This window comes from Carcharhinus amblyrhynchos, chromosome 28 (genome assembly GCF_965287045.1).
Source record: "Carcharhinus amblyrhynchos chromosome 28, sCarAmb.v2.hapA, whole genome shotgun sequence".
Taxonomy (NCBI): domain Eukaryota; kingdom Metazoa; phylum Chordata; class Chondrichthyes; order Carcharhiniformes; family Carcharhinidae; genus Carcharhinus; species Carcharhinus amblyrhynchos.
In genome coordinates this window covers 10,093,666-10,382,023 of record NC_137351.1, presented here as the reverse complement: position 1 = coordinate 10,382,023, position 288,358 = coordinate 10,093,666, and the positions used below count along the sequence as shown (strand labels likewise).

Below are 288,358 nucleotides of genomic sequence, written 5' to 3'. Positions count from 1 at the left end.
AGTTTCTTGTGGTCTTGGGCAGAGCAGGAGCCCAGACCAAGCTGTGATACAACCAGAAAGAATACTTTCTGTGGTGCATCTGTAAAAGTTGATGAGAGTCGTAGCTGACATGCCAAAATTGAAGTAAGATCACCTCAACTCACCTGAGGAAGGAGTGATCCACCTGAGGAAGGAGTCACTCACCTGAGGAAGGAGCAGCGCTCTGAAAGCTCATGATACCAAATAACCCTGTTGGACTTTAACCTGGAGTTGTGAGACTACTTACTGTTCAATATTTGATAGATATCCTTACTTAAATTGCTCTTAGAATTCTTATATCTTAGCAAGGGAAGTTTAATTGTTGGATTTTTTTTACAGAATTAAGAACTGGCTATCATTTATTCTTGGGATTTGTCTATCTTTGTGAATTATACTCTTTGTATAATCAACATCTTGCATGCTTTTTATTAAAATAAAATTGTGTAAATTCTTAAAGCTTACAATGTCTCACTAATCTTCTGTGATAAAGAAGACTCAATGAATCCAACTCCTATTCTCTTAATTGTGGGGGAATATTTATAGGGGAGTTAACCCATATCCTTAAAATAGTCAGGAAAATTTCAGTCCAGATAAAATGTTATTGAAATTTAGACTATCAGGAGGAAGGTAAAACTCCTGGGTGATTTTCTTTATATGAACATAGGAATTCGGAGCAGGAGCCTGGTCTGCCATTCTGTAAGATCATCGCTGATCTGATTGTAATCTCAACCCCACATTTCTGTCAATCCTTGGTAACCTTTCACCCCTACTTATTAATCAAGACCATATCCAGCTCTGCCTTAAAAATATCCAAAGACTTTGCTTCCATACCTTTTGAGGAAGTGAGTTCCAGCAACTCACGCTCCTCTGAGCGAAATACATTTTCCTTATCTCTGCCTTAAATGAATGGCCCCTTATTTTTAAACGGTGACCCCTATTCTGTGACAAGTGGAAACATCCCCTCCACATCTGCTCTGTGAGTGCCCCTCAGGATCTTAAAGATTTTGATGAAGTTGCCTCTTACTCTTCTAAACTCCAGTGGATGCAAACGTAATCCCTCCAATCTTGCCTCATAAGGCAATCCATCTAATTCTAGTATTAGTCTAGTCAGCCTTCTCTGAACTGCTTCTAATGCCAGGTGGACTGGGGTGGGCACAGTAAGAAGTCTCACAACACCAGGTTAAAGTCCAACAGGTTTATTTGGAATCAGGAGCTTTTGGAGCACTGCTCCTTCATCAGGTGAGTGGAGGTTAGTTCAATAACACAGAATATTTTTAGACAGACACAATTGCATGATAATTATGGATTGGAATGTGAAGAATGGTTGGAGTATGAGTCTTTTAATTATCTTGCAACTGTGTCTTTGCCTATATATGCCGTGTCTGTGAACTAATTTCCATTCACTGATGAAGGAGCAGCGCTCCAAAAGTTTGTGATTCCAAATAAACATGTTGGATTCTAATCCGGTGTTGTGAGACTTCTTATTGTGCCCACCCTAGTCCAACGCCGGCATCTGCGCCTCATGCTTCCAGTGCAGTTACCTATTTCTGTAAATAAGGAGACCAGTGTTGTACATAATACTCCAGATGTGTTTTCACCAATGCCCTGTACGATGGAAGCATAACTTCCCTACATTTGCAATCAATTATCCTCACAATAAATTATAACAGTCTATTAGCTTTCCTAATTACTTGCTGCATGGTATACAGCATTTTGTGATTCATGCACTCGGACACTCAGATCCCTCTGCACCTCAGAGCTTTGCAATCTCTCACCAATTTAAATGATAAGCTTCTTTTTTTATTCTTCCTGCCAAAATGGACAATTTTACATTTATCCTCATTATGCTCCATTTTCCAGATATTTTGTCCACTCACTTAACCTACCTAAGTCCCTTTGTAGCCTTCTAATGTCCACTTCACAATTTACTTCCCTACCGATCTATGTGTCATCAGCAAATTTAGCAACCAAACATTCAGTCCCTTCCTCAAAGTCATTTACATAGCCATGAAACTATTGTTGATGGTCAGAAAAACCCACCTGGTTCACTAATGTCCTTTGAGGAAGGAAATCTGCCTTCCTTACCTTGTCTGGCCTACATGTGACTCCAGAGCCACAACAAAATGGTTGATTTTCAACTGCCCTTGGGCAACTAGGAATGGGCAATAAATACTGGTTCAGCCAGCGACACCCATGTCCCATGAATGAACATTAAAAATTATATAAATTGTAAAAAGTTGAGGTCCCTCCACTGATCCCTGTGGCCTACCACTCGTCACACCTTGCCAACCAAAAAAAGACCAATTTATGCAACTCTCTTTTTCCTGTGAGCTAGCTAATCTTCTATCATGACAATACGTGGTTCCCTGCACCATGAGCTTTCGTTTTACAAGTAAGCAGCAGGTTAAATTCACTCCACTCAAGAAATGTTTGTGAGTCTGACTTACTCTGGCTAAAGTTGAGGGGGATTAATCGGGAGGTACATCTGGTTTTGTTAACTCCAAAATAAGGGGCTAGGATTGTAAAAGCACCACAATATCGAACAAGTCACTGCTCCCAGTTAAATAATTGAACTTTTTGAGAATTATACAGACTTTGTCTACCATCTGTGACATTGAATGTGAAAATATTTATGTTGGCATTTGACCAAAAGGTCAGTGTGTAATCTCTTACACTGAGAGAGTTATTAGGATGAATGCAAAATTAATTTAGCAAAATATGAAGACAAAAGAAACAACACACACACACACACTCAGACAGACACTCTCAGACAGACACTCTCAGACAGACACACACACAGACACACACGCACACACATGCACACAAACACATACATTAACATGCACACACACAACACACACACACACCCTTACACACTCACACGCGTAGACACACACACACACACACACAGACACACACATAGACGTGCACACACACACACAGACACATGTAGACCTAAACACACAGGCACATGCGCACACACACATAGAAATATAGACACAAACGTAAGTACATACACACTGACATTTATACACACCCACAAACAGATACAGACAGACTTTCACACAGACACATATACAGATATAAATATACAGATATAAATACATACAGACATAAAAAACACACATGCACACATAGACATGCATACACACAGATAAAATCTCATACACACATGCCCACATACACATACACCAATACACACTCATACACAACACAAAGCACAAAGAACAGTACAGAATCGGAACAGGCCCTTCGGCCCACCAAGTCTGCACTGACACAGATGCCTCTCTAATTTAATATTTTCTTGCCTCTATGTGGCCCATATCCCTCTATTTCCAGCCTATTCATGTATCTATCCAGATGCCTCTTGAACGTTGTTATAGAATCTGCTTCCACCACCATTTGTGAGAAAAACTTGCCCATTACATCTCTTTTAAACTTTCCCCCTCTCACTGTCAAACCTATATCCCCGAGTAATTGACCCTTTGACCCTGGGAAAAAAACTCTGACTATCCATTCTATCCAAGCCTGTCATAATCCTGTAAACCCCTATCAGGTCCCCCCTTATCCTCCGATGCTCCAATGAAAACAGCTCACATTTTTTTCTCCTTTCTTCATTGTCCATATCCTCCAAATCAGGCAACATCCTGGTAAATCTGTTCTGCATTTTCCAATACATCAACATCCTTCCGGTAGTGTGGCAACCAGAATTGTATGCAATACTCCAAGTGGCCCTAACCAAAGTCTTACGCAGCTGCAACATGATTTTCCAATTCCTATACTCAACACTCCAACTGATGAAGGCCAGCATGGCAGACGCCTTCTGAACCACCTTGTCTACCTGAGTTGCCACCTTCAGGGAACTGATCCCTCTGTATGCTAATATTTCCAAGGGCTCTACCATTTACTGTATACTTTCCTTCTGCAGTAGACCTTCCAAATCATATCACCTCACATTTGTCCAGGTTAAATTCCATCTGCCATGTTTTGGCCCAGGTCTCCAGCTAATTTATATTCTGCTGCATTCTCTGACAATCCTCCTCACTATCCGCTGCTCCCCCAATTTTTGGATTATCTGCAAATTTGCTAATCCGACCACCTACATTTTCCTCCAAATCATTTATATATATTACAAACAGAAACCCCAGCACTGATCCCTGTGGAACACCACTTTTTACAGACCTCCAGTTAGAAAAGTATCCTTCCATTGCTAATCTCTGCTTTCTATGCCCAAGCCAGTTTTGTATCCATTTTACCAGCTCACCTCAGATCTCATATGACTTCATCTTCAGAATCAGCCTGCCTTGAGTAACCTTATTGAAGATTTTACTAAAATCCATGTATACAACTTCCACTGCTCTGCCCTGGTCAATTTTTCTTGTCACTTCCTCAAAGAACTCAATAAAATTTGTGAGACATGACCTCCCCTTCACAAAACCATGCTATCGCTAATGCTATCTTACAGATGTGAGTACATTCTGTTCCTAAGAATCTTCTCCAATAATTTCCCCATCACTGATGTAAGGCTCTCAGGCCTTTAATTTCTAGGATTGACTCTTCTGTCCTTCCTAAACAGAAGAACAATGTTTGTACATTGGGGAGACCATGCAGACGCTACGACAACGGATGAATGAACATCGCTCGACAATCACCAGGCAAGACTGTTCCCTTCCTGTTGGCGAACACTTCAGTGGTCACGGGCATTCAGCCTCTGACCTTCGGGTAAGCACTCTCCAAGGCGGCCTTCACGACACACGACAGCGCAGAGTCGCTGAGCAGAGACTGATAGCCAAGTTCCGCACACATGAGGACGGTCTCAACAGGGATCTTGGGTTCATGTCGCACTATCTGTAACCCCCGTGACTTGCCTGGGTTTGCAAAACCTCACTTACTGTACTGTCTGCAGACAATACACATCTCTTTAAACTGTGATCAGTGCTCCTTCCACTCACATTGTCGGCCACTTTAGGACTTGAACAGCAGGTTAGGTGTAAAGATTCGCATTCTAATCAGTAATCTGTAAACTGTCTGTGCCGTATATGCTCTGTCTGAGGCCAGAACTCTCCATTCACCTGAAGAAGAGGGAAACCCCTCGAAAGCTTGTGAGTTTACTATCAAATAAATCGGTTGGACTAAAACCTGGTGTTGTCAGACTTCTTACTGTGTTTACTCCCTTCTGAGGGCCTCGGCAAAGGGTTCAATGCAACACACAAAAAGGACAGAGGAGAGAGGGCAGTTCTGCCTGACTCCAGACCTGATCTGAAACCTATCTGATTCCCACACATTAATTGAAACTGCACTGCTGATATCCGTGTAGAGCAGTTATATCCAACTGTGGATTCCCTTCCCAAAGCCCATTTTGGAGAGCACATCCGGTATGTAGCTGTGCGATATTCTGTCAAAGTGCCTTCTCCTGGTCTAGGCTGATGGGATACGTATTCACCTGCCTGTCCTGCACGTAGGCGAACGTATCCCTGAGTAGCGCGAGGCTGTCAGAGATCTTCCTGCCGGCTACAGCACAGGTTTGATCAGGATGGATCCCAGATCCCAGAGCAGACTTGACCCGGTTGGCAATGACCTCGGCTAGAATTTTATTGTCCACGTTCAATAGTGAAACGGGTCGCCCATTTCTAATTTCTTCCCTTTCTCCCTTCTGCTTGTACATGAGGGTAATGAGGCCTTTCCTCATGGATTCTGACATGCTGCCTTCCAGAAGCATACTCTCATTCACTTCCAGCCAGTCTGAGCCCATCAACTCCCTCAACGCCGGGTAAAACTCAGCTGGTAAGCTGTCACTTCCGGGAGTTTTACCCTTCTGAAAGGACTGACTTTTTTTTAATTTCAAACATATACTTTATTCATAAAAAAACCTTTATTAGACCTTTGCAAACCTACATGTCTAAAAATTGCAAACAGTGCAGAATAAAAACATTTTTACAGTCCTATACAAATTACAGTCATTACATTTCAAAACTTAAGACTATATACATGCCTCAAAATTTTACTGTGTGCTGTTATTTCTCAGATTAGAACATAGAACATAGAACATAGAACATTACAGCGCAGAACAGGCCCTTCGGCCCACGATGTTGCGCCGACCAGTTACAAAACAATGACCCACTAACCTAAACCAATCCCTTTTCGTCCATAAACCTATCCACGGATCTCTTAAACGCCCCCAAACTAGGCGCATTTACAACTGCAGCAGGCAGGGCATTCCAATCCCTCACCATCCCCTGGGTAAAGAACACAGTTACACAGGCCGAGGGTGTTCTGCAGTTCCCGGGCCCTCGGTCTGCCTCCGTTGAAAGGCCTATAGTGTGGCCTTTCCTCATTGTGCCTTCGTGGTGGCTGCCCCAAGCTTCAGTGCATCCCTCAGCACGTAGTCCTGGACCTGGGAATGTGCCAGTCTGCAACACTCAGTCGAGGACAGTTCTTTCATCTGGAAGATCAACAAGTTTCAGGTGGACCAAAGTGCGTCCTACACCGAGCTGATGACTCTCCAGCAGCAGTTGATATTTGTCTTGGTGTGCGTCTCTGGAAACAGCCCGTAGAGCACAGAGTCCTGCATCACCGAGCTGCTCAGGACGAACCTCAACAAACACCACTGCATCTGATCAAGAAGGCGAATGGAATGTTGGCCTTTATAGCGAGGGGGATAGAATATAAAAGCAGGGAGGTCTTGCTGCAACTGTACAAGGCACTGGTGAGGCCGCAGCTGGAGTACTGTGTGCAGTTTTGGTTGCTGCACTTGCGGAAGGATATATTGGCCTTGGGGCGAGTGCAGAGGAGGTTCACTAGGCTGATACTGGAGATGAGGGGGTTGGACTATGAAGAGAGACTAAATAGACTGGGTCTGTACTTGTTGGAGTTTAGAAGGATGAGGGGTGATCTTATAGAGACATATAAGATAATGAAGGGGATGGATAGGGTAGAGGTAGAGAGATTCTTCCCGCTTAGAAAGGATAGCAGAACTAGAGGGCACAGTCTCAAGATAAGGGGGGGGGCAGTTTAGATCAGAGTTGAGGAGGAACTTCTTCACTCAAAAGGTGGTGAATCTCTGGAATTCTCTGCCCGTTGAAGTGGTGGAGGTGGAGGCTACCTTGCTGAATATATTTAAGTCATGGGTAGATAGGTTTCTGATAGACAAGGGAATTAAGGGTTATGGGGAGAAAGCGGGAAAGTGGAACTGATCCACTTCAGATCAGCCATGATCTTATTGAATGGCGGGGCAGGCTCGAAGGGCTAGATGGCCTACTTCTGTTCCTATTTCTTATGTTTTTATCTCACTCCCGACGTTCTTTGCAAAGGCACATTCCACAAGGAGGTGTGCGACCGTCTCATCAGTCCCGCAGCCACTTCGAGGGCAGCGTGCGGTGATGTTGGGACCTCGAGTGTGCATAAAGGATGTGAAAGAACTGACTTTTAAAAGACTCCCACATACTTGATGTGGATTTACACTCAAACAGCCTCCCCCAGTCTTCATTCCCTAGTTCCTGCCTAATACTGTCATAGTTAGCCTCCCCGCCGTTTAGTACTTTCACTCCGGGACTGCTTCTATCCTTTTCTACAAGTATCTTGAAACTTATAGAATTGCGATCTCTGTTCCCAAAGTAGTCGCCCATTGAGACATCAATCACCTATCCAGGCTCGTTTCCCAGCACCACGTCCCAAGTTGGACTATCTACATGTTGCCTCAAGAAGTACTCTTGGACACACTGAACAAACTTTGCCCTGTCCAATCCCCTTGCTTTAAAGGAATCCCAGAGTATTTTGGGAAAGTTAAAATCACCCATCACAACAACCCTGTTGTTTTTATATCTTCCCATAATCTGTCACCATATCAGTTCATCCACTTCATGCTGGTTGTTGGGAAGCCTGTAGTATAACCTCAACAGTGTGATTGCACCGTTCCTGTTCTTGAGTTCTATCAATATGGTCTCACTGCATGATCCCACCAAGGTGTCCTCCCTCTCTCTATAGCTGTGACATTCTTCCTAATCAGTAACGCTACGCCCGCACCTCTTTTGTCACCCTCCCTATCTCATCTGAAGCATCTAAATCCTGAAATGCCAAACTGCCAGTCCTGCCTTTCTTACAAACATAGACACAGACACACACGCACACACACTTGCTTGCAAAGGCACACATGTGGATACACACACTCACACACTTGTACATGCGCACATGTGCACACACACACGTGCACATACACACACATATGTGCGTACGTGCACACACATACACGCACATGCACACACAAACACATGCATACACACACACACACACACACACACACACACACACACACACACACACACACACACACACACACACACGTGTGTGTGAACTGCTCAAAAGGCATTAGCAAAATCTGGGAAAAAACAATTGGTCCCAATCCAAAAAGTTTATGGAAGATTCTGGCGCATTCAGCAGAGTCCAATTTATTGGGTAGGGAAAAGAAATTTTCCACTTTGGTTTGCCGGAATGGCAATTTTGGGAAATATCTAAACAAAATAAGATGTTTAGAATGTGGACAGGATGTTTTTGTATTCCTGTTAGGCATAACAAGGGCTGCTGTGGGTCAATTAGTGACACAGTGAATCTCGCTTCACTTTCCATTTGGATATTTGCACAGTAGCAGCAGAGATCAGGATTATATGAGTGAAGAACAGTGCTCCCCAACTTAACATCATCAAATCATTAAATCCTGGTCATTAGACCATCAGATGGAAGCCACCCTGATTGTGTTTGTGTGGGCTCTTTGGAGGAGATATCCAATGGAACCCATTCTCTTATTCTTTCTCCAAGCCTCAGAATAAAATGTCCTTTTCAAATACCTATCCAGGTGTGATCAGCAAACCTCACAAAGGATGGGGACCACATGTTCATGCTCCTATCACTCGAAATCTTTCCAACTCATGAGAAAAACTCTAATTTATCCCAAACCCTACTTCAGAAGAGCAGGGGAGGTTCCCCTGCGATAGCCAATGTTTATGTCTCAACCAACATCCTTAATACAGATAGGAGACGCAGTGATATTATTGCTTGACTAGTAATCCAGAGACTCAGGATGATGCTCTGGCTTTGAATCCCACCTTGGCAGATGGTGAAATTTGAACTCAATGAAAATCTGAAATTATGAATCTACTGATGACCATGAAACCATTGTCAATTTTTGTAAAAGCCCACCTGGTTCACTAATGCCCTTTTAAGGAAGGAAATCTGCTGTCCTTACCTTGTCTGGCCTACATGTGACTCCAGGCCCACAACAATGTGGTTGACTCTTAAATTCCCTCAGGGATGGGCAATAAATGCTGGCCCAATCAGCGACACCCACATCCCATAATCGATTAAAAGAAATCTGTCCACTTGTGAGATCCTGTTGCTTGCCTATTGGCTGCCCAGTCTCTAAATCCCTGAGGTGACTATATTTTAAAAGAGTTCCATTGGCCGGAATACTCTTGCATAGATAGAGTCATAGGGATATACAGCATGGAAACAGGCCTTTCTGCCCAACTCGTCCATGCCAACCTGGTTTCCTTCACCGAACTAGTCCCATTTGCTTGTGTTTGGCCCACATCTCCCTAAACCTTTCCCATCCATCTCCCTATCAAATGGATTTTAAATGTTTTAATTGTAGCCGCCTCTACCACCTCCTCTGGCAGCTCATTCTGTATACGCACTACCCTCTGTGTGAAGAAGTCACTCCTTGGGTCGCCTTTAAATCTTTCCCCTCTCACCTTAAACCTACGCCCTCTAATTTTGTACTCCCCTACCCTGGGAAAAAGACGTTGGCAATTCACTTTATCTATGCCACTCATGATTTTATAAACCTCTGTAAGGTCACCCCTCATCCTTCTACGCTCCAGGGAATAAAGTCCCAGCATTTCCAAACTCTCCTTATAATACAAACCTTCCAGTCCCAGTAACATCCTTGTAAATCTTTTTTTTGCAATGACTGACTTTTAAAAATATACTTGTACAGCTTCCTCCAACTAACGAAGCTGAGATATATTGGAAATTGTATAAATGTGGTCGGGGGTAAGTAATTGCAGGTTCTTACTCACTATAGCCGTCAGAATTTGAGTCTAATCAAATTCTTTAAAGTGATTGCATACAGTTTTTATCTGATGGTTCTCCAAATAATACCATACTGGGATTCATAACCATTAGGGGAATGTGTGAATATTAAAGTGGAAAACAGAGAATGAAACTTGAAGCAAAATACATACCAAATGTCAGCTTTATCCACCAACACTTGGAATGGTTAAGATGAAGAGCATTTAAGGGGACACTTGATAAGTCCACTGGGGAGAAAGGGATAGAAGGATATCCAAATAGAGTGAGGAGCAGAAGGAAGGTGGGAGGAAGGAGTGTAAATGCTAGTACAGACATTTTGTGCTAAATGGCCTGTTTCTAAGCCAAACATTTTTCTGGAGAGTAGGAGGATGAGCAGCGACTTTATAGAGCTTAATAAAATTATGTGGGGCATGGATAAAATGAATAGCCGAGATCTTTTCCCTGGCTAGGGGCATTCAAAACTAGAGGGCATAGGTTTGAGGTGAGAGGGGAAAGATTTAAAAGGCACCTGAGGGGCAACTCTTTCACGCAGAGGGCAGTACACATATAGATTTGATTTATTATTGTCACATGTAGTGAACATACAGTGAAAACTATTGTTTCTTGCGCACTATACAAACAAAGCATGCCGTTCATAGAAAAGGAAACGAGAGGGTGCAGAATGTAGTGTTACAGTCATAGTTAGGGTGTAGAGAAAGATCAATTTAATGCAAGGTTAGTCCATTCAAAAGTCTGAAGTCACTTACCAATCGACTCAAGAAGAGGGAAGAATCTATTCTTGAGTTGGATGGTAAGTGACTTCAGACTTTTGTATCTTTTTCTTGATGGAAGAAGGTGGAAGAGAGAATGTCCAGGCTGTGTGTGGTCCTTAATTATACTGGCTGCTTTTTCGAGGCAGCGGGAAATATAGACGGAGTCAATGGATGGGAAGATGGTTGCGTAATGGATTGGGCTACATTCATGACCTTTTGTAGTTCCTTGCAGTGTTAGGCAGAGCAGGAGCCATACCAAGCTGTGATAGAACCAGAAAGAATGCTTTCTATGGTGCATCTGTAAACGTTGGTGAAAGTAACTGACATGCCAAATCAACTGCCAGAGGAGGTGGTAGAGGTGGGTACAATTACAACATTCAAAAGACATTTGGACAGCTAAATGGATGGGAAAGGTTTAGAGGGATATGGGCCAACATTGGCAAATGGGACCAGCTCAGTTTAGGAAACCTGGTTGGCATGGATGAATTGGGCTGAAGAGCCTGTTTCTGTGCTGTATATCTCACTGACTGACTCCATGGCTCTATGACTCATACAATATAAATTGTTGTCCCCCTTATATTTGTGAAATATATTTTTCTGTAGTGTCTTGATGTGTGCTTGATGAAAAGCTTCTCTTTTTTTCAACAATACTCAAGTTATCTGCTAACAAATGGCTATTTAAAACTTCTCCTGTAACAAACAGAGTAAAAGCACTTTTGACTCAACGCTATCACCGGGATTTTATGACCTCACTCAGGCAAAGCTCGTAAAATCCCACCCGAGGCCAATGAAGAATTCTATTCTACGCGCCTTGCCTGTCCCGATTCCGGGGCTGGCATGATGGTAAAATTCTGGCCTATTTCTGTAGATGTCATTGCATGATTTGTGTGCCAGTCTTTTTTTTATCGTGTCATGTCTCCTCACCAGTATTTAATGAATAAGAATTCTTCCTGATATAAATTTACTGCCTTTCCTGGCAAATCTACATAAATCACTTCCCAACTAAGTATTCATAATGAGGCTATCTGGAGAAACAGATGTCTGGTTATCTGTTTAGGCTGATATGCTATGAATGCTGGGCTGAACTCCAAAACCTACTAATTAGATCAGCTCAGCAGGGGTCTGTTTACATAGGCTGAAGTGAAATGTTGGCTTTGATTGGCATTCCTCTGAGGAATGAGTCAATGAATGGCTGTTACCTGTTTTGTTTTGCTGAAACTGGCAATAATGTGCGAACACGTTCTTTCTGTCTGCAAAACACACATTACGCATATTTCAGCTAAACAAAATAGTTGGTAGCCATTCACTGACCCAAAGTTGAACTGCTTGTTTTAAAAATCAAATGATGCTTGGCAGTTAACTGTCAATCATCTGGTACATTCTCCATGGCAACACTTCTATCAATTAGGGCCTACTTGCCAATCAATCTACACTTTCTTCTCATACAGTATAAATTGTTGTTCTCCCAATGCTGGTATTTTTGTGATGCGTGCTAAATGAAAAGCTTCAACATGTCTCATTTTTTCGCAAACTCAAGTTATGTACCACCAAATGGCTATTTAAAACTTTCACTGTAACCAACAGATTAAAAGCACTTTTGGCTAAACACTATTTTTGTAGGCAACTTGTACTTCAAACTACAGAACACAACCTTTCCTTTTTACTTCTAACACAACCAAAAACCCAATTCATGGAAATACTTTCCACTATCCATTGACTAGTTATTTAATCTTTCCCAGAACCAGTCCAAAATGATTCTTTTCTCTGGATGGTTTACTTCTGTTCCTTTCTTTTTCCAACCTGGTACTATTTAACCCCAGGACTGCCTTTCACAGTGAGAATTTTTACTGGCAATAATCCAGCTGGCACAGGCAAGGCAAATCTGCCAGCCATATTTTAAATCCTCACGAAGTTGGTCTTTTCGATCTGATTATGAGCTCCAACCTATATTCTTGCACTGTGAACTACAGAAACTTTTGGTCTCCAGCTGCTCCCTCGTTCCTGGATCCTGGAAGACTGCCTGTATATGTGATTCTCAATCCATCTTAGAAATCCTTTCCTTTTCAAAGCCTATATTCATGGCAAAATAAATCACATGGGCCTTGTAGCCTGGTAGAAATGCTCATTCGCTATCCTGGAGACCTTTTATGTTGGAAGTAACTGGACAGTTAAAACACAGCTGTTTACAACCTGACGTTCTCCGTACCTTCCTGGAACGTTGGTGAGTAACAGTCTATTCACTGAAAACACAGATGCTTCTGCCATCGTTCCCACTTTGTGCCTCCTTCCCAGCAACAACCCAGACCTCCCTTTAATCTTCAACTCAGGCCTGTTGTGAGGCAGACTTCAGAGCAGGTCACATGACCAGCTTCATTTTATCTCAACTTAAAGACACAGTCCCACACATAACAATCATGTAACTCTCACACGTGTAACGCTGTCAGAACGGAAGCAGGAAAGGACTTGCATTTCTATAAAATCTTTCACAACTTCAGGATGTCCCAAAGCATTTTATAGCCAATGAAATAAATTCGATGTATTGTTGCTTTTGTACAATTTTGTCTTTTAAAGAGCATTCAGACAGTTACACGGGTAAGATGGGTATAGAGGGATATGAGCCAAATGCAGGCAATTGGGACTAGTTTAGTGATTAGAAAAAGGGGCAGCTTGGACAAGTTGGGCCGAAGGGCCTGTTTCCAAGCTGTAAACCTCAACAATCTACGGGCCTAATTTTACCATTTTCATTCCAAGTGCTGAATCCGGGCACAATTCAGATCCAACTTGGGAATCTGCTTTCAGACAACTCCATACGCACTTAGCCTGAAAAAATATCACGAGTCTGAATCGTGCCGTGGGCAGACCTGAAACGATCGGAGCTCTGAACTGCACGTGCCCCTGTCAGATCGCCCCCGGGCCACAGAAAGTGGAGAAAGTGACCTGGGAGCGAAAAGCGGGAGCGATGGCCTCACACACTTCACTGTCTCTTTTATCCACGACCGCCACCTCCCCCCCCCGCTACCCCCCCACCAGCTACCCAGACAGATTGCGGCCTCCTTCCCCCCGACTGATTGCCCGCAGAGTGGCAGCAGACAACCCTGCCCCCCTCCCACCAGAGACCCATCTTATCTATCCGCCTCCCTCCTCCCCAAACCCCCTCCCCGGAGAATGATCTGGCCTCACTCCTCTTCTCCTTCCCCAGTGAACGATCGGCCTTCACCGCCGCCCCCCCCAAAGGAGAATCTGACCCATCTCCTCCTCCCTCCCCACCCCCCCTCCCCAAGAGAATGATCTGGCCTCACTCCCCGCTGCCCCCCACCAGAGAATGATCTGGCCTCACTCCCCTCCCCCCCAAGAATGATCTGGCCTCACTCCCCGCTGCCCCCCACCAGAGAATGATCTGGCCTCACTCCCCTCCCCCCTCCCAGAGAATGATCTGGCCTCACTCCCCGCTGCCCCCCACAAGAGTATGATCTGACCCGCCTCCCCCCACCACCTGAAGTCTTTGCCTTTTAAAATAAGATATTTCAACTCTGGGAAAAAGGTGCTAACCCTATCTGTGCCTCTTGTAATTTTATAGACTTCCATCAGGGTTCTCCTCAGCCTTTGCCGCTCCAGACAAACCAACCCTAGTTTGCCCAGTCTCTCCATATAGCCCATGTCTTCAATCCCATGAGAGCAAATAATTCTCCTCCCCATCCATACCCAACCTGCCATCCATGGGTTCAGGCTGCTGAACTTTATAATGAGGTACTTTCTTAAGTTTCCAACACCAGCACAAATAGTTCCCAGGTTAAAGCTTCGTGCAAACTCTTCCAATCTCCAATTTACACATTCTCATGTTTCCACTTTACTATTCTGCCGTAGGCACTGAATTGGGTCTTAAAAAAGGCAACATTTACAGTGCCTGCTGTGGTCATAAAATAATGCCACGTTTCAGCTTGGCAAGTTCACAATCTTCTGCGGAATGAGAATGGTTAAAAAAGAAACACAGGCATTTCTTTCCTCTCATTCTATTCTTCTTACAATCTGAAAACTGGGCCAGTTTACAGGGTGTGACCGTTCCAAATATTCTGGCTTTTCCTGACCTCGGCCACAGCACTCTAACTTGACAATTTAACTTTCCGAAACATACAGTCTATCAAATACACTTCACTGGGCATGTCGACTTCACTCTGAACGGCAGGGAGTAGGTTTCACAATGAGTTTGAGCAGGGAAGACATGCAACTTCTCACAGCCATCATCTGCAACTAATTCAATCCATCAGTAGCATCCACACATGGAGTGGCTATCTTGATGATTATGTTAAATTCTTGGCAAGTTCATGGGATTCTCATTTCTTTAAAAGTGCCTCTTAAAGAATCACCATCATTGGCTGCCTCAGAAGAAGGCAAGATAGATAGAATAGAATCCCTACAGTGCAGATGGAGGCCATTTGACCCTTTGAGTCTACACACCCTCTCACCCAGGCCCTAATTCCATATTTATCCTGCTAATCCCCCTGTCACTAAGGGGCAATTTAGCATGGCCAATCAACCTAACCCACACATCTTTGGACTGTAGGAGGAAACCCACACAGATACAGGGAGAATATGCAAACTCCATACAGACAGTGACCCGAGGCCGGAATTGAACCCGGGTCCCTGGGACTGTGAGGCAGCAGCGCTAACCACTGTGCCACCGTGTCGTCCACAAATACCCACAGATACAACTGGGTTGTATGTTAAACCATATCTGTATGAAACTTGCTGTCATTGTCATTTTAGGCATCATAATATAATGGTTCCGGTAGTAACTTGGGAGTGAAGTTAGGTATGGAGGAACAGGGGAGGCCATTTGATTAGGACATGACTGATCTGAATCTTAACTCCCTCAACCTGATTTGGTTCTGTTGCTGGACTAGTAATCCAGACACCCAGGGTAATGCTCTGGGGACCTGGGTTGGAATCCCATCATGGCAAATTTGAATTCAGTAGAAAATCCTGAATTACAGTCTAATGATGACCATTACAATATTGTCGATTGTCACAAAAACCCATCTGGTTCACTAGTGTCTTTTAGAGAAGGAAATCCGCCATACTTGTCTGGTCTATAATTAAGGACCTCACGCACCCCGGACATTCTCTCTTCTAGCATCTTCCATCTGGAAAAAGGTTCAGAAGTCTGAGGTCACGTACCAACCGACTCAAGAACAGCTTCTTCCCTGCTGCCACCAGACTTCTGAATGGACCTACCTTGTATTAAGTTGATCTTTCTCTCCACCCTAGTTATGATTGTAACACTACATTCTGCACTCTCTCCTTTCCTTCTCTGTGAACAGTATGCTTGTTTGTATAGTGTGCAAGAAACAATACTTTCACTGTATGTTAATACATGTGACAATAATAAATTAAATCGAATCAAAATCAAAAATATGATTCCAGGCTCACAGCAATGTGGGCCCAGCCAGTGACGCCCATGTCCCATGATCAAATGAAAAAACCTTTATTCCTTCACCCGAAAAAAATCAATCTCTGTTTTGGAAATTTGTATTGGCTCTCACTCAGCCTCAGCAGCTGTTTACAGAATGCTCTAGATTTCATCTACTCTTTTCTGAAGAAGTGGCACAAGTGAAGAGACGTAGGAGACTTTGGATTGATGTAAAACCCTACAAGATCTCCAATATCCTTTTGGGAAATGTGAATCTATCATTTGCACACAGTCTGACCTAAACGTATCATCCTGACTTGGGATTATATCACATTCCTTCACTGTCACTAAGGGGAGGAGGTGGTATAGTGGTGTTGTCATTGGACTAGTAATCTGGGGGACTTGGCTTCAAATCCACGCCTTATGTGACACTTGAATTCAATTATAAAATCTGGAATTCAAAACCTACTGATGACCATAAAAGCAATGTTGAAAAAACCCATCTGGTTCATTAATGCCCTTCAGGGAAGGAAATCTACTGTCCTTACCTGGTCTGGCCTACAGGTGACTCCAGATCCACAGCAATGTAGTTTACTCCCTAACCCTGAATAGTTAAAAGAACGGTTTCATCGCCTGACTCTCTACACTAAACGACTGGACAATTCATCTCATGTGCTGCTGATGACAATACCTATCACAAACCACACAGACAAAAAAACAATCAAAAAGGAAAATAGAGTGTTTCCTGATGGTGGGGGAGTCCAGAAGTAGGGGGTCATAGCTTGAGAATAAGGGGTAAACCTTTTAGAACTGGGGTGAGAAGAAATTTCTTCACCCAGAGAGTGGTGAATGTGTGGAATGCACTCCCACAGAAAGTAACTGATGCCAAAATGATTTCAGAAGAAATTAAATGTAGCTGTTGGGGCTAAAGGGGTCGAGGGATATGGGGGATCAGGATATTGAATTTGATGATCAAAATGAACAGTGGAGCAGGCTTGAGGGGCCGAATGGCCTACTCCTGCTTCTAGTTTCTATGTTGATCTTTATCTGGAGGGTTCAAAAACGAGGGTTGAACCTCTGTGAATACTGTGCTCAGCCTTAGGCACCAAACCTCAGGAAAGATATTCTGACCTTAGGCAGGGTACAGCACAGATTCACCAGAACAATAATTCATACATTGTTTTGAGCCTACAATCATTCGGGCGAGATTGTAAAATCCCAGGCCAACAGAGATATCCGTTCTGTGCATTTCGCCTGCCCTGGAATTGGGGTGGGCAAGGCAGTAAAATTCCACCCTGCGTGTCTGAGTGAGGAGTCTTCAATCTGATGGGGTGCAGAGATACACTGTGGCTTGCCCTGCTCGCCTACGCCACAGATCTCCTGTAGGGGGCAGAGTGCTGGCCCAGAAGCCCAATGGCAGTGAGTCAGATCTCAAAAACCCACAAAAATCCAGGGACAGATGCCAGAGTAAAGAACAGTACATGCCTTTCCTTCACCACTGACCACAACATCCAGATCAATGTGTTTTCTTAGTATTGAGTTAGCAGTTAAAAAAAATATACATTATTATTTAGAATTCTGAACGCTTTGTCACAGAAAGATCATAAAAATTCACGCAGTGACTTATTTTAACATTCCAATGGCTTTTTGGTGGTTAATTTACAATAATAAGAGCTTCTTTAAATGATTGAATTCAATTTATCATTGTCGCATGTATTAGTATACAGTGAGAAGTATTGTTTCTTGCGCGCTATACAAAGCATACCGTTCATAGAGAAGGAAAGGAGAGCGTGCAGAATGTAGTGTTACAGCCATAGCTAGGTTGTAGAGAAAGATCAGCTTAGTGCGAGGTAGGTCCATTTTAAGGCAAGGATAGTTAAATTTTTGAACAGTAAAGGAATTAAGGGTTATGGTGAGCGGGCAGGGAAGTGGAGCTGAGTCCCCAAAAAGATCAGCCAAGATCTTATTGAATGGCAGAGCAGGCTCGAGGGGCCAGATGGCCTACTCCTGCTCCTAGTTCTTATATTCTTATGTTCATTCAAAAGTCCGACAGCAGCAGGCACAGAGTTGTCCTTGAGTTGGTTGGTATGTGTTTTCAGACTTTTGTAACGTAGTAAAGGCTATTTTAGACTCACGACAATTGCACTGAGAGAGACAGGAAGTTTCTCGGGAATGCCAGTAGTCTAAGCATGATTATGGTTGCATGTGAATTGTATCCATTTTAGGTGGTTTTCCCAATTTTCCAAACAAGGAGAATTATAATATTTGTTCATGTTGGTGAGCACCTGGAACTGGGAAAGGCCAAAAGGTTCACAACTTGGTTTAACCTCAGCATAAAATTAGATCAAAGTGGCTTAAGGAGATCGTCTGGTTAAGTATTGGTAATAAAGATCCTGCAATTGAGGAAAACATGTTACTACAATGGTAATACTGCTTGGTGTTAATCATAGAATCTCTACAGTGCAGGAGGAGATTATTCAGCCCATCGAGTCTGCACCAACAACAATCCCATCCGGGCCCTATCCCCATGACCCCACATGTTTGCCCTCCTAATCCCTCTGATGCTAATGGGCAATTTAGCATGACCAATCCACCCACACATCCTTGGGTGGATTGTGGGAGGGGAGTCATGATGTGGACATGCCAGCGTTGGACTGGGGTAAACACAGTAAGAAGTCTCACATCACCAGGTTAACTTACTGTGTGGGAGGGGACCAGAGCACCCGAAGGAAACCCATGCAAACATGGGGAGAATGTGCAGTCTCCACATAGATAGTGACCCGAGGCCAGAATTGAACCCAGGCTCCTTGCACTGTGAGGCAACAGTGCTAACCACTGCGCCACCATGCCACCCCACTCATACTCATAGATGACTCAGTTATTCCCACACTGCTCAACTAACTGTTCTTAGTGGGAAGTCCAGCTGTTAGCTTTCCAGAGAAGATGCTGAAAAGGTTGGGTTTTGATCAGCCATTATGTCAATAACAATGATTTGCATTTATGTAGCACCTTCAATGTAGTAAAACATCCCAAGATGCTTCATAGGAATGTTTTCAAACACATTTGGCCCCATATCACAATGAAGCTTCTTCAAAAGGGAATGGGACTGGCCTTGCTCCAGAGTTTACCTGAGGCCAGAGATTTCAGCTGTGATCACCCTCAGGACTTGCACAGGGAATCACTGATTGACCTCCCTGCAGAACCCGTACAATTCAGGATCCCTGGCGATTGGTAATTACTTTAATAGATGGAGCTTGGATACTGAGCCCTTTATAAAGCAGGCCACACGTGGATCCATTAATGTATTGTCCCAGTTGGGACCTGTTTGTGTTCATCATAGGCTTGTAATTTTACTCTACTTTTATTTTGTGCAATAAAGCACTGTTCTTTTACAGATGACTCCTGGAGTTATTATAACATCATATTGTGGATCAACTTTCATGGGATGTTGGCATCGCTGGCAAGGCTAGCATCTGTTGCCCATCCATAGTTGCCCTTGAACTGAGAGCAGTTAAGAGTCAATCTGATCATTGTGGTTCTGGAGTCACACGTAGGCCAGACTGGGTAAAGATGGCAGATTTCCTTCCCTAAAGGACATGAGTAAACCAGATGAGATCTTACAGCAATTAGTTATGGGAAGAGATTGGAGAAATTTGATTTGATCAGAATGACAGAGGTTAAGGGGTGACCTGATAGAAGTCTACAGGATTATAAGGGGCATGGGCAGAATGGGTAGGCAGAAACTTTTTCCCAGGGTGGAAGGGTCAATTACTTGAGGGCATAGGTTTAAGGTGCGAGGGGCAAGGTTTAAAGGAGATGTACATGGCATGACAGAGCATCATGGTACACAGAGGGTGCTGGGTGCCTAGAACTCATTGCCCGGGGAGGTAGTGGAAGCAGAAATGATAGTGACTTTTGAGGGGCATCTTGGCAAATACATGAATAGGATGGGAATAGAGGGATATGGTCCCTGGAAAAGTAGGGGATTTTCGTTCAGTTGGGCAACATGGTTGGTGCAGACTTGGAGGGCTGTAGGGCCTGTTTCGGTGCTGTAATTTTCTTTGTTTCTTGTTCTTTAATCAATGATTGTTTCATGGTCACCATTACTGTTACTAGCTTTATAATTCCAGATTTATTGGTTAAATTTAAATTCTATCCCATGCCCCCGGAGCGTTAGACTGGGCCTCTGGATTCTGTATTCAGAGATGTTATCACGACTCCACCATCTCTCCCCAGCTAATTTGCAAATGGGCAGTTTAGCCTCCCAGATGGACTTCAAAGTGGTTGTAGGGAAATTTTCTGGAGAATCTCTCCCCCTTGACTCCATTCCACTATTGCCTCAACCTGCACCACCCTCCCCCACCCCCTCCCGAAGATATGGCTGGGACTGAAGAAAGGGAGGGGGAGAGAGGAGACGGAGGGTGTGTTTAGTCAAGTTTATCGGACAAGCTGGCCCTCTTCTGCACATCGTTTCAGTCTGTGATCTCCTGTGTCTATTTAAAGTCTTTCAAGTTTTAAAGAGCTTTACGGTGCTCCATTGAGATGCACTCAAGCTTAAATAGACCCAGAAACAAAGAGAATATTCAGATGTGAAGCAAACACTCCGCCAGAGAACTGGGTTTTAAAGAGGAGAGGAAGGGATTTGAAGAGCTTTAGGGAGGGAGTTCCAGAGTCTTGATGATTAAAGACCTGGTCACTACCTGTGAGGGTAAGGGAGGAATTTTCCATTAAAGGGTAGAGACAGAGGAATGGATAACTTTGAGGAGGAGGGTGGGGAGGAGGCTGGAGGAGGTTACAGAGACATGGAGGCAATAAGCAATGAAGGGAATTAATCACAAAGATGAAAATTTTGAATTGGAGGCATTGAACATCGGTCAACAAGATCAGGCAAACCGGACTGCGGTTATGAATATGATTCAAAATGACCTGAAGGTTACAAAATGTGAGGATAGGGATCTGACCAGGACAAAGCAGCTCATTTAATATGTGTCCCATCCACTACCTGCAACATCTACTCCCTCCACACAGTGGCAGCAGTGTGCACTATCTACAAGAGACAACTCGCCTTTGGCAGCACCTTCCAAAGCTGCAACCCCCAACACGTCGAAGGGTAAGGACAACAGTGAACAGTGAGTTCCCCTCCAAGTCATTCACCATCCTGACTTGGAAATATATCAGCCTTCCATTAACTGTCGATGGGTCAAAAGCACGGAACTCCCTTCCTAACAGCACTGTGGGTGTACCAACACCACATGGACTACAGCAGCACAAGGTGGCAGCTCGTGACCATCTTCTCATGGGCAATTAGGAATGGTCAACAAATACTGGCCTAGCCAGCGACATGATGAATGAATCAGAAAAAATACATTAATAAAATGATGACACGGCGTTATTAACACTAAGCTACAATCTGGTAAAGTTTAAAGTTTTAAGTTACTAAAAGGGATTTATAATCAGTTTTAATTCAATGACTCACAAAGTTTGAGCATTTCCACAGAGAGAAAGGCCACTTGTGAGGCAACTGCACTCTGCAATCAGCAACAAGTCCAAGGCAGTGTTAAAGTTTATTTACTATTGTCACAAGTAGCCTTACATTGACACTGCAATGAAGTTACTGTGAAAATCCCCTAGTCGCCACACTCCAACACCTGATCGGGTACACTGAACGAGAATTTAGCATAGCTAACACACATTACCAGCACGTCTTTCAGACGGTGGGAGGAAACTGGAGCACCCAGAGGAAACAGACCCAGGCATGGGGAGAAAGTGCAGACTGTGCATGACAGTGATCCAAGCTGGAAATTGAACACAGGTCCCTGGCACTGTAGGGCAGAAGTGTTAACCACTGTGCCACCCAGAGTGTTTCACCAGAACCAACCATTTCACTTTTGCAATACTTTACCCCTCAAAATATCCTCACAGTAGTTCAGTTGATATCAGTCTCGGTTCTGAGTCACAAGGTTTAATTCCCAATCTCTGAGCTTTAGCAAGGCTCCCAGCCCTGTACTGAGGGAGTGCCGAACTGTTGCAGCCTGGCTGATGAGACTTAGAGGAAGGCCCCATCAGTCTGCTGGGTGTACGTGAGAGATCCCACTGCACTATTTTGAAGAACAGCAGGATAATCATCCCTCAGTCAACACAGACAAACAAAAAGATTATTTTATCATCTTTCTGTTTGTGGGATTTTGCTGTATGCAAATTGGCTGCTGCATTTCATGCAGGGAGGATGTTCCTGATGGTGGGGGAGTCCAGAAGCAGGGGTCACAGCCTGAGGATACAGGGTAGACCACTTAGGATGGAGATGAAGAGATATTTCTTCGCCCAACGAGTGGTGAGTCTGTGAAATTCATTACCACAGGAAGTAGTTGATGCCAAAGCATTGAATGTATTCAAGAGGTGGCTGGATATAGCACTTGGGGCGAATGGGGATCAAAGGTTATGGGGAGAAAGCAGGAATAGGCTATTGAGTTGGATGATCAGCCATGATCATGATGGATGACAGAGCAGGCTCGAAGGGCCAAATGGCCTCCCCTGCTCCTATCTTCTATGTTTCTACGCAGTACCACAATGGCTACACTTCAAAGATTCTTCATTGGCTGCTTGGAGATGTCTGGTGGTCATTAAAAATGCTAGATAAGTATAATTCTTTCAAAAGCCCTTATTCCTAACAAGGCAGCAAATCAATGGTAACACTTAGCTCTGATGAAGGATCATCCTGATTCAAAACATTGGCTCAATTCTTTCTCCACATACGCTGCCTGACCTGCTGTCATCGGTACCTTAAGTCAACAGTAATTATGCTGTACCATCACCAGGCACTACAGGTAACAGGTAGGCCTTTTCAACGTTTAAGAATGTGAATAAAACTGTAGTTGGTCCATAATAGGATATTGGTGCCAGTTGTCTGAAAACACAGAAGTATTGGAGGCATCAAAAGCTGGTGAAGGGGTACAAGCTGGCAGTGTAGGCAGACATGAGGAAATTGGCCATGTCACCAAGGGGTAGGTGCAGATGGTGAGGTGGGCAGGGCTGAGAACAGACCCTTTGGGCACTCCAGAAGTAACAGTGATGAGGTGTGCGCCATCACTTCCTGACTGAACTGGGCAATGACTAAAAAGTGTTGGAGGACAATGATGGGTGGACGCATGTGATAGATAGACTGCAGAGAGGTTGAGAAGTGTTAATACACAAGGTCATAGCCACAGGGGATATCATTTAGGGTTTTGGTTAAGAACGTTTCGCAGCTATGAGTGCAAATCTGATTGGAGACTCAAACATGAAGTGGGAACTATGGAAGGTGACAAAATATTTAAGATCTTTAGAGCCAAGAGGGAAGTTGGACATGGGTAACTTACAAAGAACATAACGAAAGGTGGACTGCATTAGGTTATAAGATATAGGAGGAGATTTCGACCACTCGGCCCATCGAGGCTGCTTCACCATTCAAACATGCCTGATATGTTCCTCATCCCCATTTTCCTGCACCCATCACCAATTAAAACATTGTCTAACTCCTCCTTAAATTTACTCACTATCCCAACATCCACAGCACTTTGGAGCAGCAAATTCCACAGATTCACAACCCTTTGGGAGAAGTAGTTTCTCTCAACTCTGTTTTAAATTTGTTGCCCCTTATCCTAGACAATGACCTCTCATTCTAGAATGCCCCACAAGCAGAAGCATTCACTCCACATCTATTTCATCCATACCGTCTATCATCTTCTATACCTCAATTTGATCTTCCCTCATTCTTCTAAATTCCAGAGTATAAGCCTAAACTGACTGCATATTTGAAAGAAAGGGGGATTGTACAAAAAGCAAAGGAGCAAGGTAATATAGTCTGGAGGCCAGGAAGGTAGGTTGATTGGCAATTTACTGGGAAGAGGGTTGTGTGAATAGTAGGTCAGTTTTTACTGGCAAAATGAGCTCAGAGAGGATTAAAAGGTGAGAGATCAGAGAACAGTGTTGAAGGTAGGGCAGTGAAGAATCTTAGGGAGTCTGGGGCAGATTTGACTTGGAGGTTGCAAGGGGGTGGAAGCTTATGGCAGAGAAAGCCAGTTTTAAAGAAACTTATGAAGAAGGCAGGAGACTGGAATTTAAGAAGGTGCAGGTAGAATGTCTTAAAACTGCCAACTTCAGGACTATGTCAGATTTCAGATCTTGCCAATTTGTAGAAAAGGGCCCCTGAGACTTTTCACAGTAGCTGTATGGGAAGGCACAGTGATACAATGGTTAGCTCTGCTGCCTCACAGTACCTGGGTTCGATTCTCACCTTGGGTCACTGTCAGTTTAGAGTTCTCCCCATGTCTGCATGGGTTTCCTCCGGGTGCTCTGGTTTCCTCCCACAGTATGAAAGGCATCCTGGTTAGGTGCATTGGCCATACTAAATTCTACCTCAGTGAACCTGAACAGGTGCTGGAGTGTGGCGTCTAGAGGATTTTCACAGCAACTTCATTGCAGTGTGAATGTAAGAACATAGACAAAAGACGAAAGTAAGCCTACTTGTGACTAATAAATAAACTAACTTTTTTTGGTAATCAAATAAAGCTTGATAGTGAACAAGTCTAAGGTAATGCACTGAAGCTGTATTGTGTGTTGCTAAGGCCACAACTTCTAAACCCTGTTCACTTTGGGATCACTGGGACACTGGAGAAACACTCAGGATGGAAATTGCACGGAGAAGTGCAACTTCCCAAACTTTTCCAAGTTGAGTTGGCTGAGGTCAAGGCTCGCTCCCACCGCTTGGATGATGGGGAATGATAGACGGATAACAACTCGACATGCCACTTCAGCAACCTCTCAAGCAAACCAGTGAGATTTTTCAATCATGTAATCGCTCTTACAATCCTTCTGCTCTTCAGACACTGCTGGATGTTGGATAGCTGTGCCTGAGCAGTGTAGAAAAGAAACTGGAGGTCAGCTTTGTTCTCCAGAATGATCCTGGCATTACAGATCCATTTGTCCATTCTTTCAAAGACCTTTCATTCACTTATATCCCATCCTCCTCCCTTTCACTCGCTTAAAACCAATTACATTTCTAGCATTTCCCGATTCATATGAATGGCCATCGACCTGAAACATTGGCCAAGAAATTCTGGCCATTCACGGGTACCTCCGCAGCAAGCGAGCTCGGAGAATTTGGTGCTCAGCCAAATCTCCGTTCACTGCAGCGGGACTGAAGAATCCCGCCAGTATGAATGGCTGGAAAATCCCATTAACTCTGTTCCTCTCTCCTGAGATGCTGTCTGACCAGCTGAACATTTCCAGCAGTTTATGTTTTTATTTCAGATTTCCAGCATCTGCAGCATTTTGCTTTCATATTTCAATAGCCGTCAATGTGGCACCCGACAGGATGGCTGGATGATGGATCAGTTGTGTGTGGGACTCCCTTAACTCCGCATTCCTTGGAATTAAAGGCGAGGGATATGGTAGACACATGCGCGTGTGCACACACACACACACACACACACACACACACACACACACACACACACACACACACACACATAAAGAACGGTGCAGCACAGTAACAGGCCCTTCAGCCTACCAAGTCTGTGCTGACCCAGATGCCTCTCTAATCAAGGCTTTCCTGCCTCGAAGTAGTCCATATCCCTCTATTCCCTGCCTGTTCATGTGTCTATCCTGATGCCTCTAGAATCTTGTTATAGAATCTGCTTCCACCACCTCCTCTGGCAGCGGGTTCCAGGCATTCACCACCCTCTGTGTGAAAAACTTGCCCCTTACATCCCTTTTAAACATCCCCACTCTCACTCTCAACCTATGCCCCTGAGTAATTGACCCTTTGACCTGAGGAAACACACTCTGGCAACACACTCTATCCAAGCTGTCATAATCTTGTAAACCCGAACAGAATAATGGAAAGTATCAATGTTGTTGAGGGTAAGAACCTCACAGGTAGGAATGGAGTGGGGCGGGGGGTGGGGGCGGTGGAGGAGGGTGGGGAGAATATTTTAGCAGAGCAATGGCTGCAGAAGTGAGTCACGATCATGACTGATAACACCCAACGTTTGGTGTCTCATGTCACGGATGGTGAAATAACTCCTTAGAGGCCAGTGTTCCTTCACCAGATTTCCTGTAGTTACAAACTCAATTCCACTCCTAAGAGTCCTTCAGGTACAAAGTCAGAATCCGGAATTTGATTTTGATTTGATTTATTATTGTCACATGTATTAACATACATGAGAAGTATTATTTCTTGCGCGCTTTACAGACAAAGCATACCGTTCATAGAGAAGAAAATGAGTGCAGAACACAGTATTACTGTCATAGGTAAGATATAGAGAAAGATCAACTTAAGGTGGGGTGAGTCCATTCAAAAGTCTGGGAAGAAGCTGTTCTTGAGTTGGTTGGTCCGTGACCTCAGACTTTTGTATCTTTTTCCTGATGGAAGAAAGCGGAAGAGAGAATGTCTGTGTTGCATGGGGCTCTTAGTTATGCCGGCTGCTTTGCCAAGGCAGCGAGAAGTGTAGACAGAGTCAATGGATGGGAGGCTGGTTTGCCTAATGGGTTGAGCTACATTCACGAGCTTTTGTAGTTCCTTGAAGTCTTGGGCAGGGCAGGTGCCATATCAAGCTGTGATACAACCAGAAAGAATGCTTTTTATGGTGCATCTGTAAAAGTTGGTGAGAGTCGTAGCTGACATGCCAAATTTCCTTATTTTTCTGAAAAAGTAGGGGCGTTGGTGGGCTTTCTTAACTATGGTGTCAGCATGGGGAGGACCAGGACAGGTTGTTGGTGATCTGGACACTTAAAAACCTGAAACTCTCGACCCTTTCTACTTCATCCCCGTTGATGTAGAAGGCGGCATGTTCTCCTTTATGCTTCCCGAAATTGATGACAATCTCCTTTGTTCTGTTGACATTGAGGGAGAGATTATTGTTACAGCACCAGTTCACCAGGTTCTCTATCTCATCCCTGTACTCTGTCTTGTCATTGTTTGAGATCCGACCCACTATGGTGGCGTCGTCAGCAAACTTGAAAATTGAAGGGGAATTTGGCCACACAGTCATGGATAAATAAGGAGTATAGAAGGGGGCTGAGAACACAGCCTTGTGGGGCACCAGTGTTGAGGGTGATCGTGGAGGAGATGTTGTTGCCTATCCTTACTGATTGTGGTCTATGGATTAGGAATTTCAGGATCCAGTCACGGAGGGAGGTGCTGAGGCCCAGGCCTCAGAGTTTGGAGATGAGTTTTGTGGGAATAATTGTGTTGAAGGCTGAGCTATGGTCAATAAATAGGAGTCTGGTATAGATGTCCTTGTTATTGAGGTGTCCCAGGATTGAGTGCAAAGCCAGGGAAATGGCGTCTGCTGTGGACCTGCTACGATGGTAGGCAAACTGTAGTGGATCTAGGTTGTCCAGGAGGCTGGAATTGATTCATGCCATGACTGACCTTCGGAAGCACTTCATAATGATAGGTGTCAGAGCCACCGGCCGACAGTCATTAAGGTACACTGCTTGGTTTTTCTTTGGTACCAGGATGATGGTCATCTTCATAGAAATCATAGAAACCCAACAGTACAGAAAGAGGCCATTCGGCCCACTGAGTCTGCACCCACCTCAATCCCATCCTGGCCCTACCCTCGACACCCGCACACATTTACCCACCAATCCCCCTAACACACGAATCTCAGGACACTAAGGGCAATTTTTTAGCATGGCCAATCAACCTAACCTGCACATCTTTGGACTGTGGGAGGAAACCCACGTAGACACGGGGAGAATATGCAAACTCCACACAGACAGTGACCCAAGCCGGGTCACTTCTTCTTGAAGCAGATAGGGACCTCAGGTTGTTGTGAATATCCTGCCAACTGATCCACGCAGGACCTGAGTGCATGTCTGGGCACCCCATCCAGGCTAGAGAATGAGGATGAGAAAAATATCAGCCATGATTGAATAACGGAGCTGACTCGATGGGCCGAGTGGCCTAATTCTGCTCCTATGTCTTATGATCGGCAAGAAATAATGTCCTGCCAACTGGAGATTTTGTTTTAATTAATAGGTCTTTCTCCTTTAAAAAGGAAAAGATTAGCATCTTGAAACATGCACCCTCACCACCAAACTCATTGGGAATTGTTGATTCGCCCTCCCATTGCCTCTTGGCATCTTGTCGTGTGTATTTTAACTTTGCCTGCTCAGGCGATGTCCTTTAATCTTTCATCTTTTTCAACTTTACTCAGTCTTTCTTACTTCAATTAAGAGCAAACCCTAAAGCAGGAATGCTGTGGTTTATGTTAATTACACAAAATATTTCCTTGGTTAAAACAACACTATGGATTTTTCCGACCCTGTCAACAAGGTTCATGTCCAATGGGCTCGAATAGAACACATTTGCCGAGGACAGCATTCTTTAGTCTGAAGGAGACTATTTGGCAGAAAAAAGTCACTTACCAATGTTTTTATGAGACCTTTGAAAAGTTTATGCAATGGCTTATGTTGATTTTTTTTTATAATCAAGGTTTGTTGGCTCTTAGGCAAACCAAAGGGATTGACTTTTTGGGCCTGAATTTACCATCAGGTTGCGCCTGTTCTCGGGTATGAAAACTTGGTAGAGTTGGACGTGAGGCGAGTAACGCAATCCGCGCCTGCCTCCGCGCCTGTTCCCCCTTCACCCATGGCCAAAAATGGCCACTGTTGGGACCTCACCCAAAATGGGTGAGACGTCTTAATGCTTCCCCCCTTTACCATCACGTTCGCAAGATTTGGCGCAAAATGGATATCGTCTGCAGCGGATAAGGGGGTCAGTAATGTTGTGGGGGTAGGGCAATGCCTGTGGGGGCCAGGGAGAGACATTATCCGTCCTGGGAGCGATGTGGCAGGGGGGCGTTTTTCCTATTTTTTTTGCCGCACATGTGCAGTTGGAGGCTCCGATCGGAGCTGCAGGATTTCGGGTGTGTTAAGCCCCCCGTTCCCCCCCCTCCCCCAGCCACACAGGCTTCTACAGCGCAATTCAGAACCGCTGCTATTTTTTCAGGCAGAGTGTATATGGGGACGCCTGAGAACACGTCTAAAAGCCGGATCTGAAACACTCAAGTTTCAAGTCTGCCCAGCACTTAGAATTAAAATGGTAAAATAGGGCCCTTAGACTGGGGATGAGCGCAGATGGGATTGTTAGTATCTAAGAACTTCCACATGTGTTTCTTACCAAAGTGACATTGACTGCATCCAGAGGCAGAACAGACAAATAGATCATGTCACTGTTGGATTCTTTCCAGCACAGCCATTGTCTGGCTGCTAGAACCACCATCCCTAACAGGGTGTTATCAATAACATCTTAACTTTCTTTTATTTTCTATGCTGGAATTGAGACTCCTCAGACAGACTCAAATTCTGTTTACATTTCAAAGCTGTGGATCTCCTGACCAACTTTTCAAACCCAATCTTCGTGTCACTTAATTAATGGGTGGCACAGTGATTAGCACTGCTGCCTCATAGTGCCTACGTTCCTGGTTCGATTCCTGGCATGGGTTGCTGTCTGTGTGGAGTTTGCACATTCTCCTCATATCTGTGTGGGTTACCTTGGGGTGCTCCAGCTTCCTCTCACAGTCCAAAGATGTGCGGTTTAGGTGGGTTGACCAAGACTAAAGTTGCCGCTTGGTGTCAGGGAGAACTAGCTAGGGAAAATGTATATGGTTAGCAGCTGGGGAAATGGGTGGTGCAGACACAATGGGCCGAATGGCCTCCTTCTGCACTGTAGGGTTCAATGATCTATGAATTACTACTGAAAATGGCCTCACAGTCATCATTAGATATTTAATTCCAGATTTTTTTATTGAATTCAAATTTCACCATCTACCATGGTGGGATTCGAACCTGGGTTCTCAGAGCAGCACCTGAGTCTCTGGGTCACGAGTCCAGTGGCAGCACTACCACCTCTCAGGAGAATAGTAGCAGAATGGTAATGCCACTCGTAAACCAGAGGTCCTGTGAATGATCTGGAATCATGAGTTCAAAACTCACCAGGAGGGGCTGTTATATTTAAATTCAATTAACTAATAAACCTAGAACAAAATACTGGTCCTCAAATGGCCATGCAAACTAGTGGATTGTTGTAAAGATCCACCGGCTTCACTTTATGCCTTTCTGGGAAGTGATTTGCCAATCTATGTATGACCACAGATTTACAACAAATTGCTTTTTTTAATTTTTTCGTAGGACATGGGTGCCTCTGGCTGGGCCAGTATTTGTTGCCCTTCACTAATTGCCCTTGAACTGAGTGCCTTGCTCGGCCATTTTCAGAGGGCATTTAAGAGTCAACCACATAGCTGTGGCTCTGGAGTCACACGTAGGCCAGACCAGGTAAGGATGGCAGATTTCCTCCCCTAAAGAGCCATGAGGGTTTTAATGACAATTGACAACAATTTCACAATCATCAGTAGAGTTTTACTTGCAAATTTTTTATTGCATTCAGCTTTCACCATCTGCCGTGTTAGGATTCGAACCCGGGTCCCCAAAGCTTTACCCTGGTTCCCTGGATTGCTAGTTTAGTTAAAGTACCACTACACCACTGCCTCCCCGGTTGATTACTAGTGACGTAACAGGCTGTATCAAACTGCTACTGGAAGGGTACTGTGTATGCACCTACACCATTTGGACTGCAGCAATTTAAGAAGGCCTCAAGGGCCATTAGCAATGGGCAACAAATCCTACATTAGGGTTAGCGTTAGCGTTAGGCCTTCTATGTTATGGGCTTAGAGTTCATCCAGATTCCTTACAAAAATAAAGTCCACTGTGAAAAAAATCCTCAAATTTAACCTTCTTGGTCAGCCTTGGTAGCCCAAGAAGGCAAGAATACTATCTCAAAAGCAAAGGAGATTGGATATTGGGCCTGGTAAACATACTTTCTGTGTCAAACACAATATGAGAAGGAGAAATTCTGTTGGATGGCAGGGCAGACTCAATGGGCTGAATGGTCTAATTCTACTTCTATATCTTATGGCCTTTTAATGAATGAAGTTGAATTGAAAGGGCATCAATGGGCAAGCACTTTGGTGGTAGTGATTAGAATTCAGCCAGATTTAACATAGTCGTGGAAAAGATCGAATTAAATGACCAGGATTAAATGTTCCCAACTGGGGAAAGACCAATTTCATTAAGTTGGCAGATAGTGAGGAAGACCATAGAATCCCTACGGTGTAGAAGGAAGCCATTCAGCCCATTGAGTCTGCACCGACAACAATCCCACCTAGGTCCTATCCCCTTAACCCTGATAGTCTCCCTGACACTAAGGGGAAATTTGGCATGGCTGATCAACCTAACCCACACATCTTTGGACTGTGGGAGGAAATCCATGCACAACACAGGGAGAATATGCAAACTCCACACAGACAATGACCCGAGTCCAAAATTGAACTCGGTTTCCTGGCGCTGTGAGGCAGCAGTGCCATCGTAGATAAACGGTCTAGTAAGTAAGACAGAAAAGTAGAAAATGGAAGCAGAAAGTAGAAAAGTAGTGTGAAGTGGTTCATTTTGGCAGGTCAAATAGGATGGCAGAATATAACATTAATGGTAGGACTCTTGGCAAGGTGGAAGATCAGAAGGATCTTGGGGTCCGAGTTCGTAGGATGCTCAAAGCAGCTGCGCAGGTTGAAGTTGTGGTTAAGAAGGCGTATGGTGTACTGGCCTTCATCAACAAGGAATTAAGTTTAGGAGTCGAGAGATAATGTTGCAGCTGTGTGAGACCCTGGTCAGACCCCAATTGGAGTACTGTGCTCAGTTCTGGTTGCCTCATTACAGGAAGGATGTGGAAGCCATAGAGAGGGTGCAGAGGAGATTTACAAGGATGTTGCCTGGATTGGGGAGCATGCCTTATAAGGATAGGTTGAGGGAGCTGGGCCTTTTCTCCTTGGAGAGACAAAGGACGAGGGGTGACCTGACAGAGGTGCATAAGATGTTGAGAGGTATTGATCGGGTAGATAGTGAGAGGCTTTTTCCCAGGGCTGAAATGGTTGCCACAAGAGGAAAGAGGTTTAAGGTGCTGGGGAGTGGGTACAGAGATGTCAGGGGTAAGTTTTTCACTCAGAGTGGTGGGTGTGTGGAATGCGCTGCCAGCAACGGTGGTGGACGTGCATTCGATAGGGTCTATTAAGAGACTTTTAGATAAGTACATGGATCTTAGTGAGATAGAGGGTTATAGGTAAGCCTAGTAATCTCTAAGATAGGGACATGTTCAGCACAACTTTGTGGGCTGGAAGGCCTGTATTGTGCCGTAGTTTTTCTATGTTTTTTCTATGTTTCTAATTCAGTCTGGCGAACAGTGAGGGAATACATTGGACAGGATAAACAAGGCAAGGAATACACAATAAACGGTAGGATAATGACAAGTGTAGGAGAACTGAGAGATCTCGATGTGAATTTCTACAGATCACTGTAGGTAGCAGGACAGGTGGTTCCTTTATTAGCTGAGACATATGATTGAAGAGTGGGTAAGTTATGTTAGAACTGTGTGAAACACTAGTTAGGTCATAGCTGGAGTATTGCAATAAGTTCAGGTCTGCACATTACTGGAAGAATGTGATTGCCCCGGGGAGGGTACAGAGAAGATTTACAAGAATGTTACCAGAACTAAAGAATTTTAGCTATGAGAAAAGATTGGGAAGGGTAGGGTTTTTTTTTTAGCACTGAGAGAGCTGAAGCCAGATTTAGTTAAGGTGTCTCAAATTATTGATGGGTCTAGATTAAATGGATAAGACGTATTTCCTTTAGCAGAGACACCAGTAACTAGGGCACATAGATTCATAGCAATTGGTGGAAGGAGGGAGTTGGAGAGATTATTTTTCACACAGAGGGTTGAGAGAGTCTGGAGCTTATTGCCTGAAAGGGTGGGAGAGGCAGAAACCTCCATCGCATTGACAAAATACTTGGACAAAGACTTGAGGCATCATAACCCACCACGTTACTGACCTGGAGTCAATGTGTTAAGTGGCCATAACTTTCCAAAATATCTATTCTTTTTCCCAAAGTACAAACAAGACTGTGTTTCAATGGCCAAGAATCTGTGGGATGAAAGACTATTGGATAGAAGGATGAGATGTGATATGTGTTTGAGAATTCAGTCCCTCATAAAATAAATAATACGTAAAAATAAAAATTACTTCAATCGTAAAAATGTTAATTTTAATACTTTATAAATGAGGTCAATAATGGAGGTATCTTGACTCCCGTCGAACCCAGCGTACAAAGTAATACCGGGGCACCTGGTTCCTAAGCCATCTCAATTGTTTTTCTGATCTGTGATGTGGTGCATGGCACAAGTAATTCCATTGAAAAAAAAAACTCACCACATCTGTCCACAGATTCAGACAGTAGCCTGGAATCTATCCAGAATCAATCTTTAAAACCTCCAGGGACCGCGGTAGAATGCACTCAGCTGCTATTCAATTACCGTGGAATGTTTTCCTCGACTTTATATTTCTGTCTGGTTTGTGTATCTGACCAGCTGACGGAAAGCGAAGAAGGTCTAACATAAAATGACAAAAATCAACTGCAACTGTTTAAGTCACAGGGTATCCACGCCTGAGTAAAAAGAAAATCATTGTCAGGATTAAAAATGATCTCTGAACACCTTTGTCTATTTGTTAGAATAATATTGGAAATGACAGATTGGGGGAAAGAAAGAAGTTATTTTGAATGATCTGCTGCCCTTGTGTTAAATGTATCGAGGACCAGATCAGAAGATTCAAGGTATGTTGTGAAGTTAGTCCCTAGACCTTAAATTTTCCTTTTGGTTAGGGTGAGTATAAGATGTTCCACTCCAGACATGATTCAATTTTTTTTTATTCATTTGTGGGACATGAGTGTCACTAGCTGGCCAGCATTTATTGCCCATCCCTAGTCGCCTTTGAGAAGGTGGTGGTGAGCTGCCTTCTTGAATCGCTGCAGACCATGCTCTGTGGGTTGACCCACAATGCCGTTAGGGAGGCAATTCCAGGATTTTGACCCAGCAGCTGCGAAGGAACATACTTCCATGTCAGGATGGTGATTGGCTTGGAGGGGAACTTGCAAGTGGTGTATCTGCTGCCCTTGTCCTTCTAGACGAAAGTGGTTGTGGTTTTGGAAAGTGCTGTCGAAGGATCTTTGGTGAATTGCTGCAGTTTATTCATTCAATTGGCCCACAAGGAAGCTTTTATCAAACCAAGTGTTATTTAGGAACATAGTTAAAATATAACAAAAAGAACTAGTATAATTTTTACCAATTAAAATAATCAAACATAACAAAGCATAATTCTTAACAGCTGTCCATTTCTATAATTCCAATTTAGCAGTATCCCTATGGGCATAATCCCCTTCTTCAGGACTAGTTAGCACCAAAAACGGATATGCTTACGTGGATGCTAGATTTCCTTTTAATACCTCTGGACAGAGATACATACAGATGCTATCAGACAGCAGAATCTCAGAGAATGTGACTTATTTCCTGACAGATTCCAGTCTCCAACTTCAGAGCGGAAAGGAGAGGCACTGCTCTCTAACAACTCCATGCAGCATTGAAGCTTGATTTCTCTGTGTAAGCCTAGCTCCACCCAGTTGCCTGATAATACTATCAATTTACCCAATCAAGTCCTACTCTGCAAAATCCCCAGAGAATGCATTCAAAACAGCAGAACAACATTAGTTTTGATTAAAACAAATATTCTAGCAATTAGGAACAATTATGCTGCTACAGGAATAATAGAGGATGCCAGTTATTGACCCAGTGGCACCTGTTAGAACAGATTGTGCACAAAAATCATGACTCAAATATATTTCTTAAAGGCACAGTATTGTCACATTGCATTAAGTCTCATTCTTTTAACACCCCTATGAACTCTGACCTTTATTGGCTCCCACTTAAGCATAGGTTTAATTTTAAAATTCACATCCTTGTTTTCAAATCCTTCCATGGCCTCACCTCTCTTTCTGGAATTTCTTCCATGCCTACAACACTTTGAGATATCTGCGTTCCTGCTTCCCTGATTTTAATTGCTCCACCGTTAGTGGCTATGCCTTCTGCCTAGACCCCAAGTTTTGAATTCCTTCTCTACCTCGTTATATTACTTTCCTCCTTTAAGGTGCTCTTTAAAGCCTATCCCTTTGTCCAAGCTTTTGGCTATATGTCATAAAATCTTCTTATGAGGTTCTCAATCATATTTTGTTTGATAATGTCTCTGAGAAGCACCTTGGGACATTCCGTGAGGACGATGGCACTACATAAATGCAGGTTGTTGGTGATAGCCAAGAATCATGCCATTGGAAAATTGGAAATTGGAAATGCTTTCCAATTGGCCATAGAAGATGGGACAACCAGAATATGGACATGCCCTCCAACCAATGATGGGAATGTCGGTGGGGGGAGAGGTCATGTGATGACACCTCCAAGAATACATCCAACCAGAGTTGGCAACCTTAAGCAGTCTGACCAATAGCAAGCAGGCAGCACTCTTTTTAGCCAGGGGTTATTTTCTATACAAAAGAGAAGGCTGGAAACTGGTCTAATTGAGGTTTTAACATTATGAAGACATTTGACAGGTTAGATGTAGAGCGAGCGACTCTCAGGCATCGTCACGTGCAAGTGCACATTATGTTATGGCTGGGGACTCTCATTACGCAACTTCCTCTGGAGAGAACTCATTTTGAGATTCTCACCATCCCAGGCCAGTGGCGTCATCCAGTTCACTCCCAGCGAGGGTGTAGACCAGATTAGTATATTTAAATACATATTTAAGTGTACGTCTGGTTTAAGCTGGATTCACCCAGTCCCCAGATTTCACCCACCCACCATACAATGTGATGCTGCAGGAATCACTACTGGTCTCCATAAACAGAAAGCAGGTGTGATGACCACTTTGAGGGGCTTGGAGGCCATTGGTGCCCATGGGTGGTCAGGGAGATGTCCGAAGGAGGCCATTTGGCCCCTCGAGTCTGCACCAACCACAATCCCACACAGGCTCTATCCCAATAACCCTATACATTTATCCTAGCTAGTCCCCCGATGCTAAGGAAGAATTTAGCATGGCCAATTCACATAACCTGCACATCTTTGGATGTGTGGGAGGAAACTGGAGCACACGGAGGAAACCCATGCAGACACGGGAAGAATGTGCAAACTCCGCACAGCCAGTGACCCAAACCGGGTCCCTGGCACTGTGAGGCTTCACTGTGCCACCGTGCTGCCCTATGTGCCCTGGCAGGACACCCTGGGCAGTGCCAATCTGGGAGTGCCAACCTGGCACACTGCCAGATTTGTACTGCTAAAGGGCGGGGACTGAACTGGAGATCCAGGTTGGGGCCTGGATCTCTGAGGAATCGGACCTTTGGGTTCATTGATCTCTTTCCTGATGGGTATCATCCCAAGTTAAAAAAAATTGAATGGTGGGTGGTTTGCGATCTGGGTCACACAGCCGGAATCGCGCTTCTCTTTTCCTGCTGGGGAACAACACTTAGAACTTCTTTGGGAAAATTGTGCCAGTGTTGTCCCTCATGGGATTGTCCAAAATGAAGGGACATAAATATAAAATGGTTAATCCAAAATGGAATTTAGGAGAACTTTTGTTACCCAGGGAGTGACGTAAAGGTGGCACTTGCTTCCCACATGGAATAGATGAGACAAATCACATAGGTACATTCACCAGGAAGTTTGATGAGTAAAGGAGCGGTGGAAGGAACAGAAGGATATGTTGATGGGATGAGGTGAAGTAGAACTGACATGCAGAAAATGGGCACCTACATAGATCAATCGGCTTGGGTAAACTATTCCAGTTCTGGATGTACGTGCAATTTATATAGACTGGCCAAGAAGTTTCTCCATATTCATTGATATAAACAATATACATTTCAAATTGAAAATTACAGCGCCAGGGACCCGGATTAACAATTCCAGCCTCGGGTGACTGTCTGTGCAGAGTTTGCACATTCTCCCTGTGTCTGCGTGGGTTTTCTCTGGGTGTTCCAGTTTCCTCCAAAGATGTGCAGGTTAGGTTGATTGGCAATGCCAAATTGTCCCTTAGTGTCAGGGGTACCAGCTAGAGTAAATACACAGGGTTACAGAGATAGGGCTTGGGCTGGTTTGTTGTCGGTGTAGACTGAATGGACCAAATCACCTCTTCTGCACTGTGGGGATTCTATGGAAAATATTGTGGTGAATTTTTTTACCTCTCTATGTGTTTCTGTTGGAAAACTGTGTGTGCCGGAGATTTAGCTTCCCACCTGATGGCAGTAAAAGGTCACGGCATTTTAATTTCTGGAGTCGATGGGAGGAGGTTTCCATAACTGGGCCACTCACCATCAGGCAGATACGTGTGTGATGTGGGGGTTCTGGAGAATCTTGCAGGAAAGACCCCCCTGCCACCTACTAATGGCCCCAGGAAAGACAATAAGATCTTTCCTTTCCTAAACTCTTCAGACTGGATTCAGCTTTGAGGGGAGAGAGCTGCAGCAATTTCCCTCCACGAGTTAAATCCTGGCCCAGCACAGACATTAGCACATGATCCACATGGTTATGTGAGATGGCACGGTGGCACAGTGGTTAGCACTGCTGCCTCACAGCGCCAGGGATCTGAGTTCGATTCCTGGCTTGGGTCACTGTCTGTGTGCCGTTTGCATGTCCTCCCCATTTCTGCATGGGTTTCCTCTGGGTGCTCCGGTTTCCTCCCACAGATGCGTTGGTTAGGGTGCAGTGGCCGTGCTAAATTTTCTGTCAGTGTACCCCAACAGGCACTGGAATGTGGCAACTAAGGGATTTTCCACAGTAACTCCATTACAGTGTTAATGTAAGCCAACTTGTGATGCTAATAAATAAACTAAAACAAAAACATGTTAGAGAAGGATCCCCTTGGTTTCAGGTGCCACTTGCTCAGGATCAAATTGCCGGGGAAACGAGTGCGAGGTGTCACCCAGGTATTTTAACTTCTCGCCACTGGGTTTCAGCTGGGTGACTTGGGTTTCAATCACCTTCCAGGCAATGGGAAGAGGAACCTTGCTGATCACATCTTGGCCCTTATGAAGGAGAACACATTTAACAGTGCGACGTTCCGTCAGCACCAGAGCAGCAGCCCAGGTGGTGAGATCAATCCCTGATGTGACAAAATGTACAGCTGCTCCACACACTAACGTGTAAACCAGTTTTGATAAAATATTCTTTCACCGCAATAATGCTTCAGGAGTAACTGCTCTGACAATGATAGATTAAGATCTGCTGCTGAATAACTCGGCACGTTGTGAGCAGGTTGCCAACATTCATGACAGCGAATGTTGGAACGATGCGAGGAAAATATTACACTGAGTTAGGATTGTGCTAGCTAGCGTCACATCTGGATTCAGAATGATGTGTCAGTCAATGGGAAATGATTTGACCCATTGGAATTCGGAGCTTGCATTAAAATCTGTTCTCATGTTAAGTCAAGTGTACTTGCAAATACCTCAACAATTGGATAGATCGCTTTTAAGCTCACCTGTTCCTGAGATCTGTCCCCTGAGCATTTACACTCATTTATATTATTAGTAATGACATTGGATAGGTTCAGTAAGCGGCCCACAAGGCTCTAAAGTCTCCAGAAGTGTTTATGGCCAATTCAGTTTGTTCATATTATAAAGTAGTGCTCAGATGCTTTGAAGTTCCGTTTGTATTTATTTGCAAAGGACTTTGTGCGATACTGTGAAATTCTCTCTCTCTGCAGGTTTTGATTTCCAGCATCCGGACACATCTCTGAATAATCAGATATCAATCAGGAATTGCCCGTTGTTTGAGTCTCTGAGAGAAGTTCCCATTTTGTAGTAAAATGTGTTCATCTTTCTGTCCGTCCACAATCGCCATGGGGCCTGTTTTGCGTCTTGGGGAGTTGATATCTTTCAGCAAGCTTTAGTTTAAAAAGGGCACCTCCTTAAGATGTCTCATATCCGAGCTTTTTCTGGGAAAATGACCAGATCATCTTAAACTGTGACAGTCATTAAGCTCAAACACTGCTACATGGAAGCAGGAATAGAATCATAGAAACCATATAGGGCAGAAGGAGGCCATTCGGCCCATCAAGCCTGCACTGTCAGCAATCCCACTTGGGCCTCATCCCCATAACTCCACGTATATACCCTGCCAGTCCCCCTGATACTAGTGGTCAATTTAACAGCACATCTTTGGACTGTGGGAGGAAACCAGAACACCCGGAGTAAATCCATGCAGACAAAGGGAGAATGTGCAAACTTCACACAGTCACCCGAGATTGGGATTGAATCCAGGTCCTTGGTGCTGTGAGGCAGCAGTGCTAACCACTGTGCCACTGTGTCGCAATTATACAGTGGCATCATGAGCTCAGTGCAGTCAACTTTATGCTGCGTGCACTGGGTAGTACTCTGGGTTGTGTTCTGGGCATGAGTTCAATCCAGACTTCCTGTCTTCAACATTTAGAGACTCCCCCCAGAGTGAGATTATATCAAGTCAGTCTTTATCTATTTCTTCTGCGATGGAGTGAAAAGGAGAAAGAAGAGAAAGATAAAGTGCTTTTTCACTTCTGAGGGTATTCCAGTGCTACAGACAATAAATTACTTTTGAAGTGTAGTCCCTGTTGACTGTGGGTAAACACAGAAGCCAATTGATACCCATCAAGCTCCCACAAAAAGAACATCCAGTTAATCTCCTGTGATGGTAAAGGGATTAACATTTGAATATTAGGAGAAATATCCTGTACTTTGTCAAATAATGCTGAACATTTTGACTCAGGTATACCAAGCTGATACGTGACATTGCATCTACCCACCTTATGCCTGACGCTCTGGCAGCAAGTCAAAAAGTATAACATTCCCCAGGTTCAGTATACTTCACCTTGATCAATATCAGCACCTACTTGGGATCGGGTGAGATCAGGTGTCAGATCAAACTCAAGATGGGACAATGCCTTATCTTGTCAGCTTGCATCTTGTTTGTCTCTCTTGTGGGGACCGTGAATTGGATTCAATTGGATTTTGAATTTGGTTTTGGGAGCAAGTGAGGAATGGATTTGGGTTTGCCCGCTCCACTCTGAGCACTGACTTTGGAACTTAAAGAATGGAGTAAAAAATTCAAAACAAATTGTCACCATGAGCGATGGTGCCAAATGGGTGATATTGAACTGATTGCTGATTATAAACGGATACAGGACGTATGAGAGGTTCATGTTGGAGAAACACAAGAGTTCTTAGAGAGTGCTTGGGCTGGAGGCAGTCACAGACGTAAGGAGGGGTCAGACCCTGGAGAGATTGGAACAAAACATTAGAAATTTAAATTTAAAATGTTGGATCCAAAGAATCCCTACAGTACAGAAGGAGGCCATTTGGCCCATTGAGTCTACAGCAACAACAATCTCACCCAGGCCCTATCTCAGTAACCCCACACATCTAGTCCACCAACTCCCCCTGAAACTAGGGTCAATTTACCATGGCCAATCAATCTAACCCACACACCTTTGGATTGTGGGAGGAAACCGGACCACCCAGTCACGGGGAGAGTGTTCAGACTCTACCTAGACAGTGACCCAAGACAGGAATTAAAATCGGGTCCCTGGCGCAGTGAGGCAGTAGTGCTAACCGCTGTGCACCGTATCGCCCCTAACCACTGTGCCACTCGCTGGTTTATCTGGATCTGACCAGGGTGATGGGTGAGTAGAATTTAGTGTGGGTTATGATACAGGCAGCAGGGAATTGAATAGGTTAAGATTGGAAGAAACCAATAGAACCTATCTGCGTGTTTCCAGTTTGAACATGTGTGTGCAATGTTCCTGCAGTTAAACAGAAATGAGCACTTCATGGTACTGTAACATATAGAGCTGGAAGATTGATCCTGCTCTGAGTCTATCTAACTGGCAAGGGCAGAATTAGGTTCGATAGTGATGCCTCCTGCTGCCAAATAGTCAGCTAACAACAAGGTCTATAAATGTACATAGAGAGGATGGTCAATTGGCCAAGACTGTGGGGCTCTGCCCAAACGTATGGAACTATCTTCCAGCATAAAGCTCCGATGAAGGAATAAAACCTGGCCCCTCACCTTTCATCTCTGTGACCTGAGCTTCAGTCTAACCCCAGGGCAATTGGAATGAAAACTTCCTCAAACTATCTGCTCACTCTAACAGTCATTCTGATCCTGGATTATCTGTTACCTGCTGCGTCTTAACTTACTGTGTCGCTCATTCCATCTTCTCAGTCAGGTGGCGCAGTGATTAACATTGCTGCCTCACAGTGCCAGGGACTCAGGTTCAATTCCAACCTTGGGTCACGGTCTGTGTGGAGTCTGCACACTTTCCCCGTGTCTGCACGGATTTCCCCCAGGTGCCACGGTTTCCTCCCACAGTCTGAAAGACGTGCTGGTTAGACGGATTGGCTATGCTAAATTCTCCCTCAGTGTACCCAAACAGACACTGGAGTGTGGCGACTCAGAGATTTTCACAGTAACTTCATTGCAGTGTTAACAATTAGTACAGCCTGTGTTGCTTTAGGAAGGACATTTGCAATTAAGATAATTTAAAGACAATTTAAAGACAGCCAATAGACTGCGATTGATTTGACCCCCAATCACTTGTGACTAATAAATAAACTTTAAAACTTTCTCAGTCTTCTATGTTGTGCCTTGGCCAACCATCAAGCCTTTTCAATCAAGTAAAGGAAGGGGTTGTGGGACTGAACAGTTCACTGCACTGTCCATGTTACAGAATTATATACAGGCAGTGCAATTTTAATAAATCTGTTGGATTATACCAGTTCTGAGAAATTATTACTATCAGGAAAGTTAGAACAGGTGGGGGCTGTTTTCTTCAGAAAATAGAAGACAGATGGGGGTCAAATCAATCACAGTCTATTGGCTTCCTTTAAATTATCTTAATTGCAAATATCCTTCCTAAAGCAACACAGGCTATACTAATTGTTACCCAAGTATCTCTGTATAGGTGAGTGGCTATATGGAGGCAATCTGAAGCTCAGTAAGTGGCACAGTTTAATCTTCCATCAACTACAATCCTATATCTAGTTTAAAAGTTTTTAAAGTTAAAGTTTGTTCATTAGTGTCACAAGTAGGCTTACGTGAACACTGCAATGAAATTACTGTGAAAATCCCTCTATGCCGTCAGTGAGACTAGTACAGAGATCTTTAGAGGTCTATCCTTGTATGTGGAGATTCTGACTGTACAAGATTCAGCCAGAACCAAGGTTTATTGAGGTCATTTTTGCACATTTAATACCCAACAAAGAGCCCTGCCAGCATAGTGTCAAAGTTGGCTTTTTCACAGTCAGTTGCTACTGTTGTTGGCAGATGGAACACTGCCCCGCGCTGCCAAGCACAGTTTTCCAATAACTACTAATCTGACGTACACCACAATTGATTAATCAACACCCAGCCAGTTGTTAAGTAAAATTCACAGCTCAGAAACAGTGATCTAATTGGTCCGTGTTGGTGTTAATGTTCCACAGGAATCCTTTCCCATCCTACTTCACTTCACCTTGGGTGGCATGGTAGCACAGTGGTTAGCACTGCTGCTTCACAGCTCCAGGGACCTGAGTTCGATTCTTGGCTTGGGTCACTGTCTGTGTGGAGTTTGCACATTCTCCTCGTGTGTGTGTGCGGGTTTCCTCTGATTTCCTCCCACAGTCCAAAGATGTGTGGGTTAGGTTGATCAGCCACGCTAAAATTGTCCTTGTGTCCTAAGATGCTTTAGGTTAGGGGGATTAACGAGTAATAATATGTAGGGACATCGGAGTGGGGCCTGGGTGGGATAGTGGTCAGTGCAGACTCGATGGGCCGAAGGCCTCTTTCTGCACTGTAGGGTTCTATGGTTCACTGTTCTATTCCTCTCTCCCTCGCGCACTTATCCAACTTCTCCTGAAATGAAACTACGCCATTCTTTATTGCAATGAGTTTCACATTCTAATTGCTTGTTAGGGATCAGATTAGAAATCCCAAAGTACATTCTGAAGTTAGACTAGACCCCAGCTATTTTTGGTTTTGGCATTAGTGTGAGGGTAGGGAGTCCCACTCCAGGTGTGATTCACTTGACTCACTCAGAAGCTTTTAGCAAAACAAACTTTATTTAACAATATAGTTTAACTATAACAAGACTTAACGTCATTTTTACCAATTGAAATACTTAAACGTGATAAGATACAATTCCTAACTGCTAACCTTACCACTGCTGAAGCCTGGAGAGAGAGACAGAGCATCGGTTTGAGACCAACAGAAGGAATGTCCAATGATTGAGAAAACTCTACAACCAAGGTTATACAGGATTGAGATAGACTGGGGTATCATAAGAAGATGCAACACCTTCATATCCTTGGGGAGAAAGCCATTTAGAAATTTGGGCTTTCTACTCAGATCCTGATGAAGATAAAGATTTACCAGAAGCTCCAAAGCAATGCAGGAGAGGATCACTCAAACTGACAGGAAGGGGAAGTGCAGAATGTCCTCAACATCAGAAGATGATGAGGGGTTTTTGTCAAGGAACCTGAGAGTTAACCCTGTGAAACGTGAGACTTTGAGGGGAGATGTAGGAAGATGTAAATATGAAACAGATAAAGACTCGAGGCAGATGTAAAGGATTAATATCAGAGGTGTACGTGATGCTGATACAATAATAATGTCAGAACACAAGTGAATATTACCTGAGATCTAAAAAGAGAAGTTACAACCTTGAGTAGAGATCCAAATATATAAATACTTGCTGTAAGTATTGGGTTCAGGGACTGTAGACTCGAGGGGCATTCTCTCAGAGAATGGACTCACATCTGGAGCCCCAGAACAAGACAAACCAATTACACTCCTGGATTCTTCTTTGGAAATGGTAGCATTGTTGTTAGTATATAACCAGTAATAACATTGGATCTGTTGTGATGTGACCAATGGCAACAAGCTGTAAGGGTCAGCTGACCCAATAAAACATGTAACCAATGACAGAATGATGTGATGATCAGCTGACTCAGTATAAATAAAACCTGTTGGGAATTGTGGGAAGCTTGGAATATGGTAGGGTGAGGCTACAAGTTTGAAATAATGAAATTTCTTCATTAAAGCTTCTCTTTGAGTTACCAGTTGGAGTAAGTTTTGTTATATTGTTATTGTCTACAGTGGAAGAGTTCCTTCAGGATGAACATTGGTAGCACATACGACCTTTCACAACTGCTCAAGAGGGCAGATATTAAGATGGCGCCTCTGCCAGGGCTCACGTCTCTGAAGTAAGACTTGTACCCACAATCTTCTGATTCAGTTTGACCACTGAGTCACAGCTGACTCCTGCTCTGCTCAGCTGTGATTTTGTGCTGATTTATTTACTGTTCATTAAACATGTGACTTCATTTTTCTAAACACAAAAGTTCAGACTCCAGACTTCAGCTCACAACGAAGGTGACAACAAAAACTGAGGGCAGAGATTTCCCATCCCGTCCGCCATGGGAATCGTATCAGGCGGGACACGGGCCATACCAAGGTGCTTCGACCTTTGCTGGGATTTTCTGACCACATGGCGAGAATGGCCAAGAAATCCCACTTCGAGATTAGAGAATCGGCTCTCTCTGAATCTTTGACTTTAAGACAAGTCCCTCCCATCGAAGTAAAGTGAGGGAAAGGTTCTGGGCAGTTTCCCAATTAAAAGTCTAGTCTGATCTTTAGACAGTTTAGAAAGAGCCAAATATGAGGCAACTGATGGATACACTCTGTGGAAAATTAGCTTGATGCAATATACACAAATATTTGATCATGCCATTCCAGTTTTTAAATAGTCTAAACACCTCCTTTACTATTACATTTGGAAGCTGTAAATCTATCAGCCTGCATCCGATACAAGACATGTGGGACTGTTAATTGGCTGTGTGCCCCTGAAGCTAAAATTAATATCAAACATCGGGGTGGAGGGGGTTCAATTCTGACCTCGGGTGTCTGTGCGGAGTTTGCACATTCTCCCCATGTCTGTGTGAACATAAGAACATAAATAGCAGGAGTAGGCCATCTAGCCCTTCGAGCCTGCCCCACCATTCAATAAGATCATGGCTGATCCGAAGCGGCTCAGTTCCACTTTCCCGCTTTCTCCAGGTTTCCTCTGGCTGTTCTGATTTCCTCCCACACTCCAAAGATGTGTGGGTTAGGTTGATTGACCATGATAACTTGTCCCTTAGTGTCAGGGGGATTAGCAGGATAAATATATAGGGTTATGGGGATAGGGCCTGGGTGGGATCATTGTTAGTGCATGCTTGATGGACTGAATGGCCTCCCGCTGCACAGTAGGGATTCTATAATTCTATACGTATCTCTTTTTGCTGCAATCCCAACAGTAGCACACTGTGGTTCTGAACTGCGCTGATCAAACGATGATCCACATTCCTCTTCTCTCGCCAAACAAAAATATCATCCAGGATTGTTGATTTAAGATCACAGAAAGGAACTCACTATCAGTGTCTGAAAGGAAGTGGTTCAGGATTTTCTTGGCGTTGTGTAGTATTTGGCAGCTTTAGGTTGTATAATGAGTAGATGATTTGTTAGTTAGATTGTTAACATGGGGCTGTTACCCATTGTAAATCAATATCTGTGGTGTCACTCGATGGTGATACAGACATTTGACCGGAATTCTCTGACTGTTCATGCTAGCGGGATTCTCTGTCCCGGCAACAGCACAGCCCCGCCCATGGGTTTTCCGCTGATGAGGCGTGACATCAGTGGGAATTCCCACTGACAGCAGTGGGACCAGAGAATACTAAGGGGGCAATTTATCACGGCCAATCAACCTAACCTGCACATCTTTGGACACTAAGGGGCGATTTGTCATAGCTGATCAACCTAACCTGTACGCCTTTGGAGTGTGGGAGGAAATCAGGGCACCCAGAGGAAACCCATGCAGACACAGGGAGAATGTGCAAACTCAACAGTGACCCAAGCTGGGAATTGAACCAGGGTCTCTGTGAGGTAGTAGTGCTAATCACTGTACCACTGTGTCACTAGCAAACAATGCGCCACCTCCTGCCAGTAGGAAACACATGCCTGGGTGGCTGGAGAATCTCACTCGTGCTGTGTCACGGGTGTAGGAGAAGGCCAATTTGTCCATCAGGACTCCCCCAACCCCCAACATCACTCTGGAAGGCTTAGGCATTGTGACTTATCCCTGTGCTTCTCCCTTCCAGTTCCCAGTTCCGCCAAGGGGCAAAAAAGCAAAATTGAATCCCGGGGTGAATAAAGGGCAGAAATACTCTGCGTGTTAGTCACCCTCTCTGACCCCCATTGACCCCAAGCAATGAACTGAAGTCCAGGAGTACTAGCCCGCTCTGCCCTTTGGTAGTTATGCTCTGGTTGGTGGGACTTCACAGAAAGTAGCTGAGGCCGAAACATTGCTTGATTTGAAGAAGAAATTAGATGTAGCTCTTGGGGTTAAAGGGATCGAGGGGGGGGGAAGGGGGTTCAGGACATTGAATTTGATGATCAGTCATGATCATAAAGAATGGCAGAACAGGCTTGAAGGGCCAAATGGCCTATTCCTGTTTCTATGTTTCCCAATAACGTTTGGTGGGTGGGTGCACCTTACAGTTTAGTGCAAGGATTTCAAAATATCAGCAGATTTTGATGCCATTCTCAAACTGCACATTGTGAGTGTAAGATCCACCACCTCACTACCTGTTAGTGCCTATTAAATTACCCTCCTCAGCTTTGGTGACTGCCTCATAGGAACAGAGAAACTGGAGGAGGCCATTCGGCCCCTCAAGCCATTTCTGATTAATTTAGATCACAGCTGATCTGTATTTTAACTCCATCTACCTGTGTTGGCTCGTTCACTTTTCATGATCCCACCTAATGACAGCCTCACCATCTCAGTCTTGTAATTTTCAATTAACCTCCAGCCTCAGCAGGATTGTAGAGGAGAGAATTCTAGATTTCCAATACCGCTTGTACAAGGAAGTGCTTTCCGAATGGCCTTAACCTCATTTTGAGCTTGTGGTCAGCTGGCTCTGCCCAGCAAAGGAAGCTTTAGTTTTTCATATACTCAACTGAAACCTTTTATCAGTCTGAACACCAATCAGATCATTTCTCAGTTTTCTAAACTCGGGGGAATACAGGCCAAGTTAACACAATCTCATAATTTAACTCTTTAACACCTGATGGTGTATTGAGTCAGAGTGGGTGCTTGAATTATAGAGTCATAGAGGTTTACAACATGGAAGCAGGCTCTTCAGCCCAATTTGTACATGCCGCCCTTTATTTAAACCCCGAAGCAAGTCCCAATTGCCCACAGCTGACCCATATCCCTTTATGCCCATCTTACCCATGTAACTGTCTAAATGCTTTTTAAAAGACAAAATTATACCCGCCTCTACTACTACCTCTGGCAGCTTGTTCCAGACACTCACCACCCTTTGTGTGAAAAAACTGCCTCTCTGCATATTTTTGTATCTCTCCCCTCTCACATTAAACCTGTGCCCTCTAGTTTTAGACTCCCCTACCTTTAGGAAAAGATATTGACAGTCTAGCTGATTTATGTCCCTCATTATTTTATAGACTTCTATAAGATCACCCCTCAACCTCCTACGCTCCAGATAAAAAAGTCCCCGTCAATTCAGCCTCTCCTTATAACTCAAACAATCAAGTCCTTATAGCATCCTAGTAAATCTTTTCTGCAATCTTTCTAGTTTAATAATATCCTTTCTATAATAGGGTGACCAGAACTGTATACAGTAATCCAAGTGGGGCCTTAATAATATCTTGTACAACTTCAACAAGATGTCCTAACTCCTGTATTCACTGTTCTGACCAATGAAACTGATTGACCCCGGTGTGTTTGTTGGAATGGGAAGAGGGGAGGGTAGGGTCAAGAGGAAGCTCTGTGGCTGTCTGTGAGGTCAGGTGCTGATTCAGATGTGTTGTAACATCCCTCCCCATTTCCATGACCACTTCCATCTCGAAGGACAAGGGCAGCAGATACATGGGAACACCACCACCAGCAAGTTCCCCTCCAAGCTACTCACATCCTGACTTGGAAATATATTGGCCGTTTCTTTGCAGTTGCTGGGTCCAAATCCTGAAATTCCCTCTTAAATGGCATTGTGCGCCAACCCACAGAACATGGACTGCAGCGATTTGAGAAGGGAGCTCACCACCACCTTGTCAAGGGCAACTAGGGATGGGCAATAAATGCTGGCCAGCCAGCAACGCCCATGTCCCACAAATTAGTAAAAAAATTATCGAGGAGACAGCTGTGCTGCCCAAAAATGGGAAATTGGAAAATCCAAACCCGGATCTATGGCCAGTGGCTGGAGTTTCCTGTTCACATCGGTGGGGATCTTCTAGTCCTGCCAATGGCGCATCTCTGCCATGGATTTCCTGACTGTGAGGGGTGCAGTCAAAAGTGAACTCCGTTGACGATAGTGAGTTGTCTCTGCTGCTGCAAACACGTGTGGCAAGGTGCGAGGAAAATCCCACCCAGTGAGTTCAGGATAGACAGCATGAGAACTGAAAACCAGTGAAATTCATTTAGACATTAAATTCAAAATGTCTCTTGGGGATTTTGTAATATGCACCGTTCCTAACATTCACAACTCCTGGATGTATTCTCCAGCATCACTTTACTGGTGATCATTAACATCTCAAAACTAGAATATTGCTAAAGAAAGACACAGGCTACCAAAGTTTTTTTTGTCTTGCACCTATTGGGACAAATGCAAGAATGCCAAATTTCAAACAATCACAGCAGTTCATAACATAGGATAAAACTGATTGGCAAATTGATTGGCCCAAGCGTTGCCATGGAGAAAACAACTGGGAATCATAGATTCCCTCAGCTCCTGAACAATTGAAAAAAGGCACAAAGTTTGGACGTATTTCTTTTGACTGCAGAGAATGTCTCCCTGTGTTTGAACATGCGTCACTTCTGGCTTTTGTAAGTGAAGCACATTGTGAGCTTGACTAATTATCTGAAATTGCTTGTTGGTGCAGCTATTAGAGCACTCAGGGCTGTTCAGAAAGTGCTGTCCAATCTCAGAATCACATTGGGCAGGGGATGTTTTGTTTTGGCCTGTGCAAGTTTGGTCTGGTTGAGTACGACTCAACCCAATGGGAGTCTGCCCATTTTGAACAGCTAAAAGAACGTAGTTTGAAGATGAATGCCAAACAATTGAAGCAGTTGACAAATGGAACTTGTTTTTGCCAATTTGAGCAATTATGTAAACTTTCTGAGAAGACATTGCACAACAATATCAAAGGATCTGCACAAGTGCCACATTCCTCACATGGTGTTTTAAAGCTGTAGATCACCAGAGGGTCAAATTTATAATTCGAGCAGCACAGCCGGCCAATCCACTGCTGGGTGCAAAGCACCCACATCTGGACACCTCTGTCTGGACCCAATGAGGTGAATTTTCCTGTTCCGCACGCCACGGGAATCGGAGCGAGCAAGAGGTGGACCATGGAAAGGTCTGTTGATCTCGGGTGGGATTTTCTGGTGTGTGTGTGTGTGTATGCGAGAGAGTGAGTGTAAATATGAATGCATAGAATCCTACAGGTCAGTAGGAGGCCATTTGGCTCATCGACTCTCCACCCAGGCCCTATCCCCATAACCTCATACATTTACCCTAGCTAGTCCCCCTGACACTAAGGGGCAATCCAGCATGGCCAATCTGCCTAACCCGCACATCTCTTGGAGTGTGGGAGGAAACCGGAACACCAGGAGGAAACCCACCCAGACACGGGGGGGGGGAGGTGCAGACTCCACACACACAGTGACCCAAGCTGGGAATCGAACCCAGGTCCCTGGCGCTGTGAGGCAGCAGTGCTAACCACTGTGTGTGTATGAATGTGTGTGAGTGGGTGTAATGATCAGTGTGCACATTCTCAGAACAAGACTGCACACACCAGCAACATTCCCAAGACTGAGTAACGTGCTCTCACTTATTATCTAAGCTCAGTCATTCGGGGTGACCACATGAGTGAGACACTACATGTTGCCACTAGGGGCTCAAACACATCCTAACAAATAGTACATCCTTCCAGGAAAGGGTGGGACAATGTTGGCAATGCAGGAATACATCAGCAGTATTTGTCAGACTCAGAGAAGGTCAATTGTTCTATCAGTTTGGGAAATGCCAGAGGCCATCGTTACTCATGCAGCCACCATGTGCTACTGTGGTTTCTGTACTATATTAAACCCTGGTTCGACTTTCTGTTCTCATGCCAGCCAAGCTCATCTTTGTAGCTAATTATAAACATACTCACTGTTTGGAAAACTCCACATTCATGTTTTCAGACAAAACAGAAAACCGCCGGCTCAGATCCACCCCAAATTTCGGATACATTCAAAATCTGGGATGTGCGTATTTCAGATCAGCGACGTGGAGCTTGAGTCTTGGCTGAAGTTCCTCTTATTTGAGAACTTAGCCGAGCACAGACTCTCTCACCATCCAGCAGAGGCCTGGACCAGCCAGGTAAAGACCCCAGCCTTTTTGAAAGCTGTCCTACCATTGTTAGCACTGCTGCCTCACAGTGCCAGGGTCCCGGGTTCAATTCCTGGCATGGGTCACTGTCTGTGCAGAGCCTGCACTTTCTCTCTGTGTCTGTGTAGGCATCCTCCGGGTGCTCCGGTTTCCTTCCACAGTCCGAAAGACGTGCTGGTTAGGGTGCATTGGCCGTGCGAAATTCTCCCTCAGTGTACCCTAACAGACACTGGAGTGTGACGACTCGGGGGCTTTCGCAGTAACTTTATTACAGTGTTAATGTAACAGGAATTGAACACAGGTCCCTTGCATGGTGAGGCAGCAGTGCTAACCACTGTACCACCTTGAGTGTAAGAGATTGACGGGTAATCTAACTGGGCTGTTTAAAGTGTTTAAAAATAACATGCTAGATTTTTAGAAGTCATAAAAACTGTAGAATTCCTATACAGTGCAGAAGGAGGCCATTCAGCCCATTGAGCATGCACTGACAACAATCCCAGCTCCATGACCCCACATATTTATCCTAGTTAGTCCCCCTGACACCAAGGGACAATTCAGCATGGCTAATCTACCTATTCTGCGCATCGTTGGGCTGTGAGGGGAAACGGGAGCACCTGGAGAAAACCCAGGTAGACACAGGGAGAACATGCAGACTCTGCACAGACAGTGACCCTAAAACTGGAACTTGACCATTTTGGAGTGAAATCAGGAAATATTTTTCCACTCACAGATTAGAAAATGTTTGGAAATTTTACCTCTTAACAGAGGCAACTGGAGCTTAAACCGAACCAGATAGATTGTTTTTCCATCAGGAGGAGGGGGTGGAGGGTATGAGATATGGAATAAAGAGGGGAAAGTGGATTTGAAATTAGATCAAGTCATGGACAGGCATGAGGGGTTGAATGGCTTCCTCCTATTCTCATACACAGTGGCCACCCAGGTTTATTATCGTGACATCCAGGGACATCACCATGGCACCCAAGATCATAACCATAGCACCCAGGGTCATCACCATGGCACCCAAGATCATAACCATAGCACCCAGGGTCATCACCATGGCACCCAAGATCATAACCATAGCACCCAGGGTCATCACCATGGCACCCAAGATCATAACCATAGCACCCAGGGTCATCAACATGGCACCCAAGGTCATACCATAACACCCAGTGTCATCACAATGGCATCCAGGTTCATTGCCATGGCAACCCATTCCATTTCATTCCAGTGTCCTTGTTATAATGGGGCCCAGTGAGCTGCCAGGATGAGGAACATGTATTCCGCAATCCTGCTTTTCCAGTGAGAACCATTCTTGGCAAGGAGTTCATCTTGGAGAACAGATTCTGGCTTTGATGGCTGGAAAATTATGAGTTGTGTTTGTGTGTTGTGCTGCCTGTGAGGGAGCTCGGAGAGGATTTGCATCTATCTATAGTGTCTTTCACGCCGTCCCAAAGCACTTGCACTGGCGTTGCGTCCCACTGGAGAGACAGACCAGTGGAATCTTTCCTGAGAGGTTCTGTGCTGTAAGTACGCCAAACAGATTGGACGATGCACATGGTGATACTCATCCAATTAACCTGATAGGATTTGACTGCAGGAAGGAGCCAGCTGTATCGTCCTGCCCTTACCCACCACTAACTACCCTCCTGCCCCTTCCACCACCCTCACCTTCCCCATCCTGCCCATCTGACTTGCCCTCTCCAAATCCTCTCCTTTCCCCCTTTGCCCATCCTCGCTTCCCCCTTCCTGCCTTTTCCTCTTCTACCCATTCTTTGGGTGCCTGATGTGGAGAGGTTATAGAATTTTGTCTGTTCAGAGCCAATGGGGAAAAGTTTCACTCATTAACTTTCAAGAAAATGTATTGAACAAGACAGACCAAATCCTCTGAGGGATTAAAGGATTACTTCAACTTCTGGTCTCACCCAACTCCAATAACACACAACACAGGATAGGGTCTTGTAACTGCCAATGTTCTGGAATTGAAGCGCATTGGGGCACCTAACTGATCGTAACTGGGTTTCATTGCAGTATAGGCAGATCACAGAAACATCCCATGGGGCATCGAAGGGTTCGCCCAGCGATGGGCAGGACTGCATCCATCTTGTTGAGTTGGCCAGATGATCGAGTCTGCGATGACAAGCTGAGCCAAAAGAAGAGTGTGGCCACAACTGAATTGTGCCCTCAGTTGGGCTGTTCTAGACTGACTGCATAGCGTTGTGTTGAACTGGACAAGTCTGGACTAGGTTGGGCTAGACTTTTGATTTGATTTATTATTGTCACGTGTATTAGTATTCAGCGAAAAGTTTTGCTTATTGTGCACTATACAGACAAAGCATACCATTCATAGACCACATAGAGGAGAAGGAAAAGGAGGCAGTGCAGAATAAAACGTTACAATCATAGATAGGGTGTAGAGAAAGATCAACTTAATGGGAGGTAACTCCATTCAAAAGTCAGATGGCAGCAGGGAAGAAGCTTTTCTTGAGTTGGTGACCTCAGATTTTTGTATCTCGGACTGGACTGGACAGGATTGGGCTGTTTTGGACTGGAGTGGACTGGACAGAATAAAAACCAGGTGGGGCTTGTGGTCCTGTGCAGTGACCATTGCTGGGAAACCTGTGTATGAGACAGTGCAGTGAGGTGACAACAAACTGCCCTGAGTAATGAAAGAAAAAGATTGCATTTATATAGTGCCCTTCACATCTTCAGCATGTCCCAAAGCACAGTCTGGCCAATGAAGCTGCAATCTGGAAATGGGTGCAGTGAACAAGGGGGCAGTTGGGATCTCTGTGTCATTACCAGCACACTGCATGAGGAATACAACCAAGGCCATTAACTCCCATAAACCTCCAGCTTTCACGCTTATCGGAGAAGGTCTCATGCTGCAGTAGATAGACTCCCTGGATTGGGATTTTACAGCCTCACTCGACCCAAGACTGGACAACCCCAACCGAGGTCAATGGACATTTCCATTATCCACCCCTCGCCCATTCCAATTCCATTTCGGACGGGGTGGAAGAGTCCGGCAGCCGGCTCTGAGCCAGTATGGCAGGTTCAAGTCCTGCTCCAGGTTGGTTAGCAACATGTAAATCCCTCCAATAAACCTGATAGTGATTGGGAAAAGTGGGAGAGTTTCCTGGTCACCTACGCTGCAGAAGGCAAGGGCAAACCACCATGGAGCAAGGTGGGTGGGAATCCACGGTTATCAATACATTCTCGAGGGGCTGTTCAAACTGAGAGAAAGAACAAGAGCGAGGGAGGGAGAGAGACAGAGTGAGAGAGAGCGAGGGCGGGAGAGAGAAAGCACTACAAATGAGGACAGTCATTAGATTCAACAAAGTCAATAATCTCAGTAAGGGAAGGTTCCATGCCTTGGTTTTAACGTCACCAAACAACTTGAGTTCAATTATCAACCATTCTTGACACTGACTCTTACAATTCCAGATTTATTTACTGAATTTAAATTGCTGCAGCTGCTGTGGTGATATTCAAACCCATGTCCCCAGAGGATTATCCTGGAGCCTCAGGATTACTCGTCAGCAGCATTACCGCCACACCACCATCTGCCTAGACTACGTGCTCAGCTATCCGGGATGGGACTTGAACCAAATCCTTCAGATTTGGAGGCGTGTGAGCGAAAGCTAACAGCAGGTTAAGTGGCCTTAGTCCCAGATGACCATAAGCCGCGCCCCCCTTTTAAGGGGGAGATTGACTGGTGGTGATTGAACCTGAGGGTCCCATACCTCAGGGAAGAGGCAGGGATGAGAGAGAGCAAGAGAGCGAGAATGAGAGAGAGAGCATGAGCGAGAGAGAGCTCTCGCTCTCGCTCTGTCTTCATGAGTAACCTAGGCTGAACCTGCGTTGTTGGCATGGCTTGGTATCACTAATCAGTCATCCAGCCAACTGAGCTAAGCTAACCCACTAGGAGCTCAGTGGTAGACCAATGAGTCTCAGTTGCTCAGTTGGCTGGATTTGATTTGATTTATTATTGTCACGTGTACTAACATACAGTGAAAGGTATTGTTTCTTGTGTGCTATACAGGCAAACATACTGTTCATAGAGAAGGAAAGGAGCGAGTGCAGAATGTACCGTTACAGTCATAGCTAGGGTGTGGAGAAAGATCAACTTAATGCAAGGTAGGTCCATTCAAAAGTCTGACGGCAGCAGGGAAGAAGCTGTTCTTGAGTCGGTTGGTACGTGACCTCAGACTTTTGTATCTTTTTCTCGATGGAAGAAGGTGGAAGAGAGAATGTCCGGGATGCATGGGGTCCTTAATTGTGCCGGCTGCTTTGCCGAGGCAGCGGTAAGTGTAGACAGAGTCAATGGATGGGAGGCTGGTTTGTGTGATGGATTGGGCTACATTCACAACCTTTTGTAGTTCCCTGCAGCCTTGGGCAGAGCAGGAGCCCACACCAAGCTGTGATACAACCAGAAAGAATACTTTCTATGGTGCATCTGTAAAAGTTGGTGAGAGGCATAGCTGACATGCCAAATTTCCTTAGTCTTCTGAGAAAGTAGAGGCATTTGTAGACGGCTGGTTTGTGATGTGGAGTGACACTGACTGTGTGGGTTCTCCCTGTGGGGGCCAGTGATGTGTGTGGGGTTTGGATGGCAGTGACCTGGATGCCGGAAGGTCTTTTCCGCGATCTCCCCGCGATGTGCGCATGTGTGGGTTCCCGCTCCATCCTGCCGACTGCACCCCTTGGGTGGGGGCCCTGGCCAGGGAACAGACGATGTCGCCTCTGCTCCATGGCATCTAGCAGGTGCCTCCCCACCCTCCCCCAAAACGTTTAATGAGATTCACGACTGTGCCCTCTGCATTGCTCAGAGTGCGGAGATTCGGGTGAGAAGCTGACCTGTCAAAACTGTCGCAATCTAGAACAGTTTTGCCACCAATTTGCCCCCTAGGATTCTATCATTTTAATAGGTCTGAGGATTGGGAGCAGAATTCGTTAAAGAATGACAAAAGGACTGATTAAGAAGGGGAAAATATAGTACAAAAGTAAGGGAACATAAAGATTGACACTTAGAATCTATAGATGTGTGAAGAGAAAGAGATTGATGAAGACAAATGTAGGCCCCTACAGACAGAAACAGGAGAATGTATAATGGGGGGCAAAGAAATGGCCAAGCAACTGAATATATACTTCACAAAACAAGACACAATTCAGATGCCAGAAATATTGGAGAATGCAAGATCTAGTGAGAGAGAAGAACTGAGGGAGATCAGTATTAGTAGAGAAATGATCCTAGGAAAATTGATGAGATTGAAGGCAGATAAATCCCAGGCCTGATAATCCCGGAGTGCATAAGGAAGTGGCTCTAGAAATAGTGGACACGTCGGTGGTCACCTTCCAGGTTTCTATAGTCTCTGGAACAGTCCCTGCAGATTGGAGGGTACCAAATGTCACTTCAATATTCAAAGAGGGAGATAGAGAGGAAACAGGGAATTACAGACCAGTAAACTTAACATCGGTAGTGGGAAAAGTTCTCAAATCCGATGTCAAGGATTTTATAACGGAGCCTTTAGAAAGCAGTCACAGACAGAGTCAGCATGGATTTATGAAGGGAAATCATGCTTGACAAATCTGTTGGAATTCTTTGAAGATGTAACTAGTAGAGTTGACAAGGGGGAGGTCAGTTGATGTGGTATATTTGGACTTTCAGAAAGCATTTGACAAAGTCCCGCACAAGAGATTATTGTGCGAGATAAAAATGCATAGGATTAGAGGGTGTGTATTGAGATGGATAGAATATTGGTTGGCAGAGAGGAAACAAAGAGTAGGGATTAATGGGTGCTTTTCAAATTGGCAGGCAGTAACTAATGGGGTGTCATAGGGATCCCAGCTATTCACAATATATATTAATGATTTGGATGAGGGAGCAAAATATAACATCTCAAAGTTTGCAGATGATATCAAGTTGGGTGGGAGGGTGAAGTGTGATGAGGATGCAGAGGTCCTTCAGCATGATCTGGACAGGTTGGGTGAGTGGGTAAATCAATGGCAGATGTAGTATAATTTGGATAAGTGTGAGGCTATTCACTTTGGAAGCAAAGATAAGAAGGTAGATTACTACCTGAATGGCTGTAAATTGGGAGAGGGGAGTGTGCAGCGGGACCTGGGTGTCCTTGTGCATCAGTCACTGAAAGTAAGCCTGCAGGTGCAGCAGGCGGTAAAGAAGGCAAGTGGCACGTTGGCTCTCATTGCAAGAGGTTTCGAGTACAGGAGCAGGGATGTGTTGCTGCAATTATACAGGGGCCTTGGTGAGGCCACACCTAGAGTGCTGTGTGCAGTTTTGGTCTCCTTTTCTCAGGAAGGATGTTTTTGCTCTTGAGGGAGTGCAGTGAAGGTTTACCAGGCTGGTTCCAGGGATGGATGAATTGATGTATGAGGAGAGATTAACTCAATTAGGATTGTTTTCACTGGAGCTCAGATGAATAAGGGGGGAATCTCATAGAGGTTTATAAAATTCTAACATGATCAGACAAGGTAGATGCAGGGAGGATGTTCCCAATGGTGGGGGGAGCCCAGAACCAGGGGGTCACAGTCTGACGATTCTGGGTAAACCATTTAGGATGGAGATGAGGAGACATTTCTTCACCCAAAGAGTGATGACCTTGTGGAATTCATTACCACAGGGAGTAGTTGATGCCAAAACATTGAATATATTCCACAATGTGGCTGGATATAACACTTGGGGTGAATGGGATCAAAGGTTACGGGGGAAAAGCAGGATTAGGCTATTGAGTTGGGTGATCACCCATGGTCGTAATGAATGGTGGAGCAGGCTAGAAGGGCCAAATGGCCTCCTCCTGCTCCTATCTTCTATGTTTCTATGTTAACAGAAATCTATCCATCTCAAGTTTTAAAAGAATGATTAATTTAGTGTTACAGCTCAGTCCCCTGGTGCCAGCTGCTCCCAACATGACCTTTTGATGCTATAAACTGCTCAGCAATCAAATAAACACTGTCCTGTTCAACACACAGTGGGAGACAGCAGATAGAGTGTGGGGATCAGCAGCTTAGAATTGGTGCTGCAAAATTCCGCTACTCTCTCCTTCCAGATTTTGTTTTTATGTTTTAAGGTTGATTTTCCTCTTTTTGGTTATTGTATTTGCCGAAAAAAACTGCAAGAAGAGCTGCAGTCACAAGCATTTCCACCAGAGGGTGCTGCAGGACCAGGAATGTGTTGAGGTTGGGACATTTCCCCTTCCTGTAACTGGAGTCATTGTTTCCCAATCTTTGACCAGATATTCTATTTTGAAAATATGAATTTGATCAGTGTTTTTGGGTCCGCACCCCACAAATCCACCTACTTCCCTTTGGGATGGGAATATCAGCAGCAATAAAGCTGATTTACAACATGGGGAGCACGGTGGCACAGTGGTTAGCGCTGCTGCCTCACAGCACGAGGGACCTGGGTTCAATTCCAACCTTGGATCACTGTCTGTGTGGAGTTTGCATGTTCTCCCCATGTTTGTGCGGGTTTCCTCCAGGTGTTCCAGTTTCCTCCCACAGTCCAAAGATGTGCGGATTAGGTTGATTGGCCATGCTAAATTGTCCCTTAGTGTCAGGGACATCAGCAGGGGTTATGAGTAGAGGACCTGTGTGTGATTGTGCTTGGTGCAGACTTGTAGAACGTAGCACAGTACAGGCCCTTCGGCCCTCGATGTTGGGCCGAGCTTTTCCGAAACCAACATCAAGCTATCCCACTCCCTATTATTCTGGAGTGCTCCATGTGCCTATCCAATAACCACTTAAAAGATCCTAGAGTGTCCGACTCCACTATCACAGCAGGCAGTGCATTCCACACCCCAACCACTCTCTGAGTAAAGAATCTATCTCAGACATTCCTCCTATATCCCCCACCATGAACCTTATAGTTACGTTCCCTAGTAACAGCTACATCCACCCGAGGAAATAGTCTCTGAAAGTCCACTCTATCTATCCCCCTCATCATCTTATAAACCTCTAAGTCGCCTCTCAACCTCCTCTGCTCTAAAGAGAAAAATCCCAGCTCCCTCAACCTTTCCTCATAAGACCTACCCTCCAAACCAGGCAGCAGCCTGGTAAATCTGCACTCTCTCCAATGCTTCCACATCCTTCTTATAGTAAGGTGGCCAGAACTGCACACAATATTCCAAATGTGGTCTCACCAAGGTCCAGTACAGTTGCAGCATAACCCCACGGCTCTTAAACTCTAACCCCCTGTTAATAAACGCTAACACACTATAAGCCTTCTTCACAGCTTTATCCACTTGAATGGCAACTTTCAGACATCTGTGGATATGAACCCCAAAGTCTCCCTGTTCCTCTACATTCCTTAGAACCCTGTCGTTGACTCTGTAGTCCACATTTAAGTTTGTCCTGCCAAAATGAATCACCTTGCACTTATCAGGGTTAAACTCCATCTGTCATTTTTTGGCCCAGCTCTGCATCCTATCAATGTCTCTTTGCAGCCTGCAAGAGCGCTCCACCTCTTCCACTACTCTACCGATCTTGGTGTCATCAGCAAATTTATTGACCCACCCTTCAGCCCCTTCTTCCAAGTCATTGATAAAAATCACAAATAGCAGAGGACCCAGCACTGACCCCTGTGGTACACCACTGGTAACTGGCCTCCAGTCTGAAAATTTTCCCTCCACCACCACCCTCAGTCTTCTATGAGACAGCCAGTTACTTATCCAATCGGCCAAATTACCCTCTATTCCACATCTCCTTACTTACTTCACGAGCTGACCATGGGGAACTTTACCAAACGCCTTATTAAAATCCATGTATACGACATCAACTGCTCTACCTTCGTCTACACACTTAGTTACCTCCTCAAAGAATTCAATCAAATTTGTGAGGCAAGACTTACCCTTCATGAATCTGTGTTGACTATCCCGGATTAATCTTTCCAAATGGTCATAAATCCTATCCCTCAGGACCTTTCCCATTAACTTACCGACCACTGAAGTAAGACTAGCTGGCCTATAATTACCAAGGTCATTGCTATTTCCTTTCTTGAACAGAGGAACAACATTTGCCACTCTCCAGTCCCCTGGCACTATTCCCATGGACAGTGAGGACCCAAAGATCAAAGCCAAAGGCTCTGCAATCTCCTCCCTGGCCTCCCAAAGAATCCTAGGACATACCCCATCTGGCCCAGGGACTTATCGACCCTCAGGTTTTTCAAAATTGCTAATACATCTTCCCTCAAAATATCTGCCTCCTCCAGCCTATCAGCCTGTATCACACTCTCATCCTCAAAAACATGGCCCCTCTCCTTGGTGAACACTGAAGAAAAGTATTCATTCATTGCCTCTCCTATCTCTTCTGACTCCATGCACAAGTTCCCACTACTATCCTTGACTGGCCCTAACCTCAGCCTGGTCATTCTTTAATTTCTCATGTAAGAGTAAAAAGCCTGGGGTTTTCCTTTACCCGACCTGCCAAGGACATCTCATGCCCCCTCCTAGCTCTCCTAAGCCCTTTTCTTAGCTCATTCCTTGCTATCTTGTAACCCTCAAGTGATCCACCTGAACCTTGTTTTCTCATCCTTACATACGCTTCCTTTTTCGTCTTGACAAGACATTCAACCTCTTTTGTGAACCATGGTTCCCTCACTCACCATTTCCTCCCTGCCTGACGAGGACATCCTTATCAAGGACACACAGTGTTTGTTCCTTGAACAAACTCCACTTTTCACTCAATGGGCTGAATGGCCTCCTTCTGCGCTGTAGGGATTCTACGGTTCCCTTGAATTCTGCTTTTATTAAAAAGTGCATTGCATTTATATAGCACCTTTCATGACATGGGGATATCCCAAAATGCTTGATGGCCAATGAAGTCCTTTCATTGTTGTAATGTGTGAAAACACCACAGCAAATGTGTGCACAGCAAGATTCCACAACAGCAATGTCATAATGACCAGATAATCTGTTTCTCTGGTGTTGAGTCAGGGATAGATTGCCTCTTAGTGTCCCAGGATATGTAGGTTAGGGGGATCCTTTTTATTCATTTGTGGGACATGGGCGTCACTGGCTGGCCAGCATTTATTGCCCATCCCTAGTTGCCCTTGAGAAGGTGGTGGTGAGCTGCCTTCTGGAATCGCTGCAGTCCAGGTGCTGTGAGTTGACCCACAATGCCATTAGGAATTCCAGGATTTTGACCCAGTGACTGAGAAGGAATGGCGATATATTTCCAGGAGGTTGAGGGGAACTTGCAGCTGGTTATATTCCCATGTATCTACTGCCCTTGTCCTTCTGGATGGAAGTGGTCATGGGTTTAGAAAGTGCTGTCTAAGGATCTTTGGTGAATTGCTGCAGTGTATTTTGTAGATAGTACACACTGCTGTTACTGAGCGTCAGTGGTGGAGGGATTGAATGTTTGTAGATGTGGTCCCAATCAAGCAGGCTGCTTTATCCTGAATAGTGTCAAGCTTCTTGAGTGTTGTTGAAGCTGCACCCATCCAGGCAAGTGGGGAGTATTCCATCACGCCCCTGACTTGTGTCTTGTAGATGGTGGACAGGTTTTGGGGAGTCAGGAGGTGAGTTACTTGCTGCAGTATTCCTAGCCTCTGACCTGCTCTTGTAGCCACTGTGTTTACGTGGTGAGTCCAGTTGAGTTTCTGGTCAATGGTAACCCCAAGGATGTTGACAGGGTAGGGGGGGGGCAGGATTCAGTGATGGTTATACCATTGAATGTCAAGGGGCATTTGTTGGAGTGTCTCTTATTGGTGTTGGTCATTGTCTGGCATTTCTGTGGCACGAATGTTACTTGCCACTTGCCAGCCCAAGCCTGGATATTATCCAGAACTTGATACATTTGAACATGGACTGCTTCAGTATCTGAGGAGTTGTGAATGGTGCTGAACATTGTACAATCATCAGCGAACATCCCCACTTCTGCTCTTATAACAGAGGGAAGGTCATTGATGAAGCAGCTGAAGATTGTTGGGCCCAGAATACTAATCCTGGGGCACTCCTGCACGGATGTCCTGGGGCTGAGATGACTGACCCTCCACAACCACAACCACCTTCCTATGTACCGGGTCTGACTCAAACCAACGGAGAGTTTGCCTCCAATACCCATTGATTCCAGTTTTGCTAGGGCTCCTTGATGCCACACTCAGTTGAACGTGACCTTGGTATCGAGGGCTGTCACTCTCACCTCACCTCTGGAATTCAGCTCTTTTGTCCATGTTTGAACCAAGGCTGTAATGAGGTCAGGAGCTGAGTGACCCTGGCCGAACCCAACCTGGGCGTCACTGAGCAGGTTATTGCTGAGCAGGTGCTGCTTGATAGCTCTGTCTATAACCTGTTCCATCACTTTACTGATGATCAAGAGTAGACTGATTTTGCAATAATTGGCTGGGTTGGATTTGTCCTGCTTTTTGTGTACAGGATATACCTGGGCAATATTCCACATTGTTGGGTAGATGCCAATGTTGTAACCGTACTGGAAGAGCTTGGCTAGGAGAGCAGCAAGTTCTGGAGCACAAGTCTTCAGTATATTGCTGGAATGTTATCAGGGCCTGTAGCCTTTGAAGTATCCAGAGCATCCAACCCTTTCTTGATACCATATGGAGTGAATCGAATTGTCTGGGGACTGGCATCTGAGATGTTGGCGACTGCTGGAGGAGGCAGAGATGGATCATCCATTTGGCACTTCTGCCTGAAGATTGCAGCAAATACTTCAGCCTTATCTTTTGCGCTGATGTGCTGGACTCCTCCATCATCGAGGACGGGGATATTTGTGGAGCCTCCTTCGCTAGTCAGTTGTTTAATTGTCCATCACGATTCTTGACTGAATGTGGAAGGACTGCAAATCTTAGATCTGATCCATGGGTTGTGGAATCGCTTAGCTCCCTCCATCGCTTGCTGTTTTTGCCGTTTGGCATGTAAGTAGTCCTGTTTGGTAGCTTCACCAGGCTGACACCTCATTTTTCAGCATGCCTGGTGCTGCTCCTGCCATGCCCTCCTGCACTCTCCAATGAACTAGGGTTGATCCCCTGACCTCTTGGTAATGGCTGAGTGGGGGATATGTTGGGTCACGAAGTTGCAGATTGTGCTGGAGTACAATTCCGCTGCTGTTGATGGCCCACAGCACCTCATGGAGGCTCAGTCGTGAGTCACTAGATCTGTTTGAAGTCTGTCCCATTTAGCACGGGTGATAGTGCCACACACAACACGATGGAGGTTATTCTCAATGTGAAGGCGCGACTTTGTCTCCACAAGGACTGTGCGGTGGTCACTCTTACCAATACTGTCATGGACAGGTACGTCTGTAGCCAGCAGGTTGGTAAGGCTGAGGTCAAGTGTGTTATTTCCCCTTGTTGGTTCCTTCACCACCTGCTGCAGACTAGCAGTTTATCCTTTAGGATCCAACCAGCTCGATCAGACGTGCTGCTGCCCAGCCACTCTTGGTGGGTGGACATTGAAATCCTCCACCCAGAGTACATTTTGCACCCGTGCCGCCCTCAGCGCTTCTTCCAAATGTTGTTCAACATGGAGGAATAACTGATTCACCAAAGGAGGACGGTACATTGTAACCAGTAAGAGGTTTCCTTGCCTGTGTTTAACCTGAAGCCACGAGACTTCCTGGGGTCTGGAGCCGATGTTAAGGACCACCAGGGCAACTCTCTCCTGACTGTATACCAGATCCCGCTGCTGGGTCTGTCCTACCATGGGACAGAACATCTCCGGGGATGGTAATGGTGGTGCCTGAGGTGTTATCTGTGGTATGGTTCAGTGAGAATGACTATGCCAGGCTGTTGTTCGACTAGTCTGTGAGACAGCTCTCCCAGTTTTGGCACTAGTTCCCAGACGTTATTAAGGAGGACTTTGCAGGGTCAGCAGGGCTGTTTGTTGTCTTTTCCAGTGCCAGGGTCGATGCCAGGTGGTCCATCCGGATTCGTTTCTTTATAGCGATTGTTACAACTGGCCTTCTCGGCCATTTCATCGGGCAGTTGAGAGTCAATCACTTTGCTGTGACTCTAGAGTCACGTGTAGGCCAAACCAGGTAAGGGTGACAGATTTCCTTCCCTAAAAAACATCGGTGAACCAGATGGGTTTTTCCAACAATCGACAATAGTTTCATGCTCATCTGTAGACTCTTAATTCCAGATATTTTTTATTGAACTCAAATTCCACTATCTGCCATAGTAGGGTTTGAACCCGGGTCGCCAGAGCATTACCTGGGTTTCTGGATTAAAGTCAACCAATAATACCACTAGGCCATCACTTCCACGATTTAACTGTGCTAAGTTGCCCTTTAGTATCCCAGGATGTGTAGGTTAGGGGGATTAGCTGTGCTAAGTTGCCCTTTAGCATCCCAGGATGTGTAGGATAGGGGGATTAGCTGTGCTAAATTGCCCTTTAGCGTCCCAGGATGTGTAGGTTAGGGGGATTAGCTGTGCTAAATTGCCCATTAGCGTCCCAGGATGTGTAGGTTAGGGGGATTAGCTGTGCTAAATTGCCCTTTAGCGTCCCAGGATGTGTAGGTTAGGGGGATTAGCTGTGCTAAATTGCCCTTTAGCGTCCCAGGATGTGTAGGTTAGGGGGATTAGCTGTGCTAAATTGCCCATTAGCGTCCCAGAATGTGTAGGTTAGGGGGATTAGCTGTGCTAAATTGCCCATTAGCGTCCCAGGATGTGTAGGTTAGGGGGATTAGCTGTGCTAAATTGCCCATTAGCGTCCCAGGATGTGTAGGTTAGGGGGATTAGCTGTGCTAAATTGCCCTTTAGCGTCCCAGGATGTGTAGGTTAGGGGGATTAGCTGTGCTAAATTGCCCATTAGCGTCCCAGGATGTGTAGGTTAGGGGGATTAGCCATGGCAAATGTAGGGATGGAATGGGTGAGAGCGCCTGGGTAAAATGCTCTATCAGAGAGTTGGTGTTGACTCAATGGGCTGAATGGCCTCTTCTGCATGTGGGGATTCTTTTCTATGATTCTGTGTTTGCAATCAAAAATAATTTATGAAATTTCTGGAGCAAGGACCAGACACAGAGAAAGAGAGATCAAACAGCACTGAGCGGAGATTCACCGGAACGGTGTCAGGGATGTGGGACTTGAGTAATCTGGGGAAACTGAAGAGAAAGGTTGTTCTTCTCAGAGCAGAGAAGCTTCAGGGGAATTTAATAGAGGCGTTCAAAATTATACAGAGGTATTGATAGAGTAAAGAAGATGGAGAGTCAAATTTACAACAAATTGTTTTTTATTTGTTCACGGGATGTAGGCATCGCTGGCTGGGTCAGCATTTATTGCCCATCCCTGAGGACGTTTAAAAGTCAACCACGTTGCTGTGGGTCTGGAGTCACAGGTAGGCCAGACCGGATAAGGACAGAAGATTTCCTTCCCTAAGGGACATTAGTGAACAATTGATTCATGGGCATCATTAGACTTTTAATTCCAGATTTTTATTGAATCCAAATGTCACCATCAGCCATGGTGGGATTCGAACCCAGAGCGTTACCCTGAGTCAGTTGGTACATGACCTCAGACTTTTGTATCTTTTTCTCGACGGAAGAAGCTGGAAGTGAGAATGTCCAGGATGCGTGGGGGCCTTGATTATGCTGGCTGTTTTTCCAAGGCACCAGGAAGTGTAGACAAAGTCAATGGATGGGAGGCTGGTTTGAGTGATGGATTGGGCTACATCCACGGCCCTTTGTAGTTTCTGGTGGTCTTGGTTGGAGCAGGAGCCCATACCAAACTGTGATACAACCAGAAAGAAAACTTTCTAATTCCTTTCTCTACTTTTACCAGAGGTACTAATCTGTTTAAATTACACAGATTAACTCCACGGTTAAAATAGCAGTGAAAGGAATATTGTGAAGTCTTTAAATGTTAATTTGTTAGTGTTGCTGTCAGTTACTGCTTCTCCACCAGGGGGCAGTATAGCTATGGTCAGGAATTTGGATGTTTTAGAGGAGGAGCTCTGAGGTTTTCAATCCCTGGTCTTTGCAGAGTTAAAATAATGGCAGCGTGGGTGGAGATCAGGATATTACAACCAGGCTGAGCTCCAGGGGTTGGGGAGGGGTGAGGCAGGGGTCTCCTGGGGTTTGAGCTGAGGTACTGACTTGTTGTTTGGCTGCCACTTTAAACACAACTTAGATCTCTCTTCAAATGACTTGCTCTGGATTGGAAAGCCCCACCACTTTGCTCTAACTCTGGCACAGTGGCATTGCTGTTTCACAGTGCCAGGGACCTGGGTTCAATTCCTGGCTTGGGTCACTGTCTGTGCAGAGTCTGGATGTTCTCCCTGCGCCTGTGTGCGTTTCTCCCGTGTGCTCCGGTTTCCTCCTACAGCCTGAAGATTTGAAGGTTAGGCAGACTGGTTATGTTAAGTTGCCCCTTAGTGTCCAAAGATGCATAGGTTAGATGGATGAGCCATGGGAAATGTGTGGGGTTACAGGGATAGGGTGGGGCAGAGGGCCTGGGTGCAGACTCGATAGGCTGAATAGCTCTCTGCATTGTATGTTCAATGATCTACGCAACTGGACATACTAGGCTCTTATACAGATTATTCCATCTTCTTCTCTTAGTCTCTGCTGATACGGCTACGTATATACATCAGTAGCCGATGGCCTAGTGGTATTATTGCGAGACCATTAATTCAGAAATTCAGCTAATGCTCTGGGGACCTGGGTTTGAATCCCACCATGATAGATGGTAGAATTTGAATTCAAGTTAAAAGAAATCTGGAATTAAGAATCTACGGATGATCATGAAACCGTTGTCGATTGTCGGAAAAACCCATCTCGTTCACTAATATCCTTTAGGGAAGGAAATCTGCCATCCTTACCTGGTCTGGCTTACATCTGACTTCAGAGCCAGAGCAATGTGGTTGACTCTCAACTGCCCTCCAAGGGCAACTAGGGATGGGCAATAAATGTTGGCCAGCCAGCGATGCCCATATCCCACAAATGAATAAAAAAAACCTATCTCATTACCTTAACTATTGATATATTATTCGGCAGGTTTCGTGGTCCTTACTACTATCCAGTCACCCCTGTGGTTGGGAAGTGCATGTGTGTGAGGGCAGGATTGTAATCCTCTGTGCTGGTTTCCATGGTTGAATAGCATGCTGACAAGTTTATTGTGGGACAGGGGAGGTAGAGGATGGGCGCAGCGAGGGTTACTGTAGCCTATGGGAAATGGCACTGAGGGAGCACAAAGTAAGTTGGGAGCGTGGGTAGAGATAACAGAACTCAGACTTTGTAACAACTTACAATCGTAGAATCCTATAGCACAGAAGGAGGCCATTCAGCCCATTGAATCTGTACTGATCACAATCCCATCCAGGCCCTATCCCCATATCTCCACATATTTACCCTGCTAATCTCCCTGCACTAAGGGACAATTTAGCATGGCCAATCAACCTAACCCACATGTCTTTGCACTGCGGGAGGAAAACTGGAGCACCTGGAAGAAACCCACGCAGACACAGGGAGAATGTGCTAACTCCACACAGAAGTAACCAAGACCAGAACTGAACCCTGCTGCTATGAGGGAGCAGTGCTAACCACTGTGCCACCGTGCCGTTCTAAATAATATTGTAGATCACAAGATTTTCTCTGCCTCAGTCCACTTGTAAGAAGTCTCACAAAAGCAGATCACCAGATTAAAGTCCAACAAGTTTATTTGGAATCACGAGCTTTCGGAGCACTGTTCCCTCAGCAGGTCAGGTGATACAGGAGCAGCGCTCCGAACGCTTGTGATTCCAAATAAACCTGTTGGACTTTAACCTGTTGTTGAGACTTCTTACCCCAGTCCAATGCCAGCATCTCCACCTCAGTCCAATTGAGTAGCAGAGAATATCAGTTCAGTGGATATTTTGCTGACATCCAGTTATTCACCATTTCAGCTGGTTGATGCGGAGTAATTTGGACTAACCTGTGAACTAAGCTCACTATTTGTTGGATATTTCCAGTGCTCGTAGATTTGTGAGAACCCTGGTCTGTCGTAGGAAAAAAGAGCAGGTGCCCCAGAAAGGGAGGATTAATACAGAAAGCAGCAATACAAAAAAAGGAAAGGGCCTGCATTCATCTAGCACCTGTCACAGCCACAGGATGTCCCAAAGGGCTTCAGAGCCAATGAAACACTCTTGGGAGTGAAACCCCTGTCATAAGAGACAGTGTGAAATTTTAACAAGATACACAACGGGAAAATGAGAGAGAGAAAAACCGAGAGAGAGAGAGAGAGAGCGATAAGGACAGAGATGGAGAGAGGAACAGCGTGAGGGAATTGCAGGACTGAAATATGCAAGGAACGAGAGAGATGTGAACTAAGAGACAGAATGAAGGAGAGTCAAAAGAAATAGGCAGACCCAAGGGGGAGTGAAATACAAACTGGAGAGAGATAGAACAAAACAGAAAGGAATCACCACAGGAAATGTTAAAAAGACAGCAGGAGAAATACAGAGGGAGAGAGATGGGATGGAATTTAATACGTCGCAGTGCCAAGTTTGGTGGCGGGAGGGCATTTAATTGGGCATAAAGTCTGGAATGGGGATACTCAGATAGCCTTCCTGTCTTAAGGGCTTCATTTCATCACTGCTGCCATTTAAAGTTAAAGGTTATTTATTAGTGTCACAAGTAAGGCTTACATTAACCCTGCAATGAAGTTACTGTGAAAATTCCCTAGTCATCACGCTCAGGCACCTTTTTGGTTCAATGCACCTCACCAGCACGTCTTTCAGAATGTGGGAGGAAACCGGAGCATCCGGAGAAAACCCATGCAGACACGGGGAGAACATGCAGACTACGCACACACACAGACCCAAGCCAGGAATTGAACCCTGGTCCTTGGCGCTGTGAAACAGCAGCGCTAACCACTGTGCTACCGTACCATTGAAAGGATATTATGGAGAGTGCGTGCATGTGTTAGAGAAAGAGAGAGAGATGGGCAAAAGATCAAGGAACAAGGAGAGTGGCGAAGAGAGGGAGAGGGCAGAAAGAGAGAGAAAGGGCAGCAGCTCAGGCAGATCGAAGACCAGAGGGAGTGTCTGTAAGAGAGAGTAAGTGAGAGAGACGCAGCAGACAGAAGCCAGAAAAGAAATAGCACAAAACAAGGGATAGAATTGCAGAGACAAAGATATGTGTGCTGCCTCAATTGCAATCCTGTGATAACGACAGTAACCCTTTCTACTTTACACAGTAAGATCTGTTTTTGCCCAGATTATGGAATGGAAACAAGAGGGTAGTGTTTATTGTATTCATGTGTTTTATGTGTGATTTATGTCAGGAATACTGGTATGCAAAGTCGATTAGATTATAACCATTACTTTGACCCTGTCCCCTGTTTCAGCACAAAGCTGCATTTACTGATCAAACGCACTCATTAAGATGCCTTATCTCTACATTTTCTGTCTGACTGACCACAAATTCCATCGCAATGATTTCTATGGCAACTCATCCCATCCCTATGATCTTATATAAAAAATATTAAAGGCTCTCAGTAAAATTTTGCAGCAGAACCATCTTATATCCCCAAGAGTATTGACTTAGCAACTGGTCCAACCACAAAGATGTCAAACTGCTTTGTGTAAAATGCTGATATATGTGTAAAAGGTAAAGCTGCTATAGCCCCTTTTGATTTGATTTATTATTGTCACACATTAGTATACAGTGAAAAGTATTGTTTCTTGCACACTATACAGACAAAGCTTACGGTTCATAAAGCAGGAAAGGAGAGTGCAGAATATAGTGTTACAGTCATAGCTAGGGTGTAGAGAAAGATCAACTTAGTGCAAGGCAATCCAGTCAAAGGTCTGACAGCAGCAGGGAAGAAGCTGTTCTTGAGCTGTTTTGTACATGACCTCAGGCTTTTGTATGTTTTTCCCAATGGAAGTAGGTGGAAGAGAGAATGTCTGGGTTGTGTGGGGTTATGCTGGCTGTTTTTGGGAGGCAGTGGGAGGTATAGACAGAGTCAATGAATGGTTTGCATGAAGCTCTGGGCTTCATTCACGACCCTTTATAGTTTTTTGCTGTCTTGGGCAGAACAGGAGCCCATACCAAGCTGCGATGCAACCAGAAAGAATGCCTTCTATGGGGCATCTGTAAAAGTTGGTGAGAGTTGTAGCTGACATGCCAAATTTCCTTATCCTTCTGAGAAAGTAGAGGTGTTGCTGGACTTTCTTAACTATAATGTCGGCATGGGGGAAATAAAGATATTGAAATTGTATTGAGGTACCCCAGAGATGACCATGCTGAGTGAAGGAAAATTGAATTCTATTGCACTTTCTGAGATTTATCAATTTCAAATGTATTTTACCCCCAGGATAAGAGCTTTAACATCCCCTCTGCCTCTGTCCCACCTCAGAATCTAACTTAGAAGAGCGTACAGTTCTGCCCAGGTGAAGTTCTTTACTAAACCATCACATCAAATGGTCTCAGTTTGGGGCACAGGTAGTGCAGCAGGCCGGTAACTGTCACCAGGGGGCTTGTAGTGGGATCGCCACTACCATCCAGCCAATCACAACTTTCCAAGGCCCTTTTTTTTTCAACGTAATCAACCTTGCATCGGAAATCAGCGCGAGGCCGATTACAATCGGAAAATCACCATTTCCATGTCATAAGTGAGCCTAGGATGGCATCGCTTGGGTTCGCTAATGTCTTTCACCCTGCTGGAAGAGGTTCCCACCAGTGGGGATTACATATGTTCCCCATCAACATGGACCCACTGGTGAGGACAGAGGCCACCAGGAGGTCAGAGGGAAGAGAAGGCGTCCCATGGACAGTGCCAGCCTGGCACCTTGGCACTACCCACTGAGCACCAGGTTGTGCCAATAGGGCAGTGCTTGAGGGAGCAGGGCCTACGGGAGGAAGGGACCATTTGGTGGTGATGGGGGGGGGAGCCCACTGTGCACTATGCAGTAGAGATTGGTGGGAGAGGGAGGAAGGAGGGTAATTGGGGTAGCCATGAGGAGGTGGGGTCAGTCTGTCCATGGGGGGTTTGGGGAAGTCCAGTGACAGGGGGGTAATGGAGGCTGATGATCGTTGTGGGGTGGGGGAAGGGTTAGAGAAGCCAGAGATTGGGAAGTGGGGGGGAGGGGAAGCTAGCAATCAGGAGGTTGGCGATGAAGGTGGGGGGATGGGGTGGGGAGGCAGCTTGCCTGTGCCGATTTGTCAGTGGGGAGATCGGTGCATGCGCTATGGCTCACTGAGCACGTTGATGCTAACCTCTTGGACAGAATTACACCCTCCCCCCAACCCCACTCCCCCCACTTCTCCCACTCCCCCCTTACCGGTGTGGCAGTCTGTGAAGTACAGAGTGTTGGACATCCATCCGACCAAATACTCCCAAAAAAACAGGTGTGGAGTCTCCCATTTTCCTGCCCATTGGGCACTTAGAATTTAGGTGAGGGGAAAATGGCCTCCTGTGATGAATTGTGGCTCCAAGCACCGCCTTTGGATTTAACGGTGTGGGTTTTCCTGAGCTGTCCAAAGCACTTTGTGATTTCGACCCATCACAGTTATTTCAGAGTTAGTCCCGACCAATTTATTGAAATGATGAATTGCTGAGAATAAGTTCTCCCTGCCTGAGAGATGTTCAAAAATCTCTGATTGACTGAGGTACGGGATTGGGCAGAGTTCCCCTGGGGCAGGTGATAAAGGACGGTCAGATACCCTGACAAGATAACATTGATATTAAATCAGCAGACAGCCAGCTCAAAATCCCTCCCATCCATCTCGGAACGGACTCTTGCATCACGCACTCAGTGGCTGGCGAACGGCTGTTGCAATAAGGCAAAGTGCTGCCAAATGAACAAACAATCAGCAGCATTACTTATTTTCAAGAGCCCTTTTCATTTCCAGGCCGCAGGTTCCCCTGGAAAGCTCAGCAGCTGTGACTGTGGAATGCAGATGGATTGTTATTTGAACTGTGCACCCGACAAGCAGACTGGAATAGCTGGTGATTCTGCCCCTGAATCAACTCGCAGCTCACACACACGGGAAGGAAACGCAGGAAGAAGCTATTTTTGACAATTCATTGTTTCAATAAATTGATTGGGGCTAACTCATAAATAACTGCGACGGGTCAAAATCCCAGAGCGCTTTGAAACAGCTCAGGAAAACGCACAGTGTTAAAGTCAGCCTTATCCAGATGCTGACTCTTGATTTAAAGATTCACGCAGGCATGGCCATTGCTGATGTGCGACTTTGTGCTGTGAACGTGGGTTTAATTCACTGTGATCGGCACCCAACTCTTTCTACCTTTGACAGCGTCTGCGGAGCGAGAAAAGAGCCAACGGTTCGAGTCATCTTCCAGACTCGAAATATTGGCTCTATTCTCTCTCAGTACGAAGGTTAACCTGGTGATGTGAGACTTCCTACTGTGTTTACCCCAGTCCAGTGCTGGCATCTCCACATCTATTCTCTGTCCACAGACGCTGTCAGAACTGCTGAGTTTCTTCAGCATTTTCTGTTTTTGTTTCAGATTCCAGAATCCACGGAATAGGAACATAGGAATTAGAAGGAGGCAAATTCACCCCTCCGAGTCTGCTCCGCCATTCACCCAGATCATGGCTTGTCTCTCCCTGGTCTCAAATCCCACCTCCCACCTGTTTCCCATAACTCCTTTAATCCATTTTTTAATTAGAAATATATCCATCTCCTTCTTGAAAGCGTTTAATGATTCAGACTCCACTGCACTATGAGGCAGCAAACTCCACAAATTCACCACCCTGTGAGAAGAAGTTCCTCCACATCTCACTTTTAAAGCAAATGCTTCTTGGCCTATACCGGTCACCTCTTGTTCTAGATTGCCCCATCAGAGGAAACATTTGGTCTACATTCACTTTATCAATCTCTTTTTAGTATTTTGTGCACCTAATATTTTGCCTTTATCTATTTACCTTTCTTCACATCCCCCATACCCTCTCCTACACAAATCTATCAACTAGACAAAAGTCTATCAATTGAATGGGTGGCACAGTGGCTCAGTGGTTAGCGATGCTGCCTCACTGCTGCTGTTTCTGCATGGGTTTCCTCCGGGTGCTCCAGTTTCCTCCCACAGTCTGAAAGACGTGCTGGTTAGGTGCATTGACTCGAACAGGTGCCGGAGTGTGGCGACTAGGGGAATTTCACAGTAACTTCATTGCAGTGTTAATGTAAGACTTACTTGTGATAAAATAAGTAAATAGATTTTAAACTTTCACAGCTCCAGGGACCTGTGTTCAATTCCCATTTTGGGTCACTGTCTGCACGGAGTCTGCACATTCTCCCCGTGTCTGTGTGGGTTTCCTCTGGGTACTCCAGTTTCCTCCCACAGTCCGAAAGACATGCTGATTAGGTGTATTGGCCATGCTAAATTCTCCCTCGGTGTTCCCCAATAGGCGCTGCAGTGTGGCGATTAGGGGATTCTTACAGTAACTTCATTACAGTGTTAATGTAACTATTTGTGACAATAATAAATAAACTTTAAACTTGAAAATTTCAAAATTACAATGTTTGAATATTGAAAATGAATGGAGTTATTGATGAATGAAATTATTCCTGTTTTTTCAGCCTATCTTTTATTCAGGCTTCCACTTTCATACCTAATCTGACAAAATGATATTAAATGGTTATTAATTTTGTTCCTTTTGCTGAGAACAGGGCTGACTCATTTGACTACAGAACAGTCATTTCAGTTCTAAGTAATTCATTGTATGTGAGGCAAGTCAGAAGCTTTTCTGAGCAATGCGATAAGGTGCAGTGTTCCCAGGGCAGAAACGTCAATTACTGGGGGACAGAGGTTTAAGGTTAAAGTGGGAAAGTTTAAAGGAGATGTGAGACGCAAGTTTTTTTTTACGCAGAGGATAGTAAGTGCCTGGAATGTGTTGCCAGTGGGTGTGGTAGAAGCAGATACAATAGCAATGTTTAAGCAGCATCTTTTCAGATACATGAATAGACAGGGAATATGGGGATATGGACTCTGTTAAGGCAAAAAGATCCTTAGTTTAGAAAGGTGTCATGAGTCAGCACTGGGTTGGTGGGCCGAAGAGCCTGTTCCTGTGCTGCACAGTTCTTTCTTCTCTCTGTTGTTCTTGCTCTATGAATGTGGGTTTAGGAGTTTCAAAGTGGAAGTCCAGATCGCAAGCTGAGGTATAACTCTGGTTTCTTCACTGTACAAAGGGATATCTGTTGAAAACAGTGCTTCATGATATTATAGCGCAGACCATGATGAGTATCCCCAGCAACACATAGCAGGTCAAGAGGTAACAATGTCAAAGGAGTCATAAAGCACAGAAAAAGGCCATTTGGGCCATCATACCTGTGCTGGCTCTTTGAAGAACGACACATATTCTGAGTCCTGAACCAGCTCTAGATTCTCAGGAATGCTGAAAAATAGAGGACTGGCTGCATGCTTGAGCAGTATAACTGCAATCCAGTGCCCAAAGTCTAGAAGCTCTGTAGTAACAATGTTAAGATATGGGTGTTTTGTGTGTCAGTCTGATATCCCTTTTTTCATTATCCCAATGAAGGAGTTTAAAAGCTTGAAACATTTTACTGCATTAATGGCCAGTTATTGAAGTCAGTTCAGATTCAATGGGCCGAATGGCCTCCTCCTGCAATGTAGGATTCTAAGATTCAGTGTACTGGCTAGTCTCTCAATTAGCTACCTAAAAAACACAGTTGAACTTTTGATCATCTCATTGGTGTTTCTGAGAGCTTTCTGTGCACAAACTGACTCTCACAATTCTTAGATTAAAGCAGTGATTACATTTCAAAAGTATTTCATTGGCTGCAAAGGGCTTTGGGATGTCCTGAGGTGAATAAAGACTCGATATATAAAGGGAAGTCTTTCTTGCCGGGCAGTGAGCCGGGAGTTATGATTTCCGACACCATTAAATCACTTTTTGCTGTGAGTGTTGTGGCGATGACACTAAATTTCTGTCCTGAAGGTGACAACAATGAAATAGATCTTAGTAAGTGGCCCTTACTGTACATTTTACGGAGTAGTTTAAAGTTCATTTACTATTGTCACAAGTAGGCTTACACTCACACTGCAATGAAGTTATTGTGAAAATCCCCGTGTCACCGCACTCCTGTGCCTATTCAGGTACACTGAGGGAGAATTTAACATGGCCAATGCACCTAACCAGCACGTCTTTCGGATTGTGGGAGGAAACCGGAGCACCCGGAGAAAACCCGCACAGACATGGGGAGAACGTTCAGACTCCACAGTGACCCCAGCTGGGAATTGAACCTGAGTTCAGGGCAGCAGTGCTAACCATTGTGCCACCACACCACCTAGTCCTTAATCTCAACTGGAATAGAATAGAATTCCTACAGTACAGATGGAGGCCATTTGGCCCATCAAGTCTGTACTGACTACAATCCCACCCAGATCCTATTCCAGTAACTCCACACACTGTGGTCAATTTAACATGGCCAATCCACCTGACCTGGACATCTTTGGACTGTGGAAGGAAATTGGAGTATCCGGAGGATACACATGCAGACCCAGGGAGAACGTGCAAACTCCACACAGATAGCGACTGAGGCCAAAACTGAACCTGGGTCCCTGGAACTGTGAGGCAGCAGTGCTAACTACAGTGCCACCGTGCCACCCCAAAATATTACTTTTTTAAAAAACGTTATCAAGTCTTTTGAGAACCAGGTCATTGAGTGTCTTTAAGACAGAGATAGATAGGTTCTTGATTAATAAGGGGATCAGGGGTCATGTGGAAAAGGCAGAAGAATGGGGATGAGACAAAATGTCAGCCATGAGTGAATGGCAGAGCAGACTCGATGGGCCGAGTGGCCTAATTTTGCTCCTATGTTTTTATGATCTAACCTTGATTTTCTTTTAATTTAAACGTGGAGAAGTTTGTTTTCAACTCGGAATCACTGCATTGGACAATTTCTGACAGTTAGAAGTCTGACAACACCAACCAATTTATTTGATAGTAAACTCACAAGCTTTTGGGATTTGCCCCTTTGCCAGGTGACGACTCTTACTGTGTTTACCCCAGTCCAATGCCGGCATCTCCACATCACAATTTCTGATAGCCAGAAGCTGAAAACACTGAACTCTCCTGGGAAATAACAGCCAGAGGTATTGACCACAATTAGACTGTTTGGAGCCACAAAGAAACCTATTGTTTGGGAGAGCGAGGAGTGAAGCAGGGGAGGAGGACCCAGATTCTGAAATCTCGCAGATACAGCAGGGAGCTCTTCAACCTTGTGCACCCTTCACCTTCAGACAGTGTAAATTATTAATCCTCTACAATTTATTCTGCCTGGTGCAGCAGGTTAAACTGCAGTGCATCCAGATTGTATAACCCTGCCTCTTGTGCTCTCCAGCACTGCAACACATGCCCTGGGTTGAGAGAAAGGAATGCTGTGTGTGTGTGTGTGTATGTGTGTTGTCTCTGAGTCTATCACTCCACCCCTCCTTTTCCTGGGCTCATTGGGAGCTGGAGTTGCTATTGTTACAGCAAATGGAAAAGCAGTTCCCTGGAAATCTGGCAAGCACAAATCCGTCCACTTCCTGCTTGTTTGTGGCTCTCTCCGCTGTTACACACAAGCTCTCTCTCTCCCACAGACACACACACACGCACTCTCCTCTCTGTGTGTGTGAAGATTTCTCCAGTAACAGCCTCCCTACCGGGGAGTTCATCCATTATAAATGAATGCTGACATCACGGCCATCAATAAGCTACATTAGGCTGGGTTAATCAGATTGGAAAGAGTTCTCGGGCTTCCTGTATCATTGACGCCTGCCCCACTGCAGCAACAGCAGCAGCAGCAGCAACACAAGAAGGCTCATCCCACCCCCCCCCCAACTCCTGCAGGACCATCTCTCTCTCTCTCTCTCTCTCCACCTTCTGGAAGCTTCGCACCCCCACCTCCTCCCAACCCCAGCAGCAATAATTTCTGCATGACTGTCACAAAGGTAAGAAGACTGGGATGTACCAGTGGCTTGGCTTTATGTTTTTCTTGTAATCTGATTTTTGCAGATGCTGAACTGTGAAAGCAAAGTGGTTTCCAATCTGCTGAGTGTTGCAGTCACACACACAATGCAGCAAAGGCTGGATCTCTGCCACTCTCAGCCTCCTTGGCTGTGCCAGGGGCTGCTGAAGGGTGCAGCAATGGTTGTGGGGGTGGGCAGGGGGGGGGAGGTCCTGTGTCTGCAGTTAGGACCCCCATCTGTGAGAGCAATCTCTGGCATTCAATGTATTCTGAGGAGTAAGGCAGGTGTCAAAAAAGGAGTCAATGTGGATGTTAGATTGTGCAGAGGGAGGCGCGGGGGGGGTTCCTCCTCCATGGATCCACAGCTTACTTATCTGGCAGCTTTTGCTTTCCACTGCGTTGCCCAGGCGAAATCAAAGCTGTGTGTGTGTGTGTGTGTGTGTGTGCCGGTAAACCCACTGTTTTACCGGACAGAGGCAAGAAATTAAAAAAATGAGTCTAGTCAACTTAGTATGAAAACCTGTGTTAAGTCATTCAGTTCACCGTACACCCTCTTCCCCCCTCCTGTCCCCTCCACAGTCTAGATTTCCAGCCTGGATTCAGTCAGCTGCGTCCATGGGTGTTGGGGGACTGTATTTCTATAGCGCTTTTCACATCCATCGCATGCAGGCAAAAAGCGCTTCACGGTCAATGAAGTACCTCTTTGAGCTGCCAGATCCTGCAGACAGGAATGAGAGGAGGGACCGGTTAATGTTTATTTGTGCGTGCGATGAATTCTAGAACAGGACGGACACACTCCCCCCTCCCCCCCAACCCCCTTGTTATTTTGAGTCCAGCTAATGGGGCCATCGAGCCCAGATGCTCGCTCTTGGTCACACCAAAACAGAAAACGCTGGAAAATCTCAGCAGGTCTGACAGCATCTGTGGAGGGAGAAAGAGTTAATGTTTTGTATCAGAGCTGAAGACTTTGATTCCAGTGTCTGTGGTAGTTTGCTTTTATCTCGCTCTTGGTGATATTGGCCGAGAGACACTTCATAGGTTTGACAGCGATCACACAGTTGCAAAGAACGACATTGTTTTTATTGTTGCTCAATCATTCCAAGTAGGTCGATATTTGTGCTATAATTGCTCACGCAGCAATGTATTATAAATATAAGAGGCGGATCTTACCCTGCCTACGTGGAGGGATAGGTGCTCAATGGTGCCAAGATATCATAGCAGAACCCCTACAGTTCAGAAGGAGGCCATCCAGCCCATCTAGTCTGCACCGACTCTCTGACAGAGCATCTTACCCAGGCCCTAACCTTGTAACTCCATGTATTTAGCATGGCCAATCCCCTAACCTGCACATCTTTGGAGGAAACTGGAGCATCCAGAAGAAAGCCACGCAGACCACGGGGAGAACATGCAAACTCCACACAGACAGTGACCCAAGCCAGGAATTGAATCCTGGTGGCCGGCGCTGTGAGGCAGCAGTGTTGAACACTCTGCCACTTAGACATCCTTTCTGTCTCCGATAGGCCCACAAGGAACAGAGCTTCCACTTACCTGACAAAGGAGCCGCACTCCGAAAGCTAGTGGCTTTTGCTACCAAACAAACCTGTTGAACTTTAACCTGGCGTTGTGAGACTTCTTACTGTGTTTACCCCAGTCTAACGCCGGCATCTCCACAAAATGCAGAAATCCAGACCTTCAATAGAAGGTTCTGACTGAAGCATTCCGGGAAAGGGCTGGTGGAAGGGCCAGATGGTATTTACGGTTTACTTCACTTGCCCTTGAAACCCCAAGTGACCCAGATTGCAAATTTTACACATGTTCCTGAAGATTTCATCAGATAACTCCAACCATCCTGCAATTTTAATCGCCCAGTCCCCCTGTGTCCAATATAACTTCTGATAAACAGTAACTTTTATCTTAAATAAAGAAGGGAACACTTTGTTTTCATTTTCCTGAGTTGTTTGTTGGAATCTGTGGAAGACAGTAGCGTCCGAGAGATTAATCTTTAATTCCTGGAAACTCCAGGGGAATCCTGGAGGGTTGACAAATCCTATCTACACCTCATGGGTCGGATTTTCCAACTGCCCTACCGTCGGGATCATCTGATCCACAGTATTCCCTGCGGTGGGTCCTGTCACAATGGGGCTGGAATATCTCGGCCAATATCAGGAAAGGGAACCCAAGTTATCTGGAGTACATTGGGTAACGTGGAACTCAACACAAACTGATCAGCATTGATCCTATTGAAGGGCGGTGCAGGATTGAAGGGCTAAACAGCCTATTCCTGCCCCTGTTCCGTACGTTGGTATGTTTCTGGAGGGGTGTCCTTGAGCAGAATGTTACATTCTCTTGGATGTCCCTCAGGAAAATGAATTGGAAGGGGAAAGTAAAAGAGGCTCACACTATATTCAGTTAGCTGCCTCACAGGGCTAAATTTACAGTAATCAAAGTCTCCATCCTGATGGCACAGTGATTAGCACTGCTGCCTCACAGTGCCAGCAATCCGGGTTCAATTCTGACTTTGGTCACTGTCTGTGTGGAGTCTGCACATCCTCCTCGTGTCTGTGTGGGTTTCCTCAGACTGCCCTGGTTTCCTACCACAGTCCAAAGATGCGCGTGCTAGATGGATTGGCCATGCTAAATTGCCCCTTATTGTCTGAAGATGTGCATGTTAGGTGGATTGGCCAAGCTAAATTGCCTCTTGGTGTCCCAAGATGTGTAGGTTAGGGGGAATTAGTGAGGCAAATATGTAAAGTTGTGGGGATAGGGCCTGGGTGGAATGCTCCTTCAAAGAGTTGGTACAAACTCGATGGGCCAGATGGCCCCCTTCTGCACTGTCGAGTCCAAGGTTCTGTGATATTACCTGATCTTCAGGCCCAGGGAACTGAGAGTTCCCCAGTGCTTGAGCCAACCAACTCAGCTCCACTAATACAACCATCCAATAGCACCACCAACAGCACTTATTTCTCTTGCATAACTAAACATATTCCAGATTTTGTGCTTTAATTAGATGTCCATGTAGATTCATACAAACAATACCACACACACACTACTGAAAATGTTTCATTTTGTATTTCATGCTTGTGGGATCACAAATATGTCTAAGTAAGTCTCCAAAATATGTTGAATCTTGGCTTGAATCATTGGCAAGAGAGAATTGATTAATTCTGTCACTCATCAGTTTGACTTTTGTGTTCATGAGTTACTTGGACCATCTCACAAACAGATCTTCATCTCAACTTTTAGACAACAGTGTGAGGCAAGACTCTATGAATTGCTGCCAAAGTTACAGTCTATAAATATTTCAGATAGTTATTTGGGAAACTTGGAGTGCTTCAGCTGTGTGTGTGTGATAGACCTGAGGACAAAAAGGGTTTTATTTAATATCTCATCACCTTCCAAATGCAATGCAAAACCAAGACTTCACCTGGCTCACTCAGGTAGATATTTTAAAGTTTATTTATTAGTGTCACAATGTGGCTTACATTAACTCTGCAATAAAGTTACTGTGTAAATCCCCATTGTGTTTGCTACTTGTTGCTATCCATTGGATTCCAGAGTTTTTATCAGTGCAGAGGAGGCCATTCAGCCCATGAGGTCTGAACTGACTCTCTGACAGTGTGTCTTATCTAGGGCCTTTTCCCCCATTCTATTCCTGTAACCCCCACGCATTTACCATGGCTAATCCATTTAAGGGGCAATTCAACATGGCCAACCCACCTAACCTGCACATCTTTGAACTGTTGGAGGAAACCGGAGCACCCGGAGGAAACCCACGCAGACACAGGGAGAATGTGCAAACTCCACACAGACAGTGACCCAAGCCGGGAATTGAACCCGGGTCCCTGGTGCTGTGAGACAGCAGTGTGAACAATTGTGCCGCCGTGTTTATTTGAAGAAGAGCAGTGGGGGTGGGGGAGGGGTTCTCCCTGGTGGCCAACATCCACCCCTCAATCAACATCCCCGAGAAAAGATTATTTGGTCGCAATTACATGGCTAGTTTTGGGGAGCTTGTTGCACAGAATGCTGTTTAGAAGTGATTCCACTTCTGAAGTATTTTGTTCGTTATAAAATTCTAACAGGGTGGATGCAAGATGAATGTCCCCGATGGTGGGAGTGTCCAGATCTTGGGGTCACAGACTGAGGATGCAGGGTAGACAGTTCAGGACAGAGGTGGGGAGAAATTTCTTTACCCAGAGAGTAATCCGCCTGTGGAATTAGCTATCACAGAGAGTAGTTGAGGCCAAAACATTGAATATTTTCAAGAGACAGTTAGAAATAGCACTTGAGGCAAAGGGGTCAAGGGATATAGTGGGGAAGGCAGGATCAGGCTATTGATTTGGATGATCAGCCATGATCATAATGAATGGCGGAGCAGGCTCGAAGGGCTGAATGGCCTCCTCCTCCTCCTATTTTCTATACAAAGTTCTTTGGGAACATCTTGAGGTTGTGGGAGTCGCTAAATAAATGCCAGCCTTTGTTCATCTTGTCTGAATTCCATTTAATACCTGGTCAATCTTTACATCTTGATGTGACCCAGAAACCAGACTGCACATTTGCTTTGTCTCAACATTATGGGAAATGCACTGTGACATGGACTGGAATTTTCCTGACCGTCATGCCAGTGGGATCTTCCAGTCCTGCCAGTGTAAATGGGATTTCAGTGGCTCACCAACCTTTTCAAAGGGGCAGGGGTTATCCGTCATGTTAGGGGGTGGGAAGGAGGCGCTGGGATATTCTGGCCATGGGTATAACATTGGCACTACAATTTACTTGGTCTTAGATGGGAAAGGGGGATTGCACTCGTGAGTTTCCCACACGTTGGTGAGAGAAGGAATCAGTAGGAGATGGTGGGCTACTGGGGGGTGATGTTAACAGTCGGCTTTTTGGGCTGAATGGCCTCTTTCTGTTCCTAACTCTTCTGCAGTTTCTAATTTTGGTTCGGCTAACCAGGAAGAGAGAGGAAAAAGAAATGGTATTCACTCTATTCCTATAGTGTGCATTGATGTCTGTACAAATAGGGACCAAGTAGAAATGGTCAAAAGCTTCAGGTTTTAAGGTGTCCAGTAGCTTGTCTTTGTCCACCCCAGACCAACATTATACTTAAGAAAGCTCACATATATCTCTACTTTCCCAGAAGATTAAGGAAATTTGGCATGTCAGCTACAATTCTCACCAACCTCTACGGATGCACCATAGAAAGTATTCTTTCTGGTTGTATCACAGCTTGGTGTGGTTCCTGCTTTGTCCAAGACGGCAAAAACCTACAAAAGGTCGTAAATGTAGCCCAATCCATCACACAAACCAGCCTCCCATCCATTGACTCTGTTTACACTTCCCGCTGCCTCGGCAAAGCAGCCAGCACAATTAAGGACCCCATGCACCCCTGACATTCTCTCTTCCGCCGCCTTCCATCGGGAAAAAGAAACAGAAGTCTAAGGTCACGTACCAACTGACTCAAGAACATCTTCTTCCCTGCTGCTGTCAGGCTTTTGAATGGACTTTCCTCTCATTAAGTTGGTCTTTCTCTACACTCTAGCTATGACTGTAACTCTACATTTTGCATCCTCTCCTTTCCTTCTCTATGAACAGTATGCTTTGTCTATATAGTGTGCAAGAAACAATACTTTTCACTGTATATTAATATGTGACAATAATAAATCAAATCAAATAAAAGCCAAATCAAATCGAAAGGGAATCCACTGGAGGCGGCGGGGGAGGGGGGGGGAGGTGGTGGGGCCAGGGGGCTGAATACTAGGCTGTCTACAAAATCCTGACTTGATATGACGGAGGGAGGGGAATTGAGACGGAAAGGGAGTTTAGACTTGGAAAGTATGGTGGGAGGAAATTGCCACAACCACCACGAGCACAGTGTAGTTAAATTCTTCTTTTTGAATGAATTACTATGTTCCTATAGTAACCAGAATAAATGTTCTGAACTCATTCACAGGATGTGGGAGTTCCTAGCAAAACTAACGTACCCTAATTGCCCTTGGGAAAGAAATGCTGAGTCACCTTGCTGGAATGCAGTTGAAGAGCTTGCTCAGCTGTTTCAGGGGACGGTTATCGGCCAACCACATTGCTGTGGGTATGGAGTCACATGTAGGCCAGATTGGGTAAGGACAGAGGTCTTCACCCCAATAGGCATTGACCAGGTGGGTTTCTAATCACAATCCAGTGGTTTCATGGTCATCATAACTGGTTCTAATTTTTCATTCTAGATTAATGTGATTCAATTTAAATTTCCTAGCTGCCTTTGAACCCCTATCTTCAGATTATTAGTCCAGGCCTCTGGATTAATTGAGGTGGCACGGTGGCACAATGGTTAGCACTCACAGCGCCAGGAACCTGGGTTCACTTCCAGCCTCTGGTGACTGTGTGGAGTTTGCATGTTCTCTCTGTGTCTGCATGGGTTTCCTTTGGGTGCTCCAGTTTCCTCCCACAGTCCAAAGATGTGCAGGTTAGCTGGATTGCCCACGCTAAATTGTTCCATAGTGTCCTAAGATGCGCTGGTTAGCTGGAGTGGCCATGCTCAATTGTCCCTTGGGGGTGAGTTTTCCTGTTCCGGCTGCCACGGGAATCATAGCGGGCGAGGGGCGGACCATGGAAAGGTCTGTTGACCTTGGGTGGGAGTTTCCAGTTTTGGGGCGACACAGCTGAAAAATCCCATCCATAGTATCCAGAGATGTGTAGGCTGTTTGGATTAGCTATGGTGAAAGTGTGGGGCTATGGGAATAGGATGGAGGGGAGGGCTTGGGTGGGATGTTCTTTTGGAGATTCGGTGTAGACTCGATGGGCTGGATGGCCTCTTTCTGCATTGTAAGGATTCTATGGTGAGAAAGGAGCAATTATGTGAAGATAACTAATAACCCACTATATTCTTAACGCCAGGAATTAAATCCCTCTTTTTAACAAATGCGTTGCAATTTACTGGTTACAATGACTGACAACAGGATCGTTAGCCTTTCCCTCTGGACCTCTGGTCCTGTATTGTACCAACTATTTATTTTTTTTTGTCCATCGAATTTGGCAGTGTGAAACCCATCAGAATTAAATCTCCAAGTGTTACAAAGGTTAGAGAGCCTGATTCTTAAATCCCCATCTGCTTGAGTTTGCCCATGCTGCACCCCCTTCACTCAGGTGGAACGTTCCAGCTCTTGGACTTGTCAACTAGTTGAAACCATTTCAGCAGGAGGGCAAAGTGGGGGGGAGGAGTGAGCTGTGGGGTGGGGGGGAGGGGGGCGCTGTTGGCAGGGGAACCAAACGCAGTCATTGCTACAGAGTGGGGGGGGGGGGGGGGGGTGGTTAGTGAAGAGAAGTTTAAGCAGGCTTTTGTCGAATTGGGCTCCTGCCAACCATTTGCGGACAAAGCAGCCATTGATTCACGCGTGCACTTGGCTGGAAGCCGACTGCATGGCAGAGGCTGGTCCCCGAGAGAATGTAACAGAAAATACATTTTCTTGGAGCAAGTGACTTTTTCCTCACAGATTTCCAATCCTCCAGGTCTGTCCTGGACAATTCTCTGGACAACGTTGTGAGGAAATTCAGAGGGTCATGTGAAAAATGATGGTGTTTGTTTTCTATCTTCTTCCATTTATTTTTTTCCATTCGTTGGACACTGACTGGCCAGCATTTATTGCCCAACCCTTGTTTAGAGGGCAGTTGAGAATCAACCTGGTATCACGTGTAGGCCAGACTAGGTAAGGACAGCAGATTTCCTTCCCTAAAGGACATTAGTGAACTAGACAGATCTTTCCAACAATTGTTCTATGGCCATCAATAGATTCTTAATTTCAGATTTTTTTTTATTGACTTCAAATTCCATCATCTGTGGTGGCAGGACTTGAACCTGGGTCCCCGAATCATTAGCTGAGTTTCTGGATTAATAGTCTAGCAATAATACCACCAGGCCATTGCCTCCCCTTCCAGTCATTTTGTATAGAAACATTGGAGATTGTTTGACTGGGTGGGCAAGAGCTCACATTGATGTAAACTCCAGGAATATATTGAACCAGAGTTGGCAACCAGAATTTTAAAAAGATTTTTACTCCACCCTTAAAATTACAAAGCCAATGCTCAGAGTGGAGCGGGCAAACCCAAATCCATTCCTCACTTGCTCCAGAAACCAAATTCAAAATCCAACTGAATCCAATTCATGGTCCCCACAAGGGAGACAGACAAGATCCAAGCTGACAAAATAAGACATTGAGCCCCATGTTGGGCTTGATCTGATGCTTGATCTTAGCCAAAAGGAGAGCTGATAACCATTATAATGGGTGACATGGTGGCATGGTGGTTAGCACTGCTGCCTCACAGTGCCAGGGACCTGGGTTCAATTCCCAGCTTGGGTCACTGTCTGTGTGGAGTTTGCACATTCTCCCCGTGTCTGCGTGGATTTTACTCCGGGTGCTCCGGTTTCATCCAAAAGACATGCTGGTTGGGTGTTTTGGCTATGCTAAATTCCCCCTAGTGTACCCAAACAGGTGGCGGAGTGTGGCGACTAAGGGATTTTCACAATAACTTCATTGCAGTGTTGATTTAAGCCTACTTGTGACACTAATTAATAAATTATAACTAACCCTTGCTAAATATGCCACCAATCTTTCAAAACAATATTTCACTTAAATCACAGTAATTTTACTGAGTCCAGCTGCTTCACTTATTCTCCATATCCCTGCAATTTCTTGTCCTTCAAATATTTACTTTTGAATTGTTGATCAACTGTTGCCCCATTTGCAAATGCATCTCTTGTGTTTTCTCACTGGAACAATTTCACATTGCACAGAGGAATGACCTCAGCAAATATAAGAAGGTCATTGACTCCTCGAGTTTGACAAGTCACATCGCTCTATCACCAAACCATAGCCCAGAGTTTTGAGGTTTCACATTCATCTTGTCCTTTTAGTTACTCAACAGCAAAGAGCAGAAAATAGCTGGAAGTGGCAACAAATATACCGTTTATATACGAACAACTTGCCAGTCTTTAGTGAGAATCGAAAGTTATTGTGTAGCACATTAAGCTCTGGCATCTGAGCTGGTGATTCAGTTGACTGGTTTCTGGCAATATTAAACTAGGAAGGTAAGCTCAAAGAGAAAAATCACCACAACCTTGATGTGATGCTGTTACTTGCAACCTCACTGAATGAGGCACAGAGAGTGCGGGGAGTGGGGGTGTGGTGGGGTTAGGATTCTGTCTCTAGTTCCATGACTTGATGCCAAGAATAGACTGAACACATCCTTCGACAGGAAGGGCAGGGTCAGGGGACACCAAGAGTAGCAAATCAGAATAGGAGAGCATACGAGGAGGCCATTCTGTCCATCCTGTCTACACTGGCAACCCAGTTACTCTCACCCTTTTACTCTATCTCTGCAATTTCTTTCGTCTTTCAGTTAGTTACCCAATTCCCTTTTGAAAACTATTATTGACTCTTTATGTGCCACCATTTCAAATCCTAACCAATGACTGTGTAAGAACACTTTTCCTCATGTTAACCTCGGTTTCTCTGCCAATCCCCTTTGAGTGCTCTGGTTTCAGCCGTTGGAAACAGTTCCTCTTTATTTACCCTTCATGATTTTAAACACCTCATCAAATCTCTCTTATATCCTTCTCTGCTCTAAGGACAAACCCCTCAAGCTTTCTGGACCTACTTGCCTAACGGCACCCCTTCATCCCTGGTATCCGCAGATCTCTTATTCACCGTGTCCAAAACATTCCCATACTTCCTTTAAATCTGGTGCCCAGAATTGATCACAATGTTTCAGCTGTGGCTGGATTTTACAGGCTCGCTCAGGCGAGACCGGAAATTTCTGCCAAAGTCAACAGAGATTTCCATTGTTGGATCCTTGCTCCTGTTCTGTTACAGGCGAAGTGTTAGAGTTCTGGCCATAGTGTTAATACTGATTTTTTTGTAACTGCCTAGCTTTCATAGCCTCTTTTCAGAGCCATAGAATCCTGACAATGCAGAAGGAGGCCGTTTGGCCCTTCAAGTCTGCGCTGACTCTCCGAAAGAGCATCTTATCCCAGGATTGGCCTATCTCTGCAAACCTGTGCATTTCCTATGGCCAATCTATCTAACGTCTTGGGATACTAAGGGGCAATTTAGCATGGACAGTTCACCTAACCCTACACATCTTTGGACTGTGGGAAGGAACTGGAGAACCCAAAGGAAACCCATACAGACGCGGGGAGAACATGCAAACTCCATACAGTCACCCAAAGCCGGGATTGAACCCAGCTCCCTGGGTGCTGTGAGGCAGCAGTGCTAACCACTGTGCCACCATTCTGCCCAATGGCAGGTCTGTGCCACTTACTGAATCGTGACCGTTCAATCTCTTCTCAACTCCCTGCTAAATCTCTCTAAGGTTCAACTGCAAAAACAACAGGCTGTTTTATTACAGAGCGTTTAATGGAAGAAAATACCTCAAGGCGAGTCACAGGAGCGCTATAAAACAAAAACTGCCACTGAGACACGCAGGGATAGGGCAGGTGCTCTTACTTAAGAAACACTTTAAAAAAGGAAAGTGGGGTGGAGAGTCAGAGAGGTTTAGGGAGGGAATTCCAGAGCTTAGGGCCTGGAGTTATCAATGGTTGAACGATTAAAATCAGGGATGGTCTCGAGCCAGAGTTTTTGTGCCACCCCAAAGTAAAAGCTTACAGAGTTGTATAAGGTTTATGATCCTGTGTGCTTTATGAACTGCTTTGCTAACCTGTCCTGCTGCCCGCAAGGATTTCTGCAGAACACCCTCCCTGTCCCCCAGTTGTCTCTATTCTTGGATCTCACCCAACGACTGTCGGTTTTGACTTGGGAGCAGGTGGCAGATAGCGCAGGGCGCAGGGCGCTCGGAGAAGAAAGACAAAAAAAAAACCAGAGCGAATCTTGATAGGATGGAAACTGTGCTGTGTGTGTGTGTTGATCGTAAGAGCCCGCTGCGAGAGAGAGAGAGATTGAGAAGAGATTGAACAGTCACGATTCAGTAAGTGGCTGGCACAGCTCTCTAGCACAGACTGCCCCCATTGTGGCACTAAGTTGGCAATCTCGTTCTGAGAGGCAAGCGAATGGCTGATCTCCTTTACTCCTGTGAGAAACAAAGGATAAATAATCGTATTGTCCATCAGCGGGAAGGAAGCAATATTTGCAAGGCAGAATCATTTTCTGCATGATTTAAATTTGAAGCAACAGATCGCTTGAATGAAGCAACTTTGAATATAAGGGAGTGCGGAGAGCTGTCGCTCGGGAAGAATAGGAGGCAGTGAAAAATTTAATGGTGCAATTTGAACAAGGGTGTAGGAACACAAAGGATGGATGTACCAACTTTTACAGAATACATTGAAGAAGAAGCTTGATACACACATCAGAGGGAAAGGAATTGAAGATTATGTTGATAAGGTGAGATGGAGAAGGGTGAGCAGAGATCTGCGTGGAGTATAAAGTCCTGGGTGACCATTGGCTTCTTCCCCCTTTAAGGGGGAGATCTGGTTGGTGGTAATTTAACCTGAGGGTCATCACGTCTTGGGCGAGGGGCGAGGTTGAGAGGTTGGGGCTTTCTTGAATAATTTCAGCTGGTACAGGAATTGAACCCATGCTGTTGGCGTCACGAACTAGCCATCCAGCCAACTGAGCTGACTGAGCTAGCATAGACCTGTTGGCTGAATGGCCTGTTTCTGTGTTGTGCATTGTATGCAATTATTTCCAGATATTTTTGGAGGTTGCAGGACACGTTGAACAGCATATCTAAAAAAAAACTTTATAAAGATTAGCATGCAGCACAGAAGTGGAAGAAGAGGCATGGTGGCACAGGGATTAGCACAGCTCCCTAACAGCGCCAGGGACCCAGGTTCGATTCCCAGCTTGGGTCACTGTCTGTGTGGAGCCCGCATGTTCTCCCCGTGTCTGCGTGGGTTTTCTCTGGGTGTTCCGATTTCCTCTCACAGTTCAAAGATGTGAGGCTTAGATGGATTGGCCATACTAAATTGCCCCTTGGTGTCAGGGAACAAGCAGGGTAAAGGCATGGGGATAGGACCTGCGTGGGATTGTGATCAGTGTAGAATCAACGGGTCGAATGGCCTCCTTCTACACTGTAGGATTCTATGATTCTACGTTATGCTAAATCTTTCCAAATCATTGTTTAGGCCTCGCCTGAGGCATTGTGTTCAATTCTAGGAGCGTATTTTAGGAAGAATGTGGTGGTGATTGTCTCTTTAAGGGCAACACAGCAGAGAAAGGGTCACATGGCCAGTGTGATGCTTAGTCTGCTGTGTTCCCTTAAAGGGACAATCACAACAGCTGTCAATGTCTTTGGAGATGACGCTGGGCAGAATAACTAGAATGGAACGAGGGATGAGAGACTTCAGTCATGTGGAGAGATGGAGAAGATGTGATTGTTCTGCTTGGAGCAAGGAAGGAGGAGAAATTTTGTTCAGATTCATGAAGGGTTTTGATTGAGTAAATTAGGAGAAATTGACCATTGGCTGAAGGGTCAGTATTCAGAGAGACACAGATTTACAATCATTGCAAAAAACCAGCAGGGTATTGAGGAAGAATTGTAACAATGCATTGCTTGATAAGGTGGTGGAAACAGATTCAACTGTAATTTTCAAAAGGGAATTGAATAAATTTGTGAGTGATGAGAGCTTTCCTTTTTTTCATTTATGGGATGCGGGCCTCACTGGCTAGGCCAGCATTTATTGCCAATCCCTCCTTGCCCTTCAGAATGTAGCGGTGAGCGGCCTTCTTGAAACGCTGCCGTATCTCAGGGGTAGGTACAGCCACAGTGCTGTTAGGGAGTTCCAGGATTTTGACCCAGTGACAGTAAAGGAATGGCGATATATTTCCAAGTCAGGATGGTGAGTGGCTTGGAGGTGAACTTTCAGGAGGTGGTGTTCCCAGGTATCTGCTTCCCCTATCCTTCTAGATGGTAGTGATCGTGGATTTGGAAGATACTGCCTGAGGAACCTTGGTGAGTTCCTGCAGTGCACCTTGGAAATGGCAAACATAGTTGTTTTTGTTCGCACTGTGGAGGGAGTGAATGTATCTAGATGCGGTGCCAATCAAAGCATGCTGCTTTGTCCTGGATGGTGTCAAGCTTCTTGAGTATTGTTGGAGGTGCACCCATCCAGGCAAGTGGGGAGTATTAGAACATACGAACATAAGAAATAGGAGCAGGAGTAGGCCATCTAGCCCCTCGAGCCTGCCCCGCCATTCAATAAGATCATGGCTGATCTGTCGTGGCTCAGTTCCGCATTCCCGCCCTTTCCCCATAACCCTTAATCCCCTTACCTATCAAAAACCTATCAACCCACGTCTTAAAAATATTGAGCGAGGCAGCCTCCACCACTTCAACAGACAGAGAATTCCAGAGATTCACCACCCTTTGAGTGAAAAAGTTCCTTCTCAACTCCGTTCTAAACCGCCCCCCCTTTATCTTGAGGCTGTGCCCTCTAGTCCTACTGTCCTTTCTGAGCGGGAAGAGCCTCTCCACCTCTATCCTATCCATCCCATTCAACATCTTATACGTCTCAATGAGATCTCCCCTCATTCTTCTAAACTCTAACGAGTACAAGCCTAGTTTATTCAGCCTCTCCTCATAGTTCAACCCCCTCAACTCCAGAATCAGCCTAGTAAACCTCCTCTGCACTCCCTCCAAGGCCAAAATATCCTTGCGTAAGCGCAGCGACCAAAACTGCACACAGTACTCCAGCTGCGGCCTCAACAGTGCCCTATACAGCTGCAGCAAGATCTCCCTACTTTTATATTCAATCCCCCTCGCTATGAAGGCCAGCATCCCATTCGCCTTCCTGACCACCTGCTGCACCTGCAAGCTGGGTTATTGCATCACACCTGTGCCTTGTAGATGGTGGACAGCTCTTGGGGAGTCAGGAGGTGAGTTACTCACCATAATACTTCTAGTATTTGACCTGCTCTGGTAGTTACGGTATTTATAGGCTTGTCCAGTTTAGTTTCTGGTCAATTATAACTTCCAGGATATTGATAGTGGAGGATTCAATGTTGATAATGCCATTTGGGCACAATCTTACCACCCGCTCATGCCACGCACTCCCTGCAGTGAGGTCAGAAAATTTGACAAAGTCAAATCTCTGTTCACCGCAGCGGGATGGGAAAATCCACCAATGTGAACTGTGGTAACATTTCAGCCTTTGAATTCCTAGGCAAAGGCAGGGGAAAAGGACTAATTGAACAACTCTTTTCAAAGAGATAGCACAGTATGATGGGCTGAATAGCCTACTTCCACGCTATTGTCGTTTTATAACTGTATAATGTTCTTCTGAGACGGAGTAGAGTGTTTCATCCTGCTTCTAACCAGTGTTGTGTCTAATCTCTGAGGCTGAAATTTTCCAGCCATAATGAATTTTCCTGAGTTGGAGGCAGTTCATCATTGGCCGCCAGTAGGATTTTCCAGTCCTGCTACTACAATGGCAATTTCTATGGATCGTTCACCCTGCTACTGGGGAACCTGTAATGGGGGAGGGGTCAACTTCAGTAGGACTGGAGTATCCCACCGCTGGGAAGAGCTGGAAAATCAAACCCCGAGCATCTGGATTTTTTGTACTTTGACTTAAACAATTGATTAAAGAAAGAATAAAAGCAAAATACTGCAGATGCTGGAAATCTGAAATAAAATCAGAAAGTGCTGGAAAAGTTCAGCGGGTCTGTCAGCATCTGTGGAGAGAGAAACAGAAACTCAAAGAGTTCCAAAGAAGAGTCTTGAAACCTGAACCCTTTCTCATTCCACATATGAGGAATCCCTCGTAGGTGTTCAAAGTTAAGCGTTTGCATGGAAATTGAGTACAGGAACAAGGGTATCTTACTGCAGCCACACAAGGCCTTGGTGTGATCACACCTGGAATATTGTGCGCAGTTTTGGTCTCCTTATCTAAGAAAGGATATACTTGCTACAGAAGGAGTGTGGTGAAGGTTCACTGGATAGATTTCTGGGACGGCAGGATTGTTGGATGAGGAGAAATTGAGTCAACTGGCCTGTATTCACTGGAATTTAAGAGGAAAGAGAGGGGACCTAATTGAAATGTACAAAATTCTGACAGAGCTGGACAGACTGGATGCTGGGATGATGTTCCCAGTGGTGGATAGGGATGTGGGGGTGGGGGAGCTGTTTACAACAAGGGATACAGTCTCAGGATGCAGGGATATTATTTTGGTTTGGTTTGATTTGATTTATTATTGTCACATGTATTAACATACAGTGAAAAATATTGTTTCTTATGCATGATACAGGCAAAGCATACCGTTCATAGAGAAGGAAACAAGAGAGCGCAGAAAGTAGTGTTATAGTCATAGCTAGGGTGTAGAGAAAGATCAACTTAATGCAAGGTAAGACCATTCAAAAGTTTGACAGCAGCAGGGAAGAAGCTGTTCTTGAGTTGGTTGGTACGTGACTTCAGAATTCTGTATCTTTTTCCCGATGGAAGAAGGTGGAAGCGAGAATGTGCGGGGTGCATGGGGTCCTTAACTATGCTGGCTGCTTTGCCGAGGCAGTGGGAAGTGTAGACAGAGTCAATGGATGGGAGGCTGGTTTGAGGAGAAACTTCTTCACCCAGTGGGTGGTGAACCTGAGGAATTCTCTACCGCGGAAGACTATGGAGCCGAGACACCGGATATATTTAGGAAGGAAATTTCTAGGCCCGTCAAAGGGTGTGGGGAGAGCACTGGAATATGGTGTTGAGATTGAGGATCAGCCATGATCATTTTGAATGGCAAAGCAGGCTTGAAGGGCCAAATGGCCTCCTCCTGCTCCTATCTTCTATGTTTCTTTGATGTTGATTGCTGGCGACACAATGAACAGCAAGTTAAGTGGGTTACTCATTAACTGTAAAGGTAGTGAATGTTTCATCTGTACAATTACAATAGAGAATCCCTTTTCAAAACCTGCAGTCAGCTATCCAATTAAAGATTAGAGTGTCTAGGCATTGTAGGCGATAGAGTCAAAGTTGAAACAATATTTGGGGATCAGATTACAGTTAGATCCACAAGCCAGCTTGTATCCTGTTTCTGGATAATTCTCTTTGCTTTGATGCTTCATCTGATCTGTCAATCTCAGCGTATTTGGTGACTGTCGCAAAGAAGGATTAGGGATGATCTTCATTCAAGTGCGTGGAATAAGAATTATTTGAGAAACAGGGTCTGGCGTTACTCTGACGTCGGTGTACAATGTTTTGTGACATTGGCTCAAACGAGATGTGGGGGGGGGGTTTAACGGAGAAACTGTCTGTGCTTTGCACAGCTGCAGCATCAGTCGCTGGACTTTGGTTACACACGGCCCCAGTGACCCTGGATTGGGGCAGGGGTGTTCATCTGGCAGTAAGCATAGTCCAGTAGCAGGCAATAAAAGAATTAACTTCACAAAGCAAATCAAAAACAAAGGTTTAGTAAAGACGCTGCATTATGCCACTACTTGGGTCATGCCGGGGGCCACAAATGTTCCCAAAAGCTCCATCTGCTTTCTGTTTAGACCCAGTCAGCTGATCAACTGATCCTCACAGCTTGTTACCATTGGTTACTTTAAAGTTTATTATTAGTCACAAGGAATGCAATTTCACAGTAACACTGCAATGAAGTTACTGTGAAATTCCCCTAGTCGCCACACTCCATGCATCTAACCAGCACATTTTTCAGAGCACCTGGAGAAAACCCACGCAGACACGGGGAGAACGTGCAAACTCCACACAGACAGTGACCCAAGCCCAAGCCGGGAATTGAACCTGGGTCCCGGGTGCTGTAGGGCAGCAGTGCTAACCACTGTGCCACCATGCTGCCCCATAACAAGGATCAGTAGATCAGCTAGACTGACTGTCATATGTGGATATGTAGAAATGTCAGGCTGAATTTTACCATGGCCTCTTGGACCTTGTTGTGAGCCCAAAAAGCAGCTCTTAAAATCTGCACTTACCAGCAGTGGGACTGGCGCAGTGGTTTTACCCCTAGCAAACTTGGGGCAGCACAGTGGTTGGCACTACTCCCTCACAGTGCCAGGGAACTCAGGTTCAATTCCAACCTTGGGTTACTGTCTGTGTAGAGTTTGCACATCCTCCCCGTGTCTACATGGGTTTCCTCCGGGCACTCAGGTTTCCTCCCATGGTCCAAAGACATGCAGGTTAGATTGATTGGCCATGCTAAATTACCCCGAGTGTTAGAGGATTAGCAGGGTAAAGATGTGGGGTTACTGGGAAAGGGCTGGGGATTGTGGTCAGTGCAGGCTCGATGGGCTGAATGGCCTCTTTCTGCACTTTTGGGATTCTACCGAACCCCCATGTGGCTTTCTGATGCTCACAGCCCAATCAGACGGCCAGCAGCTCTGAAGCCTTGTGGTTGCCCCCAGGAGAGGTGGGGCTGCTGAGGCCGGTGGGGGGGTGGCCTTCAGTCCTGAAAGCTTCAGAAGGTGGCACAGTGGTTAGTGCTACTACCTCACTGCACCAGGGACCCAGGTTCAATTCCGGCCTTGGTGTGAAGTTTACATGTTTTCCCCATCCGTGTCTGCGTATGTTTCTTCCCACAGTCCAAAGATGTGCAGGTTAGGTGGATTTAAAGTGTCCCTTAGTGTCCCAAGATATGTGGGTTATGGGGATTGGCATAGTGAGTATGTGAGGTTACGGGGATGTGGCCTGGGTAAGATGCCCTGTTGGAACATTGGTGCAGACTCGATGGGCCAAATGGCTTCCTTGCGCACTGTAGAGATTCGATGATCATAGAAATCATAGAAACCAGACAGTGCAGAAGGAGACCATTCGACCCATCAAGACTGTAGTGACAACAATCCCACCCCAGGCCCCATCCCCACGCCCCACACATTTACCCCACAATCTCTCTAACCTACATATCCCAGGACACAATGGGCAATTTAACATGGCCAATCAACCTAAGCAGCACATCTTTGCATTGTGGGAGCACCTGGAGGAAACCCACACAGACACGCGGAGAACATGCAGACTCCAAACAGACAATGACCCAAGCTGGAAATCGAACCCAGGTCGCTGGAGCTGTAAGGCAGCAGTGGCACTGTGCCACCCAAATTATGATTATATGAATCTCCCCACTCTCTTTCTTCCTTTCGAGATGGTTCATATCCTATCTCTGGTCCGACACCAAATACCTCCGTACGTGACACGTTGTGGAATTCTGTTTGATTACACTTCTGTGAAGGGCCATGGAATGTTTCACCGAGTGAAATTCGCTACTTAGATACAAGTTATTGTTGGAATCCTGTATCTTCAGGAGACGAGGGAAAAAATGACGAACACTCCCCAGTCCACCCTCCAAACATGAGGCTGAACTTTACAGAGTCATAGATTCATAGAGGTTTCCAGCATGGAAACAGGCCCTTTGGCCCAACTTGTCCATGCCGTCCCTTTTGTTTTAAAGCCCTAAGCTAGTCCCAATTGTCCGCATTTGGTCCATATCCCTCTATAGCCATCTTATCCATATTTTGAAAAGACTTCTCACCTGCTGGTGAATTTAAATTTGTACGCTCTCATTCATTAACACCTCACTGGAACCAGGCGAGGTGTTAATCTTGGCACATCATTAAAAGAGGCATCACCCAGCGCACCTGGGAATTGAGGTTTCACACTCCAAATCTGTACGACAATCCTGATCAGCGTTTCTGTTGAAAGAGAAATGAAGATGATTTAATGAAGCTGAGGCAGTTAGGTTAAAAAAGGATTGAGTTGTGCAGATAAAGAATTGTGATTAACTGAATGCTTTACAAAGGACTTGGAGCAGATAAACGAGCCATTCATCGAACACATCCATATTGGTAATTGTAGATGGAAACTGTTGAATTATATATTAACTGTGTGTAATTGGTGAGTATTAATTGTGGATTCACTGGAGCAGATGTAAAGATACGCTTACCATAACTACAGCATGTTTGAGTTAGGAGGCATTCTGATTTTGATTTTATTTATTATTGTCACATGGCCAGTCTTGGTAATTAACACTCAGTCCTTCTACCCATGTATTGCTCTTAAATATTTTCCACTTTTAATCACTGGATATGATTGTCAACAGTTGCTGTTCAGCGTAATATTAATACAGAAAATATTTGATTTGATTTATTATTGTCACATGTATTAGCATACAGTAAAAAATATTGTTTCTTGCGTGCTATAGTAAGCATACCGTTCATAGAGAAGGGAATGAGAGAGTGCAGAATGTAGCGTTACAGTCATAGCTAGGGTGTAGAGAAAGATCAACTTAATGCAAAGTAGGTCCATTCAAAAGTCTGACAGCAGCAGGGAAGAAGCTGTCCTTGAGTCAGTTGGTACCAGATCTCTGACTTTTGTATCTTTTTCCCAAAGGAAGAAGGTGGAAGAGAGAATGTTCAGAGTACGTGGTGTCCTTGATTAAGCTGGCTGCTTTTCCGTGACAGTATAGACAGAGTCAATGGATGGGAGGCTGGTTTGAGTGAAGGATTGGGCTACATTCACAACCCCTTGCAGTCTTGGGCAGAGCAGGAGACATACCAAGCTATGATACAACCAGAAAGAATGCTTTCTATGGTGCATCTGTAAAAGTTGGTGAGAGTGGTAGCTGACATGCCAAATTTCCTTAGTCTCCTGAGAAAGCATGTACTTGTAAGTGGGAATTTTCTTGTCCCACCCGCCACGGGAATTATAGTAAGGGGATGGGGGGAGGCGGGGGATGGCAGAACACACAAAGATCCGCTGACTTCAGGCAGGATTTTCCGGTTTTGGGGCGAGTGTGGCCACAAAATCCCACCCGTAATGTTTCACTTTGTTCGGTGGCACAGTGGTTAGCACTGCTGCCTCACAGCACCAGGGACTGGGGTTCAATTCCAGCCTTGGGTCACTGTCTGTGTGGAGTTTACACATTCTCCCCGTGTCTGCGTGGGTTTCCTCTGGGTGCTCCGGTTTCTCCCACAGTCCAAAGATGTACAGGTTAGATGATTTGGCCATGCTAAATTGCCCCTTAGTATCTGAAAATGTGTAGATTGGGGGGGATTAGCCATGGCAAATGTCTCAGGTTACAGGGATAAGGTGGGGGAGAGGGCCTGGGTAAGATACTCTGAGAGAGAGTCAGTGCAGAATTGATGGACCAAATGGTCTCTTTTCCCTTGTAGGGAATAGTGAAGTATAAATAAGAATTGAACAGAATATTATGGGCTGCTTAACAAGAACTCATAGGTTAAAGGGATTAGCAGGGTAAATATGTATGGTTACAGAGATAGGGCCTGGGTAAGGTGCTCTGTCGGAGAGCTGGTACAGACTTGATGGGCCGAATGGAACCCCTTCTGCACTATAGGGATTCTATGCAAAGCAGCACAGAGTTAGGATTGGCTACAGCATAGTCCTTCACTAAGTGGCTTCAGGGTTAGAACTGAAACAATAGTGGAGGTTTTGAGACTCTGGAAAAGATTTCTATGAATTGGCCAATTTGCAGATGGGATATGATTCCGAAAGTGAGGATAGGGAAGCAGGGTGAGAGACTAAAGAATGATGTACATGGGTGTCAGAAAAGAGTTAAAGTTCAAAGGAGCAGTCATCATAAATACAATAGAAGAAAGTGGAATGGGATTCAGCAAACTCAGACTGAAATAAAGAGAAATTGCTTCACAGTGAGGGAATTCTTTGGAATTCTCTACCCCAGAGAGCTGTAGATGCTCAGCTGTTGAGTATATTCAAAAACCGAGATTAATAGATTTATGGACTCTAAGGGAATTAAGGGATATGAGGATCTGGGTGGGAAAGTGGAGTGAGGTCAAGGATCAACCATGATCTTGTGGAATGGCCTGGAATTTCCAGGCACACTATGGCCTACTCATGTTCTTGTTTTTGCAAGTTGGAAACTGAAGGTCAAAGAAAGATCCCTTACAATAATAAGCTTCCTTTACCTAGAGGGAAAAAACAAGGACGGCATGGTGGCACAGTGGTTAGCACTTCTGCCTCACCGCACCAGGGACCTGGATTCAATTCTGGCCTTGGGTCACTGCCTGTGTGGAGTCTGCACGTTCTCCCCGTGTCTGCGTGGGTTTCCTCCGGTTTCCTCCCACAGTCTGAAAGATATGCCGGCTGGGTGCATTGGCCATGCTAAATTCTCCCTCAGTGTACCTGAACAGGCGCCAGAGTGTGGCGACTAGGGGATTTTCACAGTAACTTGATTGCAGTGATAATGTAAGTTTGTTTGTGACACTAATAAATAAACTTAAATGTAACAGTTTGGACCAGTATTCCTAATTCCCCGTTTTACTGGTGTTCCATTTTAAAGTATGTAAGACCATTGCAGCCCAGTATTCTTATTTGGCCATTTTACCATTTTTTCCTTCTGGGTAGTTATCAGATTTTGTCAAACAATTGTATTAATTAAAACTGATGTGATTTACAATTCAGATATTCTGTGCACATCTGTAAAATTGTTCAAAGAACAGATGGGTAACACATGATTTAAAAACAGTGATTTATTTCAAATGCGAGGCAATTTTACATTCAACTCATGGCCTTTTGAGCAGGCCTCATTGTTGTCATGGTAACAGTATTTTTTCCAGGACTCTCATTTGGTTGTCGATTGTATATTAAGGATTGCTGCAATTATATTATTTTGATTGCCCCTCAGTTACAGTACAGCTGTGCGTGCCAGCAGGCGAATATTGCGGCATTTAGCCTCGTACGCCACCTAGTCCCCGGGGAGGCCCCGCTACCTGGATTATCCAAACATTTGTTTGCATTGTGTGGCCATGGAACAGCGACAGCTGCTGCCAAACTCTTAACACTGCAGAGCAGGGCGCGTAGGTGCAGACAAGAACTCTTTCCCCAAAGCGAACTGGGTATAGCTATTGAAAGGTAAAACCTCTGGACGGATGAGTAAAGTGACTCATAGGGTCCGGGTTGCTGGGGTTGTCTGAATGGCTGAATTGGATAAAACCACTTCCTGGTGTGGGCATATAGTGCAAAAGGGTTGGGGGATCTTGGGTTTGATGCCCAGTCTGCGTCGCATTAGACAACCAGGCGGTGGGGATGAAGATGCCACTGGGGTTAGATGGTCTGCTTGTGAACGGGAGCTGAATTCGTGGAGATAGGGGTCGATTTGAGTGACTCTTTGCTTGGCATTAATAGGGCAACAAGGGATTCAGAATAGGGTTGGTCACCCTCCTGACTTATTACCACCCCTCAGTAAGATGCCATCTCCATTATTGAAAGGACCTGGTGGCAGGTCCTGATTCAGGTGAAAGTTCACTTTCAGAATCCTAGAATCCCTACAGTGCAGAAAGAGGCCATTCGGCTCATCAAAACTGCACCGACCACAATCCTTCCCAGCTCCTATCCTGTAACCGTATATATTTACCCTGCTCATCCCCCTGAAGCTTCAGTGATAATTTAGTACAGCCAATCAACCTAACACGCATGACATTTGGACTGTGGGAGGAATCCGGAGCAGCTGGAGGAAACCCACGCAGATACGGGGAGAACTTGCAGACTCCACACAAGCAGTGACCCAAGGCTGGAATTGAACCTGGATTTCTGGCGCTGTGAGGCAACAGTGCTAACCACTGTGCCACCATGCCACCCTAAAATCCATCATCAGCACCCTATGGTATGGATGGGAGCCGAATGACATTTTGATTGTGATTTTCCAGCTGCTTTTCAGCTGTGGGATCTTTTGGTCCCACCAACAGTGCACCCCCACCACGGGTTTCCCATTGATAGTGACGGGGCCACCCACTCCCCCCAACCCTCCCACCTCCTCCCACCCCCCACACCCCACCCCCATGCGCTGTAAGGCAGCAGTGCTGACCATTGTGCCACCGTGCTGCCTCGCTCGGTCAAGCGGATGTGATTGATCAGTTTTTGTGGGCCCCCGGGTCCATAAAGAAATCACTTGGGTTGCTGACAGTGGTGGGGAGAGGAGGTGTTAGAGGGTGGTGGGGGATGACTACAATGGCTCCCGCCCCATCCACCCTCCAACTCAACCTTGCAGCTTGACTCTAACCCAATTCCCTGGACTTTGATCTGATGAGCGGTGTTGACTAAAAAGAAGGATTGAATTTACACCCATTTTACAGCACTAAAACAGACCACTCTGTACAACACCAAGCACTCAAGGATTAAGAAGGATAATTCTTTTAATGAAGTAATTATGATACATTCTGCTGCGTAGGTGATCTGAGTGCTTGTCTCAGTCTGGTTGTTGTGGATTGTGTCTATTCTGTCAGACACACTGTTGAGTTTATTTATTTTATGTTTATTTATTAGTGTCACAAGTAAGTTTACATTAACACTGCAATGAAGTTACTGTGAAAATCCCCGAGTCACCTCGCTCCAGCGCCTGTTCGCCTGAGGGAGAATTTAGTACGGCCAATGCACCCTAACCAGCACATCTTTCAGATTGTGGGAGGAAACTAGAGCATCCAGAGAAAATCCACACAGACACAGGCAGACTCTGCACAGACAGTGACCCAGATGCAGGAGTGAGGGTCTACTCGGGGTGGGGGGCTGCATTAGACAGAAGCAGTGGCAGATCAGGCTCACATGTGTAATTCAGTACGTGTGAGACAGTGGCTGCGGCACGGAATATTTCCAGATGTGTGTCACAGCTGTGTATATATTCCAGCTCCAGCACATTAACTGGGTTACGGTGTATGTGGAGTGGTGTCAGGAAAGGGAGGTGGAGTGTCAGTCCTCGCCATTACACCTCTTCAGATAGCTGAGCTGAAAGTACAGTCTGCGTGGGTTTCCTCTGGGTGCCCCAGTTTTCTCCCACAGTCCAAAGTTGTGCAGGTTAGCTGGACTGGCCATGCTTAATTATCCCTTAGTATCTCAAGATCATAGAATCCCTACAGTGTAAAAGGAGGCCATTCTGCCCATCGAGTCTGCACCGACCACAATCCCACCCAGGCCCTATCCCCTTAACTCCATTTATTTCCCCTGCTAATCCCCCTGACACTACGGCTAATTTAGCATAGTCAACCAACCCATCTTTGGACTGTGGGAGAAAACCGGAGGACCCGGAGGAAACCCACGCAGACATGGGGAGAATGTGCAAACTCCACACAGACAGCACCCGAGGCCGGAATTGATCCTCGGTCCCTGGCACTGTGAGGCAGCAGCACTAACTACTGTGCCACCATGCCGCCTCGTGTAGGCTAGGGAGAATTAGTGGAGTAAATATGAGGGGCTATGGGGATAAGGCCTGGGTGAGATGCCCTGTTGGAGAGTTGGTGCAGACTCCATGGGCACTGTGGGCATTCAATAATTAATTCAGAAGATGCTGGGGCAGTTTGGCATTCCACTCAATGCTGAGCGAAGAGAGCACAAATGATGCCTCCCTGTGGGCACTTCAATCCTGTGTTGAGGTCTGTGGCCCTCCATGACTAAAGTTCTGGTGCTGTAAATTAGCTAGGTCTTCAACCACATCTGACTACCGTGACACAGGACGCAGGTCAGAATGTCTGTTAGCGGAATGTGGTAATGAAGGCCCAGTTAGTTGAGGAACAGGATTGCCCAGGCTTCATAACCGAGCGGGGAAAAAAAGCGATGGAATTTCCATGGTCAGATTCTTCAAACCCGGGCCTAGTTTTCTGTCTGTCAGACACAGACAGCTGCTGTCAGTACAATTAGCCTAATTGGCGTGACAGTAATGGGCAGGTCATTACTGAGCTGTTACGCTGTGATGTACAATGTGCTGCAATAGCTGTGACAGGGAGAGATATGGGTCAGCTCCAGACTGAAATCCCATGACAGACAAAGACACGAAAAAATGACAAACCGGATGGGATACGCTTTTCACATTTGTCTTCCATTGTCTGTTTTAAACCACAAGACATAGGAGCAGAATTAGGCCACTCGGCCCATCGAGTCTTCTCTGCCATTCAATCATGGCAGATTTTTTTTTCATCCCTGTTCTCCTGCCTTTTCCCCATAACCCCTGATCCCCTATCCATCTCTGTCTTAAAGAACTCAGTGACCCGGCCTCCACAGCCTTCTGCGGCAAAGAGTTCACAATCTCTGGCTGAAGAAATTTCTCCTCATTTCTGTTTTAAAGGATTGTCCCTTTTACCTGGGGTTGTGCCCTTTGGTTCTAGTTTTCCCCACTAGTGGAAACATCCTCTCCAGATCCACTCTATCCAGGCCTTGCAGTATCCTGTAAGTTTCAATAAAATCCTCCCTCATCCTTCTAACCTCCAACAATTACAAACCCAGAGTCCTCAACTGTTCCTCATAGGACACAGAGCACACAGCACAAAGGTTTTTTTACCCCTTCACGGGACGTGGGCATCACTGGCTAGGCCAGCATTTATCGTCTATCCCCACTTGTCCTTGAGAAGATGGTGGCGAGCTGTCTTCTCGAACCACTGCAGTCCATGTAGCGTAGGTACACCCACAGTGCTGTTAGGGAAGGAGTTCCTGGGTTTTGACCCAGTGACAGTGAAGGAACGGCTGATATATTTCCAAGTCAGGATAGTGGGTGACTTGGAGGGGAACCTCCAGGTGTTGGTGTTCACACGTATCTGCTATCCTTGTTGTTCTAAACGATAGAGTTTGTGGGCTTGGAAGGTGCTGTTGAAGGAGCTTTGGTGAGTTGCTGCAGTGTGACTTATAGATAGTACACACTGCTGCTCGTGTGCGTCACTGGTGGAGGGAGTGAATGTTTGTGTATGGGGTATCAATCAATTCTCATATGTTTTATTTAGTTTTCTTCTAAGTGCATCCGTCTTAATTGCCTCAACCACTGCCTGTAGTAGCGAGCTCCACATTCTAACCACTCACTAATTAAAAGTTCCTCCTGATTTCCTTCTGGGATTTATTAGTGACTATCTGTTATTTATGAATTAGAGCTTTAGTGGGGGAATCTTCCCATCCAGCTCGCCACAGGAATCATAATAGGCTGGATACAGACCATATAAAGTTCCGTTAACCTCAGGTGGGATTCTCCAGTTTATGGGGCAAGTGCAGCGGGAAATCTCGCCTTTAGTCGCTCCCATAAGTGAAAGCATTGTTTCTGAGGTAACGCTAACAAATCTTTTCATGAATTTAAAGGACCCGTATCAGGTCACCCTCAGCCTTCTCTTTTCTAGAAAGAGGAGCCCCCGCCCCCTTGGCAAGATTGGACAGCACAGATGTTCAAACATTGGGTGCGACCAAAGCGACAGATACAAGCGTTGCTGCAGGGTGAAAGAACGGCTGCTAATTGGCCATCAACACCACTGAGCTGCATTGGATTGGCAGCCGTGACCTCATGTGAAGCAAAGCAGTTTGTCCCCATCTCCGGGAATTGTAACAAACCTCATTAAAAACAGGCCAGTGAGAAAGAAACAAAGCTCATGGTGGATTCATTATACCTCCTTTCTTTTTCATTCCGCCCCTGCCTCACGTCCTCTCAATCTCACTCAGTCTCTATCACCGCACCCAGCGTGGAATCAGAGTGGGCGAGGGGCGGACAACAGATTTGTCTGTTGAGTTTGGGCAGGAATCGCTCGAGTGAGGCTGCAAACCTGAGTAGTATGGAGTGAGTTGACTCCTTGCCTGGGCAAAATTGTGTCAGATGGTGCCAGGCTTTGGCCCAATGGTATTCAAATTGGACGTTAGTCTGTGAGGGTCATCGGGCATTTGACTACATGGGCAGCACACCTCAACAGCAGCCCCTGCCCCCATCCCCCCATCCCCCCATTCCCCCATCCCCCCATTCCCCCATCCCCCCATTTCCCATCCCCCCATTTCCCAATTCCCCCATTCCCCCTTTTTACAGATTAAAGAATGTCCTTTGTTTTTGCCCTATAAATTAATGTTGCCTGTATCCTATTGGAACAAAATCTTGTTCACCTCTGTTCACTGATTTACGTTGGCTCCCACAGAAGCAGTGCCTCCCTTCTCAAATTCTCAGCTCTGTATTCAAATCTCCCCATGGCCTTCCCCATCTCTGTAATCAAATCTCCCCATGGCCTTCCCCATCTCTGTAATCAAATCTCCCCATGGCCTTCCCCATCTCTGTAACCCCCTTCAGCTCTACAATGCTCCATAATCTTTGTGGTTCTCTTACTCAAGCCTTTTGTGCACCCTTCCATTATAATTGGTCTGCCACGGGCAACCGTGCCTTTGGATTAGATTGTCTGATCTCGCTTGTAGCCGGGGATCTCCCATCCCAGGGAATGGAGATTTGGCTGAGGGCCAGATTCAGCTGCCTAGACCCTAGGCTTTCTTCCTAAAACCTCTCTACCTCACATTTCTCCTTTAAGATTGTAATGACTCCATGGTGGTGAAAGTTCCGTCACCAAGTTACTTTATTTACAACATACATCTGTACACAGCCAGCTCTCCAGTTGCTCCCTGCCAAATACAGGCTGGGAGTCTGACACACCTGCTTTAAATAGGGAACATGAGGCTCCCTGATTTAACCATCAATTAGGCCTCATCAGCTAGCTTTTTGCATACCAAACAAGTAAACGAACTCAAATTAACCTAGGGACAAATTAAAAGGGACAGCCCCCCAAAAAGGAAGGGGGGACAGCCCAAACAAAAACCAAGTTGAAAGGAAACTTAAAACATTAAATCAAAAGGTGATTGTCAGGGTCAATAATGCACCCAGCCCCTGTGGTGCCCAGCAGGCACGGAAGGCATCAACTGCACCCGTGGACACCACATGCTCCCTCTCCAGGGACACCTAGCCACGAATGTATCACCGGTAGTCGGGCAGACAGTCAGGACGGAGGACTCATCAGGCAGTTCTTTTAACGGCCAAACGAGTAAAACTAACTCAAATTAACTTAGGGACAAATTAAGAGGGGCAGCCCCCCAAAAAGGAAGGGGGGATGGCCCAAACAGAAACCAAAGTCCAAAGGAAACTTAAAACATTAAATCAAAATGTTGTAAGGGTCTATAACACACACCAGCCCCTGTGGTGCCCAGCAGGCGCGGAAGGCATCAACTGCGCCTGTGGATACCACATGCTCCCTCTCCAGGGACACCTGGCCACGAATGTATCTGCAGTAGACGGGCAGACAGTCAGGATGGAGGACTCATCAGGTAGTTCATACTCCAGCAAACCAATCTCATTAGCCTGGCTGAAGTCACTTCTTCAAAACTTCCTTAAAACTCACTTCCTTGACCAAGCAGAATTATGATGGTGATTCTCCCATCCCGCTGTGTTAATCTTTTAGCACAGTGGGTTGGGAGATTCCAGCGGTGCCCAATCGATGGCCTCTCCAGCAGGAATAGGTCCCACCCACTGATTTTTACGTGATTCATGCTGGTGGACTCTGCAGTGCACAGAGTGTGAGAGATGCTTCTCTGAACTCCCACTGAAAAAATAACAATGTGAATTACTCCAAGTTTTCACACGAATTTGACTTAGAACCTTTTTGGGAGAATCCCGGCCTATATCTCCTTACGTGGCTCAAAGTCAAATTCTGTTTGTGAATTCTCCGTTAAAGTGCTTTGGGACAGTGTAAAAAATTAAAGCAGCGAAACACAGACAAGTTGCTAGGTGGGCGGTATGGTGGCATAGTGACCAGCACTGCTGCCTCACAGCACCAGGGACTTGGGTTCCATTCCCAGCTTGGTGACTCTGTGTGGAGTTTGCACATTCTCTCCCTGTGTCTGCGTGGGTCTCTTCCAGGTGCTCCGGTTTCCTTCCACAGTCCGAACGATGTGCGGGTTGGGTGCGCTGACCATGATAAATTCTCCCTCAGTGTACCTGAACAGGTGCCGGAGTGCAGCAACTAGGGGATTTTTTTTTATAGTAACTTCATTGCAGCGTTAATGTAAGCCTACTTGTGACAGTAACAAATAAACTTCAAAAACGATTCTACAGAATCCACCCTCTCAACCGCCTTCTGAGTATGAAATGACGCTGTTCCCCTCAGGGAGTTCATAGACGGCTCAGAGCTGCAGATGTGCGGTGTCAGACCACAGGGGTGGAAGGAACCCTAAACAATAATGCAGTTTGATTGTTTGGGAATGTTGCTGAGAGGAAGTAGGAAATAGGAGTGTGTGACTGAAGCTGAGATTGCTTAGCGAGTGTCAGTTATGTTTTGGATTTGAGTTGGGTTGGGGGGGGAGGTCATGGGCGAGGGAACACAGATAGGAAAACATTCTTTCTAGATTTTGCCCCTTGGCAGGAAATGGTTGTTTGTTGGACCAGCCTTATTTTGGAGTTTTTTGTTGTGTTTATTGTTGGAGTTAATTCTGGAAATGAAATTAGCCCCACAGACATCAAGCAGTTTTCATAAGACCGTAAGAACATAAGACAAAGGAGCAGAATTAGGCCACCCAATGAGTTACTGGTGCTTTATCTGTTTCTTGGAGCTTTCCACATTTCTCGCTGCCGGGTGAATTGGCCTTGCTGATCTTTTCGATGTCCAGCTCGATGAGTTCAAGCTCAGAAACTGGCTTTAGGTGGCATTTAAGCTATTTGAGTTGTGATAGGGTCCTCTTGGGGTGGCACAGTGGTTAGCACTGCTGCCTCACAGTGCCAACAGGTTCAATTCCGACCTGGGGTGACTGTCTGTGTGGAGTTTACACCTTCTCTCCTTGTCTGCATGGGTTTCCTCCGGGTGCTCTGGTTTCTTTCCACACTCCAAAGGTGTGCAGATTAGGGGGATTAAGATGTCCAAAGATGTATAGGGGAGGGGGATTAGCAAGTCAAACACATGGGGTTACGGGGAGAGGGCAGGGGGGAAGGAGTGCACCTGAGTAAGATGTTCCTTTCCAGAGTTGGTGCAGACTTGATGGACCGAATGACCTCCTTCTGCTCTGTAGGGATTCTATGAGTCTTAGTCCCAGTTTGGGCTACTGTGCATCAAGAGTTTTGGGAGAGTGAATTACCCCCATGTTCTCTCTTGTCTCTGTTATGGGGCAACAGTAACAACACCTGTAAGTGATTGAGCCCATTGTCTGAGGCTGTCTGGAGGGTAGGATACAGTAAAGCAGTTTAAAGTTTGTTTATTAGTCACAAGTAAGGCTTCCGTTAACATTGTAATGAAGTGACTGTGAAATTCCCCTGGTTGCCACACCTGTTCTGGTCAATCCATGATGTGGATATGCCGGCATTGGACTGGGGTAAACACAGTAAAAACTGACAACACCAGGTTTTAGTCCAACCGATTTATTTGATAGTGATTTATTTGATAGTGACTATCAAATAAATTGGTTGGACTAAAACCTGGTGTTGTCAGACTTTTTACTGGTCAATCCACCCAACCAGCGCATTTTTCAGACTGTGGGAAGAAACCGGAGCACCCGAAGGAAACACATGTAGACACGAGGAGAACATGCAGAGTCCACACAGACAGTGACCCGTGCCGGGAATTGAACCCAGGTCCCTGACCCTGTGAGGCAGCAGTGCTAAGCACTGTGCCACCGTGTCGCCCCAGTAAAGGGGAGGAACTGCGGGGGAGGTGGCGGAGGGGAAATGCTAAAGGGAAGCATGAACCGAATGAACTGTTGTCTGAGTCAACACTGCACGTCCCACAGTGCGGCAGTGCTATGTTTATAGGACCCAGCTCACGTCACTCTTTAGCAATGCTGCACTTCCCCGCGAGGCACCCAGATAGGTAAGAGGAAGGAAGAAGGACAAAAATATCCCTTGTCCATGAACCAAACTGCAATAGTTTTTGTTTAGACATCTAGCTGCATTGAACATGCATTCTCCATGTCATCAGGCCTCTCACAGACGTGTTAAATTCTAATTACAATAGTTATCCCCAATGACCGGAATGTAATTACACACAGCATTCAAGAATCTGTGCCTGCGTTGCTAGGAGGTTCAGAGGAATGTCCCAGAGTCACTCATTGACTGATTTTTTAATAAACTTTGGTCCAGTCAAATTGAGAGACAGAGAGCAGAGTGAGCTTCCTCTGCCTGAGGGGTGTAGAATTTGCAACATGGAAAGTCCATTCGGCCCAGCTAATGTGTGTTGATATTTACTCTCCTGATGCCCAGTGCCTGCTCTGTCTCCAAACTCCCTTTTTCTTCATCCACCTGCATAACCCCATCTCAAAGTTAACATAATCTCTGTTTCATTCACTGATCATTAGTTTAAAGTTTATTTATTAATGTGACAAGTAGGCTGACATTAACACTGCAATGAAGTTACTGTGAAAATCCCCTAGTCGCCACAGTCCGGTGCCTGTTCGGGTACGCTGAGGGAGAATTTAGCATGGCCAATGTGCCCTAACCAGCATGTCTTTCGGACTGTGGGAGGCAACCGGGCCACCCGGAGGAAACCCACGCAGACACAGGGAGAACGTGCAAACTCCACACACACTCAAGATGGGAATGGACTCGAGAGTGGGTGGAAGATTCCGGTCAGGTTTCATCTGCATCCCGTGAGTGGGATGTAAATCAGTTTTCAACCCGGCCTCCAGCAGATTGACAGGTCTGCCATGGCTAGGACCAGCGGAAAATTTACACCAATGGAAAACTGGTTTTTGAACTCCCACTGAATTCCCCCCCCTACCACCACACCGCACCGCTCCCCCCCGCTCCATTCCACCCACCAATGAACCCACTGGGTGAGGCCACGAAAAAAATTCCACCCAGAGAGAGCGAGTTGGAGGAGAGTTTAGGGCCTAGACATCTGAAGGTGGGAATTGAATTGATAAGATTACCCAGTTAAATACTCGAGCAGTTAATCCAAGTAACCACTGAAGGATTTCTTGAATGCAATTCTTTATACCCAGAGTTTTGGGTTCAGTAAAATGAATAGTAATGAATTAAAATTGACACACACATCATAAATCAATTATTGCTGATAGTTTTTTTAAATTCCCTGACTCAGTTAGCTGGACATGCACAGACAGCTGACTGAATATTTAAATGTGTGTCTGCCACAGGTGGTATGGGGTAGAACAGCCAACTCAGGGAGATAGAAAGCTATCAGGAGAGTTAGAGTCAGTCTTGAATCAGTGAGCGTTATGGATATGAACTGACAGTCACACAGCAGATTCATATGGATTTTTTTCTGCAAGTGCTGCCTTCCTTTGGGAACCTCCTGAATAGAATCTGTGCCTGTAATACGCAGGAGCGTAAACACAATCCTTCAGAAAATTGGACTAAACATAAGTGTGCATTTTTCTCCTAAAGCTATGCAAAAAGCAACGAAAATTGCTTCTGCTTTTTTTTAAAGTTTATTTATTAGTGTCACAAATAGGCTTACATTAACACTACAATGAAGTTATTGTGAAAATACCCTCGTCGCCACATTCCAGTGCCTGTTCGGGTACATTGTGGGAGAATTTAGCGTGGCCAATACACCTAACCAGCACGTTTTTTGGACTGTGGGAGGAAACCAGAGCACCTGGAGAAAGCCCACGCAGAAACGGGGAGAACATACAGGCTGCACTGACTGTCCCAAGCCAGGAATCAAACCCAGGTCCCGAGCACTATGGGGAGGCAGTGGCACAATGGTATCATCCTTTGCTGGACTAGCAAATCATAGACCCAGGGCAATGCAACAGGGACAAAGTTTGAATCCCGCCTTGGCAGATGGTTAAATTTGAATTTAATAGAGATTGAGAGAAGTCTACCGATGACCATGAACCCATTGTCGATTGTTGTTAAAAACTCATCTGGTTCACTAATGTCCTTTAGGGAAGGAAATCTGCTGTCCTTACCTGGTCTAACTTACATGTGACTCCTGAGCCACAGCAATGTGGTTGACTCTTAAAATGTCTCTGAAATGGCCCAGCAAACCCCTCAGTTCAAGAGCAATTAAGGATGGGCAGCAAATGTTGGCCCAGCTCACATCCCATGAATGAATAAAAGATAATTCAACATAAACTGAGCAAGGATTGAGCACTCACAGATACCAGAGAGTTAATCTTGTTTTTGCAAGGACAATTTTCAGCCTTTTGCATTACCGTTGCAAGTTTTTGTTTGACAAGGGAGTCCGAGGTTATGGGTGATAGACAGGAATGTGGGACTGAAGTTATAATCAGATCAGCCATAATCTTACTGATAGAAGGAACAGACTCAAAGGGCCCGATGGTCTGCTCCTGCTCTTAAGTCCTATGTTGCTAAAATAGGAACAGGCCATTCAGCCCCTCAAGCCTGTTCTGCCATTCTATTAGGGCATGTTCATTTCACTACCTTTGCTTGATGCCCCTTGAAAATTCTAGCTCACAAATATCTTAGGTTAAAGTAATGTCTTCATTGAAGAAGGTGATCTCTTTGTGTGTTTTCTCTCCAGTAATGAAGGAGAAGGCAATGGAATGTTCTGATGATATTTTTAGATGGGGAAAGGTTTGAGTGAAGCATAAATGCTGGCATGCACTAGTTTAGCTGAATGGTCCCAATGTATTTCTAAGTAAAAACTCTGTTAAGAACAAAATGCCTAAGTTTCCCTTTCTCAAATAACTTTGTAAATGCATTTCCCCCCACAATTGCTACAAATGTACAACAAACAGAAATAACCCATTAATGTACGGGTACCGTGACATTGTCCATTAGGAGCCAGGCTACCCTGGTGATTTGTCACATCAGTTCCAGTTATACCAAAGGAGGACTGAACAAAACTGCCGGAAGTGTAACCTCATTAGTAAATGTCAGAAAATGAAATGAACACACACACACTCACACACACACACTCACACTCGCACACACGTACCCTCACACTCACACATACTTAAATGCACAGGTCATTAAATAGACAACTCGCACTCACAATCACACACACACACACACACACACATATTCACTCACACTTATACACAGACACACACATTCACACACATACGCACTCACACGCACATTCATAAACAGACACACACACGCACTCACACTCTCAAACACACAGTTACACACATGCTCACATACACACACATTTACACTTATTCACAGACACGCACTCACATACACACACATTCACACTCACGCACTTACACACACACACACACACGCACTTACACTCATTCACACAGACACACACTCACACACACTCACAATCTTGATATTCTGAAGGCAGGCAATTGAAGGGATGGTTTCTGAAAAGGAGGTCATGCAACATGGCAAAATAAACAGCACGGCACGGAGAAATTCCCTGGAGGCCACGGTGATAAGATGCTTTCCAAGTCCAGTGACATAGAAAACTTACTGAGCTGTAAAGCAGCTGAACTGGGTGAATGATGCAGGATTGCTCCAGTTGCTGCTAAAGGACATAAAGAACCCATCACTGATCCAACATAACAGTGCTGCTGGAAGAAAACAATGCTTCAGAAAGAGACATGGTGAAAGAAGGTCATTAAATAGACAACAAGTGAGCAGATGACATTGTCAGTGTTGATGGGCAGAGGATCTGATCGTTTATGTTTCTTCTCCCCCGCCACTTATTTTGGGGTGGGATTAATCATCGAAAAGAACCCACAAAATCATTGAATCTTTCTTAGAGCAGGGAAGGGAAAGGGGTGATTTAATAGAGGTGTTTGAAACATCGAAAGGTCTCCTCAAATTTGATTCCACGCTCTTTCAGTGAAGATCTGTAGCTTCACATTGTCCATAGCTCTCGCAACAGTGCACCCTCTGACTGCCCATGGGCAAACATTTATATGTATGTGTTGAGGGTGAGAATTACATTTTGTAAAATACTTTTTAAAATGGGAAAGAAAGGCGATTGTTTAAGTTAAGTTGGAAATTGAATTGTTGTTGTAAGTGTAGGATCTTGTTATGAATCATAGAATTCCTACAGTGCCATTAGGCCCATCGAGCCTATACCGACACTCTGAAAGAACATCTTTTCCAGGTCCACTCCTCCTGCCCTATCTCTGTAACCCTGCATATTTACCTAGGCTAATCCACCTAACCTACACACCTTTGAACACACTAAGGGGCAATTTAGCATGGTTAATTCATCTAACCAGCACATCTTTGGAGGAAACCGGAACACCTGGAGGAAACCTACACAAACGCTGGGAGAACGTGCAAGTTTCACACACACAGTGACCCAAGTTCGGATTTGAACCCGGGTCCTGGCACTAGTGATGCAGCAGTGCTAACAACTGTGCCACAGTATTTATCATTGAACTGCTTCTTATGATCTGAATCTCGCCATTCACATTTACTCTCCAGTTAATAAACTTCCCTTGCCCAACAGAACTTGAAGGGTGATATGGACTCAAAGTTAGCTCTGTTTCTCTCTCCGTGGGCACTGCCAGACCTGCTGAGTTTATCCAGCATTTTCTGTTTTAATTTCAGGAATTACATTCAAAATAGCCTTGGGTTTATGCTTATATTCAGCGATTAGGCAATGTGGCCTTTAGCTCATTTCGATCTTAAAACTGAGCCGCAATATTGGGCAATACATGGTATAAACCTGCTCTGAATATTGACGTATCATCTGACATGGTACAATTGCAATTCAAATCTCAAAGAACTCGCCACAAACACTGGCCATTTGAACCCCAATTATTAAACATTGATAGATTTATTCTCTCTAACTCTTGTTGCAAGATTTATTTTTTTGGTGGGTGGTGAGTGTCGAATATTTTGATGTTGTAATCACCCCGGGATTGGTAGAGGTTTCTGAAGTAAATTATGTCTTGTTGTTGGATGAGATTAGGATGGATTTGGACAGTTGGAGGTCATTACTTCTGTCGCTGTGGGGAAGACTTATAGTAATTAAAATGAACGCAGTAGTCACTAGGGAAGGATAATGCTGACCTCCATGTGGCAAAACATTTAATATTACGTTGAAAGATTTATTTTGCTAGGTAAATCTCCACAGGTTAATAAAATTGTATAGATAGGAAGGATGCCTATCATGCTCTTACAACAATGCAGGTCTTTGAAAGAACGCTCTCCCTTCACTAACTATCGAATCTTGTTGTATGATATGTCACATAATGAAACTGGTTGACAAGTTGGGCTCCTCTTGCTCCTATATGCAGGGATATTGAAGGTTACTGCAACTTAACAATGCTCCACAGCATTGAGTGTCTTGTTCTTCTAGTCAGGGGAGGTCAAAGGGGATGTAGGTGCCATCAAAGAAACCGCGGTGAGCTGGTTATACATGTCGGAGCTGTGGTGTGCCACTGAGGGTGGACACTGAATCAAGGGTCACAAACCCAGTGTTGTCCCAGGTAGCGCTGAGTTTCTTGAGGATTTGCCTTCATTCTGGGTCAGATCACTGCTTTAGCAGCTACATTCCAACTTGTTAATCGGTATCATTTCAATCAGAAACTTACCAAGTGAATCATCACCTCCATGGCAAGTGCCACATGAATATATGAACTGGGAGCAGAAGTAGGCCATTCGGCCCCTCGAGACTGCTCAGCTGTCATTTGATAGGATCACAGTTGAGTTGATAGTGGCCTCAACTCTACTTTCCTACCTACCTCACATATCCTTCGCCTTCCCTGTCAATCGGAAATGTGACTCAATCTTGGACATGTTCCATCTCTCTGTCTCCACTGTTGTTTAGAGCAAAGATGTTTCAAGTTAGAGTTTATTAGCATGTTTACATTAACACTGCAATGAAGTTACTGTGAAAATCCCCCCCGTCCCCACACTCCGGTGATTTGTTCGGGTACACTGAGGGAGAATTTAGAATGGCCAATGCACCTAAACAGCATGTCTTTCAGACTGTGGGAGGAAACTGGAACACCTAGAGGAAACCCCACACAGACACGGGGAGAACCTGCAGATGCCACAGTGACCCAAGCTGTGACTTTAACCCAGGTCCCTGGCGCTGTAAGGCAGCAGTGCTAAGTATTGTGCCGCTGTGCTGCCCACTGTGTCACCATGCCACTCCAGGAATTCTACAGGCTAACAAGAATTGTCCTCAACTCCTTCTTAAGTGCTCACCCTTTATTTTTAAATTGTGCTCCATCACGCCAGTGTCTCATAAGAGGAAATACCCTCTCAGTCTCTAACCTGTCCAGTCCCCTTTGATGGACACAATTACAATTATCTTCACCGCACACACAGTGACCATGTACATGCTCGTATAATTCGCCATAATATGGGGTTGAGGGCAAAACTGCCTGAATGTAGCACAACTCTCTGACTCCTAAACAATGCCTATATAATTGATGAGTCGGGTGGGGATGTAAGTATTTGCCACATGTCCAATAGAAGGGGCTGCACAGGTTCAGTGGCTTTGGGTCACATCCACCATTTTATGTACTATTGAGAATGAAAAATGTGAATTCTGATTCATCAGCATTTACAAAAGAAAAATGATATCTAGAGATTGGAAAATGTTATTAGTGTTGGTAAGCACTCGCTGCCTTTCAGTCCATCCACTTTCCCAGGGAACCCTGTTCTGTTCATTGCACATTGAGTTTCCCCTCATCACACAATTCAGTATCCCTGGCATATGGCCTCCTAACAAAAGATTGTCTCATTCAATTAACTTTCTACAAAGGTCTCCGAGAATTAACCCTTTAGCAACTGAAATTTCCCTCGTCTCTGCAGGAAGCATCCAAACCGCAGGGTTAAAATTGAGCCCTGATTTCATTTACCAAATGTTACAAGTTTACACTAGGTAAATGTGTAATTTGACCAGCTTTATAAAATGGTTAGCACAAGTTGTTGCAGCTGTTACGATCACCATGATCATGAATAGTATATTGCATTGAAGTTACAGACTCATTCACAGAATGGTCTCCTTTGAAGCCAAGCCAGGTAAACCCCAGCCACCCACCCTGCACTTCTTAAAAGTCTTGCCTGATAAAAATCTGCTGAGTTTAGAGAAATCTCCTTAGTTCTGAGATTTGCATTTGACCCCTCCAGTCTCAACAACAATTTTGAGGATAGGGAGTTGCAGATGGTTAGTGCTGATGCCTCACAACTCCAGGTACCCGGGTTCAATCCTGGCCTCTGGTCACTTTCTATGTTGAGTCTGCACGTTCTCCCCATGTCTGCGTGGGTTTCCTCCAGATGCTCCGGTTTCCTCCCACAGTCCAAAGATGTGCACGTTAGGTGCATTGACTATGGTAAATTGCCCATAGTGTGCCGGAATGTGTGGGTTAGAGGGATTAGCGGGGTAAATCTGTGGGGGTAGAACCTGGGATGGGATTGTTGTTGGTGCAGTCTTGATGGGCTGAATGGCCTCCTTCTGCACTGTAGAGATTCTATAATTCTTGTGTAGAAATGCTTTCCGACACCATCCCTGAATGATTAAATTTAAGATTCTATCCCCATGTTTAGACTCCTCTATCAGAGGAAATAATTTTCTTTATAGAATCATAGAATCCCTACAGTGCTGAAGGAGGCCATTTGGCCCATCGAGTCTGTACCAACCGCAATCCCACCCAGACCCTATTTCCATAACCCCACATATTTACCCTGCTAATCCCTCTGATGCTAAGGGGCAATTTAGCATGGCCAATGCACCTAACCTACACATCTTTTGGATTGCGGGTAGAAACCAGAGTACCTGGAGGAAACCCATGCAGACATGGGGAGAATATGCAGACTCCGCACAGACACTGACCCAAGGCCAGAATCAAACTTGGGTCCCTGGCGCTGCGAGACAGCAGTGCTAACCATTGTGTCAATGCGCTGCACCTGTTCTTTAAGCTCTCCTAATCTTTTTACTTGGATTAGGTCACCCCTTAACCTTCAGCGCTCAGGGAACACAATACATAAGTTGCTCTCGTAGTGTAACCCTTTTAAGCTCAGTATCAATCTGGTTATCTGCAGCTGAACCTCCTCCAAAGTCAATAAAACCTCTGGTAGCCAGGACTCTAAGCAGTGGCCAATATTTTATACAGCACACCTTTAGAGAAAGAAGGCATCATATGGGGACAAAGAACATGAGTTGACGGCAGTGTATAAATCAGCACTACACCTTGCAGGATGCTATACTGAGATGGCATCACCATTCCTCCCTGGTAATTGAAAAGCAAACCTACTTCAATCACCGAAATCAACTTCTCTGAAGCTCCCTAACCGTCGAGGAACTTTGAACCATTAGTGTTTTCCTCGCCATGTCGGCTGTTCTCAATTATGACAATCTCCATAAAATATGAGAAGTATTTCGTGCGGGTGATGTCATCATGAGTGGCTTAAAGTATCGAAAGCATCTGCAGGGGCTCCACTAACAAAGAACGTGGGAAAGTGACATCAAAACCATGACTGATGCTCAACGGTAGGATGTAGAATTTGGAGAGGAAATACTAAACCAGCCTGTGAAATCTATCCCCTCCTGTACCCGGGCCTTATGTGGACAGCACAGTGGTTAGCACTGCTGCCTCACAGCACCAGGGACCTCGGTTCGATTCCCGGCTTGGGTCACTATTTGTGCAGAATCTGCACATTCTCCCCGTGTCTGCGTGGCTTTCCTCCGGGGGCTCCGGTTTCCTCTCACAGTCTGAAAGACGTGCTGGTTAGGTGCATTGACCCGAACAGGTGCTGGAATGTGGCAACTAGGGGAATTTCACAGTGACTTCACTGCAGTGTCAGTGTAAGCCTTGCTTGTGACTAATAAATAAACTTTAACTCTACAAAATGTTGTTTCAGGAACTCATCTGATGCAAAATCTTTTTCTTCTTCGTGGGGGGGCTTAAGTGCCAACTCATGGCTCCAGTTTAAAATTTGGGATTTTCCTCCTCCCCCTGAACCTGTCTCCCAAATTTGCCACCTAATTGGCCACTACTGCTCAATCACCTCTTCTTCCAACATTGCAATCCTGTTACCACCTCAACAGGGTGAGGAAGATTTGGCATGGCTGGAGATGGTGAACAATGCTGCAGGAATGACATGCTTTCTTCTCCATTTTCATTACACTGCATTGTAGATCATCATAGAACGCTACAGTGCAGAAAGAGGCCCTTCGGCCCACTGAGTCTGCACCGAACACAATCCCACCCAGGCCCTACCCCCATATATTGTACCCACTAATCCCCTCTAACCTACGCATCCCTGGACACTAAGGGGCAATTTCTTAGCATGGCCAATCAACCTAACCCGCACATCTTTGAACCGTGGGAAGAAACCGGAGTACCCGGAGGAAACCCACGCACACACGAGGAGAATGTGCAAACTCCACACAGACAGTGACCCGAGCCGGGAATCGAACCCAGGGCCCGTGAAGCAGCAGTGCTAACCACCATGCTACCATGCCGTGTGGTCTTTCTGTGTTTCCTTCAAGTCGCCCAGTAAAGATGTACACACTTCATAGAATCATAGGGTGGAATTTTACCGGCACGTCCACCTGAGGTTCACACAATCCCTCCCCGATGCCAACAGAGAATGCCGTTCTCTAAGGCTCGCCCATCCGCGGAATTGGGGCAGACGTGCCGGTAAAATTCCAGCCATAGAATCATAGAATCGCTACAGTACAGAAGGAGGCCATTTGGCCCATCGAGTCTGCATTGACCAAAACCTCACCCAGACCCTATCCTTGTAACCCCACATATCTATTCTGCTAGTTCCCCTGATGTTAAGGGGCAATTATCCGTGGCAAATCACCCTAACCCACATATCTTTGGGCTGTGGGAGGAAACTGGAACACCCGGTAGAAACGCACACAGGCATGACGAGAACATGCAAACTCCACACAGTCATCCAAGGCTGTAATTGAACCCGAGTCCCTGGCGCTGTGAGGCAGCAGTGCTAACCACTGTGCCGCCCACAAATTCAGTAAAGATGATGATGTTTTCAACACTGCACCACTGTAGAATTCCCAATATGTTGCCACATGTAGTTCCTTATGGGCAGCACAGTGGCACAGTGGTTAGTGCTGCTGTCTCACAGCACTAGGGATCTGGGTTCAATTCCGGCCCCAGGTCACCGTCTGTGCAGAGTCTGCACATTCTCCCCGTGTCTGCGTGGGTTTCCTCTGGGTGCTCCGGTTTCCTTCCACACTCCAAGGAGGTACAGTTAGATGGATTAGCCATGATAAATGTATGGGGTCGCAGGGGAGAGGACCTGGGTAAGATACCCTGTTAGAGAGTCAGTACAGGCTTGATGGACTGAATGGCCTCTTCTGTACTGCAGGGATTCTATGATTCTTCGATTGAAGCAGGGAAAATGTGGGACACACAGCTCTGGGGGTTACAGTCTGAGTTGAGATATTGATTAAATGTTTTCGGAGAGATTGACCCAAGGGGATAGAGAGCAGGTCATTCCTGGATATTGGATGGCTTGGAGCGGCCATTAGGCAGTAATTTAATCCAGAGTTTAGAGGATATTTCAAATCATAGCGCTGAACATTAAATGTTTTTATAAGTTGAATACAGGCAGATGGGGCAGATTGCAGACAGGGTGTGCAATGTGGGGCCCTATTTTACCATCAAATTGCGCCCATTCTCGGGCGTAAAAATCTGATAAAGTCAGGCGTAAGGCGAGTGGTGTGATCCATCTCCATGCCGGTTCCCACTTTACCAAGGCCCGAAAATGGCCACGATTGGGACCGTGCCCGATTTGCATGCATTTAAATTGACTTAATGGGCCACATGTCCAACCTCATCAGCACTTCCCCCTTTACCACTACATTTACCCATCCAGAATTGTCATGAAAAAAAGTTTCAATGAGATCCTCCTATGTATTAATTTGGTGGGAAAGCTGCAACATAAAATGGGACAGTCCCATTGGATTTAGGAAAATTCCGCTGCTGAGAGGCTGAATTCTCCAGCCGTTTGCACCTTGTATCAGCTGGCAGTGAGAACGGCGAATTTGACGCTCGGCTCACTGCCGTGGGACTATAAGCCAGACCAGGTAAGTTGAAGGTGTTTGAAGGCAGGTTAACAATGTACTACTTTGGATGACAGTTTGATTTGACTTCACTTTGTATTCCTGCTTCATTTCTTAACCGTACCGGTTGTTGTGTGGCATGACCAACCAGAAATGGGCACTATGAGGACATAAAAGTGTTAGAAAGTGACCATCCCTCCACCTTATAATTCTGGGTACAAACCTTTCTCCATCTGGTTCAGCTCTGGCTTCAGGGAATGAAGCCACCTCAGCCAGACTCTCCGACCTCGCCCGCAACTGGGATTCTCTCATCCCACCGCAGTGACCGAGTGGCCTAATTCTGCTCCTACGTCTTATGGTCTCCTGTCAGAGGCTGTAATATGGAACATGGAACAGTACAGCGCAGGAACAGGCCCTTCAGCCCATGATGTTGTCCTGAACATGATGTCAAATTAAGCTAATCCCTTCTGCCTGTCTTTGGTCCATGTAAGGGAGGTGTCAGAACACCAGACTGTCAATTCATGTAAGTGTGTTATAATGCGATGGTTGGGGTCCATAAAATGTTATCGCGAAAAATTGGGGTCACACTAAATCGGAGTTCAAGAAAATCAGCGTTCAAACTGACCCAATGTTGACCTAACATCTTAAAACGCCCCCTGTTATCGCCCTATTTGACCCGTTTTTTGCCCGTGTACCATCTGGCAAGAAAATTACCTTTTAATTAAAGAATTCCACAAATAAATCGTTGTTGTTACAGTAGAAATTAAAACACAAATTAATTTTTAGTAAAGCTTTTTAATAAACAAAACAACACAGTTTATTTCTTAAAAAAGTGACTGAGTGTTCCTTTGATCTAAGAAAACATGAAATTAACTCACCAAAACCTTTCAGTTCCCCGGAAAGAGCGAAAGAAAGGTCCAATGATTCATTGCGTTATATCTGAATTCATGCTAAATCGGGCTGTGTATAATCAGGGTTTCACTGTAACTTCCTTAATGGTGTCTCGCTGCTCTCTGTTATTCTGAATTCTATTCCTTCTGTTTACCAACAAATAATAGTTCCGTCATTGGGAGTCAGTATCCTCTAAGACTGATGCTACAGCCAGTAAGAGGATCGTCTGTATAGCTCCCCTCAGTGGGTGAAATGTACCATTTGGTGTGGAAATCCGCCACACTTCTTTTTCTTTATTCTTTTGTGGAACGTGGGGCTCACTGGAAAGGCAACATTTGTTGCCCATCCCTAATTACCCATGAACTGAGTGATTCGCTCGGCCATTTCAGAGGACAGTTAAGAGTCAACCACATTGCTGTGGGTCTGGAAACACATGTAGGCCAGACCAGGTTAGGACGGCAGATTTCCTTCCCTAAAGGACATTAGTGAACCAGATGGATTTTTACAACAATTAACAATATTTTGTGGCACCATTACCCAGGCTAGTTTTCACTTCCAAATTTATGAATTCAGTCCAAGTTTCCCCAGCTGCCAAGGTGAGATCTGAACCCATGGCCACACAGCATTAGCTTGCACCTCTTACTCACCCAATGACAACTTCACATCCTAGCCTATGTTGAATTGGATCAGTTGTTCTGGGGGGTTGGACAGAGGACAACATGTCACCTTTTTTTCTTGCTTTGCTATTTCTCATTCAGCTGACTCTCGTTGCCCCTTATGATGCCTTGCCCTTATCTTGTGGCTTGTTGTCTTCTTGTCTCCTGGAGCTTTTCCATTTTTATTATGCAGAGTAGTGGATGGGGCAGATGGAGGGAGTGGTATTTGTGTGTTGGGGGTTCAAAAGGAAAAAGGGATTCCTTTGTTCATGGGATATGTGGAGGGGTAAAGAGGGAGCCGGAGGGAAGGGCTTGAATACTGCATTGGGTAGAATCCTGAAATATTCTGTAAATTGCCCAGAGTGGTAAGTGATTAACAGGGGGCATGGTCAGGCCCTTTGTGGACCAGTTGGGGGTGGGTAGTGGTGGGTGGGGTTATCTGTGTGTGAGAGAGCACTGGGTATTGTGAGGGTGAGTGAGTGAGTACTTCTCTTTCGGGATTCCCTCAGGGATTTGATTGAGGTGTATAGGATAGAGTGAGTAGGGAGGAATTGTCTCAATTTATTAGGGGTCCCTCAAGGGAAGGCATAGTTTTAGGATAAAGGTCAGTAGATTCAGAAGGGATTTGAGAAAAGACCTTTTTTATTCAGAGGGTGGTGGTTATCTGAAATGCACTGCTTGGGGAGGTCAATGAGGCCTAAAGTCTGACCACTTTTCAGGTTGGATCTGGGTGGGCCGTTGGGTTGGTTCAGTCCAATCAGGGAGCAGTCGGATGTTACCCACTGAAAGTTAGAAAGTTAAGAAGTCAGATTTCTTCTTCCTCATTGCTATCCAGTGATATCCTCTTTAACTATGACCTGCATATTGGCAAAAACAGACTTGGGCTGATTGAACTTGGCTATTCTAATTCCACTCAGTCAAACAGTTTGCCAACATTCTTTGTCGACACTCACACATGAAGAACCAGCTCTCTGATAGAGATAGAGCACGGACTGCACTCAAATGGCCATCTGGAGCCTGCGTAACCATCATTCATATATATATAAAAAGAACTTGTATTTGGATAGCACTTTTCACAATCTCAGAGAAATTGTGACCTCTGAGAATGCTTTATGGTCAATGAAATCCTTTGGAAGACTGTGTAGGGTAGGAAGCCTACACATTTGTGTGCGAGAAGCTCCGATAGTTAGCAATGTGATAAAGGCCAGTTAATCCAGTGGCTCAGGGGTAAATATTGACCTGAGCTGGGAGTTGACAGCGGCTGCTGCCTGGTGGGATTTTACCGTCCCGCCGAACTGAATAGAGATTCAAATAGTCTGCTGTATCCACTGAGGGGAAACACCAACAACATGGCCATAAAATCTTGCCCCGACTCTGGAAAGAATCCTCCTCTTCTGGCGCAGGATATTTTATGTTCATGTTCAAAATAACAGCACGTCTGACAGTGTGGCACCCCCACTGTACTGCACGTGATGTTGTGCTCAAGTGGAGCTTAAACCTTGGGATTCCCAGGCAAGGACCCAGTCTGACATCACAACACAATGGACAGTGCCATCACTTATCGAATATCTTCCTGCTCAGTGACAGCTGCTACTCACAAAACAAAATAAAATGGAAACAGCAATTAAATATAATTGGGGTGGCACAGCTGTCTGTCTCTCTCCTCCTTTAAGATCATGGAATCAAAACAGTGCAGGAGAAGACCATTCGGCCCATCAAGCTTGCACGGCCTAATCCTATCCCCATAACCTCTCATATTTACTGCACTAATCCCTCTGACACTAAGGATTGATTTAGCATGGCCAATCAACCTCGCTCGCGCATCTTTGGGCTGTGAGAGAAAACTGGAGCACCCGGAGGAAACCCTGCAGACACGGGGAGAATGTGCAAACTCCACACAGACAGTGACTCAAGCTGGGAATCGAACCTGGGTCCCTGGTGCTGTGAGGCAGTAGTACTAACCGCTGTGCCACCGTGCCGCCCAGTAATATCACTATATGTGGCTCAATGAACAAGTCTGTTTGATAATGTTCCAGTGAAGTGGGATGTTTTGCCACATTAAGGGAGTTTATATAAATGCAAATTGTCCTTGTTGCAATGGCGCCTTCGCTGCAAATTAAAATACACAGAGGAAGAAGCACTCGGAGAGGCTTCACTGAATTGGAAAACAGATTTTAGGCTGACGTGGCGATGGTATATGAGAGTAATTTTATGGCACATCCTCATCTGTATATCAACAGAATGATCATTTTGAGACTTAGGCAGATGCAGAGTCACTAAATACTATTAAGAAAGCAGACACTGCTCTGTCTTGTCATCATCTGTCTTTCAGAAAGGTTCTATCAGAGCTTTTGACTGTTTTATAACATGAAGTGTGGATCGACCCTGATCTGGAAGAGTCACTGCTGCGCTGTGAAGTTCGTCCAGTAACTGAGCCACACAGCCAGACTTACCTTCCTCTTGGGGCAGTTACATCATGAATACATTGAGAGTAATTATTCATTGCATATTTGAGCTGACATGTTGTTAGTGTTGGAGAAACAGAGAACTGGTTAGCTGGTAGTGTTGCAACTGAACTCTTGTGTTAATTAGGGGAGGGTTGAATGTGGGAAGCTGTGTGCTGCTTATTCCCTTTTGCTTTTAGACATCTCATTACAAATATTGTGAAAGAAAGGGGGAAATAAAAAGCACCACCTCTAATATCTTCAGGATATGGCAAAATGCCTTCCTGCCAATGATTATATAGAATTTAAAGCCCTTTGACCCAATAGCATCATTCAGGTGTTTATATACCACACAAGATTCCTCTCACTCCTCTTCATCGACATTATTGGTATATTCTATTCTATTCCTTTCTCCCTAATGTACTCATCATGCTTCCCCTCAATGGGTCAATGCTATTTGTCCCATTTCTTCTCTGTGGTGGTGCACCTCACCTTCTTAAAGCAGCATGTTGGTTAGCACAGCTGCCTCACAGCGCCAGGGACCCGGGTTCGATTCCCGGTTTGGGTCACTGTCTGTATGGAGTCTGCACATTCTCCCCATGTCTGTGTGGGTTTCCTCCAGGTGCTCTGGTTTCCTCCCACAGTCTGAAAGACGTGCTGGTTAGATGCATTGGCCGTGCTAAATTCTCCCTCAGTGTACCCGAACAGGCATCAGATTGTGGCCACTAGGGAATTTTCACCGTAACTTCATCGCAGTGTTAATGCAAGATTACTTGCGGCAATAATAAATAAACTTCAAAACTCTCTGCCTCAAGAGGTTTAGCCTGAATTCCCTGCTGGATTTATTTTTTTAATAATTCCTCATTTTGATCCCTCCTTTTGGAATTCCCTGCAAGTGGAAACATTGGGATGGATTTTTCAGCCCCTCCGGCTGGCAGGATTATCCAGTCCCGTCAAAGTCAATGGGGAATTCAACTAACCAGTGCTGGCAAAACTCATCGCTTGGGAAAACGCGATGGAACCAGAGAGTCCAGCGAATGTGATTGCCGTTGTAACGACGTGTCTGACTACCTCACGGGGGCGGGGGGACTGGCCAGGTTAAACACAACTCCACCAAAGCAGTCGATACTTCAGATTCCAGTCCACTCAGGAACATTAGTAACTGAAACATTTGGATACGGGATGACAAATCGGAAAGAACAATCTGATGAGATGTCTTACATTGCTTTGGCGTCTAGAGAACAGTCAACAACCTCGGGCAGTTGACAAGAACTCGGGGTCATAGTTTGAGGATAAGGGGTAAATCTTTTAGGATTGAGGTGAGGAGAAATTTCTTCACCCAGAGGGTGGTGAAAGTGTGGAATTCACTACCACAGAATGTAGTTGAGGCCAAAACGTTGTCTGATTTCAGGAAGAAATTAGATATAGCTCTTGGGGCTAAAGGGATTGAAGGATATAGGCTAATAGTCTGATAGATGTCTATAAGATTATGAGAGGCATGGACAGCATGGATAGCCAGAAGCTTTTTCCCAGAGTGGAAGAGTCAATTACTAGGGGGCATAAGTTTAAGGTGCGAGGGGCAAGGTTTAAAGGAGATGTACGAGGCAGATTTTTTACATAGTGGGTAGTAGATGTCTGGGACATACCAGGGGAGGTAGTGGAAGCGGCTACGATAGTGACTTTTAAGGGGCGTTCTGACAAATTCATGAATAGGATTGGAATGGAGGGATATGGAGCCTGGAAGGGTAGGGGGTTTTAGTTCAGTCAGGAAGCATGGTTGGTGTAGGTTTGGAGGGCCGAAGGGCCTGTTCCTGTGCTGTAATTTTCTTTGTTCTCTGATATGGGAGGAAGGGGGAATCAGGAAATTGCATTTGATGATCAGCCATGATCAAAATGAAGCAGGCTCGAAGGGCCAAATGGCCTATTTCTGCTTTTAGTTTCTATGTGGGGGTGGGGAGGAAGAGGGGTTTGAGGGGGAGGCAATGGCTGTATTTATACTCAGCTGTGTCTGTGCCAATAGAAGCCTGCAGGAAACAACATTTAAAAATTGAAACGCCTCCCCACAGCTCAGCTTGTAGACAATTGCCAAGCACGGCTGGTGGGCAGAACAGCCAGACTGAGATCAGAGAAAGAAACATTTGTGGATAGGCGTGAATATTTGCTGAGAGAAAGCTTGGCAACAACGCGTGCCAACCATTGCCATAGCAACTGTAACCAGATCCATGCGGAGTCACAGAGAGTCATTGAAAAGGGGGAACCTCGCTGGTGCTTCTTACAGAGAAGGGGCGGGGGGATGTGAGAAAGAATCAGAGGCGAACAATTCGATTGTGTAAAAATCATTGATTGATGGAAGAGGGGGAGAGAGAAATACAGGGTGAAGAAAGCAGGAGGAATTAGCGGGTGGGACAAGCAGCGAGGTTTGGCTACACTGGAACCTGTTCCTCTTGTTCTGAGAAACGGGATCAAGTTGTGAGCGCAAAATTGTTTTCCTTACAACTGCACATTGTCAAAGAGGCCCCTTTAATTTCTCCAATTCCACAAAGACTTCATTTGAACTGTCCCTCTGGGCAGACCAAACATATTTAGTTACAGACTTGTAGCTGCACACTGTCCCCAGAATGTCTTCCAGTCCGCTAAACCCAACTCAACAGCTGTAGGCGTTTTTGCAGGCTTGAATAACAAAAGGAAACATGAATTCCTCCTCACCATCAAACGCTCCATGTCTCTTAAAGGGACAGCTACCATGTCACAGTGATTCGTGCTGGTGGCTCTCACTTCCACTTTAAAAACCCTTTCCGCCAATAAGTGTCATTTACTCTCTTGACCTTACAAGCTTGACTTAATTGGCATTGCTGATGTGTAAAAATCTAACGTTAACGCCCCTCACCAAAGCAACAGATCAGCTCCGGGGAAAATAAGTATGTTCTGTATATGTGTTCGATGTGAAAGAAACACTTCCAACCCTGCGGGTGGATGGACAGTTAGAATCACCCCTCAACTCCTGCACTGAGCAAAGAACAAGAACAAAGAAAATTACAGCACGGGAACAGGCCCTTCAGCCCTCCAAACCTGTACTGACCATGCTGCCTGGCTGAACAAGAACTCCCTACCCTTCCAGGGACCATATCCCTCTATTCCCATGTATTTGTCAAGTCTGCCCTTAAAGGTCACTATCAAATCTGCTTCCACCGTCTCCCCTGGCAGTGAGTTCCAGGCACCCACCACCCTCTGTGTAAAAAAACTTGCCTCTAACATCTTCTTTAAACCTTGCCCCTCACACCTTAAACCTATGCCCTCCAGTAATTGACTCTTCCACCCTGGGAAAAAGCTTCTGACTATCCACTCTACTGTGCCTCTCATAATCTTATAGACTTCTATTAGGTCGCCCCTCACTCTCCGTCATTCCAGTGAGAACAAACCCCAATTTTCTCCAACCTCTCCTCATAGCTAATGTCCTCCATACCAGACAACACCCTGGTAAATCTTTTCTGTACCCTCTCCAAAGCCTCCACATCTTTCTGGCAGTGTGGCAACCAGAATTGAACACTATATTCCAAGTGGGGCCTCACTAAGGTCCTGTAAAGCTGCAACATGACTTGTAAGCATGCCGTATACCTTCTTGACTACCTTCTCCATATGAAATTCCGCTCTTTTACGGCAGGATGTGGTTTTAACTTGGTCTCTGGGGAGGGCAAGAAGGACACTCAATGGAAACCAGCAGAGTGTTTCTTTAAATAAAAAGACTGGATGCAAAGATGTCTTCCAGGCCAGACTGCGATTTTAACAGGGGGCCTGTTGGGGGGAATCCACTGTGACCCTCCTGTCAGGTCAGGGCTACAAGAGTCCCAAAAAGTTGAAATGCTTTTTAATTACTTTAGTTACTTTTAAATTACATTTTCTTACTTTCCTTCTGTGTCCTGGAAGAACAAGAATGCTCATAGGTTTGAAGGTCCAGGGTTCAAATTCTATTCCAGGAACCTCAAGCTGACATTGCCTAGTGCAATACTGAAGGAGTGCTGCAATGTTGGAGGTGCCGTCTTTTAAGTGAACCATCAAATTCAGACCCTGATTACCCTTTCGTTAGTACTGATCTTACCCCGTTCTAAACCACAATCTAGTCCAGGGACTCGGATGTAGATGAAGCTAAAGGCATTTTATAAATGCATGTTGTGTGATTTGAGTTATTACAACACACATGTTCACGAATGAATGAGGAAAGTGTGGACACTTAGCAGAGGCCCTTCAGTGTCTGGCAACATGGTGTGTGCATCCACACTGTTTCCCAGCAGCGAATTGTGAAAAGTCATTAAGAATAATACTGAAAGTTTGCAGATTAAAAACCTCAGGTATGGCCAAAGGAATGGATGCTACAGAAGGACAACACTAATTCTCCCTCCAACCAACCTCCCCTCCCTCCAAGGCACACACACACACACACACACACCTACACATGCCCAAAACAATGGATTAAGAGAAACGACAGATTTGTATTTATATAGCGCTTTTCACAACTCCCGGCATCACAAAGTATTTCACAACTAGATTTTTGCAATGGATCAGACTCGAAACTTTAGCTCTATTCTTTTTTCATAGATGCTCTCAGACCTGCTGAGATTTTCCAGCATTTTTCGGTGCCATTCCTTCACTGTTTCTGGGTCAAAATCCTGGAACCCTCTCCCCAGCTGCACTGTTGGTGTTCATACAACACAGCGATTCAAGAAGGTGGCTCAATGACCACTTCCTTCAGGGTAAATAGGGATGGGCAGTGAATGCTGGCCTGGCCAACAGTGCTCACATCCTGGGAAAGAATAACCTCTGAAAAGTCATGAAACATGTATTACTGCCATATGAGCAGGTAGAAAAATGTCTCCCCTAGTTTACTACTCCTATGTCTGACTAACAGGGTTTATTTTTGAATTTGTAGGAATGAAGGTCTGGCCTTAACGTGTTACATGCTGATTGCAAAGAAACACGATATACAAATATTTAGAAAGATAAACTGGCACTGATCTTCACAACATACTTACACACAGACAGACACACACAGACAGACACACACACACTCACTCACTCACTCACTCACAGACACACACACAGATGCACAGACAGATGCACACACACACACACACACACACTCACTCACTGATGCACACACAGATACACACACTCACTCACACACACACTCGCGCACACACACACACACACACTCACACACAGTCATGCATACACACACACATTCATTCATACACTCTCATACACACACGAACACATTCACACACACACACACACACACACACACACATTCACACACACACACACAGAAACATGCAGAATTACCAGCTATACGTAAGGCTCATTTTTTCAATCAAAATTGAAATTCAGTGCTAAAAGACATAAGAATTTGAACGTTTACCACTTATGAGTCCTTTGTATCTGTGGCTCTGGCAGATTTTTCTTGAGATTCCAGGAGCTGAAGCCCATTGCTGAGGACAATTTATTTTTAAACGTAACCTGTCTTGCAAAAGTGGATGATATTTGCACCTGATGTTATAATTAAAGGAAATTCACTATCTGTGCTGAACCTTTACATTGTCATGAAGATAGAGTCTTAACATGGGAGAGGAGAGATGGGAGCTTGTTACTGTGTCGTTGGCTGCTTTTACAGTCTGCTACTTAGCAGCTTGCATGGTGTAAAAAAGGTTTCAAAATTGGTTATTCTAGTCACCTGACCTCTCTCCCTGTAATGATTTCACAAGGTAATTGCTTAGCTGATGGTCTCAATGTTTATAATGTTCCTGCCATTAGCTTCTGAATGGTTCATTATTCCTCTTGATGAGATAGGACAAACACCTTTCTTCATAGTTATTATCCTGATCTAACTTCTGTCTCAGCCTTATAGAAATGCTATTGCAAGGTCCAGCACAGTTTCAGTAAATCCTTTTCAAGTAGCTCTTGACATCAGCAGGTGTGAAATTCCATGAGGGTGTTTGCACGTGGTTCCATTGTATTCCACCTTGGAACCTTCCTAAAAACTAGTCAATGTGTAATACCAGACATCAGGCGACTTGTGGCAGCCATCTTAAGTCAGTGTTTTTTTTTGAAAGCTTTTTAAACAGTGCAATTTGTTAGTCAATGAAATTAAAGATTAATATCACTCTTGCAGAAGTCACACCCTCATTATACAAGGTTCATTGAAGATAGACAGCTGTCTATCTGGAAAATGGCACTGACCATTTGCCATCCCCAGTAGTGTCAATTACAGAGACCCTGATTAAACTGTATAGACCACGCCGACTATTCAGGGTTCAGTAGAGATGTGCTAACCACTGCCTCTTTCTCACTGCCTCCTGGAGTTATTAACGGTGCAAACAGCTGATGGAGATTTCGGGCAGTTTCAGTCGAAGAATTTTTACCATCCATCGTGTATACTGGGCAAATTGCATTCTTGTAAACTTGCCCACTGTACACCATGGGGGCTGTCCTGACATATCCACTCACATTCACACTCTATCCCCCTCCTCCACTGAGGTTTTTGTGTCTTGCCATCCACTGATGTTGGCTGTGCTCCAATACTCTGTCCAAGCAGCCTCCTTCAGATGAGTACCAGGGAGTTACCTCACTCCAGTGAGAATCACAGTGGATCTCCGATCTGTTCTCAGTCCGATATCGAAGCAGTTCCCAGCAGAAAACAGGCAATGGTCAGGAGTCAAACCCTCTCCAACCCCGCGGCTGAATAATTTTCCCCTCCTTGCTCAAGAATGTCAAGAAGGACTGTAGTCATGCTGCAGTTGGCACTCTGGCAGACAATAAATTGAACCTGGGATGATTGGGTCTGTAGTACTTGGCGATGGCCAGCAGTGAGATGGAGTATCAGAACAACCAGCACGGTGGCACAGTGGTTAGCACTGCTGCCTCACAGTGCCAGGGACCCGGGTTCGATTCCTGCCTTGGGTCACTGTCTGCGTGGAGTTTGCACATTCTCCCCATGTCTGCATGGCTTTCCTCCGGGTTCTCCAGTTTCCTCCCTAGTCCAAGGGTGTGCAGGTCAGGTGGATTGGCCAACTTAAATTGCCCATTAGCGTTAGGGGGACGAGCTGGGCTAAATGCATGGGGTGACGGGGATAGGGCTTGGGTGGGACTGGGGTCAGTGCAAACTCGATGGGCTGGATTGCTCCTTCTGCGCTGTACGGATTCTATGATTCTATGAACAGACTTTGCTGACCTTGGTCATCCATAGGTCACTCTCAGTCAATCACCAATGACAAGAACAGAAACTGCTGGAAGTACAAACCATGAAAAACTTGCATTTATGTAGCACCTTTCATAACCTCAGGATAACACAAAGCATTTTACAGTCAATCAAGCACTTTTGAAGTACAGTCGATATAGTACTGTAGGAATCATGGCAGCTAAATTGCACACAGTAACTCTCACAACAAATACCAGATAATCTGCTCTAATGATGTTGTTTGAGGAATAAATGGTAACCAGAACACTAGGAAGAAATCCCTTCTTTTTCTTCAGAATAGCATCATTGCAGCCACCTGAGACAGTCCGGTAAGAAGTCTCACAACACCAGGTTAAAGTCCAACAGGTTTATTTGAAATCACGAGCTTTTGCAGCGCTGCTCCTTCATCAGATGAGAGCAGCAGCACTCCGAAAGCTCGTGATTCCAAGTAAACCTGTTAGACATTAACCTGGTGAGACTTCTTACTGTGCCCACCCCAGTCCAACGCCAGCATCTCCACACCTGAGAGAGTGGATGGATTTTTGCTCATCTGAAAGACAGTGGCTGGAATTTCCCCGGATTCTTTGGTCCCGCTGCAGTGAATGGAGATTTGGCTGAGCGCCAAGTTCCCCGCCCTCGCTTACAGCAGCTACGGGGTATGAAGAGCTGGAGAATTCCAGCCAGTATCTCTAAGAGTGCCGCTGTCCCTCAGTACCGCAATGGAATGTCAGTCTAGATTCTACTGTCAAATCCCCGGAGTGGATCCTAAACCCACAATGTTCTGGCTCACAAGAACTCTAACCACTGAACTGGGACTGCAAACTGGGAACTGGCTAAGGATTGAAGATGATCAGTTGATGTGACAATTTTCACTTACATGATGCCCTGAATGAGCTCCACTGAAGGGAGCTCAGGGATGAACAGCTCAGCTCAGCTGAAGCCGAGTTAGGTTCTGAGGAGGCTTCTGAAGGGTGGAGGGGGAGGAAGTGAGGGTTAAAGGTTCAGGAGAATTATTACAGGTTATGAAGCTGCGACTGTTGACGGTTGATTGAAATCGATATTAAATTTAAAGGAGCAGAGAAACCCAGCCCCTCAATGGGAAGAGCAGTAGGAAGTTGGGCAGCATGATGGCGCAGTGGTTAACACTGTTGCCTCAAAGGACCTGGGTTCAATTCCAACCTTGGGCCACTGTCTGTGTGGAGTTTGCACATTCTCCCCATGTCTGTGTGGGTTTCCTCCGGGTGCTCCAGTTTCCTCCCACAATCCGGATGCTGGTTAAGTGGATTTGCCATGGTAAATTGCCCTTCAGTGGAATGTTATTGCTGCCACAGGAATCGTAGCGGGCGGGAGACGGATCATGGAAAGGTTCATTGACCGCAGGCAGGATTTCTGGTCTCGGAGGTGAGCGCGGCTAGAAAATCCCATCCTTTGAGTCCAAAGACGTATAGGTTAGATGGTTACAGGGATAGGATGGGGGATGAGCCTGGGTAAAATGCTCTTTTGAAGAATTGGTACAGAGTCAATGGGTCGAATGGCCTCTTTCTGCACTGTAGGGATTTTTTATGGTTCTGAGTGACTGCAGAGGCACAAGTTCACATGAATGTGGAGAGGGGAATGAAAATGTTGGGATCAATGAGCTTGTGTTCCAGAGAGGTTAACAAACCCCTGACCACCAAAAGCACAAAAATGTCTTTGCACATACTGAGTCATAATTACAGTTAGCCACTTTGTGAGTCAGTCTCCATCGACTGCGATCTTCCTGCTCTGTAGCTGCACAGCAACATAAAAGGATTCTTCATAATCCCCAGCTGCGGATCAGTGCTTATTTTGTTTCTGCTAAACCTCTGGATCTATCCAAAGCCGCACACAATCAGCGCCATGAAGGATGGTTTACCCAGAACTTAGTCATTATCTGAAATGACTTTTCTTTCCTCCCACTCTCTTTAACAAGAAGCTCAATAGCCAACTGTCTGGTGCCTTCCCTTCCCCGCATTACCCTCAATAATTTCCACATGGCCCTGTCTTTCCGTGGATGGAAGTGACCGTGGAGCGATGGAGCTCAGCCTTTGACTCAGAAAACTTCCTGTCGGCAGCTGAACATCTGCCACGGTCAACCATTCCTTTAGATGTTTTCCTTCAGTGACGTTCTGCCGCGATGCAGAGGCACTCTGTGAAGATTTTAAAAGGAAACCCACCTTTCATCCAGTATCACTTATCCTGGTGATTCGTGTAATTTAAGGAGATGAAATGGTTGTCTTATCCAATCAGTGAGAGATGTTATCACATGGATAAAACTAGTCGTCTATTTTCCTTCCTGTTTGATGATTTTCTGTACCAATATTTTTCTTTCTCGCTCCCATCTTCTCTCAAAGGTTTGCATTCCAGCTCAGAGTTCTGTTCCCCAAATGTCTGACAATATTTTAGTGCCTCACTCCAATGCCAAACATCAAATGCAAACAGACTATTTACAAGGAGGAATATCACAGACAAATCTATCCTCTCATTAAACTTCCAGCACAGGTTATTGCTTAAGGTCAGGATCTGAAACCCTGGTTGACTTCCCCCACTCTAAGCCCAGAATCCCAATCCTTCTGATCTATTTGGTCCTGCTCCACACTTACCAAGTTCACTCAGAATGATTTTACAATCTGTAGTGGCATTGGGAAGCCTTATCCAGAGTTAGAATCATAGCGATGCCCTGATTAGATCAGTAAATCTTGGTCAATGCATGCCAAAAGCCCAGATTCTAACCAAGACCACGAGTTGGGAATGGTACGGTTTGGAATAGATGCCAGTTCCATAGCCTGCCCATTTTCACACTGCACAGACTCCACTGGAAGGCAAAATCAGCCAGGGTGTAAATGTAGTGCCCACATTGAACCCACTGTTGTGGTCAGAAACTTCAAAGTGTTCTATGCAGCCTGCCTGGATCTTAAGTCTTGCATCTTATATTTGGCTAGGATCAGCACAAGATGTTTCCCTTCAGATATGATTCAAGTGACCCACTAGGGAGCTTTTAACAAACAAAATTTATTTAAAAATATAGTTAACATGTATAATAAGAAAATTAGCAAAACCTTTTATCAGTCACAAACAACCATGATCATGTATGACCCTTAACAAGGATATCTTCAATTTTCCAATCAAACCAATCCCATAAAAGACCCTTTTCACAGGCTTAACCCAGCACAGACTAATGCTCATATGAGACTGGAAATTGAGTTCTTTGGTTGGAGATTTGAAAACTCATAGTCTTGATACATTCAGAACAGGTTGAAGTTGGAACAGCTTCCCAGAACATTGGGGACTTCAGGCAAACTACTAACAGCAGATTCTTTTTTCCTTTAGGAAAGCAAAACCTTGCTTTAAAATCACCTGCAGAATTTCCAAAAATAAAACAGGGAAGGAGAGACCTCAGTTCAGCTTGCTATCCCTGTGAAAACCCAACTGCAGCTCAAAACTAAAAATGAAACCTTAAACTCATTGGGAAAAAAAACTGTCCAAAAGCACATGACCATCCTCCTAACAATTCAGGCTCATATAACCAATCCCAGAGTAAACACAAACAATCCCATTTAAACCATTTAAGCAACAATAAAATGACTCATCATAGTCAGGCCAGTAGCATGACATCAGCTAAGGCTGAGACCTGGGAAACACTGACTGTGAGAGCTGCAGAGATCATGATTTTAAAAAAACTCTTAAAGTTACACTAATGTCACACCCACCATATGAACTAGGTTAACATCAGGACTAGTATTTCATTAGCTCAGCTGTCTCAATAAATTGGTAAATTGAATTCAATAAATGAATTCTAGGACAAGGTTAAACGGAACATGCAAAGCTTCCAGATGGACCTGATTTGGGTCACTTGTATTCGGTCACCTTCCCTGGTCTAACCTGTGTGTGATGCCCAGTTGTCTTCCGCTGACCCGTGGAGTGACCTCACAAGTCACTCAAATATTAAATAAAACACAAAACGCTCAGGACAGCTTGAGGCAGTCTTAAACGTGGCCTCGCCAAAAGGTGACCATATCTCAAGAACAAATTTTTTAAAAGAAAGACTCTCGTGGTCTCCCACTTTTAGAATAAACAGTGCTTTCTTTGTGAGAATGCTGTGTGTCACTGGAGGTACATCGGCAGACCAGCAGCACAGAAACCTAGTGACAGATGGAAGGCAATCTCGAAGCTTCAGGGTGTCCTTATGAACCCCAGGGTATTGATCTGAGTTTTGAAAAATCTGTGAATGACAGCAACCTTGCGACCGCTTTAATTAACTGTGCTGCAAACAATCTGGAACTGCTCATCTGCTCCTGAGATACTTGCACTGCCCCTTTTATGAAAGACCTGCTGAGTTCCTTAGTTCCTTGCCCAAACAAGGCCCCCTTAATGTCATCTGCTACTGCAGAGAGGTTTCTAAAGAGTGCGCAGAAATGCCCCGAGGAAGCAAATAGTGCAGCCTTGTTTATCAGGGGAAGGCAAGCTGTAACCTCCACATCATGGCAATGATTGCGATTTGGCAAAACCCCACTGCTGGCACTTTTAATTAGAAAGCGAGTAAATAGATTTATTCTGACATCATGTTGAGACTATAATCTGACTCGTTATGAAGAAATGAGACTGGGACAAACAGATCATTTCAAAGCTATCCTTAATTTCAAAGAACATTTTTTTTTGAAAATGTAACCCCCCCCCCCGATTATTTTTGTTTAGCTCTCCGTTCATTCCAGCTGGTGATTTCCAAAATGAGAAATGCTTTTTGCACGATCTCTTCCCCTCAGTTGGACAATGGGCCAGTCACACAGTCTCTTGCGACTTGACTGTCAGCAGTGTTCTGTGGGGCTGGCAAACAGGAAGCTAGCTCAGTGGAACCCCACATGGATGTTGCTCCCGTAACCAGGGAGACATCAGATAGATAGGAGGGAGTTTTGTCAGCCTGTGTTGCAAATGTCCACTTGGTTAGTAGAGCACATTGGGATTCGCTTTTGTTTCATTCCCCCCCCACCGGGTTTCCAATCCTCCTCTCCTGAAGGCACTGGGCCTTTGCCACAATAGTGCAATCTAATAATGCCCCCAGCGCTCACATACTTTGCATTTCCTTTGTTGGTGGCCCTTGACCTGGAGTTGCAGCAAAGATGACCAGCCATGAGGTTCGCGGCAGAGAAAATCTTTCATTTATGGGTGGCACAGTGGCACACTGGTTAGCACTGCTGCCTCATAGTGCCAGGGACCCGGGTTCAATTCCCAGCTTGTCTGTGTGGAGTTTGCACATTCTTCCCGTGTCTGTGTGGGTTTCTTTCGAGTGCTCCGGTTTCTTTCCGCAGTCCAAAGATGTGTGGATTAGGTTGATTGGCCATGCTAAATTGTCCTTTAGTGTCAAGGGGACTAGCTAGGGTAAATACATGGAGTTGGGGGGGACAGGGCCTGGGTGGATATGTGGTCAGTGCAGACTCGATGGACAAAATGACCTCCTTCTGCACTTGTAGAGGTTTTATGATTCTATTTATACTGTGTCTTTCACAAAACTCAGGATGCCCCAAGCGCTTAATAGCCAATGAAGTACAGTCAATGTTTTAGTGAAGACTGCAGCAGGCAACTTGGCACAGCAAGATCCCATGACCCACAATGAGATAATCGTCAATCAGTTTTTCAGTGATATAGATTGGTGGAGCACCTCAGGGAGAACGCTCCTGCTCTTCTTTGATAGCGCAATGAGATATTTTTTACATACAACTAGTAGTCAGGACTTTGTTTAACATCTCATCTGTGAAGAAGTATCGCTGGCAGTGCTGTGGTCTATCAGTACTGCGCTGGGAGTGACAACCTGGGTTATGTGCTCAAATGTCTGGAGTGGGGCTCTTCTGATGCTGAGAGATGCTGCATCCAATATGTACACTTTGTAGAATCATAGAATCTCTACAGTGCAGAAGGAGGCCATTCAGCCCATCGAGCCTGCACCGACAACAAATCCCACCCGGGCCCTATCCTTGTAATCCCACATATTTACCCTGCTAATGCCCCTGGCACCAAGGGACAATTTAGCATGGCCAATCAACCTAACCCACACATGTTTGGAGTGTGGGAGGAAGCTATATATATTGTACAGTCATAGAATCCCTACAGGGCAGAAGGAGGCCATTTACCCAGGCCCTCTTCCTCGCACTATTATCATTTAGCATGCCTAATCCACCTAACTTACACACCTTTGGTCAGTAAGAGGAAATTTAGCATGGCCAATCCATCTAACTTTTGATTCGATTTATTATTGTGATATGTATTAGCATACAGTGAAAAGTATTATTTCTTGCGCACGATACATATAAAGCATATGTTCGTAGAGAAATAAACGAGATAGTGCAGAACATAATGTCACAGTCACAGCTAGGGTGTAGAGAAAGATCAACTTAATGCGAGGTAGGTCCATTCAAAAGTCTGACAGCAGCAGGGAAGAAGCTGTTCTTGAGTCGGTTGGTATGTGACCTCAGACTTTTGTATCTTTTTCCCGATGGAAGAAGGTGGAAGACAGAATGTCTGAGGTATGTGGGGTTCTTAATTATGCTGGCTGCTTTGCTGAGGCAGCGGGAAGTGTAGACAGAGTCAATGGATGGGAGGCTGGTTTGCGTGATGGATTGGTCTACATTCACAATCCTTTGTAGTTTCTTGTGGTCTTGGGCAGAGCAGGAGCCATACCAAGCTGTGATACAACCAGAAAGAATGCTTTCTCTGGTGCATCTGTGAAAGTTGGTGAGAGTCATAGCTGACATGCCAAATTTCCTTAGTCTTCTGAGAAAATAGAGGCATTGGTGGGCTTCCTTAACTATAGTGTCGGCATGGGGGGGACCAGGACAGGTTGGTGGTGATCTGGACACCTAAAAACATGAAGCTCTCGACCTTTCTACTTCCTCCCTGTTGATATTGACAGAGGCATGTTCTCCTCTATGCTTCCTGAAGTAGATGACAATCTCCTTCGTTTTGTTGACAATGAGGGAAAGATTATTGTTGCCGCATCAGTTTACCAATCTCACTCCTTGCTCCGTCTCATCATTGTTTGAGATCTATCCCACTACGATGGTGTCGTCAGCAAACTTGAAAATCGAATTGGAGCAGAATTTGGCCATACAGTCATAGGTGTAAAACAAGAATAGTAGGAGGCTGAGAACACAGCCTTGTGGGGCACCGGTGTTGAGGGTAATCGTGGAAGAGGTGTTGTTGCCTATCCTTACTGATTGTGATCTGTGAGTTAGGAAGTTCAGGATCCATTTGCAGAGGGAAGAGCCGAGGCCCAGGCCACAGAGTTTGGAGATGAGTTATGTGGGAATAATGGTGTTGAAGGCTGAACTGTAGTCAATAAAAAGGGGTCTGACATAGGTGTCCTTGGTATCTAGGGGTTCCAAGGTTACATGCAGGGCCAGGGAGATGGTGTCTGCTTTGAACCTGTTGTGGCAGTAGGCAAACTGTAATAGACCCAGGCAGCCTGGGAGGCTGAAATTGATTTGTACCATGACTAGCCTTTTGAAGCACTTCATAATGATGGATGTCAGAACCACCAGACAATAGTCATTGAGGCACACTGCTTGGTTTTTCTTAGGTACTGGGATGATGGTTTTCTTCTTAAAGCAGATAGCAGATTGTTGTAAGGAGAGGTTGAAGATTCTGTGAATACCCCCGCCAGCTGATCCACGCAGGATCTGAGTGCCTGTCCGGGTACCCCTTCTGGGCTAGTCGCTTTCCGTGGGTTGACCTTTGAGAAAGCTGCTCTGACATCTGCAATGGTGACCCTAGATACAGGTTCATCCCAGGCTTCCAGAGTGGAGGGTAATTTAGAATGGCCAATCCACTTAACCTGCGCATCTTTGGATATTACGGGGTAATTTAGAATTGCCAACTCACCTATCCTGCACATCTTTGGTCACTAAAAGGCAAATAAGCATTGCCAATCAACCTAACCTGCACAGCTTTGGACTATGTGAGCAAACTGGAACACCCCGAGGAAACCTAAACAGACACTGAGAGAATATGCAAACTGCACACAGCGAGATACCCAAGACCAGAATTGAATCTGGGTCCCTGTGAGGCAGCAGTGCTACCACAGTGCCACTGTGCTACCTGTGCACAATTTAAATCTATTTCATATAGAGTAAGTATATTTGTCTTTGTGCTTATTTATCATATATAAACAATCTGACTTGTTCAATAAAGTTTCAGCCGAGTAACTGTTTTTCTACACATCAATTATCCAAATCCCGAGATTAAATTCCAAACATCAGTGGTTCTTCTGTTATTGTCACTATAATTCTAATTGAGGGAACATTCACTGACCAGTTAATACCAAGAGGAGATATCCCTGTAACGGTATTAGCCTATTGTCGGCAGCACAGTGGCACAGTGCTTAGCACTGCTGTCTCACAGCATCAGGAACCTGGGTTCAATTCCCGGCTTGGGTCACTGTCTGTGTGGTGTTTGCACATTCTCCATGTGTCTGCATGGGTTTGCTCCAGTTTCCTCGCACAGTCCGAAAGACGTACTGGTTAGGTGCATTGACCATGCTAAGTTCTCCCTCAGTGTACCCAAACAGGCTCCAGAGTGTGGTGACCAGGGGATTTTAACAGTAACTTCATTGCAGTGTCATAGAATCCATAGGATGTCTACAGTACAGAAGGAGGCCATTCAGCCCATCAAGTCTGTACCGACCACAATCCTATCCAGATTCACATACCTCCACACATTTACCCTGCTAATCCCCCTGACCTTAAGGTCAATTTAGCATCCACCTAACCTGCACATCTTTGGACTGTGGGAGGAAACTGGAACACCCGGAGGAAACCCACACAGACACAGGGAGAATGTGCCAACTCCACACAGATAGTGACCCGAGGCTGGAATTGAACCTAGGTCCCTGGTGCTGTGAGACAACAGTGCTAACCATAGGACATTACAGCACAGAAACAGGCCTTTTGGCGCTCCTTGGCTGTGCCAAACCATTATTCTGCTTAATCCCACTGACCTGCACCTGGACGATATCCCTCCACATCCCTCTCATCCATGTACCTGTCCAAGTTTTTCTTGAATGTTAAAAGTGAGCCCGCATTCACCACTTCATCCGGCATGTCACCTGTCACCTGTGTTGATGTAAGCCTATGTGCAACACTAAAAATAAACATCAGGCAAAATGTTGGGATGAAATTTATTTCAGACCTGCCATGAGAACTGAATATGTGGAGACTGAGGGGCTTGGGTGAGCTACAGACCGTGTCCTGGTGGCTGTGTGGACAGCTGGAGCTCCCCTTGCTGCTGGCCAATGTCAGTGTAAACAGACTCGGCAAGTGCTGGGAAACCCGAGTCCCTGGACTTCACGCTCTGACAGTGGGGAAAGGAGCAGATGGGGGAATCTCCAGCTGCAGTAGGGGGGCTGGCAGATTCACCCGGCAGAGGCGCGTTGTCTATGGATCTTTCTCATGGATTCCACAACGAGGCCACCCCACCAAAAGGTTTGTTTCTGGCGCAGGGCTGCGAGCGACATCTACCTTGCATTAAGTTGATCTTTCTCTACCCCCTAGCTATGACTGTACCACTACATTCTGCACCCTCTCTTTTCCTTCTCTATGAACTGTATGCTTTGTCTGTATAGCGTGCAAGAAACAATACTTTTCACTGTATACTAATATAAAATATAAATATACTAATATAAAAGCCTCAGCTTTTTACCATTTATATAGATGATCTGGAGGAGGGAACCGAGTGCAGGGTGTCGAAATTTGCTGATGACACCAAGATTGGGGGAACGGCAAATTGTGCGGAGGGTGTGGAGAGTCTGCAGAAGGATCTAGATAGGCTGGGCGAATGGGCCAGGAAATGGCAAATGGAATTTAATGTTGGCAAGTGTGAGGTGGTCCACTTTGGTAGGAAGAATGGTAGGAAGGACTATTACTTACGAGGCGAAAAACTGCAGCAGGCGACGGTGCAGAGGGACCTCGGGGTCCTTGTGCATGAGTCACAAAAACCCAGCTTGCAGGTGCAGCAGGTGGTCAGGAAGGCGAATGGGATGCTGGCCTTCATAGCGAAGGGGATTGAATATAAAAGTAGGGAGGTCTTGCTGCAGCTGTATAGGGCATTGGTGAGGCCGCAACTGGAGTACTGTGTGCATTTCTGGGCGCCGCACCTGCGCAAGGATATTTTGGCCTTGGAGGGAGTGCAGAGGAGGTTTACTAGGCTGATACCGGAGTTGAGGGGGTTGAGCTATGAGGAGAGGCTGAATGAACTGGGCTTGTACTCGTCAGAGTTTAGAAGAATGAGAGGAGATCTCATTGAGACGTATAAGATGATGAATGGGATGGATAGGATAGAGGTGGAAAGACTCTTCCCGCTCAAAAAAGACAATAGGACTAGGGGGCACAGCCTCAAGATAAAAGGGGGGCGGTTTAGAACAGAGTTGAGGAGGAACTTCTTCACTCAAAGGGTGGTGAATCTCTGGAATTCTCTGCCCGTTGAAGTGGTGGAGGCTGCCTCGCTAAATATTTTTAAGACACGGGTTGATGGGTTTTTGATAGGAGAGGGGATTAAGGGTTATGGGGAGAGGGCGGGAAAGTGGAACTGAGCAGCGACAGATCAGCCATGATCTTATTGAATGGCGGGGCAGGCTCGAAGGGCTGGATGGCCTACTCCTGCTCCTATTTCTTATGTTCTTATATTCTTATATAAAAGTTTATTTATTAGTCACAAGTAAGGCTTACATTAACACTGCAATGAAGTTGCTGTGAAATTCCCTGGCACCTGTTGGGGTCAATGCACTGAACCAGCACATCTTTTAGACTGTTGGAGGAAATCGGAGCACCCGGAGGAAACCCAGTCAGACATGGGGAGAAGGTGCAAACTTCACACAGTGACCCAAGCCAGGAATCGAATCCGGGTCCCTGGTGCTGTGGGGCAGCAGTGCTAACCACTGTGCCACCATGCTGTCCAAATGTGATACTTACAACATGATAATAATGTGATAATAAGCGTGTGATAATAATAACCCAAATCAAGTCAAAATCAAGACACCCAGGTGTAAAATGACAGGGAAAAAGAGTGTGTGTGTGTGTGTGTGTGTGTGTGTGTGTGTGTGTGTGTGTGTGTGTGTGTGTGCGTCTGCACACTTTTCAGACCCCATTTGGAATTTTGTGAGCAGTTTTGAGCCCCATATCTAAGGAAGGATGTGCTGGCCTTGGAAAGGGTCCAGAGGAGGTTCACAAGCATGATCCCTAGAATGAAGAGCTTGTCGTATGAGGAATGATTGAAGACTCTTGGTTTGTACTCGTTGAAGTTTAGAAGAATGAGGGGGAATCTTATTGAAAGTTACAGGATACTGCAAGGCCTGGACAGAGTGGATGTGGAGAGGATGCTTCCAGTAGTAGGAAAAACTAGAACCAGAGGGCACAACCTCAGGCTAAAGGGACAATCCTTTAAAACAAAGATGAGGAATTTCTTCAGCCAGAGAGTGGGGAATCTGTGGAACTCCTTGCCACAGAAGGCTGTGGAGGCTAGATCATTGATAGCGATAGATAGATTCTTGATTAATAAGGGGATCAGGGGTTATAGGGAAAAGGCAGGAGAATGGGGATGAGAAAAAAATCAGCCATGTTTGAATGGTGGAGAAGGCTCAATGGGCTGAGTGACCTAATTCTGCTCCAATATCTTATGGTCTAATGGTCTAATAAACTTCTGATCGTGATTACATTGCTGCTTGTGGGGTTATGCTGTGTGCATATTGGATGCCATGTTCCTTCTCACAGTGACTGTATTTCAGTTGTATTCCATTGGATGTAAAGTGCTTTTTGGTGATGTCCTGTGGTTGCGAAAGGTGCTAGGGAAATGCAAACCTTTCTTTCTTGATTGAGATATTGCATTTTTTTTCAATCCCAACCCCCCAAAAATGGACTTCTGCGACCAGCCTGCTGACTCTAAACCCCCCGCCCTTGATGACTAACCTTGGAGAGATGTCCTCTGGGTCATTTACAGGCAATCCGCTATAGCCCAGGCAGTGCTGCAAAAAAGGATCATTCCATCATGAAATGCATATAGCGGTTTGGATGAATAATATTGAACATAGAAAGAAGAGGCTCAGTTCAATGCACTGATTGGCTGCAGAGTAACTGGAGTGCTCCTTATTGAGAAAATTAATCGTTCAAAACCTCCAAAATGTAGGATTATCCCCTCGGGTGAAGAGGACCATAGCATCCCTACAGTGCAAAGGGAGGCCATTTGGCCTATTGAGCCTGTACCAACCACAATCCCACTCAGGTGCTTCCACATAACCCCATGTATTTACCCTGCTAATCCCCCTGACACTAAGGGGCAATTTAGCATGGCCAATGCACCCAACCTGCACATCTTTGGACTATGGGAGGAAACCAGAGCACCCGGACAAAACCCACCCAGACACAGGGAGAACGTGCAAACTCCACACAGTCACCCAACGCCGGAATTGAACCTGGGCCCCTGGTTCTTTGAGGCAGCAGTGCTAACCACTGTTGCCACCGTGCCATGTTCTGTGATTCTATATAAGACATAACAACACGGCTTCAGATCATACCAACATTTGTGAGCGGCATGGGGGCCCAGTGACTAGCACTGCTGCCTCACAGCTCTAGAGACTGGGGTTCAATTCCCGGCTTAGGTCACTATCTGTGTGGAGTCTGCACATTCTCCCCGTGTCTGTGTGGGTTTCCTCCAGGTGCTCCGGTTTTCTCCCACACTCCAAAGATGTGCGGGTTAGGTGCATTGGCCACGCTAAATTGCCCCTTAGTTTCCTGGGATGCATAGGTTAGCGGGATTAGTGGGGTAAATATATGGGGTTACAGGGATAGAGCCTAGGTCAGGTTGTTGTCGGTGCAGACTCGATGGGCTGAATGGCCTCCTTCTGCACTGTCAGGATTCTATGATACATAGTCTAGCCCTGGAATTAACAACAGCTATTCTGAATGCATGGTTTCTGCTGGGGATGTTTTTAAAAATAGAAAATCCATTGTCGCAATCTGAAAAGAATTACCTGAAAGAGCAATGCAAGCAGATTAAATAATAGTTTTAAAAGGGAACTGGATGCTTTGCTGCCAAGGGAGCATTTGGAGGGCTGTGGAGAAAGAGCAGAGGCAGTGAGAATGGACAGCTCTCACAAAGAACTGGTACAGACACAATGGGCCAAAGGTGCTCCTTCTGTGCTGTCTGATCCTTTGATTTATTCTGTAATTGGATGCTCCCACCCGCTGGGCTGTAGACTGGGCCACACAGGACCAGTTATCGGGAATCGTTATCTTTCCGCAGAGCATTTCCTCTTTAAAGGATTGGAGACAGCAGAAGCTGAGATCACGTCATTGGCCCTCAGCCTCCAGAGATTCATTGCTGCAATTTGCCTAATGTAAAAATCCCTTTGATGGAATCTCCTTAAATGACTTTTAAAAATAATAAATTATTAATTGCTGCGTCTCTCCTAATGGACATTTCGAAGCAACCTAGTCTTTCCCAAAAAAGCAGAGTGGGCGAAAATGCTGCCGAGTTAGCACTATAACGACACACTGCAGAAGGCCGCACCTTTGACTCTCTCTGTGCGCTGAGTTACAGCTGGGAGCAGCAGCACCAAGAAACACTACAGCCTGCCTCAGTGCCCTGGGATTCGGGAGGAAGGAGTGGGTGGGACGGAGACGGGACGGGATGGGGGTGGGGGGTTGCTGGTGGGGAGCGCTTGGATTACTGCTCCTCATCACTCCACCTTCTGCCAGAAATCTTCTGCATGATGATGTTTGTGAGTCCACCATTGGGCTCTGCTGTGAAGCCCTTTGCAGTGGAATGGCCAGCCACTGTTTAGGCTCGTACATAGAATCATAGAATCCCTACAGCGCAGAAGAGGCCATTTGGCCCATTGGGTCTGCACCGAATCTCTGAGAGAGCCAGACACAACCCCCCAACCCTGCCCTGTCCCTGTAACCTCACACATTTCCCATGGCTATTCCATTTAACCTACTCATCTTTGGACACTAAGGGGTGATTTAGCCTGGCCAATCAACCTAACCTGCACATCTTTGGACTGTGGAGGAAACCGGAGGAAGCCCATGCAGACATGGGGAGAATGTGCAGATTCCAGACAGACAGTGACCCAAAGCCGTAATTGAACCCAGATCACTGGCGCTGTGAGGCAGCAGTGCTAATTACTGTGCTACCGTGAAGGAGAATAGTTTGGGTGAAATACAGAGGAATGTCAGGTTCTTTGGAACCGTGGTCCAGTGGTTTCTGTGGTGGAGGAAAGTTGAAGGATAAAGTGAAAATCTTCTATCCACCTCCGGTCCCTCAACTTCATTAAGTGAGAATCGTAATTTCCCAATACTGAATCTGAAGTGAAGGTCATTAGATTAAGTTCAGTTTATTTGTGTCACAAGTAGGCCTATATTAACACTGCAATGAAGTTACTGTGAAAATCCCTTAGTCGTCACACTCCAGCACCTGTTCAGGGAACAGTGAGGGAGAATTTAGCACGGCCAATGCACCTAACTGGCACGTCTTTCAGACTGTGGGAGGAAACCGGAGTACCCGGAGGAAACCCAAGCAGGCACGGGGAGAATGTGCAGACTCCACAACGACCCAAGCTGAGAATCGAACCCAAGTCCCTGGCGCTGTGAGGCAGTAGTGCTAACCACTGCGCTGATTGGAGCTTCTCAAAGGACTTTTAAGTTTAATAAGTGATTAAGTCTAGAATATTCCACAAAATAAAGAGGTTTTGAGTTATTTCTGCTCTGATTCTGTTTGGTAATGAGCTTGTTATTTGTATTACACAAGAGGAGTGAAAGGCCACATTTGATTAGATTAGTCAGACTATTGCATATTTAATGCAATGCTTCAACAATGTATCATTATCCTGATTTTTGATATAAATTTCAGGATTGCGCCATGCAGGCGCAGATGGGATGATTGTTCTCTGCCAAGATAATCAGCAAGGGAGTGCGGTGTTTTATTATTTATGGAATCACAGGGAGCAGGGGAACACTGGGCTGACTTTAAATGCAGCCAAGTACTTGGGAAAACGATTAAAGCTAAAGAGCAGCAACACAAAGCTCTCTTTAGCATGGTCGGTGAAGCAGGGGCGGAGGGGAGGGGGTAAGCCAGCTTTGCTCTGTCAGCACTCAAGTGTCTTAAAGAAAAGGAAGGTTTACTCTGGACAATATTGATCCCTCAATCAACATCGCAGAAGTAGGTTTTTTTTGGTCACGGTCACATTTCTGCTTGTGGGATCTTGCTGTGCGCAAAGTGGCTGCTGTGTTTTTTTATTCATTCATGGTTCATGGGCATCGCTGGCTGGCCAGCATTAATTGCCCATCCCTAGTTGCCCTTGAGAAGGTGGAGGTGATCTGCCTTCTTGAATCGCTGCAATCCATGTTCTGTGGGTTGACCCACAATGTCATTGAGGAGGGAATTCCAGGATTTTGACCCAGCGACTGCGAAGGAACAGCGATATACTTCCGAGTCAGGATGGTGAGTGGCTTGAAGGGGAACTTGCAGGTGGTGGTGTCCCCATGTATCTGCTGCCCTTGTCCTTCTGGATGGAAGTGGTTGTGGGTTTGGAAGGTGCTGCCTAAGGATCTTTGGTGAATTGCTGCAGTGCATCTTGTAGTGGGTACACACTGCTATTACATGGCAACAGTGACCCTACTTTAAAAGTGCTGATTTGGCTGTAAAATGCTTTGGGACGCTCTAAAGTTGTGAAAGACGCAATGGAAATGCAAGTCCTTTCTTTAACGAATGGTCAATTTGTATTTCCTTCCCCAACACCCCAACGACAGGCTTTTCCCATTCTGCAGGCAGTAACTCTTGTTGAGACACTCCCACTGACACCACACAGTTGCAGATCATCACGCGCAGTGGGCCCATTGTACAGCATTCTGATTTCTGACTTCTGATAGGCAACCTTTGAGAATTTCTTTCGGTCAGTTGGAAATGGACCATTAAGGCAACGCTGTAATGAGGATAATGTCACCAAGAATACATGACAATTGGTTGAATAATGTCGCAGTACAGAGAGCACCCGTACAATGCACTAGTTAGCTGCGTTCTTCCAGAGAAACTGCAGTGCTACTTACTGAGAAAATGAATCATTCATGACTTGAGAAATAAGGCTTTTTTGTCATTCGATGCAGGGCAGTGTTATGGGATCTTGGTGTTCTGGATGGTTCTGCATAGCTGACTGCTGAGTATTTAAGACTGCGTGTTACTAAGATATTCTTGCTGAGATTTTTCTAAAGTCTGAATATATTTGCCTCCTTCAGTGACAATGTAATGAGATGTTGGCAGAACATTCCTGAATGTTTGGCTGTGTATTGTTCAGCTTAAACTGACCCCAAACCCAACTGCTGTGGGGTGAAAGATCAGTCCTCCAGCCTGCTACTTTTAAGGTCAACCTAGGAGAGGTGGTGGTGTAGCAGCGTTCTTACTAGACTAGTGACTCAGGATAATACTTTGGGGATCTGGGTTCAAATCCCATCAACGTAGATGATGAAATCTGAACTCAGTAAAAATCTGAAATTAAAAAGTCTAATGTGCAGGTTAGGTGGATTGGCCATGTTAAATTAATTTGATTTGTTATTGTCACATGTATTAGTATATAGTGAAAAGTATTATATACACTATACAGACAAAGCATACCATTTATTGAGAAGGCAAGGAGAGGGTGCAGAATGTAGGGTTACAGTCATAGCTAGGGTGTAGAGAACGATCAAATTACTGTGAGCTAGGTCCATTCAAAAGTCTGATGGCAGCAGAGAAGAAGTTGTTCTTGAGTCAGTTGGTACGTGACCTCAGACTTTTGTATCTTTTTCCCAGCGGAAGAAGGCAAAAGAGAGAATGCTCGGGGTGCGTGCAGTCCTTAATGTCCAAAGATATATAGGTTAGATGGATTAGCCATGGTGAATGTGTGGGGTAACGGGGATAGGGCAGGGGAATGAGCCTGGCTAAAATAGTCTGTCAGAAAGTTGGTGCAGACCCAATGGGCCAAATGGCCTCTTCTGCTCTGTAGGTCTGGTCTCAGTCTCTGTGGCACAATAGACCAGCATGTTTGCTGAAACATTAGTGGTTTCAGACCAAACAGGGGCAAAGCTTTTCTCACGATATGCATCCTTAGACATACAGTTTCAGGCTGTTAACAAATGCTTAGACTGCAAGAAAATGTCCTGATCCAGATATACAGCAATGTGGTTGACTCTTAAACGCCCTCTGAATTGGCCTAGTGCCTTAGTACAACCACACACGGGGCCAATTCAGCAATGCATGCTGAAGTGTTATTAGACTGACAACGCTAATCCCACCCATTCCTTTCCCAATGTCCTAGTATTAACGGCTTGTATGACTACAGCTAAGATGGAGGAAGCAAGCAAGATGTGGGGGCTGAAATTCTCCCTTCTTGCCCACCATGGGAATCATAGCCGGCAAGACAGAAAATTCAATGGACCATCCCAAGTTCCATTAAGCTTGGGCAGAATTTTTGATTTGATTTGTTATTGTCATATGTATTGGGATACCGTGAAAAGTATTGTTTGTTGAGCGCTATACAGGCAAAGCATACGGCATATAGAGAAGGAAAGGGGAGGGTGCAGAATGTAGCTAAGGTGTAAAACATTGTTAGAGAGTTTAAAAGAGTTAGAGTGTTTAAAGCATAGAACAAGAGTAAAAGATAGAATTAGAGGTATATTGGGCAAAACTTACAAAAAGTCGCCACGCTCCAGCGCCATTTTGGATTTTCCAGCCCCACATGCCCCAAGACTGGAAATTCTCTTTATGTTTAATATTTGCTGGTGCTGCCTGCTACAAAAGAAGGGCTTGTGTTACACATCACATGAGTCTCCAATGCAGCTGTAACAAGTGGCTCCCTGGAACGTAGCAGTTCATTCCTAGCTAATTAGTTCCTAGCTCTTTGCAGATATTAACAGGGAATATAACAGTGCATAACACCCTTTAAGAGACGATGGGGACAAGGTTAACAGGCTGAGAACCACACTTATGCATTGAGTTCATGTATGGTTCAAATTGAAGCCAATTCCCTTCCCTACACCAGTTTTGAACAAAGTTCACCCAGACCCAACATCATTCAAGACTCATCTCATTCCCCACCCAGCCCTTTTTTGATAAGAAAAATGTAGTCACTGTTGCAATGTAAGAGATCTGGAAGCTAAACTGTGTACAGCAAGATCCCACAATTAACAGTGCAAGGAATGAGCAATTACTGGTGTCAATTGAGGATTAAATGTTGGTGAGGAAACTGGGACAACTCTACTTCAAAATGGTGCCATGCGATACTTACCCTGAGAGGGCAGACAGGGTTTAACTCCTCATTGGATAGATGGCACCTCAGACAGTGTAGCACTCCCTCAGTAGTCTGCCGGTTGAACTCAAATCTTTGGAAAGGGGCAAGAAACCACCGCCATCTGACTCAAAGACAGGAGGGTGTTCAAGATTATGAGGGGCATGGACAGGGTGGATAGGGAACAGCCATTCCCCTTAGTTGAAGGGTCAGTTACGAGGGGTCACAAGTTAAAATTGAGGAGTAGGAGGTTTAGGGGGGATTTGAGGAAAAACATTTTTACCCAGAGGTGGTGACGGTCTGGAATGCGCTGCCTGGGAGGGTGGTGGAGATGGGATACCTCACATCCTTTAAAAAGCACCTGGAAGAGTACTTGGAACACCATAACATTCAAGGTTATGGGCCAAGTGCTGGCAAGTGGGATTAGGTGAGCAGGTCAGGGCATTTCAGGCATTGGTGCTGACTCGATGGGCCGAAGGGCTTTTTCTGCACTGTAGTAATCTGTGAGCGCTACCCACAGAGAGAACACTGGTGCAGTCTTGGAAGACATATATCCTGCTGGATTAGTGTTGTGTGACAACTGGATCTGGCTCAGCTATCTTCCATCAGGTCATTCCCCACGCACACTGCTTTACACAGTCCCTGCGGGACTTCTCTCTCAGTGATTCATAATAATCTGCCCACAAGTGTTGGTTTAACGCCAGGCAGTGAGATGAACGCCACTGGATTTACTGCCTCTGGGTCGCAACTCCGAGGCAGATGTGTCTTATCCATTGCCACGCGCTGCAGTTGCTGGAGCACATTCCAGATTCCAGGAATGGACCTAAGGATGTTGTTTATGGACTTTGAGTACAAGGTCAGCCCTATCAACAACAGCTAGATACTGCGGACTGTAAGAGGATGAACCAAAAAAAAAACAAAGACAATTATCATCTTCCAGTCCTGCTTGTTGCTTGTTGAGTGACACCGTTCAGCAGTGAGGTGGAGATGCGGGCGACGGACTGGGGTGGGCTCAGTAAGAAGTCTCACAACACCAGGCTAAAGTCCAACAGGTTTATTTGGAATCATGGGCTTTCAGAGTGTGGCCCCTTCATCAGGTGAGTGAGTCACTTGATGAAGGAGCAGCGCTCCGAAAGCTCATGATTCCAAATAAACCTGTTGGACTTTAACCTGGTGTTGTGACCTCTTACTGTAGCACTCAGCAGGTTTAGAATGGGACTCGGTTGGAAAGACAACAAATTCCTCAGGTGCCATCAGTCCACTTTCAAACTGTAAGGTAATGGATTTAGGCCGATATTGGATGGTGGAGGAAGTTGGGCGGATCTAAAAATCTAAATCAGTGACAGGACAGCAAGGACAGAGATGAAATGAAGGGAACAGGCTTAACTGAGACCAGCTTTGCTGCAACTGTCTGCTGTGTGAGGAAGTTCATCCCAACAAAATGATTCCCTCCAGGAATCTTGAACAGACAACCGCAATAGTGACCAGCATCCCACAATATGCTTTTCACATACAGTTTAGTTCCCAGATGTTCTATATTTCTGGCAATTTAAGTGGGTGAAAGGTAGGAATTCTCTGTGACTAAGAAACTCCGACAACAAATTCTTACTTAAATTCAAATAGCTTCTTGAAGTGGGGGGGGGGGGGGGGGGCGATCGAAAATTAAACTGCAACTGATGCCCTATTTCTGGACCCCTTTTTGCTTTCTCCCTTCTTGCTCCCCTGACAATACTGATCTCTTCTGGGGGAAACCGCCCACGTTTAGGATCTCACCCAAATGATCTAGTGCATCGGCTGCCTATTTGACTGTGGCAGGCATCACCACTGAGCCTCCTCGTTCAGCTTCCTTCACTGCACTTGTCATTGGTAAACTTTCATTATCTTCAGTGGATTCTCTCATGAATGACAGGGCCTGATGCAAGGGATGTCCATACAATCTTCTAATCTGAGAATCCCTACAGTGCAGAAGAAGGTTATTCAGCTGATCAAGTCTGCACTGACAACAATCACACCCAGACCCTATCCCCATAACCCCACGTATTTACCCTCTCATCCCCTAACACTAAGATTAACTTAGCATGGCCAATCAACCTAATTTGCACATTTTTCGGACTGTGGGAAGAAACCGGAACATTTGGAGGAAACCCACACAGACACGGAAGATTGTGCAAATTCCACACAGACCCAAGCCGGGAATTGAACCCAGCACCCCAGCACTGTGAAGCAGCAGTGCTAACCACTGCGCTACCATGCTACCCGTGGCAAGATGAATTGGAGGTTCATAGAATACCTACAGTGCTGGAGGCCTTTCAGCCCGTCTGGTTTGCACCAACCACAATCCCATCCAGGTCCTATTCCCATAACCCCTCCATGCTAAACCCCCTGACACTAAGGTTAATTTGGCATGACCAATCATCCTAACCTGCGCATCTTTGGAGTGTGGGAGGAAACCCACACAGACACAGGGAGAATGTGCAAACTCCACACAAATAGTCAACCAAGGCCAGAATTGAACCTGGGTCCCTGGGGCAGCAGTGCTAACCAGTGTGCCACCATGCTGTCCATGGAAGATGGTTCACCTTGTCATTGTTGGTGCTTAGGGAACCTCTGTCAGCTCAGGCCCTCCTCTGGGCATGTGCGATATTGGGAGTTTGGAGCTTGAAGTATGAGGAACCGAATTTCAATGCTGCCTCCATGTACACCAGCTGCACTGTCTTCCCTGAGAGAGGTGGTCAGCACGGGAGACCTTGGTAAGGTTCTTTTGAGGAGCAATTGGGAGTAGCAACACTGACAGACGTGCCATCCTCACCTCAGCTCTTGCCCCCGTCTGGAGACAGTGACACTAAAGACAAGCAGCAGGGTGGCATGGTGGCACAGTGGTTAGCACTGCTGCCTCACAGTGCCAGGGACCCAGGTTCGATTCTCAGCTTGGATCACTGCCTGTGCAGAGTTTGCACATTCTCCCCATATCTGCATGGGTTTCCTCTTCCTCTCACAGTCCAAAAGACGTGCTGGTTAGGTACATTGACCATGCTAAATTCTCCCTCAGTGTAATCAAACAGATGCCAGAGTGTGGCCACTAGGGGATTTTCACAGTAACTTCATTGCAGTGTTAATGTAAGCCTACTTGTGATACTAATAAATAAACTTAAAAAAAAATTTTCCCATTCTACCTGCCCGTCATGGGTATTATAAAGTTTAAAGTTTATTTATTAGTCACAAATAATGCTTACATTAACACTACAATGGAGTTACTGCGAAATTCCTCCAATGGCCACACTTCGGCACCTGTTCGGGTCAATGCACCCTAACCAGCACATCTTTCAGACTGTGGGGGGAAACCGGAGCACCCGGAGGAAACCCACGCAGACATGGGGAGAATGTGCAAACTCCACACAGACAGTGACCCACACCGGGAACTGAACCTGGTTCCCTGGCGCTGTGAGGCGGCAGTGCTAACCACTGTGCCACCATATTGCCCACATGGCAGGCAGGACAGGACCATGGAAAGATTTGTTGACCTTGGGCAGGATTTTCTGGTCTTGGGGTGAAAGCAGCTGGAAAATCCTGCCCTAACAGTCGAGCAACCCCATTATCACACTCACCACAGCTGGAGGTGGGGTGAGGTTGGCAGCTTTTGTATGTGTGCAGCTCAGACCCACAATGGGCACTGAATTCATTTTACAGACTCTAGTAAAAGGAATTAAAGGCTATCATTTTTATGGCTTTACCAGTCATCAGTGTAAGCTTTCCAGGCATGCCTTTGAAGCAGAGTAACGCAGCTCTCCAACATCTGCGACTGGAAGCTCTGGAGCAGGCGTGACCTTCTCTGCGCTCCTTTGTAATCCCCATTATAATGTCTTCAGTTTCTATGCGGTAGGAATGTAGCTGACCACAGGCCAATATCCTGGTAATAAATTGCAATGGTACACTCAGTGACAGAACCTTGCCATTGGTATAAAAAGGAACCCTTCACTGCTTCCCGCTAACCAGCATCTGAAGGGCCCATCACTCACCGTCCCTTCCGGATTCCTGCTGCCAAGTTTTGGCGCTGCTCTGGGGTATTGAGCCCAACATGTTCATCCTTGCATTTGGTTCTGATTTATTTAACTGTTAGCGGTTTCTCCAAGGAGGCACTCCCTTCCTGTTGGGTTACACCTGTCTGCTGCTTGAAACAGCAATGTCTAATGTAGCCTTTGGGGATGGGAGGGGGCGGGGGGTGCGGGTTTGAGGGGATTTGGCCTGTGGGAGTGGGGGAGAGTGGCCGATGGTGCTTTGGGGGGAGGTGGCAGGTAGGGTAGGGGGAGGATAGCAGGTGCAGTGGGGGGAGAGTGGCAGATGGGGTGGGAAGAGGAGTGGCCGCTGGGATGGGGGGAGGGTGGCAAGTGGGGTGGGGAGACGGTGGCCGGAGGGGTGGGGGGAGGGTGGCCATTGGGGTGGGGAGAGGGTGGCTGGACGGGTGCGGGGCGGGGGGAGTGGTGTCGCCAGTGGGGTGTGGGGAGGGTAGCCGGTGGAGTGTGGGCTAGGGTGGCTGATGGTGTGGGGGAGGAGTGGGCGGTGCGGGGGGGTGGTGTGGTTTGGGGGTGGCCAATAATGACATTGAAGTCACAAGTACAATCCAGTCAATGAGGTGGATGAGGTAAGGGAGGCAATGAGACAGATACATTTTTGATTTTAAAAATGGGTTCATGGGATATGGGGAACGGGTGGGGGGATGGAGTTGAGACCAGGGAGAGATCAGCCATGATCTGATTGAATGGCAGGGAGGCTGGAAGGCCTGAATGACGTACTTCTGCTCCTCATTCCTATTTTCCTATTCAATTCATTCATCCCACACTCACCTCTCACTGAGCCCCATCCCCAATTCTTTCTGAAATGTCACCAGAGGGATTTCCCTTTCAATTCCCTGGGTTAGTGTCCTCTCCACATGTTGATTATTCCTTGAGGTCAGTCCTAACTTTGTCACTCTGCCCATATGCCAATTACCATATTACCTGGTCACTGCGGGATCCTGCTGTGCATACATTAGCTACATTACACCATTGACCGCACCTCAGAAGTACAACATTGGCCGAGATGCCACAACTTGTGATCATAAAAGGAACTGAATCCCAACAGTGCAGAAGGAGGCCATTCAGCCCAGCAAATCTGTACCGACCACCATCCCATTCAGGACCTATTTCCGTCACCCCACACATTTATCCTGCTAATCCCCCTGACGCTAAGGGGCAATTTAGCCTGGCCAATCAACCTAACCTGCACATCTTTGGACTGTGAGAGGAAACTGGAGCACCCAGAGGAAACCCAGGCAGACATGGGGAGAATGTGCAAACTCCACATGACAGTGACCTAAGACCGGAATTGAACCTGGGTCTCTGGCGCTGTGAGGCAGCAGTGCTAGTCACTATATGATTATATAAATGTAAGTTACTTTCTTCGCCATTCCATTGCTTCCCTCCCTCATACAACAACCCCCATCTCCACCCCCCTCGGCTGCCAAGATTTTTTTTATTTTGCTTTTCCCTCCTCAGCGCTGTCTATTGTTCCGGGAAGACTTTCTAATCCCTCAGTGTGACCCGAGAGCATAGAGAGCTGGGGGTTTATTTGTTTTAAAAAAGGAGGAATCAGCTGCAAAATAAACATTGGACTATCGCGAATCTGGGACAGGCGCTTTATAAATGCAAAGTGTTTCTTTGTTATATGAGGGGGACATAAAGGTTGTGTCATACAGGCAGGGTGAAAGGTCACTTTCCAGCAGTAATCATTTTGGAAGGATTTTTCTGTTGCGGCAGGTTAGGGTTTTGAGTAGCGTCAGTGTGTTTTGATGGCTTTGCTACATAATCCCAGCTTCATCAGGTTTGGCAGTCACAACGCGAGCGTTAAAGGACTGAGAGACAGGCCCACTGCTGGGTTGACAGACGTACGAGGCAGCTGTCCCGGGCCCCAGTAGGAAGGTGCTGGGGAGCAAGTTCAAAAGAGGAGCCCCCTCCCTGCCTGGCGATGGGCCTGTTGCCAGGGTAACGATGATGCTGCAAATGAACCTGGTTCAATGAATTGACCTGAATGGAGAGAATGAGAAAGGCACAGAGGAGGAATGCAAGAGAGAAAGAGAAACATGCAGTGGCAGAGAAAGAGTAAACATGAGGAGGAAAAGAGGTTTAAAAAAAAGCAAACTGTATTTATTAGTCACAAATAGGCTTACATCAACACTGCAATGAAGTTACTGTGAAAATTCCCTGGTCGCCACACTCCAAAACCTGTTCAGGTAGACTGAGGGATGAGAAACACATACAGAAAGACAGAGAGATGGGGGGCAGTCACAGAGACAGAGAGGAACAGAGAGACACGTACTCTGGAATTCTACCGTCCCAGCCCACCACGGAATCGGAACAGACAAGGAGCGGACAACAAAATTGTCCATTGACTTCGGGCGGGATTTTCTGGACTCACTCAAACAAGGCCATAAAATCCTGCCCGTAGAGAGAGAGACAGAGGTCTAAAGATGCGACAAATACTTGGAGGCGGAAAAAGAAGAAACAAAGAGAAGGACAGAGACAACACGACAGAGAAAGGAGGCACGGGGAGGAATTTTCTCAGCCTGCCCACCACAGGAATGATAGTTGACCTCAGAAAGGAATTTCTGGCTTTGGGATGAATGTAGCTGGGAAATCTCACCCACAGCAGGAAACACAGTGGGAAGAAGCAGAGGGAGAGAGACACAGAAACAGAGAGACAAATACACAGAGGCAGAGAAAGAGCAATAAAGGGAAAGAATATGATAGCATGGCAGAGAATGAGAAGAAACACAGAGAAACACACAGAAGCAAAGAGAGATACACGAGCGATCTGCAGCTCCTGGTTTTGGTGGGGGTGGGGGAGAGGTTGCGGGATTGCAATGGGAGTGGAAAAACTCACAGGAATCTCAAAATACATTTTACGCCAATGGGATTTCACCTTGTGATTGCCCCCACACAGAAGTGTCTGAATAAGAGCCACACAGACTCTGTTTCTCTCTCCGCAGACGCTGCCAGACCTGTTGCATTTTTCCAGCATTTTTGGTTTTTATTTCAAAATTCAAGCCTCCACAGTATTTTGCTTTTACTTAGAGACTGGTACACACACACACTGGTACACACCCCTACACACTGGTACACACCCCTACACACTGGTACACACGCACACTGGTACACACCCCTATATACTGGTACACACACACAATACACACACACAACACCTGCCCCCAACCACCAACCCCCCCTGCACCCCCCCCCCCCCACACACACACCCACCCACACACCCACACAAACACGTTCAGCAATTCAGCTGGCTTTTATTCCAGTCTGCACATTCCTGGAAGGCGAGATCCACAAATCTGTCTCGACATTGCACATAGGATATTTCTTGATGAGATTATACTCATTTCATATTATGTCCCATTGTCTCCATCAGAGATGGCAGTTTCTGAATGCTTTAGAAGTCTCTTTGTCTGGTTCCATTATCTCTCCAAGTATTACCCCCCAAAAATTCAGCCAGTGACTGGCTTTACATCCCCAGTCATCTTTGGCTGGTATGTCCATTTAAAAAAAACACAGTTCTTACTTAAAGTTTAATATTTCTGAGATTATTGGTGTTTTTCCTTCATTATAATAAGGCAAAGGAGTGGAAATTTTGGAAAGGAGGCAATAGTGTGGCTGGAGAAGGTTACAGGTGAGGGGTGAAACCATGAAGGAATTTGTTAAAAGACAAAGGAGTGCGATGATTTATTCAGACAAATAGCTTTACAATTAAAGCGGGAAATTCTGATTATTAGAGGCACGGTTGCCTGGGTGATCCAGAAACAGGTGATTGTACTGCCACTCTCTGGTTGTTTTAAGCTATTACATGCTCTGAAATGAAAAGAAACAGTTGGACAGACTTCCTGTTCGGCAGGTTCTGGGGGCAGTGTGAAATTGTACAGATAAGATTCCCTCCAGGCTCCCACCCACCCTGGATTGGTAGTGATTTTGGACTGGGGGTGGGGGGGTGCGGGGGCGCAGGGTAAGGGTCTTGGTCAGGAAGCCCACCCTTGACCCAATCAAAGCCCTTGAGTGCCCACTTAATGGCCGTTCCCCACCCATCCCCAAGGTCTACAGTGGTGGGTGGTTGATAGTTCAGGGGTGGGGGAGATGTGAAAATGGCTTAACATTGCTCTTGCGCGGGAAGGGAAAGGAAATGCCTCAGTCAGAACCCATCTTGTGACTGAGAACTCCCTGGCCTGAAGACTCGTTCACCTCTGGACCGGTTTACCATCCCCACCCCCCCACCACCCCCCCCCACCCCACCCTACCTTCTGAGGCCCCAAATGCTCCTCTTGCAACCCCCCCTACATTCCTTACCTTCCATACCCTGTCTACTTACCTGGGTATCTGGTTGCCCAGACTTAGTGCCGGCCAGCTCCCTGCACTACCCCTTCTGGGCACTGCAGCGCTGTGCCCACTGGGGAGACACGAGAGCTGACGGACAATCTGATTGGCTGGCAGGCCTCCAAGGCAGGACTTCATCCTGAGAGAGAGCCGGACATCCCACCTCATGCAAAACCAACACTCGTTAAGAGTATAACTAACATTGGGACTGCTGGAGTCAGCGGGTGTGAGTTCCCCAACAATTCCTCTGGTGACAGGGCTCCTGGAAATTCAAGCCTTGGAATTAGTCAAATCCAGTGCACATTTTGGTGACATTCTTGATTTGATTTGATTTATTATTGTCACATGTACTGGGTTACAATGAAAAGTATTGTCTCCTGCGCATCATATAGACAAAGCATACCATTCATGGAGTACACAGGGGAGAAGGAGAGGACAGAGCGCAGGATGGAGTGTTACAGTCATAGATAGGGTGTTGAGAAAGATCAACTTAGTTAAGGTAAGCCCATTTAAAAGTCTGGCAGCAGGGAAGAAGCTATTCTTGAGTCAGCTGGTACATGATCTCAGACTTTTGTATCTTTTTCCTGATGGAAAAAGGTGAAAGAGAGTATGTCCAGGATGCATGGGGTTCTTGATTATGCTGGCTGCTTTCCCGAGGCGGTGGGAAGCTTTTATCAAACAAAGTTTATTTAAAGACACAGTTAAAATATAATAAAATGATTTGGCATAACTTTTCCCAATTACAAGAATTATACAAGACACAGTATAGACCTTAACAGCTAGCTATCTATGTTGTTCCAAGTCAAATACCATCCCAAAGACATACAAACCTTTTCACACTTGGCATAAAGAAAACAAGTATGATCACGTGATGTTGGGTTTTCAGCTTATAAACAACGGCTGTAAATTAGTCCTTTGAATGTTGGATTAAATCTCTGAGGCTTCCCAGTCCTGGATCTTTCAGCAAACCTTTGTAGAGACAGAGAGAGAGACACTGCCTTCTTCCACCAGCTTCTAAAAACAATTAAACCAAAACTAAAACTTGGACTTTTCTGTGATAAAATCTGTCTCCAGGCATCACCTGATCTGTCAATCATCCTCAAGTCAATCTCCACTCAAAGGAGCATAAAAGCCCAGGACGCTGCATTAATCCAGATCAGATAAGCAAGATATACATTATATTGCTTCAGGAACAATTAGAGGACACTGGCTACAGATATCACAGCACCAATAAAATGCTTGTAACTCATAGAATACTTATAGCACAGAAGAAGGCCATTAAGCCCACTGTGCCGAACACAACCTCACCCGGGTCCTATTCCTGTAACCACACACATTAACCGTGCCAATCCCATGACACTAGGGTCAATTTTGCATGGCCAATCAACCTAACCTGCTTGAAGAGCCTTCAGAGAAACATTATTAAAATAAATTTCTTATAGGCACTTTATCATTATAATCGCTCCAATAATGGCTAGGCCATTATTGAATGAGGCACTAAACCTCTCCACCACCCTGCAATCTCTCTCCCTTTAAGACGCTCCTTAAACCCCATCCTCTTTGACCAAGCTTTTGGTTCGCTGTCCGAGTGTTGGTGCCTGATGTGACTCTGTGTCAGATTTGGTTCAGTAATGCTCCTGTCATTAAGACCCCCATGGAAACCAATGAAGAAAGAATACTGAATTTACTGAACCACCCCAAGGAGAAAAGAAATGGATAAGATTTCACTTTTTTGAACTTTTACTTTATCTATCTGAAATCGATATAAACTAAACATGAATTGAAAAGTAAATTGCAGTCAATACAAGCTGTAAATTACTCATTAAATAGCAGATACAACAAACATAAATCTCACAGATTTATTCGGTAGATGTGACGCTCGACTGCACCATTACTTTAGGATCAGCTGGCTCTGTTTTCATTCTGAATTACATAATGGCTTTTTTATTCCCCTCATAAAAAAATGGCACAGTGCTTAGCACTGCTGCCTCACAGCGCCAGGAACCCGGGTTCGATTCCCGTCTTGGATCACTGTCTGTGTGGAATTTGCACATTCTCACCGTGTCTGCGTGGGTTTCCTCTGGGTGCTTCAGTTTCCTCCCATAGTCTGAATGATGGGCTGGTTAGGGTGCATTGACCCAAACAGATGCCAAACTGTGGCAACTTGAGGCATTTCACAGTAACTTCATTGCTGTGTTAATGTAAGTGTTACTTGTGACTAATAAATAAGTAAACTTTAATAAACTTTGTCATTCTTTGAGGCTGGAAGGGGCTGACACTCTGTTGGCATGCTCTTCCTTTGAGGCTGTTTTTCTCTAGTGCCTTGTTTTCAATGTGCTGGACATACAAATGGCACCAAATGTAGCGGGATTTTCCTGCCCTGCTGCTGCTGGGATTCTTCACTCCAGATGAAAGTTAATGGACTTTGGGCTGGCCCGTCACATCCTGGGGCAAATCCAGCTACAAAGGGGATGGAAAATCCTGACCAAAGTCTTTCAGGATACTGATTTTCCTAAGGTGGAATTCCAGCTCCACTTTTTCCCCCAATAATTTTTGCTATTGATTCTCCCCGGGCAGCAGTTTCCAAACAAGCTGTCCACCGCTACGGTTTCCACCACAATAGCGCACTTTTCCAGAACCTCCATTGTTCTGCTCATGACTGTCTTTAGTGTGGGACCACCTCGTGCACTGCCTGGCCAGTGATAGTCAATCAATTTCTTTAGAATAATTGAAACAGCAGTAATGTTATTTTCCTTCATCCCCACTCCCAAGTGCAGCCTTTACGTTCCCTCAGCCTGCCCTGCTTCAAACACTGGATCATCTAACCTCTTTTTATCTGACATCAACCTGCTTCCGTTTCCCCAGAAACTAGAGGTTTCTTCTGTTTTAATTTTAATTTCCCTAAGACCCTGCAAGTTCAATTTCCCTTTCAGTTTTGGTGTGACCTTGAAAATACAAGAGTCCATTAAGGGACCTTGGGACACTTTTCGTCATGCTGCAAAAAGCACTATATAAATTCAGGTTGTGGTTGTTGGCCTGTCCGCATCCAATGAGCACTGCCTGGCAGGAACCTGGGATCAGGGTTAGGAACTTTCTGCCTGATTCAGTTTGCTCTCTTACCCTGTGTCCCAGTGATACTATAGAACCAAGTAACTGAGGAAAACACAGGTTCAGACTGAGTTGTATCCGGCCTGTGTGATCTCATTATCGACTATGACAGTATTTAAACCTAATCCTGTCCTCATCTTGCACTCACACCGACCAGGAAGTGACATCCCGGCTTGGGTTACTGTCTGCTTGGAGTCTGCACTTTCTCTCCGTATCTGCGTGGGTTTCCTCCAGGTGCTCCGGTTTCCTCCCACAGTCCAAATATGTGCGTGCTTAGGTTAATTGGCCGTGCTAAATCGCCTCTTTGTGTCAGGGAAATGCATGGGTTTGTGGGAATAGGGCCTGGATGGGATTGTGGTCAGTGCTGACTCGATGGGCCAAATAGCCTCCTTCTGCACTGTAGGGATTCTATGATTCTTTGATTCAATGATAGAACCTTTCCATGGGTCAGGTCGATTTTTCCTGTGTGGTTTTGTAAGGACTTTAATCAGGCAATCAAGGTGGGCCTGTTGGAATATCAACTTCCTCATTAAGGACCAAATTGATGGACCAATCAGGGAGCTTTTTGCTATGTCCCTAACCAGGCGTGTCAGTTCCTCTGGCACTCCAACTGTAGGCTGCTGACTGAGAGCTCTCTGTATGCTGCTGTCAGACATGTAAATAAAGGGATTCTGGTGAAGGGATTTCTGCCTCCGAGGACTTATTACAGATTTGTTCAAAAGCAGCCATGAGTGACTGATGTTTCTGACCTTATCAGATCATCGAACAATGTAGCACAGAAGGAGGCCATTTGGCCCATTGTGTCTGTACTGGCTCTTTGAAAGAACTGCCCAATGAGCTGCACCCACCTGCTCTTCCCCATGTTTTCAGGCCTTTGCCCAATTCTCTTTTGAAAATCATTAATGAATCTGCTTCCACCACCCTTCCTTTACGTCGGTGCCAAAGTGTGGTGCTCAGAACGAGACACAATACTTCAACTGAGACAAAATCATTGATTTATAAAAATTTAATATCCATTTAGGATCCTGGCAGTGTGGAGGGTTTGAGGGGGGTGAGCGGGAGGAGGAGAAGAATTTGATTGGCCTACTAATTGACCTACATTGGAGTGATAGCACACTATTCAGTGCCCTCTCCAGCCCTTCAACCAATGACGCCACCACAGCCAGTGTGTGTCCGTGTATATGTGTCAGGAAGAGAGAGAACAGAAAGGGTTTCTTGTCTGCTGCCAATGTTTGGATGAGATATACATGCTCTCAAATTACAAGCTGCAGTGTCTGGAGGGAGCGTCTCCTGGATCTTAGAGGCTGAAAATGGTGAGTTTGTATCACGTCCTCCTGGGTGACTGTTTTACCTTTCTCGAAGGACCCTTGCGTCAAGAAAGCTTTCCTTGTAATGCCATAACTTGGGAATTGTGATTGAAGGAGGCAGAAAAGACAAGATAACATGAGTAAAGGCAACACTGATGAAGAGAAATTCGTTTGATGTTGCTTGTCAAGCAGGGAGACAAATTAGAATTTAATGAGCATCTTCTGTCGCTGTCCCAGACTTCTCGATATTATCATCGGTAATTAATTGACTGAACCAAATGAAAAAATTCCCCAGCTGGAGATCTCTATCTCTCTCCTCCAGCATCAAACATCGATCAGGAAATGAATAGCCTCTTCGTTGCTGGTTGACTCTTGATGGGGTTCAAACAGACTTTGAGATTTTTCTAACTAATAAACAAAAAGTGGTCAATGCAAATGAAAAGGAAATGTAACTATTAATGCCTGGATTTTAATAGAATTGATAGAAATTTCCAGCACAGAAGAAGACCACTTGGTCCGTTTTTTTGCATACTACCCAACAAGTGGCCATCCAACCCACTTTCCAGCTCCTTGTTTGTTGCCTTGCAGGTTATGGCACCTCAAGAGCGTATCCAAGTATTCTGTGATATAAGAGTATATATATCTGTGAAAGGGTATAAACCCTTTCTGTTCTCTCTCTTTCTGACACAGATACGTGGACGCACACTAGCTGTGGTGTTTTCATTGGCTGAAGGGCTGGAGAGGGGACTGAATAGTTTGCTGTCACTCCAATGTAGGCCGTTCTGACTCTTCCACAGCTTCAGCCAATTGGGTCTTAAATTCCACCACCTGAATTTTAAAAAATCCTCTTGAAATTGCTCTAAGACTTCCACATTGCCCCCTAAATCTATGTCCCTTTGTTAAGGGCCCCTAAAATAACTGGGAAAGAGCCTACTTTTGCATTCTGGTTCAATCGGTGGCGGAACAGTGGCACAGTGGTTAGCACTGCTGCCTCACAGTGCTAGAGACCCTTAACTTGCCCTTTAACGTCCTAAAATGTGTAGATTAGAGGAATTAGCCATGCTAAATTGCCCCAGGATGCGTAAATTAGAGGGATTAATGGGATAAATATGTGGGGTTAAGGGGATAGGGCATGAGTGGGATTGTGGTCAGTGCAGACTCGATAGGCCGAATGGCCTCCTTCTGCACTGTACGATTTCGTAATTCTAACCCTTCATAATTTTGTTGCCTTAATTTTATCCATTCCTGGTGGCAGCAGCATCTTGGAGTTTGGTGCTTGATTCTCAAACACTGGAGGGAATCCTAGAGGGATGGTGATTCAGATGAGAACCAGACAGAAGAGGGTAGATTTTCTTCTGGTGATTGTTAGCTTGAGATGATCTGATGTCTTATCTGAGAAGAATTCGGGGGCTCACTAAAGGCTGGTCAAAGTCTTTGAGGATGCAAGGGGAAGAGTTTCAGAGAGAAGGCCTAAAATTGGTGACAACTACATTGTGGATGGTAGGATGGAGAGTAGAGGAATGCAGAGTCAATGGGAATTGGGGGCACAGAGGATAGATAAGGAGCTTTTCAGTGGTAAATCGAGCAATGGAAGGATTTGTAAACAAAGATAAGGGCTTTCAACCCAGGGTATGGATAATCAATGGAGGAGCATGAGGAATGCAGGATATTTAGGATTCGAAGCAGAGTGGTTATGTTACTAATGAACAGAGGCCTGAACTCATGATCCAGACACTGGAGTTCAAATCCCACCATGACAGTCGGGGAATTTAAATTCAACTAACTAAATTAATCTGGAATTTCAAAGGTCTAATATCAAAAATAGCGATCAGGAAAATATCAGTAAGAAGTCTCACAACACCAGGTTAAAGTTCAACTGGTCTACTTTGAATCACAAGCTTTCGGAATGCGACTGCTTCATCACGCGACTGGAGTTGCATCCTGTTGCCCTCCACTCACCTGATGAAGGAGCAGTGCTCCGAAAGCTCGTGATTCCAAATAAACCTGTTGGACTTTAACCTGGTGTTGTCAGACTTCTTATTGTGTCCACCCCAGTCCAATGCTGGCATCTGCACATCAGGAAAATATCAGATCATCATAGTAACCATCTGAATTATAGAATCGCTACATTGCAGAGTGAGACCCCATTTGCCCCATCTAGTCACTGACTCTTACCAAGGCCCTATTTCCATTACGCCACATGTTTACCCTGCCAATCCTCCTAAACTATGTATCTTGGGACACTGGGGGGAAATTTAGCATGGCCAATCCACCTAACCTGCACATCTTTGGAGTGTGGGAGGAAACCGGAGCGCCTGGGGGAAACCCACACAGACACGGGGAGAACGTGCAGGCTCCATCCAGACAGTCACCCAAGGCCGGAATCGAACCCGGGTCCCTGGCGCCGTGAGGCAGCAGCACTAACCATTGCCCACTGTGCCGTCCCTGGTTTATTAATGCCTTTCGGGGAAGGAATGCCCCTGTCCTGCCTGTATGTAACTCCAGGCCCATAGCAACGTGATCAACTCCTAACTGCTGCCTGAAATGGCCTAACAAATCAGTCAGGTGCATTCCAAAGAAATGGCTGCCCCTCGTATCCTCAAGGTTAGTGAGGGACAGGCAATAAATGCTGACCTTGTCAGTGATACATCCTGTTATTGATGTTTTAAATGAAGGACTGGAGGAAGCAGGTCTTGTTGGAGGTTAGTTAGGAGAAGGAGTGGGGGGGTGAGAATGTTAAACTCACTGAAGGATAACCTGCTGAAAGGCAGCAGAAGTCTTTGTTGGCTTTAGTCAGTTTCCCAAGGCTACGTTTGCACTTTAACTCGCCACTCTGTTACATAAACACTGTCCTTTCACTTTGGACCTTGTATGAATGTCCTGTACAGCAAGACACACAGTCCAGAACACTGTGCAGCCTCGGTGAACTGCAATGCTCACCGGATATTTCATAGAATTAAAGAATCCCTACAGTACAGAAGGAGGCCATTCAGCCCATCAAGTCTGTGCTATTCCTGTAATCCCACACAACTACCCTGCTAATCCCCCTGACAATTTAGCATGGCCAATCAACCTAACCCACACATCTTTGGAGTGTGGAAGGAAACCGGAGCGCCCGGAGGAAACCCACACAGGTACGAGGAGAATGTGCAAACTCCACACAGACAGTGGCCCAAGGCAGGAATTGAACCTGGGACCCTGGCGCTGTGAGGCAGCAGTGCTAACCACTGTGCCACCACGCCAAGCCAAAAAGCAGTGTCAATGTCAGTGCAGCACTGTGGCGATTTCTCATTCTCTACCAACCCGTCATTAATCACAAAGTGAATAAATCTTTTCACATATGATTCCAGCCGCAGATTGGAGAATTAATTAAAAATATTACAAGCTGTTAGATTTGCTTTCTTTGTCTGCGTGTCCTGATGGAGGAAGGTTAATCTGATCTTTCATCTCTAAAACATACATATCAATTCAGCCCAGGCTGACAGGATTTACATCCGCGCTGTCCGCCTGCTAAAGAAGGCCATAAATTCAAAGGCTTTGAACATCTGTATTTTTTTTTCAGGGGATGTATGTTTGCAGCTGTGGCTGCCTTACTGAGTAGCGATGAGGCAGGGCAGGAAAGGGAAGAGAGTTGAAAAGATCTCTCAGCGAGCAAAGTGAGCTGTGGTTGTGAAGTGTGGAGCAGGGCCCCAGCTGTTTGGGTAACACCTGATCCCTGCCCTGGGAGCCCTCGCTCACGCTGCGGCGCCACATCGGGATGCTGAGGATACTGAATATTACAGACCACAGGATCATACGACGTGAAAGTGACCCACGGAACCTGTTTCAGTGGCTGCGACTTAGCATTTGACACTGGGCATTTAAACTGTGGGTGGTATTCGATTCTGTGGCTAAACATGGTCCAGAATAAAGGTAATTCACAGCCACACATTGGCCGGAATTCTCCAGCCATTCACGCCAGCGGGATTCTCCAGTCCCTCCAGCAGCGTATCCCTGAGGATTCCCGCCAATGTGGGCTGACGTCAGTGAGAGTTCCCTTGATAGCGATGGGATCAGAAAATCCTGCCACTAGCAAACAACGCTCCACCTCCCCACCAGCGGGAGTACATGTCTGGGAGGCCAGAGAATCTCACCTGTTATGTTTACCATAATCATTTTAAAGGTGATGCATTGTGGCTTCAAATTATAACTGATTAATTATCAACAATATTCATATATAGATTGGTGTAGGCAGTGGCGCAGTGGTATTGTTGCCAGACCAGTAATCCACAGACTCAGGGTAGTGCCCTGGGGATCTGAGTTCAAATCCCACAGTGGCAGATGACGAAATTTGAATTCCATAAAAATCTTGAATTAAATGTCTCATTTGAACCATTGTCAATTGTTGTAAAAATCCATCTGGTTCACTAACTCCCTTTAAGGAAGGAAATCTGCCATCCTTACCGGGTCTGGCCTACATGTGACTCCAGAGCCACAGCAATGTGGTTGACTCTCAACTGCCTTCTGAAATGGTCTAGCAAACCACTCAGTTCCAGGGCAATTAGGCGTGGGCAATGAATGCTGACCCAGCCAGTGACGCCCATGAATGAAAATAATATATGCCATCAGGAGTTTGACAGACTGTCAGACACAGTCTACTCTCTTCTCCCTGGTTCTAACTGAGGTTCCTCCCTGACCCAGGACACACATGAGTCCTTGCTTCTGATTGCCTTGGCTTCCTGTGCTACCTTTCCATCTGATCATTTGACAATACACATTCACACATCTCATTGTCTAAGGATGAACCAGTGTTGGAGGAATGTGGAATCTCGAGACTGTTGGTCTCCAAACCTTGAACGAAGGCAAATGTTTAAGCTGTAGTTGGCATGGTGGCACAGTGGTTAGCACTGCTGCCTCACAGTGCCATGGACCTGAATTCGATTCCGGCCTCGCGTGACTGTATGGAGTTTACACCTTCTCCCTGTGTCTGCATGGGTTTTCTCGGGTGCTCCAGTTTCTTCCCACAGTTACAAAGGTTAGGTGGATTACTCATGCTAAATTGCCCCTTACTGTCCAAAGATGTGTTGGTTAGGAGGATTAAAGAGATGAGGTCACAGGTATAGGGCAGGAAATGGGCCACGATAAAGATGCTCTGTCAAGAGAGTCAGTGCAGACTCAATGGACCAAAATGGTCTCCTTCTGCATTGTCAGGATTCTAAGTTGAGGCTGAGGTAAGAGTGAATGGCCATTATCAGCAGCCATGTTATCATGGTGGTCTGACCTATAGAGGTCTCAATCCTGCAGTCATATGACTGAAACTAACTTTCAAGGACCGCACACAACCCGAACAAAGGGAACCTAACACTGAGAAACATCTGACCCACCAGAGCAAATGCAGCCAAGGAACTGGACTTACTCCAGTTTCCAAGTCTATCTGAAAACCAGTCTCTTGGCTATTTGTGTATAAGAGGCTTCACAGCAGGATTATCTTTGTTTCTAGCCGGCTGGAAGATTCTTGCGTTGGTCGATTCACGGGATTCGTGTGTGCGTTGCCACCCCGATAACATCTTCCAGCACCAGATTTCCAAAGGGGGAAAGTTCTAATGCTAAGGGGCACCTTGGCACTGTCCACCAGCCATGGTGCAGTGCCAAGGGGGTGGGGCCTATGGGGGGGCAGGTCCTAAGGTGGGACCTGATGGAGTGATCAATGGGGTTGGGGGGGTCCCGCTGCCACTCTGCAGATAGGATCAGTGGGGGAGTGGGGGGAGCAGTGGCCTGGAGGGGGTGTGTGGTTCAGCCTGCTGGGGGACAGGGTTGAGAGTACTGGGGAGGAGTCGTGGGACAGCAGGGAGGTGAGGTTGGCACTGTTGGGGGGAGCAGGGTTGGAGATAGGGGAAGGCCGGGAGGAGAGGGGTTCGAGGCTGGCCTGAGAATGGTCGGAGGCCAGTGATTGGGCTATTGGGGGACAGAGGGCCTGCGATGTGGGGGTCGTGGGGCTGACTGGCAATCGGGAGGCCGGTGATCAGGAGGCCAATGACTGGGGCCACCGCACATGTCAACACTGACAGCTCAGCGCTATGCTGCTGGCCTTTCCAGTGGGAATAGGCCTGGTGCAGTCCATAGAGTGTGAGAGATTCTTCTCTGAACTCCCACTGAAAAAAAACAGCGTGAATTACTCCAGTTTTCATGTAAATTTGACTCTGAGAATCTCTTTAGGAAAATTTTGGCCCCTCACTCCAACTGATGTATCAATTCCGCTGACAAGGCATCAGGTCTACTGTGGAGAGTGAACTATAAATTCCATTTTTATAACTGCAGCTTTAACTTCATTCCGACCTTTGCGTGTGTGACAGTGTAAGTGAGATGAGTGATTGAGGCATTTTAAACATCTGCGATAAGTGTCTGATGATAAATATTTTCGACTTTATTTCAGTCAAAATAAATATGGAAAAAACTTGTATTTACAAAGTGCCTCTTATGAAGTCAAGCCTTCCCAAAGCACCTTCAAAGCTAATTAAGTACTTCCAGAGTGTGCTGGTGTACCACATCTAATGTATTAGAGGCAGCAGGAACTTTACGCACAGCAAGATCCCATGAGCAGCAGCAAGCTAAATGACCCGATCAAACCTGGTCAACCCCATCTTCAGCGAGAGGCTGACCGCACTGGAAATCCAGCGCTCATAAAATGGCGCCGGTCACGAAAACCAGCGCCAATCGCACTAATCGCTTTACACCGCAGTTTACCACTGCGTTGCACAATATAATGGTAAAATTGCCCCATTGTCTCATTATTAATCTTCCACACTAGGCTGGTGGAACACTTATTTTGACCAATGTGAGGATTATTCACTCCAGACCATTAATTACTCTGTGAATCTTTCCACTGTCTGAAGAATTGAAGGCAGTCTGTTTCGTTAGCCCATTTATTCCCAATTAAATCTCAAACATCTTGTACAACATGCTTCACAACAAGTCATTACGGACAAAGTGATGGTATCAGTACACTTTATAACTGAAGTTCCTCCAGCTTGCTCAAGCCAGTGCTCAAGACTCCAGGTACTATCTGAATAGGTGGGATGCCTTGACCCATACTCCTTAATCAATAGCAGCAAAAGATAAGCCGCATGGTGGCATGAGGGCACAGTGGTTAGCACTGCTGCCTCACAGGGACCTGGATTTGATTCCCAGTTCGAGTCACTTTCTGTGTGTTTGTACATTCTCCCCATGTCTGCGTGGGTTTCCTCCAGGTGCTCCGGTTTCCTCTCACAGTCCAAAGATGTTCGGGTTAGGTTGACTGGCCATGCTAAATTGCCCCTTGGTGTCAGGGGGAACTAGCCAGGGTAAATGGGGTTGTGGGGAGAGGGCCTGGTTGGGATTGTGTTCAGTGTAGACCCAGTGGGCCAAATGACCTCCTTCTGCACTGTAGGGATCCTATGATTGTTGCTTGTGGGCTCTTGCTGTGCACAAAATGGCTGCCACATTTACCTACATATTAACAGTCATTTAAAATTGCTAATTGTGAAATGTATTGGATGTCCCAAGAGACTAGATAAGGTGCTATAAAAATGCCAGTTCTTTCTTTGTAAAATATGTTGCGGTGGCCTGTTTGGAATAACTGGCAGAGCAAGAAAATTATAACTCTGGGTAGCTCAGTTAGTAATTGTCACTTCTGAATTACATCGCAAAGAGAGGTGGGAAAAGACAGGGAGCTCAGTAATTAGCGTGTGTTTGGGATCAGAGGTAATTATTTCAAGATTAAGCGGGCTGTTGTCTTAATTAGCAACTCTGACACCTTGCAAGAAGAATACGTGTAATTATTTGAACTTCAGAAATCTGCAGAGGCTGAATTCATTCAAGGTATTAGTACTTAAAGGCAGTTGCTACCCGCAACCTGTTACCTGCTCTGGGGCAGCTGAGGTGCATTGTACAAAAGGTAGCAAGTCTTCGACAGGCATTGCTCACCTGCGAGTGAATCAAAGTAAAATTGCAGCGTGAACTCTGACAAGGTGAAAGTTGGAGTTGTACTGGAGTTATACTGCGCCCAGCGAGTATCAGAGGTCACCCACTTGACTTCTCACCTCTTGACTCTCACCTTGTCAGAGTTCAGGCTGCAGTTTTACTTTGATTCATGCGGCACATCCATTTGGCCCATTGCTTTCTCCCACTCCGCGCCTGTAATAGATCCAGGGTGACTCGATGAAGCTTTAACTATGAAGGCTTTATTGCCAACAGAGTAATTATGTACGTGTACAACAAGGGAAGACTAGACTACAAGTGCAGCTGCTCTTCCAGACTCCCAGGCTCCAACTGCCTCACCCCGGGGTCCATGTCCTTCTGCCGATTGGCTCAGCTTTGCAAGGAGCAATCCATAGGTTTCTCACTGGTCACATGGCCCCTGGAACACATCTCCCCTTCAAGAGCCACATTACAACTCTGCCCTTGCCCATTGTGCTGCTGGTCTTATTTCTTTTCAAGCGTATTGACCCAATCCCTGTTTGAAAGTTACTGTTGAATCCGCCTCTGCCTCCCTTTCAGATCACACTCTCCAGATCACAACAACTTGCTATGTAAAAACGAAAGTCTCCTCACATCTCCCCTGGTTCTTTTACCTTTCACTGTGAGTTCTCAGGTTACTGATCTAGCTGCTGGGGAAACCTCATGCGCTCAATCAACACCCTTCATACATTTTGAATGCCTCTTTTAATCTCCCATTAACCTTCCCTCCTTGAAGGAGAACAACTTCAGCTTTCTTAATCTCTCCACACAGTGTATCTTCCTGTTGTATCGCAGCTTGGTATGGCTCCTGCTCTGACCAAGACCGCAAGAAACTACAAAGGGTTGTGAACATAGCCCAGTCCCATCATGCAAACCAGCCTCCCATCCATTGACTCCATCTACACTTCCTGCTGCTTTGGAATAGCAGCCAGCATAATCAAGGACTCCATGTACCCCGGACATTCTCTCTTCCACCTTCTTTCATTGGGAAAAAGATACAAAATCCTGAGGTCACGTACCAACCAACCCAAGAACAGCTTCTTCCCTGCTGCCATCAGACTTTTGAATGGGCCTACCATATATTAAATTGATTTTTCTCTACACCATAGCTCTGACTGCAACATTACATTCTGCACTCTCTCCTTTCCTTCTCCTCTATGTATTGTATGAACAATATGTTTTGTCTGTTCAGTGCGCAAGAAAGAATATTGTATTCCAATACATGTGACAATAATAAATCAAATCAAATCAAAATCAGAACATGATGGATGCTCCTCTTCCCAGATATCATTGATATAAACTTCCTCTACACCATCTTTCTAAGCGTGAGCACAAAACTGCAACTGGTCCTAACCAGCGATTGATAAATTATACTGCCACATTTATGTTGAAAGATTTGCCAAAAATCACTCCATGCAACACAGAGGCAAAAGTGGAAGAACAAACTCAACATAAACAGAAAATGCTGGAAAATCTCAGCAGGTTTGACACTGTCCATGGAGAGAGAGTAGAGCCAACATCTCAAGTCTGGATGACCCTTCATCAGGGCTGAGGAACCTGCTCTAATAAAGGGCCATCCACAATTGAAACATTGGTTCTATTCTATCTCCACAGATGGTGTCAGACATGCTGAGATTTTCCAGCATTTTCTGTTTTTGTTTCAGATTACAGCATTATGCCTTTAAACTCAACACTCAGCCTGTGTTACGCTGTGGATTATTTTTCTTTGTCCTTGGAATGTGGGCTTCGTTGGCTAGGCCACCATTTATTCTCTGTCTCTAATGGCCCTTGAGATGATGGTGGGTGAGCTTGAAATGCTGCAGTCCGTGTGTTGTGGGCACACCCCCTCTGCTATTCTCTCCGGTAGTTTGGTACACCCGAGTGTCTTGCTAGGCTAATTCAGAGAGCGACTGAGAGCCAACAGCCCTGCTGTGGGTCTGGAGTCACGTGTAGGCCAGACTGCGTAAGAACAGCTGATTTCCTCCCATGAAGGGCAGTAAAGAAAAGTGATAGTTTGTTACCAACAAATAATTGGATGGTCATTAGAGAGACTATTGATGTTGGATGTATTAATTAAATTTAAATTCCCTCAACTGCTGTGATGGGATTAGAACTCACGTCTGTGGATCTTTGATCAAGGCCTCTGTTTTGCTGGTCCAGTAATATTATTATTGTGTCCCCATTTCTCTGGATGTGGATTGTAATCCCAGGCTTGGTCCTTAAATTGTACCCCAAGTGACTGATTTCATCCAGAACATCTGATATTGGTTTCAATTTCTCGAAATGAGCAAAGCAAAGATTTGGCAAGGTTCTGTCACCTAATGGTAATCCAGTGACCCCTGCTGGAAGTGGATGTGGACGTGTGATCATTGGCAAGGGATAGGGTTGGGCAATATTTCCTGGGTTTACAATGAAGAAAGCCACATGGGAAGATTTACCAGGCTGATTCCTGGGATGGCAGGTCTGTCATATGAGGAGAGACCAAGTTGTTTAGGATTGTATTTATTGGATACAGATGGTTCAGGTGGGATAGAGGGGGACATAAAAGGGGTGGGGGAGTTGCACTGCTGGTTAAGGAGAATATCGCAGCTGTACTCTGGGAGAAGAGCTCGGAGGGCTCATACAGTGAGGCAATATGGGTAGAGCTCCGGAATAGGAAAGGTGTCATCATAATATTGGGGGTTTATTATAGGCCACCCAACTGCCAGCGGGAGATAGAAGGACAGATATGTAGGCAGATTTTGGCACTGTATAAAAATAACAGGGTTGTTGTGGTGGGAGATTTTAACTCCCCCCTATATCGATTAGGAATCACTTAGTGCTAGGGGCGTGGATGGGGCAGAGTTTGTAAGGAGCATCCAGGAGGGCTTCTTAAAACAGTATGTAGATAGTCCAACTAGGCAAGGGGCCATACTGGACCTGGTATTGGAGAATGAGCCCAGCCAGGTGGTCAATGTTTAGTAGGGGAGCAATTCGGGAACAGTGACCACAATTCAGTAAGCTTTAAGGTACTGATGGATAAAGATAAGTGCAGTTCTCAAGTTAAGGTGCTAAATTGGGGGAAGGCTAATTACAACAATATTAGGCAGGAACTGAAGAATGTAGATTTGCCCTCAGACATCTGCCCCCAGAGGGCAAATCAACATCTGGCATGTGGGAAGCTTTCAAGTGCAAGTTGATAGGGATTCAGGACCGGCACATTGCTGTAAAGATGAAGGATAAGTATGACAAGTTTTGGGAATCTTGGATAACGAGAGATACTGTGAGCTGGTCAAAAAGAAAAAGGAAGCATTTGTCAAAGCCAGGAGGCTGGGAACACACAAAACAAGTGTAGAATACAAGGAAAGCAGAAAGAAACTTAAGCAAGGAGTAAGGAGGACTATAATGGGTCATGAAAAAGCATTGGCCAACAGGATTAAGGAAAATCCCAAGGCTTTTCATACATATATAAAGAGCAAGAGGATAGCCAGGGAGAGGGTTGGCCCCCTCAAGGACAAGGAAGGAATCTATGCATGGAGCCAGAGGAAATGGGCGAAGTATTAAATGAGTACTTTGTGTCAGTATTCACCAAAGAGAAGGACTTGGTGGATGATAAGTCTGGGAAAGGATGTGTAGATAGTTTGAGCCATGTTGAGATCAAAAAGGAAGAGGTATTGGGGTCCTTGAGAAACATTAAGGTAGACAAGTCCCCAGGGCCTGATGGGAATACCCCAGAATACTGAGAGAGACAAGGGAGGAAATTGCTGGGGCCTTGAGAGAAATCTTTGTATCCTCACTGGCTACAGGGGAGGTCATGAGGATTGGAGAATAGCCAACGTTGTTCCTTTGTTTAAGAAAGATAGCAAGAATAATCCAGATAATTACAGGCCAGCGAGCCTTACATCATTGGAGAGGATTCTGCAAGACAGGATTTATTCCCACTTGGAAATAAGTGGACATATTAGTGAGAGGCAACATGGTTTTGTGAAGGGCAGGTCATGTCTCACAAACTTGATTGAGGTTTTTGAGGAAGTGACGAAGATGATTGATGAGGTTAGGGTAGTGGATGTTGTCTACATGGACTTCAGTAAGGCCTTTGACAAGGTCCCTCGTGGCAGACTGGTGCAGAAGGTGAAGTCGCATGGGATCAGAGGTGAGCTGGCATGATGAATATTCTTTCTGATGGAGGGGGAGTCCAGAACTAGGGGTCAGAGTTTGTGGATAAGTCCTTTTAGGACTGAGGAGAGGATGGCATGGCGACATAACGGTTAGCACGATGCCAGGAACCCAGGTTCAATTCCAGCTTTGGGTGGCTATCTCTGTATGGAGTTTGCATATTCTCTCAACGTCTGCGTGGATTTCCTCCAGGTGGTCTAGTTTCCTCCCACACTCCAAAGATGTGCAGAATAAGTGGATTGGCCAGGCTAAATTACCTCTTGGTGGCTCAAAATGTGTAGGTGAGATGGATTAGCCATGGTCAATGTGTGGGGTTACAGAGATAAGCCGAGGGAGAAGGTCTGGGTGAAATACTCTGTCAGAGAGTTAGTGCACACCTAATGGGCCAAATGGCCTCGTCAGCACTGCAGGGGTTCTATTCAATGTAGGAGAAATTTCTTCACCCAGAGTTTGGTGAATCTGTAGAACTCACTACCACAGAAAGTAATTGAGGCCAAAACATTGTGTGAATTTAGGAAGAACTTAGATACAACTCTTGGGGCTAAAGCAATGAGGGATTTGGGAGAAAGATGGGATCAAGATATTGAATTTGATGATCAGCCGTGATCAGAATGAATGACGGAGAAGGTTCGAAGGGCCAAATGGACTACTCCTGCTTCTAGTTTCTATATTAAGTACTGGCCAACCATCACATACTTCCTCACAGATGTGAGAAGATAATGATCAGATAATAATTAAACACAATACAATCCATGTATTTGAGATGGTTGAACCTAAGAATTTTGCCTTGTGTTTGACAGCTCCAGTATGTGTTCTCCAGAAGTCCTGGAATAACAATAAATCTGTCACCAAGTTAATATTTTAAATGCCGCTGGTAGTTAGTTACTGTGATTTGATATGTTGGAGTTGGCAGAGGACAGCATTGTGGTAACTGACAGTGATTATTACCAGAGAGAAGGAGGGAGAGATCGCATGGGAAAGGAAAAGAGATTTGACATGAAGGAGGTACAAAATTTCACTTCACTTTGGTGATAAGTCAGTGTTCAGGAATGTTGCCAAGGATAATGGGCCTCAGCGGAGATTTTGGCCTGGTTCCCGAAAAACCTGGTAAAAGGCCAAAGTTCATAGTTCAGGACATCACCAAGTGGGAAGGGAGTGAAAGGGGATCAGGAGATATGGTGATTAGCGACTCTAAGCTTGCCGTTTAAAAGTTTGATGACTGCAGATGGAAAGAAGGACTTTGAGGTGAGGAGTTTTGAAGTTTTGCAACGGCCTGTCTCCAGAATCTTGGCGATCGGAACCAATAAAAAGGAGGGAGAATGGAAAAGTGAAGTCTGGACTTACTGTCTCTTGGAAAGCGCCCAATAGCTTTTCGTAACAACTCGAATGGTGAAAGATTGATGTTCCCATACCAGACGGGGGTAGATAATGTCTTGCATACGTTCCTTTATCTCATTCCCATTTTGCACAGCTCCGCATAAAATTCTCTTTGTTACAGTTAACCTTGTTTCTAAGGCAGATTTAACAACTTGTTTTCACGTTCCAGGTTATTGGTTTTGAAAGAAGAGTAAGTTGGAATTTGATTTGCTGGTAATCACACATCTCAGAGACAGTTCCGTGCTTCACCGAGAATTAATCACTGTGGAGTGCAGTCACCCCTATTATGTAGGAACGTGTAGCTGTTATTTTACAAAGCAAGATCCCACAAATAGGCAGCACGATGGCACAGTAGTTAGCACTGCTGCCTTGCAGTGCCAGGGATCCGGGTTCGATTCCCGGCTTGGGTGACTGTCTGTGCGGAGTCTGCATGTTCTCCCCGTGTCTGTGTAGGTTTCCTCCGGGTGCTCCTGTTTCCTCCCACAGTCTGAAAGATGTGCTTGTTAGGTGCATTGACCACGCTAAGTTGTCCCTCAGTGTACCACTGGAAGTGTGGCGTCTAGAGGATTTTCACAGTAACTTCATTGCAGTGTTAATGTCAGCCTACTTGTGACACTAATAAATAAACTTTAAACCTGGTGGCAGAGTGCACAGCAGTGTTGTCTCACAGTGCCAGGGACCTGGGCTTGATCCTGGAATGTCGGTGTGGAATTTGCACATTCTTCCCATGTCCGGTGCTCCAGTTTCCTCCCACAGCCCAAAGATGTGAAGGTTAGGTGGATTGGCCATGCTGAATGTGTGGGGTTATGGGTAGAGGGAGGGGATGGAGACGACTAGATAAGATGCTGTTCGGAGAGCCGGTGCAGACTCGACGGGCCAAATGGCCTCCTGTAGGGATTTTGTGTATTCTATGAAATAGCAATGCAATAAATTGCCATATAATTGATTTTTTTTTAAATCACCTGTTTCAGCACAGAAACAGGTTATTTGGTATAACTAACTCATGCTGCTGTGTATAGTCCACAGAAACCTCCTCCTGCCCCATTTCATCAACAGATCCTTCCATCTCTTTCTCCTTTATGCATTTATCCAGATTCCTCCTAGAGGGATCATTTGCATTTTGCTTTTAGTTGTGGGATCAGTGCTGACACCTAGAGGCCTCTTGCTTCCCTTCAAAAATACTGTCATGGGATCTTTACCTCAACCAGAAAGAGAGGGTCTCACTTTAGAATCTTGTCAGAGGATGACACCTTCAACAATGCAGCCCCCCCCTCCTCAGGACTGCAATGAAACCAGGGTCACAACCTGAAGACTTGAAGCTTGACTTAAACCCACTATCTCTAACATTGTAAAAATTCTCTCATGGGAAGTGGGCATCATTGACAAGGCCAGCACTTGTTGCCCATCCCTAATTGCCCCATGATAGTGTTGGATGATCTTCTTGAACCACTGCAGTCCACCTGGTTGCTATGGGTACACTGACAGTGCCGTTAAGAAGGTACACTGTCTTGGGCGACTGTATTTTTAAAAGCTCTTGATGAATCAATGCTGCACATTCCATAAAGCAATGTTCCCATTGGACTGCAGGATGTATCGGTTTCACTAGTGACCAAACAAGATGTGAACCGTTGATGGGACTTTCCACTGATCCGTCACATCAGTGTGTCACACGATATTTCAGGGTTGGCTAGAGACTGCTGGGACATTCCAGTCCGCCTCGATCTGTCAGAAGACCTGAACTGACTTTGAAATACCCGAAACTGGCTTTTTGCCCCTTATCATAGAACCCCTACAATGCAAAAGGAGGCCATTCGGCCCATCAAGTCTGCACTGACCACAATCCCACCCAGGCCCTATTCCAGCAATCCCACATATTTATCCTGCTTATAGAATCCTAGAATCCCTACAGTGCAGAAGAAGGCCGCTCGGTCCATCAAGCCTGTACCAACTCTCCAACAGAGCATCTTACCCAGGCCCTACTGCCGTAACCGCACATATTTACCCCGCTAATCCCCCTAACCTACACATCTTGGGACACTAAGGGGCAATTTAGCACGGCCAATCCAACAAACCTACACATCTTTGGACTGTGGGAGGAAACTGGAGCTCTCAGAGGAAACCCACGCAGACACGGAGAGAATATGCAAACTCCGCACAGTCACCCAAGGCCAGAATTGGACCCGGGTCCCAGGCACTGTGAGGCAGCAGCGCTAACCACTGTGCCACACTTAATGCCCTTATGGGGTGGCAACCCTGATGTACCCCCAGCCTGCCTCTGGGAAAATGACCCACATGTGGCATGGTACTGGCTGAGGGCTCAATCTTCATGTCATTTTGCCTCTGTGTTCATCTCTTTGAGGGCTAAATCTTCTATCCTTAATGTTAACCTTCCAAAGCTGGAAATAGGTTTGGATTAGTCCTTTTCCCTGTGACTATAGTATTATTGGGAATATCTTTAGCCTGGCTCTGCAGCTGTGATGTAAATATAACCTAATGCTCACCTTTAAATCCCAGCAGATTTAGTTTACTCTGCAGGCTATTTTTAGTACACAAGATAACATGTTTGTACAGATTCCTGAAATACTAATGCAGCGAAATCATTAATTTGTTCAAAATAGCTCACAGAGGAAATGTAACCTATAAAAATGTAAAGCCTGTTTTTGCAGTTACAATGCGACAATTCCAAATTAGATCTATTAAAAATTAAAAGGATTGAAAATAGGAAAGCTTTGATTTTCTGAAATCATCCGAAAGGTCAGTTTGTCACCTGTAGGACCCTTTGGTGCTTCCCTATGTGATAATGTATGATGTGAGGTGTCATCCCTGTAATGCAGAAGGAGGCCATTTGGCCCATCGAGTCTTCAATGACCCTATTACCCAGGCCCAACCCCCTGCCCTATCCTTGTAATGCCACACATTTACCACAGCTAATTCCCCTAGCCCACGCATCTTTAGACACTAAGGGGCAATTTAGCATGGCCAATCCACCTAACCTGCACGTCTTTGGACTGTGGAAGGAAACCAGAGCACCTGGAGGAAATCCATGCAGGCATGGGGAGAAGGAAGCCATTTGGCCCATTGAGTCTGCATTTAGAACATAGAACATAGAACATAGAACATTACAGCGCAGAACAGGCCCTTCGGCCCACGATGTTGCGCCGACCAGTTACAAAAACAATGACCCACTAGCCTATACCAATCCCTTTTCGTCCATAAACCTATCCAGAGATCTCTTAAACGCCCCCAAACTAGACGCATTTACAACCGCAGCAGGCAGGGCATTCCAATCCCTCACCACCCGCTGGGTAAAGAACCTACCCCTGACATCCGTCCTGTAGCTACCCCCCCTTAATTTAAAGCCATGCCCCCTCGTGCTAGCTTTCTCCATCCGAGGAAAAAGGCTATCACTATCCACCCTATCTAAACCTCTAATCATCTTATAAGTTTCAATAAGATCCCCTCTTAGCCGCCTTCTTTCCAACGAAAACAACCCTAAATCCCTCAGTCTCTCCTCATAGGACCTCCCCACCATACCAGGCAACATCCTAGTAAACCTCCTCTGCACCCTCTCCAACGCCTCCACATCCTTCTTGTAATGCGGGGACCAGAACTGCACACAGTACTCCAAGTGCGGCCGCACTAGAGTAGTGTACAGTTGCAACATTACACTGCGACTCCTAAATTCAATCCCCCTACCAATAAACGCCAAGACACCATACGCCTTCTTAACAACCTTATCTACTTGATTCCCAACTTTCAGGGATCTATGTACACACACACCTAGATCCCTCTGTTCATCCACACTATTCAAAGTCCTCCCGTTAGCCCTATACTCGACACATCTGTTGCTCCTACCAAAGTGAATTACCTCACACTTCTCCGCATTAAATTCCATCCGCCACCTCTCGGCCCAGCTCTGCAACCTATCTAAGTCTCCCTGCAGACTATGACACCCTTCCTCACAATCTACCACACCTCCAATTTTGGTGTCATCAGCAAATTTACTAATCCACCCAACTATACCCTCATCCAGATCATTAATAAAAATTACAAACAACAGTGGCCCCAAAACAGATCCCTGAGGCACACCACTCGTAACTGTACTCCATGATGAATATTTACCATCCACCACCACCCTCTGTCTCCTATCTGATAGCCAATTCCTGATCCAACTTCCTAGATTACCCACAATCCCATACATCTGCATTTTCTGCAGAAGCCTACCATGGTGAACCTTATCGAACGCCTTACTAAAATCCATGTATACCACGTCAACTGCCTTGCCCCCATCCACCTCTTTGGTCACCTTCTCAAAAAACTCAATAAGGTTAGTAAGGCACGACCTACCCGCTACAAAACCATGCTGACTATTTCTAATCAATTCATTACACTCCAAATAACTATAAATCCTATCCCTAATAATTTTTTCTAAAACCTTGCCCACAACAGAAGTAAGACTCACCGGTCTATAATTCCCGGCAAAGTCTCTGTTCCCCTTCTTAAACAATACCAATTTATCACAATACCATCCAGATCTTATCTGCATAATCCCATGTATTTATTCTAAAGTTAAAGTTTTATAAGTTTGATGTTTATTATATTATTGTTGCAAGTTGGCTTACATTAACACTGCAATGAAGTTACTGTGAAAATCTCCTAGTCTCCACACTCCAGTGTCTGTTCGGGCACACTGAGGGTGAATTGAGCATGGCCAATGCATCTAACTAGCACTCTTTTTGGACTGTGAGAGGAAAACGGAGCACCCGGAGGAAACCCACGCAGACACGGGAAGGGTGTGCAGATTCCACGCAGACAATGACTCAAGCTGGGAATCGAACCTGGGTCCCTGGCGCTGTGAGGTAGCAGTGCTAACCACTGTGGCCAGCATGCCACCGTTAATCCCCCTGACACTACGGGCAATTTAGCATGGCCAATCAACATAACCCGCACATCTTTGGACTGTGGCAGGAAACTGGAGCACCCAGAGAAAACCCACACAGACAGGGAGAACATGTAAGCTCTACATAGACAGTGACCTGAGGCTGGAATTGAACCAAGGTCTCTGGCGCTGTGAGACCGCAGTGCTAACCACTATGCCACTGTGTTGATACAACCAATAAACTTGTTGATTATCCTTGGTAAGACCTTGGCAACATCCCAAATAAAGACTCTAATGTTTGAAGTGTGATTGTGGTGGTGAGGGTATAAAATGACAGTTACAGCTGTGCCGTTACTCTAGTTTGTGGTTCATCGGACATTTGGCCCATTGCCTGGCTGATGAAGGAACAGCGTTCCGAAAGCTTGTGGCGTTTACTATCAAATAAATCTGTTGGACTTTAACTTGGTGTTGTGAGACTTCTTACTGCGTTTACCCCAGTCCAATGCTGGCATCTCCACATCAGGGCTGGGCAAAGCCAGTGCCATGATAAACACACACGAATGGCCCATCACTGTTAACCATCAACAAAAGCAGGTGGTCCAAACACATATCAAAAAAAAAATGAATGAGAATGTAAATTGCAATCAGCATGTTGAAGGAAGCACTCACTTCCAATCGTGGAATGTTCTGAATGAGTCAGGATGTGGTTGTTTAAACCTGGGGGTGGCTAGTTGATGGTTCATCTTTACATCTCTCCTGAGTTTGATTTCCTTTAACTTCAATGCTGCCCATTAGTTTCATGAGACCAATGCCAAATGGTTTCGGACAGAGTCTGCCCAGTTCCAATGGGTTGACAGCTCCAATTAGGCACTTAAGTGATAACTCCCCTCCGAGGACTTGCGTGGCTGGTGTGGGAAGCTGCACTGGTAATGAGGAAAGCTTTCATGAGCCTGAATGCGAAGGCCCATAGTTGGGGCAGTTAAGAGGCAACTTAAGTTGATCTGACTGAACTGTACGTGACCCGGGATTACTTGATACTGAAGCCATGCACCTGAATTTCAGTACATAATCTGGGCTAACATCCCACCATGAAACTGAAGCAACCATCAGAGGAGTCTTTCCTCGGAACTTTAAACTGAGGCTCTGTTCTGTTTGATTTCAAGGAGCTCTGCTAATGACCTGTTCAAAGCTCCTTCCTGAGCCAACTCCAAAGGGTGCAGATCTGCTGGTTTTTTGCCTCCCTTGTTGTCTATGCCATCGTGCTGTGTGCAGATTGGTTGAAACATGTCTCCTCACAGCTACTGTATCCAAGCTGTAACACACGTTAACTTCCCTTTGTATGTCCTTCGCACAGTTTGCTCTTCCCACAAAGTTCACAATTTTGGTACTGGGGATTAAGGAACTGGAGTTATTTGGAAGAGACCAGAGAAAGGGGAATTGTTTCCTGAGAGAGGACATTTAATAGTGTTCCAAATCAGAAAGGATACCTGTGATGGGAATAAAGAGAATGGGCGCAACATTACTTGCCGTTCACGTCACGTTCCTGCTGCAGCGAGGTTGGAGAATTTGGTGGCCAGCCGAATCTCTATTCACTGCAGCAGGATGGGAAAATCCTGCCAGCGTGAACGATGATAAGGCTCCGACTGACAATTCCACTGGCTGAAGGATCAGTCGCATTGTGATAATGGTTCTGGAATAGCAATCCAGAGTCTCGTGCTAATGCCCTGGATTCTAATCCCACCATGACAGATGGTGAAATTTGAATTTGATAAAAAAAAACTGGAATTAAAAGTCTAATAATGCCCATGAAACCTAATCAATTGTCATCTGGTTCACTAATGCCCTTCAGAGAAGCAAATCTGCCGTCTTTATGTGTGACTCCATGGCCTACATGTGACTGCAGATCCACAGCTATGTGGTTGACCCTCTAACACCCTCTGAAATGACCGAACAAGCCATTCAGTCCAAGAGCAATGAGGGATGGGCAACGCTGGCCCAGCCACCTCCCACATGAACGAATTAAAAAACCTCACATTTAAAGTAAATTAATGAATCAATCTGGAATAGGCTCAGTAATGATAAACATGAAATTGTGGTAAAAACCCACCTGATTCACTAATTTGTGAAGGAACTTAGATCCACAACAATGTGGTTGACTCTGAACTGCCATCTGAAATAGTCTATATCGCAAAGACAATATACACAGGCTTGGCCAAGGCAGTCCATAAAGAAAAGGACCCAGATTTAAGGTAATTGGCAAAAGATGATGATGGTCAGACTTTTTTTTAACTGAGTGAGTTATTTACGATCTGGAAAGCGCTCCCTGTCAGCTCAACCGAAACTGATTCAGTGATAACTTTCAAAAAGGAATTGGATCAATCAATGCTTGTCAGGAAAGTCAGAGTTGGATATGATGAGAAAAAAGAGGGAGGGTTGATTCTAACCATGATTTTCATGACCTCAGGATGTCCCAAGATGCTTTGCAGCCAATGAGCTATAAAAACATAAGAACTAGGAGCAGGAGTAGGCCATCTGGCCCCTCGAGCCTGACCCGCCATTCAATAAGATCATGGCTGATCTTTTCGTGGACTTAACTCCACTTACTTGCCCGCTCACCATAACCCTTAATTCCTTTACTGTTCAAAAATTTATCTGTCCTTGCCTTAAAAACATTCAATGAGGTAGCCTCAACTGCTTCACTGGGCAGGGAATTCCACAGATTCACAACCCTTTGTGAAGAAGTTCTTCCTCAACTCAGTCCTAAATCTGCTCCCCCTCATTTTGAGGCCATGCCCCCTAGCTCTGATTTCACCCGCCAGTGGAAACAACTTCTCTGCTTCTACCTTATCCATTCCCTTCATAATCTTATTTGTTTCTATAAGATTTCCCCTCATTCTTCTGAATTCCAATGAGTATAGCCCCAGTCAACTCAGGCTCTCCTCACAAACCAATCCTCTCACCTCCGGAATCAACCTAGTGAATCTCCTCTGCACCCCCTCCAGTGCCAGTATATCCTTTCTCAAGTAAGGAGACCAAAACTGTTCACAGTACTCCAGGTGTGGCCTCAGCAGCACCTTATACAGCTGCAACATAACCTCGCTGTTTTTAAACTCCATCCCTCTACAATAAAGGACGAAATCCCATCTGACTTCTTAATTACCTGCTGCATCTGTAAACCAATCCTTGTGATTCTTGCTCAAGGACACCCAGGTCCCTCTGCACAGCAGCACGCTGCAATTTCTTATCATATCTCTAAAGTGTGGCCACTGTCACAGTGTAGTAAACATGGCAGTCATTTACTGCACAGCAACTCCCACACAAGGCAACGCGATAACGGTTAGATAATGTGCTTCGTGGTGATTTTGATTGAGGGATAAATAATAGTCAGGAACCGAGGAAGAATTCCCTTTCTTTTCAGAATTATGGTGTGAGATCTGTTTAAATGTGCCTGGAAGAGTGGACAAGGCCTGAATGGGACAGCACAGTGATATTGCTGCCTCACAGTGGTTCGATTCCTGGCTTGGGTGAAGGTGCGGAGTCTGCATGTTCTCCCCATGTCTGCATGGGTTTCCTCTGGGTGCTCTTGTTTCCTCCCACAGTCCAAAAGACATGCTGGTTAGGCACATTGGCCATGCTAAATTCTCTCTCAGTGTGCAGGAACAGGCACCGGAGTGTGGCGGCAGGGGGATTTTCACAGTAACTTCATTGCAGTGTTAATGTAAGCCTACTTGTGGCAATAGTAAATAAACTTTATAGCTTTCACACACACACACACACACACACACACACACACACACACACACACACACACACACACACACAGACTGAAATATTTGCCAATAACAAATAAATTTTATCATTTCCAAAGTCCACATCTCTAACAGTGCTGCACTCCCACAGTACTGCGCTGTTGTATCAGCTGCAATGATTTTGCTCGCGTCTCTTAAGTGGTATTTAAACCCCAGGATCTTCTGACATAACAGCGAGACTGATACAACTGAGCCATCACTGGCACCTTTTAATAGGTGTGAACTCTGGTACACACACAGCTGTCTCTGCCCAAAATAAACGGGAGACTTAAGAAGCTGTAACCGGCAACTTTGAGATTGATGATAATGTAAATGGATAATGCTCTTCACTTATTATCTGGTATGAACGAGCGCCTATTCTAAATGTGAATGTTTGGATTGTTAGGGGATCGGATCTGTAAAGGGTTCTTGTCGAAGCAGCTGTCCAGCGCTTTTGAGAGTCCAACACTTGCCTGTTGCTGTTTTTGGCTTTCCTTTAATTGCAGGAAGAATGGGACTGTTGTTTCCTCTTGGACTGTCTCACTAATGCAGGAAGGAGTGCTCTCTGAGTTCACTGGGGTCCAGTGTCAGGTCAGCCCGTCTGTACGACCCTGTGTCCAATAAAAGCAAATCCCAGGGAACTGAGAATCCTCGGCATTGTGTTGAAAAGAATAGATTTCGCTCTTGCCTGCGAACTGATCCAATTTACCCTGTAAATCACAAGGAATGAAGTCATCTATGAACAAATAGATCTTCACATTCCACATATAACATGCCTGTGAGAAAAAATAGCCATGGCAGATCAGGGCTCTCTTTAGGAAAATGTGCCTGGCAATTCTTTTTTTTTTGACTGCCAAATATTTTTCTTCAAGCAGCCCTTTAAAGTTGGTTTGGCAGCATTGTGAGGAACTATTCTGCAGTTTGTGATTATTTTACTCTGCCTTTTGATCTCAGCCCCACTGTGAGCTTGCCCCCGCTACCCTGCTACATGTCAGCTACCATGTACTATAACCATGGCTGCCATCCCCACTTCCAGCAGAGTACCACCTCGAGAAGCAAAGTTACAATCACTCTAGCACCAGGCTGAGGCCTCGGCCTATGGGCCTGTAGGATTGCATCCACCTTATTTACAGAACCTGAACGTTGCTGAAAAGGGAGACACCTTGTTGAAGTTTTTCACCTTGGGCTCATCAGGCCAAACACAGAAATGTCAAGTTTCAAACTATTAGAATAATTTGTACTTCAGGAGAAAAGTGGTTAGCAGTCCTGCCACACAACACCAGGGACCTGGGTTCAATTCCTGCCTTGGGTGACTGTCTGTGTGGAGCTTTCCCCGTGTCTGCATGGGTTTCCTCCGGGTGCCCCGGTTTCTTCCCATAATCCAAACGTGTGCAGGTTAGGTTGGTTGGTCATGCTAAATGGCCACTTAGTGTTGAGAGATGCGTAGGCTAGATGGATTAGTGGGTAAATGTGTGGGGATATGGTGAGAGGGTGGGAAAGAGAATTCTCTTTTTTAATTCTCTCTTTTGTTTTAGAAAGAGTCAGTGCAGTCTAGATGGGCCGAATGGCCTCCTTCTGCATTGTAGGGGTTCTGTTGATAGGATTTTTCAGCTGTGCTCACCTGAAGACCAGAATGTCCCACCCCTTGTCAATGGACATTTGTACGGACCTGTCCCACCCGCTCCGATTCCCACATTGGGCAGGACAGGAAAGCTCTGCCCTGTGATTCTAAAATGGTTGCTGATTGGTTGGCAAATTGACTCTCACTGGCATTGCCACTGAACCTGGGGACCCCATAGTGCCCCGTTGCTGTCTCCATGGCACTGCCTCGGCCAATCAGAGTTGATTTGCCAACCATCACTTTTCTCCTGCAGTGTGATTTGTTGTGGTCTTTTGATTGTTCTGATGAGTCCAAGAGGAAAAGCTTCAGTAAGATGTCTCGCTTTTAAATTGTCATCATTTCCTCAAAACATTGCTTACACTTTATTAATAAAAAAGGCAAAACATAAGAAACATTAATTTTCTCCAGCTGATTGGATAGAAGATCTTCCACCAAGATTGTCAGGTTAAATTGTGTCAGTGAGAAAATATAAACTTGATCGCCAGAATTTCACCAGCCCGCCTGCCATGGGAATTGGAGCATGCCGGGGCAGAGAATGGGGAGGCCTCTTGACCTCGGGCAGGATTTTACGGTTTCAGGAAGAGCGAGGCTGGGATAGCCCGCCCAATGTGTTGAGTTCTTCCAGGTCATGTTGCCAGTGAAGGCACAATGATGGTGTGTAATTAGTCAGCTCACTATTGCTGGAGTGCTACATCCATGCATGATGTAGAGGTGCCAGTGTTGGACTGGGGTGGGCACAGTAAGACGTCTCACAATGCCAGGTTAAAGTCCAACAGGTTTAAATGGAATCGCGAGCTTTCGGAGCTCTGCTCCTTCATCAGGTCTACTCACTCACCTGACAAAGGGACAGCGCTCCAAAAGCTCATGATTTCAAATAAACCTGTAGCACTTGAACCTGGTGTTGTGAGACTTCTTACTACATCCATACAGCCATCTATGTGCCTGCGAATCATTAAGGCTGTGGGTGCAAGCCCCACTGTGAGAACCTGAGCATGCATAGCAGACTGACCTCCCGGCACACTACCAAGGGTGGTGAATCTGTAGAATTCATTGCCACAAAAGGCTGCGGAGGCCAGGTCATTGAATGTATTTGAGACAGAGATGGATAAGTCCTTGCTTGGTAAGGGGATTAAAGGATATAGGGAAAAGGTGGGAGAATGGGGTTGAGAAACTATCAGCCGTGATCAAGTAGTAGAGTGGACCTGATGGGCCGAATGGCCTAATTCTGCTCCTTTACTTACAGTCTTGTAGTCTTGCTGAAGGTGCTAACTTTAAGATGAGAAGCTTAACCCTCTGTGGAGGATGTAAGAAATTCCCAGGCCATTGTAAAGTGCTGGGTTTCCAAAAACTGGCAACCAAGGGCTTATAACAAATTAATCACGATCTGAGTAACTACTACATGCTTATAATTTGAGATCACCCCTGCTCCGCACTCTTGTCATGTGACCTCTTAAGAAACCACGTTATCACTTGACCACTGGGTCAACATTTGAAGATGAGCAGAATGGTTCTTTCTGGTGTCCTGATCAATAGTTATCCATAAACCAACATCGCTAAAAGGGATTATTTATTGCTTGTGGGATCTTGCTGTGTGAAATCTGACTTCATCATTTCCTACGTTACAACAGTTTATTTATTAGTGTCACAAGTAGGCTTACATTAACACTGCAATGAAGTTATTGTGAAAATGCCGGTGCCTGTTCAGGTACACTGAGAGAATTTAGCATGGCCAATATGCCTAACCGGCTCGTCTTTCGGACTGTGGGAGGAAACCTGAGAACCCAGAGGAAACCCACGCAGACACGGGGAGAATGTGCCAACTCCACACAGACAGTGACCTGAGGCTGGAATTGAACCCAGGTCCCTGGAGCTGTGAGGCAGCAGTGCTAACCACTGTGTCGCTGTGCCACCCAACTCAAAAAAATACTTCATTAGGGTGAGATCCTGAGGGAGTGAAAGGTGCCGCAGATTTTGTCTGTTTTACAGGGGGAAGAATACTGAAAACTGCAGCGACTAAACAAAGCTTCGAAAAGTTGTCTAACATTTTGGCCGTCTGGGGGCTGTTATGTGGTACTAATCCCCCTGTGGATTCCAACAGTATTAGTGCTGTTAGAGCAAAGCTTAAGCAGTTTATAATTGATGCCCCAACCGAGGGATTAGCATAAAGCCTTGAAATCATTAAACTAAAACTGCAATAAATGTTCACTGTATCCTGATTTGATTGAAGGGATTTTATTGGTTCTGGTGGCGATGGTGATCATTCTCACTGGAGCTAATGACCGGGATTCTCCCATTGCATGTCCCCCCGCGCCCCCCGAGACTGGAAATTCCTGCCCCAGATCAATGGAACTTTGAAAGATCCACCAAATTCCCTGGCTCATCCGCTACAATTCCCATTTGGCCACAGTCATCAGAGTAGAAACAAGGATAGAAATCAGGAGACATTCTCTTGGCAGGCATTGTGGCTGGTGTTTCACAGCCTGTGCACCCAGACTTGCTTGTAACAAAGACAAAATTGTACCCGCCTCTACTGCTACCTCTGGCAGCTCGTTCCAGACACTCACCACCCTTTGTACACTTCTGTATCTCTTAGCTTAAACTTATTCCCTCTAGTTTTAGACTCCCTACCTTTGGGAATAGATATTGACTGTCTAGCAGTTCTATGCCCCTCATTATTTTATAGACCTCTATAAGATCAGCCCTCACCCTTCTACACTCCCAAGAAAAAAAATCCCAGTCTATCCAGCCTCTCCTTATAACTCAAACCATCAAGCCCTGGTAATCCTAGTAAATCTCTTCTGTACTCTTTCTAGCTTAATAATATCCTTTCTGAAATAGGATGACCAGAACTGTACACAGTCTTCCAAATGTGGCCTTACCAATGTCTTGTACAACTTCAACAAGACGTCCCAACTCCTGTATTCAATGTTCTGACCAAGGAAGCCAAGCATGCCGAATGCCTTCTTCACCACTCTGTCCATCAGTGACTCCACTTTCAAGGAGCTATGAACATGTACCCCTAGATCTCTTTGTTCTGTAACTCTCCCCAAAGCTCTACCGTTAACTGAGTAGGTCCTGCCCATGTTCAATCTACCAAAATGCATCACCTCGCCTTTGTCTAAAGTAAACTCCATCTGCCATTCGTCAACCCACTAGCCCAATTGATCAAGATCCTGTTGTAATTGGAGATAACCTTCTTCACTGACCACTATGCCACCAATCTTGGTGTCATTTGCAAATTTACTACCATGCCGCCTATATTTTCATCCAAATCATTGATATAAATGACAAAGAACAGTGGACCCAGCACTGATCTCTGAGGCACACCGCTGGTCATAGGCCTCCAGTTTGAAAAACAACCTTCTACAACCACCCTCTGTCTTCTGTCAAGAAGCCAATTTGGTATCCATTTAGCTACCTCACCCTGGATCCCATGAGATTTAACCTAATACAACAACCTATCATGCAGTACCTTGTCAAAGGCCTTGCTAAAGTCCATGTAGACAACATCAACTGCACTGCCTTCATCTACTTTCTTGGTTACCCATTCAAAAAAGTGAGGCTCATTGGATCATGGCTGGGCAACCTAGACTAATGAGCCTTAACCTCAGCAGGCTGCAAGACTGAAGTCAGGCTTGTTCACTAACCATGACCCCCATGAATAAGATTAAATACATTTAACACACGCCGAATATTTCACAATGAGTTATAGAAAATGCTTCATCATTTGTATATTAATAGAACTGTCATCCACTTCAAATGGTAAAAACAAAAGAAATATTGACACTTTGGACACAGACAGAGCGCACAGCTCTCACAGTCAGTGTTGTGAGAACCTCACTTCACCCTCCCGTGCTTTATATGTGTCTCACTTCAGTCACACCAGTAGAAATAAAACTATACAGATGGAAATCAGCAGAATGTGGCAACTCTGCGCATGGGAAACGGTCAACAAAATTCCTCCTGGGGCCACACTCTGAACCCAGTTGGAGCACATGTCATAGTCACAGAGTTAGATATTGCATCGTAAAAGCCCTTCGGCCGATCAAATCTGTACAAGCAATAGCTACCACTAAAGGCAGCGCGTGGCGCAGCAGTTAGCACTGCTGCTTCACAGCGCCAGGGACCCAAGTTTGATTCCCGGGTTGGGTTACCGAGTGTGTGGAGTTTGCACATTCTCCCCATGTCTGTGTGGTTTTCCCCCGAGTGCTCCAGTTTCCTCCCACAGTCCAAAGATGTGCAGGTTAGGTGGATTGGCTGTGCTAAATTGCCCCTTGATGTCAGGGGGACTAGCTGGGGTAAACGCATGGGATTATGTGGATAGGGCCTGGGTGGGATTGTGGTCAGTGCAGACTCGATGGCCCGAATGGCCTCCTTCTGCACTGTATGATTCTAGGGGGCGCTAATTCCATTTTCCTGTACTTGTTCCATATCCTTTCAAGCATTTATCCAAATATTTTCTGAAGGTTTAGGGTTTCCGACCTCCACTACCTTCCCAGGCAGCGCATTCCAGATTTCCACCACCCTCTGAGTGAATTATTTTTTCTGAATCTCCTGCCCCTCAGTCTAAAACTCTGCTCCCTTTGATTGACCCTCGACCGTGCGGCCTTCGGGTCACAGGTTGCCCACCACTGTAATGGATAGTTCTCTTAAAGAGATGGAACAGGCACTAAGGGCCAAATGGCCTCTTTGTGTGTTTATGAGTCACTGATTTACAGGATAAGATTTGCTTGATTGTTATTTACATAAGAACATAAGAAATAGGAGCAGGAGTAGGCCATCTAGCCCTTTGAGCCTGCCCCGCCATTCAATAAGATCATGGCTGATCTGTCGTGGCTCAGTTCCACATTCCCGCCCTCTCCCCATAACCCTTAATCCCCTCTCTTATCAAAAACCCATCAACCCGCGTCTTAAAAATATTTAGCAAGGCAGCCTCCACCACCTCAACGGGCAGAGAATTCCAGAGATTCACCACCCTTTGAGTGAAGAAGTTCCTCCTCAACTCCGTTCTAAACCGCCCCCCTTTTATCTTGAGGCTGTGCCCCCTAGTCCTACTGTCCTTTCTGAGTGGGAAGAGTCTCTCCACCTCTATCCTATCCATCCCATTCATCATCTTATACATCTCAATGAGATCTCCTCTCATTCTTCTAAACTCTAACGAGTACAAGCCTAGTTTATTCAGCCTCTCCCCATAGCTCAACCCCCTCAACTCCGGTATCAGCCTAGTAAACCTCCTCTGCACTCCCTCCAAGGCCAAAATCATTTCTCATGAACTTTTAAACATGTTGTAGCAGCGTGTAGTTTTGTCGCAAGGAGAAAGTTCTTGGTGAACGAGTTTACAAATGGGAACCGGGGGAATTCTCTGTCTAACCATCTCCAGGTTGAGTTGAGGTGTTGGCCGTTCAATGTTTCAGTGCCAGGCGGGCATGGGTCACCTGAGGGGATGCTGCTGGATTTACCTCAGCGTGGTGGTCTCTGCCACTCAGTGTTAGCTGGAGTTCTGTATTAACACCTTTGTTCCGCTTGCTCTGCAGATGTCATGGCGCCCGCAGTATCGCAGCTCCAAGTTTCGGAATGTCTACGGGAAGGCCGCGAGCCGGGAGCACTGCTTTGACGGCATCTCCATCACCAAGAACGTCCACGACAACCACTTCTGTGCCATCAACCCCAAGTTCCTCGCCATAGTAACCGAGACTGCCGGCGGAGGGTCCTTCCTCGTCATTCCACTGGAACAAGTAAGGAACATTCCCATGGCAACGCAGAGCCATGGCAACCTCCAGCCTAGGCAGGATCAAGCTGTAGATTGTACAGGAAGCAGGGTTCGCTGCCAGACCCTTTCTCAGATTCCCCCGAACAAAAAGAAACAATAAATAAACAGGGGCTGGGAATATTCCTAAAGCCTCCACTGTTTGTGCTTGGAAACATTCCCACTCGTACAAATACGATTAAACAGTGTTAGAGATGTAAAGAGGGGATTGAGCCTGCTGCTCCTGTTAGAGGGATTATTGGAACAACAGAACATGTTCATGGTCAGTGGAGAGCAGGGAAAGAGGGGACAGAAGGAAAGAAAAATATTTCCTCTTTGTGGGATCTTGCCATGCACAGATAGGCTGCTCTTTGTCCCCGCAATGACTTCAAAAATAACTTGTAGGCTTAAAATATTTTGAGAGGTCAGGTAGTGGTGAACGGCGCTATATAAATGCAAGTTCTTTCTCTTGTTAAAAAGGATGAGAGAGGATACAGAAAAGATTTACCAGGATCTTGCCTGGTGTGGAGGGCATCAGTTATGAGGAGAGGTTGGAGAAACTTGGTTTGTTCTCACTGGAATGATGGAGGTTGAGGGGCGACCTGATAGGAGTCTACAAGATTGTGAGAGGCATGGACAGAGTGGATAGTCAGAAGCTTTTTCCCAGAGTGGAAGAATCAGTTACTAGGGGGCACGGGTTTAAGGTGCGAGGGGCAAGGTTTAAAGGAGATGTACGAGGCAGATTTTTTACACAGAGAGTAGTGGGTGCCTGGAGGAACTGGAAGCGGATATGGTAGTGATTTTTAAGGGGCGTCTTGACATGTTCATGAATAGGATGGGAATAGAGGCATATGATCCCTGGAAGGGTAGGGGGTTTTAGTTAAGTCAGGCAGCATGGTCAGTGCAGGCTTGGAGGGCCGAAGGGCCTGGTCCTGTGCTATAATTTTCTTTGTTCTCTGATTCAGCTCCCTCTCTCGCAGAGACTGAGTTCTGTGGCTCTGTGAGAAGCTCACAGAGTGTCGACATTCCGCGTAGAGATAACATTGTGACCCCTGGGCAGGGATTAACCAGCGGGTTTCACACAGCTCGATGCAACTCTCCTTAAATACTTTCCATATTCAATTAGAAAACATCTCCCTCACACACACACACCCATCCCCACACACACCCCCCACCCCCTCACACACACACCCATCCCCACACACACTTCCCCACCCCCCTCACACACACACCCATCCCCACACACACCCACCCACCCCCCACATACACACTTCCCCACCCCCCTCACACACACTGTCTCACACACACCCACCACCCCCCCACACACACCCATCCCCACACACACTTCCCCACCCCCCTCACACACACTGTCTCACACACACCCACCACCCCCCCACACACACTTTCCCCACCTCACCCCACACATACGTTCCCCCCACCTCACACACACTCTCCCCGTACAACCACACACACTCTCCCCACATCCCCCACACATGCTCCACCACCACCCACAAACAATCACCCCACCTTGTGCACACACACACACTCTCCCCCCACAATACACCCACCCCATCACACGCATGGCCCCCCACACACTACCCGAACAATGTATCCACTCCCCCACACACAGTCACACAGACACACTCCACCCCCCCCCCCCACACTCCCTCCACAGCCCCATTGTTGTCGCCCCAGCACTCTTCGCCCCCACCCCCACCCTTCACAATCCGCACTGGCTGATAATAACACACATAGATAGGTGGAGTTTAGTCAGAGTGGGCTCTCATTGCTGGCATCTGGCCAAAAGAGTGAAATGATCTACACAGGGTGATCCCACACCGCCTCCCGCCCCCACCCCCCAACACACACAGTTTCGAAGGGGAAAAGTCCGTTTAAGTGGATTCTGCAGCAGGGAGGTATAAACTACAGACCCAGCACTTCCGTAGCAACGAACATTCAACCTGTGATGCTCGCTGTCCGAAATTGGTCATTTATTTCCTCTGTGGGCCTCACTGGCCAGTTATCTTTCACAGCGTAGAGGGCGACGCATCTCTCTGTCTCTGTTCCGTTTGTGTTAATCACTCACTGTAATCCTTTGGAGCACCTTGAAAACCCAGTGCCTCTTTATTAGTTTATTTACTTTATTTATTTGTGTTGCAAGTAAGGCTTACATTAACACTGCAAAGAAGTTACTGTGAAATTCCTCTAGTCACCACGCCTGTTAGGGTCAATGCACCTAACCACGTGTCTTTTAGAATGTTGGAGGGAACCCATGCAGACACAGGGAGAATGTGCAAACTCCACACAGGCTGTGACCCAAGCTGGGAATCGAATGTGGGGCCCTGGCACCGTGAGGCAGCAGTGCTAACCACTGTGCTACCAATTTACTGTGCATCGTGGCCTCTTCTGACTGGTTCCGCTCGCTGGTTGTTTGGAGCGGAGGTAATCGGAATGTGAGTGTCTGGTTATCAGTGAGTGCAGCTTTCGGGGAATGGGAAGGCAGTACTGAGAGACAGGCACCAGTCACCTCGCACAGATACCAAGGCAGAGGCGGGGTTGGGTCAGAATAATAAATGTGGAGGTTGATAAAACTTTATCCTCAGGAACAAGCCAGTTGCTTGTGCGCTAATTACAAGTCTCATGTTGGGGATTGACACTGAGAGATTACAGGGGCCACTCAGTGACCTGGTGCTGAACCCTTACCACTGACCCTTTCAACTTGCAATCTGTTCCAATAAAGAAAGCAAATAAAGAAAGTAAGGCAAAGTGTCACCGTACTCGCTCACTCTGTGACTGTGGCTCTGCCCCAATCTGTGCCAGCTCAAAATGTAACAGTGAATTCGCCTCTCGCTGAGGGACGTGAGATATATTTGCCGTGTCTTTGTGAGGTTAGCCATGATGTGGAGATGCCAGCGTTGGACTGGGGTGGACACAGTAATAAGGCTCATAACACTAGGTTAAAGGTCCAACAGGTTTATTTGGTAGCACGAGCTTTCGGAGTGTTGCTCCTTCATCTGGTGAGCGCTGTCAGGCAGTGCTCCGAAAGCTCGTGTTACCAAATAAACCTGTTGGACTTCAACCTGGTGTTGGGAGACTTCTTTTTGTGAGGTTAAGCAGAGGTTAGTTAACAAATCCTTCTGAATATACTCATCAGAAATAATGGATTTCTTCATTGTTAAGAAAAAACAGGTAACGCAGAGATTTGGATTTGTGACAGTTGTGAATCTCGTACTGTGACAGCCGTAACACTCTTATCAAAGTGTTAATGAATCTCCTCTGCTCTTGCCAATGTTGAGTGACAAATGTGTCACAGTACGCTTCTGCAACTGGGCGGAACGAGGGATTCAGTTCCATCTCCGGACTAAATAAAATCATGATGTGGAGATGCTGGCGTTGGACTGGGATAAGCACAGTAAGAAGTCTCACAAACACCAGGTTAAAGTCCAACAGGTTTATTTGGTAGCAAACGCCACTAGCTTTCAGGGCTTTGCCCCTTCGCCAGAAGCCCCAGAAACTAGTGGCGTTTGCTACCAAATAAACCTCGTTGGACTTTAAACTGGAGTTTGTGAGACTTCTTACGAAATAAAATCAACAGGTTTGCTGGGGCTCAGAGTGGCGCACTCTCGTGTCTTGAGCCAGAAGATTGTGGGTTTGAGCTCCATTCCTGGATCTGAGCGTAACAATCTAGGCCGATGCTTCCAATGTGGTACTGAGGGAGTGCAGCACTGCCTGGGGTGCTACTTGTCGGCTCAGACATTAAGTTGACTGCCCCTGCCTGCTTGAGAGGATGTAAAAGATTCTGGGGCGCTATTTCGAGTGGGGGAGGTTCTTCCTGGTGTCCTGGCTAACATTCATCCTCCAATCAACATTGTGAAAGGCCAGATTGTCTGCTCGCTATCTCAGTGCTGTGTGTGGGATCTTGCTGTGTGCAAATTGGCTGCTTTTGTTTCCTTTATTACAACGAGTGACTACACTTCATAAACTGCTTCATTGGCTGTGAAGTTTGCGGGATGTTGGTGGCCGTGGAAGGTGCTATATAAATGCAAGTATTTCTTTCCAGATGTTCATAGAATCATTGAATCCCTACAGTGCAGGAGGCGGCCATTTGGCCCATCAAGTCTGCACCAACAACAATCCCATCCAGTCCCTATCCCCCACAGCCCCATGTATTTAATTCCCTTGACACTAATGGTTAATTTAACATAGTCAATCAACCTAACCTGCACATCTTTGGACACCGACTATGGATTGAGGGTTGTGGCACCCCCTGTGGGCGGGAGTAAGAACAGCAGTTGTTACCATCACCATTGATTTGAATGGATGGACAGAGGGGAGGGAGTCATGAGCAGTGATGGAACCTCCCAAAGCTTAAGAGGCAAGCAGGGAGAGGTGACCACAAGCTGGACAGTAACCTGTAAAAGCAGACTGCCCACAAGAGCAGGCCGCCCATCCGTTGTATATCAATTGTCTTTCCAACAAACGGACTGGATTAAAGCAGTGGGTGGGAATATTGGAACTTAATGCCAGTTTATTGCAAGAGACTGAGAGAGGTTCGAGTGCTGCCTTTGGACTAAGCCAGGAACTGGTGATTATAGAGGCAACACCACCACCTTGTGGGAGAATAATGAATAACAGTTATGCACACAACTGCAGCGTAGGTGGATTGGCCAGGTTAAATTAGCCTCTCCGTGTTCAAAGACAGCCCAAGATGTTACGCACTAATCTCAATGGACTGGAGCTGTTATGTTCCCAACTCAAGAATAAGCACAAAATAAGATTTTTTAAAAATTTATTCTTAACACCCCCTCTATTTACAACTTCTGGACAAAACTGACTTCAATGCTGCAAAAGTTTAAAGGCTTACATTAACACTGCAATTAAGTTACTGTGAAAATCCCTTAGTTGCTGCACTCCGGTGCCTGTTCGGGTACACTGAGGGAGAATTTAGCATGGCCAAATCACCTAATCGGCATATCTTTGGACCGTGGGAGGAAACCAGAGCGCCCGGAGGAAACCCACGCAGACACGGAGGGAATGTGCAAACTCCACACAGACAGTGACTCAAGCTGGGAATTGAACTTGGGTTCCTGTCGCTGTGAGGCAGTAGTGCTAATCACTGTGTCACTGTGCTACCCTGTACGTCAAACTCATGGAATTTTAAGGGCGGCACGGTGGCACAGTGGTTAGCACAGCGCCAGGGACCCGAATTCAATTCCCAGCTCCTGTAAGGAGTTTGCACATTCTCCCCATGTCTGTGTGGGTGTCCTCTGGGTGCTTTGGTTTCCTCCCACAGTCCAAAGATGTGCAGGTTAGGTGAATTGGTCATGGGGAATGCGTGGAGTAATGGGGATAGAGTGAGGAGGTGGGATAAGATGCTCTGTCAGAGAGTCAGTACAGACTTGATGGGTTGAATGGCCTCCTTCTCCACTGTACAGATTGTATGATTGTGCCATTGGACTTCTGAATGGACCTACCGTATTGATCTTTCTCTGCACCCTAGCTATGACTGCAACACTATATTCTGCACCTTCTCCCCTATGTACTCTATGAACGGTATGCTTTGTCTGTGTAGCGTGCAAGAAACAATACTTTTCACTGTATCCCAGTACATGTGACAATAATAAATCCAATCCAATGATTCTGGAATAACCAGGTTCTATTTTACTCCCCTAGACTGGCCGCATTGATCCGCTTTACCCCAAGGTCTGTGGTCACCAGGGAAATGTACTGGACATCAAATGGAACCCGTTTGTGGACAATATCCTCGCTTCCTGTTCAGAGGACACTTCGGTGAGTAATGACATTATAAATATTGCAGTTCCTACAAGAAGCTACTTCACCTCAATAATTCATCGCTCAGATATTAAATTTAAACTGCGCTTCCTGAATTCTACAGGCTGGGAACGCCCCCTCCGCCATTCCCACTCTGCCACCAAGTACACACACTCCCCACTTTTTCACCATAGAAATGGTAGAAAAGTGGGAGCAGCTTCTGAGGAACTTTTCTACTGGGAGGGTCAGTGCTGAGGGAGTGCCGCACTGTCAGAGGGTCAGTGCTGAGGGAGTGCCGCACTGTCAGAGGGTCAGTGCTGAGGGAGTGCCGCACTGTCAGAGGGTCAGTGCTGAGGGAGTGCCGCACTGTCAGGGGGTCAGTACTGAGGGACTGCTGCACTGTCAGAGGGTCAGTGCTGAGGGAGAGCCGCACTGTCAGAGGGTCAGTGCTGAGGGAGTGCCGCAATGTCAGAGGGTCGGTGCTGAGGGAGTGCCGCACTGTCAGAGGGTCAGTGCTGAGGGAGTGCCGCACTGTCAGAGGGTCAGTACTGAGGGAGTGCCGCACTGTCACAGAGTCAGTGCTGAGGGAGTGCCGCACTGTCAGAGGGTCAGTACTGAGGGAGTGCCGCACTGTCAGAGGGTCAGTGCTGAGGGAGCGCCGCACTGTCAGAGGGTCAGTGCTGAGGGAGTGCCGCACTGTCAGAGGGTCAGTGCTGACGGAGTGCCGCACTGTCAGAGGGTCAGTGCTGAGGGAGTGCCGCACTGTCAGAGGGTCAGTGCTGAGGGAGTGCCGCACTGTCACAGAGTCAGTGCTGAGGGAGTGCCGCACTGTCAGAGGGTCAGTACTGAGGGAGTGCCGCACTGTCACAGAGTCAGTGCTGAGGGAGTGCCGCACTGTCAGAGGGTCAGTACTGAGGGAGTGCCGCACTGTCAGAGGGTCAGTGCTGAGGGAGTGCCGCACTGTCACAGAGTCAGTACTGAGGGAGTGCCGCACTGTCAGAGGGTCAGTGCTGAGGGAGTGCCGCACTGTCAGAGGGTCAGTGCTGAGGGAGTGCCGCACTGTCAGAGGGTCAGTGCTGAGGGAGTGCCGCACTGTCAGAGGGTCAGTGCTGAGGGAGTGCCGCACTGTCAGAGGGTCAGTGCTGAGGGAGTGCCGCACTGTCAGAGGGTCAGTACTGAGGGAGTGCTGCACTGTCAGGGGGTCAGTGCTGAGGGAGTGCCGCACTGTCAGAGGGTCAGTGCTGAGGGAGTGCCGCACTGTCAGAGGGTCAGTACTGAGGGAGTGCTGCACTGTCAGGGGGTCAGTGCTGAGGGAGTGCCGCACTGTCAGGGGGTCAGTGCTGAGGGAGTGCCGCACTGTCAGAGGGTCAGTGCTGAGGGAGTGCCGCACTGTCAGAGGGTCAGTACTGAGGGAGTGCCGCACTGTCAGAGGGTCAGTGCTGAGGGAGTGCCTCACTGTCAGAGGGTCAGTACTGAGGGAGTGCCGCACTGTCAGAGGGTCAGTACTGAGGGAGTGCCTCACTGTCAGAGGGTCAGTACTGAGGGAGTGCCTCACTGTCAGAGGGTCAGTGCTGAGGGACTGCCGCACTGTCAGAGGGTCAGTGCTGAGGGAGTGCCGCACTGTCAGAGGGTCAGTACTGAGGGAGTGCCGCACTGTCAGAGGGTCAGTGCTGAGGGAGTGCCGCACTGTCAGAGGGTCAGTGCTGAGGGAGTGCCGCACTGTCAGAGGGTCAGTGCTGAGGGAGTGCCGCACTGTCAGAGGGTCAGTGCTGAGGGAGTGCCGCACTGTCAGAGGGTCAGTGCTGAGGGAGTGCCGCACTGTCACAGAGTCAGTGCTGAGGGAGTGCCGCACTGTCAGAGGGTCAGTACTGAGGGAGTGCCGCACTGTCACAGAGTCAGTGCTGAGGGAGTGCCGCACTGTCAGAGGGTCAGTACTGAGGGAGTGCCGCACTGTCAGAGGGTCAGTGCTGAGGGAGTGCCGCACTGTCACAGAGTCAGTACTGAGGGAGTGCCGCACTGTCAGAGGGTCAGTGCTGAGGGAGTGCCGCACTGTCAGAGGGTCAGTGCTGAGGGAGTGCCGCACTGTCAGAGGGTCAGTGCTGAGGGAGTGCCGCACTGTCAGAGGGTCAGTGCTGAGGGAGTGCCGCACTGTCAGAGGGTCAGTGCTGAGGGAGTGCCGCACTGTCAGAGGGTCAGTACTGAGGGAGTGCTGCACTGTCAGGGGGTCAGTGCTGAGGGAGTGCCGCACTGTCAGAGGGTCAGTGCTGAGGGAGTGCCGCACTGTCAGAGGGTCAGTACTGAGGGAGTGCTGCACTGTCAGGGGGTCAGTGCTGAGGGAGTGCCGCACTGTCAGGGGGTCAGTGCTGAGGGAGTGCCGCACTGTCAGAGGGTCAGTGCTGAGGGAGTGCCGCACTGTCAGAGGGTCAGTACTGAGGGAGTGCCGCACTGTCAGAGGGTCAGTGCTGAGGGAGTGCCTCACTGTCAGAGGGTCAGTACTGAGGGAGTGCCGCACTGTCAGAGGGTCAGTACTGAGGGAGTGCCTCACTGTCAGAGGGTCAGTACTGAGGGAGTGCCTCACTGTCAGAGGGTCAGTGCTGAGGGACTGCCGCACTGTCAGAGGGTCAGTGCTGAGGGAGTGCCGCACTGTCAGAGGGTCAGTACTGAGGGAGTGCCGCACTGTCAGAGGGTCAGTGCTGAGGGAGTGCCGCACTGTCAGAGGGTCAGTGCTGAGGGAGTGCCGCACTGTCAGAGGGTCAGTGCTGAGGGAGTGCCGCACTGTCAGGGGGTCAGTGCTGAGGGAGTGCCGCACTGTCAGAGGGTCAGTGCTGAGGGAGTGCCGCACTGTCAGAGGGTCAGTACTGAGGGAGTGCCTCACTGTCAGAGGGTCAGTGCTGAGGGACTGCCGCACTGTCAGAGGGTCAGTGCTGAGGAAGTGCCGCACTGTCAGAGGGTCAGTACTGAGGGAGTGCCGCACTGTCAGAGGGTCAGTACTGAGGGAGTGCCGCACTGTCAGAGGGTCAGTGCTGAGGGAGTGCCTCACTGTCAGAGGGTCAGTACTGAGGGAGTGCCGCACTGTCAGAGGGTCAGTACTGAGGGAGTGCCGCACTGTCAGAGGGTCAGTACTGAGGGAGTGCCTCACTGTCAGAGGGTCAGTGCTGAGGGACTGCCGCACTGTCAGAGGGTCAGTGCTGAGGGAGTGCCGCACTGTCAGAGGGTCAGTACTGAGGGAGTGCCGCACTGTCAGAGGGTCAGTGCTGAGGGAGTGCCGCACTGTCAGAGGGTCAGTGCTGAGGGAGTGCCGCACTGTCAGAGGGTCAGTGCTGAGGGAGTGCCGCACTGTCAGGGGGTCAGTGCTGAGGGAGTGCCGCACTGTCAGAGGGTCAGTGCTGAGGGAGTGCCGCACTGTCAGAGGGTCAGTACTGAGGGAGTGCCTCACTGTCAGAGGGTCAGTGCTGAGGGACTGCCGCACTGTCAGAGGGTCAGTGCTGAGGAAGTGCCGCACTGTCAGAGGGTCAGTACTGAGGGAGTGCCGCACTGTCAGAGGGTCAGTACTGAGGGAGTGCCGCACTGTCAGAGGGTCAGTGCTGAGGGAGTGCCGCACTGTCAGAGGGTCAGTGCTGAGGGAGTGCCGCACTGTCAGAGGGTCAGTGCTGAGGGAGTGCCGCACTGTCAGAGGGTCAGTGCTGAGGGAGTGCCGCACTGTCAGAGGGTCAGTGCTGAGGGAGTGCCGCACTGTCAGAGGGTCAGTGCTGAGGGAGTGCCGCACTGTCAGGGGGTCAGTGCTGAGGGAGTGCCGCACTGTCAGAGGGTCAGTGCTGAGGGAGTGCCGCACTGTCAGAGGGTCAGTGCTGAGGGAGTGCCTCACTGTCAGAGGGTCAGTGCTGAGGGACTGCCGCACTGTCAGAGGGTCAGTGCTGAGGAAGTGCCGCACTGTCAGAGGGTCAGTACTGAGGGAGTGCCGCACTGTCAGAGGGTCAGTACTGAGGGAGTGCCGCACTGTCAGAGGGTCAGTGCTGAGGGAGTGCCGCACTGTCAGAGGGTCAGTGCTGAGGGAGTGCCGCACTGTCAGAGGGTCAGTGCTGAGGGAGTGCCGCACTGTCAGAGGGTCAGTGCTGAGGGAGTGCCGCACTGTCAGAGGGTCAGTGCTGAGGGAGTGCCGCACTGTCAGAGGGTCAGTGCTGAGGGAGTGCCGCACTGTCAGAGGGTCAGTGCTGAGGGAGTGCCGCACTGTCAGAGGGTCAGTGCTGAGGGAGTGCCGCACTGTCAGAGGGTCAGTGCTGAGGGAGTGCCGCACTGTCAGAGGGTCAGTGCTGAGGGAGTGCCGCACTGTCAGAGGGTCAGTACTGAGGGAGTGCCGCACTGTCACAGAGTCAGTACTGAGGGAGTGCCGCACTGGCAGGGGGTCAGTGCTGAGGGAGTGCCGCACTGTCAGAGGGTCAGTACTGAGGGAGTGCCGCACTGTCAGAGGGTCAGTGCTGAGGGAGTGCCGCACTGTCAGAGGGTCAGTACTGAGGGAGTGCCGCACTGTCAGAGGGTCAGTGCTGAGGGAGTGCCGCACTGTCACAGAGTCAGTACTGAGGGAGTGCCGCACTGTCAGAGGGTCAGTGCTGAGGGAGTGCTGCACTGTCAGAGGGTCAGTGCTGAAGGAGTGCCACACTGTCAGAGGGTCAGTACTGAGGGAGTGCCGCACTGTCAGAGGGTCAGTACTGAGGGAGTGCCGCACTGTCAGAGAGTCAGGGCTGACGGAGTGTCACACTGACAAAGGATCAGCACTGAGGGAGTGCTGCACTGTCAGAGGGTCAGTACCGAGGGAGTGCCGCCCTGTTGGAGTTTCAGCACTCAGGGAGTGCTGCACTGTCAGAGAGTCAGGGCTGAGGGAGTGCCGCATTGTGAGAGGGTTAATACTAACGGAGTGCTGCACTGCCAAAGGGTCAATACTGAGGGAGTGTCACACTGTTAGAAGGTCAGTACTGAGGGAGTGTTGTACTGTCAGAGGGTCAGCACTGAGGGAGTGCCACAATGTCAGATGGTCAGTGCTGGTGGGATATCATGCTGACCAAGGGCAGTACTGAGGGAGTTTACTCTCTCTCTGTGTCTGTATGCATGTCTGTGTGCGTGTGTATCTGTGTGTGTACATGTATGTCTGTGTGTGCGTCTGTGTGTGTGTGCATCTGTGTATGTGTTTGTGTGTGTGTGTGTGTGTGTGTCTGTGTGTGTGTCTGTCTGTCTGTCTGTGTGTGTTTGTCTGTTTGGCTGACCGTGTATATGTGGCTGTGCGTGTGTGTGTGTCTGTGTGCGTGAGTGTCTGTCGTTGTGTCCCTGTGTGTGTCTGTGTGCATGTGTGTGTGTCTGTCTATGTGTGGGTACGTGTGTGTGTGTGTATGTGTGTGTCTGTATGTCCATGTATAAGTGTCTGTGTGTGTGTCTGTATGTGCGTGTGTATGTATGCTTGTCTGTGTGTGTCTGTCTGTCTGTCTGTGCATGTCTGTGTGTGTGTGTCTGTCTGTGCGTGTGTCTGTGTGCCTGTCTGTGCATGTCTGTGTGTGTGTGTGTACGTCCGACTTTGTGTGTATCTGTGTGTGTGTCTGTCTGTCTGTGCATTTCTGTGTGTGTGTGTGTGTGTGTGTGTGTGTGTGTGTGTGTGTGTGTGTGTGTGTGTGTGAGCCCTGTGGTGTTCAGTATAGTTTCGCTGCTGACAGTCAGCAGCAAGAAGCTGATGTTGAAGGTTGTGGAGTTGTTGATAATCAGACAGTCAGTGGTTGGTTTTGCGGAGGTTCGGTGGGTAAGGGGATAATTCCTTTGTTAGTGAAAGCTGGACAATGAATTGGAACCTGAATGTCTGGCTGGGGATTGATATTTGCCATTTGCTGCCTTCCTCAACAAGGGAAATGAACATTTTTTTGCCCCATTTTGGTTTGATATTCATCACTTTCTCGGAGATCTCCCGGGCTTTTAACTGGAATTATTGGAAAACAGGCCAATCCTGGCTTTTAATTTCCTGAATGTTTCCAGTCGGCTGTTCCCTGTTTGGCTGATATGACAAATGGAGTCTGGTCGCTAATTACCCAGTGACCTAGTTTTCAAACCTCACGGTGCGTTAGATAAAGAGTTTCTAATCATCTTCCTTTCTGTCTCTCACAATAAAAGATTCATGTCGCCTCCCTCATCTCCTTCTGTCATATCTCAGTGTGTGTGCCTTAGCCGCAGCTCTTGTGGGGGAGGGGAGGCAGCCAATAGCTTGTGAAATGGGGGACTCAGTGCCACAGGACCGTCCCGTCTCACTCCAGGCCAATCTCCCACATTCCGCAGCCAATGCACCCTAACCAGCACGTCTTTCGGACTGTGGGAGAAAACCGGAGCACCCGGAGAAAACCCACATAGACACAGGGAGAACGTGCAGATTCCACACAGACAGTGACCCAAGCAGGGAATCGAACCCGGGTCTCTGGCGCTGTGAAGCAGCAGTGCTAACCTGCTGTGCCACCCTCTGCACGCTGACCTACATTAGCTCCAAGTGAAGCGAAACCTCATTTTTACAAATCCCATTCTTTCGATGTGTAGCCCCTGTTGGTTCACATCTGAAGGGTGGCACCTCCAACAATGCAGCATTCCCCCAGTGCTGGATGTTGAGCTTAATCTCTCAGGATCATAGAATCCCTTCGGTGCAGAAGGAGGTCATTTGGCCCATCAAGCCTGCACTGACTCTCTGACAGAGTATCTTACCCAGGGCCACCCCCACCCCACCAATCCCTGTCATCCACATATTTAGCCTGCAAATCCCTTGACACTAAGGAGAAATTTAGCATGGCCAATGCGCCTCATCTTTCGGACTGTGAGAGGAAACTGGAGCGCCCGGAGGAAATTCACGCAGACATGGGGAGAGCGTGCAAACTCCAGACAGACAGTGACCCAAGCCAGAAATTGAACCCAGGTCCCTGGCACTGTGAAGCAGCAGTGCTAGCCCGCTGTGCCAGTGTCTTGAGTGGCACTTGAACCCACAGTTTACTGGATCACACACGTGCACAACATAAGTGCGCACACACACTCATACACATATACACACATACACAGACATACATACATACACATGCATACATACACACACACATAGACACACACACACATACACAGACACACACACACATACACATGCATATATACACACACACATTCACACACACACATATATACACATACACAGACACACACACATGCATACATACATACACACACACACGTATACACACATACACAGACACACACACACATGCACATATACACACACACACATACACACATTCACAGACACACACATGCATACATACACACACAGACACACACATAGATACACATTCACACACACACACACATACAGACACACATATACACAGACACACATATGCACACACACACACACACTCACACGTGCACGCGCGCACATGCACACACATATACACACACACATAGACACACACATGCACACTCACACACACATTTGTGACAGTCTCAATCTGAGGCTTGTTCGGTAACTCAGTAGGAAATGCTGTAACTCTCGGCCTTGAAGACGGTGGGAGGGGGGGAGTTTTCCAGTCCCGCCTGCCACGGGAATGGCAGCGGAAGGGTGGGGGGGGGGCGGACTTAGCAGACGTCTGTTGACCTCAGGTGGGATTTTCCGGTTTTGGAGAGAGCGAGGCTGGAAAATCCCGTCCGGCGAGTTCCCGGTTGACGCTCTGCTCGGCACTGGGGCGGCTGGAAGGAAAGACCCATTTACATAATGCCTCTCACACCCTCCGGACGTCCCAGTCAGTGAAGTACTTCTTGATGTCCACTCAGTATCGGAGCTGGGTCCTCGTCAGCACATTGACACAGGCACTGAGCCAGTCAGGGTCGCTGCTGCCCAGTGAGTCCTGCTGGATGTTTGGGCGGAATTGTGATCCAACGCGAGTAGTCTCAGGTCTGTCTTGGGTCAGACAGGAATGACCACTTGCATCAGGCACTCGAGAGTCTGTGGGAATGAACCCTGGGAACATGAGGGGGGAGGAGAAGGAGAGGGATTAATGAGGAAAGGTTACTTTGGAGGGCAGCCAGTAGTGGGAAAACATAAAGGAGTGTTTAACTTCAGCACAAAACTCCAGTGAATGCATTAGAGAAATGTAGCGTCCTCCCCGCAGAAGGCTATTGAAAAGGCTGCAATCAGAGCTGGTGGGAGTTTCTGAGCCGGACTAATGCGAGACAGTTTAATTAAAGCATCCGTCTGAAACGACAAGATCAGCGAAACTCCCCGAGGTAATGATGTCTTCCCCCAAAGTGATTCCGTGTCAGCGCACATTGTTCATCTCGTTTCACCATTGACCTCCTTGCAGCCAACACTGAGAGTCCCAACATGAGAACCGTGTGTTTTTGGGAAGCCTGGGCAAGGGAGCAGCTGGCAACGGCTTTCCCTCCGCAATTTCTATCGAGCTGCCCATGCGAACATGTCAAGGCTCTGGGAAACATTGGCAGCTCCTCTGTGCAAGCCCCTGGCATCCTCATTACTTCAGTAATTGGGGCAGAGAGGAGCCATCTCTGTGTCTGGACCGCTCACATAAAGTATTTACATATAATCTGATCAGGACAGGAAAAGGTTAGCTCAGGTACCAAAATGGTTAGAGTGTGGAGATTAAATGTGTCTTTCTTGCCCCTCCCTCCACATATTCCCTCCGGGAGTGAAATAGAGAAAAATGTCCCAGGATTAAAAATGGAACCAAATATTCTGGAAAATTCCCCTACTCCCCCTGATAATTGGAACTCAATCCAGGAGCTCACAGGCACCATAAGACAAAGGAACAGAAGTAGGCCATTCAGCCCATTGAGTCTGCTCTGACTGATTGATGTGGTAATCCTCAACCCCACTTCCCCGCCTCATCCCCATTACCCTCGGTTCCCTGACCGATTGAAAAGCTGTCCGTCTCAGCCTTGAGCATAGTTAACGGCCCAGTCTCTACAGCCCCTCTGAGGGAAAGAATTCCACAGATTCACCCCGCCTCTGAGGGAAGAAATTCATCTCCATCTTAAATAGGCGACTCCCTTACTCTGAGATGATGCCCTTTGACCCTGGACTCTCTCACAAGGGGAAACAACGTCTCAGCATCTATCCTGTCAAGTGAGTCTCGTACGTTGTTGCGTGTTGGCTAATTTGTTGTAAATTTTTTGTAGATGATTTACCTCAGAGAATTGCAGAGTGACATTAGTTTTAAATTTACAAAAGGTTTATTTACAGAAAGGTAAAATATCCGCAATCACACAATGTCTCCACACATTCAGAGTTCTGGCTTCAAGCCCTTTCTGGAAGCTTCTTTTTACTTTAGCTCTTGAGGGTGATACCCTGGTTTAGTCAGTCAAGCACAGACTAATATAATCAAAAACAGATCAGTTAAACCATTGAACACAACCACTATCTGTAAAGACTGATTTTTGATACCATCGGAACTTTATAAGACAGGAGGAGGCCATTCAGCCCATCATGTCTGTGATGGTGAACAAAGAGCTCCCTGGCCTAATCCCATTTCCCTCCTGGAGACCTGGCTATTTAATAACATCTTCAACATGCTGAGTATTTCTGTCTTAACCATCATTTCAGGCAGTGAGTTCCATGTCCCTGCATTCTCCGAGATCCTGGGTGTGATCGCTTTGCTGACTCAGAAAGTGGCCAGACTTGAAGAAGGAGCAGTGCTCCGAAAGCTCGTGATTCCAAATAAACCTGTTGGATTTTAACCTAGTGTTGTGAGTCTACTTACTGTGCCCACTTAGTCCAACACCAGCATTTCCACATCAACACTCAGAATGGCTGACTTTACTCTCAAATATTTGCAATGAATGCATTAAATATTACAGAGATGAATTACAGGTATGAACAGGGGAACAAATGTTGCAAGAACTTTCAACCCAGCAGCCTCTCCCTTGAAAATGACCTTAATGTTTCACTTTATATAATATAAATCCCTCAGGGGAGGGTCAGTCAATGGCTATGCCCCATCACCAGTGACCATTATGGTCAGACTCTTACAGTCAACCAGTTCCTCTCTTTATTTCTCCACTGACCTGCTGGACTGATATATTTGCATTATAAGCAGAAGCTGGGAACACTCCAAATACACTTTGCAGGGCCTTATTTGTAAAGCTTATGGTTTGGATACCATTCACCTCGTGGTTGAGGTCTGGCACCAGTCGTTAAGAGTGAGGAGGTGGGCTCCTAACAGGGTCAGTCCCCAAGACAAGCCAATTTTCCCTTGTGGGGAACTGAACCTGTTCTGAATAGTAGAATCAGCTGGAGAACAGCAGGAGAACAGCTGTGTTGTCACCTGCAATCTTGTTAACCATTTGCTGATTTTAAGTTTGATTCGGAGACAAGCATATTCCCTCTTTCATTCTATTCCAATAAGTTTTAAACACCCAACAACAACAATAGAATTTACGTAGCACCTTTAACATAGAAAACCATCCCAGGATGATCCACAGGAGCAATGATCAAACTAAACTTGGCACAGAGCCAAATAAGGAGATATTAGGACAAGTGACCAAAGTAAAGTATATTTATTACTCACAAGTAGGATTAAACATTAACACGGCAATGAAGTTACTGTGAAAATCCCCTAGTCGCCACACTCCGGTGCCTGTTCGGGTACACTGAGGGAGAATTTAGCACGGCTAATCCACCTAACTAGCACTTGTTTCAGACTGTGGGAGGAAACTAGAGCGCCCAGAGGAAACCCACATACACACAGGGAGAATGTGCAAACTCCAGACAATGACCCAAGCCAGGAATTGAACCCGGGTCCCTGGTGCTGTGAGGTTGCAGTCCTAACCACTGTGCTACCGTGCCGCTCATAATATTAATGTTAAGGTCACAGAGTCACTGAGGCATAGAAAGACCCATTGATTCCATGCTGATTCTGTGTAGAACCAGTCAGTTCTGATCCCCCACCACCTTATCCTCAGGTAAAGGCAACGGCCTTTCTTTGTGTGAAGCAGGAGAGAAAGCTGAAGGCCGGGGAAGGGTAAGGGAGGGAAATCCTGAGCTTGGGAACCTTGGTAGCTGAAGGCATGGCCACCAACAGTGGAGCGAGATGCTCAAACAGCAGAAATTGGAGGGGTGCAGAGATCAGAGGGTTGGAAAATGGGCATGGGCAAGGGTGGCGTGCAAGGTGGAGGGCACACTTCGGCTCAAGTGCCGAGAAACATTTATTTTGTGGTTATCAACAGCTGGGATGGGTTTAGCAAGGGAAGGAGGGTTGAGGCCTGAGAAATCAAACAGGAAGGTGGTGTGTATGGCATTCAGGAAATATCAGCTAGAATTGGGAAGAAGGCTGGTCTGTGATATGATGCATGGAATCCAATGAACCACAATAGATTATATTATTATGTTCCAGAATTTTTGCTGAAATACCTTCAGGAATCTCCCCGCATGGGAACTTTGTCTTGGGTTTCTCTGCCTTGGGGACAAACACATTTTCTCTCCGGTCCCTCGAAGGAACTCAGTTTGATTATTTATGCTCTTCCAATAGGACTTAGGAAAGCCAGAGTTTTGTTCCTGGTGATTCATTGAATGGTATCAAGGGCACAGAGGATTTAGGAGCAGGAGCACGGAATTTGGCCCAGTGAGCCTGTTCTGTCGTTCAGTAAGATCAGAGCTGATCTGGTTCATAAAATTGTAGAATCCCTACAGCGCAGAAGGAGACCATAGAATATAGAACATAGAACAGTACATAGAACATAGAAGATCAAGCTATTCCACTCCCTATCATTCTGGTGTGCTCCATGTGTCTGTCCAATAACAGCTTGAAATTTCCTAAAGTGTCCGACTTCACTATCACAGCAGGCAGTGCATTCCACACCCCAACCACTCTCTGAGTAAAGAATCTACCTCAGATTCTCCTCCTATATCTCCCACCATGAACCTTATTTACGCCCCCTAGTAACAGCTACATCCACCTGAGGAAATAGTCTTTGAACGTCCACTCTATCTATCCCCCTCATCATCTTATAAACCTCTATTAAGTCGCCTCTCATCCTCCTCCGCTCTAAAGAGAAAAGCCCTAGCTCCCTCAACCTCCCTCTCCCCTGCACTCTCCCCAATGCATCCTTCTTATAGTGAGGTGACCAGAACTGCGCACAATGTTCCAAACGTGGACCATGTGACCCATCAAGTCTGCACCAACAACAACCCCACCCAGGCTTATCCTTCTAACCCCAGATCTGTTCTCTGTAACCCCAAGGATTTACCCCACTAATTCCCCCTAAGCTATACATCTCTGGTTGTGGTCTTCCACTCCACTCTCCTGTTCCCCGTTCCCCCCCAACCCCCATAACCCTCGACTCCTTTCTATATCAAAAAAATCTGTCACCAACTCAACCTTAAATAGATTCAATGAGCCAGCCTCCACCATTCTGTGGAGAAACAACTGCAAGAGACTAATGAGCCGCTGAGAGAAAGAAACATTCTCCTAATCTCCAGCACTGTAGGGATTCTATGACATCTCCTTGTTACATTTTGCTAAAACGCTATAAACACTGTGTCTTAAACAATTCATGTCGTTGTTGTTTTTTTCTAGGTGAGGCTATGGGAGATTCCAGAAGGTGGTCTGAAGCGGAATATGACAGAATCCATTCTAGAACTCTATGGACACAGTCGGCGCGTTGGCCTTATTGAGTGGCACCCCACAACCAATAATATCTTATTTAGCGCAGGTTACGATTATAAGGTAAAGGACTCTTTGGATTTCCTCTCCCTCTCCTGCTTCACTTTGTTCCAAGACACACCCGAGTACAGATGGTACAGAGGGAGTGCTGCTCTGCAGGGAGTGCTGCACTGAGGGAGTACTGCACTGCAGGGAGTGCTGCACTGCGGGAGTGCTGCACTGCAGGGAGTGTTGCACTGCAGGGAGTGCTGCACTGAGGGAGTGCTGCACTGCAGGGTGTGTTGCACTGCAGGGAGTGCTGCACTGAGGGAGTGCTGCACTGAGGGAGTGCTGCACTGAGGGAGTGCTGCACTGCAGGATGTGTTGCACTGCAGGGAGTGCTGCACTGAGGGAGTGCTGCACTGCAGGGAGTGTTGCACTGAGGGAGTGCTGCACTGCAGGGAGTGTTGCACTGCAGGGAGTGCTGCACTGAGGGAGTGCTGCACTGCAGGGTGTGTTGCACTGCAGGGAGTGCTGCACTGAGGGAGTGCTGCACTGAGGGAGTGCTGCACTGAGGGAGTGCTGCACTGCAGGGTGTGTTGCACTGCAGGGAGTGCTGCACTGAGGGAGTACTGCACTGCAGGGAGTGCTGCACTGCGGGAGTGCTGCACTGCAGGGAGTGTTGCACTGCAGGGAGTGCTGCACTGAGGGAGTGCTGCACTGCAGGGTGTGTTGCACTGCAGGGAGTGCTGCACTGAGGGAGTGCTGCACTGAGGGAGTGCTGCACTGCAGGGTGTGTTGCACTGCAGGGAGTGCTGCACTGAGGGAGTGCTGCACTGCAGGGAGTGTTGCACTGAGGGAGTGCTGCACTGCAGGGAGTGCTGCACTGAGGGAGTGCTGCACTGCAGGGACTGCTGCACTGCAGGGAGTGCTGCACTGCAGGGGGTGCTGTACTGCAGGGAGTGCTGCACTGCAGGGAGTGTTGCACTGCAGGAAGTGTTGCACTGCAGGGAGTGCTGCACTGAGGGAGTGCTGCACTGCAGAGAGTGCTGCACTGCAGGGAGTTGCACTGAGGGAGTGCTGCACTGCAGGGAGTGTTGCACTGAGGGAGTGGTGCACTGAGGGAGTGCTGCACTGAGGGAGTGCTGCACTTCAGGGAGTGCTGCACTGAGGGAGTGCTGCACTGAGGGAGTGGTGCACTGAGGGAGTGCTGCACTGCAGGGAGTGCTGTACTGCAGGGAGTGCTGCACTGCAGGGGGTGCTGTACTGCAGGGAGTGTTGCACTGCAGGGGGTGCTGTACTGCAGGGAGTGTTGCACTGCAGGGAGTGTTGCACTGCAGGGAGTGCTGCACTGCAGGGAGTGCTGCACTGCAGGGAGTGCTGCACTGTAAGAGTGCTGCCTTTTCGCTGAAGCTGTGTTCAATCTCTCAGGTAGCAGTAAAAGGTTATTCAAAGAAGAGAAAGGAAATTCTGCCCGGTACCCTCGGCAACCCTGACCCCTCAACAAATTGGCCATGTAAGTGACCCCTTGGTATCTAAACGTGTTCAGTAGAGGCAATGACCTAGTGGTATTATTGCCAGACTTTCAATCCAGAAACTCAGCTAACGTTCTGGGGACCCGGGTTCAAATCCTGTCATGGCAGATGGTGAAATGTGAATTCTGGCAAAAATATTTGGAATTAAGAATTTACTGATGGCATCTTGTAAAATTGCACTTTGCACATCAAATATACAAATTTCAAGTATCGTTTCAAACATTATACAAGTTCAAAGGTATCCCAATGCAATCTACTTTTTTATACAGTGTATTTACAAGCAGTCATCACAGTGGAGGACTTACCCCACTGTTTCCATTTATTCAACACAAATCTCCATCAAATACTTATTTGCAGGTGTTGCACTGTAGGGAGTGCTGCCTTTTCATTGAAGCTGTGTTCAATCTCTCAGGTAGAAATAAAAGGTTATTCAAAGAAGAGCAAGGGAATTCTCCCCGGCACCCTCGGCAACACTGACCCCTCAACAAGTATCACTAAGCACAGTTTGGGCAGGATTTTCCAGCCCTTCCCACTGGTGGGATCTTCCAGTCCCATTGGGTTCCAGCCACACTAGCCCCAGGACCCCAGGTCAACAGAGCATGCTGCGCTAAATTTGCTGCACCACCCGGTACGATTCCAGTGGTCAATATTTAACTGACAATATCTGATAAAGTCAAAGGAAAATCTTAGCTAGCAACAAAGTGATTAGAAAAGGGACCTCTTCAGTGCAGAAGAAGGCCATTCAGCCCATCAAGTCTGTACCGACTCTTCGAAAGAGCATCTTACCCAAGCCCTAACCCCATAAATCTGTAATTACCTTGCTAATCCATCTAATTTTTTTTATTAATTCATGGGATATGGACATAACTGGCAGGCCCACATTTATTGCCCATCCCTACTTGCCAAAGGGCAGTTGAGTGTCAACCACAGTGCTGTAGCTCTAGAGTCACATGTAGGCCAGACCAGATAAGGACAGCAGATTTCCTTCCTTAAAGGACTTTAATGAACCAGATGGTTTTTCCCAACAATCAACAATGGTTTCAAGGCCATCAGTAAATTCTTAATTCCAAATATTTTTGCCAGAATTCAAATTCCACCATTTGCCATGACGGGATTCGAACCCAGGTCCCCAGAACATTAGCTGAGGTTTCTGGATTGAAAGTCTGGCGATAATACCACTGGGCCATCCCCTCCCCTGAATGTGTTTGGACACTAAGGGGCCCTTTAGCTTGGCCAATCCACCTAACCTGCATGTATTTGAACTGTGGGAGAAAAGCAGAGCACCCAGAAGAAACCTACACAAACACAGAGAGAATGTGCAAACTCCACCCAAGCCGGGAATCAAACCCAGGTCCCTGGCGCTGTGAGGCCACAGTGCTAACCACTGCGCCACCTTAAGATGCCAGAGTTTGGGAACACCTTCACAATAGTGTGCAGAGTACGAAAAAAGGCTTAAGATATATCGGTCCAAACACCAAGGCCAGAATTCTGCGACCTCACCCATGGCTGGACTTATCCGATCTCGCTGCTGTGAATGGAGATTTGGCTGAGTGCCGAATTCTCCATTCTGGTTGGCAGCGAGGGGGACGCGAGACTGAAGAATTCCGACCGTGTTTGCCAACTAGGTCAGATTCAGGCACTGAAGTTAGTCACCCACCAGACAAAAATTATTCTGAGCGTATGTGGTAGTGGCAGCAGATACGATAGTGATTTTTAAGGTGCATCTTGACAAAGGATGGGAATAGGGAAATATGGTCCCCGGAAGGGTCGGGGGTTTTAGTTCAGTTGGCCAGCATGTTCAGTGCAGGCTTAGAGGGCCAAAAGGCCTGTTCCTGAGCTGTAATGTTCTTCGTTCTTTCTCTGAATCTGAAACCGTTTCATTTTCTTAGATCTTGATCTGGAACCTAGACACTGGTGAACCCGTGAAGATGATCGACTGCCATTCAGATGTTATCCTCTGCATGTCCTTCAACACGGACGGAAGCCTGTTTGCCACAACCTGCAAGGACAAGAAGCTGCGGGTGATCGAACCGCGCTCCGGCAGAGTGCTTCAGGTAAATCATTAACACCTTTCTGAGAAAACCGGAATTGTTTTGAAATGGGGTGAGGAACTGGGAGAAGATGTTCACAAGAATGATTTCAGGGATGGGAAAGTTCAGTTCTAAGGGTAGATTGGAGAGTTTGGGACTGTTCTCGGAGAGAAGACTGAGAGGAGATTTGATAGAGAGGGTTAAAATCATGAGGGAGTTGGACACGGTAGAGAGAAACTGTTCCCGCTCATAAAAGGATCAAGAATAAGATTTAAAGTGATTTGCAAAAGGAACAAATGTGATGTGAAAAAAATCTTCTCCACACAACAAGTGGTTGGGGTCTGGAATGTTCCGCGTGGGATTTTGGTGGAGGGAAGTTTGATTGAAACATTCAAGAGGGCATTAGATGATTATTTGAATAGAGTCAACGTGCAGGGGTATGGGAAAAAGCCATTTGGAGTGCCGGCACAGACATGATGGGCCAAATGGCCTCCTTCTGCACCGTAACAATTCTGTGATATCAGATGTCCTTGTGCAAGAAGCTCAAAGTTAACGTACAGATGCAGCAAACTATTGGGAAAGAAAATGATATGTTTTCCTTCATTGTAAGAAGTTTGGAGGACTAGAAATCTTGCTTCACATGAATAGAGTCTTGCTGAGGCTAAACTCGGAGCAGAGTTTTGGTCTCTGTATCTAAGGAAGGATATCCTCACCTTCCAGATGGGTGAAATGTAGGTTGATGAGATTGATCCTCGGATGAGTAGATTGACCTGTGAGGAGATATTGAGCAGAATGGAATTTAGAAAAGAAAATTAATTGAAATGTGTTCTCCTGGGAAGGTTTGACAGGGTAAATGCTGAGACGTTGTTTTCCTCGACTGAAGGATGCATGAGGGGAGAGCCATTTCCAACAGAGTGAGGAGAAATTTCTTCACTCAGCGAGTTATGAATCTTTGGGATGTTCTGCCTAAGAGCGTTATCAATGCCCCAACATTGAGTCCATTGAAATCTGGAATCGCCAGATATTTGGATTCTCGAGGGATATGGGGATCAGGTAGGTAAGTGGGGGTTGAGGTTGTAGATCAGTCATAATCTGATGAAGAGATAGAACAGACTTAAGAAGCCTTATGGTCTACACCTGCTGCTATTTAATATACTGCCACGCTTCCTAAATTTAAATTTTATTTATTAGTGTCACAAGTAGGCCTACATTAATACTGCAATGAAGTTACTGTGAAAATCCCCCAGTCGCCACACTCCGACACTTGTTTGGATACACCTGAGGTGCATGGCCAATGCACCTAGCCAGCATGTCTTTTGGATTGTGGGAGGAAACCGGAACACCCAGAGGGAACCCATGCAGACACAGGAAGAACACGCAGACTCCACACAGACCCCTGAGCCAGGAATTGAACCTGGGTCCCTGGCGCTGTGAAGCAGCAGTGCTAACCACTGTGTCACTGTGCCACCCACAGACCACCCACTGTGCCACCCAGGTATCCTGAACGGACATTTGTAATAAACAACAGGCAAAAGGGCTTCAAAGGGTGGCACGGTAGCACAGTGGTTAGCACTGCTGCTTCACAGCTCCAGGGACCTGGGTTCGATTCCCAGATTGGGTCACTGTGTGGAGTTTGCACATTCTCCTCGTGCCTGCGTGGGTTTCCTCTGGGTGCTCCGGTTTCCTCCCACAGTCCAAAGATGTGCGGGTTAGGTTGATTGGCCATGCTAAAATTGCCCCTTAGTATCCTGAGGTGCGTAGGTTAGAGGGATTAGTGGGTAAAATATGTAGGGATATGGGGTGTAGGGGCCTGGGTGGGATTGTGGTTGGTGCAGACTCGATGGGCTGAAAGGCCTCTATCTGCACCGTAGTGTTCCATGATTCTAGTTGTCATTGACTCAGTACTGACACAATACATGACAGTTACAACCTGTGAACAGGAAACACCGAGCTGTCACCAAAAAGCCACTGAACACCTCGAGCTGAAGACAAGTGTCGACAGTGAGAAGAGCACATGGCAACCTGAGCTCTCCACCCATTCCTCCAACCGCCTCCTACCCACCCGTGGCATTGACTGTAGGCCGTGCGGTGAACTCCGCAGTCACCTGAGAACTCATTTTTAGGTTGGAAGCAAGTGATCCTCGGCTCTGAGGGACCGCCTAAGAAGAAGATATCGATGGCTGTTTGGAAGATGTGGTTGACAGAGACTTGGGGAGTTGCCGCAGTGGGCATTTAGATCTCGGCCAGGACCTCCTGCCTCAGAGGAATTCGAACCATGACCTCCTGCCGCAGAGGCAAAACTGCTTCCCACTAGGCCACAAAAATGGAGGTAACACCTCAGTGGCAGTAAATTGAATTATTTGGTTCTAGGAATCACTGCAGACTCCATGGGCCTCACCGCGACTGGGAGAAAAGCCAGATACTAATCTGATTCTGTAAAAGTGGCATTGCCAGAAAATAGCTAAGAGAAATTAACAGACACTCACTTGTTAAGGTATTCTCTGTTGCCAAGGAGATATCCCTAGCAACACCTGCAGCACTGTCATTGCCTTGTTTTCTCGATGACTTTTCTGTGTGGAATTCTTCTAGGGTTTTCCTGTCTCCCTCTTAAAGATAATCAATGCAGAATTGCTTCAGAATCTGCAGAGGTCATTGTTTAACTTAAACTAAAAATACTTTAACTTCGCTTGGAAGGCACTGCCTGACAGACTGGTAGAAGCAGATTCAACGTTAACTTACGAGGAAAGGATAAATGTTTGGAAAGGAAAAAACGTGCAAGGCGTTTGGGGAAGCGCAGGCTTCAGGTGGGGATGGGGGGAGTGGTGGGGGGAGACCAACCAAGAGCTCTTGCAAAGAGCTGGCACAGACACAATTGGCCGAATGGACCTCCTTGGAATCTGGCATCTCAAAGGGAGGTCATTTTTTTGCCTAACTTGCCAGGTGAGAATCCTGCAGAAGTGGGCGGAAAGCACATTCAACAAATGGAAAAGCAGTGCAGATGGTCAATGCTGTCTTTACATTCCGCGCGAAGATCCTCCTGCCCCTATTTCTCCACATACCTCACCATATCTTCCACTCCTCTCTCCCTCCTGTCTTCCTCACTCCCCTCGAATGTATTTACACTATTTCACCTCAACTGCTCCCCATGGGTGCTGAGTTTCACATCCCGCCACTCCAGTGGAAAGGAGTTCCTTTGGAATTCCCTTCGGATTTATTAATGACTATTATTTATGACCCCCAGTTTGGGGCCGGAATCTTCCATTCTGGAAGTCTTAGGTTCGGCGGGGAGAGGGGGGGTGTTGCGAGCACAGAAGTGGGAGTGATTTCTCATGGGATTTGCTGACTGGCTGATGGCACCTGATTTTACACTGTTAGAGAGTGGAAATATTGGATAAACCTTTAAAAGAGCCATAATGAGCATGACGGGCTGAATGGCCTCTTCCAGCACAATATAAATCTATGACACAATATGAAATCTATCCCCATACTTCTGCACATTTCCCATGGCTAAACCCCCTGGCTTATACATCTTTGGACTGTGGGAAGAAACCCACACAGACATGGGGAGGACGTGCACATTCCAACACAGACAATGACCCAAGCCCGGAATCGAACCCAGTTCCCTGGTGCTCTAAGGCAGCTGTGCTAACCATTGTGCCACCGTGCTGCCCATTTAACAGGGATGATTACCCTGGTCAAATTGCCCCTTCTTATCGTATGGTCATGGAGCTGTAAATATATATCAATTATTCTGTTGCTATGGCAAAAATCAGGTAATTCAGGAGCTGGAAAGATCACAGTTTCTCCTGGGAGATATTCTTTCTGCCTTGGGCCTGGCTCTGGAATGATGCTGTTCCTGATAAAGCAACCTGCCAATTGTGAGGGCTATAATCTCCCTCGACATACTGAAAATTCCTTTCTGCTAACTGTGGTGTGGCCAGATGTACAGATGTGTCAGAGAAAGGCCTTTGTAATGTCTCCTTTAAGATTTTTGCCTATAACAGGCCTGCATTTATATAGTACCCAAGGTGTTACACAGGAGGATGGGAGGAAAATGGATCTGAGCCAAGGAAGGAGAGATTAGGACAGCTTTGGCCAAAGGGATGGGATCCGAGGAGAGTAGTAAAAGGAGAAATGTGATGTGGAAAGGTTTATTGAAGGAATTCCAGAGTGTGAGGTCTAGACAGGTGAAGAATGTGGCAATCGTTCAATTTATTGTTTCTCAGGGATGAAATTAGTTGTTTTTGTGCATAAGAACACCTGGTCAAAGGTCACAGAGCAACGTAAAGTTCAAAACTCAATGCCATATTAGGGCCTAAATAATTAAAGTCAGCAAAGCTTAGCATAGAACGCTGAAGTTGCTTTTTTTCAATAAGTACTTCAGACAAAATGTTCCTTTTAATTAATTCTTTAATTTATCAAAATAATTCCTACAAAACAAACCTGCAAAATATTTATTCACAATAGGATAGTGCTGAGTCTATTTTCCAGGGGCTTTTTGGTTTGAGACAATGCCAAAAAACACACATTTAAGTTCCCAATTTTTAATTGTTCTTTTAAGTACAGTTTTTACCAGCATTTCCTCAAAATTCATTAAGAAAAGACTGGAACAAAAAGAAAAGAAAGACGGTGACACAGTGGTTAGCACTGCTGCCTCTCAGGGCCAGAGACCCAGGTTCGATTCCTCCACACTATCTGTGTGGAGTTTGCACATTCTCCCCATATCTGCGTGGGTTTCCTCCAGGTGCTCTGGTTTCCTTCTACAGTCCAAAGATGTGTGGGTTTGGTTGATTGCACATGCTAAATTGACCCTAGTGTCAGGGGGACTAGATCATAGAATCCTACAGTACAGAAGGAGGCCATTTGGCCCATTGGGTTTGCACCGACCACAATCCCACCCTGGCCCTTTCCCCATAACCCCATGCATTTACCCTAGCTAGTCCCCCTGACACTAAGGAGCAATTTTGCACGGTCAATCCACCTAACCTGCACATCTTTGGACTGTGGGAGGAAACCAGAGCGCACGAAGGAAACCCACGCAGACACGGGGTCTGCAGGGTTTAGTAAGGTAAATGTGTATATTATACTAGTACAGAGAAAGGATTGCTTAGCTAACAGAAAGTGGAGTGTTATACAACTTTAAACACCTTCCAAGCATTCCAGTTTAATGAGACAATTAAGGACATTAATTCAATTATTTCTTTATTTAACACTTCTGGTGCCAACTCAAACAGAAACAGTTGCAACTCATCAACTCTTTACTGAACTTTAACAGAACGTCAATTTTAACTATTTAACCGAAAGCTGATACTACCGAGTTAGGAAAACCTTGGCCAAGAAATATCCTCGCTGTAGCATCAATTTTCTTCTCTCTGAAGCATTCTTCAGGGTACAAGCTTTGTTGCAATGCATGTTCTCTTGGAGTTATCGCTGCCAAACAAAGAACTCACATGTCTTTTATCCACAATTCTCCACTTGCTTCCAGAAGATTCTCTGTCATCTAGCCAATTGAGTAACCAGAAATCGATCACATGGCTCGAACATCTGGAGAAACTACTTTTGAATGACGCCATGATGCTTAGCCCATTTTACATGTCCCTCACATGGCAGCAATAAATCGGAGCCCACGCTGCCTCAGTTATTGCAAACAACCTCCCTGACCTGACCAATACAGGAATCTTCAGATCACAGCTCCCAGACCAGAGCATCTTTACCACCTGCAGCTGGTTTTAATCTATAAATTGACCAAAATGTCCAGCATGCTTAGCCCTCAGCCAGAGTTGCCATTTTAAAGCCATTATTGCCAATATTGTTAAATTATTATTGTAGCCATTCTTTCTCTATCCACAGGAGAGTGGGGATAAATAGGGCTTTTTCAGGTTCAGCATGCTGTAACTAGCAGAGAGCTACAGGAATCAGCACTGGGGCCTCAACTATTTACCATCTACATCAATGACTTGGATTAAGGTTAAATTTTCTGAAGACACCAAGAGAGATAGGAAAGTAAGTTGCCAAGTCCGGGTGAAGCGCCCTTAGAGGAGTATGGGCAGGTTAAGTGAGTGGACAAAAAAATTGGCAGATGGAATGTAATGTGGGAAAATGATAACTTGTCCACTTTGGCAGGAAGGGTAGCTAAAGCAGCAAATTATTTAAATGGAGAAAAATAATTGAAGTTGGTCGTACAAAGGAATCTGGGCATTTGGTGCATGAATCATCAAATGTTACTGTGGAAGTACAGCAAGTGAATAGAAAGGCAAATAGAACATTGGCATTTATTGCAAGGAGAATGGAATATAAAAATAGGGAAGTTTTACTGCAGGTGTACAGGGCCTTGTTGAGACTACATCTGGGGCATTTTGTAGTTTTGATCTCCTTGTTTGAAAAAGAATATAATTGTGTTAGAAGCAGTTCAGAGTAGTTTCACTTGAAACATAAAGGGTTTATCTGTGAAGTAAGATTGAATAGGTTGGACCTCTACCCATTGGAGCTTAGATGAATGAGAGATGGCCTTACTGAAAGATGCCTCGGAGAGGATTTGATAAGGTGGATACTGTGATTATCCCCACAATGTTCACGGGGAATCATTGATTGATCTCCCTGTGGGGCTTGTCGAGGATGAGTTCCCCTGGTAACAGGCAGTTGCCTGCCCAGCTGAGCCTTTTATAAGGCAGGCCCAGGACTGGGCCTGCTGGACTGCAGTCCCAAGCAGGGACTAGTGTATGTACGCCACAGCAGTGGTTTTACTTTGCATTCTATAATAAACTATATTCCTTTCCAGCTGCCTTTCCTACGTCATTGCAGATAGCAGGAAGATATTTCCTCTTGTGGGAAAAGTTGAACCAAGGGACACAGTTTAAGAATAAGACAGGAAAGAGACAGAGGATCATTAGCCTGTGGAATTCTCTTCCCCAAAGAGCAGTGGGGGATGGGTCAATGAATTTATTCAAGACAGAATTAGATAGATTTTTAATAGCCAAGGGAGTCAAGAGCTACAGGAGGTGGGGAGGGAGGCAGACAATGGAGTTGAGACCACACCAAATCAGCCATTATCTTCTCAAATGGGTGGAGCAGGCTTGAAAGGCCAATGGCTTATTCCTGCTCCTAAGTCATATGTTCGTAAGAGTTGGCAACCCTATTGATGAGCCAGCTTAGGGGTAACGGGTGAGCGACACAAGAGGCAGGACTGGATAAAGGATGCAGAGTGTTAGATGGTTGAAGTTTATTGGAGGATGGACAAGAGAGTAGCTGGAATCGCAGCACAAGGCTGGCACCTTGGGTTATTGGAAAGCATCCTGCCATATCACCCCCACCCAAATAAATCAGCAAATTGGAAAGGAAGATGGCAATCCATGACTGAGTGATGACACACGGGGCAGAGAGGCTGATGTTGCTGACAGTTTTCAGAAAGATTGGTTGGTAACTTTGCCCACACGCCCAGTGAGACCGAGGAACTCTCTCCACCCCAATCACTGGTGTCTTGTGAGGTCAAACAATGAGGTCAAATGATGAACACTGAGTTCATAGGCTGTCTTTGATTGGTTCAATTTTTGCAGAAAAAGCAACGCAGATAGATTTCAGAGCGTTAATTAAATATTTAAACTGCCGCTTGGCATCTCGGTTACATTACTCCATCAATAATGCACCACACAAGGCAGTTTAGGTATCAGATGCGTCTCCGCTAGTCATTGCTCCTTGAAGTCTTTGTAGCTGTGTTAATTCATTGGAGGCTGCAAGTCTACATATTTAAAAAATAGTCATTTAGAAGGTATCATTCAGAGAAGAGGATGTGAGACAACACAGAATCATGGAATCTCTACTGTGCAGAAGGAGGCCATTTGGCCCATCATGTCTGCACCGACTCTCTGACAGATTATCTCACCCTCTCTCCCACCCTATCCCTGTAATCTCACACATTTACCATGGCCAATCCTTCTAACCTACACATGTTGGGACGCCAATGGGCAATTTACCACGGCCAATCAATTCTTTGGACTGTGGGAAAAAACTAGAGCACCCAGAGGAAACCCATGCAGACACAAGGAGAACATGCAACCTCCACACAGACAGTTACCTGAGGCTGGAATTGAACCCGGGTCCCTGGTACTGCGAAATAGCCGTGCTAACCAGTGCACCGCTCCAGCAGAAAGGCTAAGTAGATGAAAATGTAGATTGAAGATAAAACTACAACATTGAAGATCCAATGCAGCAACCCCTGTATCTGTATCTAGCAAGGCTTCATGTAACTTTTACCTCTTTTTATATTTATATGTGAGTTGATATGCTCTAGAACTTTCTTGAAGCGTCAAAAGCAGACAGAGGAACATGATGGTGGAAATAATTGGATCAGAATTTTCCAGGAAAATAACAGGGAGACAAATGGTTCTCATTGTTATTTAAGCACAGATTGGACAGCGACCTCCATTAAATGTAAAAGCACTGCCAAGGTGCACCACTCCTCAGTAAGCTCTGGAGAAATGGCATCTAACTGTCTGGGTCCCCATTTAAATGTATTGAATGGTGTAAAATTGCTGTCCTATCTTCATAGCCACAGACTGAACTTGCTGCAGAATGTTAAGGATTGTCTATTTTAACATGATATACCTTAAGCATTGCCAATCTATCTCTCTGGTATTAAAAATTGTTTCATTTTAACAAATGTAGAGTCTCATTCCATCACCTCTCTGTTTCTTTCATTTCTCTAGAATCCCTACAGTGCAGAAGGAAGCATTCAGCCCATTGAGCCTGCACCATCAACAATCCCAGCCAGACCCTTACCCCGTGACCTCATGTATTTACCCTGCTAATCCCCCTGACACTCAGGGGCAATTTAACATGGCCAATCCATCTAACCTGCTCATCTTTGGAGTGTGGGAGGAAACCGGAGCATCCGGAGGAAACCCATGCAGACATGGGGAGAATGTGCAAACTCCACACAGAGAGTGACCCAAACCGGGTCCTTGGCCTGGGAGGCAACAGTGCTAACCACTGTTTATTTGCCCTGTTTGTGAACAGATCTCCCACTCACCTGACGAAGGAGCAGTGCTCCGAAAGCTAGTGGTGTTTGCTACCAAATAAACCTGTTGGACTTTAACCTGGTGTTGTGAGACTTCTTACTGTGTTTACCCCAATCCAACACCGGCATCTCCACATCATGACCACTGTGCCACCTCAAGGTTAACAAGTTTTACTGCAGGACAAGATATGATCAAAGTGTTTTCCTCTGTCTCTGCAGGAAGCAAACTGCAAGAATCACAAAGTGAACCGAGTGGTGATCCTGGGGAATTCAAAGAGGCTGCTCACCACCGGTGTGTCCAGATGGAATACCAGGCAGATTGCACTCTGGGATCAGGTCAGTGCAAAACAAAAACAGAATCTCTTCGTGTCTCAATAACCTGGACATCCCAGTCGGGGTGAAGCTTTCTGTGTGGTTCCATTGATTGAAGTGTTGGGTAGCATTGAGAACTAAACATGCTGGAGTGCAGCTCCTCAATGCACAGTCAAGGAGCAATGGGATAGTGTTGCAAACCCTGTTTGGACATATTCTTGGAGGCTTCATCAGACGGCCACCAGCTTCTAACCTATTCACTGATGATCTTTAGGGAAGGAAACCTGCTGTCCTCACCCACTCTGGCCTTTATCATAGAATCCTTACAGTGCAGAAGGAGGCCATTCAGCCCATTGAGTCTGCACCAACCACAATCCTACCCTATCCCTGTAACCCCACATATACCTGCCAATCCCCTGACACTAAGAGGCAATTTAACATAGCCAATCAACTAACCCACTCATCTTTGGTCTGTGGAAGGAAACCAGAGCACTCGAAGGAAACCCGTGCAGACATGCAGAGAATGTGCAAACTCCACACAGACAGTGACCCAAGGCTGGCATTGAACCCGGGTCCCTGGCACTGTGAGGCAGCAGTGCTAACCACTGTGCCACCGTGCACATCACTGTCTTACCTTCCTTCGAATGTGGCTGAGTGGACCACATGCTTGTAACAAAACAGCTCCCAGTAAATGTCGATGACACCCCAGTGTCACTTTCCAGGTAAGGGTAATACATGTCCGCCTTACCAATGCTACCCACATCTTGAGAATGAATGTTTTTAAAAGTTAGATTAATATTAGGATTAAATTAAAATGATGACCAGTGAGTTCATCCAAGGGGTGGAGACTAGACAGCAAACAAAATTTGCACAGGAATTCTTAATTTACCAGCAATAGGCAAGTATGGATGGCCTGAGATGGTCTCTCCTACCCTTTGGCCAAAATTCCTCCGTCAACCAGCACTAACACATTTTTATTTGCAAGATCTTTCTGGAGGTTGAGTTTTCTTAGGGTTACCATACTTGAAGTGTGGAGAATGTTTTAAGACATTCCTGGGAGATGTGACAAGATTTTTTTACTCGATGAAGGAACAGCGCTCCAAAAGCTTGTAATTCCAAATAAACCTGTTGGACTTTAACCTGGTGTTGTGAGACTTCTTACTGTGCCCACCCCAGTTCAATGCTGGCATCTCCATGTCAAGGTTTTTTGAAAATAAAATCATGAATGGGATGCAGATGTTGCTGGCTAGACCAGCAATTATTGCCCATTTCATAGAAACATAGGAAATAGAAGCAGGAGTAGGCCATTCAGCCCTTCGAGCCTGCTCTGCCATTCATTTTGATCATGGCCAATCATTGAATTCAATATCCTGATTCCCCCCTTCCTCCCATATCCCTGGACCCCTTTAGCTCCAAGAGCTATATCTAATTTATTTTCAAAATCACGTTTTGTCCTCAACTATTTTTGTGATAGTGAATTTTACACATTCACCCTCTGGGTAAAGAAATTTCTACACGGCTGATTTGCTCCCTAGATCACTTCAGAGGACAGTTAAGAGTAGAAGCATAGAATTCCTACACAGCAGAAGGAGGCCATTTGGCCCATCGAGTCTTAACTGACCACAATCCCACACAAGCCCTATCCCCACATTTACCCTGCTGATCTCCTGATACTAGGGGCAATTTAGCATGACCGATCAACCTAACCCGCACACCTTTGGACTGTGGAAGAAACTGGAGGAAACCCACACAGACATGGGCAGAACGTGCAAACTCCACCCAGACAGTCACCTGAGGCCGGAATCGAACCCAGACCCCTGGTTGCTGTGAGACAGCAGTGCTAACCACTGTGCCACCATGCCACCCAACATTGGGGGTCTGAAGTCACATATAGGCCAAACCAGGTAAGGATAACAATACCTCAAGGGCATTGGTGAAGCAGATGGATTTTTACAACAATCCTGTGGGTTCACTTATTCTAGCTTTTTAAGTTGTGATGTATTTACTGGTTTGAATCTAAATGTCCCCCCTGCCATGGTGGGATTCAAACTCTTCCCTCCAGATCTCAGGCTTTTATTTAACTTAGATCCTCTTTCTTTCACCAGGAAGACTTATCAATGCCAATAAAGGAAGAAGAAATTGATGGACTCTCTGGGCTCCTGTTTCCTTTCTATGATGTCGATACTCACATGCTTTACTTAGCTGGAAAGGTAAATAATCAGTCATTTAACAACTTGTTATCATGTGGAGAAGTGTTTTTTCATGTGTTTTTTTATTAATAAAAAAACAATGAGCAATACCACACAGGACAGATGGGATTTTATGGCCTCGCTTATCCCGAAACCGTAAAATCCCACCTGGGCTGAGTGATCTTTCCATGGGTCGCCCCTTTGCCAATACAATTTCCATGGTGGGCGGGATGGTAAAATTCCGGCCTACATCGAGCCAGTAACCTTGAACCTCGGAATTCAATGTTTGACCAACTGGGGAATGTCTCTTCTCATTCCAGGTAAGAGCATAAAAGATCAAAGGAATTAGGGCCAGGAGTAGGCCATTCAACCCCTCAATCAGACCCACTACTCAGTAAGGTCATGACCTCAATTCCACTTTCCTGCTTCTTTGCCACAACTCTAGATCCCCCTGTGCTTCAAGAAAATATCTACCTGAGACCTGAATCTATTCAGTAACTTCATCTCCTCAGCTCTCTGGTGGGGAAGAGAGGCTAAAGATTCACAACCTTCCAACAAAAAAAATCCTCGTACAAATGGGCAATGCCTTGTTCTGAAGCTATGCTCCCTCATTCTAGATCTCCCTCGAGAGGAAATGTTCTCTCAGTGATAATCTTCTTAAGCCTCCTCAGAAGTTTATACATTTCAAAAAATCACCTCTCATTCTTCTAACCTCCACAGGGTACACGCCCAACCTGTTCAACCTTCTTCCAGTTATATTTTAAACTGTGGCACAGTGGTTAGTACTGCTGCCTCACAGCACCATGGATCTGGGTTCAGTTCCAGCCTCAGGTGACTGTCTGTGTGGAGTTTGCACGTTCTCCCACAGTCCAAAGATATGCAGGTTAGGTTGGTTGGCCATGCTAAATTGCTCTTTGGTAGGGTAAATCCATGAGGTTACGGGGCTAGAGTCTGGGTGGGATTGCTGTTGGTACAGGCTCGATGGGCCAAATGGCCTCCTTCTGCATTGATCCTATGCCTAACCTTTCTGTAGTACCAGGGCCCTCATCGTCAGGTATGTTTTAATCTGCTAATACCATTCGCCATTTCTCGTTAGATTACTTTGAGTAATTAGACCCACAGGTCTTTTCTAGTCAATGTCCAAGGCACAGCGCCCTCACTGGGAGCTCTATTGGTTTCTCGGTAGAATAGCATTTGCTGTCTGGGATTAGCCAATTGGATTTAATTGTCAATTTTCAAAAAAATACATCGAAGGAATTTCTGTCTCTGCTTCTGTGCGGAGCCCTGAGTTTGCAGACACAGGTTAAAACTGGGCAGATACAGAGAAACTTTTTCCCCAGTTTGGAGAGTCCAGGACAATGGAAGGGAACCTTAACGTCAGGGCCTGGAGACAGTATTCACCCAAAGATGGAAAATCTGCAACTTTCTCCACCAAAGGGCCACAGATACTTGAGGTCAAGTGAAATTTTGAAAGTTGGTTAAGGAAGAGGGTAATGGAGTGAAGGTGGGTCAATGTGGGTGAGGTATATGAAATGATACATGAACCAACTGAATGGTGGAGCAAACCCGAGGGGCTAAATGGACACCCTCCCCCGCAGGTTCCTACCACATCACTTCTCGTATGTCCCACCTAGGCTGATCCACATGGTGACGATGGCGTGCCATTTCCAGTGCTGCTTGGGGTGGCAAACTGGCATGATGGACCTCCAGCCTGATCCAGTTGAAATGGGGATGGTGGAAATGGGGCAGGTTTTCGAACAGACAGGGTGGGATTTTCTGGCCTTTCCTGCAGATGGGATCTTTTAGTCCCGCCAAAGGCAACCACCCCCCGGCAGCGGGATGGATGAGCCACGCAAAACATTGGAGACTTCGATCCCATCTTCCAGTCCTGTCGAAGTCTCCAACTGCCTCCATTGTTGGAGAACACACTGCTGCAGGGGAATGGAAGAACATCTGGCCTGTGGACAACCCAGCTTACAGTCAATCAGCAACAGTGAAAATCCCCCAGCCACTCCCAGAGGAATCAGCATTTTCCATTTCAATTACCCAGTTTTCTCTTTCACAGGGCGATGGGAATATTAGATATTATGAAATTAGCACAGAGAAACCCTACCTTCACTATCTGATGGAATATCGCTCGCCTGCTCCACAGAAAGGGATGGGTAAGATCTCACATTATTACCAGTCATTTCATAAATGATATTGATGAATTCCAGTGAGGGTCCCCCTTTGTGGTTCGTGGAATAGAATGGCATGGTAGCACAGTGGTTAGCATTGCTGTCTCACAACGCCAGGAACCTAGGTTCATATCTGACCTCGGGTCATTGTGCAGAGTCTGCACGTTCTCCCCATGTCTATGCGGATTTCCTCTGGGTGCTCCAGTTTCCTCCCATAGTCCAAAGATGTGTGGATTGGGCTGATTGGCCATGCTAAATTGACCCTAGTGTCAGGAGGACTATTTGTGGGGTTACAGGGTCTGGGTGGGATTGTGGTTGGTGCAGATTCAATGGGCTGAATGGCCTCCTTCTGCACTGTTGGGTTTCTCTGAAACCAGGATTCTATGAACCAATCCCCATAGATAGAAATTTCCACTGCTCAGTAAAATGGTGAGTGGTCTGAGAATTCACTGGAATAGGCCGGAAAAAGCCAGAGTTCACTATAAAATTCTAAATATGGCTGTGAACATAAAGGGTGAACAAGGTTGCTGTTGTTGAGCGTACAGCCAATTGGCAGCTAGATTACCCGTGATGTACCATTCCGTCATCACAAAGAATACTTTGTGCAAAATGGCATCTCCTTTCACCAAGCGCCCAGTCGCTGTTATTTTGCAACAACTTCACATTCTTCAGGGCCAGCATTAGTGCAAAACGCCAAGCCGCAGCCAATGGCATTAGTTAACAATAATCTGCACCATTCCCTGTCCCCTGTGTAAGGGAGAGACGCTGGCGTAGTGGTAATGTCACTGGACTAGTAATGCACAGTCTCTGGTTAATGCCCTGGACACATTGGTTCAATGCCCATCACCACTACCAGCAGCTGCTGGAATTTAAATTCAGTTAATACATGGAATTGAAAGCAAGTCTCAGTAATGGTGACCATGAAACTATCATTGATTGTTGTAAAAACCCACTTGGTTCCCTAGTGTCCTTAAGGGATGGTGGCACAGTGGTTAGCACTGCTGCCTCACAGCGCCTGGGACCCGGGTTCAATTCCCAGCTTGGGTCCCCAACTTTCTGTGTGGAGTTTGCATGTTCTCCCCATGTCTGCATGGGTTTCCTCTGGGTGCTTCGGTTTCCTTCCACAGTCCAAAGATGTGCAGGTTACATGGATTGGCCATGTTAAATTAACCCTAGCGTCACAGGGATTAGCAGGATAAATATGTGGGGTTATGGGAATAGGCCTTGGATGGGATTGTGGTTGGTGCAGATTCGATGGACCAAATGGCCTCCTTCTGTACTGTAGGGGTTCCAAATCAGCCATCCTTACCTGGTCTGGCCTACACGAAACTCCAGATCCACAGCAATGTGGTTGACACTTAACTGCCGTCTGAAGTGGTCTTGCAAGCCACTCAGTTCAATGGCAGTAAGGGATGGGCAACAAATGGTGGCCTTCCCAGCAATGCCCATGTATTTATATAGCTCCTTTAAAGTGGTAAAACATCCCAATGGTATGAAGCCATTATCAAACATAATACGGCATCAAGCTGTGTAAGAAGAGAGTCGGACAGGTTTGAGGCAGAGAGCTTGAGGACCAAAGCGGCTGAAGGCACGGCCGCCATTGGTGGAGCAAAGAAATTCGAGGATGAACAGGAGGCCAGTTGTGTCGGAGTGCAGTTACGGTGATACTGGGACAGAACACCATGATGGAGGGATCCTTCATTAACTGTCCGCTGCCGGGTATCATTTAACCGAGAATCCTAAAACATGAAGCAGGATAAGACACCACCAAAAGTACAGACCAGGTCAATCTGTCATGGTTACTGCTCCCTTCCCGAGAATGGACACTTCTTTTCGCATAGGCAATGTGTGCATTTCATATTGGTGTTCAGTTTGAGAGTAATGTTTGAGAGTGAAGCTCACCGTTACTTGGCACCTGTTTACAGGGGTGATGCCCAAACACGGACTGGACGTATCCATCTGTGAGGTGTTCAGATTCTACAAGCTGGTTACACTGAAAGGAGTGATTGAACCAATCTCCATGATCGTGCCAAGAAGGGTAAGTGGAATCCACACAGAATGGAAAGGCAGAGAGAATTTCTGCCACGTTGTAAGGGTGGGATTCCCGAGGGAGATCCCGGGACCCAGTACCAATGTAAAACTAAGTGCCCTGAGCACATATAAGGAGAGACTTTACGGTGCCCCATCAGCAACTGTCAATCGCCTCCCCCTCCATCTTTAGTTTTTGTGAAATTTATTGATGATTTTTGTTTTACCTGAAGAGTATATATAGGAAGAGATTTTGTGTGTTGGTAGATATCCAGCTTGTGGCCAAAGCCATTCAAAACTGAAAGACATGCTGGTTAGGTGGAAAGGCCATGTTAAATTCACCCTCAGTGTACCCAAACAGGCGCCGGAGTGTGGCGACTAGGGGATTTTCACAAACTTTGTTGCAGTGTTAAAGTAAACCTAAATAAATAAACTTCTACTTTTACTTTAAAACTTAAAACTCTACTTTAAAACTAAAGCCTGAGATGTCAACGCAGCTCAATCCTGTCCTCAAATAAATCCTATTTTTTTACTGATTTGATTTTTCATGTGCAGTCAAGTTTTTTTGATAACATTGCTGTGAAAAACCCTGGAAGATTCGACCACATAAAGGCATTATATAAACGCAAGATGTTGTTGAGCTTTTTCGTGGGACATGAGTGCCGCTGGCTGGCCAGCATTTACTGCCCATCCCTAGTTACCGGAGGGCAGTTGAGAGTCAACCACATTGCTGTGGCTCTGGCATCACATGTCAGCCAGACCAGGCAGATTTCCTTCCCTAAAGGACATCAGTGAATCAGACGGGTTTTTCCAACAATCAACAATGGTTTCATTATAATCAGTAGATTCTTAATTCCAGATATTTTTAATTGAATTCAAATTCCATCGGCTGCTATGGTGGGATTCGAACCCAGATCCCCAGAGCATTAGCTGAGCTTCTGGATTAATAGTCCAGTGGTAATACCACTAGCCTACCGCCTCTCCACATGCTAACGTTCAGGCTCTATTCTAGAGTAACTTTGGCCAAAATCCCAAAGTGAGCCAAACACTGAAAGCCAGAAACTGGATGACCCCTCGCTATCTGGGCATTCACATTATCTGATAACTAAAAGCAAGGATCTTTCAAATCTGTTGCCCCAGCAGCACACTGATTGGAACAAAAGAAATGCCTTCAAGAGAGGAAGGAGGAAAACCAGAGGGGAACTTTCTATTTAAAAGGACACCTATTAGGAAGAGTGGGTAGCCACATTTTGTGGGAATGTAAACTGTAGTGTTTTCCCTCATTTTGATCCCCATCATCTCTTTAGGCTGTGCATCATCAATAGGGTTTCAAAGATGAAGGATCGAATAAGGTCCAAGGGTTGTGAATGTAGCCCAGTCCATCACGTAAAGCAGCCTCCCGTCCATTGACACTGTCTATGCCTCCCGCTGCCTTGGAAAAGCAGCCAGATAATCAAGGGCCCCACACAACGTGGACATCATCTCTTCCACCTTTCAGTGGTACATTGGCTTAGAGAACCTTCTGCCAGAGCAACAATGCCATCTCCAAGGGGAGAATCATTCACTTTGACGGGACATGCCAAGGAGCCATAACCTTACAATTAGAACAAGGCCATTCAGGGATATTGTCGAGAATCATTTCTCCATCTGTTGAGATAGTTTTGTTCGTTAAGGGTATTTCACTAAGCCTGATTCCTCTTACATTTCAGTCTGAGACATATCAGGAAGATATCTACCCAATGACACCTGGAACTGAACCTGCTCTCACAGCGGACGAGTGGCTGAGCGGCATGAACAGAGGTACAGATATTTTAATTTGATTTATTATTGTTGCATGTATTAGTATACGGTGAAAATGATTGATTCTTGCGTGCTATACAGTCAGAGCACACTGTTCATAGAGAAGGAAAGGAAAGAGTGCAGAATGTAGTGTTACAGTCATAGCCAAGGTGCAGAGAAAGATCAACTTAATACGAAGTTGATCCATTCAAAAGTCTGATGGCAGCAGGGAAGAAGGTGTTCTTGAGTCGGTTGCTCCGTGACCTCAGACTTTTGTATCCTTTTCCTGACGGAAGAAGGTGGAAGAGAGAATGTCCAAGGTGTGTGGGGTCCTTTGTTATGCTAGCTGCTTTGCCGAGGCAGCAAAAAGTGAAGACAGTGTCAATGGATGGGAGGCTGGTTTGTGTGATGGATTCGGCCACATTCACAACACTCCGTAGTTTCTTGCGGTCTTGGTCAAAGAAGGAGCCATACCAAATTGTGTACGTTTGAAAAGAATGCTTTCCATGATGCATCTGTAAAAGTTGGTGAGATTTGTAGTGGATATGCCAAATTTCTTTAGGCTCCTGAGAAAGTAGAGGCATTGGTGGGCTTTCTTAACTAAGTTTACGTTTTAAGTTTATTTATGAGTGTCACAAGTAGGCTTACATTCACACTGCAATGAAGTTACTGTGAAAATCCCCTAGTCACCACACTCCGGCGCCTGTTCAGATACACTGAGGAAGAATTTAATGCATCTAACCAGCAAGTCTTTCGGACTGTGGGTGGAAAAAGGAGCACCCAGGAGATTCCCATGCAGACACGGGGAGAATGTGCAGACTCCGCACAGTCAGTGACCCAAGCTGGCAATCGAACCTGGGTCCCTGGCTCTCTAAGGCAGCAGTGCTAACCACTGTACCATCATGCCACCATCGGTGTGGAGGGACCAAGGACAGGTTGTTGGTGATCAGGACAAGTAGACACTTCAAGCTCTCAACCATTGGATAGGGAGCAGCTGTTCCCCTTCGTTGAAGGGTCAGTTACGAGGGGACACAAGTTGAAAGTGAGGGGTGGGGGGAACTTTTGGCCACTACTGGCCATTCATTTTATTTCTAATGTTATTTGCTGATGAACCTCAAATGGTCCACATTAGGGTTCAGGTCCTAAATCAGAGGAACATCATAGTCAGTTATTAGGTGTTCCCCCATGGTGATGCTCACAGTTTACACCAGAGGATCCACTGTGTTATAAAGACCGGAGACCTTTGCACCATGCATCATACTTAGCGGGAGTGCGTTAAAGACTGATTACTGGAATGAGGGAATGGTTCTTTGAGAAGGGTTTGAATGGAGTAGGCCCAAATCCCCTGGAATTTAGAAGAATGTGAGGTGATCTCATTGGATTAAATACAGTTCTTTAGAGGCTTGACAGGTTCGATGCTGTGAGGATGTTTCCCCTGACTGGCGAGTCTAGCACCAGCGGTCACAGTCTCAGAATAAAGGATCAGCTATTTAGCACTGTGATGAGGAGAAATTTCTTTGCTTAAACAAAGTTGGGGCGGCTCGGTGGCACAGTGTTTAGCATTGCTGCCTCACAGCGGCAGGGACCTGGGTTCGATTCCCAGCTCGGGGTCACTGTCTGTGCGGAGTCTGAGTGTTGTCTCCATGTCTGCGTGGGTTTTCTCCAGGTGCTCCAGTTTCCTCCCACAGTCTGAATGACGTGCCGAGTAGGTACATTGGCCATGCTAAATTCTCCCTCAGTGTACCCGAACAAGTGCCGGAGTGTGGCGACTAGGGGATTTTCACAGTAAATGTAAAATCTACTTGTGACTAATAAATAAACTTTTACTTTAAAGTTTATTTATTATTGTCACAAGTAGGCTTACATTAACACTGCAGTGAAGTTACTGTGAAAATCCCCTAGTTGCCACACTCCGGTACCTGTTCGGGTACACTGAGGGAGAATTTAGCATGGCCAATTCATCTAACTACATCTTTTGGACTGCGGGAGGAAACCAGAGCACCCAGAGGAAACCCACGCAGACATGGGGAGAATGTGCAGACTCCACGTAGACAGTGATCAAAGCCGGGAATCGAACCCAGTCCCTGGTGCTGTGAGGCAGCAATGTTAATCACTGTGCCACCATGTCGCCCCATTTGGAATGTCGACAGTAAAATGTAATTTCTATTGGTTGGTGAATCAGCCGTAAGGAGTTGTAAATTATAGGGATAGATAGGTAATATTTTAGACAAGCAAATCTTTTGCACAAAATCCATGGTAACTGTCTCAATGAATGAAGTTAGTCATATCTCATCCTGTACATTGGGATGTGATAGGGAGAGGATTACCCTGAATCTCTAAGGTGGAATCATAGAGGTTTACAGCATAGAAACAGACCCTTCGGCCCAACTTGTCTATGTCACCCAGTTTTTACCACTAAGCTAGTACCAACTGCCCGCAGACATGCAGACTTCACACAGTGACCCAAACCGAGAATTGAACCCAGGTCCCTGGAGCTGTGAGGTAGCAGCACCAACCTCCTGGGCAATGCCCACCAGGCAGTGCCAGGGGCAGGGCTAATGGGGGAGGGGCAATGGGTGGGGCAGTAGGGGCAGAGCTAATGGGGGAGGGTCCAATGGGAGTGGGGTTAATGGGGAGGGGTCAGTGGAGGTCGGGGCCAGTGGGGGTGGGGCTAATGGGAAAGGAGGCCTGCCGCCACTCTGCAGCAATCGATGGGGGAGGGCTTTGGTGAAAGGGGGGTTCGTGATGGAGTCTGGGCAGCCAGGGAAAGTCAGCGGAAGTTATATCTCAGGCCATGGGACCCAGCAATTGCAGGGGGGAGCTGCTTCAGGCTGCCTGCAGTAGCAGGGGCCTGACAACGCTCTCTGTCTGTCAGACACTTGCTACTACTAATGAGCATGTGCAGCATCAGAGCCTGCACATGCTCATTACCTCCCTCTGTAGGCTTTCGGGGCCTCCCCACAGGCTTCTGCAACGAGCAACAAAATCTTGCAGGCAGAGTGCGTATAGGAGGGGCTTGAAAACACGCCCAATCTGAAACTCTCCCAGTTTCAAGTCTGCCCAGCACTTAGCCAAAAAAATGAGAAAATCGCCCCAACATTAATATTTTTCAACAAATAGGCTGAGAGAAAAACTTGTTTATTTTTAACTGTTTCAGTGTTTCATGACCAGCATGTGGGAATATGTGGGTTTGCCAGAAATTCAGTATTTTAATTCTGTCTTTATTATGAGCTCATACATTCTGTGCATTTTTGTTGCAGATCCAATTCTAATGTCATTGAAGGAAGGTTACAAATCTACAAATGTTGCCTTCAAGGTGCCTAAAAAGGACAAGAAAAGTGTTGTAGTGAACGGAATCGATCTATTAGAAAACGTGCCACCCCGAACAGAGAATGAGGTGGGTTCTGGAGAAGGCAGCAGCTTATCTCTCACTCTGATTTCTTCCCAAATCTTTGCCTCTCCCGCCGTGTGGATAAGGAAGGTCCCATCTGCCCTCACGGGTGGGCATAAAAGTTCCATGGCACTATGTTGAAAAAGTGCAGGGGTATTCTCACCAGTGTCCTGGATCAATGAGTAGCCCTCTCTTTCTTTCTCTCTCTCTCGCGTCCAAGTCAGAGGTTGCCAGTTCAAGACCCCCAGTAGGGCTTCAGTGCAAAAATTCCAGGCTGACCCTCCAGTGCAGCCCTGAGGCTATGCCACACCGTCACAACTGTGACTCTCAGACCCAATGTTAAACTGAAGCCACATCTGCTCTGTCAGGTGAATGTAAAAGATCCCATGGCACCGTGGTGGAGAAGAGTGGGGGAGTTCTCCCCATTATCCTCACTCAATATTTATCTCATGCTAAACATTGATGGCCTAGTGGTATTATTGCTGGACTATCAATCCAGAAACTCAGTTAATGTTCTGGGGACCCGGGTTCGAATCCCATCACAGCAGGTGGTGGAATTTGAATTTAAAAAAAAGTTAAGAATGTATCGATGACTATGAAACCGTTGTCAATTGTCGGAAAAACCCATCTGGTTCACTAACACCCTTCAAGGAAGGAAATCTGCCATCCTTACCCGATCTGGCCTACATGTGACTCCAGAGCCACAGCAATGTGGTTGACTCTCAACTGCCCTCGGGCAACTAGGGATGGCAATAAATGCTGGCCAGCCAATGATGCCCATAATCCCACAAATGAATAAAAAAAAAATCCAGGTTCTCTTTGTCATTGTGACTGACCTGTTTAAAATGTTATTTGTTTAGCTCCTCCGAATGTTCTTCCGACAACAGGATGAGATCCGGAGATTAAAGGAGGAACTGACGCAAAAAGATGTAAAAATACGCCAACTGGAATTAGAGTTGAAGAACCTGCGGAACATTCCGAAGAGCACCTGACCCGAAAGGCACACGCCACCCCTCCTTACCCACCCAGCACCCCGCTCCCCACCCCCCACCCCCAACATCTCACAACCGCCCTGTGCAGGCTGTAAGAACCCCAATCCTATAGGACCTGTAAAAAAACAAACTCTCCAAATCCTTCCCCAACATCCCAAAAGAAAAGATAAACTGGAAACCACATGTCATTTTTTTTTAAAAGATGTTCAGTTGTGTGCACAACTTAATGCAAGACCCTAAGTGGTCCATACACTGTGTCCCAGCAGGTACCTGGTGAGCTAAACCCCTGTTCTCATTAGCAGCTTAGAGACGTATATATATTTAAAAAGATTCTGTGCGCGTGAACCATTTTAACGTTGTTTTACATTAAACCCTCCAACGTGCCTCACAAATAGCGTCTTTTGTAAAGCTTTGGCCTGTGCAGCTTGCTAGGGTTCGAGCTAAATTTTAATACGTGAGCTCAGAACAAGTGCAGGCCATTCAGCCCATCTGGTCTGCTCCTTGTACACGTCCATGAATCACTACCTCAGTCGTGGACTCCCCCTCCTCACCACCCCTCAATTTAACCATGGTTACGTCAGATCACTACACCACTTTAACTTCTGGCCAGCGCATTGGGATAATGACGGTACTTGGGCTGATGTAGGAACATTGAGTCCCTCTGACTTTCAGACTGAGCTAGGCACTGTTTCAAAATCAAGTGTCCTTACAGCAGGCAAAGCACTGATGAGAGCAGGTTTTTCAATATCCAGGTTAATTAACGGAGCATTAGAATGGAAGATCTCCGCTGCATCCTGAGTGAGTAATTTCAGCCATGCCCCTTCACCTCTGTGGCCTGGTTTCAATTCCAGTTACTACGGCTGGGAAGAAAGTTTATCCTTGCTAAGGTTCAATCAGATTCCCCTGACCTCTGCGGTGAATCTGCAGCAGAAAACTGTCCATCAATTAGTTTGATCTATGGGGATCCTAAAGGCTTTAAGGTTGTCTCATGTGGGAAGTGGGAGTGTCCAAATTGATGCAGTAAAATGTTTCTCTGAGGACATTCTTGGCCCGCGGTGCCAGCGGGTTGGTTATGCCACCCCCGAGCTGGGAATTTGGAATGTAGACACCGGACGGCAAAGTGATTCCCTTCCCTGAGTACACAGCGATAACACATTCTGCTGATGGAAGGTCCCACCCCACCCAACCTTTAAACTCGGTGAATACCGACTGCCAGGTTGGGACTCGCCATGAGGATCTTTTGTGACAGCATTTGTTCAAAGGTTTTTTGGTAAAGCCTTGAGTTCCCTTGAAAGAGAGCATCTCGCTTTGAGCGGTGTGAGGTTTATCTTCAGTGATGGTGACACACTGGCTGTTACGCTGAAATCCACCACTGGAAGGTAGGTTCTACCTGAAATGTAGTCTAGACCCACCCAGTGGTCTGTCTGTCTTGTGTATACGAGAGAAAGAACACTTGTTCTGGCAAATGTGATACCATTGCAAGGGTCAATTTCCCTAAATCAAGCAGTTTTCAATGTTTCTATAGTACTTGATTTAATGGAACCACTGATTATGGGAGAAAGTAGGATTATGGAGTTTGACGATCAGCCATGGTCATGATGAATAGGGGAGCAGGCATGAAGGGCCAAATGGCCTCCTCCTACTCCTATCTTTTATGTTTCTGTGTTTGCTTACACACACAAAGATTTGAGTAGAAATGTGAGCTGAGGCAATTGGAGACTAATCTTACACCTCAAAGCTCTACCGGATTATCATTTCCTCTGTCAGTTGTAAGCGTCCTACAGTAAGATGAGTTTGGGCTGCCTTGCTCCAGTTCCTGTTTAGTATTGGGCTCAGTATTGGCCCTGTTTTAACTCTAATTGACATTGCCATTCAGACAGGCCTTGGGAAATTCTGGACACTGGAAGTAATGCTCTTTCTTTAAGGTTGTTCATTGAGGGATGTGCTTTGAGGTTGGTGTTTGAGGCATACTGCTGAGGTGGAGTGGTGGGATCTGCACAGAGCTAAACTTGGTGAACCCCTTTCACAAGAATGATGTTGATTACATAGCAACGGCAAAGAACTGCAAAGCTTGGGAAAATGTGCTGAAGTTTGAATGTTGATCGTTGGCCATTCAAATTGTGCCCTCTACTTCCCTGAGGCAGAAAATATCCTTTCACCCCTTCCTCCCCGGATAACCAAGAACAGTTGTGGTACAAGCAATTGTTGGGAGTGGACAGTAATTGGGCTAAGGACAATATTTAGCATATGGGTGGAGCTGGGGCACAGCCAGCATTTAAAGGTACAGGCAATATTTTAGACAGAGGCAGTAATGTGGACGCAGCAGAAATTGTGGAGCAGGAAATAGTTTGGACGTGGATAATTTTAAGAAAAGGCACAAGATGCAAGTACCCCCCACCCCCACCCCATTGCTTTCTTCATGGCGGTACCTCAGCCAATCAGAGTCAACTTGACAACCAATCAGCAGCCTTTTCTCCTGTGGTGTAAATTGTGATCATTTGAAATTTGGCATTCTTGAGTTTGTCCTGATGAGTGCAAGATGCAAAACATCTGCAGCATGTTGCTCTTTTCAATAACATTTCCAAGATGTATTCTGCCTCGGAAAATGCAAAAAAAACCCAAGCCGCTTTTGCACAAACTCCTTAATATAAAATTGTTTTGTAAAACACCTTACACAGTGAAACTGTATCACAATTTCTTTGAATATCTTCATGATCCCAGACAGTCTCAGGCTGGCGAAGCCATTGCCTGGATTTCTGCCAATACATAACCCCTATTCCTCCGGAGAAATTCTAGATCAAAGGTTCAAGGTGAGAGAAGAATAGTTAAAGGGAGATGTGCGAGGGGAAGTTTTTCACGCAGAGAGTGGCGGGTGCCTGGAACGCGTTGCCAGAGGAGGTGGTGGAAGCAGGCACATTAGCAACATTTAAGAGGCATCTGGATGGGTACATGAATAGAGAGGGAATAGAGGGAAATAGAATGAGTAAGAGCAGAAGGTTTTTTGTTTGGTTTAGTTAAAGAAAAGCTGAGATGAGGAGGAATTTCTTTAGCCGGAGGGTGGTGAATCTGTGGAACTCATGGCCACAGAGGGCTGTGGAGGCCAGGTCATTGAATGTCTTTAAGACACAGAGATACTTGGATTCTTGATCAATAAGGCAGTCAAGGGTTACTGGGGGGAAGGCAGGAGAACGGGCTTGAGAATCATATCAGCTTTGATTGAATGGCAGAGCAGACTCGATGGGCCGAGTGGCCTAATTCTGCTCCTATATCTTATGGTCTTATGATATCGCGATTGACGGGGGCTCGGAGGGCCGAAGGGCCTGTTCCTGTGCTGTACCTTTCTTTGTTCTTTGTAAAGACTGCTGTGGAGGGGGTAAACCTTGGCTTTGTCAAAACAATGATTGAAGTCAATGGAAATAAAATGTGGGCGAGTTGAAAAATGTTGCAGCTCATTAGAATCGCCCAAGGTGAGGAGCTACCCCAAAGCCATTCCAACTGCAAGCTGCCAATCCAGCAGCTAACTTGAAAAATCAGCAGGGCATCAATCACATAAGGATATTTGAATCGAATGGGTGGCTAAATCCTATTTCTTTGTAGCTTGTGCAGTAATCACCAAGCCTGCTAAAGCCTACTGAGCATCTCAAAACACTGAATAGCCTGCGACTGCCAACATTACAGCTTCTCTGGTTACCTACCAGGGATAGAATTAGACTAACAACTCTGCACTTAACATACATTAACATATTTAACAGGATCAAGGTACAGACACACATTAATGCCTTTGGCATAACAGCCTCAAATGCGACTAGCAGAATGAGTCTAATAAATAATCCATCATATTGGCTTCCAACAGTGTATAGTATCTTTAATAAGCCTGCCTGTTAAGTGGGTCTCATTCGCACCTTTTGTGGCAAAGTCAGTCAAGGTTGTAGAGTGAAGAGAAATGAAAGGTAATTTTCAGAATGTTTCATTTCCATACCTGTGCTGCCGGCTCCCACTCCTCGACTCCCGTCACTTTTTTCTCCCCCCCTGTGATGTCAAAGGCACTCAGAGGAGGTCACTGAGAGATCAATCGCATTCACGCCTCTTGGAGGTGTGTTGTAGCCTCACGGAGTCCCTATAGTTTCTCACGTCCAATTAATGGCATTGTTGATGTGAAGTAAGAGTTTGCTGCCATTCTCCAGCTGCACAGACAAGGCACCTCCCTGACTACGGATGGTGAAGGTGGATCGAATCAAGGTGTGGGCTGGAACAGAGAAACAGGAGAGGGGTCCAGAGGAGGTTCACGGGAATGATCCCAGGAATGAAAAGCTGAGCAGCACAGTGGCACAGTGGGTAGCACTGCTGCCTTACAGTGCCAGGGACCCAGGTTCAAGTCCCGGCTTGGATCACTGTATGTACGGAGTTTGCATGTTCTCCCCATGTCTGTGTGGGTTTCCTCCAGATGCCCTGGTTTCCTCCCACGCTCTAAAGATGTGCAGGTTAGATGGATTGGCCATTCTAAATCGCCCCTTAGTGTCCAAAGATGTGCAGGTGAGATGGATTGGCTGTGCTAAATTGCCCCTTAGTGACAGGATGACTAGCTAGGGTAAATGCATGGGATTATGGGGATAGGGCCGATGTGGAATTGTAATCGGTGCCGACTTGATGGGCCAAATGGCCCCCTCCTGCATTGTATGAGTCTACAATTCTAAGTCACTGAAGGCAAATGCAGTCTCACACAGCAAGATCCCTCAAACAGTAAGGAAGGTGAATGAGTGGATGATGATGATGTTTTGTGGTGTTGGTTGCAGGGGGCGATGTTGGCTAGGAACATCTTGCTTTAACTATTGACATGGGATCTTTTCTATCGATACAGATAAATAGGGTCTCTGGTTCAGTGTAGGGGAAGCAAATCCCTGCAGTGGAATCTTCAGGAATGAAAGATTAATCTCCTCACTGCTATAAAAAACATTTATCAGGAAAAAGCATTTTGAAAATTATGTGTGTTTTCATTTTCATTACATTTGTTTGTTGTAAATATTTTGGAGATGGGAAGTAAAAGGTCTGTTTGACTGGGTGGGATAGTTGGAGCCAGGAGGGTCACATAATGAATGTTCTGACAGAATTGGCAACCTTTTTGTTTACCATCTGACAAGGTGGCACTTCCACCAGTTGGGGCATTGCCCTCATTAACATCAGCCTAATTGTGGTGTTGCTGGAGTGAGATTTAACCTCACAATCTTCCAAGATCAAAATAAATTTGTTTCCCAAACCCGCAGAATGGGTCATTGTTTTAAGGATTGGCGAACCTCACAGGGAGACTCACCTAAAGGGGAGCACGCATCGTGATTCAGGTGTGCATCCAAGTGTCTGTGATGAACTCCACTCAGGACAGACGCTGTCACAAGAGGGGCATTGACAGGAAGTTCCTCATTGGGAATGGATTCCCAGCTAAGGCATTCAGTTTGGTGTTGGTTCACACCCCTCTAAACTGATCAGAAATGGATCTGAGAGCTACCAAGATAAGCTCAGGTAGGGATGATTAAATTTGTCTTGAAGGCGGTGACAGACCTTATGTTTTTGCGGTCATGGAAGTGTTGTGCTGAGGATTAAGTGTGTAAAATGTCGGATACGTGGCTAGATAAGGATTCTTGATGGATATTCCTTGGGAATGGGGAGCAAAGCTTTGCTGAAGCTTCCATCAGGAGGTTGGTGGGTAATGGTAGACTCAACAGAACAGAAGATACTGGTTTGATGGATAAGTTAGTATTTTCTTTGCTATTTTTGGGATTGAGTCAACAATTTTTCAACATAGAACTGTAGAAGTGCTCAGTCCCAACTCTGAGGTTCCCCCACCACCCTACCCCACCTCGCTGTTCCTGACCCACTCCTTCCCCAGTTCTTCATTCAGTTTGGAGCTGATTTCACTTTTACCATTTCAGCTCCTCCAGAAATACCCAATTGCATCAGAAGGTGTGTCCCTTTCATGTTAGTTTCTAGGCTGTAAGGTAATCCCCAGTTAGTCTGGGCTCCTTTCTCTGACAAGCTGCACGCTCAGACTCTGTGAGACAGAGATGAACGAATCCCATTTGGTTTCTATCTTGTGGGACCTGTTTCATCTTCAAAACAACATTAGAAAAACAGCACATCAAACAAGCTGGTGCCACTGTTACCGTGCACCATGGAGATGGTAAAATGATTTAAAACCATCGCTGCCTTGGACATCCTCATAAATAACAGCGGATATAAACATTTTCCTCAGCAGCCTAACTTTAACATTCACAAATTCCAGAGTGTGTTTTATGTGTGTTCCTTGAACCGCACATTGCTGTGTAGTTCATTGGTGGCTATCCTCCAAGAAGCTCCTGGTAAGTCCAAGACACAGGTGTGCCAGGTTTGACTGGCCACTGGAAGCCATTCTTGGCAGCAGCGATAGGTGGCAGTATGCAGATAATTTGCCAGCTGAATAAATGGAACATCATTGTCTGTCGCTGGGGGAAATGGAATGAAAATTGCATCAAGCAAAGCAACAATTATCAAAGCATTGAATGCAGGAACTGCTTAAAGGGGCAATGTCACTGTAGACAGTTCTCCGCCAAGTGGCGCAAAAGCTGTGTGGTCAGGAACAAACACAAGAATGGGCACAACTCCTAGAGATGAGTCGAGTGTTGCACCACAAGATGTAACATTAAAGTTTATTTATTCATGTCACAAGTAGGCTTACATTAACATTGCAATGAGGGTACTGCGAAAATCCCACAGTCGCCACACTCTGGCGCCTGTTTGGGTACACGGAGGGAGAATTTAGCATGGCCAATATGCCTAAGCAGCACGTCTTTCGGACTGCGGGAGGAAAACCGGAGCACCCGGAGGAAACCCACACAGATATGGGGAGAATGAGCACAGTGACCCAAGCCGGGAATCAAATCTGGGTTCCTGGTGCCATGAGCAGCACGGCTAATCGCTGTGCCACCATATGCACACACACGTGCACTAACTCAGAAGTGATCAATATGCATTTTTTTACATACTTTCTCAGACTCTCTGGGACATGGGAAGGTTCTTTACAATGAAGGATTTGAACCCTGGGCCAAGATTCCAATACCGCCACCAACACAACCAGACTGCCCAAAACCAGACCTTTACCAGGTCTGTACACAGCAGAGGAGTGCACAGTGACCTGTGGCTGTCATTAATTTATTGTCTTTAGCCTTGATTTTCCTTTTTTGAAAAAAAGGCGAGGAGAAATATAAAAACTGACAACTACCCTGAATCTCCCCTGGTCAGCACTAAACTGAATCAGTAAGTCCAGGAAGGATTCTGGTTGTATTATCTGTCTGTGTCCGGCAGCTGTTGGGGCAATTGGGAGGGGGGGAGGGGGGGTTGGGATAATAGGGCTGTAGGCAGTACCTGGGATGTGGGCAGTGCTGGGGCGTGGATGGCATTTAAAGGTACAGGCAATAGTTTGGACAGAGGCAGTAGTGTGGATGTGGGCAGAAGTTGTGGAGCAGGAATTAATTTGGACCCAGCTAGCTTGAGTCTGGGCTGTAATTGGGGAGTGACTGGGATCCAAGCTAATGAGTGAAGAAGAGAGCCTGAAACTTTGTTCCAGCGCACCGTCCCGTAACTTGTGGCAAAACGTGTCAGCCTACTCCTGTTCCAAGTTCTTGTGTTCTTATGTGTGTGTTTGTAAATGTGTGTACATGTGCACGTGTGTACGTGGAATGGTGGTGGAGGGGGTGGTGTTGTGTGCATCTGAAGTGTGCGTGTATCTGTGGCTGAATGTGTCTGGAAGCGTATGTGCGCCTGCAAGTATGTGTGTATCAGTGAGTGTGTGCATATCTGAGAGTACATGTGTATCTGAGTGTTGCATCTGCACGCATGTGCGTGTGTAAATGTGTATACATCTGTGAGTATCTGCAACCATCTGTAAGTCTACGGGCATGTACACATTTGTGAATGCTTGTGTATCTGTGCATCTGCAAATATGTGCATCTGTGCATGCGCATCTGTGAGAGCGTATCTGTTTGTGTTCATCTGTGAGTGTATGCAACAATAAGTATGTGCATTTGTCAGTATGAGTGTCTGTGAATCTGAAAGCATGTGGTTTAGTGGTTAGCACTGCTTCCTCACAGTGCCAGGGACCTGGGTTTGATTCCTGGCATGGGCCACTGTCTGTGCAGAGTTTGCACATTCTCCCCATGTCGGCGTGGGTTTCCTCCATGTACTCCAGTTTCCTCCCACAGTCCAAAGATGGGCAGATTAGGCTGATTGCCTATGCTAAATTGCCCCTTAGTGTCAGGTGGGTTAGCAGGGTAAATATGTGGAGTTACAGGGATAGGGCCTGAGTGGGATTGTTGTCAGTGTAGACTATATAGGCCTCCTTCTGCACTGTAGGGATCCTATGAAGATTCAATGTGTGCATCAGCGCGTGTATGTGAATCTGTGAACAAGTGTGCGGCTGTGAATGTGTGTGTCTGTGAATGTATATGAATCTGTGAGTGTATGCATCTGTGAGTGTGTGCGCCTGTGAGTGAGTGTGTGCGCCTGTGAGTGAGTGTGTGCACCTGTGAGTGAGTGTGTGCGTCTGTGAATGTGTTCATCTGAGTTAAAGAATTAGTCAAGATGAAGATGCGGTAGATTTGTGAGTGCCACATGGTGAAAATGCTGCTAAAACTCCATCTTGTCCAAGTGAAAGAATCATTCACACACACACACATGATAGTGATCAGCAGCAGGAATATTGGATAACATGGGGATTGTACCCTTAAACTGCCAGTTAAGTTGGCACAGATCTGAAGTTGGGCATTAATTGTCCCGCGTTGCCCCTGTGCAACATCGCAAAGCATGCACATCCACAGAACAGTTTAACATCACAATTTTATTTAAAATAGGTGCTGACATAATAATGAAATTTAAATCATTTTTCTGGTTTCATTAAGTCTTCATGCACAATATGTTAATAACATTCAAAAGCAAAATGCTGAAATTAGAATTAAAAGCAGAAAATAGCAGCAACGCCTGAATGGTTCTGTTAAAAGGTCAACACCTCAAAATTTAAACTGTTTCGCTCTCCACAGATGTTGCCAGACCTGTGAGTAATTCCAGCATTTCCTGTTTACATGAATTAGACTTGGAGAAGTCCCCAACCATTTACCTAATAGAACTTATCATATCTGTATGAGATGTAAATCTTGCACCTGCAACTATATCTAAATTTCTATATCTCCGTTTATACGCAGAATGGTGACTGTAAACCTGTCACAGTGCAATTGTTCCCTGCCACCAGTGGGCAGCTTTTCAGAGATGGTTCCCAGTATAAATATAGACGCAGGAAGTCACAATGGAGATACGAAAATGAAGACAGAACAGGGATTGAATTAACCGTGATCAAATTATTGCACCATCCTCTAATGCTAAGACTTATTTGTGACTGTCAATGTGACCAGCTAAGAGTTTAAAAGTTTATTTATTACTGTCACAAATAGGCTTACATTAACATTAACACTGCAGCGAAGTTACTGCAAAAATCCCTTAGTGGCCATACTCCGGCGCCTGTTCAGGTGCCCTGAGGGGGAATTTAGCATGGCCAATGCGCCTAGCCAACGCATCTTTGAGACTGTGGGAGGAAAACGGAGCTCGCAGAGGAAACACACACAGAAATGGGAAGAACGTGCACAGGCAGTGGCCCAAGTCAGGAATCAAACCCAGGTCCCTGGCGCAATGAGGCAGCAGTGCTAACCACTGTGCCACCCAGCACTATTTTAGTAGCACTATTTTTTAAAAACTGAATCAGCAAACACTGTTGCACTAAAGATTTCTGGCTCAGTTGGAGCTGATTCAGGATGTGTCCTTAAGACTGAGGCCAAAGGTTAATCCCTCCAGGAGAGGAATCCTGGGAGACCACAAGACATACTGTGAAACCGCCACTCCAGCATTCTAATACCACATTGTATTACACACACGCATACACACACACACTGTCGTTCATCTGTCTTGAGCAACACTTAAAAGCATGTAGAGGTAATCTGCTAATGTAAAAAGATTCACATCTAACATGCTTTCAGAGCAACTGTGGCCCTTATCGAGCTGAAGGCGACGTAATCTCATTGATCCATTGGCAACTTACTCTGTCATCTCATTTTGCCTCGGTTATGGAAGCCTGTTTGTTTCTATATTCTCACTGGTGGAAGATTGGGGAGAAATTTACTTATTTTAATCTGTGTGCCGTGCAGCAAGTGCATGCTGTTAAGATTATTGATGGGGCAAACATTTGCTTGGGGACTGTGACATTCGCATAGAAGTGAAGACTTTGCAGGAAAGTCACCTTAACATCTCAACCCCAGAGTGATCCTGGTAAGGAAACATGAGCAGAAGAACACTTTCAGTGAGAGGATAGATACAGAGGGGATCGAATATGGTGAGATGCCAGAATGTTAAGCAGCCAATGGAGATAACAGAGACAATACTAATTGATCGGACTTAGTGGGGTGGGCAGGTTAGATAATGTTGATGCCTTCCCGTATGGTGGGCCAATGAGTTCAACACCCCTTCATGTGAACTGTTCTAATTAGATGCTAGTTAAAGATCCTGTGATATGTATGTATATTTTATTTTTTGCCTATGTATAATGTTTCCTTCTGCCATCATTGTGTAATGTGAATACCCACGTCTTCAACTAATAAAATCCTGGTCACTGTGATTTTGCCTTTCTAAAAATCACATGAACTGCATTCAGTAACAATAATAAAATGTTGTTTTCTCAGTTCTTAACACTCTGATTGCTTAAGATTCTTCAAAGAACCAAAAAAAAGTCTTGCAGTTATATATAACAGCATGGGCGGAATTTTCACACCAGCAGGATATTCCAGTCCCACAGTGCACCTCTGCCACAGGTTTCCCAGCAGGATACATTCAACAGGAAAGCCTGTTGACGATGGCGGGACCAAAAGACCAGCCAATGGTGGGCCACCTCTGCCAACCAAAACACGTGGTGGATTTTATAGAACATCCAGCCCTATATTGTGTATCTTCAGAGCATCTCAAAGTGCTTCACATACCCTGAAGTACAATGGCTATCACATAGCCAGCTGGACATGTCCATTTTGCAGACACAACTCCACAAACAGTTGGTTAGTGTTTGCTGAGGGAGAAATGTTGGCCCAGGGACCAGAATAATAAATGGTTCCTACGCCAGATGGTGAAATATGAAATTAGATGCAAATACTTTTCTTGTTAGTTGGTTTATTCACAGAATGCAGCATTACATATATCTGCCCCCCAGTGTCCCACCAGTCTTCTTACACTCTCTTAATTTAACCCAATTAACCAGGGAGAAAAAGAAACAAATTAAATTAATATTCGCTTTAAGGGGTAGTCTCTCTTTACAAGTGTTCGAAGTACTTAATTGAACAATATCCTTCACCTGTGTATCTTAACAGTATAACAAACATATCTTTAACACAGGAGGCCTATTCATTCTTCTAATGAGTGGGATCTTTTAGCAGCGTCTAGCTGTTCAGATGAATGCTAAGATCAAAATTCCTGTTGTTGTACATCGTTGACACTTGTACAGGACAATTTGGGGCAGTACGATAGCATAGTGTTTAGCATTACTGCTTCACAGCTCCAGGAACCTGGGTTTGATTCCCGGTTTGGGTCACTGTCTGTGTGGCGTTTGCACATTCTCCTCGTGTCTGTGTGGGTTTCCTCCGGGTGCTCCAGTTTCCTCCTACGGTCCAAAGATGTATGGGTTGGATTGATTGGCCATGCTAAAAATTGTCCTTAGTGTCCTGAGACGCGTAGGTCAGAGAGATTAGTAGGTAAATATGTAGGGATATGGAGGTAGGGCCTAGGTGGGATTGTGGTTGGTGCAGACTTGGTGGGCCGAATGGCCTCCTTCTATACTGTGAGGATTCAATGAGGACTATCTGATGGTACAGAACTGACAACTGGCTGCTGCTGTGCACTTCCATAAGTGTGCCTAAAATTAGCCACTTTTTTGTGATGTCAAGTGCTTGATGCGAAGTTTCAGAATTGTTCCGTGCCGATTGTTCATAATCACTCATGGGGGAAACCATGATAACTTTTTTTAATCAATTCGTGGGGCATGGTCGTCACTGGCTGGCCATTCCTAGTTGACTTTGTTCAGAGGGCAGTTGAAAAATCAACCACATTGTTGTTCAGGAACTAATCCTTCTCAACAGGCCCAGAATCAAGAAAGTACCTGGGGCGGAATTTTCCCATCCCACCCACCACGGGAATTGTAGCAGGAAGGACTGAAAATTCAGCAGATTGTGCAAAGGTCTGTTGACCTCGGGCAGGACTCTCTGGTCTTGGGTCAAGCGTGACTGGAAAATCCTGCCCATGACCTAGAGCTAAGAGCACATGAGCAGTTAGCTAACTTCTAGTCAGTAGTAATGCTGGATCTTTCATACCAAAGAGGTCAGAGAACTGAGGGAGCATAATGGGTGGCACGGTGGTTAGCACTGCTGTCTCACAGCGCCAGGCACCTGGGTTCAATTTCGGCCTCGGGTCACTGTCTGGGTGGGGTTTGCACATTCTCCCCATGTCTGCATGGGTTTCCACCAGGCACTCCAGTTTCCTCCCACACTAACATGTCCATTCTGTATGGGCACAACTCATAGGATCCCTACAGTGCAGAAGGAAGCCATTTGGCCCATCGAGTATGCATCAACCACAATCCCACCCAGGGTCTAATCTTGTAACCTCACATATTTACTCTGCTAATCCCCTGACACTTGGATCAATTTATCATGGCCAATCAACTTATCCTGCACATTTTGGATTGTGGGAGGAAACCCACGACAACATAGGGGAATGTGTACAAACTCCACACAGACAGTGACCTGAGGCTGGAATTGAACCTGGGTCCCTGGTGCTGTGAGGTACTGTGAAGTGCCAGTGCAAACCATTGTGCCATGCGGCACTGCTGCCTCAAAGCACTGGACAAAGAACTGTGCAAAGTCATGAGATTTAGTGTGTCAACTGATTCGCATAGTTAATGAATGGAAAATGATGCTGGAGCACTGATTTGTTAAATCGACCCAATGATTGATACTTAAGTATTTAAAACATTCAGCAAACAAATTAGAAGCTCCAATTTTTCAATCTCCTTGGTTTCAGCTGATCGCTAAGAGTTTACAGATTTGAAACAGAACATAGGTGGCTCTTCTATCTCCAGCTGTGAAAGCGTGAACAGGTTGGTAATTTTTTTTGTGATAAAAGATGAGATTTAATTAGGTAATTCTGATACACAAACAAAATACAAACTAACTTGGTATAAGTATAGTATTTGACATCTCTTCTAACATTCCAGTGCAGTAAAACTATAACCACTGAGGAATATCCAGCATAGATGTAATTTTACTGAGATGACACCATAGGTGGCGTTTACTTCCTATTCATCTGGCAATTCAGTGTAGCAAACAATCCAGTTCTAATTAACGCACATAATTTTTTTGGAAACGATTGGAATAGCTCGCCCTCCAGCGTAGGTTCAAAGCCATACTTTTCAAGATTGTTCAGATCAAAATTCCCTTCCTGAAAGTCCTTCGATACTTGTGGAGCAACTGTTTCCGTGAAGAGTTTTTTGGCTGTCAGGGGTTGCTCTGTTTCTTTTGGTGCTTTGTAAGATACATAGGGTTTCAGTTTAAAATCTTCCAGGTTGGGGACTATAAATTCAGGCACCATTTTCCTGATCTTTGTAAACTTGCTGCTGGAATTAATAATCCCTGCTGGTCTGGCTCCCCGTGATCTGTAGAAACTGCAGGGTCCATGCTTGCTTGTGAGTTCTGCTGTCTGATCCAGATTTGACAGTAATCCCATGGTTGATTACACCCTATTTGGAGATCTTCACATCCTATCTATTTGTGAGATCGCCAATCCATATACTTTGTTCAAATAAACAAATGAAGACAATTGACAGAAGCCAGTCACTCAACGCTTTCACAAGGAAGAGCAGAAGAATATGAAGTAAAAGAAAATCGGGTTGACTTGCTCTAGACCAGGAATCAGTCACCACACCCCTATGTCCACGAGACTAAACAATCCCTCTGCCAAAGTTCCACTACCTGCAGAATGCAATAGAAATGAACATGGAGAAAGTTTCAACTCACTATCAGCATTGCACAGAGATACCAGCTAGCATTCTCCAATCTCACCCACAGCTGGGATTCTCCAGTCCCACTGCAGTGAATGGAGATTTGGCTGTGTGCTGAATCATACGACGCAGAAAATGTCCTTCAGCCCCTTGACTAGTTTAGGGTTTTTTTTAATAAAAAAAAGCAGTATGGACAAATTGGGCCGAAGGGCCTGCTTCCATACTCTAAACCTCTATGATTCTGCACCAACATATTAGGAACATATGGACCCTATTTTACCAGGGCCCATTATATCATCTTTTATTCACATCTGTTGTTTGCCTCATTTTTCCTTCTGCTCACCCCCACTGCCTGTCCATTGCACAGATGTTTCCTCAGGGGACAGTCTGGATGGCATTGTGCACATTTACTTGTTTTGCATTTCCATCGTGGACACAATCTTATCGGCCACTCACGCCACACTCCCGCTGCAGCAAGGCTGCAGAATTTGGCACCCAGCCAAATCTCCGTCCCTTGCAGCGGGTTGAGAAAATCCCATCAGCATGGACGGTGGTAAGATTCCTGCCTATGTCTTTTCCCTTTTCCCCTCTTCCCTTTCTTTCTAATCCACCTCTCTCTGACTTTCCCCAAACCCTCCCAGTCTCTATCCTTCCAATTATTTCTCCCTTTCTCCCGATCCCACTTTCCTCGCCCTCACTCTCGATGCTGTAGAGTATTATTGAATGATTCTGTTAAGTAACTGTGGAAACACTCAGCACTGTAGTTCACTACTTGTATAAATCCTGGCTCGTTAGTCATGTATATGAATGTTGAACATCACCACTTAGTTAATCAAGTGATTTAACTTGAAGGCTGTTCTAAATTTCCTATTTTATACACACTACTTCATTTATGTTATTTATTGGTCTGGTTATTGTTCTGTCTGTTCTTGAGTAACCAGTCGATTAGTTTCCTTGAAGGGCACCCTTCATTCTAATATAACAACCTCTCCCACTTTTGTTGAATTATGTTGCAATCATACTGAAAGAATGAAGGAGTGCTGAGTGAAACTGGATATAACAAGAACAGCTGAACTAGACGGCTCCCTGCAGGCTTCTGTGGTTTGTCCAGGGATTTAAATGCAAACTGCACATACAGAACTCTGATTACTGAAATATGAATCTATTTCTTCTTAATCTCGGGTAAAGTACCTTCAATGGAAAGGAAGAGCAACCACAAGCAGTGATCCCACTCGCCTCTCTCTCTTTGTTGTTTTACATACCATCCTTGGGGGTTTTCCCACCCTGGTTTTCAGAGGGTGGGACAGCTGGTGGGGACAGAGAATCCAAATGGATTCCCGAAATGGCATTTACTCCGGTGGGATTTCCCTTTGACATAACCCCTGTTGCCTGGCACTACCTTAGCCGTGCCAGGGGTCACTGTGGGTGGGGAGGCTTCTGTTATCCATTAACCTACACATCTCAGGACGCTAAGTATGACCAATCAACCTAACCCACACATCTTTGGGAGGAAACCCATGCAGACACAAGGAGAATGTGCAAACTCCACACAGACAGTAATCCAAGCCAGGAATCGAACCCAGGTCCCTGGAGCTGTGAAGCAGCAGTGCTAACCACTATGCTACCGTGCTGTTCTGTTAGGGAGGTTCAGGATGGCAGAGATCGCTGGTCAGGCGGTCCCATGTCCATTGGGGCAGCATGGTGGCACAGTGGTTAGCACTGCTGCCGTGTCTGTGTGGGTTTCCTCCCACACTCCAAAGATGTGCAGGTTAGGTGATTGGGAATGCTAAATTGCCCCAAGATATGTAGGTTAGATGGATTAGCTATGGGAAATATATGGGGTTACGGAGATAGCGCCTGGGTAAGATACTCTGTCTGAGACTGGTTGAAGACTCGATGGGCCGAATGGCATCTTCTGCACTGTAGGGATTCTATAATAAAATCCAAAATGATTTTGTTCAACCAGTGATCAGGGCAGGTCTGAGGTGAACAGCACTGTTCAATGAACTGTTAAGAGGCGCAGGCTGCCAAGTGGTTTCATTCCTATAGGATCAGCTGTGCAAGAAGAGACAAGTCCATTTGTGGTTTGCATTTTCCTGCGATTCATTCAGTGTCTCCACTTTGAGACACGAGGATATCCACCTGATTCTTTGTTGGAAATAATCCAGACCCAAACAGTTAACCAGCCTCTTGTCCATCACGCAAACCAGCCTCCCATCCATTGACTCTGTCTACACTTCCCACTGCCTCGGAAAAGCAGCCAGCATAATTAAGGACCCCACGCACCTCAGACATTCTCTCTTCCACCTTCTTCCATCAGGAAAAAGATACAAAAGTCTGAAGTCACGTACCTTCCCTGCTTCTTCCCTGCTGCCACCAGATTTTTGAATGGACCTACTTTGCCCCCCCATCCTCCCCTCCAATACAAAGGAGCTTCGTCCCCAGGCACAATTATTGGGCCAAAAAGCACCACAGCAGCATTGCCGGTGCTCCCCCCTCAATGCCAGGTTTCCTCCACCCCCTGCCACCTCACTGCCCACACTTCCTGTCACTTCCAAGACTCATTCCTTCAAACGCCTTGGCACTTTCCTGCTTCCTCCATGCATAACGGGAACGATCCCCCTTTCCCAATTGGGTTACCCAAAGGGATCACACTGGCATTGCCCCCAGAACAGATTGGCAGTGCCAACCTGCAACAGGGGGCAAGTGCCTTGCATGTATCTCTCCAACCACAGCTTATGAGGAAAGGCTAAGGGACTTGAGGTTGTTTTCGTTAGAGAAGAAGGTTAAGAGGTGACTTAATTGAGGCATACGAGATGATTAGAGGATTAGATAGGTCGGACAGTGAGAGCCTTTTTCCTCAGATGGTGATGGCTAACACGAGGGGACATAGCTTTAAATTGAGGAGTGATAAATATAGGAGAGATGTCAGACGTAGGTTCCTTACTCAGAGGGTAGTAAGGGTGTGGAATGCCCTGCCTGCAGCAGTAGTGGACTCGCCAGCTTTAAGGGCATTCAAATGGTCAGTGGATAGGCATATGGATAATATTGGAATAGTTTAGGTTAGAGGGTCATTAGATTGGCTCCACTGGTTGGTGCAACATCGAGGGCCGAAGGGCCTGTACTGCGCTGTAATGTTCTATACATACTTTGGCACCCCTGGCAGCATTCCTTCAACTGTTTCTAGTCTTCATAAAGCTATTGTGAACCAGATCACCAAGGTATGAATATTCAGCGAGAGTGGATCATGTGCCTTTTAATAATATGCAGATTTATTAAAATGTACTTAAATAAGTTTCCCACCCTTTCTGGGTGGGAATCTTGCTCCACCACCAACGAGGAACATGAAAAATCAGGGAACAAGGCCTCACTGGCGAAAATTTCATTTCCGACTCCCACAAGATTTTGTGACTGTTTACACTGACGGCCAATGCTGGTCTCAAAATGGCCCCCAGGGAAAGGATGATGGGAGAAGTAGGAGCGTCTTGCACAGCTGTTCATTGCAACAGGAACTGGTACACTGCCATCTGTTACCAGTGTTAACTCTATGGGAACCATGATGTGGAGATTCCAGCATGGGACTGGGGTGGGCTCAGTAAGAAGTCTCTCAACACCAGGTTAAAATCCAACAGGTTTCTTTGGAATCACGAGCTTTCAGAGCGCTAGTCCTTTGGATCCCAAATAAACCTGTTGAGCTCTACAGGAGGCATGAAACTGGGAAAAGAGTCTGTGGTAACCTCTAGGATAAACCGGGAAAATCCTCCCCAAAATAATCATACTTACCAGTGAATCAACCTCAGAGATTCAGGCGAATCCTCTCCCAACCACATCCCAATTGCTTTGCTCTGTACAGGATGAGATATGACTAACTCCGTTCACTGAGACAGTTACCTTGGATTCTGTACAAAAGATTTGCTTTTCGAAATCGTTACCTATCCATCCACATAATTTACAACTCCTTTCACCAACCAATAGAAATTACATTTTACTGTCTACATTCCAAATGGGGTGGCACAGTGGTTAACTCTGCTGCCTCATGGCAAGAAGTCTCACAACACCAACAACCTCACAGTGCCAGGGACCGGGTTGATTCCCGATTTGGGTCACCGTCTGTGCATGATCTGCGCATTCTCCCTGTGTCTGCGTGGATTTCCTCCAGGTGTTCCGGTTTCCTCCCATGGTCCGAACATGGTTAGGTGTATTGGCCGTGCTAAATTCTCCCTCAGTGTACCTGAACAGCCGCCGGAATGTGACGACTAGTGGATTTCACAGTAACTTCATTGCAGTGTTAATGTCAGCCTACTTATGACAATAATAAATAAACTTTAAATTTTCTATATTTGATCTTTTTAACCTCCAGTGAATGCAGCTCCAATTTCATTTTTTATGATACTTATTCTTCATCTTATTCCTGGTATCTTAAAGAGAATTTATACTATTCCTTTCTAAAGGTTTCGGTATGCTGTCTGAGTGCCTGAAAGTGCACATCCTACAGATTAAAGCTACCTCTTTCAATGCAATCCCTTTGAGATGTATCCCATTACTCAATCAGTCTTGCTGGTAGCAGCATTGAATTGACTGGATGTCTCCACAGATGCTGACTAATCACACCAAAAAAATCTTTATTCATTCCACATAAGACTGTTACCCTTCCTTCATCATGTAACATGCTCCAGTTTTTCTTTCCTAATGTGATTATTCAACATTTTCCACGCTCAATGCCATCTGTTATTTTTAGTCCTTATATGCAATTTGTCCAGATCAGCTTGGAAACTGCTAACGAAACTTGTTTGCCTCCTCTCGCACCTTGGCACCATCTTATTTATAAACTGCAGAGGACTATTAGAAATTCTTGAACAATCCATCAATCCTTGCTTGAGGCAAACTAAATGTGGTCCAATTCCAACTGAGAGAGGAAAGTTGGCCAAGATAATTTTGAATGATACCACGTATATCCTTTACAGGGTCTCACTTTTGCTGATATGGAACTCCCTCAGTAGGCCACTGAAGGTTATGCATTCAAATGCCACGCCAAAACTTAAATCTACAACGTACAGCCACCAAGTTGACACTGTGTGTTATTCCCAAAATTATTCTGAATACTCATTTTGAATTCTTCTGAAAGCATCGTGAAGAGAGGGGGCAGCATGTTGGCACAGTGGTTAGCACTGCTGCCTCACCTGGTTCGATTCCCAGCCTGGGTCATTGTCTGTGTGGAGTTTGCACATTCTCCCCATGTCTGCGTGGGTTTCCTCCGGTTTGCCCCCACATTCCAAAGGTGTATGGGTTGGGGGATTGGCTATGCTAAATTGCCCCTTAATGTCAGGGGGATGAGCTGGGTGAATACATGGGATTAGGGCCTGGGTAGAATTGTTGTCGGTACAGACCCGATGGGCCGAATGGCCGCCTTCTGTACTTGTAAGGAATCTAAGATTTTAAGACAAACCCAACATCCCAAACATTTTGTGAGGAGGGAATGCTTCAGGCAAATTGACTTTGAACCAGTGGGAAACATCATGGAAATTCAAACCTAACTAGCTGCGAGTGTAATTCATTCACATTTTAAATTCCAGGATCATCTACTTTTGCTCCCATGACATCTAGATGAAAACAAAGGAACTCCAGGCCTTAGCTGATAATTAAGAGCAGACTTTGGGATTATCTGGCTGGGCTTGCCCAAAACTGGAGAATCCCACCCAAAATCAACAGAGCGTTGTATGGTCTGCCCTCCGCCTGCTACGATTCCCGTGACGGGCTGGATGAGAGATCTTTTCCCCCCAAAATATTTTTGTTAGCACTGATGAATTCTAACCAGATTGGGTTGTGGCTATACACTAAAACCAGAATGGGGTTGACTGTTCAAATTATTAATTGAAGATGTGTATAAGTACACCAATTACATCCCTAATCCTAGATCTTGCTGTTCAAAATTTGGCATGTCAGCCACGACTCTCACCAACTTTTACAGATGCACCATAGAAAGCGTTCTTTCTGGTTGTATCACAGCTTGGTATGGCTCCTGCTCTACCCAAAACCTCCTGGAACTACAAAAGGTTGTGAATGTAGCCTAATCCATCACACAAACCAGCCTCCCATCCATTGATTCTGTCTATGCTTCCCACTGCCTTGGCAAAGCAGCCAGCATAATGAAGGATTCCATGCACCTTGGACATTCTCTCCCCCACCTTCTTCCGTCGGGAAAAAGACACAAGTCTGAGGTCACGTACCACCCAACTCAAGAACAGCTTCTTCCCTGCTGCTGTCAGACTTTTGAATGGACTTACCTTGCATTAAGTTGATTTTTCTCTACACACTAGCTATGACTGTAACACTACATTCTGCACTCTCATTTCCTTCTCTATGAACGGTATGCTTTGCCTGTACAGAGTACAAGAACTAAGACTTTACACTACATACTAATATGTGATGATAATAAATCAAATCAAAAAGTATTCTTCTAACCTATTGTGCCATGCAATTGCCCAATCCTATATTCTTAAATTATTAACATGAATCAAATCATTCCAATGTAACAACATGTTCTAATATTCTTCTACGTTTTTAAAAAAAATTACTTTATTCTTAAAGTTACAAAGCTGAGTGGACTGGGAGAACCCTTAATCCATCTCCTTGCTTGCTCCAAAAACCAATTCAAATTCACATTGAATCCAATTCCTGGTTCCCCGCAAGAAAGACAAACAAGATCCAGGCTGACAAGGTAAGGCATTGCACCCCATCCTGGGCTTGATTGATTGCTTGGGCTTAGACCAAAAGGCTGAGGAAAGCCCCTCTGCCTGGTGATTATGGTTTCAGTGAGGCAGGCATCTGAAACGAGTTGACTAGAGCAATCAATTCACAAAGTTGACTGTCACAAATCGCCAGATCTACACCTCCACGTAAGTTGTGCCTCAAAAAAATAATCCAAAGAATAAAGAACACTGGTGCATTTTAGCACATTTATTCTTTCCTTCCTACCAGTGTTAGTTTGTGATGGCTCTCAGCAGCTAGAGGGCAAAGTTCAAACCTTTCTCTCACAAGCAAAATGCTGCAGACAGCGGAAAACCAAAATAATCAGAGAAAAAACGAGAAATACTCGGCAGGTCTGGCAGCAGCTGTGGAGTAAGAAATACTGTATTAGGGAGTTCAGAGCTGAAAGGTTAATGTGGGACTGGAGTAGAGTCATAGAGGTTAACAACAAGGAAACAGACCCAACTTGTCAATGCCACTCTTTTTTTTTAAACCCCTCAGCTAGTCCCAATTGCCCACATTTGGCCCATATCTCTCTGCACATCTTACCCATGTAACTGTCTAAATGCTTTTTAAAAGACAAAATTGTACCCGTCTCTACTACTATCTCTCTGGCAGCTTGTTCCAGACACTCACCACCCTCTATGAAAACATTGCCTCTCTGGACACTTTTGTATCTCTATCGACTCACCTATGCCCTCTAGTTTAGGCTCCCCTACATTTGGGAAAAGGTATTGACCATCTAGCTGATCTGTGCCCCTCAATATTTTATAGACCTCTATAAGATCCCCCTCAGCTTAGTATGCTCCAGAGGAAAAAGTCCCAGTCTATCCAGCCCCTCCCTATAACTCATCATCAAGTCCCGGTGGCATCCTAGTAAATCTTTTCTGCACTCTTTCTAGTTTAATATTATCCTTTCCATAATAGGATGACCAGAACTGTCATAGTATTCCAAGTGTGGCCTTACCAATGTCTTGCACAATTTCAACAAAACGTCCCAACTCCTGTATTCAATGTTCTGACCAATGAAACCAAGCATGCTGAATGCCTTCTTCACCACTCTGTGCATCTGTGACTCCACTTTCAAGGAGCTATGAACATGTACCCCTAGATCTCTTTGTTCTGCAACTTCCCCCTCAGCCCTATCATTAACTGAGTAAGTCCTGCCCTGGTTCAGTCTATCAAAATGTATCACCTCGCATTTGTCTACATTAAACTCCATCTGCCATTTGTTAGCCCACTGGCCCAATTGATCAAGATCTTGTTGCAATCAGAGATAACTTTCTTCACTGTCCACTATGCCACCAATCTTGGTGTCATCTGCAAACTTACTAACCATGTCAATTCTTATCCAAATCATCAATATAAATGACAAATAACAGTGGACCCAGCACTGATCCCTGAGGCACACCGCTGCTCAGAGGCCTCCAGTTTGAAAAACAACCCTCTACAACCACCCTCTGACTTCTGTCAAGAAGCCAATTTTGTATCCATTTAGATACCTCACCCTGGATCTCCTGATGCAACAGCCTACCATGTGGTACCTTGTCAAAGGCCTTGCTAAAGTCCATGTAGACAACATCAACTGCACTGCCCTCATCTATCTTCTTGGTTCCCCTTCAAAAAACTCAATCAACCTTGTGAGACATGATTTTCCACTCACAAAACCATACTCACTGTCCCTAAACAGTCATTGTATCTAAATGCCTGTAGATCCTGTCTTTCAACATACCTTCCAACAACTTACCCACCACAGGTGTGAGGCTCACTGGCCTGTAGTTCCCAGGCTTTTCCTTGTAGCCCTTTTTAAACAAAGGCACAACATATGCCATTCTCCAATCTTCAGGCACCTCACCCGTGACTATCAATGATTCAGATTTCTCGGCTAAGGAACCCACAATTTCCTCCCTAGCCTCCCACGATGTCCTGGGATACACTTCATCAGGTCCTGAGGATTTATCTACCTTGATGCGCCTTAAGACTTCCAGCACCTCTTTCTCTAATGTATAGAGGTCTATAAAATGTACACTCCTCAAGACATCACTACTTATTTCCTCAAGTTCCCTAACATCCAGGCTTTTTTCAACAGTAAATACTGATGAGAAATATTCATTTAGGATCTCGCCCATCTCTTGTGGATCTGCACATACATGAACTTGTTGATCCTTAAGCGGCCCTACTCTCTCCCTTGTTACTCTTTTGCCCTTTGTCTTTGTAGACACTCTTTGGATTCCCTTTTGCCTTATCTGCCAAACAATTTCATGTCCCCTTCTTGCCCTCTTGATTTCTCTCTTAACTCTTCCTTTAGCTCCTATACTCTTCAAGGGATTCACTTGATCCCAGCTGCCTACGTATGTCACGTGCCTCTTTCTTTTCTTCACCAGGGCCTCAATAACCCAAGTCATCCAGGGTTCCCTACTTCTGCCACCTCTCAGAGGAATGTGTTTACCCTGAACGCTGATTAACACACTTTTGAAAGCCTCCCACTTACCAGACATCCATTTGCCTTCCCACAGACTCCCCCAATTAACTGTTGAACATTCCTGCCTGATACCATCAAAATTGGCCTTGCCCCAATTTAGAATTTTAATTTTTGGGCCAGACCTATCGTTCTCCATAGCTATCTTAAAACTAATAGAATTATGGTCACTGGTCTGAAAGTGATCCCTCACTAACACTTCTGTCACCTGCCCTTCCTTATTTCTGAAGAAGAGGTCAAGTTTTGCTCCCTCTCTAGTCAGGCCATCCACGTACCGAATGAGAAATTCCTCCTGAATACACTCAACAAATAACAGCTGATGTAAGAGATTCACATGACCAAGAATCTAAAAGAAGAATGTGCTAGGCTTAGATGGGCCTAGTTTTGTCTATCGATTCCCATAGAATCGCTACTGTGCAGAAGGTCACTATTTGGCCCATTGGGCCTGCACCAACCACAATCCCACCCCAGGCCCTATTTCTGCAACTCCATATATTTACCTTGCTGACACTAGGGTCAATTTATCATGGCCAATCAACTTGATCCACACATCTTTGGATAGTGGGAGGAAACCAGAGCACCCAGAGGAAACCTACGCAGACATGGGGAAATCATGCAGACTCCACACAGGCAGTGACCCAAGGCCTTGTCCCTGGCACTGTGAGGCAACAGTGCTAACCACTGTGCCACCATGCCACCCATCTCTAAATAGATATGTAACTCCAAAACACCAGCTCCTTTTCAGGCTATGTCTGCAATCGTTCCTTAATGAGAACAGTATAAGCTGAGGCAGGAAGGATTGAGTGATGGAGAGTTCAGGGCCTTGAGTACGAGAGTGATTCTATATTTCAACTTGCAGGAAAATCTACTTGAATATCACCTCAATGTCTCTGGTGGGCAAAGGAAGGGAGGAGAATGTTCATTATTTACACACTCCAGTTGGGTAGACAACCAATATAGAAAGCAAGTTATAGTTTATTATTGTCAGAAGTCGACTTATATTAACACTGCAATGTGAAAATCCCTTTGTCACCACACTCTGGCGCCATTGTGAAATATATCTCAGGCTCAGATACATGTTTTTGGTCTCTTGTAAATAAAGGAAGCAGGAAGAAAGTGGATTGGAGGGAAATTACCCATGATAGTACTGAATGACAGAACAGAATCAAGGGACTGAATGGCCACTATTCCCATTTCTTACCTTCACATGGCTCAAATTACACTTTATGATGTGTGGGCTGGTGAAGGTGTGGGGAAGGATATGATTAGGAGGTGGAAACCCTTGCTGATATTCCTCTCCATTCCTTTTTTTTTTAAAGCTTATTTAATAGTGTCACAAGTAGGCTTACATTAACACTGCAATGAAGTTACTGTGGAAATCCTCTAGTCACCATACTCCGGCGCCTGTTCGGGTACGCTCTGAGAGAATTTAACATAGTCAATGCACCTAACCAGCACGTCTTTCAGACTGTGGGAGGAAACCAAAACATCTGAAGGAAACCTACGGAGAGAAAGTGCAGACTCCACACAGATAGTGACCCAAGCCAGGAATCGAACCCGGGTCCCTGGCGCAGTGAGGCAGCAGTGCTAATCACTGTGCCACCATGCCATCAAGTCATACCGTATTAGTAGATTATTCTATTTAAGCAAAAGTAGACAAGCTATTTTAAGAATAACGTGTCAGGATTTGTTTTACAAGCTTTGTGGGATAAGATTACCGGTGTCAAGCATAGTTTTCTGTCACCAGGTTACCATGCATAAATGATAGAACAATGTTTAATTGACATAATTGGGTTGAGAAGTCCCAAATATTTTACATAGGTGACAGAGAAAACAAAAACCCTTCGTTCCACCAGTCAGGCAAATTATATGATGACATTATATATTTATAACTGAGGGACAAATCATCCATGGATTTGTTTACAGAACTGCTAATGTTCTTTAAACCATTTATTTCACAGTGTAGTCAGCTCAGTCAATGTTTTAAGCTTATCACAAATCCTATTAAACTGCCAAGCTCCACACACAAACTGTTAAAACTGACTTCAGTTCAAGAGATGACTAAGAACTTCTAAACATCCAGAACTGTCAGAGACGTCTTTGAAGACATTAAACCAATGTCCCAGCCACCTCCTCAACTGGGTGAGAAAGAGTCCCTGGCATCATTTTGAAGAAGGGCGTGGATTTCTTGTTTAACAAATTTGCTGGAGTTTTTTTTGAGGAGGAAACTGAAAAGGTCGCTCGGGGTAATACTGTGGATGTAGTGTACATGGACTTTCAGAAGGCATTCAAAACAGTGCCATACAGCAGACGTGTTAGTAACCTTAACTCGTGGAATAAAAGTGACAGTAGTGACGTGAATACAAAATTGGTTGAATAATTGGGGACAGAGAGTAGCAATCAATGGATCTTTTTGGGCTGGAGGAAGGTTTGTAGTGGAGTTCCCCAGGAATCAGCGTTGGGACACTTGCGCTATATATATATATATATATATATAGCAAATGTGCAGGAAGCAATTTCAAAGTTTGCGGTTGATACAAAACTAGGAAGTATTGTAAACTGTGAAGAGGACAGTGTAAAACTTCAAAAGGACAAGTTGGTGGAGTGTGCAGAACGGAGCAGATAAAGTTCAATGCAGGGAAGTGTGAGGTGATGCATTTTGGTAGGAATAGCGTGAAGTTGCAACATAAAATAAAATTCTGAAGGGGGTGCAGGAGCAGTGGGACCTGGGTGTACATGTGCACAGATTATTGAAGATTGCAGGACTGGTGGTGGCATGTTAATAAAGGATGTAGTATGCTGGACTTGATTAACAGGGGTACAGAGTATTAGAGCAAGGAAGTTACGCTGAACTTATTGTACAAGACATTAATTAGACCTCAGAGGAGGTGTTGTGTACAGTTCTGGGCCACTGAACACCAACTGTGCAGGCTCAGGTTTAAAGAAAGAACAAGAGGACTAAGTGGTTAAAGATTGTCCCAAAGATCACAGGAAGACAGTGAAGGGAAACTTAGGCAGAAACGTGAATGCAGCCCTTGAAGCAGCAAAGATATGATGGTGGCACAATGGTTAGCACTGCTGCCTCACAGCTGCCAGGGACCTGGGTTCAATTCCTGGCTTCAAATCACTGTCTGTGCAGTGTCTGCATGTTCTCCCCATGTCTACGTGGGTTTCCTCTGGGTGCTCCAGTTGCCTCCCACAGAAAGATGAAAGATGTGCTAGGATTAGGTGCACTGCCATAGTAAATTCTCCTTCAGCATACCCAAACAGGGGCCAGGGTATGGCAACTGTCCTTGTGCATCAGTTGCTGAAAGTAAGTTTGTAGGTAGCGTGCAGGTACAGCAAGCAGTAAAGAAAACAAATGGTATGTTAGCCTTCAAAGCAAGAGCATTTGAGTATAGGGATAGGAATGATTTGCTGCAATTGTGTAGGGTATTGGTGAGGCCACACCTGAAGTATTGTCTGTAATTTTGGTTTCCTTATCTGAGGAAGGTTGTTCTTGCCATAAAAGGGATGAAATATTTGGCATGTGTTAAATGTATTTAATCTTATTCATGGGGAACTGGTTAGTGAACAAGCCTGACTTCAATCTTGTGGCCCACTGAAGTGAAGGACGACTACTCATGCGGCTCACTCACTAGCTGAGAATGTCCATCATTGCCTTAAATCAAGGCCTTCATCTACTCTCTTAGGTGAACAAAACAGATCCGCTGCACACTGTTCTGAAAGAAAAGAGAGTGTTGCCTGTATTCTGATCAAGATCTATTTTTAAGGTTTAAGGTGCTGGGAAGCAAGTACAGAGGAGATGTTAGGGGTAAGTTTTTCATTCAGAGGGTGGTTAGTGAGTGGAATTGGCTGCTATTGGTGGTGGTAGAGGCAAACTCGCTGGGGTCTTTTAAAAGACTTCTGGACGAGTATATGGGATTGGGAGTTAGTTAGTTCTATGGCCTGGTAGGTATGGATGTGACTGGTGTAACTTGTGGGCTGAAGGGCCTTTTGTGAAGTAGTGTTCTATGTTCTATTTCTGGTCAATATTGCTTTGCTGTTTGTGGGAGCTTGCTGTGTGCTTACTGGTTGCTGAGTTTCCTGTATCACAACAACTACATGTCAGAAAAGTGCCTCATGGCTAAAAAGCAATCTGGAACATCCCGGGAGACGCAACAGCAATGGAATTCCTTCTTTCTATTGCTTTCTTCCTTTTCTTCCTGTGGCCTGGCGTGGCTGTAGTGATGATGCAGGTCCTCTGTATCTCCACCAGCCGGACATCACTTTTTGGCGCAGGACTGGGGAGTGAATGTTGACTGGCAAGACTTAAACGTTGGAGACCTTCTGGGTCAGAGTTAAGCCCAAATCCCAGAACTGAAAGAGCAACCTCAGTCACCGAGTGGTGGGATTTTACCTTGCTGGTTTTGGATTAGATTTTCTCTAAATGACGCAACCTGCGTGGTGATATTTAGAAGGATTCAATTATGACTCATCTGTGCAACTTTACCAATAGTTAAAGAAAGGTTAACACTTAATTAGAGCCTTATTATCACTCCTGTAAAAAAAAAAAAATGTGTCAAAATACCTCAGATACAATTAAGTACTTTTGAAGAGTAGTCACTGATATATCGACAGGTTGAGCAGTCAATGAGCAAGGAGGTCTTACAAAGACCAGTGAGGTGAATAATGGTCTAACCTGTTTTTTACATGTTTGGTTTGTGAGAGGGTGGTTCGCCAGGTTGCTTTCCAGGAAGGTCCATGTCCCACTTACATTAAAATGGGAACAGGACTCCCTAATTTCAGATACTGAAGATGGTCTGGCATCACCATCTCTAATCTTATCCAGCTAGCCTCCAAGAAGCACAGAGTTACACATTACTCAAGGAGGTTCAGGAATGCTGGAAATACTCAGCAGGTCAGGTAGTATCTGTGGAGAAAAACAGTTAAGTTTTCAGCTCAATGACCTTTCATCAGAATAGGCTCACCTTTCTGCTGCCAGCTCTCTGAAAGAGTTTCTGTTTAAATCTCTCATGAAAAGCGGATTATATTCACTGGAGTTTAGAAGAGTGAGAAACTTATAAAATTCTAACAGGTTTGGACAGGGTAGATTCAGAAAGAATGTTCCCGATGATGGGGGAGTCATGGGGGGCACGGTAACACAGTGGTTAACACTGCTGCTTCACAGCGCCAGGGACCCCAGTTCAATTCCTGGCTTAGGTCACTGCCTGTGTGGAAGTTGCACGTTTACCCCGTGTCTGCGTGGGTTCACTCCCACATTCTGAGAGATGTGCTGGTTAGGTGCATTGACCCGAACTGTGGGGAATTTAACATTGCAATGAAGTTACCGTGAATGTAAGTTTTACTTGTGACTAATAAATAAACTTTAAACTCCTGAGGTGAGGAGAAATTTCTTCACCCAAAGCGTGGTAAATGTGTAGAATTTGCTACCACAGAATATAGTTGAGGCCAAAATGTTGTGTTATTTCAAGAAGAAATTAGATATAGCTCTTGGGCTTAAAGGGATCAAAGGATATGGGGGGAAAGGGGATCAGGATATTGAATTCAATGATCAGCCATGATCATAATGAAGTGTAGAGCAAGTTCAAAGGGCTGAATGGCCAACTCCTACCTCTAGTTTCAATGTTTCTATGTGGGTGTCACCAAAAAGTTGTTGTTGATCCCTAATTGCCCTTGAGGTGGTGGTAGTGAGCTGTCTACTGGAAACACTGCAGTCTGTCTGTATTCACACTCCCACATTGCTGTTACAAAGGGAGTTTCAGGATTTTAACAGTGAAGGAACGGCCAAGTATTTCCAAGTCAAGAGGGTGAGCGACTTGGAGGGGAACTTGCTGCTGGTGGTATTCCCATGCATCTGCTGCCCCTGTCCTTCGAGGTCATAAAGGTAGTGGGTTTAGAAGGTGTTATTAAAAGATCCTTGCTGAGTTCCTGCAGGACATCTTGTAGCTGGTACACATGGTTATCACTGTGTACGTTGGTTGATTCATGTTTAAGGGGCTAGATGGGGTTCCCAACCAGTTAGCTGGTTGATTATGGATTGTGTTGATCTTCGAATGTTTTTGGAGCTACAATCATCCAGGCAAATGGAGAAAATTCCATCATACTTGTGGAGATGCTGGCGTTGGACTGGGGTAGACACAGTAAGAAGTCTCACAACCCCAGGTTAAAGTCTAACAGGTTTATTTGGAATCGCAACTTTTCAGAACGCTGCTCCTTCTTCACCTGAGGTTGAGATTTCTTACTCCTGACTTGTGCCTTGCAGATAGTGGACAGACTTTTGGCAGTAAGAAAGTTCCCAGCCTCTGGTATGATCTTGAAGGTGCAGAATTTATACGGCTGGTCTGGTTAAGTTTCAGTTGATAGTAACTTCCAGTTTTCCAATTAGTTTCAGCTCCTGTTCTTTCTGGCTAGTCCCACACATCTTCCCTTTGTTGGTATCTCTCTTCAATCTGAATTGAAACCTGAGGTTAGATCATTGAAGCTGCAATATGTTAAAGGTGATTGTTGTGTAAAGTTGCTTTATTTGTGTGGTTAGAATGATGTTTCCATACAATCTTGGCTTGTTATGTTGATGTCTGCTGTTGGTGTCTAAAGCAAGACTGGTTTTCTGTACTTGTCTTGTTGAGATTCAGTGCTGGATTTCCCCAGTGACAATGTTCCACATGAGAACATTATGGTTCAGAGAGAATGTTTGAGAGATGTGTCTATGCTGGCCACTCACTTCTGTTTATTGGTAGGGCCAGGGTAATATTTTCATCTTTCCCTTTTGCCTTCATAACTCTTAAGAAGAATAACTCATTAGATTAAGCTAATGAGTTAAAAGCTGGAAAACCAAAAGTTCTCTCTCTCATTAAAACGTCAGGAAGAGGTAGTCATGGAAACATAATAATGGCCCAGATATTGCTGTCAATATAAGGCAAGGCTAGCAGAGCTGACTGTTATTTACACCACAACAACCTCAGGCAATAAGATGAAAGATTGAAAAGAAGCAGTCCCTATTCTAATTCAACAAGTCCTGGACAATACCCTGCCTTGGGCTGATATGTGGCGTGTAACATTTCGCCCACAATAGTGTCCGACAACGATCATCTTCAACAAGAGAGAATCCAATCATCTCCCCATGACATTCAATGGAATTACCATTTCTGAATCCCCCACACTCAATGGTAACCTGGGGGTTACCATTGACCAGAAAATGAACTGAACTAGCTATATAAATACTGAGGCTGCAAAAGTAGTTAAGAGGCTAGGAATCCTGTGGTGACTAACTTACCTCCTGAACCCTTCCTCCACCTCCCCGCCATCCCCCCCCCCCCCCACCCCCAAAACCCTGTCTACCATCTACAAGGCACAAGTCAGGAGTGTGATGGAATACTCCCCATTTGTTTGGATGGGTGCAGCTCTAACAACACTCAAGAGGCTTGACACCATCTGAGAAAAGGCAGATCCCTTGATTGGCATCCCTTCCACAAACATTCAATTCCTCCAACACCAACACACAATGGGAGCAATGTGCACCATTGATCAGATAGACTGCAGGAACTCATCAAGGCTCCTAAGCACCTGCTAAACCTATGATTACTACCAGCTAGAAGCACAAGGACAGACACAAGGGAACACACACACCACCACTCACCATCCTGACTTGGAAAACTATTGCAGTGTGGGTGTACCCACACCACATGGACTGCAGCAGTTCAAGAAGGGAGCTCACCACCACGTTTTCAATGGGAATTAGGGATGGGCAATATATGCTGGCCTATCGAGAGAAATACACATCCCATTGAATCCTTTAGAATCCCTGAAGTGCAAAAAGAGGCCATTTGGCCCATTGAATCTCTATCAACTCTCCAAAACAACAACTTATCTAGGCCCACCCCACCCTACTCAATAACCCTGTTCATCTAATCTTTGGAGTGTGGGAGGAAACCCATGCAGACTTGGGGAGAACATCACACAGTCACCTGATCTAGAATTGAACCCAAGTCCCTGGTGCTGTGAGGCAGCAGTGCTAACCACTGTGCCACTGTCTAGGACAAATCAGCATCTCAGTGGAGGAGAATGATCCCAATTATTTATCTTCCTGGTTATCACAACATTTTGGAGCTGTCAATAAATTGGCAGAGTGGGCAGCACTGTTACCTCAGTGCCAGAAACCCAAGATCAATTCCCGACTTGAGTCACTGTGCGGAGTCTGCATGTTCTCCCTGTGTCTGTGTGGGTTTCCTCTGGGTGCTCCAGTTTCCTCCCACAGTCTGAAAGACGTGCTGGTTAGGGTGCATTGGCCATGCCAAATTCTCCCTCAGTGTACCCGAACAGGTGCCGGAGTGTGACAGCTAGGGGATTTTCACAGTAGCTTAATTGCAGTGTGAATGTAAGCCTACCTGTGACACTAATAAACAAACTTTAAACTCAAATGCTGCTTGGAGTGTTTTCTGCCTCTGATCAGGATCTGTGCACTCCGTTCTGTAGGAAATTATTTAAATCGAGATAGGCTTCAATCGGGTTTACTGGTCATAGTGTGCCATGTCTGTGAGGGGACTTTCCGACATTGTGCAACAGAGTGAAAGGTGACAGTTGTCCTCTGCTCAGAAAGCAATGTCCTCCAAAGGTGAAGCTCAGATGCCTGCACCCTCTGCTGGGTAAATGCAGGAACCATCCCCACACAGTCCAAAGATGTGCAGGTTAGATTGATTGGCCATGCTGAATTGCCCCTTAGTGTCAGGGAGAGTACAAGGGTGAATATTTGATGTGATTTGGTTTGATTTATTATTGTCACATGTATTAACATACAGTGAAAAGTATTGTTTCTTGCGCACTATACAAACAAAGCATACCATTCATAGAGAAGGAAACGAGAGAGTGCAGAATGCAGTGCTGCAGTGATAGCTAGGGTGTAGAGAAAGATCAACTTAAGGTAAGTCCATTCAAAAGTCTGACAGCAGCAGAGAAGAAGCTGTTCTTGAATCGGTTGGTACGTGACCTCAGACTTTTGTATCTTTTTCACGATAGAATGTCTGGGGTGCATGGGGTCCTTAATTATGCTGGCTGGTTTGGTGAGGCAGTGGGAAGTGTAGACAAAGTCAATGGATGGGAGGTTGATTTACGTGATGGATTGGGCTACTTTCATGCCCTTTTGTAGTTATTTGTGATCTTGGGCAGGAGCCATACCAATATGTGATACAACCAGAAAGGATACGTGGGGTTACGGGGATAGTGACTGGGTGTGATTGCGGTCAGGATCTGCACTGTAGGGATTCTATGGTTCTATAAATGAGCAAGCTGGACAAAGTGGAAATCAGATGGACAATATCTCCTCAGGTGACAACTGGTGGATGTGATTTCCAAGCTGACTGAACCACAGCACAAGTCAAAGAGCGACAAAGGTCAGTGAAGGGGAACTTAAAACAGGAATAAGACACTTGACCAATACTCACCACTCTTCTATATCATATCACTTTTTTTAAAAGTTTATTTATCGGTGTCACAAGTAGGCTTACATCAACAGTGCGATGAAGTGAAAATCTCCTAGTCGCCACACTCCAGCACCTGTTCAGGTACACTGGGGGAGAATTTAGCATGGCCAATGCACCGAACCCACACGTCTTTTGGACTATGGAAGAAAACCAGAGCACCTGGACAAAACCCATGCAGACACAAGGAGAATGTACAGACCCCACACAGATAGTGACCCAAGCCAGGAATCGAACTAGGGTTCCTGACTCTGAGGCAGCAGTGCTAACCACTGTAGCATCGTGCTGCCATGTACTAAATGTACAACATTCTGAAACCGTTTAAAAAAAAATCTTTTTGCCTAACCCAGTTACTGTGCAACAAAATATCCATTTTTATAGTGGCTTTGAGAGTATAGGAGCATTATTAAACAAAACTTGACACTAAGCCACGTGAGTGAATATTCGGGCAGATGATCAAAAGCTTTTTTTAAATAACTCTTTAATGGGATGTGGGCCCTGCTGGCTCAGCCAGCATTTATTGTCCATCCTTAACTGCCCTTGAGAAAGTGGGAATGAGCTGCAGTCCAGTCCAATACATACACCCACAGTGCTGTTAGCGAGGGATTGTGATGGAGTGACATTGAAGGAAGGCTAATGGATTTGCAAGTCAGGATGGTGAGTGGCTTGGAGGGGAAGGTGCAGTTGATGGTGTTCCCTTGTGTCTGGTATTCTTGTCCTCCTTGGTGGTAAAGAAGCCCTGGTATGTTGCTGCAGTGAAACTTGTAAATGGTACACACTGCTGCCACTGTGTGTCAGTGGTGAAGTGGGTGAATGCTCTGGGTGTGGTGCTGATCAAGCTTGTTGCTTTGCCCTGGATGGTGTCAAGCCTCGTGAGTGTTGCTACAGCTGTAGTCATCCAGGCAAGTGGAGACTATTCCATCATACTGCTGACCTGTGCCTTGTAGATGGGCAAGCTTTGGGGAGTCAGTTACTGACTACAGAATTCCCAGCATCTGAACTTACAGCCATAACACTTATATGGCTTGTCCAGTTCAGTTTCTGGTCAGTGGTAACTTCCAGAGTGTTCAGTGTGGGGATTCAGCGATGGTAATGCTATTAAGTGTCAGGGAGGGATAGTTAGATACTTCCTTGCCGGAGGGATTGTCATTGCCTGGCAATTATGTGGCACGAATGTAACTTATCACTTGTCAGCCCAAGCCTGAATGTTGTTAAAATCTTCCTGCCTATGGCCAAGGACTTGGATTGCTTCAGTATCTGAGGAGTTGTGAATAGTGCTGAACATTGTGCAATCATCAGCAAACATCCCCACTCCTGGCCTTATGATGAAGTAAGCTCATCAATGATACCAAAAGAGAAAATGCTGGAAAATCTCAGCAGGTCTGACAGCGTCTGTGGGGAGAGAAAAAAGTTGATTTTTCGAGTCCAGACAAACTTTTGTCAAAGCTTCATCGAACGGTCACCTAGACTCGAAACATCAGCTCTTTTCACTCCTTACAGATGCTGCCAGACCTACTGAGATTTTCCAGCATTTTCTCTTTTGGTTTCAGATTCCAGCATCCACAGTAATTTGCTGTTATCCAAGTTCATTGATGCTGCTGAAGATGGTTGTGCCCAGGACACCACCCTGAAGAACTCCTACTGCAATGTCATGGGTTATGATTGACTTCTAACAACCACAACCATCTTCCTTTGTGTCAGGTATGACTCCACCTAGAGGATAGTTTTCCCCTCGCTGTCATTGACTCCAATTTTGCTCGAACTCCTTTGATGCCAAACTCAGTCACATATTGTCTTGATGTTAAAGGCAGTCACTCACCTCAACTCTGCAGTTTAGCTCTTTGTCCATGTTTGAACTAAGGCTGTAATGAGGTAAGGAGCTGAGTGGTCCTGGTGGGACCCACACTGACGGCCAGTGAGCAGAGAGTAGACTGATGCAGCAGCAATTGCCTAAATTGGATGTGCCCTGTTTTTTGTGGAAGGGACATGTCTGGGCAATTGTCCACAATGGTAGTGGGTAGATGCTGGGTAGTTGCCAACCAGTGTTGTAGCTTTGCTGGAATAGCATGACCAGGGGCACGACTAGTTCTGGAGCACAAGCCTTCAGTACTGTTTCCAGAATATTGTCAGAACCCACGGTCTTTGCAGTATCCAGTGCCCTTAGCTGTTTCATGTAGAGTGAATAAAATTGGCTGAAGACTGACATCCGTGATGTTGGGCATGTCAGGAATTTTCATTACGTTATAGCATCCATATAAAGAGGTAGATTTTAAGGAGAAGGAGAGAACTAGAGAGAAGGAGCAAGATAGAGGTAGAAATAATGAGAGATGGAGAGGTTTAGGGAGGGAATTATAAAGCTTCAAATCTCAGCAGTCAAGACTTGGCAGCTAATGTAGGGGATTAAATCGAGCATCTACAAAAGGCCATGCATATATTCATTATGTGAATCTCATATAATCATACTTCACATTACATTATCACACTTGTCACTTGGACTGCGTGACTGCTCTTGTACCACAAAGTCTGTATCCCAGTGAGGGTGTTTGTTCCTTTAAGGGCAACATAGCTAAGTAAGGGTCACCTGGCCTGAGTGACCAATCGGGGTTCAGAGTGGGGAATCACCCCAGGGAGGAGTTCCCTTAGGCAGGAGGCATTCTGGAACTAGCTGTCGGCGTGTTGCTGTTCTTGTAGAAACTTGTAAGTAAATCCCTTGTTTGCTCACAAAGTCCCTCAGAGTACAACATTACACCCAGATTCTGCACCTTGAGGAACAATTCAAATTAATTTTCTGACACTCTCCAACCTACCACCCAACTGCACGAATTCTCCCCAAATTTTTTGCCTCCACAGTCACCCCAGCAGATGGTTTGCTCTCTGATCTAATTTTGTTTATTTTTCCATTCTTTCACAATTAATTCGGTGTCATCCTCTTGGCCCTATTTGAATTAATGTTCTGGGTTTGGTTTATCTAGACCGATAGACTAATACGGAAACGACGGCACAGTGGTTAGCACTGCTGCCTCACAGTGCTAGGGACCTGGGTTCAATTCCAGCTTGGGTCACTTTCTGTGCAGAATCTGTTTGTTCTCCCCCTGTCTGTGTGGGGTTTCCTCCCACAGTCTGAAAGACATGCTGGTTGTGTGCATTAGCCGTGCTAAATTCTCCCTCAGTGTACCCGAACTGGCACTGTAGTGTGACGACTAGGGGGTTTTCACAGTAATTTCATTGTAGTTAATGTAAGTCTGCTTGTGACATTAATAAAAAAAAGTTAAAATTTGATTTATTATTGTCACATGTATTAACATACAGTGAAAAAACTTACTTTATTAGCTATTAAACTTATTAAACTACACAGTGCTGTACGCAATAAGTCTGTGAGGATGGGCTCTCTCTATCCTCGGTCTCTTTGCTGTTTCTTTCTCTCATACTTTCTCTTGGCTTTGCTTCCCTCCCTTTCCTTTAGGTAGGTCACATTTTTGTGGCGTGAGGTGGTGGGGAAAATGTTACTGTAAATAATTCCCATCCATTACCCAAGCAGCCTCTTCCAGCCAGCAGTCTGGGAACTGACTAGGGACAGTCTGGTCTCATGATCCCAGAGAACACAACACAGTGGGGAAAACCCCCTCATGCCACAGAGCAGGTTGGCATGACTCCATTGCTAGTTATAAAAAGATATACAAACCAAATCGCAACAAATAAATGGCTAAAATGTACGCAGGACATCTTAGTATGAGGAGAACTTGAAGAAAATTAGAGCCGTTCTCCTTGGGCCACAGAAGGTTAACGGAGATTTAAGATAATGAGAGGTTTTGATGGAGTTGATCGAGGAAAAGCTATTCCCTCCGGAAAGTGAGGCCATAAATTTTAAATCGTTGCTAACTGAGCTAGAGAGAGGTGGAAGAATGTTTTTCCCCACTCAGAGCTGTCGAGATTCCATCTGTAAAGATAGGAGATGCTATTTCCATAACTAATTTTATAAAGGAGTTAGAACATAGAACACTACAGCACAAATAGGCCCTTCACCCACAAGTTGCGCTGATCATATCCCTACCTACCAGGCCTATCTATAATCCTCAGTCCCATTAAATCCCATGTACTCATCCAGAAGTCTCTTAGACCCCAACGAGTTCGCCTCCACCACCGACGGCAGCAGATTCCACTCACTCACCACCCTCTGAGTGAAAAAACTTACCCCTGACATCTCCTCTGTACTTACTCCCCAGCACCTTTAAACCTGTGTCCTCTCGTAGCGACCATTTCAGCTCTGGGAAATAGCCTCCGAGAATCCACCCTATCTATATCTCTCAACATCTCATAAACGAGTTGGACGAGTATTTGAGGATGAGGACTTTACAGGAATTAGGGGCAGCAGCGCGAAGGTGCGGTGATTAAATACGATCGCTCTGCTGAGGAGTCAGCACAGACATGATGGTTTTGTGGCTGGGGTCAACTTCTAACAGAATGCATGTTAAACCAGCGCTAAAAGATCTCAGAAACTTGATTTGCACCAAATGTAATTTGTGCATCAAATTCCACAATCTTCAGTGTGTCATGCCTATTTTAGCTGTGGTGGTGGGTGGGGTGGGGGGGGGTGCTTAGGAAGCAGCACAACTAAGCAAAAGATTTATCTCACATCTAATAAGATGGAGGTTTATGGTCACCAAGGCTCTCTTTTAGGGCATTTATACTGAGGAGAGAGAAATTCCCATTAGAGCATCATCTACTGTCACAAGGAAAAGCACAATAAGAAGTCTCAACACCAGGTTAAAGTCCAACAGGTTTACTTGGCAGCATAAGCTTTTGGAGCCTCAAGTTCCTTCTTCAGGAGTTCTTCACTCACCCGAAGAAGGAACTTGAGATGCTGAAAGCTCGTGCTGCCAAATAAATCTGTTGGACTTTAACCTGGTGTTGTGAGACTTCTTACAGTGCTTATCCCTGTCTAACGCTGGCATCTCCGCAACAGGCAAACGAGGGATGTTTATATAGTAGTTTGCAATGGAGCACATAAACAGCTAATCTCCTGTAACATTGAATCAGAAGATATAATCACTTTCTTATCTATTTCAGATAGCCTTTTGTTGTTCATAATCTGCTACTTTTAATTATTAAAAAGGTTAAGGGAAACAGGTGGGGAGTTGGATTTGAGACCAGACAGATCACCCGTGATCTGGTTGACTGGCAGAGCAAGCTCGAAGGGCTGAATTTGCCTACTCCTGCTTCTAATTCCAATGTACGTCGATCTCCTGAACTATCCCTGCTTCTGTCTCTGAGCAGGGGGATACGTGACGTGGCAGAAAGTTGAGTAAACAGTGGCCAGGGGTTGTATTTGGAATGGACGGTACACGTGGTCCTCAAGCGGCTTCACTCCCAATGCAAACATTGCTGCTTCCTCCCACACCCTTAAACTTATCACACTCCCTTTCCTCACAATACTCATTCCTTTTTGAACGACCCATGGGAGCACAGTATCCTTCCCCCTTACTCCAGTATTCATCACTTTTTTTAGCTTCCAGGGTAGATTCTGAGAAGCTGTGATATTCAACCAGTTTCTATTTCTCCCCTCCCCCCCCCCCCCACCCTGTTTCCCAAAGACTTTTATCTGCTTCAGGATTGCAACCTTTATTTAAATCAAATTCCAATGACAAAACTCCCTTCCTTTTCTATCTACCACATTAGCAATTTGAATCTCTCACTGGGTATTTAATTAGAATTAACCTTTTCAATCAACAATATTGGTTGACTTCCAAACCCAACTTGCATTTCTTTTGGAAATTTGAATAACATTCGTCAAAGAAAGATGCGCTTTCAATCCCCCTTTTAATAAAGTTTGGGAAACAGAACGAAAGCTACAAACACTTTTGAATGGACCTACCTCGCATCAAGTTAATCTTTCTCTATACCCTAGCTATGACTGTAACATTACATTCTGCACTCTCTCATTTCCTTCTTGATTTGATTTATTATTGTCACGTACTGGTATACAGTGAAAAGTATTGTTTCTTACACGCTACACAAACAAAGCATAACATTCACAGAGGAGGAAAGGCGAGAGTGCAGACTGTAATATCATAGTCATAGATAAGGTGTAGAGAAAGATCAACTTAATGCAAGGTAGGTCCATTCAAAAGTCTGACAGCAGTAGGGAACGAACTGTTTTTGAGATGGTTGGTGTATGATCTCAGACTATGTATTCTATGAATGGTATGTTTGTCTGTATAGAGCGCATGAAACAATATTTTTCACTGCATCACAGTACGTGTGACAGTAATAAATCAAATCTAAGTACGAACATGTGAGTTTGCAACAGGAGGAGACCCCTTGATCGCTGGAGTTTCCTCCGTTCAATAAGGTCACGGCTGATCTGACTGCAATCCCTTACCTATCCCCAGTAATCTTTCACCCCCCTTGTTCATCAAGAATCTATCTTGCTCTGCCTTGAAAATATTCAAAGATTCTGCTACTGCTGTCTTTTTGAGGAAGTGTACTCTAAAGACTCACTACCCTCAGAGAAAAAACATCTTCTCATCTCTGTCCTGAGAAGGCGATCCCCTATTTTAAAACAGTGATCTTTAGTTCTAGATTCTCCCACAAGAGGAAACGTCCTCTCCATTTTGACCCTCTCAAGGCCCTTCAGGATATATGACCTTTCAATCAAGTTGCCTCTTACTCTTCTAAACTCCAGCAGTAAGAAGCCTAACTGCCCAATCTATCCTCATAAGACAATACACCCATTCCTGGGTGTTGGTTTAGTAAACATTTGTGAACTAATTCAAATATATTTACATCATTTCTTCAATTAGGGGAGCAAGACTGTACACAATATTGCAGACGTGGTCTCACCAGTGTCTGCTGAAGTGCAACCACCCTACTTTCTTTATTTATTTCCCCTCACAATAAGGGATAACATTCTATTACTTTTCCTAATTACTGGTTGTACCTGCATACTAACCTTTTGTGAATCATGCACTAGGACACTCAGATCCCTCTGTACCTCAGAGCTTTGTAATCTCTCACCATTTAGATAATATGCTTCCTTTCTTTCTTCCTGACAGATTCACACTTTCCCATATTATACTCCATTTGCCAGAGCTTTGCCCACTCACTTAACCTATCTATGTCCTCTGTAGTCTCCTTGTGCTTTACGTCCCTACCTATCTTTGTGTCTTCAGCAAATTTAGCTACCACACCTGTCCCTTCATCCAAGCTATTTATATCACTTGTAAAAAGTAAAAGCCCCAGCACTGATCCCCATGGTAAACCACTCGTCACATCTCACGAGCCAGAAAAAGACACATAGGATGGCATGGTGACACAGTGTAGCGCTGCTGCCTCACAGTGCCAGGGATCTGGGTTCAATTCCTGCTTCGGGTCACTGAGTGTGTGGAGTTTGCACCTTCTCCCTGTGTCTGCGTGCATTTCCTTTTGGGTCCTCCAGCTTCCTCCTACAGTCCAAAGGTGTACAGGTTAGGCTGATTGGCCACCTGAGTGTCAGAGGGATTAGCAGGGTAAATATGTGTAGTTATGGGAATAGGGCCTGGGTGGGATTGTGGTTGGCGCAGACTCGATGGGCCCCCTTTTGCACTGTGGGGATTCTATGATTTATGTCTACCGTTTCCAGTTGGTTAGCCAATCTTTCATTCATGCCAACAAATTACCCCCTACACCAGGAACTTTTATTTTCTGCAATAATTTTTGATGTGTCACCTCATAAAATGCCTTCTGCAAACCTAAATACAGTACATCCAATAGAAGGCAAATGTTTCAATACAATATCAAATCAACAACTTCTCCATCCCAATTTTCAAGTAAATTTTAACTCAGCAAATACTTCTGAAATTTGTCTTCTGGTTTTCAAAATTATCCAAAAACTGCTCAGAGCTAGAGAAGAGTTTCCCCCTCACTCAGATGGCTGAACAATAGTGGTGCAGCCTGGGAGATGAGGCATCCATTCAGACCACACAATCCAAACTCAGTTCAACAAGTCCAAGCCTAGACTTCTGGAAGTGGCTGAATCCCTCAAGTAAAAATGTAAATAGAGGCATTAAAATTCACAAAAGTCAATTCAATATACACACAAATTGTGAAAAATGATAATAAGTGAATCTTTCTTTTACAAACTCTTTTTTTTTGGTTCATTTGTGGAACATGGGCGTCGCTGGCTGGCCAGCATTTATTACCCATCCCTAGTCGCCCTCGAGAAGATGGGGGTGAGCTGCCTTCTTGATTTGCTGCAGTCCATGTTCTGTGGGTTGACCCAAAATGCCGTTAGGGAGAGAATTCCAGGATTTTGACCCAGCGACTGTGAAGGAACGGTGCTACATTTCCACGTCAGGATGGTGAATGGTTTGGTGGCAAACGTGCTGGTGTTCCCAAGTATCTGCTGCCCTTGGAAGTGGTTGTGGGTTTGGAAGGTGCTGTCTAAGGATCTTTGGTGAATTTCTGTGGCGCATTTTGTCGATAGTGCACACTGCTGCTACTGAGATTGGTGGTGGAGGGAGTGGATGTGGTGCTAATTAAGCAAGCTGCTTTATCCTGGATGGTGTCAAGCGCCTTGAGTGTTGTTGGAATGTCCACATTCCAGGCAAGTGGAGAGTATTCCATTATACTCCTAACTTGTGCCTTGTAGATAGTGGCTAGGCTTTAGGGAGTCAGAAGGTGAGTTACCATAGAATTCCCAGCCTCTGACCTGTTCTTGCAGCCACTGCTTTTATGTTATTCATGAATTGTCCAGGAGGGGGTGCAGTTCAGCTTGTGGAGAGTTCATGCATTTTACACTAGTTTTAGGGTTTTACAAGATGATACCAAATCTAATCTGGCACTAAAACTACTCAGGTACAATTATGAAAATTTGTGTTTACAATAGCTAACGTGCCAAAATGATAAGTGACAGATAACAGGGGTAAATTACATTCAATTATGTAGTCTTCCAATGCTAATGTTAATTTAGAACAAGCTATACAACTCAAAATGAACTTGGTGCTCTTTAGTTGTACTGAACTCTTACAAGTGTTGGGAGGTATTTACAGTCCATAAGAACTGAATTTCACCCTTTGTCTCTCCCATCTCAGCCACGGGGGAGCAAATGGGGAAGGTGGTTGCTAGGGTTGGAACTTGCCAGAAGCTTCTTTACACCACACCCTCACCCCCCCCCCCCCACCTCCACCTCCGCTCCCTCCCACCCCCCCCCCCCCGTTTCCACTTTTATCATCAATCACCAACTCATTCTCAATCTCTCAGATTTACCAAAACTCTCAACTTGTCCCTTTACCCATAAAGCTGGATAAGATCAAGTACAAAATCAAACTCTACCTGGCCGCTGTCCTTACCACCCTGCTGCACGGTGCAGAATCCTGGGTCTGCTAAAGGCCCCACGTCAGATATCTGGATTGTTCCCATCAGAGATGCCTGGGGTCTGTCATGAGAAGTCGGTGATGGATAAGATCACAAATAACGAGATCCTCCATCACGCTGGGCTCGATGACAAGGAGATCACCATCCAGAAAATTTAACTCAGACGAGAAGTTCTTCCTTATCGATGATTGCTGGTTCCCCAAGCAGATCTTCTGTGGGGATCTGCTATGTAATTGAAGACTTGATAATTGGAAGCGCTGTGTTAAGAATGAAAGGAATGTTTATCTGTGGTGTATTATCTTTTCCATATCTGCTGCCTCTCTCTCTGCAAGAAGTCTCTCAACACCAGGTTAAAGTCCAAAACTTTATCACAAACTTTCAGAACGCTGTTCTCTCATCAGGTGAGTGGAGAGTTGGGTTCACAAACAGGGTATACATACACAGACTCAATTGCAAGATAATGGTTGGAATGAAAGTCTTCACGGTAATCAAACCTTTACAGGTCTTTTCTCTCTGTTTCTCACTCTACATCTCATGGCTCCACTACAGTTTGCATATGTTACTACAGCAGGGGTCCACAATGAGCCAATAGGAACAAATACATAACATTTCCTCCCCCCTTAATTTAAACATCCCCAAGACAGGTTCAACACAAACAAAAGTCAATGAGTCAGTGAGGATTCATAATTAAGGTAGTCTGCAGGTCGTCACTCTGGGAATGGTTGGTTGATGGCGAACCTCTTTATTGCATTGGTGGGAACCTCTGATGTTCTTGTCTTCACGTTGATGTCATCAGTGGTTGATTTAAATGGTGTTGAGTTAGGAACTAGAGATTGTCCTTGAACAGTGGGTGAGATACTGACTTCCTCAATGATACCTGATGGTGTCAGGGTTGTAGGAAAGTCCTGATTTAGTAAGTCTGAAGCTAACTTTCCAGTTGGCTCCACTCTTACTGGATCTATCTTTTCCAGCCAATTAATGATCCTCCAGATACTGCCACCTCTGGTCTGGACAGTGTAAGATACAGTTCCAGACTGCTCAAGGACACTGGCGAGAACTCATTTCTCCCCAGTGGAGGAGTTCTGAGCCAGAACTCCTTGTCTTTCATGGAAAGCTCTCTCGTGTTTGGTGTTGCTTTCCCACTGAGATTACTCTCAGTTAACAGACATTCCTGTGTTGCTTTACTCCATGGACCGCAAACAAATCCATCACAAATTGTGTCATTAAGCATGTCTCCAAACTCTCAATATTCTGTAAGTCTTTTAAGCGCTGCCACAAATTGACTTCCCCATTCTTGACATCTCTAATGGAATCTAAAGTGCTGTGCAACCACCAAGGGTTTCTGTGAAAAATGTGCTTGCAAAATTTCCACAATTTGCTTGTATGTTTTATGTCTGATGTATCGAATTGAACCAGACTATGGAAGAGATTAAAGGTTTTTTCCCCATCGCGCTAAGGAAAGTGGGCACCATAATATCTTCAGCTATTTTGCACAAAATAGTCAAAACACTCAGCACAAGAGGTTAGTCTCTCCACGTTTTCATCAAAAGCTTCAACAATGCTGAAAACTCCCCACATTTTTTACTAATGTCAGGTTCCCATGTGTACACTTCGAAGTGAATCTTCCAGCATCTATCTCAATTTTCATTATACACAAGGCATCAGCCTATCTTTTGCTTACAGCCAATTCTACAATTGGTTTGCAGAATATCTTTTTCCTCGTGTCCACACTAGCCCATTAGTTCTCCACAACTTGTGAAATGTTTTCTTTCTCCAATGTTTCTTTGGTACAGTAGTTAGTACCGCTGCCTCACGGCGCCAGGGACTGAGGTTCAATTCCGGCCTCGGGTCACTCTCTGTGTGGAGTTTGCATGTTCTCATGTCTGCGTTTGTTTCCTCCCACAGTTCAAAGATATGAGAGTTGGGTGGATTGGCCAAGCTAAATTGATTCTAGTCTCAGGGAATTAGCAGGGTAAATATGAGGTGTTATGGGAATAGGGCCTGTGTGGGGTTGTGGTCAGTGCAGACTCAATGGGCCAAATGGCCGCCTCCTGCACTGTAGGGAGTCTATGTCAATGTAACTACGTGCTGGTTAGGTGCATTGGCCATTCTAAATTCTCCCTCAGAGTACACGAGCAGGTGCCAGAGTGTGGCGACTCGGGGATTTTTACAGTAACTTCATTGCAGTGTTAATATAAGCCTATTTGGGACACTAAATAAACTTTAAGACTTGCAGTGGTTCAGAAAGTGCCATCCCTAGTTCTCTTGCCAGTTTTTGTTGTGTATTTGGAGATGTGACCTGAGGAAGCACTGGGTAAGAAATGAATGAATCTTTATTTGTGATGTGTGGTCTCTTCCATGGCTGCTGCTTCGCTCTGTTTCCCACACTACCTTTTTATACCATCACTTCCACTTGCTTACATTACTGCAGCAGGGCTCCACAATGAGCCAATAGGAACAATTACAAATACAAAACAGGAATCGTTCAGGGTTCTCCTTACAAATGAAAGAAGCACATACTAAACCCCTGCACTGCAGACCACCTCTTTGGAGCAAACACTTCAGCCAACTGGGCCACATAGAACCACGTGCTGACATTTCAGTTCAGCCTGCTTCAAGAATCAAGTGTGCCACATTCCTAGAGGAAGGGCAGATCTGGTGCAGCTGCATTAGTTCCCCACCCTAACCCACCCAAGCATGAGCTGCCAATCCTGTGTACGTCTCTGTTGATCTTACTTTGGACTCTTCAGTCATGAGAGATCTCGCAGGAGATGGTAAAACCATTGACAGAGCTTGGACATTCTTGAATGAACATATGAAACAGAAGCAGGTTATTCAGACCCTTTAGCTTGCTCTGCCATCCAATAGCATCATGGCCGATCTGTTTGATTTGAACCCCACTTTATGATTCAGTGCCTGTAAGAAATCTATTTTGTGTCAGGTTTCATGTACAGGATTTGTAGCAGCCTATGCTGTTGCTGCAGCAGCATAATTGTTTTAATCTGGGCTAATGCAGCATTGTTATTTTAGTTTGTTCCTCTGGGGTTTTTCAGAGCGGGGTTTGACTAGGTTGATGGACAAGTAAGGTCATGTGACTGGGCAGGGCTAGGCTGAGAGTGCAAAACCCTGCTCAGTTGCTGTGTGGGAGCTATAGAGAGAAAGAAGAACTCTTTGTCTCTTTCTTTTGCTGGAGATTGGGATCTACTGGGAAATAGGTCTCTTTCTCTGAAGTTCTGCTGCTTGAAGGTAGATCGTTCTGGGGAGACTACTGTACGGGAGTCAGAAGTGGGTGTCTTTCTACACCACTCCAGAGGGGTTAAAAGGCTGGAAATCCAGCAGCCATGTGAGCATCTGTTTCTGGTGTTAACTTGTTCTGAAGTAGGACTTATGTTGCTGGGAATATTGCTTAAATTGAGACTATAGAGAAAGCTGTTAAGAATTATATTAAGTATTTTAATTGATAAAAGTTACACTAATTATTTTTGTTATGTTACCTGTGTTGTTAAAAATAGTTTGTTTTAATAAAGGTTTTTTAGTGAGTCAATTGAATCATTCCTGGAGTGAAAAACTTTATGCTCACCTTAGTGCTCACAATCAGTAAAAGTTGGGGTCTAGGCTAACTCTTTAACATGATGTGAAGATGCCGGTGTTGAACTGGGGTGGGCACAGTAAGAAGTCTCGCAACATCAGGTTAAAGTCCAATAGATTTATTTAGTTGCACAAGTTTCTGGAGCACTTCTCCTTCACTCAACTGATGAAGGAGCAACACTCCAAAAGCTCGTAATACCAAATAAACCTGTTGGACTTTAACCCGGTGTTGTGAGACTTTGTACTGAACTTCCTACCATACCTGGGAGTTTCTGATCTGCTCCCAAACAAATTCCAGGCTCTTGTAGGATTAAAATTTCTTGTTTGGTTTAGGATTATTGGACTCGAAGACAGTGAGGGGTGAGTATGTGTTCTATTTCCATGTGTTGCATTTGGTTGGTTTAAATAGGCAGTGCCTTGTGGAATTGTGACTCAAAGTCACTTAAGTTTTCCTGGGTTTGGAAGAAGTCCCGCTGGGTGATTTTACAAAAAAAAAGGTAAAGCAACTTTTGGAATTGGTAAACAAGCTGAAGTTATCATTACCTGAAGGGGTGAGGAAAGTGGAGATAATTGCAGTGATAGCTCAGCATTGGCAATGCATTGGCGGAATCATTGGAAATGACAAATTTAATTAGAAATGAAACCGCTTGAATTAGGATCAAACAAAAGAGAGAAATAGCAAAAGAAGTGGCAATTGCAGCAAAAAACAGAGCAAAAGAATGGAAACCGTTTGAATTGCAAAAATAACAGAAGTCAAATTGCTTGAGTTATAAAAGAAAAAGAATTGCACTGGGAGAACAAAAAGCAGGAGGGAGGGAGGATTGGGAAAAACAGAATTAGAAACTCTAATGGGAAAGATAATTTGAAATGTTAGAAGTGCAAAACTCTGAGTGTAGCACCAGAAAGGACAATGATTTTCACTGGTCCAGGAATCAGGTTTGGGGTTTTTTGACATCAATTTCAGCAGGAGAGAGAAATCCTCAGGTCTTGTTGGAGACAGTAAAGATAGTTTACCTCTGTTTAACAAGGAAACCCATGTGGACGCAAGAGAAATAAAAAAAAAATTGGATGTTTTCATTGTAGTAAAATTGGGCACACAAAGTTGGTGGTTTAAGAAAAGCACTGGGAAGACAAGATGTGGTAAAACAGAATAAGCCAGTGGGGTTTGTTAAAGTGATAAAGGAAACCACAGTTGAAGCTAAACAGGCGCAAAAAAATGTACGATTTGGTCAGGGGTTGGTTGATAAGGAAGTGCCAGATCTCTTTAAAGAATTTACTTTAAGGGCAAAAGTTACCCACACATACCTAGAGGAGATGATAAAGAACTTAAAATTTTAAGAGATACGGGAGCAAATCAATCTTTGACTGAGGTGAGGAGTTATGTAGTCTGGAAGGAGCTTTGCCAGAAAAAGGTGGTGATATGTGGAATTCATGGTGAGAAGAGTCCTCCTTCATTATATAAGGTAAGGTTGGAGACTCTGGTGAGAAGTGGTGGGTAGGAGTAATATTCTTGTCTGGGAATACAGTTGACGTTGACTAACAATATAGTTGGATCACAGGTGGTTGAAAAGCAGTGGAAAAATCAAAACAGAGTTGGTGAGGGACGCATATCCTGTTTTTTTTTTTTGCTGATTGTGTAGTAATAAGGTCATAAAATCATGGGTTAAGTCAGGAGAAATCAGAATAAAGATAAAGAAGTTCAATTAGCAGAAACCATTTTTGATGGGATTGTTGAGAAAGGTCAAGAACAGGTGGAGGATGAAATGGATATTGTTAGTTCAAGAAAGCATAATTACAACAAAGATGTAGAGATAAAGCAGTTGTACAAGGAAGCACACATAGGAGAATCTGAGCCAATACTCAAATGTTATTACCTTAATTTCTTAATGAGGAAGTAGAGCAAAGTTATTCAGGGAGGTGATGGATAACATAGGAATAAAACTATTTAAATCAACAGCTTACCATTCAGAATCACAAGGAGCATTAGAACAATAAGGTCAAACTTTAAAGACCATTTCTTTACCATGGCACAGTGGTTAGCACTGCTGCTTCACAGCGCCAAGGATCCGGGTTCAATTTCTGGCTTGGATCACTCTGTGTGGAGTTTGCACATTCTCCCTGTGTCTGTGTGGGTTTCCTCCGGGTGCTTCAGTTTCCTCCCACATTCTGAAATACGTGGTTAGGTGCATTGACACCAGACCGTGGTGACTGGGTGAATTTCACAGTAACTTCACTGCAGCATTAACGTCAACCTTACTTGTGCCTAATAAATAAGCTTTACTTCATGTTGAGGGCCTATAGTCAAGATTATCCAGAGGATTGGGATAAAGCAATTCCGTTTGTACTCTTTGCAATTAGAGGTGCACTGAATGAGCAAGCTAAATTCGGTTTATTTGAATTGATTTTTGGTCACGGGGTAAAAAGGAACAATTAAATTGATCAAAGAGAAAGTAGTGAGTGAGCATTCTGAAACTACGTTATTGGATTGTGTGTCGAATTTTAGGGAGAGGTTAAACAGAGCAAGTGATTTAGCAGGATATCATTTAAGTGGCACAGTAAGTGACCAAACAAGAAGCAGATAAGAAATCAAAAGCCCACAGTTTTGCTAGTGGGGATGAAGTATTTCTCCCAATAGTAGGTGAACTTTGAAAAGCAAAATTCAGTGTGCCTTATCAAGTCAAAAGGAAATTGAGGGAGGTGAATTATTTGATAAGAATGCCAGATAAAAGGAAAATTCAGTGTGTCATGTCAATATGTTCAAGCAGTATTTAATATGGAAGGAAAGCAGGACAATCTGTCAGTGGTTACAACTCAGAGCAAAGAACCAAATCCAGATGATTCTGAATTTGACATTCCTCAAATTTAAATTGGATAATGAGGAAGTTATCAGAAATTGGTATAAATTAGCTTCAGGAGGAAAATCAAAATGACCTGAGTGTGTTCATGGAGAGATGTGTGGGAATAAGCTGGGAAGCAGTAAAATAATTGTGAAATGAGGTGGTCGTGGAAAATGCTGTTTAAAATTAGCAATATCCGTATAGACTTAATCCTCTCGAGTTGGCACAGGTTCAGGAGAAACTCATGTTTACTCAGAGATGCAGCAGCCAAAAGTCTCAAAGGCACAGGAGAACCAGTTACTGGACAATGATGTGAACAGAGAAAGTGAACAGGTGTGGAGACCAGATACAAAAATGTTGACTGAATTGGAATCTGGAGTTGTTGAAATTACCAAAACACAAATTGCAGAACTATCACAAACAGCTCATCTATACAAAAAAATGTAAATGAATCAACAATCACTTGTACTCTCAAAATGAAGACAGGAGCAGAATTATTTTACTACTGCAGACAAAAGGACAATAATGCAAAGTGAGACTGTTTGCTGAAACTGTACCATCATTCAAAATGAACTGCTGGATTAATGAATCTGTAGTTTGCACAGACATGGATTCCAGTGAAACCACTGTTCACAGCTGGTATTTGAGTAAATTACAGTAAATTTTTGTAGCAGCATAACTGCCACAGTAATCTCTGGAAGCATGGCTACAGTGGGTGTTGATACCAAGGAAGATAATCTGCTGTGTGTTTCTGCCAAAGAGGGCACAAAGTGATGAAGATCCAGAGTAAACAGAGGTGGTCTGCCTGACAGGGGAACTAAAATCAGTTAATAAGGTGACAGAGATGTCATCTTCCTGAATGGTCCTGACAACACACACAGTTTCTCTTTGACATAGCCTGTGATAGATCAATCTTGAGAAGATACATTTTGTTTTGATATTTCAAAATACTGAAAATTGAAAGAACTGTTCAGATTCAGTAAAGGAAATTTAAAAAGCATTCAAAGTAGTTTGTGCCTGTTTACATCTCATGTAAAGCTTGACCCTCCTGAATCTGCCTAGCTCTCTGAGGACATTACCACAACTAATTTATACTCAATAACAAAATTGAGCTCGTACTTGGAATCAAAGTAGGATTAAGGACTGGAAATTTTAAAAAGAAGCAGCTGAAGAATGGCAGCATGTCAAGAAAGAGGAGGGAATGTGACAGCCAATGCTTCATCACAAATTTGATTGAAGGAGGAATGTTCAATGGTGGAAGGATGGGAATGGACTATTACATGGTACTAAACAATACTATGTTACATCTGGATGGTTAGATTTGATGCAATGTGTATACATTGTAGAGTACTAACTGTGAAATTAGAGGTTTTGAATGCTGAAGGTACATTTAAAGAGGAGGGTATGATGATACTGTGCCTTTAAGAAATATATTTTTACAAGATTTTTTTTAAACAGTCTGCTCTAACACTGGTGCCACTGGGTCTATATTGTTACTGCAGCATTATAATAGCTGCTAATTAGAATATTGTTTTAATCTGGACTAATGCTGTTCTGCTTTGTGTTTTTACTCCCTGGAGTTTTGCAGGGTAGATTTGATTAGCTTGAGTGACAGAAAACTCTGACAGGGTGGAGCTTGCACAGAGAAAGCAAACTATTTACTGCTTGGGACCTTTTTTATAGAGAAGTTAGCTTCTGTGTCTGTTTTTCTCCCTCTGGATTTGGAGATTGCATTTTGTAAAAAGCAAGTCACTTTGTCTGAGATTCTGGTGGTGGTGAAAACCTCTGGAGGATGCTGTACGAAAGTCAAAAGATAGATATTTGCCTCAGTCTGTCTAGAGGTGATAAAAGGTTGGAAATCTAGCATCCAGATGTTTTTGTTGCTAACTGATTTTGAAGGGTTGTGTGTAAATACAAGTTTATAATTAGAACCATAGTGATAGTTATGAATTATACCTTGTCATGGTTAAGTATTTCCAATTGGTAAAAGATAATTTTATACTTTACGTGTTAAAAATAAATTTGATTTAAATAAACTTCCTAGTTGGTCAAACCTGGAGCAAAACAACTTATGTTCACCTTAATACCAAAATCAAAAGTGAGGTCTAGACTAACTCCATAATATGCCTTGAAGTTTCTGATCTGGTCCTCAACAACCCAGAGCAAAAAGTCTGTCTCTGGAAAGTCATCAGTCCAGTGACATTACTGCTCAAATTCTCCTGAAAAGTGAGGTAGAAATGATAAACTCCATTCTATCCCAACTTTAACATACCTTTTTACAAGATCCCTGCAGTGCAGAAAGCATCTATTTGGCAAACTGACCCTCAAAGAGCACTTAGGCCCAATCACCCCCTTGTCCCCATAAACACCCACATTGATCATGGCCAATCCATCTAACCTGTACGTTGTTGGACTGTGGGCAGAAACCAGAGCACCCAGAAGAAACCACAGAGACATGGGGAGAATGTTTAGCCATCCGAGGCCTGAGAGTTCTGGGTCTGACACATTCCATCTTGGAATTAAATCAACAGTATAATCAAACACATTTCTAACACCTCTCTGAGACTTGGGGATTAACTATCTACTGTGCACAAGTCAGACAGGTGAACGTTTGGTGTTCAAAAAGAAACTTTAGAAACATTTTAATCTTAAGCTAGAGATTCAATGAGGATTTTACAAAGGGAAATAGCATGACTTCAGATACAAATGACAAAGACTTTTCTGCAAGGTGAGAGTTTGCACTGGAAGGATAGCGCAGTGTGCTAGGCTCCAACTCTGTCCTGAGGAAACATGCCTGAGTTTAGTGAATCACCATCAGGAAATTGCTTGTATGAAGTCCTGCCCAAGGGAAGTGTAACAGAAATAAATTCCCACCTGAATCCCTTACATCATCATTGCATTGTTCTAAAGCACATCAAGTGGGAGAATATTCCCCTCTGCTCCTACTCTGAATAAGGCAGGCTATATCAAGGTTGAGAATTTATGCTGAAAGTGGTAATGAGTTTGGACCCCTTTCGGTGCTGTACACAAATAATCCCACTCATTGCTAGTCAGAAACATGTGAACAGACTTCTCCTGCCATACCCCCATCAATTGCCTAACCTACCATGGAATAGTAATGCACAGAAGGCCATTCTTCCCATTCAGTCTGCACTGACACTTCTGAAGAACAATCTGGTTGGTCCTCTGCCTGAGGTTCCAACATAGGAATTCTATGATAATTCTACAGTGCAGGAGACCATACGGTCCATCATGTCTGCACCAACAACAATCCCACTAGGCCCTATCCCCATAACACCACATATTTACCCTGCTACTTCCTCTAACTTAAGCATCTAAGGACACCAAGGGGCAATTTTTAGCATGGCCCATCAAGCTAACCCACACCTCATCGGACCGTGGGAGAAAACCGGAGCACCTGGAGGAAACCCATGCAGAAGGGGGGAATGTGCAAACTCCACACAGATAGTGATGCAAGCTGGGACTCGAACCCAAGTCCCTGGAGCTGAGGCAGCAGTGCTAACCACTGTACCACCAACATGGACAAGTTACTTGGACAAACTACTGGCATTCAGGGAACCGGAGCAACGTGCTAATGACAAGAGGGCACTGTTTTAAAGTAATTTGCAAAGGAAGCAAAAGCAGTAAGAACTTCAAAACTTTTGAAAATGGTCACCTGTTTGTACAAGACGCATTTGGTTTATTACTCCAGCCAACAAAACCAAATGCATCACAACACATACATTCCCCACCCCAACTGATGAAATCTGTTGGGAGAGGAATAACCACAGAGAATTCAAAACAAAGATAATTTAGTTGGAAGCAGTGTAGAAAAATAAATGGAAAGCAGATACAAGCACACTGATTAACACAGAGTTTAAGTTTCAGATACGCAACTTATTTAATAGCTTGTCCAAATCTGCTTTTATATTGTGATAGGATTAATGGCTCCCAATTTGTTGTAGAACTCTATACATTCACCAGGCATCTCCATCACAACCCCACCCCTGCCAATCCCAAGTCAATTTTGGAAAATTTCAGCAGATCTGACTGTATCTGTGTAGAGAGCATAGAGCCAATGAGTCACTAATGCCCTTTACGAAGGAAATCTGCCACCTTTACCTGGTCTGGCTTACATGCGACTCCAAAGCCACAGCAATGTGGTTCACTCTCACCAGCCCTCTGAAATAGTATGGCAACCCAGTCAGTTGTATCCATCGCTCAAGAAGGCAGCTCACCACCATCTTCTCAAGGATAACTAGGGATGGGCAATAAATGCTGGCCTAGCCAGCACCATCCATGTCCCACAAATGAGGAAAACAATTCAGGGAGCTCCTAAAATCCTCCAACTGGTCTACAAGTTCAGCTATAGAAGACCTAGCTCCCTCAAACGTGTGCTAGCTTCACTTCCTGATCTCAAATTTCCTCAATAAAATCTTCAATTCACTTGCCAAAGGCAGATAATTAGTTTAATTTGCAAAACTCTCAAACAGAGCACAAACACAAATGGCCCCAGCAAGCCTCAAATTGCCACTTCCATTGCTGATCACTTGCCTTTTTGGCATTGTTATTGGGGATTGCACAGATCATCAGTACATCGCTGCTTTTATATTGTGATAATGGTTCCCAATTTGTTGTAAAACTCTACATTCATTAAGCATTCCCCCCTTCCCCAACCCCAAGTCAATTTTGGAAAATCTCAGCACATCTGACAGCATCTGAAGAGAGGTAATAGTCAACGATGATTCACTAATGCTCTTTTGGGAAGGAAATCTGCCCTCCTTACCTGGTCTGGCTTACATGTGACTCCAACACCAGGCAATGTGGTTGACTCTCACCTACCCTCAAAATGTCTGGCAAGCCACTCAGTTGCACCAATTTAAGAGTATTAAGCACCTCTATGTCAAAGTTGTAATTGTAGATAGAGCACGATGGTATGGGGTTAGCACTGCTGCCTCACAGCACCAGAGACCCGGGTTTGAATCTTGGCCTGGGTCAATGCCCATGTACAGTCTGCACATTCTCCAGTGTCTGCATGGATTTCCTCTGGGTGTTCCAGTTTCATCCAAAGGATGTGCTGGTTAGGCGCACTGGCTATGCTAAATTCTGTGTACCCGAACAGACGCCAGAATGTGGCGACTTGTGGAGGGGGGGGGGGGGGCTTCACAGCAACTTCCCTGCAATGTTAACGTAAGCCTACTTGTAACACAAATAAATGAACTGTGGGGGAATTGGGTGCTGGGGATGGGTCGAACAAAGACCATCAGGGTTTCTGGATGAGTTTGGGACTGAAAGCTAGCTCAAGTTTTGTAATATTATCCTCGGACTGCACTGTACCCCAATTCCTCTCACCTACCCTCTGAAATAGTCAGGCAAGCCACTCAGTTGTAACAATTTGTTCAAGAGTATTGAGCACCTCTATGTCAAAGTTGTGATTGTAGATAGAGCACAGTAGCATGGGGTTTAGCACTGCTGCCTCTCAGCACCAGGGACTCAGCCCTGTATCACAAAACACAGAGGGATACCATTTGGCCTAAGAACACAAGGACATAAGAAATAGGAGCAGGAGTAGGCCATCTAGCCCTTCGAGCCTGCCCTGCCATTCAATAAGATCATGGCTGATCTGAAGTGGCTCAGTTCCACTTTCCCGCTTTCTCCCCATAACCCTTAATTCCCTTGCCTACCAAAAACCCATCCACCCGTGACTTAAATATATTTAGTGTGGCAGCCTTCACCACTTCAACAGGCAGAGAATTCCAGAGATTCACCACCCTTTGAGTGAAGAAGTTCCTCCTCAACTCCATTCTAAACTGCCCCCCCCCCCCCTCCTTATC

At 45.6% G+C, this 288,358-nt stretch overlaps 1 protein-coding gene across 4 annotated transcripts; it reads left to right on the top strand.

Annotated features, from left to right (window-relative positions):
- Positions 1-76,436: 76,436 nt before the first annotated feature.
- Positions 76,437-239,662, top strand: coro2ba (coronin, actin binding protein, 2Ba). 4 transcript variants are annotated; one of them, XM_080214345.1, is made up of 12 exons: positions 76,437-76,546; positions 189,857-190,057; positions 195,742-195,858; positions 208,431-208,580; positions 211,921-212,085; positions 221,294-221,410; positions 223,492-223,596; positions 225,641-225,737; positions 227,678-227,790; positions 229,490-229,580; positions 232,820-232,956; positions 233,811-239,662. In XM_080214345.1, exons 1-12 carry the CDS (start codon positions 76,532-76,534, stop codon positions 233,940-233,942), a joined length of 1,440 nt encoding a protein of 479 aa, XP_080070471.1. In that variant the 5' UTR covers positions 76,437-76,531; the 3' UTR covers positions 233,943-239,662. The 4 variants fall into 4 exon arrangements, with proteins under 4 accessions (XP_080070471.1, XP_080070469.1, XP_080070472.1 ...); XM_080214343.1 differs by lacking the exon at positions 76,437-76,546 and adding an exon at positions 87,177-87,947; XM_080214346.1 differs by lacking the exon at positions 76,437-76,546 and adding an exon at positions 160,436-160,534.
- Positions 239,663-288,358: the final 48,696 nt, after the last annotated feature.

Bases quoted from the DNA above. Each gene is read 5' to 3' on its own strand.
- coro2ba (XM_080214343.1), top strand. From the start codon at position 87,864: ATGTACCAACTTTTACAGAATACATTGAAGAAGAAGCTTGATACACAC. The intron at 221,411-223,491 runs GTCAGTGCAAAA...TTCTTTCACCAG, and splicing joins AGATTGCACTCTGGGATCAG to GAAGACTTATCAATGCCAAT. The intron at 227,791-229,489 runs GTAAGTGGAATC...CTTACATTTCAG, and splicing joins CCATGATCGTGCCAAGAAGG to TCTGAGACATATCAGGAAGA.